General features: G+C 48.7%; 1 protein-coding gene, 6 long non-coding RNA genes and 1 pseudogene across 10 annotated transcripts; 5 read left to right on the plus strand and 3 right to left on the minus strand.

The window, feature by feature from the left end:
• The first annotated feature begins 27,515 nt into the window (after nt 1-27,515).
• On the plus strand, nt 27,516-41,035 carry LOC148004194 (uncharacterized). 2 transcript variants are annotated; one of them, XR_015627763.1, is made up of 5 exons: nt 27,516-27,891; nt 29,156-29,255; nt 37,102-37,281; nt 37,548-40,810; nt 40,931-41,035. It is a non-coding gene; the product is annotated as an uncharacterized LOC148004194 (long non-coding RNA). The 2 variants fall into 2 exon arrangements; XR_015627764.1 differs by having other exon boundaries at nt 27,606-27,891; nt 40,518-40,810; nt 40,927-41,035.
• A 24,806-nt stretch (nt 41,036-65,841) lies between these two features.
• On the plus strand, nt 65,842-66,320 carry LOC148004195 (ubiquitin-conjugating enzyme E2 L3 pseudogene; annotated as a pseudogene).
• Nucleotides 66,321-86,025: 19,705 nt separating this feature from the next.
• On the plus strand, nt 86,026-91,385 carry LOC108351729 (uncharacterized). Of its 2 annotated transcripts, none has more exons than XR_015627769.1 (3): nt 86,026-86,408; nt 87,882-88,130; nt 88,278-89,112. It is a non-coding gene; the product is annotated as an uncharacterized LOC108351729 (long non-coding RNA). The 2 variants fall into 2 exon arrangements; XR_015627768.1 differs by having other exon boundaries at nt 86,075-86,462; nt 88,278-91,385.
• Nucleotides 91,386-102,032: 10,647 nt separating this feature from the next.
• Nucleotides 102,033-103,528, plus strand: LOC102556363 (uncharacterized). Its single transcript, XR_015627765.1, has 2 exons — nt 102,033-102,203; nt 103,295-103,528. It is a non-coding gene; the product is annotated as an uncharacterized LOC102556363 (long non-coding RNA).
• A 425-nt stretch (nt 103,529-103,953) lies between these two features.
• On the minus strand, nt 103,954-128,460 carry LOC120094184 (uncharacterized). The gene is made up of 3 exons (XR_015627770.1): nt 128,318-128,460; nt 127,920-128,016; nt 103,954-106,725 (listed from the first exon to the last, which is right to left on the minus strand). It is a non-coding gene; the product is annotated as an uncharacterized LOC120094184 (long non-coding RNA).
• Itga11 (integrin subunit alpha 11) lies at nt 126,631-236,831 on the plus strand. 2 transcript variants are annotated; one of them, XR_015626629.1, is made up of 31 exons: nt 126,631-126,815; nt 144,024-144,135; nt 174,576-174,676; nt 179,081-179,172; nt 179,940-180,054; nt 183,017-183,144; nt 185,602-185,750; nt 192,106-192,250; nt 192,667-192,832; nt 194,275-194,345; nt 199,708-199,852; nt 200,477-200,625; nt 204,398-204,538; nt 204,797-205,000; nt 206,969-207,099; nt 209,482-209,648; nt 210,726-210,868; nt 212,023-212,133; nt 215,141-215,226; nt 216,716-216,923; nt 220,714-220,812; nt 221,294-221,370; nt 223,033-223,122; nt 224,745-224,835; nt 226,217-226,330; nt 226,497-226,583; nt 229,180-229,290; nt 229,430-229,525; nt 234,344-234,457; nt 234,927-235,135; nt 236,584-236,831. XR_015626629.1 is itself a non-coding variant. In NM_001413793.1 (30 exon segments), coding segments are annotated over 30 exon segments (3,567 nt in total). In that variant the 5' UTR covers nt 126,674-126,763; the 3' UTR covers nt 234,999-236,828.
• Nucleotides 155,545-156,843, minus strand: LOC120094185 (uncharacterized). The gene is made up of 3 exons (XR_015627766.1): nt 156,698-156,843; nt 155,988-156,111; nt 155,545-155,728 (listed from the first exon to the last, which is right to left on the minus strand). It is a non-coding gene; the product is annotated as an uncharacterized LOC120094185 (long non-coding RNA).
• Nucleotides 209,481-210,731, minus strand: LOC120094183 (uncharacterized). The gene is made up of 2 exons (XR_015627767.1): nt 210,637-210,731; nt 209,481-209,821 (listed from the first exon to the last, which is right to left on the minus strand). It is a non-coding gene; the product is annotated as an uncharacterized LOC120094183 (long non-coding RNA).
• Nucleotides 236,832-237,954: the final 1,123 nt, after the last annotated feature.

The raw sequence follows: 237,954 nt of genomic DNA on the forward strand, positions 1-237,954 counted from the left end.
CCATAAAAGCGTTTCCTATCAGCCAGTGAGTCACTATCAGAAGGATTTGGATTCTATGTTGGGACGGTGGTCTTGAGTAGGAGAGCCTTAAGACAGGAGGATAGGGTCATCATTACAGGCTACTCCGTCCAGCCCTATGACCCTACTAGAACGCACTGAAGGGCCAGTCAAGAACACCAGCAACCAACACCCATCACCCATCTCACATCCCAGATCGCCATCCTCAGTAACCCAGCATGCCTTTTGGCACCTTCCCCACTGTCTGCTGTTGTTGTGGGCTCTGGGAATAAGACAAATACTTAATGTTATCTTGAGCCAAATGTAATTAGGAAGATCAATCTGCCATCCCCAGGACCCATGTGATGGGCTCCGAAGACAGACAGGGGACACTCTGGATTCCTCACATGGCTGCTGGCTCACTCCTTCTGTCACATCTTCATCTCTGCAGAGAGAAAGGGAACCTGGGTAAGCAGGATGCCCCGACAAGAAGCCCAGTCCTCTGATGCCACGTGTAGGATCAGCCTGACGGAGGGACTCAGCGCTGTGAGCATTCCCCATGGTACACTGTCAGTACCACCAGGTCTGTGCTCTAGCCACAGTGCCTATCTTGGTTTGGTCCACTTAGAGGCAAGCTTGAGAACACAGATGGAGTCAGGAGCTTCAACTAGAGAGAGATCGCAACCACAGTTGCCCCTGAGGTTGGCCAAAAGGTGGTTTTTTTTTTTTTTTGGTTCTTTTTTTTGGAGCTGGGGACCGAACCCAGGGCCTTGCGCTTCCTAGGTAAGCGCTCTACCACTGAGCTAAATCCCCAGCCCCCCAAAAGGTGTTTTTGAGGGCACTGCTAGGGCCCATTGGAGGAGGATGCAAACAGAGTCACCGGGCTGCTGTCAGTCACAGAGGGCAGAATGCTCATCCACACTCTTCCTTAGTGCTGTGCTTTGGGGCCGGGAGACCAGGACGCTCAATTTCAGGGCGTGCCCTAGACAGAGGTGCAGGAAAGAGTACACCTACCTCTTATTCGTAGCGGTATTCGTGCATCTCTAGTCTGAGCTCTTTAGATCATGCACTGAGCTACATGTAAAGTCAAACATAGGCCAGTGGGGCTGAATGTTGTTACAAATCACGCGGTAAAGAAGAGCTCTCATGATCAGCCACCGTGTCTTTTAGAGGCACCATGCCCCAAAGCTTTCCTACTCTTCTTTCCTCAACCTCCGGTGCCTTTACCCCTTGTTCTTAACACGACAAAACCTATCCTCATCCTCCAAAGCCCAGTTCAATCTCTATGCAGACGTCCTGATGCTCCAAGACACACTGTGTCATGACTTCTGTTTACTTGTCTTTTTTTTAATGAGCTCTGATTACCCCGCCCCCTTTCTCTCTCCAACACCTAGGGGATTCTGGGTAGCTTCCGGCTGCCCGGAGATGTCTTCCACAGGAGTCTTTAGCTCTGGCCCCAGTAGCCATCTTACTCAGGTCCTTCTCCACGAGCAAGCGTTAGGTCCTCTAAGCTAACAAGCGGCGTCACTGGCCAAAAATACTCACTTGCCCAGCCTTGGCTAGCCCTGTATTCCCACAGAAGTGGGTATCCCTAGGATTCTAAAGACAGAGGCTATCCCACAACAAGGAGACAGAAAAAAAAGGGTGGGGGAAGACAGACACACAACATGGGTGCACATGCGTGCGTGCGCGCGTGCGCGCGCGCGCACACACACACACACACACACACACACACACACAGAGAGAGAGAGAGAGAGAGAGAGAGAGAGAGAGAGAGAGAGAGAGAGAGAGAGACCTAGTGAAGGAGCCAGAGAGAGGGAGGTGTATCCTCTGGCCTCCAACCCCATCATGCCACCCTTTAGCAGCCCTCTGCTACTCAGCCTTCAGGCTTTGAAGGTCTTGTTGGTCAGTGGCAGCAGCCAGCTCCCCCTCCTCTCCACCTTCCCTAGAGCTCAGCATTTTCTTTTGCTTCACTAGTCCTTGGCCGCCTGCCTCCGGCGCTCACCATCTGTCCTCTAGCTACAAGTTCCTGCACTTGTGCTCATGCACATGGATCTGTGTTTTGTAAAATCTTCCAGAGGCTCTCTGCTGTCCCTCAGAGTCCTGGGGACCTGCCTTTGCCCCTTGTCCCTCTAGGTCGACTGTCTCACCTACCCCTTGCCATTCCTTGACCTGCAGCTCTAGCTGCTGCTTCCTCATCATCCTTTTCTCCAGCTCTGGCTCCAGGAAGCCCTCCCAGGCACATCCAAGGCAGTTTTAATTCCCACCCTTGATGTTTCTCGGAGCCCATTCTGTGTGCTTGATTAGGATTTCACATTTCCTCTCTCTGTCTCTGGGACGTGTGTGTGTGTGTGTGTGTGTGTGTGTGTGTGTGTGTGTGTGTGTGGCACGAGTGCGTTTCACTTCCTGTAAGAATGAATGAGTGTAGAACTCCAGAGGCTGGCTTTTCTGCCTGGCAAGTCCTGGACATGGCAGCTGTTCTGCTCCATCAGCTGTCCCCCCACCCCCACCCCTGTTTACGATTCTCAGGGCTGCATTTTTCCTCCTCCATCTCTTTGTCTTGCAGCCTCTCCCTCCACTGTTCCCAATCTCCCAGCACCCTGTGCCTTTCCTCAGCTCCCAACCTTGTCTCACCTGCTGCCACCGACTGACCTCTCTCTACCTTGACCTCTGCTCTTGCTCCCCTTCCCGTCCCACCTGTGCCCTGCCAACTCAGCTTATGTCCCTCACACCTGCGTCAGCCTCTGTCACCCTGTGACTGTGGCTCCATATTCCTCATCTGCACACGAGTGCAGGTGCCTGCAGAAGCCAGAGCTGACTGGTCCTTCTGGAGCCGAGGTTACAGGAGATCGTGAGCCACCCAGGATGGGTGCTAGGAATGAGACTGGGGTCCCTGGAAGAGGGGTACAGGCACTTACCCACTGAGCCTTCTCCTCAGGTCCCGGGCTCCTCATCTTTGTCTCAGTCCAGGCTTTCCCTCCTTCCTCTCAGCGTTTCTCCACTGCTGTCTATAGACACTCATCGTCCTGACTTGGGTGGAAGGGCTTCGGCAGGTGGGACCTCTCTTCCAACTCATATCTGCAGTGGCAGGCAGCCTGGCAGCAAGAGGCCTGGACTGGGGCTGCCTCTGAGCTACAGGCTCTTGGTCCCCTGACTTTCTCTGTAAGGTTGAGAGTGAGAAGGGCAAGGGCTTCTGCATATGTGTGTACATGCTTTCGTGTGAGGCTGGGTAGTTGGGGGAGGGAGGAGCCACAAAACTAGGGACATGAAGTGTCCTTCAATGCTAGTTCCTCCCAGACTGTTGTTCTCCTAAGCTGTTCCTAGGGCCCCAACAGTAAACAGGCATGGTCAGCACGGGAAGCATGGCAGGCTGAGGGCCGCTCCTTCCCACTATACAGGTCTTGGTCTTAGGGATCTACCGCTCAGGGTTAGCGAGAGGGCTCAGCACATAAAGGTGCCTGCTGGTAAGAGTGACAAGTCCAGGAACCAGAACCCACATGCTAGAAAGAGGGAAGTGACTCCAGTAGGTTGACCTCTGACCTCTCTCTACCTGTACACTACAGCACACACACACACCTCTCAGTGGAACAAATAAATAAATGTAAAAAGATTCTCCACTAGGCACCACTGAGAGAAGCAGAGGGCTCCGATCACCCCTTACGCTATACACCGCAAAGCACCAGGATGCTCCTGCTAGGCAACCTTGGAATGAGGGTACAATAGACAACTGTTGTCCCCTCCATTTCTCAAAAAATAAAATGGAGACATTGTGGCTGCCTGGCCTGCCTAGGCACACAGCACCAGCAGCAGGCTCAGGGCCTAGGCATGGCTCTGCTTTCACTGTGCCCTGGGTGCCTAGCTTTAGCAGGTGACCTGATTTTGCCAGGACAGAGTCTCATCTTGGTGGCTTCCACTTCCCCGGCGCTCTGCTCTTTGCAGACACAAAACTCAGCCCTGCAGGGTGCATTAAAGAGCAAAGGGTATCAAGGGCTCCAGCTCCAGGTCCATGGACGTGGAAACCCCTACAGCCCATCCAGCCTCAGTTTCCATGCAGACTGGGATTCAAAAACACACACACATCTTAGCTATTGGAGGGTAAGGGGAGCCTTCCAGCTTCAACAACAGAGCCTAATCTAAAGGGGAAATCAGCAGGAGACAATGACAGATTCATTATCACACACGCACGAGGTGTCTTGGGAACCTGAAGGCTCAGACACCCCGCTCGGTAGCAGAGGGAGGGGTCTCCTGTGTAGTAGCATCCATCTGTGTCATATTTTAAGACAGGGTCTTTTGAACCTGGAGTTCAGGAGTTTGTCTGGCCAGCAGGCTCTTAGGACTCACCTGTCTCTGCTTCCCCAGTTCTGGGGTTACAGGCCTACTGCACCCAGCTTTTTTTTTTTTTTTGGTTCTTTTTTTCGGAGCTGGGGATTGAACCCAGGGCCTTGCGCTTCCTAGGCAAGCGCTCTACCACTGAGCTAAATCCCCAACCCCCTGCACCCAGCTTTTAATGCAAGTGTCCAGGATCTGAACTCGTGTCCTCATGCTTCATGCATCAAGCACTTCACTACCTGATCCATCCCCCACCCCCACCCATAGATTTCTTTTTACAAAAGGGCAGCTTTTCTGAGCCATTCTGGTGTCTTCAACGTCCTTAAATGACTGTGATAAAGCACACCTGAGAAATGTATTCACGGTAGGATATTCAATCCAGTCTCTTGATCCCACCCGCTCACTGCCCCGCTGCAACTGCCACTCTTCCTGGAGTGTTGTCTCAAAGTGTCCCCTCCTACCATGCACTGGTTGTTAGTGGTGTTCATCAGAGAGAAAGGCCTGCTGTCCTGCCAGTCACCAACCAAGGGCACCAGTAAGCCAGGGTGTAAATGGGTGCAAAGCAGATGCCTAGCCTGTGACACCTTTGGGACCTAAACACTGGCACCACCTGGAATGCCTTCAGAGTTTGAGCACCACCCTGAAATGTGTTAAAATGCAGATTCCCCATCCCTACACCCAGGACTGTGGATCGGAAACTCCTGGGGAGTGGAGTGGGTTCCAGGGCCTTCCCACAACACCCACGTTTACAAAGCATTGTTTGTCTTTTCGGGCACTTCCAGGACCCTGTCACATGTGGCATGCAGAAGCCATGTCACCATTGCCTGCCTCCTGAGTCACGCAGGTGGACTCTAGGCTCAGCTTCAGTACCTGAGCCTGAGGCTTTTCACAGCCGTGCATTGAAGACCAGGGGCCCACAAAGAGACAAGAGAGCAGAGGTAAGGTGAGAGTCAGGAGGCTAAGAGGGACAGGAGCTTTGACAGTTCCTCTCTCTTGTCCTTATGATACCCTAAATGGTAAGAAGAGCGAGTAGCCCTGATGGCTCATGGGAGAGGCCTCCTCTATCCAGAGAGCAAGGATGTAGCCTCAAAGACTGGAAGACCTCGAGCTCCATGTGTAGGACCAGATGTTTCCTCTTCTAGAACAGTGTCCGCAGGTCTGAGAACCGCTATCCCTCTGAGCCTGGCCCCACAGTGAGCTTCCCCCCCCTATCTTGGTGGACAATACTGTCATTAGAAAGAATCTCCTTCCTTCACCCCAGCAGCACCCTACTCTCCCACCACCGAGCTCCTCCGACGTGGCACCTCCTCAAGGTGAAGCACCAAGCCTGACGACCCGAGTTTCCTCCCCAGAACGCACATGGCAAGAGAGAAGAGACTCTCAAGAGTCCCCTGACCTCAGTGTATGTACAGCAGCATGCACACACCTACACACACACACACACACAATACATAAATAACAAGGTGTGTTTGGAATACAGATTCTTTGCAAGGTCCAAGAACCACCTGCTCCTATTCAAGCCAGGCACCACCTCTCTGTTCTTTATTCCTGATTAATTTCTTATGCCCGCCAGAAGGACGAGGTAAGGGTGCTGTTCTTGTTCAATGCACTGCTCTTGAGGACCCAACTGTGTTGAAGCCATATGACTCTCCTTGCCTCTGCTTTTTACTTTTTGGGACTTAGCATATCACCCAAAAATATGACTTTAGGAGACTAGAATACGCCACCCGAAATACACTTCCTTGATGTATTTTGAGGCGGCTATTCTGAGGAACCGAAGGCATAGGAGTGCTGAGAAGCTGCACTTCTGTGGGAGAAATTGACATCCACGTTGGTAAGTTCTATCAGAACGATGGCTGCTCCCGACAGCTTTTATCACCTAGGAGACGTTCTGTTCCCCCCCCGCAAAAGAAACCCATCGTCACCCTTCCCCCTTCCAATGACTTGTCTCTAACACTCTCCGAAGCCCTAAGTCTCCACGTCTCCATTCCTTATTTCAGGATGCTACGCGACAATTATCTGACCCATCTTTACACCTCCTGTGGGACTCCCCAACGCACCAACATAATTAAATACGGTTTTGTCCCTGTTCATCTGTCTTATGACAGTTTAATTCATAGCCCCAAACATGCACCTCCTTTCCTCTCTGGCTGGAATATTGTAATCAGCCCTGAGCTCTGGGGCTAGCTCCTCTGTTCTCCTCCAGCGGCTGCATCGCTTGCCTTCGAGTAATATAAATGTCTTGCTTGATGCTCACGGTTAAAGAACAAGGATTCCAATGATAAGTAAAGGTCACCAGATGTTCTGGGTTTTGTAAATCAGAAGAAAGATGATTTAACACCAGCATCTTAACCACTCAGGGGGCCTTTTCTCTGACTTTAGGATGCCAAGGGTCAGGTGTGGTTGTCATACGTTTAACCCCAGCATTTGGGAGTGAAGATAGCAAGTTCAAGATCCACCCGAGCCAAATAGTGAGAACCTGTCTCAGAAAAGTGAAACGATGGGGGGCGGGGTGTTCATGCATGTGTGTGTAGGCCAGAGGACGACGTCGGGTTTTGTTCCCTAGGCACACAACTTCCTTCCTTCCTTCCTTCCTTCCTTCCTTCCTTCCTTCCTTCCTTCCTTCCTTCCCCTTCTTATTTTATGTGTACGTGTCTTATGTCAGGCTCACCTGGGGCCCCTGTCCCATCCCAGATGACTTACACCCAGGGTCACAGAGGCGGCCTACGGGGCAGGAATAGCCACTGTGAGGGGAGACAGCCAGACTGGAAGAGCTTCTGGAGCCACAGGGTGTGGAGTTGGCAGAGGAAACTGACTAGAGTTTAGGGTCCCTGCAGGAGCCTCCTCTTTGGTTTCCCGAAGGCTTGAGCAGCCTGAACTTGACAGGGACCCTCTCCAGAGAAGAGGTTTTGGGTGGTAACTAGGAAAGACTAGGGGTTTGGTTCAGTGCCAGAGCGCTTGCTCAGTATGTATGAGAGAAGGAGGAGGGGGGGGAGAGGAGGAGGAGGAAGAGGAAGAGGAGGAGGAAGAGGAGGGAGAGGAGGAAGAGGAAGAGGAGGAGGGGGAGAGGAGGAGGAGGAAGAGGAAGAGGAGGAGGAAGAGGGGGGAGAGGAGGAGGAGGAAGAGGAAGAGGAGGAGGGGGAGAGGAGGAGGAAGAGGAAGAGGAGGAGGAAGACGGGGAGAGGAGGAGGAAGAGGGGGGAGAGGAGGAGGGGGAGAGGAGGAGGAAGAGGAGGAAGAGAAGGGGGAGGGGGAGGAGGAGGGGGGGGAGAGAGATCCTGCCCCCCTGATCCTAGCTGTGTGACTTTAGTTGAATTGCTTAAATTCTCTGGCCCCCAACTTCCTCCTTTGTCAAAAGTGGGTAATGACAGTTGTCCATCTCACAGGTACAAGTTTGTCCATAGCCTTGTACAGGGACTTCCAGAGCGAGGGCACAAAATACAGCAGCCACGTCTCACACATGAGATGCAGGTTCGAAGGCTGAGGAAACTGCTGTCAGCAAGTTGCTGGGTGAGTGCCCACGAGAGCCTGCATTTGATCCCCAGAACCTATATTTTTAAAGAGCTGGAATGGTAGTGTCTGTCTCTAATTCAGCTCTGAGGGGATAGACACAAGTGATTCTTGGGGCTTTCCATACAGAGAGCCCAGCCTACATGGTGAGCTGGTGGGAGACCCTGTCCCAAAAAATCGCACGTTGGTTGGCATCTAAAGGCTGACCCCTGAGTTTAACCTTTGGCTTACACACACATGAAAACACATGTGTGCATGCACACCCACTTACATATACACACACATACACACACATACACACATCCACATGCACACATACACACACATACACACACATGCACACATACACATGCACATATACATATACACATACATATATACACACATACACATGCACACACACCTACATACATACACATACACATGCACACACATACATACACACATACACATACACATACATTTTAGTGATGGCTGTGTAAGATTTGTTGAAGGCACTTCAGAGGGCCTGACACTATTGTAAACCTCACATCCTAGCTCTCCCTCCTCTTCTCACTCAGCAGGACGCCTCAGGTGGCCGAGGGCACTGCTGGGTTTCAGTGCACAGAGCACAGTGCCAAGGCGCTGTTTGTCAGCAGCTCCCCACAGCAGCAGAGGAAGATGCTGAAAGGGCTGCAAGAATTCGTTAGCACCAATTAACACAGGGAGGCTTCCTCCTGCTCATCCCTCAAGCTGCCTCTCTGCTATCCGAGGGCTAGGACCACATGGTAGGGGAAACAGCCAGCCTTAGAGGGGAGGGGACCTACGGGACATCAGCCAAGGCTGCATGTCCCAGCAGGGCCCAAGCAAGTTTTCTACTAGTTTGGTTGGAAGGTTCCAGAAAGTGAGAACAGACATGGGGATATCTAGTGGGCCAGGTTCCTCAGGGCTCTAGACAAGTGTCTTTCTGAGTCCGTGGTCTGGAGAGAGCATCCGATCCCGAGTTGAGCTGTTCCCTTTCCTTACAAAGGACCCTGGAGTAGGGTTACCAGTCTCCCACACTGCTAACTCAACCACTCATGGTTCCTGTTGAAGGGAATGGGGCCACTGCTGCCCAGTAAGTGATCGTGGTGGAGCACACCATTAATCCCACTTGGGAGGCAGAGGCGGAAGGACCTCTGATTTCCAGGCCAGCCTGGTCTATATGGCAAGCAAGTTCCAAGGAAGCCAGGACTAACTGGGGGGACCTTGTCTCAAATAAAAACAACAAGCAAAACAAACCAAAACCAAAATATACAGTTGAAAACTTCAGAAAGCAAGGGCTGGGAAGATGGCTCAGAGGGTGAAGCACTTGCTACCCAAGTCTGAGGGCCAGAGTTCGGTTCCCCAGCATCCGTGTAAAAGCTGAATAGGAATGGCCACTGGCCTATAACCCTAGCTCAACAGAGGTGGAGATGGGACCCTGACGCGAGCTAGGCCCAGTCCACCAGCCGCACATCCAGTGAGGGCAAGGGAGCATCGTATCTTCCTCCTTGGCCAATCACTACACGTATGCCAGTCCCGTGACAGGGTCTCCGAGCACCAGCCTTTGGGCTCCTTGGTTTTCTCTGTTGCTTTTCCCGCCTGCTTTGTTCATCTCTGTTCCAGTCTGTGCCATTCCTGTTCCTCTTGCTCTGACTTTAGTCTGTGCCTCACTTTGCAGCACCTTACGGCTGTAGAGAGAGGCCACGGATCCTCTCAACCAATGCGGACGCGGGGTCGCTGTGAACGCCCCTCTAAGGACAGTGCCTGCTGGATCCTACAAGTCTTAATGTGCTATACCTGTGCTTTGTCTCCAGAATTTTACCCTCTCCCGTTTCACTGGTGATTTTTATTTCATTAACACATTGGTAATGTAAGAACCCATTTTTTAAATTTCCATATATTTGTGAATTCCCTGGTTTTCCTTATGTTGTTTTTTTGTTGTAGTTCACTGTGGCCAAAATGAAAAAAGAAAAAGAAAGAAATGTGATTCTGGGTAATTTTTTTTCCTTTTTCTTTTTTTCGGAGCTGGGGACCGAACCCAGGACCTTGCGTTTTCTAGGCAAGCACTCTACCACTGAGCTAAATCCCCAACCCCCGGTAATTTTATTTTTTAAAATGTACCTACCTCTGTCTAATTGCTGAACACATGGCCTGCCCTGGAGACTACCTGTGTGTGCTTGTGGGAGAACATGGATTCTGCTGGTGTTGGGTGGGCCATTCTACCTTTCTCTGTTGTCTGCTTGCTGCTGCTATAACAGAATACCACAGACTGGGTAGTTTATGAACAAAAGAGGTTTCTCTGGCTCATAGGTTCGAACACTGAGAAGTTCAGAGCCTGATGGTATCTGGTGAAGGCCACACCAGTCACAAAGCACCGTAGCACATCACCCAGTGAGAGGAACTTCAGGTCCTAATTCAGGACTTTGCTCCTCTTTTACATTTCCCATTCATCCACCCGGACAAACGCTCCAGCTGGAGGACTCCATTAACCTTATCTTCCCCCACTGGTCCCACCTTCAAGAGTTACAGTCAAGTTGGTTTCCCTCCTCTGAATTAATAGGGTTAATTACGGAGGTTGAATTTCACTGACTTCTGGTGGGAATGCTCAAACCACGAGTGGGTGCTCTTCAGACCTCTGTCTCTGTACTGACGTTAGCTGCTCTGTGTGCTGCTGACGATGAGATACCGCCATTCCTAACCATTGTAGACATCAATATTTGCTTATATTTTGGGGGACTCTTGTTGGTGTCTCTGTTTACAGTCATTTAATTTCCTGATAGATTGACCTTTTATCAAGATGTAGTAGTCTCTTTGGTCTCTGTAACAATTTTTAATTTAATGTCATTTACAAACATTGGCTGTTATTTATGAGGAATACTTTTATTTCTCTTTTTATTTTATCGTGCTTCTGTCTGTGGCAGGCTTCAGTCTACACTTAAAAGGTTACCACATAAAAACACGTGCTGTCTCGTTATATTTGAATTTCAAGGATCGGGAGCAGGGAGCAATGGTTTTAGTACAAGTACTTTCCGTAAAACATGTGGGGTTCATTTGTGTTAGAATTTTTACAATCTGAAATCCACATTTTTTTTTTAAATCTGGGAACACTACACCGATGAAAACATGGTCAACTTATTTTTATGCCTGTGTGTGTGAATATCACTAGATTACAGAAGCGTGCGCTGGGATCCACTGGAGCTAACTTCCCATGTGGTTGTGAACAGCTTGACATGGGTTCTAGGAACCGAACTCAGGTTCTCAGGAAGAGTGGCTAGTGGCCTTAACCACCGAGCTATCTCTCTTTTTCCTGGGACAGGGTTTCTCTGTGTAGCTCTGGCTGTCTTGGAACTTGATCTGTAGACCAAGCTGGCCTTGAACTCACAGAGATCCTCCTATCTCTGCCTCACAAGTGCAAGCATCGTATGGCATCTGCGGGTTATTTTCATCAGCAAAGTGTCTCACCCACTAAGCTCCATCCCATATCAGGCTGCTGTCGACATCTCTCTGAGCCCCACAGCAATCGCTCTATCCACCTAGTTCCCAAGGAGGGGTCACTGTCACGCCAGTTACATACAGAGACCGCCTATCTCGCTGCTCTCTTACTGCAGACTCTGCTCACATTCCCAGCATCCACCCCCTAATAGTTATGTATAAACTCCCAACAACCCGTCAAAATCATGACTCAATAAACTATAACTTAGCAATCAGATTTATATATTAAATTCTCAATCCACAATACATCCATCCACACAGTAAACTCACAACCAAATGATAAAGATATAAACCGCCTACCTAGACAAGATACACTGACCTACAGAAATCCATCCCTTAAGAAATATCCATAGCAACCTGTATCTTTGTGGAGATGCATGGTGAGGATCGTTTACGTCTGCCTCCATGTTGCTTCTCTCCTCCTTTCTGCTTCTCCCTCTCGTCTAAAACTTTGTTCCCTCCTCCCTTCCTTCTCGTCCAATAACAGGCCTCGTTTTATCCTGTGTCTCCCTTCACCTGCAGAACGACATCAACCTACAAGGACTTCAAATCCTTGCACTGGAAACCCCGGACTTAGGAGAAGGGGGTTGGGAAAGAGCATGAGCTGTATGGCCCTCCACTCCCACTCCATAATCCACTTAGTGCCCAACATCCGGAGCCCTCCTTTGCATAGCCCTGGGTATCAGTTAAGCACTTTCTCTCAGATTGTCTGATGGACCTGGGGTACGGGAAAGAGTGGGCAGAGGAGAACAACATCTCAGCTTTTCTCCGGGCCCTGAGCCTGGGAACCTACTTAGTGCTGTCTTTGTGGCTGAGGAGGGGCACAGGCCTGTGAGGCACATACGAGCACAAGCCCCCCCCCCACATACATATGCATGTACACATACATATGCATGTACACATGCACGCGTTCATGACTGAACATCTTCCTAGACAGACATTTTCCACGTACAAACACAGGCCCATCAAATGCATTGGTGGAGAGAGACCATTTCACATCTTCACACCCACTGAAGCACACTCTGCTCACAGACACGTGGCCTCTCACACAAGTCTGCAAGGGGCGGCCATCTGGGCCTGGGAGACTGGAACTACAGGCACTGCTCAAGTACTCCAGAATGGCAGATGGGCATCGTGTCGCCTGAGAAGAATGGGACAGGGAACAGACTGTGCAGCATATGAGCCTCACCCTTTCCCCCTTTCACTCCCAAGTCCTTCCCTGCCTACCCCTACCTCATCTCCCTGGATTCCCCCATGTCTGCACAGTTCTGGAATAGCTCTCTCAGTCCCCTTTCATGACACCCTGTTATCGCTGTGGGGAGGGGTGGCATGCTGGGGTATGTGTGAGAGGGACTCCTTAAGAACCACAGGACTTTGTGGTTCCTTTGAGGTAAATGCTCCACTCTGGTCCCACTGTGGACACTGTTCCAGAGGGCCAGTGAGGAGTCATGCCCCACGGTGCCACCAGAATCCAGAAGATCTACTCACAAACATCTTACCAAGTTGCTTCAGAGCCTCAGGCATGGTCTCTTCCCTCCCAGAGTTCCTTAGGGGCACCCTGCCCTCCAGCTGAACCTACGAGACAGCTTAAAGATGGGCTGCTGGGGGACCTCATACTTTGCTATCTCCCTAGTACGGCGGCCTGCATGGCCCTCTGTCTCTTGCCTTTGGTTTCCCAAGGGACTCCTCAGAGGGCAACCTGGCTCCCGAGCATCCTGGAGGTTTGGAAGGTTGTCAGAGCTACAGACCGGTAGAGGCGTCAGCTTTCTCAGAGTGAGGCTGATCATAAGACCTTTGCATCTCCAACTCTGCTGTCTCAACATCTCAGTTGGTTTCCCAGACGTGAGCTCCACAGTCCTTGAAGCTGGGCTAGGACTTGTGCCGCCAAATCCAGAAGAATGTGGCCGGTCTGCCCTCTGGTGGACATACCTGGGAACTACAGCTCCAGAGTCACACGCCTTGTGCAGAGCACGGATTGATGTCCCACAATTGCTGCTTTCCATGAGATCCTGAAAGGTCCCTGCAGAAACTGCAAACTGAGGGAAAGAATTAGACAGAAGGGCTCGGGAGCATCTTACCACCGCTAAGGGTGTCTCTTCTGTCCCTTCGGCTCCACTCTTGGGTCCTGCTTGGTGTTGCAGACCCTGCCCCTCTGCCTCTTTACTCATGTAAGCATGTGGTGATTTGGGACGCCAGTAGTTAGTCTCGAATCTGCCGACACTCTCCAAATCACCAAGACGCTGCCGGGGTCTCTGAAGGAACTGTGAGAAATCTCTAGAATTTTGAAAGCAAAAGCTTTCAAGGTTTCTAATTCTGGAATCGGGCTGCGGCTCTTTGTGCACTGGACAAATCTGCCACAGGGATATTTTTTCCCTTAAGGAGGCACTCTGGACAAAGCCGGTTCAGTCAGTGTTTATCTAACAAAACTCAAGGTGACAGACAGGGAAGGAAGAAGAGCACATTTACTAAGTGACTGCAGGGGCCATGTTCTTACTGGTCGCCTCAATCACAGAGGCCCAGGGACCTGCTGCAAGGTGAGGGCTGCCCCTTCTAGTATTTTGATGACTTTGTCATAAACAGGCAGGTTTCCCTCAGCCGAGGCCACTCCTTGTCTACCTTGTCTAGGCCCCTCTGCTTGGATAAAAATCCAACTGCCTCAGGTGGCCTCCATCACACCTTATTGATAGGCCATTTGGGCAGGTTGGATCACGACACTCCCATCCTGCCGCTCCCTGCAGGCCGGGGGAGGAGATCGCAGGCCTAAAGTCACCAGGAGCGAAAGCCACCTGATGGAGTGGGCTCTGTGTCTGTGTGCCAGGTCCCAGGGCAGAGCTGACCGTCTGTTTGGTGTGTAGCTTCCTTCCCCACAGCGCTCTCAGGTTGTTCTGAAAACAGAGGAGGGTTCAGGGCTGGCCATCGGTCCTTCTGTCACTGACAGGGACTGAAACCTGAGAATCAGGCTGATAGCCTAGGGTGATTGATTGGCCAGTGCTTTGGAGCAGAAGCCAAGGAGGGCAGCGGGGCTCCTTTGGCACAGCCACAGCCCTGCCCTGGTACCCACAACAGTGTCACCGGACCTTCTGGAGACAGGGTCTTCAGAGATGGTGAAGTTGGTTGGTCTCAGGCCCTGGGAGAGAGCAGGCTTCCTTGCAGAGAAAGGGAGGGCCAGCTGAGCCTGGTTTAGACTGGACGGTGTGGAAACGCTGCCCACTGTTCAGATCCTTTGTCCCAGGTCTCCATTAGATACTCCACTTGTGTCACTGGGGTGTGCACCCTTGTGCTCCCTTGTGCTCCCTTGTGCACGGTGCTGCAGTTTGGAATCAGGCCCGGCTTCAGATCCCAGCCCTGCCGATTATTGGCTGGCATCTGATTTCAATCTGAATATTTTGGTTAACCAAATATGTTTTTTCTATATGTTGAAATATGCTTATTGTAGAAAATTGTGGTAAAATTCAGAAAACCACAAAGAAACAAAACAAAAACAAAGACAAAAACACTAAGGCCCGGAAATGAGATTAAGTTGTTTCCTTTCACAACTTGCTTTTACGTTTTTTTGGTGATGTTTTATTGTTCATTTGTTGAGGGTATAGGTCATGCCATTCTCACATTTTGAAACTCAGAGGTCAACTTGCTTGAGTGGGTGCTCTCCTTGAATTCGGTGGTCTCTATTCCAGAGGACGGGGGTGGGGACTTGGCTGAAAGGGCCTGCCTGATGAACCATCCAGTCAGTCTCTTTGTTTCTGTTTTCGCTACATATATCGGGGTTGAAAACAATACTGTGAGATATAAATGTGCAACATTGTAAGTATATCCTTGAGTCACTACATGTTCTTGTTTTTTTCCAAATCTCTCTCTTCTTTGTTAAGACAAGGTCACAGCTCGGCTGCCTTCTGCCTTCGAACTCACTATTTAAGCAAGGCTGACCTTAAAGACAGCTACGGCCACTATGCCCACCTCAAACACTTCTTCCAGGGTCTCAGAATATTCTTTTCTCTAAGCAGCTATAATAACCCTCAGTGCACCCTATTGTTAAATAGGCTCTTTCAGTTTGGGCAACTACAAACACTGCCCTGTGCCCATCTCGGCAGACAGATATTTCTGGGGTTTTGGGGTTTTTTCTTTTGTTTTTGTTTTTGGTTTTTTGTTTGTTTGTTTGTTTGTTTGTTTTCTATGTGTAGCCCTAGCTATCCAAGACTGGCTGTGTAGACCAGGCGAGCTTCCAACTCAGAGTTCCACCTGCCTCTGCCTCCTGAGTGCTGGGATTAAAGGCATGGCCACCACACCTGGCTCTGTTTATTTCTTTAGAATATGTTGCAAACATTAAAATTACTGAGTAAAAAAAGTTTATTTATTTATTTATTTATGTATTTATTTATTTATTATATTTGAGACAGAATGTCTTAGTTAGGCTTTTATTGCTATAAAGAGACACCATGTCCAAGGTAGCTCTCACAAAGGACAACATTTAATTGGGGCTGGCTTACAGTTTCAGAGGTTTAGTCCATTACCATCATAGTGCAAAACATGGCAGCGTGCAGGCAGACACGGAACTGGAGAAGGAGCTGAAAGTTTCCCATCTTGACCTGCAGGCAGCAGAAGGAGACTATGTGACTTCACCCCAAAGCCTCCCTCCACAGTGACACACTTCCTCCAAAGAGGCCACGCCTTCTAAAGTGCCACTCCCTTTGGCTTTCAAACACATGAGTCTGTGGGGGTCATATGTACTTAAACCACCATGCAGGGTCTCATTATGTAACCCTGGCTAGCCTAGAACTCACTGCGTAGACCAGGCTGGCCTCCAACTCACAAAGATCCACTTGCCTCCTCCTCTTCTAGGATTAAAGGTGTGTGCTTCCATACCTGGTAGGAGAGAGTATTTTTTTAGGGTGGTAAAATAAATTACTGTTCAGTTTACCCTAGCATTCACACTTCAGTGTTTTCACAAATGTACCCCCAGAGTTGGGTGTGAGGATGTTTGCAGGTAACTGTCACTTCTCTGATTTGCCATACAGCTGAGACTTTTTTCTCTAGCTGTGTTCTGGTCATTTTCAGATCTCACAGTCACCTTCAAGTCTTCTGGATATTGGGCAACTTGAAGATGGAGGTGGTCCCATAGCATCCCCTTCCTCAGGGTGGGGTGAACTCTGCCTGTGCTTTAGAAATTGGAGATGAAGGTTGAGAACACAGAGCTGTTTTCTAGATCCTGGCCAGTGCTCCACTTCAGAGATTCCATCTCCATCAGTTTCTGGAACCTTCTGGTTGGGACTACAGTGGGAGGTGACTGGTGGTGCATCGTTTGAGGACTGACTATAAGCTGGACCCTGGCAGTCACAGTTCTCTGTGGAGTGTCTTCTATCTAGTTCCAAGTATTTCCCACCTCCTGGGGGTTTTGCTCAGAGACATTGGGATCCTTCCTACAGCTACCCCAGACTTCAGGCTCCCTACCACCATATGGCCAATGGTGCCACCTGCTGGCAAACACAAAAGTTCCAGATTACCTGTTCTTTCTTTGCCTTCCCCACAGTGGGATGGATGAAGTCAGCCCTCAGTTCACCTCAGAGTCGAGCCCACCCTCTGAGCTCTTCCTTCTGCCCCTCCATCCCATCGCTGCTGTTCTCAAGTCTCACGGGGACAGTCCTTTCTGCTGAAGCCAGTGGTCTTTTCAGTACTGTAGTGTGACTCAGCCACCTCTCTCTATGACCTTCAGTGGTCCCCTCTTGTTCCCTGGGACACCTGGTGTGATTTGGCCACTGCCTTCCTCTCCTCACTGCTGTTGGTTTCTACCTCCTCTCACTGTCTATCCCTCACCACCTCGCTACATACAGCACAGTGGACCAGAGGCAATCATCCTGGCCTTTGTCCAAGTAGGTTTCTCTGTTCCTTGAGGGACTCATCCCCGATTCTGCCAGACATCACCTCCTCTGAGAAAAACTTCCTAGCCCCTATTAGTTTTCTGTGGCTGCTCTAACAAATGACCACACATTTGATGCTTTGAATGAGACCGCTGTATTCTTTCCCAGCACTGAAGGTCTGAAGTCCAAAGCAGAGGGCACCATACATGCCTCACAGCTCTCCTGCCTCTTGTTTCCCCTATCCCATCTCTCGCTCTAGTTCTTGCTCCTTCTTGGAAGACCTGTGGTTACATCCAGGGAGACCAAAATGATCTGGGTAACTCCCCAACATACAGTCCCTAATGTAGTCACAGCTGCACATTCCCTGTGCCTCCGCAGGTACTGCTCAGGGCTCTGGAGAGGAGAGCATGGCGTCTTGGGAGAGTGTTACACAGACCACCCCTTCCCCTTTCCCTCCCTCAGATGAGGAGGGTCACCCTTCTGTGACTTCATGGTTTTCGGGTCAGACACATTCACAATTACTTGTCTGACTACCCTGCTAGTTACTGCCTGGGACAGTGGGACCCTACCCGCCTTCCCTATGTTCTGGGGCCTGGCTGAGTGCTTGCAGGGTAGGCACTAAGGCTGCATGTTTGTTGAATGAATGCGTGTGTGAACGGTAGTCTGGAGGCAAGCTGACTACGGTGTGCAAAGCATTTGATTCTGTGCTGCAGGATGGTACAGAAGGCAGGAGGTGCAGCGGGAAGGGTCGTAACCTTGCTTTGGGGCCTTCCATATGTGCAGGAGGCCGCGCGAAACAGGGGGAGGGACACCCAGCCAGCTGGTGTACTGGGACTGGAGCTTGCAGGCACACTCTGCATACAGTCTCCCTCTGATGGGGCTGTTACCGGGGCAACAGAAGAAGTTGGTTGCCCAGCAACAATGCTCTGCTCCCCCAGTCCTTCTTATGGGTCTTTCTTTCCCCTAGGAGGTTTGTATCCTTTCTAGATCGTGTCCATGCTTAACAAAAATGGATGTCCTCTGTCCAAATTCCAAGTGAGGAGGGGAAAAGGCAATTCATGAGACTGTGGTGGTCGGGGTCATGGCTAAGCATCAGAATGGAAGAGAATAGGGGTGGCCTAGGTGGGGAGACAGAAGACATTTGGGCTATTTTTTTTCCTGTGTACTTTTTTCTTTTCCATTTGAACCAAGAGAAACTGGAAGGGGGTCAATCCAGGAGGCAGGAGACCTAGATCCATCGCCCGGTCCAGACTCTGGCTTCTGGAATATACTGGTCAAATGACCAGTTGAGTTGTTGAGATCCCAGTATCCTGTCTGTGAGAAGAGAGCTTGGCCAAGCTAATAACAAGGCCCCCTTGGACCTCAGGCAACCTGGAGGGCACAGGCAGCCTTTTTCTATGACTGGTCCTTACTTGGCCAGTCTTGTGGCATCCTGGTCCGTGGAGCAAAGAGAAGGCAAGGGCCCCTGGACTCTAACCCTCAATTCTTTTTGAGAGGACCCCAGTCTATTCTTTATATGTCATCTCCCAGAAGATTACTATAAAAGGCCATTGTCACATTTTAATAGGTGAAAACTACTTGTCTATGCCAAGTATTTTACGGTCTCTTCAACTTGATTTGCTCTTATAGAAATTATTTTAAAACACACTTTGGTCTTAGGACTGTAGAGATGGTTCAGTGATTAAGAGTGCACACTGCTTTCACAGAAGACCTAGGTTCAGTTTTCATTTATCTACAGTAGGCTTCTCATGGACACATGTAATTCTAGCTCCCTCTTCTGGTGTCTATGGGTACCTCCACTTACATGCATGCTTGCGTGCGTGCGTGCGTGCGCTCAGGCATGTATGCACACATATAATGCATTCCTATATATATATGCACAATTTTCTTAATCTAACAGATGAGGCCCAGGTCTCCAAACATCTGTGAGAGCCCTGGGTCCCTGATTCCTCACTATCTGAATTCTCTGTTGGAGATGCCAGGGGTCTGTGGTGTCTTACTGTAGAAGAAGGAAGTTAACACAGGCTCTGGAGGAAGCTAGGTGTTCAGTCAAGGCCTTGCTGGGGCTGTGGGCACAGCAGGGTGAGAGAGGGTGGAGGCCTGATCTCAAGAGAGCAGGGAGGCAGAGTGGGAAGTGAGTCTGCCCAGGAGGACTTCTGCTTCTTCCACTCCCAGAGAATGACCAGGGACAGAAGCTATGGGGACCCTGCTCAGCCCTGTGGGGACTCGGAGGTTGAAGATCTCAGAGATGAGAACAGCTGCCTGTATCCCCAGGCTGTGCTGTGAGCCAGCAGGGGAGCCTTCCGTGGAGTAGCAGGTACACCTCAATCTTTACCCCCTAAGAGTTGGGACCTGGACAGCTTAGTGGCAGTGTCTGCATGGGTTGGGGAGGTGGATTACACAGAGGAGCGCCAGAGAGCACTTCAGTCCTGTCTTGGACGTGGCTGTTTTGAGGTCATACCTTGGGCTCTCCATCACTTCATCTCTAACTGCCCATCCATGGGTTTGTGTTCCTGAATTCTGTAAGAAAGCAAGCTGAGCAAGCCAGGAGAAGCAACCCTTCCATGGCCTCTGCATCAGCTCCTGCCTTTAGATTACTGCCCTGAACTAGTTCCTGCCTTCACTGCTTTTGATGATGAACTGTTAAATGGAACTGTGAGTGAAATAAGCCCTATCCTTCCCAAGTTGCTTCTGGTCATGATGTTTCACCACAGCAATAGTGACCCTGACTGAAACAATTACCAAGGGGCAGGCAGTCTGGGCTCCTCTATGACCTCAGAGGCAGAAAATTGCATCTCCATCCAGACCCAGATCAATTGCTCTGAGAAGCAGGTCATCCTGACCTCAATGGTTATCTGTGTTCAGCGGGCATCCTACACCATCCTGGAGTGGGAAGCCTGAAGAAGGAAGGCTAGGAGTAGGAACAGCATCTGGAAGGCAGGTTTGAACCCTGGCTGTCACAGCTGGTGGAAAGTAGTAAGCACTTCTTGGTCTCAGTGGAGAGCCCTCTGGAAAAGGAGAGAGCTATACTCTCCATAACTTCTTTCTGTCCGCTTTGCTCCGCCACAAATCTACCCACCACAAACCCACCCAATGGAAAACCCACCCAGAGAAACCAGTGGAAAGATTTGTTCTGAGACAGCACCACCTGCTGGCCCTTCTAGGAATGACAGCTATCCTTAGGAGAAGGAGAAACTCAGACCCCTGACCTAAGATGGGTGTTACAATGTAACATATGCTCCTTTTGCACCTGGATTATTTAGTTAAAAAATATAATAAGCTGTATAAGATAAATGCTATTGTGTTTTGGTTTTATAGATGATGGTGCTGAACTTCAGAGTATAAGGGTCTCTGATTTGAGGGAGAAACTGAGGTAGGCTCACTTTTTAGTAAGAGATTTACTAGGGTAGTTTTTAATGACATAGACAGTCGTAATAGGTTCTGAAGAGAGTTCAGGCCCATGAGGCTAAGCGTGGGAGGTCTTCTCTTACAGGTTTCTGGGATGGGGCAGGTAGAGGTCTTAGGTATTTGATGATTAGAGTTCTTGCCTGAGTCAGGCTGTCTGATTCCCAGGCAGCATGGGAAGAGGGAAAGATTGAGACCCTAAGTTACTGTGTGTTCATCTTGTGTGATGAACTACCTAAAGCCCCTGAGGGCTCAAGGTCTGGTAACCTGCAAAAGAGTTGCATGGATTCAGCTGGGGATGTCAAATGGAGGAGAGGATGGTGACAAAAAGGAGGATGGGGGAGGATAAGGGGAGGACCAGGGAGAGGACAAGAAGGAGTACGAGGAGGAGGCCAAATGGGATCCCTTGCCTTTCCTTAGAAATGTTAGCATTGGAGAATGACCACAGCCAGACCGGGGACACCGTCTAAATCACAATGCCACACAAAGAATTGAATTTAACACCTGTTTGAATATGTTTGGTTCAGGGAGTGACACTATTTGGAGGTGTGGCCTTGGAGTAGGTGTGTCACTGTGGGTGAGGGCTTTAAGACCCTCTTCCTAGCTGCTTGGAAGGCAGTATTCTGCTAGCAGCCTTCAGATGAAGATGTAGGACTCTCAGCTCCCCCTGCACCATGCCTGCCTGGATGCTGCCATGTTCCTGCCTTGATGATAATGGACTGAACCTCATAACCTGTAAGCCAGCCCCAATTAAATGTTGTCCTTGTAAGAGTTGCCTTGGTCATGGTGTCTGTTCACACCAGTAAAACCCTCACTAAGACACCACCTGAGTAATTCGCCTGGTCGGGAGGCTGTACTCGAATGTAAACTTGGGACTCAGGTGAACTTGATGCCTAACTCACAATGCCACGTGCCTTTTCCACATCAGAAAAAATAGTGACTGAAACACCCCAACTAAAACGTTAAGGAGGGAAGCAAGAAGGCCCAAAGATGAGGAGTCTTCCTGGCTCACAGACCAGCAAGTGGCTCCAGGGCTTTTAGGTGGGGTTGTAACTTGGTGGCAACAAAGCTGTTTTTTTTTTTTTTTAAAGATTCATTTATTTATTATATATAAGTACACTGTAGCTGTCTTCAGATACACCAGAAGAGGGCATCGGATATCTTTACAGATGGTTGTGAGCCACCATGTGGTTGCTGAGAATTGAACTCATGACCTCTGGAAGAGCAGTCGGGTGCTCTTAACCACTGAGCCATCTCTCCAGCCCAACAAAGCTGTTTTAAAGAGCCACGTGTGTCCTCCTTTTGGTTGTCGGACTACTGAGACAATGGTCCCCAAGGAATCGCATTTCCCTGAGAAGCTCATGATGGGAGAAGGAAGGGGCTAAAGCCTGCTGCCAGCCAGAGGGTGATATGTCTCCACATGTCAGACCACCCATCAGACCACCTTGCAGGGGCACTGGACCCCAGATAAGGACGGGCAGCAATGACCATACTGCGACAGTTTAATTCTGACTATCTATTGCTTTCATTTAAAACTAAACCTGTATCAGGTCCCAGGGCCCTAGAGATGAACTTGGGAAGGGGCTGGGTTCCTCTCTGTTCCTCTTCCCGGTGTGGCCATGTTGACTACAGCTCCTTTTCTGCCCTTCTCTATTACTTGTCTCTTGAACTGGACTGTTGGGGACAGATGGCTGAGCCCCAGTTGTTACCAGGGCCCAGGCTCTGACTCTAACAACCCCAGGAACACAGTGTCAGTGGAAGCACCCTGGTTCCTACCTCAGGGAAGGAGACTGGGTCTTGCTGACTTCCAAGGACAGTGTGTGTCACCCATCAAGGTACACACCCCAGTTTGTAGTCTGTAACCCATCAAGATACCCGTCTCAGTGCGCTGTCTGTAAGAAGGTAATGTCTGATTCAGGCAGTAGCCTCCTTCTCACAGACGCCAGAGGCGCCCTACTGGGAAGGCCAGGGCTTAGTCATCAGCCTCCCAGGGCCAGGATCACCTGGAAAGTGAGCTTTCATCAGAGGAAGTATTGGCCACAGAATCTGCTCCCACCTGCCTCCTCGCCTCCTGTGGGGGAATCAGAGAGTCTGGATCTTTCTGTGAAACCTCCCCAATCCTGCCATGGGGGCTCTGATCCATTTTTTCAGAGACCCCACCTTGCTGTCTGTCTCTAGTACTGGGGCCTGAGCTCTCCAGAACTCCAGCCACACTGTTGCCCTTGGATTGTCTGTCCATGATGTTAAACTCATCACTCTCCAGTGATTTGTCTCACTTTCGATCTTGAACTTCCTATCTCCACAAACCTTCCAGGGTCACTGATAGAGAAGATTAGTGAGACTCAGGTCCAGGTGCCAGGCACCAATTGGTGAATGAGGTCTTTTCTATCTCAGTTAGAAGATAAAGCTATTGGTCACTTAACAGATGGCAAGACACAGTGAATCAGGATGCTGTCCTAGGACTCAGAGCTCTCCCCCACCACTGTCATGTAACCAACAGGTGACATGCAGCTGTCATCTCACAGGTCTCCAGTCCATGGTGGACACCAGGCTGATTGTGCAGGCCAGGCCAGAGGCAAGAGGAATAGAGACCTTGGTAAGACCTGTGCATGCCAGGACTACCAAGTCTAGACCCTTCAGTGAAGCTTGAGGGTCTGGGCACTAAAGAAGTGTTCTGAGATATTCCCTCCAAAAGAAAAGACAGGCTGTTGCCCCTGGCACAGTGTCCTGTGAATGAAGCTGGGCCTTGCTAGGCCTCCTGGCACCCTGGAAGCAGATTACAGCCTTGCTAGGCTCCTGGCCCCGCCCACATCCTGGGTTATTGAGAAGACAGCCTGGAGCGAGACCCAGGAAGAAGAAGATCTTTATCCGGTCCAGATATAGCACTGTTTTGATTTGAATGTAAAATCCCCCTTAGGCTCAAGTATTTGAGTGATTGGTCTTCAACTGGTGGGCCTGGGAGGGTCCCTATCCTCACAGAGGTTTGGATCGGGCTGGTGTGAATCTCATGTTCATGCTGTCTGCACACAGCTCTGTCTAAACGTCAGCTTGACAGCTTGCCCTGTTCTCTCCCTTGCTGGCAGAGGTCTCCTTGAGGGCATGCATGGAGTTCTAGGTTGTGTGCTCCAGTACTAGTTCAGAGCCTGGCAATGAGAGAGGCTCAGTACAGTCAGGACAGATGGAGAGATTCAGTGGTGAGCCCTCCCACTTGCCTCTCCCTCTCTCTCTCCCTCATCCTCACCCTTGCCCTCTCCCTTCCTCCCTCTCTCTCTCTCTCTCTCTCTCTCTCTCTCTCTCTCTCTCTCTCTCTCTCACACACACACACACACACACACACACACACACACACACAGTGTGTTGTTATTTCTTGCCTCTCAGTTACTCCTCTCAGTGATCTTTGGAGGAAGAAGTTGTCAGTGTTCTCCTATGGATGGGGACATCAGGTAACTGTGATTAAAGCCACTTGTGGCTCTGGAGATGGCTCAGCGGGCAAAATTCTTGTCACTTGGAGAGTAAGGGCCTGCATTTGAAGCCTGAGAAGACATGTACAACATGTACAATGAGACCTGGTAGAACACCTTCTTAATCAGAACACTCCAAGGTGGGAGGTGGAGACAGGAGAATTCCCAGAAAGTCATTGATGTGCACAGCAGTGAATGAGAGATCCTGTCTCAAGCAAAGTAGAGGCTTGATGTCCACTATTACCCTCTGACCTCCATACACACACACACCCACACATACACACACATATGCCCATGGTGGGGGTGGGGCAGAGGGAGAGGGAGAGGAGAGACAGAGACAGAGACAAAAAGACTTTTGGGAGAGATAGAGATGTGATGGGAATTCCACGGGGGCCATCAGCATTTTCATTCTTAACCACTACAGAGTAGGATTGTGTGCCTGCAGAGCCTGAGGAAAGGAGTGAAGTAGGCTGCAGTGCCCGAGAGTCCCCTTAGACAGCTGGAGGAAGGGAAGAGAATATTCCGGACGGAGAGCACACTTTCGAGGGAGAATATTTTGTGGATACAATAGGTTAGGAAAAGCTGGCATAAAGATGGCTGAGCCCCAGCTAAAGCCCCAGTTGGTAAGATGTGTAGGGCGTGAAGGGACAGACCATGTCAGGAAGGACAGGTGGGAAATGTCTGCCTTCCTCTGTAGGAGCTCCCAGGGTCAGGAAAGGGTGATTAATTCAAGACTCGTGATGTAGGATGGTCCTGGGTAAGAGAGCAGAAAGGGCTTCCTGGGAATCCTGGATTCTGCCTTGGGAAAGTGCCCTCACTGGCCTTCAACTTGTGTTTTTAAGTCTTTCCCACAAGCCCCTGGAGTGGAGGGGGCAGGGGGAAGGACAGGAAATATATAGATAGGGTAAGGGGGGGCAGCAGCCCTCGCTGTCTGTCTGCAATGTCAGGAATGAGCTCAGACACTAAGACAAACAATGCTTTGACCCTGTGCAGTCCAAGAAGGATGCTAAGAGCAACTGTGACTCAGCCACAGGCTCTGGTCCAGGTTACAGAGACACTGACCAGCCAAAAGAAAGAGGATGAGCCAACCACTGTTCTGGAAATTTCCACTACATTATCAATCTTTCCAAGTGAGCATGCTGAAGGCCACACTGGGGGTGGGACTCACTCAAGGTCACTCAGCCAGTCTGTGGGAGCTGTGTTAGGAATGTACAGTGTCTGACTAAGCTGGCTGGATGCTATGTGGAGATTTCTGACTTCCAGAGTCTTCTTATGTTATCTCCACAGCCCAATCTGACACTGTATCTGCACTGTGTTGACAATAAGCACTTGTTGGTTCCATGGCAGATTCTGACACCCCTGGAGAGGTCTGGGCAGGGAGATTCTTATTTAATACCTGGTTTGCTGAGCTTCATCCAATGGTCACATGTCATCAATGACTGTCACAAGGGAGCAGAAATAACAAGGAAATATTAAAACCTTTAGGCGGTATTAGAGCCGGTTAAGACAAAATCCCTGTTTGGGGGGAGGGGAGAAGGATACATAGCTCAGTTGAAGGGATGCTTGCCTGGCATGCATGAAGCCCTGGTGTGGTGCTCTATGTTCATAATCTTAGTACTCCAAGGTGGACGCAGGAGAATAAGAAAATCAAGGTCATCGTGCTGGATAGTTTTATGCCAATTTGACACAAGCTAAAGTCATCTGAGAGGAGGGAACCCAATTAAGAAAGCAACTCCATAAGATCTGGCTATAGGTAGGTCTGGAAGGCATTTTATTAACTAGTGATTGATGGGGGAGGGCCCAGCTCACTGTGGGTGGAGCCATCCCAGGGATGGTGGTCCTGGGTTCTATAAGAAAGCTGAGCAAGCCATGGGGAGCAAGCCAGTAAGCAGCACCCCTCCATGGCCTCTGCCTCCAGGTTCCTGCCCTGTTTGAGTTCCTAGCTCCACCTCCTTCGATGATGAACAGCTTGGCTACTGTACTGGCTGGTTTTGTGTGTCAACTTGACACAAACTGGAGTTATCACAGAGAAAGGAGTCTCAGTTGTGGAAATGCCTTCATGAGATCCAGCTGTAAGGCATTTCCTCAACTAGTGATCAAGCGGGGAGGGCCCAGTCCATTGTGGTGGTGCAGTCCCTGGGCTGGTATATTGGGTTCTATAAAAAAGCAAACTGAGCAAACCAGGGGGAGCAAGCCAGTAACAAACATCCCTCCATGGCCTCTGCATCAGCTCCTGCTGCCTGACCTGTGTGAGTTCCAGTCCTGACTTCCTTTGGTGATGAACAGCAATGTGGAAGTGTAAGCTGAAGAAACCCTTTCCTCCCCAACCTGCTTCCTGGTCATGATGTTTGCGCAGGAATAGAAACCCTGACTAAGACAGCTACTCTCCTGGTTAGGGTTTTGTTTGTTTTTGTCAGTTTGACACAAGTTAGGGAACCTCAATTGCCTTCATCAGATTGGCCGGTGGGACATTTTTAAAATTGCCGACTGAGGTGGGAGTGCCCAGCACGTTGTGGGCAGTGCCACTCCAGAGACAGTGGTCCTGGGATACAGGGGAAAGCAAGCTCAGTGAGCCTTGGGGACAAGCCAGTAAACTGCATTCCTTTGTGGCTTCTGTTTCAGTTCCTGCCTCCACTTCTACCCTGACTTCCCTCTGTAATGGAGTGTTTTGAGAAGAAATAAACCCTTTCCTCCCCAAGTTGCTTTCAGTCACGGTGTTTTATCGCAGCCACAGAAACAAAAAAGCAAACAAGGACAGCCACAGAGTTACTTCAAGGCCAGCCTGAGCTAAGACCCTGTTTGTGAAGGTCAATCTTGATAGCCACCTTGATGGAATCACTACAGAGACCAGTCTCCAGGCCTGTCTAAATTGGGCTAATCAAGAAAGGAAACCCATTCCAACTTCTGGGCAGCACCATTCTGTGGTCTGAAAAAAGAGGGTAGAGTGAGCTGAGCTCCTGCTTTCATTGTTCTGTTTTCTGAGTGTGGGAGCAATGTGACCAGCAGCCCCCATCTGCCTCCTGTCACAATGGACAGTTCCACTCCTGGAACTGTGAGCCAAAAACAAAAAACAAAAACAAAAACAACAACAAAAAAACCCAAACAACCCTTTTTCTCTTAAGTTGGTTTTGTCAGAAACTCTGTCCCAGTAATAGCTGTCCACTGCTGGAGTGATGGCTCATCAGCCTAAAGTTCTTGCTGGGTGTAAGCCCCAGCGCCCACATGGTGGACAAGAGAGCTGACTCCTGCAAGTTGCCCTCTGACCTCCACAAGCAGGCCATGGCATAGAAATGCTCCCATTTCTAACACACAGTAACGTTATGATTTTTTTTCCTCTTCTTCACTTTGGTCCATGTTAGCAGTGCACATCTGTGCTCACGTGACCTGCACTGGCCTATGAAGTATGCTCAGAGGTGACCAATGACCCTTTGGGACAGCAGCTTTAAGAGTCACTGCCCAGTTTCTATGGCTATTCAGCTTGCATCTCTAAAACCCGGTATTTGGGTGGAGCCTCGAGTAGCTGGGGTGTCAAATGAGCATCTGTTTCTCTGGAAGCAGAGGACAGGGAGTATGGGCCAGGAGTCTTGCAGCGTGGGGTTGGTAGCACAGCTTGTCTGCATGCTTCCTGCTGTGCAGATCTGAGTGTCTTAGAAGCAGCGTCCTGCTGAAGTAAACACAAAGAGCCCTGAAAGATGCAGCTCTCGTTTGGAGGTTCCGTGATGGCACTGAGGAAATAGGAGCCGGAATGATCGGGACGATGATCCAGAGTGCCCTGGGGATGCATGCATCAAAACTCTCCCTGGAATTCTTTGGTGGCAACAGTGGTGGCAAAGGGATCTGAAGGTGGGTCAGAAGCTGTGTGGGTTGCTTGAGCTTGGAAATGAAGAGGCCAAGGGTGGGTCAGCCTGATGTGGAAGGATGAGGCTTGTATCATTGGAGATCTTCCACTCTCAGCCAGAAAGTGATGTCATGGGCCAGGGAGAGGCTCAGCAGATAAAGGGACTTGCTGCCAGGGCCAGTAAGCAATGGCCAAGCTCTGGGACCCATATGGTGGAAGGAAAGAACTTATTCTCCACAAGTTGTCCTCTGACCTCCACACACAGCACATGTGCACACGTGCACGCACGGACACACACCCACAGACAAATATAATTTTAAAAGCCAAAGCTCACACAAGCTGATGACAGGTTCAAGGCAGAAGGAGAACCCAGAAATCATGAAATGGTACTTAGTTACAAAAGTGTAAAAAGACCAATGATTGTCAAATACCTGGTTACAGACTCCAGGGAGCTCTAAGATTTTTCGGGTTACCTGAAATGTCACATGGTTTTTTGTAAGACATCAAAGACATTATTTCTCCAGCCCCCTTCTTGCTGTGTGTAGGTACAAAGGTTGGGAATACAGCTGATGACAGTTGGTGATCACTGACAATGTCCCCACCACGATCCCAGTTTACTTAAAGATGTCCCACAGAGGCAGTACAAATAATCCAGTTTTCAAAACTAACCATCACTGGGTGGGGTGCTGCACACCTTTAATCCCAGCACTTGCAGGGGCAGGGGCAGGGGCAGGGGAAGGCATATCTCTGTGAGTTCAAGACAAGCCTGGTCTACAGAGTGAGTTCTAGTACAGCCAGGGCTATGTAGAGAGACCCTGTCTCAAATCTCCTTCTCCTCCACATTTGACCCTCAGTTAAATGGTTGTTAAATATTTTGACCTGTTGTGACAACATAGCAGAAAACCATCAACAATTCAGTGTGTGTGTGTGTGTGTGTGTGTGTGTGTGAGAGAGAGAGAGAGAGAGAGAGAGAGAGAGAGAGAGAGAGAGAGAGAGAGAGTGTCAAGTAGTCCAGCAGGCTGGCCTGAAACTTGCTACTTATCCAAGGATGACTTGAAACTCTTTGATTCCCCCTGACTCCATCCATTGGATGCTGGGGTTGCCTGCCCTGTGGAGTAGTTTGAATGAAAATGGCCTGCACAAGTTCATAGGTTTGAATACTTGGCCCTTATCTGGTGAAACTATTAGGGAATGATTCAGAGGCATGGCCTTTGCAGGAGGGTGTGTCACTGGGCAGATTTTAGGGGTTCAAACCCATGTCATTCCCAGGGCTTGCTCTGCTTCTTGTGTGCTGATTGGATGTGAGCTCTCAGCTGTTCCCGCCGCCACGCCTTTGCTCTGCCATCATGGACTCCAGCCCTCTGAAACTGTAAGCGCAATTCAACGATTTCTTTTATAAGTAATCTTGCTCATAATGTTTCATCCGTAGCAATAGAAACCCTAACTAAGATGCCTGGTTTACGAGGTGCTGAGAATCAAACCCAGGGCTTCGCGCATGGTAGGCAATGTCCCCAGCCCACACCCATCCGTTCTGCCACACACAAGGCTGTCACAGTTGTCTCCTGAAGAATGAGAGCCTCATATGGACGGTTGGACTATGGGCTAAGCCAGACATTTTGTTCTTTTATAGAATACTGGTTTACTGGAAAGGCAAAGATAGTTAATCTGAGTTGGATGTTTTGTCGGATACCATCTTGAACATAAATTCGGTGAGCCAATACTCCAAAGAAAATAACCGACAACAATTGTGCCAACTACAAAACTCAGTATTTCAAGGGCAAATTAGGATTCAGGGGAACTTTACATTTGCCACTGTGAGACCGATAGCTTCCCAATACTTTGTGATAGGTTGTGGTATCAAGGAAGTTTTTTAAAAAAATATTCTGCAATGAAACATGTCAACATTTGGAAGGTCTACACAACTTGGTAAACCAATATCTTCCAAATGATCAATATGTGAAGTTTGGAAATCACAAACAGGCAAAGATCCATGTAAAGTGTGAAGTTGACAAACAGATTTTAATGTAAATGTTTGGAAAGCACTTCTCACCAGACTCCATGTTACGGCTAATGTCTGAGATCCGCTCTTGTTGAGCTTTGGCACACAAAGGGTATCCATAATCATCTTTAAAGGCTTTTAAACTAGGGCTCATCAGGGAAAGTGCTTGCCTTGCAATCATAAGGACCTGGGTTCAAATCTCTAGTACATATGAATGCCATATGTTGGCTGATGGAGGTGGTTAGCTAGATTAGACTGGCCAGAGGGCTGAGCTAAAATAGTGAACTCCAGGGTCAGAGAGAGATCCTGTCTCAAAAAAAAAATGGAGAGAGATAAGAAAAATCGTTTAACATTGACTCTGACCTCTACACATGAGCACATGCACAGGTAAATACACCTACATATACGTGTATGCAACACACACACACACACACACACACACACACACACACAAATTAAAAAAATAAAATAGGGTAGTGGTGCTGCAGGCCTTTAATCCTAGCACTCAGGAGGCAGAGGCAGGCAGATCTGAGTTTGAAGTCAGCCTGGTCTGCAGAGTGAGTTCCAGGAAAGCCAGGGCCTCACAGAGAAACCCTGTCTCAAAACAAAATGAACAAACTAAAATAAAATAATGTCCTTGTGTAGGCTTAGACTTTTCAAGACCTTATATAGGGCTCTTAAATGATTCAACCTCCCTTCTAGCCCTCACCAAAGGCAGGGGAGAAAGAAAGTTAATAGGAACAGGGGTTTGTGGACCTGTTTAGTTTGGGGCAATTCCACTCTCAGCTGTCTGGATACCAGCAGTCCAGTCCAATAGCAAACACCAGGCACAGATCAGTAGTGGTGGCTCGATCCAGCAGAAACTGCAAGGCCCTGATGAAGTCAGCAGAAGTGGCAAGAATCAGCAGGAATACCATGAGACACTCCTTGACACATTTCTCTCTACAAAGTGAAGACCAGCAAAGACCAGCAAAGACCAACAAGTTGTTGCTTGGCTAGTGAAGACCAGCGAAGACCATGGAAGGCCAGGGAAGCATTGCTCGGCATTCAATGCAAGAGCATCCTCTCACTGTTTATGAGGTTCCATTTATACTCTTCCCAAAGATCATAAACCCCCTTTCAAGCGTCTGCTCAAGCAAAATTCCACATGCCTTCTCATAAGACAGCTTCCATAAGAATATCATACAACATAACTGAGTCTCCAAAGAATCCAGAAATTTCTACTTCATTCCTGAGGATGCAGCTCTGTGTTCCAGTGTTTCATGTATGCAACACCCTGGGATCAAGCCTCAGCACCAAAAAAAAAAAAAAAAAAAAAAAAAGCAAAGCTCCTCCCCCTCTCCCCAATTACTTACCTATGTGAAGCCTGAGTTTCTTACTATACACAGCAAGCACAGTAGATTGACTCCCCAAGCAGGCAGTCAGGTTTAGCTCTCTGCTATTAAAGCCACATTTCAAAGAAGTTTCCAAAACTACGAAAGAATGTCATTCTTTTCAGTAATTTTATTTCACTTGGGAAACCCAGTTGCTCTTCTAAAAATATGTTATAGGGGTCCGGAGATGGCTGAGCACTTGGGAACACCGGCTGCTCTTCCAGGGGCCCTGGGTTCAATTCCTCCAACTCAGAGGGTGGCCCACAACTGTCTATAACTCCAGTTCCAGGGATTGGAATCCTCTTCTTGCCTCTGTGGGTGGTGCATGAACATGATACGCATGTGTGTATGCAGGTAAAACATTCACACACATAAAATAAAAACTACCGCTAGTAAGTTACAGATGGCCATCAACTCCTGGTGGTCTGACAGAAGATAGTTTGACCTTATGGAGGCACCATAGAAACTGTACTTCAAGCTTTGAATTTTGGTCTTTGTTTGGGCTATGGAGGTCAAGCTCTCTTGCCCTGCTGGCTAGCAGCTGCTCACCACAACTCTCAGTCAGTTGTGGGCAAACAGGGAAACATGTACACTCAACAGTTGCTGGCAGTCTTGGGATAGAGTAAATTACTGAGATGTTCCACACTTTCAGGATTTGCTCAAGATCATGCTGTCCACATCATCAAGCTGGAAGCCTGCTCACTTGGAAGCAACAAGGAGCCCAGGCTGTTGGAACGATAGCTAACCCACTCACGAGGGGACTTAGAACCCTGTCCAGAGCACGAAGAAAGAGCTGACTTCTAGACTATTCATGAGCCTGGGACTTTTCTCTCTCCAGGTACAGGTTCATCATTTAGAGAGATCCAAAGGCTGGGCTTTATCAAGGAAGCTTGTGTGGGCAAATCAGCTGGGACAATTTGGAGCCTTCGCAGAGTGAAAGGAAGAGAAACTTACAGCCCCAGATTTTAGCAGTGGACAGCAGTAAACACCCAGGACCTGTCAAGGGAACCTCCACACTCCACTCCCCCACCATGCACACACACACACACACACACACACACACACACACACACACATTGCCTAATGAAATCAAATATACTCTGAAGAAAATAAATTATGATTTATTTGTTAACTTCTAAAATTAATGGTGTTGCTTGTATACAATAATGAGTTTTGTCGGGGTGTTTTTAGACATGCAAATAATGTATTTTGATCCATTCACTGTCACCTCTGTTGTCCCCTTCCACCCTGTTGATCTCTTCTTCCTAACTGGTCCCTTCCTTCTTTCCTTCCTCCCTTCCTTCCTCCTTCCTTCTTCCTTCCTCCCTTCCTTCCTCCTTCCTTCCTTCTTCTATATTATGTACACTATGGACACAACACTATGTACACTGTGTGCACTGTGTACACCATATGATGTACACTGTATTATGTATACTATGTATATTACTCTACATACACTACACTCTTCTTCCCGTACCAGATAGCTGATACCCAATACTAAGTTCTAAACATGTGCTCTATAGCTGGTCCCAAACTTTTTTGGACAAAATCAGAAGATAAATATTTTAGGCTTTGCCACCACATATGGTTATGAGCAGCTACTCAACTTTCCTGTTGATAGCTTCAAAGGTATACTGCCGTTAGGTAGACAGCTGTTTCCTCCCTCGATAAAACTTGAGTTGCATAGGCAAGCAGTGTGTCTACAGGTTAGAGTAGATCAACCTATGTCAGAAGGCCTAACAGTCAGAATTTGTTGTGCTATTCAAAATAAGGGCAGTCCCCATCACTCTCATCACACCCTCGACTTCTCCTGTAAGTGGCCACTCGGGCTAAGAGAATTCAGAGCCATACCAAGGGAATTGTGGGAAATGTAGTTCTTGGTTTGTTCTCTTTGAGAGGGAAGACGCTGTGCTAGGCTGATAACAGATAAGGCTTCAGACTCGCTCGTTGTTCTTGGATTTAAACAGTAGATTAGGCTTGCCTGTGTGCAACACAAGATCCATCCTAAAGGCTCTTGACTGAGGTCACTCCGGTCTCTGCTGACATGTGGGTTGGGTTGACATTCCATAGTGTCTGAAGCTCAGGCTTTTTTAAATTTTGATATTCTACCATCCGTGGCTTTTCTGCCTGTGCCATTTAGCGGTTCAGTGGCTGCATATCACCACCAACAAGGGGTCTTCGTCACTGTGCTGCTGCTGTGAAGAGACACCATGACCAAGGCAACTATTTTAAGAGAAGGCATTTAGCTGGGGGCTGGCTAACAGCTTCAGAGGTTTAGTCCATTATCATCATGACAAGGAGGGAGCATGGCAGCGTGCAGGCAGGTGCTGGAGCAGTAGCTGGGAGCTACATCCTGATCCCTAAGTGGGGGTGGGGAAGGGAAGAGAGAGAGAGAGAGAGAGAGAGAGAGAGAGAGAGAGAGAGAGAGAGAGAGAGAAATGGACTCTAGGCTTGGCATGGGTTTTTAAAACCTCAAAGTTAGGGCTGGAGAGATAGCTTAGCAGTTAAGAGCACTGACTGCGGGGTTGGGGATTTAGCTCAGTGGTAGAGCGCTTGCCTAGGAAGCGCAAGGCCCTGGGTTCGGTCCCCAGCTCCGAAAAAAAGAACCAAAAAAAAAAAGAGCACTGACTTCTCTTCCAGAGGTCCTGAGTTCAATTCCCAGCAACCACATGGTGGTCCAACCATCTGTAATGAGATCTGATGGTGTGTCTGAAGACAGCTACCATGTACTTATATATAATAAATAAACCTTTAAAAAAATTAAAAAAAAACAAACCTCAAAGCCACACCTTTCAAACAATGCCACTCCCTGATGACTAAGTATTAAAATATATGAGCCTATGAGGGTCATTCTCATTTAAACCGCCACACAAGGATAATGGCAGAAAGACTTCCTCTAGATGGTACAGAAAGTCCTGAGCTCTTCTGTTTATGTGCCATTGGTTTATTGGACTTTATAATTTGGAATTTTGTCATGTGAAAATTCCGTATGAGTCGGCCTGAAGGAACAATATCTAACTGTAGACCCTCAATAAAGACAGTCTCGTGTGTTTCACAATCCTGAGTGTTCTAACTTCGGGCCAACGCAAGTGAGAGCCAGGAGTGGTAGCTCGTGCCTATAACCCAGCACTCAGAAGGTGGAGGAAGGAACACAGGGAGTTTGTGAGCGTCCTAGGCTACCTGCTTCGAAAAACAGAACAAGAAGATTATGGCGTGAGATGCACTCCATGATACCCCGACGTGCAGGCACGGCTTGCCAAGGAGCACAGACATGGCTGCAGAAGCATCATAGTCAAGGGCAGAGCTACCAAGAAGTAATCTGTAATCAAAGCAAGAATGAGCCGGCATGAAAGGCCAACACGAGTGGCCTCTGGCATACTGAGGCTGATTGACAGCCTGGGTTAAAAGCACATCCAGTTGTTGCTGGCAGTGTTCCCAGCCCAAGTCAAAGTCATGCCACCTAGAGGGCTGAGCTAGTGTAGGTCAAGGAACCTGAGTCACACAAGAGGCTCAGGAGCCAACACGCTGGACTTAGATGACAGTCCTTCAGGCCACGTTCCAGATCATGTATGAGTCTTCCCAGCCAAAGTGCAGAGACACAAAACCCGCCCTTCCTGAGCACACAATATTCTTCTGATCAAACATTCAGTAACACTGTAAAGGCCAATCTCCGAGACTCCTGCATACAGGAGTCTGGAGGCCAAGTTATGTGAGAATTGCAGTAAACACTGTGCTCTTGGCTTTCAGATTCATACAAAATTCTTCTAGAACAAATTTCTGAAATTTTGCGGTGTCACTGCAGCCTGGTTCTGACAACCAAATGACTGCCACCCGATTGATTTCTTTGGGGCTAAGTTCTCATTATTATATATTGCAAGTCCAGCTTCTAGAATACAGAAGGCATGAAATTTTATAGCGTAACTAAAATCCAAACCAAAAGTCACAGGACATTACAGACCAGTGTTTAGCCTCTTTCAAAATCCTTTCAAAACACTGACCCTGTGCTAATAGAGCCTAATGCTGAGGACAGGTTTCCTAACCCTACAACAGACTAAAGCTACTTGAGTTCAGGAATTCCATGTGATTCCTGGAGATGACATTCCTAGACTGTGTCTCCCACGTCCCCCAGCCGGGCTGGTGATGGAAATCGACTGTGCGTAATGTTCAAGGAACACTCCTCTGAGCTGAAAAGATGCAGTTGAAAGCAATGGGTGCCCTTCCAAAGGACCCAGGTTTGATTGCCAGCACCCACATGACAGCTCACAATGATCTATTACTCCACTCCTAGAAAATCCAATGCCCTTTTCTGGTTTTCACAAACACCAGGCATGCATGGGACACACACACACACACACACACACACACACACACACACACACACACGAGCGCACGCAAAACTGTCATGCCATAAAATTTAAATTAAGTTTAAAAAGCATTCCTCCAGTTGAGACCAGCCCTCCCTCAACTGCTAACACATTCTAAAAGTGCTCACATATTTATGAACAGCAAGAAGACCGGAGAGAGCAGTGGTCTTTTCTGCCTATGAAAGAGTAATAATAAATATTTATATTTAGAACATTTTGTGCTTACTAGTAATTGATTTCTTGTCATTTAATCCCCCAGAAAACTTACAGTTGGATTACCATCATAATGAATGACATTAATAATTACTATTAAAGTTTTCATTTTAGAATAGAAAAATCCAGTCCCAGAAATATAGCTGGTTGTTGATTTCAGGGCTACAGGGAGTTGCCCCAGTCATGGGGCAGGACATGGGGAAAGGTGTTCTGTTTGGGGTCAAAACTACTGAATTCCGACTAGGGAATAACCTAAGAAGTCAGCTGTGGAAACGTGCAGTGGGTGAAAGGTGACAAACCAAGACAATTTGAAGGTGTGACCCAAAGTAAGATTCCTTTTGGATCTTCGCTGAGTCATAAGCCACGTGTGCTAGCTAGATTTGTGTCATCCTGAGCAAGCTAGAGTCCTGTTAGAAGAGGGAAGCCCAAGTGAGAAAATACCCCCACTAGACTGTTCTGTGGGCAAGCCTGGGGTGCATTTCCTCAATTGATGATGGATGTGGGAGGGCCCTGGTCTGGTGGTCCTGGTTACTGTAAAAATTCAAGCTGAGGAAGCCAAGGGAAGCAAGTCAATAAGCAGCAGTCCTCCATGGCTTCTGTTCTGGTTCTGCCCCAGCTTCCCTCCATGATGGACTATAAGCCAGAAGAAATAAACCCTTTCCTCCTTGTGGTGGTTTGAATGAGGATGACACCCATTGACTCATATGTTTATTTGGATATTTGCCTCCCAGTTGGTGGACTCTTTAGGAAGGATTAGAAGGTGTGGCCTCATGAAGGAGATGTGTCATTGGGGGTGGGCTTTGAGGTTTCAAATGCCCAAGTCAGGCCAAGTCTCTCTCTCTCTGCCTCCTGTCTGTGGATCAGGTCTGCTTGGTACCCTGTTTGTTTCCCACCATGATGATCATGGACCAACCAACAAACTGTAAGCAAGCGTCCAATCAAATGCTTTGCTCTGTAGACTGCTCTGTTCACGGTGTTTCTTCACAGCAATAGAACAGTAACTAAGACATTCCCCAGGTTGCTTTGGTCATAGTGTTTTATCATAGCAATAGAAACCTTGACTAAGACACCACACATATTGTATTAGTTACGTTTCTTGTTCCTCTGACAAAATACCTCAGAAAAAGAGTTTATCTTTTCTCACAGTTTATGGGGATACAGTCCACCATGGTGGAGGCAGGAGGTGGCCATTGCATTGTGTGAACAGCTACAAAGCAGAAAAAGATGAGTCTTGGTGCTTTGCTCATGTCTTCTTTTCTTATTCAGTCTAGAACATCAGCCCATGGATTGGTGCTGCTTGCGCTCAGAGCAAGTCTTTTGTCTTTATTAAATGGAAATGCCCTCCTAGATATACCAACTGCCATGTTTTCATGGTGATTCTAAATTCAGCCGAGTTAATGATGAAATCAACTACCACACATGCAGGCCGAAACTTCATGATGCAAGGTAAATAACAGCAGTGGATTTTTTTAAGCTCTAAATAAGTTTTACTAGTGTACGCTCATGCGCGTGTGTGTGTGTGTGTGTGTGTGTGTGTGTGTGTGTGTGCACATGTTTTGTGTACATGAGTGAAAGGGCATTCATCACACATGTGTTAACTCACAGAAATATTACATAATACATCATACACACATACAGAAGAACAAGTAAATACATATTTTAGAATAAAATGAAATGGATTTTATAAATATGATTAATATTTATTTATTAAGGACTTAAAGGAAAATGTGAGCACAATGAAGAAAACTCACATGGGCTTCTACAAATAACAACGGAGTCTGTGAAATTTAAAATCCACAAGGAGTTAAGAGAACAGAGTGTACAGCAGCAGTATTGAAGATTCAGCACTGGCCCCTTTCTACACTGAAGTACACGGAAAGGCTGAACAACAGGCAAATGCAACCACTTTAACCCAGGGGACAACAGTATCCTGACTGACACACATGAAGCTACAGTTTCAAAGGAGGGCAGAAGAAAATGTGTAGAGAAAGACTGGGAAAATGTTCCAAATTTGATGGAAAAGAAACCCACAGACCCAAGAACATCAATGAATTCCAAGCAGAAAAAAAAAAAATCAGACAGCCATCGTGCTCCAATTGTTTTTTTTAAATCACTGATAAATTATTAAAAGCAGTAGAAGAAAAAACCCACAATCCAGATTATAAAACACACACACACACACACACACATACACAGGCACACACAAACCCATAGATCTCTGTCCCAGCCATGCACATTAGGAATGAATAAAAGACAACTTTAAAATAGAAAAAAGTCAAATTAGAATTCTGTAGTCAGTGCAACGTCCTCCAAATACAAGCCAAAGAAAGACTTTTGCAGACAAACACAGCTGATAGAATTCAATCTTGGCAGAGCTACACTATAAGAAAGACTGAAGGAAATGATCCTGGCAGGAAAAAACGACACAAGAGGGAAACATGGATCCATCAAAAGGAGTAACAAGGGCTGAAAATAGTAACATGTCGGTAAACATATGTTTCTATCTTGTCAGCTACTTAAAAAATAATTGAATCAAGGCTAGCAGAATGGAGGAGGGGACAAAAGTACAGTGTTCTCTGATCATCCAGCTCTGAAGCAGTGACAATAACAGCTTCACGACGTAGGCAGTGCAAATAGGAAACAAGCAAGACGGAAGAGTCAGGCCTCAGATTACATTAATTATAAGTGGTCCAATTTCCAATTTAAAAGCCAGAGATTGTCAGATGAAAGAAGGCAGATTCAACTACCTGCTACTCACAAGAAATACAAATACAAAGATGGAAGGAAATATTCTATGTTAAAAAAAATAACCAGAAGAGAACTGGTGAGCTGGTATAAATATGAAAAAAAATCTAGAGAAAGAAGAAATCAAAATAAATATTTAATGATAAACATATGGCATAAAAGTTCTAAATGTGGACCACGCTTGGTGGCAAAAACCTCCAATCCCAGCAATCATGAGGCAGAGGCAGGTAGGTTTCTGTGAGTTTGAGGCCAGCCTGGTCTACATAGAGAGTTCCAGGCCAACCAGGGCTATACAATGAGATCCTGTTTCAAAATACTTTTCTAAATATGTATATTCTTCCTAATAATCATTTCAGGAGTCGTGAAGAAAAATGATAAAACTGCATGGATACAGAGAGGTCCACAGTTACTGCAGGGGGTGGGGGTGGGGTGTCTCAGTAATCCTTTCAACTAGGGTAAGAAGTTGGTACCTTAGGAAGAATAAAGAAGGTGTGAGTGACCCAGTTTGGGAGCTTTGGTTCACTGACATTTGTTGAATATCCTTTCTCAGCAAGAGCACACCATTACACACACACACACACACACACACACACTCACACATACACTCACACATGTACTCACATACACACACACAGAGCACATATCAAGATGACCACTTTCTACACCACAGAAAGGATCAATGCATTTTGAAGACTTGAACATGGAGTGGTTTTGACCAAAATAAACTTAAGCGGTTAGTTAAAAGCAGAGACATAGTTCCCTCCCAATATACGGCAACAAAATATTACTCTTCAAAATAATACCTGACTCAAAAAATAAATCACAAGACGCTAAACTTCCAGAAGTCAAGAGTCTCCCAGAGAGGCTACGTCAGGGAAAAATGACTGATGAGCTCGAGGTTAGACAGGCTAACTGCTGCTGCTTTTTTTTTTTTTTAAAGATTTATTCATTTATTATATATAAGTACGCTGTAGCCGTCTTCAGACACACCAGAAGAGGGCATCAGATCCCATTACAGATGGTTGTGAGCCACCATGTGGCTGCTGGGAATTGGACTCAGGACCTGTGGAAGAGCAGGCAGTGCTCTTAACCACTGAGCCATCTCTCCAGCCCTGCTGCAGCTTTTTAAATTTGCCTTAGATAATAGTTTTTAAAATGTATTGATATTGATATTAGTGTGTGTGTGTGTGTGCACAAAAACGTATATTCACCAATCCTTACAAACTATAAAAGAGTAACCGGACTCTGACAATGAGTAACCTTTTTAAAACTCTAGTTCTACAGAACAATATTTTAAGGACTACTCAGCAGGTAAACGCAGCCTATCCAGGAACGCAATGCTCCAATTTCAACAAGCACATTTAGCTCCGTGGGAGCCCGCTAGCGGAGGTCAGAGGGCAGCTTCTGAGACTCGGCTATCTTTTTCCACTGTGGGTTCCAGGGATTAAATCCAGGTTGTCAAGCTTCCACAGAAGTGCTTTTCTCTGCTGATCCCCTGCATGGGCTTTTTGGGAACCCTGCTGCTAAGGTTGAAGTCTGATGTTACTAGAAAGCCCTGCGCTCCATGCAAGATGGTGAACTCCCTTTGACAGCGGGGCTTCCTCTTCTCTAGGGATCCTGGGTCCCATGTGGACTACCTGGGATCCCTGGATTGCCTCCCCATGCTAATGAGGCATCTCAGTAGCCTTAGCTTTCAGCCAATGGCCGTTGCCCACCCCTGAATATTCTCACCCCTTCCCCCAAACTAAATAACCCTTGGTTCACACTGAATAACGTGTATGTATGTACGCCCACCACAAATAAAAATACATGCGCAAGCTAAGATTGTCTGGAGAGCTATTTCATTGAAGATCTTCGGAGAAGGCCTTCACCAAAAAGATCTATAACACTAAGATCCTCAAAGAAGGCCCTCTCTCCCTCTCTCTTCCTGACCCCAGGGCACTTGCTCCCAGACAATCAGATCCTGCCTGATCCTGACTCTGCTTCATCCTTCCAGCCCGGCCTGCAGGGGAATCTGGATGCCCTGAGAGGGAGAAAATGGAGGACCTGGAACACGGCCACCGGTTTCATTTGATTATTTTAGCACAGTGTCTCTTGTAACCAGGCTAGCCTTGAACCCGTTACATAGCCAAGGATAACCTTAAACCCCTGGTGCTCCTGTCTTCACCACCTAAGTGCTGAGATTACAAGAACACTCCACCATCCCCTGACCTCCTAGCTTTTAAAGGAAGTAATTGCGGCTGGGGATTTAGCTCAGTGGTAGAGCGCTTACCTAGGAAGCGCAAGGCCCTGGGTTCGGTCCCCAGCTCCAAAAAAAAGAACCAAAAAATAAATAAATAAATAAAGGAAGTAATTGCATGAGTTTATGAAGGGATAATGTCATTGTCTATGACTTGTTATTTCTGTTTAGAGTTTGGTAAAGTTTGATGAAATAAAAATTGAAACTGAAATTGAAAACTCTAGTATGCCACATTTGTTTTTAGAAAGTGGATTCATAATTTAAGTTTTCACCCAAATGAATCACTAGTTGTACTGGCTGGTTCTGTGTGTCAACTTGACACAAACTGAAGTTATCACAGAGAAAGGAGCCTCCCTTGAAGAAATGCCTCCATGAGACCCAGCTGTAAGGCATTTTCTCAACTAGTGATCACGGTGTGTGTGTGTGTGTGTGTGTGTGTGTGTGTGTGTGTGTGTGTGTGTGTGTGAGATACCACCCCTGGGCTGGTGGTCCTGGGTTTTATAAGAAAGCAAGCTGAGCAAGCCAGGGGAAGCAAGCCAGTAAGTAACATCCCTCCATGGCCTCTGCATCAGCTCTGCGTCCTGACCTGCTTGCGTTCCAGTCCTGACTTCCTTTGGTGATGAACAGCAATGTGGAAGTGTGAGCTGAATAAACCCTTTCCTCCCCAGCTTGCTTCTTGGTAGTAATGTTTGTGTAGGAATGGAAACCCTGACTAAGGAACTAGTGGATTCCAAAAAGATATTTAAGAAAGATATAGAACAATTAAAAAATGATACTGGACTGGTGAGGAGTCAGCAGACAAAGGCACTTACTGTTGGCATCCTCCTATGCAAAGCCCAAAAGTTACCTAGCAACAGCCAGGTAGGCCCCTTACTGTAGAAGGGACTGTTTGACCTCTGACTCTCTGACTCTCTGACCCTTTGCTCTCTCTGACCCCTTTCTCCCTCTCTCCTCTTCCCCCTCCATGCGCACGAGGCATGATGTGTTTCAGGACTGATAGATTAAAACACAGCATAATGTCGACGGTGAAGAATTGTTCTGCTGTCACTGGGTAAGTGTTGTATTTATGAGGGGGTGGTGTTATGTTCTATGGAGGTCTGGGGAAAGGGAGTGCCTCAGCAGGCTGATGCTGAGATATCCCTTCCCTCTGAGGGACCAGACACACAATGATATAGTATAGACTAGAGTTTATTCAGGGCATGGGGACGGGAGTTAAGAGGGTAGCAGGGCAGAGAGAGAAAGAGGGAGGGGGGAAGAGAGGGAACAAGAGAGAGAGAGAGAGAGAGAGAGAGAGAGAGAGAGAGAGAGAGAGAGAAGAGGAGAGGAGAAGAGAGGAGAGGAGAGGAGAGGAGAGGAGAGGAGAGGAGAGGAGAGGAGAGGAGAGGAGAGGCCAGCTACGAGCACCTGGAGAGAACGGGGGAGGGGAATGGGGAGAGAAGGAACAAAGGGGCAGGAGAGAGAGTGAGAAAGAGGAAGCAAGTGCAAGAGAGAGCAAGTAAGTGAAGAGGGGGCAAGCAGCCCCTTTTATAGTGTCAGGCATACCTGGCTGCTGTGGGGTGGAACAAACCTGACTGTTGCCAGGTAACTGTGGGGGTGGAGCTTAAGGAGAATGCTAACATTCCCCGGTTTTGGTTTAATTAAAAAAGAAAAATTAGAGGCGATGGTGAAGCAGGAATAGGGTCGTTGTGATCTCTGACTACTTCCTGCTTGTTTTGGGGTGACAGGTCTCTAAGGAACCTAGAAAAGTGGGTATAGGATGTTTGTCCAGCCTTAAAGTTGGCTGTTTCTAGGGTTGTTGGAACCATCTGAGGAAGGTCAGAAGGAACAAGTCCAGTAGAAGCGTCTGTGTCTGTGAGAGGAGATTGAACATCTGCAGGTGGCGTCTCTGCAGCTGTCCCGGGTGTAGTAAGCACCTGGACTTGACAAGATGCTGAAACACACACATATATTTGTTATAGGTAGAGAATAAGATTAAATGCATTTGGGAGAAAGATCTTTTTCTTAGATGAAACCCAGAGCAATCCCACCCTCTGGAACAGGTAGTAAGTGGGAACTTCAGGCAGATGTACTTATCTGGGTGGAGTCTATTTGGTCCATGAGAGGTGGGTCTGAGTGGGTTTCCTGTAGCTTATAACTTTACAAAAGAGATAACAACATGACTTAACAGCATGAACATTCTTTAAGATGAGCTTTTTGTGGTGCAGAAGGAACAAGAATTTGTTATTACAGTTGTTCGTATAGTGGAGTTTAGCAAGAAGAGGAAATATGAAACATTTAACTAATGGAAGTTGAGTTTAGGTGAGGAAGTAACCGATCACACCTGTGTGCTTACATCTGAACTAGTTGCTAGAAACTGAGTCTAGAAGGCTGTCCCTTAGTTAAACTGCAGTTACCTTAGCTGTTGATGTAGTCAGAAATCTGGAGAGAAATAAACTATAGTCTAGCAATCATATATATTTAAAAATGACAGAGCCCTTAGCTAACAGTTCCCTGTGGTCTCTGTGGTCTTCATGGCAACTTGGGCAGAGTCGATCTGGCTTTCAAGCCCAGAAGATGCAGACCTTTTCGTCTGTGGAATGGACACATGTGCCATGAGAAATGACTCACCTTGATTTAGATAAATCACTTGACTCTGAGGGTCTCCAGTTTTGTCCACTGTGTTTCTCTGTGGCTATCATAGCACAATCCAGGTGAACTCTTGAAGCTGTGTTCATATCTTCTGAGACCTTGTGGGGCAAACTGTTAAAGGCTTCTGGAGATTTTGTCTTTCATAAACTTAAGTATATTAATACTTACCAGACTTCTGACAAGATTGAGGGCTGTATTGATTGGTTACATCTAAATAGAGCACATCATCTGCACAGCATGGAAAGTCAAGCTATGAGACTGAGTAATGTCCTGAAACTCTCTAATAAAGGTGGAGGAGTTAGAGGAATAGCAACCCAGTCTATCTCAGTATTTCTATCTGAGAAAGTTCATTAACTGGATCGAGGGCTGTACTGTCATCTGGTGTGTGCCTCATAGCTAAGAGAAGTTGAGTTCGAAAACAAAGTTACCCATGAGGGGAGGTATTGAATTATTCATACTGGCATCCTGAGAACAATCTCAACACGTAAAATTTCTGCCAGGCTAGATGCCCAAGTCATCACTCAGACTCTCTAGAGGCCTGGACTCATCAGAAAGCGTCTCTACCCAGGCCTGAGAGTTTCTTTAAACAGCTGCAAAAGCCTGGAAGGGGGAGGGGATCGAGAGTCGCTTCCGAGGGAATGCTTGCCCAAGGGTCAAAGTCTTATCTTGTATGTCAGCTAGGAGGACCCTTTATCCCACAAAGGCTGGCCCTACATGGGAAATTTGGATTGGCAGGGGCTCATTTCCCCGGATTACTCTGAGTTCAGGAAAAGAGTACCAACGTGCAAACTCCTCACCAGCTGGCAGATAGGTGATGATATACCTGAGTGCCACAGAGGATTGACATGTTTTAGACTGCAGGGCACTGTGACAGAGACAGTAAAGCTCCTGATCTGCAAGCCTAGGAACCTGAGTTTGAATCCCGCACATTCATGTGAAAAGCTAAGCATGACTGTGTGTGCCCATTACCTCAGCTATGGAGGACAGAGACAGACAGGTCCCCAGAGCTTGCAGGCCACCCAGCTGAGCTAAAACATCGAGCTTCTCGTTCAGAGACAGACCCTGTCTGTATGTACTGAGGTCTAATAGAGGAAGACACTACATCCTGCTCTGGCTTCTGTAGATGAGCGCCTGGGTGCTTGCATACATTCTCCCCACCACACAGATAAAAGATGAAGGACAATTTATATTTAAAATAGAGTTGTTGAACTCTATTTTAACTATCTCGAGTTTCATATTCTTCATGACTGTATACCTGCTACTCCTGCATGGTTCATTTTAGAGGGGTGCATTCTACTGTGTGTATGTATTCATGCACATACATATCCCGGTAAAGTTGACAAGATTAAGTTAAACTTTGTATGAACACACATGTGCATGTGAGACTGTGTCTCTCACTGCCTGATTTAGCTAAGCTGGCCACTGGGGCCTAGAAATCTACTTTGTCTCCACCTCCCCAGTGCTGGGATCACACACATCCACCATCTTGCCTGACTGTTTATACATGAGTTCTAGCCCAGCCCCTCATGCAAAGGATGTGTTTGGCCAGCAGAGCCTCTCTCTCCTGCAGTTTTTTGGTTTTGTTTTTTGCTTTTATCTAGCAAGGGACTGCTCGGCAACCTGTTCTGTAAACAGTGTTGACGATTTCGACCGTTGCTCTGGGCTCCCAGTTCCAAGTTGGAAATAGACATAGACATAGACAGAAGCTTGGAAATCTTTACTGAAAAAGCAAGCAATAGAAGTTGTAGTCCGACCTTCTACACAACTGAAAACTAGTCTCCAAGACACTGTGGAAGGCGCAGTCAAGGGTTGTGTCCTGCTTTGCTGGGTGTTGAGGCCTCCTGTGACCCAGATGGAGGAAGCCATCCTTCCTCAAATTTTGACAAGCTCACCAGTAATTTGCTCCAAAACATCTGTAATTATTCCTGCCTGGTTTGGAGATGTTTTAATGTTGGCTTCTCTTTTCTTCCCAAAATGCTTCAGCAATGACTGAGAGTGTGTTTGAGTTCCCTACCATCGCCCCTGGAATCCTGAATGGTTTCTGCTAGAAAAGGCTTGCATTTACATGCCTATCATTTTAGAACATAATTGCTCCCATCAACTGTCACAGGAGGTCAGGTTGTATTAGCTTAGTTTTGGGTTTCTTTTGGGGGGAGGTAATTAGTAGAGTAATAAAGGGTAGTTGTTTATCTGATCTACTAACACCCACATGGACCTAAATATAAGACAGAGCAGAATAAATACTGAATAAGAGTTTTAGTGGATTCCGCTTGCATTCCTCATAATTTCAGTGGGTTCCTTTTGGCAGTAGAATTTGATTTATTATTTTCAGTTCCTTGTTAAATAGAGTCTGATGCAACAGTTGAGAGCCAGGGTCAGGCTGGGAGCCCTGCCTATGAACAACTTCAACACGATGTAAATCAACTCGGCAGGCTCTCCTAGCACACTCACTGCACAAGTAGACCTTTGGGGACCCCTGTGGAAAAGAATCTCTGGCATTGATAGACTGGAAGGAGAGGGGGAGGAGGAGGAGGAAGAGGAGGAAGAGGAAAAGGAGGAGGGGGAGGAGGAAGAAGAAGAAGAGGAGGAGGGGAGGGGAGGGGGAGGAGGAGGAGGAAGCATGTGAGGCTGGATACAACTCAGTCTCCTGGTGAAGTGCTTGCTGTGTGAGCATGATGGCCTGAGTTCCCATGCCTAGCATCCAAGTAAAAAGCTGGCCATGATGGTGGGCATTTGTGATCTCAGTGCGTGGGAGGCAGACATGGGAGGATTCCTGGAGGATGCTGGTTGGTCATTCCAGCTGAATTAGTTGTCTTTAAAAAAACAAACAATACATTCATGCATGTTCTCTCTCACTCTCTCTCTCTTTCACACACACACACACACACACACACACACACACACACACAGTCATATGATATAGGGCAACTGGCCCCTTCACATGGCCACACATCTGCACACCAACCCCACAGATGCACACACATGAATACACAAATAAGAAAGGAAGGAAGCAGCACAATGATTAGATCTCAAGCCAGAAGAATTAAAATGTCATCAATTAGCAAGTGAAAGAACAAGCCATTTTATTTCTTGGTTGAAAAACATAAATGTGAGCTGGGTGTGGCAGTGCAGGCCTTAAATCTGACACTTGGGAAGCAGAGGCAAGTAGATCTCTATGAGTTCTAGACCAGCCTGGTCTACACAGTGAGATCTTATCTCAAAAACCCAAAGCAAACATAAGGGAAGAAGAATGGATGGATTTTTTTTTTTTTTTTTGCTCATGTGTTAGAGATGATGGGGATACAGGCTCAAGACACCTCAGCAAAAAGCACAAAACTACTTGGAATTTATTTCCCTCATAGATCCAAAAAAAAAAAAGATTAGGGAAAATAATAGGTTCTGCTACTTTGAAAATTATTAAAACAATATTTTAAATGGCCAAGAGTTACTGTCTCTGGCTAAGATGAAGATGAAGTGCTTTATGTCAGACCTAAGAGCTCATTTTCAAAGGCTAGATTATGCAGTTTTGTTTGTTTTGTTTTCCAAGACACGGTTGCTCTGTGCAGCCTGAGCTGTCCTGGAACTCACTCTGTAGACCAGGCTGGCCTGGATCTCAGAGATCTGCTTGTCTCTGAGTGCTGGGATTAAAGGCATGCAGCACAATGCCCAATTTATGTTTAAAGATCTCCCTTAGGACTTGTAGAGCTGCCAAGGCATCTACTATTCAAAGGGCCAAGATTAGTGAAGAAAAACAAGAAAGCTCTTTGGAAGGTTCCTAATCGTGGTCATCACTTTCTGCAGAGAGCACAGAGGTCACCACAGAGACGCATAGGAGCTGCCGCACTGAGCAGAGGCGGGCAAGCACAGTCTCCACTTCTGAGGCAGCTATGGCTAGAGGAGCTCAGCCAGCATCATAGGGGCGTGGAGAAGGGAGTGTGGCCCATGGTGATCTCCTCCCAGTTCTTAGCTGTGTGGGTGAGGGGATAAGCAGCTAAATAAAGACATTCAAGAACTTCCCACGGCCCCTGGGAGACACAACTTAAATTTAGGAGCTTTAAAGAATGAAGGGTCCAAGAAATATCCATACATTTGGAACCGCAGGAGAGCTACCCTGTGGGAGGCAAGATTGCCTAGGGGAAGAGCACAGAGAGTCTTAGAAGAGTCTAGAATCAGTTTCCTGTCAGGCAGGTGGGCAGCCCTTACCTGATCTGCTTCCCAGCAAGCAGGGTGAATCTTACGGAGACAATAGACAATATCTCCTGAGACCTCCATAAAGTTTAATGTGCCCTCTTTATGACCCAATTAAACAAAACAAAACAAAAACACTAGGTATAGCAAGTTGCAGGATCCAGGGAAAACAGCAGGAGGACCAAAGACACAGGTGATGTAGATATTAGGGTCATGAGATAGCATCTTTAAAATCATTGTAATTCATAGTCTCATAAGTAGAAAAAGCAAGATATATGGCTTTACACAAGAACTCAATTTATAAAAAAATCAAATAGACATTCCAAAACTAAAATTGTCATTCACAAAGTCAACAACTCACGGGTAGATTGGCACAGCTGAGTGGGATTAGTTGCATTGTAATTTAAAAAAATATGAGAAACATGCAACAATGGTGGAACATTCAAATATTCATAGAACTGGAATCTTGGAAAAAAGAAAAGAATGAGAAAGTGGTATTTAAAAATATAACAGAAATAACAAGTAAGAATTTCTCCACCAAGTAAAATTTTTCACCAACTACACAGCATGAAGCTAAAGATGCAAGATTTGTTACAAAGTACAACTGGGCTTCATAGGAAGCAAATTTCACCCAGAAGCACCACAGTAAATCTTTGTAACCAAAGACAAAGAGAAAATTCTAGAATATGGTGTTGAAAGATAAGTACCTTCAGAAGCACAAGGGGAACAAAAAGAAAGTCAGAAAACAATGAGATAGTCTCTCCAGGCTTCTAAAACAAAAATTATTGACAGGTGAGATTTTTTTATACCCAGCAAAAATGTCTTTAGAGAGTTTGACCAAAATGAAATTATTTTCAGGCAGGAAATCATCAAAAGAATTTCTCCACTTCAGACCTGCCCTAATACAAACACTAAAGTGAGTTCTTTAACAAAAGTAAATTTTCATGAGCTGGAAATAAAAGGAAACGTTGAAAGAAATGAACAACAGAATGTTTAAATGTGTAAGTTTATTAGAGTTATTATAAGATTGTTATAATTATTATAAGTTATTATAAGTTTATTAACTTTATAAGATATTAGTGTGGTGTGTAGTTTAAAATATATGTAAGACTAAACTGGAAGATACTAATAACACAAGAGGAAGAAGAATAAATGGAGCAAAATGTTGCACAATTCCAGCATTGTCTAAGAACTTACACTATGTAGTCTAGGGTAGTCTGTAAAATGGTAGTAGAATATTAAGCTGATATGATTCATCATATGGATGAACAAAACTGTCAAACAATAAAAGATTTTGAAATCCTTATATACCAATGGAGGAGACTGAGTAATTAAAATAAATATCATTTTTAAAGGCAAAAAGGACAACAAAATATACATGAAAAGTAGAAAACAAGTTATAAAAATGGTAAGTATAAAAATAAACAAGTCAGACAAATAGATACAAATAGTGTAAATGGGTCACGCCAATCTAAACGACAATGATTTTCAGGATATATGATTTTACAACAATGCTGCGGATAAGGACTCACTGTAAATGTCAAGTTGAACTGGTATGAAAATGCCAGTGCACAGGGCCCCAGGACCAAGGACAAATCCACACGGCTCACTGAACAAACACAGAGAGGTGGAGCTGGGGCTTGCATGGAGCCTTCGTCCCTACAGTCAGTCTAGTTTCTTTGATGTAGGAGGTACTCTACAGGCTACAGAGAGACAAACCTGGACACCAACCCAGCCATAAAACCTTTGGCCAACAATATGTCCTGCCTGCAAGATGTGCTGGGGCAGTGACAAGTGTAGAGCAGAACTCATAGGAGTGGCCGACCAATGTCTGATTTAATTTGAGGCCAACTCCAGGAGAGGAAGCTCATGCCTGACACTGCTTGGATGGCCAGAAACCCAAAAGTTGGTAGCCAGAGACCTGGGGTAGAACCTAACACAGCTGGTCTAAAAGAAAAATCGCTAAAATGTTTCCTAATGATCTCCTGTACTCAAAGAGCAGTGCCTTTCCCAGTCGTCATCAGAGAGGCTTCCTCCAGATGCAGCTGGGGACAGATGCAGACCCACAGCCACACATTGTATTGAGAGAGGATCTAAATTGGAGGTCTCATCAGGGTCCCTCCCCTCAGAGCTTGGGGAAATCCCTCTAGAGTTAGGCAGAAAGACTGTAGGAGTCAGAGGGGATAGAGGACACGAGGAGAACAGAGCCCACTGAATCAAGTACATGGAGTGCATATGGGCCCACAGAGACCTAAGTGCCAAGCACAGACCTTTGGGGGCCTGTCTGCACCAGATCCTTTGAGCATATGTTGTGGCTATTCGCTTGGTGTTTCTGTGGGACGCCTAATTGTGGGAGCGGGTGAGTCTTTGTTTCTTCTGCCTGCTCTTGGGACTCTCTTCCTTGGGTCGCCTTGTCCAGCTTCAGCTTGCCGGCTTATGTCTTCTCTTATTGTATTTTGTTTTGTTGTATTTGGTAATTGTCTCTTGGAGTCCTGCTCTCTCCTGCAGGGAACAGGAAGGGAAGTGGATCTGGAGGTTAGGGAATGTGGGGGAGGGAGCTTGGAGGAGTGGAGGAAGGGGAAACTGTGGTCATGATGCATATTGTATGAGAGAAGAACCTATTTTTGATAATATTTTTTAAAAAGAAAATTTCAACCAATATTCAATCTTTTAAAATATTTATTTTTAATTTGTGTGTGTGTGTGTGTGTGTGTGTGTGTGAGAGAGAGAGAGAGAGAGAGAGAGAGAGAGAGAGAGAAAACGCGCGCGCACTCGAGTGTCACTTAAAAGGAACACCTGTCAATAAAAGGCCATTGGCCAATGAGCTAAGGCAGGAAATAGGAGGTGGGACACTGGCAGGAAGAAAGAGGACTCTGGGAAATAGTGATGGAATAAAAAGAGACACAGAGAGAGATTCTGGGAGAGAACACTGAGGAGATGAACATAAATCAGCGACAGCTGAACTCAGGTTAGAATAAAGAGGAGATTGGCCCCAAACGTGGAGGCACGAAGCTGAGAGCTACCTAACCATGTGGAAGACACAGAATAGTTTGAATGGATTAAATAAGTTATGAGGTAGTCAGGGAATGAGCCAAAGCTTATGGGCTAGGCATTTAATAATAATTAGTTTCAGAGTTGTTATTTTGTGAGCAGGAGCTTGAAAGGAAAAAAAAAACTGATTTAATTTTTTTTTGCACACGTGCACATGTGTGTGTGTGTGTGTGTGTGTGTATGTGTGTGTGTGTGTGTGTGTGTGTGCGCCCACACATGTGGGGAGGTACCTATAGAGGTCAGAAGAGGATATCAAATGCCTGGAATTACAGACCTGTGGAGTTGGGAGCTACTCACTGGGAACCAAACTCAGGTCCTCACAAGAACAGTGAGAGCTCCTAACCACTGAGCCATCTTTCTAGACCATATTTTTTTTATTTTTTACTTAAAAAAATATTCACAGCTTTGCATGAGTCTACTTGCCTTAGTTAGGGTTTTACAGCTGTGAGAAGACACCATGATCAAGGCAATTCTTATAAGGACAACATTTCACTGGGACTGGCTTACAAGTTCAGAGGTTCAGTCCATTATCATCAAGGCAGGAACATGGTAGCATCCAGGCAGGCATGGTGAAGGAGGAGCTGAGAGTTCTACATTTTCATCTGAAGGCTGCTAGCAGAAGACTGCCTTCCAGGCAGCTAGGATGAGGGTCTTATAGCCCACACCCACAGTGGCACACATACTCCAACAAGGCCACATCTCCTAAGAGTGCTACTCCCTTGGGTAAGCATATACAAACCATCACACAACCTAAAGTTAAGATACAGAGATTCTAAAAATAAAGGCATAGAAAAGGCTTACTATCTATGCATTAACAATGACCACAGGCTAACCCATAAAGCACATCATAACAAAGTTCAAATGGTAAACAGGGTGTGGTTGTATGTGCCTGTAATCCACTTGGGAGTTTGGAGCAGGAGAATTGTGAGTTCAAGGCCAGCCTGGGCTACAGAGTAAGAACTTGACCCAAAGGCTGGAGGGATGGCTCAGTGGTTAGGAGCACTGGTTATTATTCCACAAGGCTGGGGTTCAATTCCCAGCACTCACATGGTAGCTCATGGCTGTCTGTTACTCCAGTTCCAGGAGATCTGACACCTTCACACAGACATATACATGCAGGTAAAACACTAATGCACATAACATAAAAATAAATCATTAATTTTTTTAAATAAAAAAGAACCTGACCCAAACCAAACTCAGACAGAAATGATTAAAAGTATCCCCTTGACTAATTGGCATGAATGAATGAAGTAATGAATGAGTGAATGAAAGCTTGGAACTGATAAGAAAAAAAATTACACACAAAATTTTCAGATGTTTGAAACATTTCCCAGTTTTGTTCTTTCTGAGGTTGCAGATGTGAACACCCATGGATGCATTGCACCCACCTGCACACGCTCTGAGACATGCCAGTCTCGCCTGCCCTCACCCATCCCAGCTGCCCTCTCTGGAAGCTTACTTCCAGGAAACTAGGACAAGAGTATTAAAGCCTACGCCCACAGTGATACACCCACTCCAACAAGGCCACACCCACTCCAACAAGGCCACACCCACTCCAACAAGGCCACACCCACTCCAACAAGGCCACACCCACTCCAACAAGGCCACACCTCCTAACAGTGACACTCTCTGGGCCAAGCATATACAAACCATCACCCCTTCAATCTCTGCCTCCCTTTATCTCTCCTCTCCTCCTCCACTTCTCTTCGGCTCTCTCCTCATCTGTCTTTCTTTTCCCCTGTCTCCAGCACATTCTCCTCCTAGACTGGAGTTCATTTCGGGTGCTATGCTCTGAGTCCGAAATGTCCCCTGTAGGCTGTGTTGAGCACTTGGTCCCCAGGTTCGAGGGCAGAGTTTGGAATGTTCTGGAAACTTCTCAATGGCCCAGCTAGAGGAAGTGGATGACTGGAGATGAGCCTTTAAATGGTATAGCTGTCCCTTGGGTTGTCCCTCCCTCCTTCCCTCTGCTTCTCAGTATGAAACGAGCAGCTCCTGCCACCATGAACAGAGATGCTCTCCTCTCCATACCTTCCCTGCCCTAAAGGACTGGACCCTCCTGAAACTGTGAGCCAAAATAAGGCGGTCTTCCCTTAAGTTGTTCTGCTCCTGTCAGGTGCTTTGTTACAGTGACGAGAAAAGTAACCAGAATTCTAGGATGCTGAATGGGGGTTCCAGAGGACTGAACAGCTGTATCCTCTGGGTCTTGCTCAGTGCCTGTCTATATATGAGAAAAGAAAACAAGTTCATCAGCCATCCCCTGTCCTTCCTTCACCAGAGGGGAGCAAGGGAGGTCGTCCCAGGATGATCAGGATGTCCAAGAGTCCCAGGGCAGAGATCAACCCACATCTGCGCTCCAGGCACAGCTGAAGATCAGGCCAGGAAGGTCCAGAAAATTCTAGCAGCAGGCCTTGAGTGCTGCAGGATGCACCATCCTGAGGAAAGAGACCAGAGACTGGGAGGCCAGGGAGAGCAAGATGGAAGTAGCGCAGCTTCCTGTAAACAGAAAGCAGAGGTGGGGTGAGGGCGGAGCCAGGCCGGAGCAGGAGGAGAGAGCAGAGGGAAGCTGGGAAGAGGGGAGGAGCAAGGAGCAGGAAGAGAGGAGATGGCTCCGGATCACTGCACCCGCACCCTCACTAACGGTGGCCGTATCTAACCGGGGCAGTGCCCACCACCTATGGCAGCAAGGGTTAATGGCGGGGTCTCGGGCCTGGAGCTCTCATAGCCAGGACACTAAACTCGCATGTTGGAGCCCTTCCCTGCCTCTCTGTGGGATACATTTCAAGAAGCTGGATGGAGCCTGTGCCCTGGCTGTGGAGAGCTGGAAGAGGGAGAACCTTTTCATGTGTGTTTTCCAAAAACATCTGCTCTCCAGAACCACTTCTCATCAGTGAGAAACTCAAAGGCAGAATCGTCCCCCAGGATAAGGCCAAGCCCATGTTCCAGGTCACAGAAGCACTGCCCTCCGCCAGGGCCCCTGGCTCAGATTCCCAGCAGCCTTGAAAGGACATAGGCCTTTCTGAAGATCATAGCACAGCCAGCCAACCAGAATGGGGATAAATCAGCCACCACACATAGTTTGGCTCCGAGTTGAGCATCAGGGCAAATGAATCCATCAGGATGGTTTTTCCAGTAGCCCCTGCCCTGCTCTCACCACGGAACCCCTCAGAATCCCGCTTTCCTCCCCACGTCTGCCAGACTTCTTCTCCCTGGCTCTCAAGACTCTGGCATGCAGGGCAGTGGGTGGTCGAAAAGTCTCTGAGCAGTCCCCGAGATGGATAGCGATAGCGGAGGCTGTCCATCCTGTAGGAGGAGGAAGAGTGAGCTCTGCCCAGCTGCAAACAGCAGGCAGCAGCCAGGCCACCCTGCAGGTTGTGAGGAGCAGGCTGCCTTCCAAGTGGAAAACAGCAGAAAGTATGTTGGAATCCACCTCCCGAGTCTTGGGATTTTTTTTAATGTCCTTTTCAAATGCATACTTTGAAAAAATGTATTTAAAGGCAGAGGAAATTAATTAGAACCCTTTATGCTGGAATTGCCTGCTGCAGAGTTCACCCAGCAAGGGAAGTAAAAATAGAACAGGTAAAGGCTTGAAAGTGCATTGAAGAAAGATGGTGTTTAAGAGACGGTCTTAGTCAGGGTTTCTATTACTGTGCTGAAACACCGTGGCCAAAAGCAAGTTGAGGAGAAAAGGGTTTATTTTGCTCACAGTTCCATATAACAATTCACTGTCAAAAGCAGTGAGGGCAGCAACTCATGCAGGGCAAAAACCTGGAGGCAGGAGTTGATGCAGAGGCCGTGGACGGATGCTGCTTGCTCTGCGTGGCCTCCTCAGTCTGCTTTCTTAGAACCATAGACCAGCAATCCAGAGAGAGCACCACCCACAATGGGCTGAGTCCTCTCATATTGACCACTAATTATGAATGCCCTACAGGCTTGCCTACGGCCTGGTCTTATGAAGCATTTTTTCAGTTGAGGTGTTTCCTCCTTGCCATGGTAGTTTGAAAGAAAGTGGCCTCTGTACCCCCATAGCGAGTGGCACTGTTAGGAAGTGTGGCTTTGTTGGAGGAGTTGTGTGACCTGGGGATGGGCTTCAAGGTCTCAGAATCTGCAGCCAATGCACTTCCTGCTGCCTGCCCATTCAGATGTACAACTCTCAACTCCTTCCCCTACAACGCGTCTACCTGGAGGCTGCCTTGCTTCTCACCATGATGATAACGGACCACACCTCTGAATCCGTCAGTCAGTACCACCCACTTATAAGAGTTGTTGTGGTCACAGTGTCTCCTCACAACAATAGAAACCCTAACGAAGACACCGTTTGAGCATGAGGACCTGAATCCCTTAAACCTGTGAAAAACCTGAGCATTTTTGGCACATGCTTGCAATCCCAGCACTGAGAAGATGGAGACAGGGAAATCCTTGGGGCTTGTGGGGCAGCCAACCTAGACAAATGGGAGAGCCTCATGTCCTGGTGAGAGGCCCTGACTCTCAAGGTAGACAGCAGCTGAGGAATGGCCTCTACATTCTTTTTTTTTTTTTTTTTTTTTTTTTTTGGTTCTTTTTTTCAGAGCTGGGGACCGAACCCAGGGCCTTGCGCTTCCTAGGTAAGCGCTCTACCACTGAGCTAAATCCCCAGCCCTGGCCTCTACATTCTTGCACGCACATGTGCACTCCCACACAAGGGTCAATAATAGACATCCTCAAACACATATGGACATACACAACACACACCCTGGGTCTGCTTCTTACTGGCAACTCATCCCCCCACACTTGGTCTGGTTTCCTCATCTGTAACGTTCTCTGGAGCTCCCACCAACACACACCCCACTTTGAAAGGCTGCCCTGAGGATGATCTGGCTAAAGAACTAAGCCCAGGGGCAGCAGCAAGCACTCATCAGTTGCTTCTCAACTCTAAAACCATGCTGATCCAGGGACAAAAGTGGAGTTTTTAGAGAAGGGAAGGAGGAAAAAGCCATCAGAAATGTCCCCCACAGGGGTTGGGGATTTAGCTCAGTAGTAGAGCGCTTGCCTAGGAAGCACAAGGCCCTGGGTTTGGTCCCCAGCTCCGAAAAAAAGAACCAAAAAAAAAAAAAAAAAAAAAAAAGAAATGTCCCCCACAAATCCAACAGGTATCATGGGACCTGTGTTAAGATAGGACCCATGAAACTTTGGGGGTCTGTCTTCAAGCCTCAATATTCACATCTGCAAAATAGAGTAGCAATGTCTTATGTAGTGAAGACAAGGCCTCCTGCTCCCCATGCCTCTACCCCTGTTCATAGTGAACCAGGTTTCCTGACTCCTCCTAAGACTGAGGGCCCAGTAATAATCACCCGTCACCAACAGCATCTCCCTATCTTCTCCCCTTTGGTGGTTTGAATGAGACATCTCACCCAGAGGCTCAGACATTTGAACACTTGGTTATAGTCAGTGGCATTTTTGTGAGGTTTAGGTGATGTCACCTTGCTTCCTGCTCCTGCTGCCACACCCACTGCTGGCTGCCATACTTCCCTGCTGTGACAGGCAGTGCCACAGGAGATAGCATGCTACCAGCACGATCATGCTGCGCAGCTCTGTTTTCCTTGAGACAATCCTGTCTTCCCAGAGGAGCCCATGCTCCTCTGGGAGGTGGTCAGTGCTGACCCAGGCTGTGCTATGCTGGAGTGGAGTGGTGGGCTGTTCAGAGCTCCGACACAGCCAATGTGAAGCCATGCAATGGCTCTGGGGTGCCAAGAAGAATCAAGCCAGAGCACACACAGTAGAAAGACTTGGAACGAAGGCTGTTGTTGAAGGGGATCCAGCTTCAGGCTCCTGCAGTTCATAGGCAATTGAGAGCTGCTCCAGGTCAAGGCTGCTAGTTCTAGTTCTCTGGTATAAGGATCCAGCCCCACTCTGACCCTGATCCACTGACCCCTATCCACACACTGGCCTCAGCCTAACCACTTATAGACCTATAAACCCTGAACTCATCATCTTCCAACCTGTCATAGGTTGACCATGAACCGGAAGTTACCCCATCTGGTGATAGGGTCTGTGATGATTTGATAAGGATGGTCCTCATAGACTTATACATTTGAATATTTGGTCTTTGAGGGTGGCACTGTTTGAGAAGGATAAGGAGATGTGTCCTTATTGAAATAGGTGTGGCTTTGTTGGAGGGAGTAGCACACTTGAGATTTCAAAAGCCCATGCCAGACCAGGCCCAGTCCCTCTCCCTCTCCCTCTCCCTCTCCTCTCTTCTTCCTCTCCTCCCTCTCCTTCCCTCCCTCTCTCTCTCCTTCCCTCTCCTTTCCCTCCCTCCCCCTTCTTCTTCCTTTCCCTCCCTTTCCCTCTCTTTTCCCTCCCCTTCCCTTCTCCCACCTCTCTGCTTATGGATCAGGATGTAGCTCTTACCTACTTCTTCTCCAGCACCACACCTGCTTGCCACCACGCTCTCTGCCGTGATGATCATGGACTAAGCCTCTGAAACTATAAGCCAGCTCCAATCAGATATTTTCTTTTATAAGAATTGCCTTGGTCACAGTGTCTCTTCTCAGCAATGGCTAGGACAGGCTCTGAGCAGGGAAACATCCTTAAATATCAGCTCCAGCCCTCAGGGGCTGCCTCTTACCACCAGAAGCTCAGGGCTCTATGACTGGCCTCCATCCCCAGCCTGGAGATAGAGTTACACCCAGCTTCACCACAACAGGTGCTGCTGCTCACACAGCAGGAGGGACAGGTAAGTCACCCAGTACCTCTTCATGGCAGGATATATAGGACCTCAAAGCTAGGAGGGGCTCAGAGCCATCTTGGTAACACACTGTACCCCTTACCGCCCAGTTCAACGCTTCACTTCTGTTTTATAAAAACTGGCACCTTCTTCACTCCTTGACCATTTCTCTGAATGTGTTTGATATCAGTGAAGCATCATGTGCTTTTGTCAGACAGGGAATGGCTGTGACAGAGTCCTTCCCTCAGGATCTGATCATGGCTATTGTCATCATCACATCAACTGGGCATTGTCAGCAACACATGTATTGGAATAGCTTGGTTACTGGTCAAATTCAAGAGCTCATGTTGTTTGGGCTAGCCTCAAGCTCACTAGGTAGCCAAGGATAACCTTGGAATCTAGATCCTCTTCCCCCACCTCCCGGAATGCTGAGATTCCAGGCACATGCCACCCAGTTTATGTGGTGCTGGGGATGGAATCCAGGGCTTGGTGCACACTTGGCATGCACTCTGTTTGCTGAGCAACATTCCCGACCTCTGTAAAGTAGCTTTTCAAGCAGAAACATTTATGATCTGGCACTGGAACACAGCGGCATGGCGACAGGGCCACAGATGGCAAGTGGTAATAATGGAAGGACAAGGAGGGATGACCACACTTCCCTCTTTTCTTTTACGGTAATGAACAAATTCTTTACAGATCTGAGAAAAATGATGCCATGTGCCGTCAGGCTGGCCGGAGTTCAGTTACTCATTATGTGGTGGAATCTTTGTCTAGCTCCTGTGAAGCAAAGTCAGTGAAGTGGAAGAAATCACCACATCTCCCAGAATAGATGAAAGTATTCTGAAGAACGTTCGTGTGTCACAGGGCTGGATGGCCTGTGGGTCTGTAGGGTGATTGCTGGTTTAAGCAAAGCACGCTATTAATATTGTTCACATTTACCACTGCATTTTATCGGGATGACTTAAGAGAGGCTTCCTTTGGACCTTGGTGTCTCTTTCTGTCTTTCCCTAAGTGATCATTCCTTCTAACTAGTGACAATTCGTAGTTAGAAAGGACCTCAACTCACAGACCATATAAAACCCAAGAAGAAAGAAGACCACGCCACAGCGTGAATGCTACAGTACTACTCAGAAGGGGGAAGAAAATAATCTTGGAAATACAAAGTGTGGAGCAGAGACTGAAGGAGAGGTCATCCAGAGACTGCCCCACCTGGGGAACCATCCCATCTGCAGACACCAAACCCAGACACTACTGCTGATGACAAGAAGCACTTGCTGACAGGAGCCTGGTATATGATGGAGCCTCCCGTGAGAGGTTCTGCAAAAGCCTGACCAACACAGATGTGGGTGCACACAGCCAAACAACAGACTGAGCACGGGGATCCCAATGGAGAATTTAGTGCAAAGACTGAAGGAGCTGAAGGGGTTTATAACCGCATAGGAAGATCAGCAATATCAACCAACCAGACCCCCAAAGCTCCCAGGGACTAAACCACCGATCAAAGAGTACACATGGAGGCTGGGTATGCAGCAGAGGATGGCTTTATCTGGCACACTGGGAGGGGAGCCTCTTGGTCCTGCAGAGGCTTGATGACATAGGATGGGGAAATGCTAGGGCACTGAGGTAAGAATGGGTGGGCGGGTGGGGGAACACCCTCATTAAGGCAGGGGGAGGGGGAGGGGATAGAGGGTTTGTGGAGGGGAAACCAAGAAGGGGGATAACATTTGAAATGTCAATAAATAAAATAACCAATAAAAAAGAAGAGAGGGAGAGAGAGAGAGAGAGAGAGAGAGAGAGAGAGAGAGAGAGAGAGAGAATGAATTACCATTGCTAAGCCTTAAAAAAAAAAAAAAAAAAAAGGACCTCAAGTCATTTCTAACAGGTTGCCCCAGGCAGAGGGAGGCAGCACAGTGTTCCCCCTGATAGAAGCTCTCCCAGAAGGATTCAGACATTCCTATCTTGTTTGTTTTAATGTATGATCTTGCTATGTAGCCTAGACAATGAATTCCCGAGTGTTGGGCTCAGAGATATGCATGGGCCACTATGACCTGCCTGCTGGACCCCTTAGGGACCCTGGAAAAACAGGATAAAAATATTATAGTCAGTGTTCTATGCCCCTGTTCTATTTATTTTGTATAAATATCAGCAAATTATTTTTATTTATTTATATATTTAGTGTAATCCTGGATGGCCTAGAACTCACTCTGTAGACAAGGCTAGCCTCAGAATCACAGAGATCCACTTGCCTCTGACTCCTAAAGGCTTAGATAAAAGGGCTATGCCATCACTTCCAGCACAAATTATTTCTAAACAACATGCCAGGATTCTAAGAACAGCTAGCCCAGCATCATCTATATAAGCTTATTATGTTTTCCATAAATCTAAAGAGAGAAAAATCATATATCTCAATGGGTGTTAAAATTGTATTTGGAAACTTCAGCATCTCTCTTTTAAAGATTATTTATTTATGTATGAATACTTTATTTGCATGTATGCTTGCATGATGGAAAAGCACATCAGACAGTAGAGGGCATCAGATCCCACTATATGTGGTTACTGTGAGCTACGATGTGGTTGCTGGGAATTGAACTCAGGACCTCTGGAAGAGCATCCAGTACTCTTAACCACTGAGCCATCTCTCCAGCTCCAGCATCTCTTTATAGTAAAGATCTTTAGACACCAAAAATAGAAGGAAGTGTCTTTAATTTGAGAATGTCTCCATCCTAAAACCCTATAGAAAATACTACTGACAAAAGCGATTCGAATTTTAGATCTATTTTCTGTTTGCTTTGTGGCAGGCTGACTGCTGGAGTGGTTGGGATATGTTTTGACCACTCTGTTCTCTAAGGCCCTTGTTGAAGCTTGGTCTCCAGAGTGGTAGCATGGAGAGGTGCTGGGACCTTTAAGAGGTGGGGCCTAATGGGAGTCAGTTGGCATTAGGGAAAAGGTGGCTCTCCTGGGCTGAGTCCATTCTCTAGAGTGGAGGTAGTTATAAATGAGCAAACCTGGTGTTTGGTTTCCTGTCTTGCCACACAATCTTTTCCTTGTGTGTGTGCTCTCTTTGTGTTACCATCACCATGATGTGACACAGCTAGAGGGCCCCTGGAAAGCTGGGGTCAAGTTGTTTAGACTTCCAGTGCCTAAAGCTGCAAGCTAAACAAGCCTCTTTTCTTTACAATTACTGGCCTCTGGGATTTCATTATAGCCGTGGAAAACTGTCACAACCATTCAACTTAGTACTACAGGACACGACCAAAGGAATAAAATAAGAGAGAGAAATGAAGATGATAACTATTGCAAAGGAAAGGGTACAAATATAAATTGTGGGAAGTACGACAAAAACAAACACAAGCTAATAGAACTAAAACAGTTCACGGGGATACAAGGTCTGTCAATAAAACTCATTTGCATGTATCTAAAGTAAGTAATACCACAGGAAATAGAGCTGGGAATAAACATTAATTCACAATAGCAACATGTTTGCAAAGTGTTAGATTAATAAGGCGTTTGTGAATCAAGTTGTGACACACCAGTTAGATGCAAACATAACGACAGCCTCACAGAAGATAAACTAAGTCTAGCAAGATGGCCTAAGGTCGGGGTTGGGGATTTAGCTCAGTGGTAGAGCGCTTGCCTAGAAAGCGCAAGGCCCTGGGTTCGGTCCTCAGCTCCGAAAGGAAAAAAAAAAAAGAAAGGAAAAAAAGATGGCCTAAGGTCTAAGAAGCAGGGAAAGCTTTCATCTACAAGGTTCCACATGCATAAACCTTAAAGAGGACAAATTGTCCTCTGATCTCTATACACACCCTCCTCCACACATATAAATAAACGTAATTCGGAACATCTAAAACAAGCAAAACTGTATTCACTAGCTAGTCTTCAGAACAGAGGCCCTCTTATATCCTCTCCAGCTACGCAGTGGCTCCCCGCTTCTCCAACTGCGTTTGCTACCTAACCAGCTAGTGTTGCTGGAGAGGAGGCATGTGCTGTTTGCCCAAGTTTGCCTCTCCCGGAGGCTCTTGCTAACAGTTTGGCCCTTTTCCTCTGTGACTCATGTATTTATCTCCTTTGTGGAGGGGTTGACAGTCGTGTGTCCTAACTTGCTGAATCAGGAGACTGTTGTTCCTCTTAGTCATAGAAACTGTTTTCTTCCAAGGATACCATTTAACTTTGCACATTGTGCGATATTGCATGAAGCCTGTTCATCTCGACACCAACAAACCATCACGTTTCTCTTTAAGGTTGATGCATGTGGAGCCTTGTGACTGAAGACTTTAGATGCTGGTGGCGGCAGACTGTTGACAGAAAGCTTAGCTGTCAAATTTAAGGGAGGCTAATGTTCAGGTGGAGTCCTGTGTGTCACGTAGATTCAGTGGGAGTGGGTTTAAAAATAAACAGCTTTGAGAGAAAAATGATAAGTGATCACATCAGAGAGCTAAAATGCAGTAGCATTTATTAACTTAAAATCATACACCAGAGGCCCGGGAGATGGTTCGGTGGCCAACAAGCTTGCTGCACAAGCATAAGGGCCAGAGTTCGGATCTCCACACACTCACATAAATGCCAGGGACGCATGGCAGCCCATCTGTTATCCCAGCCTCAGAAAACAGAGTCAGATGATCTCCAGAGCCGGATGGCGGCAAGGCTAGGCATATCGATGGGCTCTGGGTTTGATTGAGAGACCTTGCTTCAGTGAATACCATGTAAGAGTTGAGAACACTTCCCAATATTAACGGCCACATACAGTCATTGGAGTGAGGCCTAATGCGGACACCAGGGGATCTAAAGTCTTCAGAGAACAAAAGAGAGGTACAAGACACCACTGGGTAGGGCTATATCAGTTTGCAATTGATCTCATAAACTTTTACAAGCTTAGTAGCTTGAACAATAGAGTTTTAGTATCTTTGGGTGCTGGATGTCAGCCCCACTGGGATAAAGCCAAGGTTTGGCAGTTCTTTCTGGAGCCCTGGGGGAGCGCCCGTTTCCTGGCTTGAGTCTGTATTCCTTGCCATTCCCCAGCACTGAAGCTGGCAGTACAACAGGCCACTCCCACATCCTTTGCATTTATTTAAATTAGTTACCCACTCCTTTGTGCACAGGTATGTAGTGTGCCTACATCTGCACAGGTGCAAGTGCACATGGGTGTGCAGGAGCTTGGAAGTCGGGAAACACCAGGCACAGCTTACCTCTCTATGGTTGAGACAAGGTTTCTTACTGGCCTGGGATTTGCAAGTAGGCTAGGCTGCCTGGCCAGAGAACCTGAGGCCTCCGGGTCTCTACTTCCCTCTAATGCTGTACAGGCATGTGTCACCGTGACCAGGAGTTTCTGTTTCTAATAGAGATTGTAGGGATCATGTCCTTGTGCTTGTGTAGCAAATACTTTAGTGACAGGGCCATGTATTCTGTCTCCCTTAAATACAGATTCTGGTGATGACAGTGGACAGATAATCTAGCCCAATCCCAACCTAGGCAACATGGTGATTTAAATAGGTTTGGCCCTCATAGACTCAGGTGTTTGAATGCTTGGCCCACAGGGAGTGGCACTATTAGGAGGTGTGGTCCTGTTGGAGGAAGTGTGTCACAGTGGGGGTGGGGGTGGGGCTTTGAGGTTCCTTATGCTTAAGATCTGCCCAGTGTGGAATTCCAGTCTCCTCCTGGCTGCCTGCAGAAGATAGTCAGCGCTCTTCGCCCTTCCGCTGCCTCTGGATCAAGATGTGGAACTGTCAGCTCTTCCTCCAGCACCACGTCTGCCTGGATGCTGCCATGCTTCCCACCATGATGATAATGGACTGAACCTCTGAAACTGTAAGCCAGCCCCATTAAATGTTCGCCTTTATAAGAGTTGCTGTGGTCATGGTGTCTCTGCACAGCAATAAAACCTGAACTAAGACAGGCCAAGTCTGCTTTTCAAAGGGAAGGCTCATTCTGAAGAGAAGGCTCAAGGGACAAACATACAGACATCTCATGGGGACTGTTCTTCTGCTTGCCATGGGGGTCGTGAACAAATTACAAATGACAGAATACCTGTAATCAAGAGCAATACTTTTCTTAACTCTCTTCTGGAGAGAGAGAGAAAGAGAGAGAGAGAGCTATCTAGGTTTCATAGAAAACTCCTCTACTCCAGGGAGAATGAAGTCACAGGGTGGTGTACCCATTGCTGGACTCAGTGTCTTCCTGGGGAAATGAGGTGGGAGCCACCTCTGAAGGTCACACAGCTCAGTGGGGTCAGAGGAGCAAGGTCTGGCCTCTGCTTCCTTGAGCCTCTGCCCACTGCCCTCCCACCCCCACCACACCGGCCTACTTAGATAGGGGTTCACTCTTCTGTTTGTCCCATTGCAGGGCTGCAGTCTCTTCCAGGTTGAGCTGCCCTACCTGCCTCTCCTCTCTGCTCTCTCCCTCCTTCTCCCTCCTTTCTATGCTGTTAACCTTTCCCTCTGTTCTTTTCTCTGTATTGTGACAAGGTCACTCATTTCATCTCCAAGACAAACAAGCTAACTTCCCTCTAAGTGTGAGAGCTCTCATACACACACACACACACACACACACACACGCGCGCGCGCGCGCGCGCGCGCACCACAGACGCCTGCTCCCATCATCTACACTGCAGTGTGATTCTTGGCCCACCTCTCCTATAAAAATGGGTTTTGCCAAGCTTGCCTGTGACCTCTTGCCAATGCATTCCGGGGCTCACCACCCTTTTCTCACCTCACTTGTACTGGGGCCAGCAGTGGGTCCCTCTCACCTTCCCTCCTTGCTAAATATCATGCCCAGCTTCCTTGCAGCCCCTCCACAGCTACCTGTCCTCCTTGCCCAAGGTCTTCCAGTCTCTTTGTGGCTTCTTTCCCTCTCTTTGTTCCTGACATTAGATGTTCCCCATTTCCCTCTGGGCCGAATCCCCTGGAAGCCCCTCAGCTGCCTTTATTCCTGTTGGGTCCCAGGGATCCTCCCCACTCCACTTCCCTAGGTCTGGTTATAAACCTGAAACACCATGCCTGCTTTTGTTTGTTTTAGAAAGGGATTCACTATGTTGTCCTGGAACCAACTATGTAGACCAGGCTGTCCTCAAACTCACAGAGATCTGCTTGCCTCTGCCTCTGCTAGGATTGATGGTTACATATACCTTGACCATGTCTGGACCAGCTTTTTTTTTTTTTTTTTGGTTCTTTTTTTTGGAGCTGGGGACTGAACCCAGGGCCTTGCGCTTCCTAGGCAAGCGCTCTACCACTGAGCTAAATCCCCAACCCCCTTTTTTTAAAAATGTGGATTCTGATATCTCCCATGCATGCAAAATAAGTTTTTATTGGCTGAGCCATAACACACACACACACACACACACACACACACACACACACACACACACGCACGCACACACACACCCCTTGAGGTTTTTAATATGTCTGGAAATCAAGTCTGCTTATGACGACTATGTTTTGTTTTGTTTGAGACAAGGTTCCCTACCTCAGACTAGCCAGCAACTTGCTATGTCACACAAGTTGACCTTGAACTCATGATCTTCCTGCCTCTTCCCCCAGAGTCCTCACAGCAGGCTTACAAGCATATGCCATCTTGCCCAGATTGGTTTGTTAGTTTCAAGCTGAAGATTGGATTCAAGGTCCGGTACAAGCTGGACAAACACCTACCATGGAGCTGCACCCTCAGCCCCACCTGGCCCTGCTGTAACTTTCCAAATGGATTTGCCTGAGAAGCTTGGGCTCCCTGGGGTTTCAGTGGTCCCTGGTAGGTGGGTAGCAGATGGTTACTTCTCTTGATCTGACCTCCAGAATCCAATTTCCTTCTCTTCAGTGAACCTCAGATTAACCAAAGTCCTCTAGCAAAATGGAACAGGTTGAGATATATACATCTATAAATGAAGATGGATTTACATTCATGGTGGCCATGACTATGGGGGATGAAGAGGCCCCATACTCTAATTGGCAACCTGGATACCAAGAGATATGTGATGTCATGTCCAGCCCAAGACAGAAGGCCTGGGAGTCAAGGGCACTGAAACATAGGCCTAATGATACATAGTGTGGAAGGCTGATGTCTCAACTCAAGCAAAGGAGTTTGGGGAGGAGGGGGAGAAAATGAAAAAAAAGGAGGAGGAGGAGAGATAGGATAGGATAGGATAGGATAGAATAGAATAGAGTAGAGTAGAGTAGAGTAGAGTAGAATAGAATAGAATAGAATAGAATAGAATAGAATAGAATAGAATAGAATAGAATAGAATAGAATTGTGCTGGATAGTTTTAAAGTCAACTTGACACAATCTAAAATCATCTGAGAGGAGGAAGCCTCAATTAAGAAAATGCCTCTTGGGGCTGGGGATTTAGCTCAGTGGTAGAGCGCTTATCTAGGAAGCACAAGGCCCTGGGTTCGGTCCCCAGCTCCGAAAAAAAAAAGAACCAAAAAAAAAAAAAAAAAAAAAAAGAAAATGCCTCTTGAAAGCAGCAGCACCAGATCCAAGATGGTGGCCAGCAGGAGGCTGATGAAGGAGCTTGAAGAGATCCACAAATGTGGAATGAAAAACTTCTGTAACATCCAGGTTGATGAAGCTAATTTATTGACTTGGCAAGGGCTCCTTTGTTCCTGGCAACTCTCCCTGTGATAAGGGAGCCTTCAGAATTGAGATCAACTTCCCAGCAGAGTAACCCTTCAAGCCACCCAAGATCACATTTAAAACAAAGATCCACCACCCTAACATCGACGAGAAGGGGCGGGTCTGTCTGCCCGTAATTAGTGCAGAAAACTGGAAGCTAGCCACCAAGACTGACTTAGTAATCCAGTCCCTCATAGCACTGGTGAACCACCCCCAGGCTGAGCACACACTCTGGGTTGACCTAGCTGAAGAATACCCTAAGGACCATAAAAAGTTCTGTAAGAATGCTGAAGCGTTTACAAATAAATATGGGGGAAAAGCGACCTCTGGACTAAAATCTGCCACGAGTGATTCCAGCAAGTTTAAGCAGAGGCCCTGAGCAGTGCATTCAGACACCCTGAAAAGCAGGACTCTGTGGAAATTGACATGTGCCACCAACTGGCATCTGCTTGTGACAGTTACTAACTTTGTATACTTTTCTTAATCAAAAAGTGGTCTAGGTAACCTGTAAAGAAGGATTAAAAAAATTCAGATGTTTGAAGACGACGACGAAGAAGAAGAAGAAGAAGAAGAAGAAGAAGAAGAAGAAGAAGAAGAAGAAGAAGAAGAAGAAGAGGAGGAGGAGGAGGAGGAGGAGGAGGAGGAGGAGGAGGAGGAGGAAGAGGAGGAGGAAGAGGAGGAGGAGGAGGAGGAGGAGGAGGAAGAGGAGGAAGAAGAGGAGGAGGAGGAGGAGGAAGAGGAAGAGAAAGAAGAAGAAAAGAAGAAAAAGAAAGAAAGAAAATGTCTCAGATCAGGTTGTAGGTAGGCCTGTAAGGCATTTTCTTAATTAGTTGTTGATTGTGGGTGGTGTCATCCTTGGACTGGTGGTCCAAGCAGGTTGAGCAAGACATGGGGAACAAGCCAGTAAGCAGCACTCCTCCATAGCATCTACATCAGCTCCTGCCTCTGGATTCCTGTCCTGTTTGGGTTCCTGTCCTGACTTTCTTCAGTGATTGTCGGAACACAGTCCATGAATGGAGTCATGTGAGGAGATTTCTGAGTGCATGTGAGAAAACTCTAAGGAACCAAGAGAAGAGTCTTGTAACCTCAGTTTTTTTCAAAAACATGAAATTGTTCTTAGAATGTGCTTTTGTGTCCTGCACAGGTGTAGCGAACAGGAGTGAGTTTACTTCAGATTAGTCATTATAACTGGTTTGTCTATATGCTTCTATGCAAAAACTATTTTTGTTGCATTCAGCCTGCCCTTGTGAAAATACACTTAACTAGGGTATCTCTTCTTAACCCTTACAGTAGTAATTGTCTGATGCTCTGAATAAAGTTGGCTATTGCCTGAGACTTTAGCCTGTCTCATTTATTAGCTCTATTCTCCCAGCTCCCATTGCTTTAGAGCAATGACAAACTGATATGGAAGTGCGAGCCAATTAAACCCTTTCCTTCCCAAGTTGCTCAGGTCATGGTGTTTCACCACAGCAGTAGTTACCCTAACTAAAACAATCTCTTTCTTCCAGGTCGAATATTATTGTGCATTGTGAAAAGATTATTATTGTATTATTCAAATGCTGACTTCTGTGCCCCCATATCCAATTGCAATCCTTATTTTAAGAATCTCTTGTCTCAATGTTGTGTACACATTGCTCCCCAATTGTTCCCTGATTGGTCAATAAAGCTAGCTGATCAGTCAGTGACTAAGTAGGGGAGAGAATAGGGCTGGACTTCTTCCCAGCCAGGGGAGAGGGAGAAGGACAGACAAGAAGAGGGTATTAGCCATGGTAAGAGAGTCCAGGAGACCTGATTAGAAAAATATCGGGAGCAGAGAAAGCTATAAAATGCAAGTATCTCAGGGATTTTGGCTGGGAGGTAGCCAGATTAGCTCAGAGGATTAAAACAGAGTCATACTGCTCAGTTGTTGTGCCCTTAAAGCTTGTTAAAAAATATAATAGTCCAGTCTTAATTATCTGGGAGCTAGCTGGGTTAAGAGGAAAACCGTGACACTTATTAAAAAGTCATTAACACTTTCTCCTCCTCTGCTCTTGGGGCTAGAAGATGCTGCCCACACTGCAAGGGTATCTTAGTTTTGTTGCCATGACAACAAAAACTTAGGCTCACAGTTTAAGGTCACGGTCCATCATGGAGGCAGGAGCTCAAGACAACTGGCCACATTATATCGACAGAAAAGAGATGAATGATGTGCTCAGCTCCGTCTGACGTCCCAGCCTACGAAATGGTGCTTTTCACAGTTAGGGTAAGTCTGCCATCTCAGTCATCCCAGTCTAGACACTCTCTCACAGGCGTGCCCAAAGCCTTGTCTCCTAAGTGATTCTATGTTGGCAATCACTGTTAGCCATCACAGGAAGCCTACCTGCTTTTTCTAGCCACTAACTCAAAAGTTGTCTTCTGGAAGCATCCTCAGGTACAGCATGGACCTAGATCTCTGGGCACCTAGGTACAGACACCAACACACAGTTAAGCATTCCTGGCACCAGGAAGCAGGCCCTGCTAAGCAACTTGGCAGGAGGAGCTCTGTGGGCACAGCATTATAAAGGCCAGCAGGTGGAGGGTTGCTGGCGGTCCCTGGAATGCTGGATCCCTACAGCCTCCTGGTTGGGATGTCCAGCTGGTTTTTGATGGTGTTACTTGAAAGAGGTTCTCTTGGAAGCTGGTCTTGAACTCACTATGTAGTCACCAGTGTGACCTTGGATTTCTGACCATTCTGCTTCCACCTCCCAAGTGTTGAGGTTACAGATGCCTTTTTACCATGCCCAGGTTTTACAGAGCTGGAGACTGAACCTTCCTGCATGCTAGGCAAGTGGCCACTCTACCAATGGAGTGACATCCCATCCAGGAATGCCTCATATATAAGAATTGGGTTTTGTCCCATCTGATTAGATCCCAAGTAGAGTTTCTGGGAGGGAGGCGAAGGCCTCCTGGAGTCTACCTCAGGAATTCTGGGACTATTTTGGAAGGTAAAGAGCTACAGGGCACAGTAGCCGGGAGCCAAGTTGCGGAGCCTGCAAATGTCATTACCCTAAGGAGAAGTGTCTGGCCATCCTGAGCTTTCAAATCTTTTGATGAAAACCAACCTGCTCACACTTCAGGAATTTGCTGGCTGGGTCAGCAGCAGCCACTTGCCCTGCTCCCCTGGGGGACCAAGTTTCCAGCAGAAGCAGGCCAGATGTGGGGTAGCTGGGAGGGGGAGGGGGTGGGATGAGACTAAAGGAGGTGGGGGAGGGGCTGCAACTGCCAAGGACTGGAAAGGACCCCCCCCCCAGCTTCACGCAGACAAAAATAAACAAAAGTTCCTGCTGGAAGAGAGCAGAAGCAAAAAATGTGTTTGAGAAAAACAGGTGGAAAGGGTCTTTGTGGGGTTCAAAGACTGGTGTCCCCCATCTGGTTATTATGGGCCAGGTATCCTTGGTGAACACCGAGTTAGTTTGAGGAATGGCTACCTCCACTCCCAGTTCAGCTTTTCTGGATTATGACTTCTTCTGCACACACCATCACTGAAGACTCCTTTCGATGCTGCAGCTCATGTATCCATGGTTACCTGCTTCACACAGGGGGAACCTCAGGTCCTGAGCATTAGGTGGCTCTGACAAACCCAAGGAAGATAAAGCCCTGATTCAAATCCAGAAGGCAGACCCCTATCTTCAGAACCACACTGAGATAGGGCAAAAGGCACAGACGGTGGATCCAAGCTGCCCGAGGATGACGCCATATTTTGCAACTTGCTGTGTGACTCCAAAAAGATTACCAAACATCTCTGTGTCTTAGCTTCCTCATTGGTAAAACTGGACCTTAGAGCCTGCCCCATAGGGTTGTGAGGAGGGATTCCATTTCTCTCATGAGGGATTCTCAGGCGGCCAAGGGCATGGGATGGGATGGCCTGGTTCTGTGGGCCAAAGAGAGCTCCTACTGCTGTTTTAGTGAGGAGGTGGGAGCATATGGAAGCCTCCGGGCCTTCTCTGCTTGGCCTGAAGGGGTTTAGGAGGTTATATGAGTGCCTAGGCCTTGCTAGGCACATAGTAAACACTCAATAAATGGTTATAAAATTCTGGATTTTGCTGGATGTGGGAAGGAGAGAGATGCCCAGGCATAATAGATACATACAGTAAGTTCCAAAGTCTGATAGCCTGTGACTCATTCTAACAAAATTTGCAGATGTGTCATCAGAAACACATGGGGAAATTGTTCAATTCTGGCTGGAAGGTAGGATGGGCTTTAAGGAAGAGGCAGCACTTAGCTTGGGTCTTGGGTAGCTGAGGTAGAGACGTTTATGCAGGGGTGAGGGGGTAAGGGATGTGAGTCCATTTGTCCAGACAGCCAATGAGGAGAAGTGGAAAGAGGAAGAGACGGTGGGAGAGAAGAGACCAGAAATGTGGAGAGAGGTCTCGGAGCTCCAAGGAGTGGTCGACTACCTCTAAGATGCAAATGTTCACAGTGTGCCCTCAGCCTGGGCATGCTCCAATACCGCCTCCCTTTGTGCTCTGGGCTCTCCATGCTGCCTGGGTGGGCTGCACTGCCTGTTGCAGCATTATTGGTCTCCTGCCCCACATAGCCCAGGAGGGAAAACAATTACACCCTCAGCCCTGAAGCCTTCCCTAGGTCTCTTCCCTGAACACAGCCAGCATTTACAGACCTGGTGCAGGCTGGTTCCCCTGCAGATGCCTGAGACAGAGGGTTTCCCAGAGAGCAGAGTCCTACGGAATTTGGGGAGGGTCCAAGTGATGGTGTTCTGACCTCTAACTCACAGTGAAAGAAGTTGGATAGGGCTGAAAGAAGGGCTTTCGTACTTCTGGGGTTGAGGAGCCTTCGGAGAGCAGCAAGTTCAAGTTGGAAGCAGCTGAGTTCCACAATAGGGACCAACAGGGGTCCAAGGCATCACAGTGCTAGGCCAGGCTGGGTAGAGGAGGCCTCCAGCCCTGCATATGCCTGGGCAGTCTCTGTCTCCCAAGCCCAGGCGCATCGACCATTCTGAAGTAAAGAAGGCACTTGAGGATTCCCAGGCTCTCCCTGGCCTGATAACAGGAAGTGAGGGAGCTGAGGGGCCTGCTTCCAAAACCCATTCAGACCAACTGAGAAGTGTCTGGAAGTTCCCAGATGTTCCTGCCCTCCTCACCAAGACTGCAGGGACCCCATGGCCAGAATGTAGTTCATCTTATGTTCTTGGCTGCCTGAGAATCTCCAGGCAAGGGAAGAGAAATGGTTGACCCACACCATCTCTGTATGTGGCCAACACAAACCTCAAGTCACCCCCACCTCCTACTGTCTTGGAGGAGATTTGAGACACTCCCAAGTCCTCATCCTTCCCCGACACTCCCCTCCACCCTTGCATGGGCCCTGCTTGAGGCAGGCATTCCTATGAGGAGATCCAGAGTTTGGGGTTCAGGAACTAGGTCCCTGGAGGCCCAAGTAGAAAGCACATGCCTGGAAAGTCAGGGGCAAATTTAAGACGGGTCTAGGAGAAGAAGCAGCGCCTGGAGGATGTGGTCAACTCAGGAAGGAGCAGTGTGCTGGAGAAACGTTTTGCCAGAATTAAGTCTGGGCAGAGGAAAAAGCAAGAAGCCCAGAGTGGCAGTGAGTATATAGCTGAGAGGGAGGGCAAGGGAGGAGAGGAGGGGAGGGAGGGCAAGGGAGGGGAAGAGGGGAGGGAGGGGCAAGGGAGAGGGGAAAAGGGGAGGGAGGGCAAGGGAGGGGAAAAGGGGAGGGAAGGCAAGGGAGGGCAGGGAGGAGGTAAGGGGAGGGAGGACAAGGGAGGGGAAGGGGGAAGGAGGGAAAGGGAAGGGAAGAGAGGAGGGAGGATGAGGTAGGGGAGGAGGGAAGGGAGAGGAAAAGGGGAGGGAGGGAAAGGGAGAGAGAGCAAGGGAGGGGAAAAGGGAAAAAAGACAGAAGGGCAAGGGATGGCAGTGTGGGGCAGGGGGTGAGGATAGGCCTCCCTCCCACAGTGAAAGATGAGGATAGAAGGGATACAGGAAGAGCGGACAGGAGCATCCTCAGCGCCCAGCACCCATGCTCCCGGGTGCAGTGCAGTGGGTCCTAGGCCTGCTGTTGGTAAAGGCTTCTCCCCCAAGGTCCTAGAAGTACCCCGAGGCATTCCTCACACTGTTGTCCCAGACCTGCTGGGACTTTTTGGAGGGGTGTGTGTGTGTGTGTGTGTGTGTGTGTGTGTGTGTTCGGGGGTCTTGGGGATTGACCCTGAAATGGCTGCTCTTAGCTGAAATCAGTGTCAACGCTAGATGCTTAGCCAGAGATGTGGCCCTGACCCAGGAGACACAAAGAGATGTGGCTCTCCTACTAATCCTGTGAGATGCTGGTCTGAGCCCCTCCAACACTCCTGCTGAGTCTCCTGGACACTCTCTCTCTCTCTCTCTCTCTCTCTCTCTCTCTCTCTCTCTCTCTCTCACGCTTATGCAGTAAAATGCAGCACCCTAAAGGCAGGCGTTCTGGTTGTCCCTTGAACTACTTGCTGTGTTACTCCATAACTATTATCTTCAGATTTTTGTCATGAATTGTTACCCGGGACAGAAATCATCCAAAGTCATGCAGCTGTGTGGTAAAAGACTAGACAGCTGTTCTTTGGGGTCTGGGACAGGATGGGACAGAGACACCAGGCAGCCTTGTACCTGGGGAGGCACTTGCGTGACTGCTGGGAAGTAGGACAGTGGACTCGGAACCTGAGACTTAAGGCCTAAACTTCCTCCCACTCCTCCTGTGGCTTCAGACAAATCCAACACTGACTCTGTATGTCATTATTGCCACCTGGGGGTGGAGTCTCAGGTGGGTCCCTTTGCTGGTGTCACTGGTTCTTTAATCAGCTGGAAAATCATTTATTTGGCTGTCTGACTCTGTTTAAGTCCCACGTGGTGGTGCACACTTGTAATCTCCTTCAAAATGACCTACTGAGGGCCAGAGACACACATGTGGGAGGCCATAGGTTCAATACCACCCAATACCACTGCCAAAGACAAAACAAAACTTTATTGGAGTCAGGCATGGGTGAACTGCAGTTCCTGCACTTGGAAGGCTGAGGCAGGAGGACTTGGAGTTCTGGCCAGTTTAGGCTACATAGTGAGATTCTTATAAACAAACAAATAAATACTCTTTTATTTTTAACTTTTTTATATAGCCAAGAATGACCTTGAACTCCTATCCTCTTGCCTCCTATCCCCCTAGTGCTGCAATTACAGGTGTGCACCCATACACCTGACAATTACAGCTGTGCACCCATGTACCTGACAATTACAGGTGTGTACCAATACACCCGGTTTATTGGGTGCAAGGGATTTCACATGCTAGGCAGGCACTCTACCAACAACTACATACCCAACCCCCAAAGACCCTACGGAGACAGGAATTACTGTCCTTACTTCAAAGAAGACAAGGCCCAGAGTCCCTACGGTTTGCCCAAGGCCCCAGCTGTGAAGATAGAGGGGGCCCTCAAGCCTGGCTTAAACTCTGCCCATCTGACTTGGAATGATGACCGACTGCCATTCATTTACCCTTTAGAGTGAAGTAACTTTAGACTCTATCCAACTGAAACTCATACTCTGTCAAAAGGCTGAGGTAAGGAGGAGCTGAGGCCTGGCACTGCCTCAGGAGCAGGCCAGCAAACTGGTCCAGGGCTCTGTATCAGGGATGGTTACTGGAAGTTTCATGTGTCTGCACTGGACTAGGAAAACCCAAGTTTGATTCCCAATTCTGCCCCCTTCTGGCTACGTGATTGTGTGCCTTAGTTTCCCCACTCATAAAATGAAAACTTTCCTAATGCTCCGACCCTTTAATACAGTTCCGTATGTTATAGTGAGTCCCAACCATCAAATTATTTCCATTGCTACCTCCTATCTGTAATTTTGCTACTGTTAAGTATTGTAATATAAATATATGATATGCAAGATGTATTTTCATTGTTACAAATTGACCCACAGGTTGAGAGCCACTGGTCTAGAGAAATTCACGCGATATCTCCGAGGGAAAAAGAAAGAAAGAGTGAACCACACTGGTCAACACCTCATATTGTAGGGAGAGCATTGGATCTTGCTTTGGGGCCACCAGGAACTTCATCCCAGCCTCAGGACAAATAGCAGTCTGCCTGGAAAGCGTTCACAAAAATCCAGAGCACTGGAGGGGCCGCTTGTTAAAGTCGACCTGGTGAGGCCGGGCGGCCATTAATGAAGTGTGAGCTTGAAAGCAAGAGAGCTCAAGTCCTGGGTGAATTCTGCCAGAGCCTGCGCCTCTGATGCCTGCTTCCCATAAAACCCCTGTTCTGCTCTCAGCAGCCCCTCAAATTCCTAGACAGAAGAATCAGTCTGGGCTAGCCATGGAATTTGCAGAAAAGAAGGTTTTGAAAAACCACACTTGGGAACAATAGTTACCAGGGAGTGTCTGTGTCTCAAAGGAAAAGCCAACACCCAGATCTCTCAGGGGGATTTCCCAAGCATCCCCAGTGCTCAGGATCCAGCCACCAGCCAACATGTCCAACACGAGGCTTGCTTGTCTACCCTGGGCTTTTGGTCATGATAATAAACCACTGTCAGACCCAGCAGCTGGATGGGAGCAGATCCCCAAGGGCCTTCCCCCAAAGCATAAAAACCTGGAATGCTGAGGGCTTGCTCCTGCAAGGGTCCAGCAGGGGTAGACACCAGTACCCGTCATTACAGAGAGACACTTGACTCATCTTTATCTATCTCTAAATCCTTCATCATACTTCTAATCCTAGCAATCTATGTACGGAGTTCTCCGAAATCAAATTATACCATGAAATGTTCAAAAAGACACAAGGCTCTGGGTTCACCCCACTCCGCACCCTGCACATGTGTCTGTGATTGGCCTGTGTATACCCACCTAACAAGATTGAAGATCTGACCCTTTCTTTTTCTTCTATTTATTTTCTAGCTGGCAAGTAAAATTGTGTGTTTGCACATGCACCTACACACATGTGTACACACATACACACACATGTATGTATGTCTACGTATGTATGTATACACACATGGCTGGGGGTATAGCTCAGTTGATAGAGGGCTTGCCTAGTGTGCATGAAGTCTTGGTTTCCATTCCCAGCCCTGGCCAAAACCAGGTGTTTGAGCACATGTCTGTTAGTCTTGACATTTGGAAGGTTGAGGCAGGAGGATCAGAAATGTAAAGATCATCCCCAGCTACTTAGCAAGTTAAAGGCCAGTCTGGACACCTTGAAATCAGGTGTGTGTGTGTGCCTGTGTGTGAGTGAGTATGTCTATGAGTGTGTGTGTGTGTGTGTGTGTGTGTGTGTGTGATAATGTGATGCTCAGTATATGAGTATATATTGTGAATGATAAACCAATCCATTTAACATATACCTTATCTCACTGGTTTTTGTTTGTTTTGTGGTAAGTACATTTTAAAATTTAGGGCCTTGCAATTTTCAAGCACACAGTATATTGCCACATTTGTGCGTTTGTGGGGGTAGGGGTAGTTTCAAGACAGGATTTCTCTATGTAGTCCTGGCTGTTCTGGAACTTACTATGTAGACCAGGCTGGCCTTGAACTCAGAGATCCATCTGCCTCTGCTTCCTGAGTGCTGGATTAAAGGTGTGCACGGCCACTACCAGCTATTGCCAACTTTCTGTACAATAAAATTTTTGAATTCATTCTCCCTGAATGACAAAAAGTTTATTTCCTCTGACCAACCTCGCCACCCCCTTGCCTCTCAGCCTTTGGTGGTCACTATTCTGATCTTTGTTTCTATGAATTTAACTCGTAGTGCTTCCCACATAGGGGAGAGCTTCTGTTCTTTACCTTTCCGTGCTGGATGACATCACTTTAATGTCCTCCAAGGTCAGCTATCTGATGTCAGTGACAAAAATCTGCTTGCTTGAAGGCTGGGGAACCTCACCCTTTCTTTGACTGTCTTGACTACCCTTCACCAGAACCACGTCTGCTGGAAGCTGGGTGCTTCTAAGATGTCTGAAAGGAGGTAGCTTCCAAAGTCATCCCTCCTGTCCCTGTGACCATTCCTTTTATCCACTTTATTGGGTTCTTTTATATACTGCCTTTCCCCACCACAGTCCCTTCCAACCCCAACACTAGGTTGGCAAGAAGGAAGGTTAGAGGGGGAAGGGGGTAAGAACTCTTTAGACTACTTCCTGATGATCGGGGCAAGAGCAGCCTTTCCCATCTGTTTATCTCCATCCAGCAAAACAGCAAGCACAACAGCAATGCAAGAGTAGGAACCAGCCGCAATGAAGACCGACAGAAGGGGGATGAGCAGCTGCCATTCCCGCTAGGGCTCTGTCATTTATATACTCTCTCAAGAGTTCCCAGAATTCCAAACGTGAACTATGTTTAACTGGCAAAATCAGCCCCTGACAGAGCACGAGACAAATCATAGTCAGCAGCTGTGGACCATCTGAAGCAGCCCCACATCCCACACCTGGGGTTAAAACAAAAACATACTCACATACTAAAACTAGGATTTTCCCCCAGAAACTGAAATTCTCACTACACATCCCTGTACCCACACCTGAGACATGGCCAGAGCTCACCCTTGTCAGAGTAGAGAGACGGGGATAGGAAACATGGTAACAAGGTACTCCCACCCTCCTGGCACTTCCGTGGGGCAGAAGCCACCACGGCTCCCACTCTGCTCTGTGTCTGCTGGTGACCAGATATCCAGCTTTTATCGTTGACTTCCATAGTTGCTACTGAGTGCTGCCTGGACTCAGCAAAGGGCCGTCCTTGCTTGGGGTGTTTTGTGACCCTCCCACTCTTCATTAGTACCTCAAATATGTCAGTAACAGAGACGGGGGCATGATGCCAGGGTCGGGGTCAGTGTTCCTGACCTCTTGCTAAGGTCTCCTGTGGCTCTGAGCTTGCTCTCTGTTCCGGCCATGAGGGCCCACAGGACACAGGCTATGTGGTGTCAGGCCTGGCAAAGGCTTTCCCAAGCATTCTTCTCAGGCAACTAACACAAAATATGATCGAGCCTTCAGCGGAAAGACCTGAAGAAGAGCTTCAAGAACAGCCCAAAGGACACGAGGAAGGAGGTCCAGCGCTGACAGCGCTGTCTGAGTGATGGTGGGGCCACGTGAAGTGGGTGGATCACTGCTCCAGACAGACTGACCACAGATGAAATCCCAGCTCCCTGTAGTTTCCAGCTGTGCGTGACCTCAGATGACTTGCAAACCTTTTCAAGGTTTTTATTCCCCATCCCTTCTGTGTGTGTGTATGCATGTGTGTTCATTTGTGGTGATAAGTGTGTGTATGCCTGAAGAGGTCAGAGGTCAGTCTCTGGTGTAGTTCCTCAAGTGTCCTTACCTTTTTAGCTTTTTAGACAAAGCCTCTTTGTTGGCCTGGGACTTGCTGGTTAAGGCAGGCTGGCTGACCACTGAGCCTCTATCTCTGCTCCCCAGGTCCAGAATTGCAGCATGTGCCACCACATCTGGATCTGTGGGTGGCTTCTGAGTATTGGACTCCTGTTTGTGCTTTGTTGACCAAGCTTTCTCTCCGGCTACATGCCACTTTGTCATCGGCACCCTGAGATTCCAAATCTCTACAATGGATAATTGTGAGTGTTAAGGCAGCAGTGCCAATCTGTAAACTGGGTTATTTTTTTCCGGTCAGCAAAGAGACCACAACAGTGTGCAGCCCCCTTAGAATCTTTTGGAAATGCTCGAAATCCGAGCATGCTCAGTGGACATGCTGCATTAAAAAGATGTCAGTCAAAATATTCATTTTCACTGGACTGTAAGTGGATTTTAAAACCAACCAGTCAAACAACAACAAAACCAGCCCCGTTGCCATGAAGGGTTTGGGAAGCACTTGGGGGAAGAATTCTGCTCTACTGGATCAGGGCCTAGGGATGCTGGGGTTGTCTCTCACCTAATCTTTTGTGAAGTTCCCTCCTCACATTTTGTGCCTACAGCAAGATGATCACCTCTGATTCTTACCTTCAGCTTGGTCCCTCCCCTTGGCTTCTCCGGCTCCTGTAGAGCCTGCCTCTTACCACTAGACGGCAGCAGCTCCCCACTTCCGTATTCCAACCCTCCCTCCCCACCCTCCTGCCCTGCCTACCCCTATTTGTATTTGAGAAATGTTCCAGTTATTGAAAGTTTTCATAAACAGTGTAGAGTGCCGTACACACCCTTCCCGAAGCCTCCTCTATGGCTGACGTGCTTCCTTGCATCTATGACAAGGAAGGAGCCCCCGCTGTTTTATCACGAGAAACCCCATGCCCATCAGGGTGGCACTAGCTTACTTTTAACGCGCCTTTTCGATCCTGGCACCCCATCCAGGGTGCCTCGTTACACTCAGTTACTGTGCCCTCTTAGCCCTCGGTGGACATATTTAAAGCAGATCCCACCAAGGGCTCTCTCTCTGCAGGAGCCTCAGTGGCTCCACACTGGAAGTTCCGCGCCTGTTATTTTCTGATCCATGCTACTTTAAATTCTTCTATTTCCTGCACGCTCTGCCTACCTGATACACGTGTCTTCTGGAACGATTCGGAGCTTGAGGCTGTCTGTCCTTATCAGGGTTTGAAAACCTTTCTCTCGATCCATCCTGTTCTGGGGGAATCAGAAATAGGCTCACCTATTTCTGATCGTTCCTGTTGCCCCGCCCCCACCCAATTGTGGATGCCTTTACTTAGCATCCACTCTATTTAGCTGCCCCATCTTTCTCCTCACCAGACAGCAGCCTCACAAGGCTACAGCTCTGTGGCCTTGCACACAGGAGGCATCCAGTTATGGCACATTAGGTGAGTGAGCGGCTGTTCTGAATCATTTTTCTCACCTGTTCATTGGACCAAAAATACATATCCCCTAGCAGATGTGTGTGTGTGTGTGTGGTGGGGTTGCCTGGGTATGTATGTAGAGGTCAGAGGACACACTGTGGGAGTCAGTTCTCTCCTTTTCCCATGTGGGTTCTGGAGATCAAACTCAGGTTTGCAAGTATGGCTCCAAGTACCTTTGCTAGCTAAGCCATCTCACTGGCTCTGTATCCAACCTTTTTGACTTTGTGACATGACTTTGTCACCTACCAAGTTCACACTTAAGAACCTTGCAATCGGGTTACCGAAAAAATAAATAAATAAAAACAATCCCAAACTCTCATAACGTTTCAGATAGGTTTGCAGTTTGTGCTGGGATGCATTCACAACCATCCCTGGGTTTGAAAAGCCTGTGGGCCTTGGACTGGCAGACCTGTCAGTCAAAGCTGGCCCTGTGTGCATGCAGAGCACATCACATAGCACATACTCTACACACTGATGAGATCTCTGTCCCTACCGCAGGCATGTTTGTACCCATCCCCCGTTCAGCCGCGGACACAAAGTTTTGTAGCTCTATAAGGACTCGGGGCGCTGGGTGACAGCTCGATCTATTCAATGTTTGCTGTCCAGGTGTGAGGACCTGAGTTCATTTCCCAGAACCCATGTAACAAAAAGCCAAGCACGATGGTGTAATTATTAATCCCTCCATTGAGAAAGCAGAGACAGGGGATCCCGGGCTTCACTGGCCAACCAGCCTACCCTAATCCGTGAGCTCCAGACCAGTGAAAGATCCTGTCTCAAAATAAGATGGATGGCTCCTGAGAAATAACCGCTGAGGTTGTCCTCTGGCCCCATACACATGTGCACCAAATTCCCCCGACGCGCGCGCGCGCACACACACACACACACACACACACACAAAAGGGGGGGGGTGTAGAATTTTAAAACCCAGAAAAGAAGCCTGAGGCTGATGCCCAGGGGATAAATCATAATCTGCGAGATTTAAGGCAGTTGTGGGAGAGGCGTTTGGGAAAAGCCGTTTTCCGTCGGGTGCTTCTGGAGTCATGCCTGTCTGCCTGTGACGAGAGTGCCAACCACAATGTCCTCGAACACATACTAATACAATGACAATTGTCTCTAGAGTGAAGTCCCCAGACAAGGCAGGGACTGGCACATGGCCCTTTTTGGTCAGACACGGCAGGCAGGGCTTCCAGCCACACAGGCTCACTCCAGTGCGGCGCGCGTTGGATGCTGGGAAAAGGAAGGGCTCCTGAAGCAGCATCTCTGTGGTCAGAGGACCGAAGAGCGGGAGGGCGTTGACTCCCATCAGTCTTCAGCTCAGTCACTCCTCAGTCTGTCCATTTCCTAAACATTGGGGGGAATGTCTCCTCTGAGTCGGATTCCACCATGTTGGAGAGAATGTGACAACTGTGACCCCACACATTAGTCACTTAAGAAAAACTGTAGCCCAGGCTCAGAAGGTGGTGACATTTGTGGAATTCTCTGTGAGCGAGCTGCCCTGAGTCAGGGAATTTGTTTGCAGAGGAAGGCTTGGGAGTAGCTCTGGCTAACCTGCCCTGGCCTGCTGCACACCTACTCTCTGCTAAAGTTGTGTCTCCTTAGTCACAAGCTTAATGGGGTGTGTGTGTGTGTGTGTGTGTGTGTGTGTGTGTGTGTGTGTGTGTGTGCGCGCGCGCGCGCGCGCGCGCGCGCACGTGCGTGCGTGAGCTGTCTGTGGCGCTCTCTCGCTCTCTCTCTCTCTCTCTCTCTCTCTCTCTCTCTCTCTCTCTCTCTCTCTCTCTGCATGTGTTTGCAAGTGCACGTGGAGCCAGAGATGGACTTCAGCTGCCTTCATCAGTCACACTCTGCCCTATGTACAAAGGCAGGGTCTCTCACTGAGCCGGAAGCTTACCAGTTCCTCCAGTTCCTGCATCTAGCTAGTCGACTTGCCATGGGGTTGCCCTCAGAGTGCTAGGAGTACAGGCAGCTGCCGCGCCTGCCCCGCTTTAGAGGATGGAATTCTGATCCATGCACAGTAGGCAGTTAGTTTATTTACAGAACTCTCTCCCAAGCCCCTCCCCATCTTATGTGTGCGCATGTGTGTTTTCATGTGTGTGTAAGTGTACTTGTGGATGCACGTTCACATGTATGTATGTGGTAGCCAGAGAACAAACGTGGGTGTCCTTTCTTAGGTTCTGCCCATCTGTTTTTTGGATTTGACTTTGAGCAAGGGTCTTTCACTGGCTGGTAGCCCTGATGAAGGAGCTGGGCTGGCCAACAAACCGCAGAGAGCCACCTGCCTCTGTCTCCCTAGCACTGAGGTTGTAAGTCTGGCTTTTAAAAAACAATGATCTGGGTCTGGAATCCAGCTCAGAGCCTCATGCTTGCACGGTAAACACTTTAAACTGAACTGTCTCCCCAGTACCACAATTCTTTCTTGCCAATGTCAGGCTGCAGACACTGGGCCCCGTGTGAATTTTCTTCATCACATAGAACAATGCCCAGCTCATTGGAGTCCTCAATAAATATTTCCCAAATGGATGAAAGTACAAGAACAGAAACACACACAGCAAACACTAGAACTGGACCCTCACAGAGGCTGGAGGGTGAGGAATCATAGGATTCAGTCCTAGCCAACCAGGTATGTATAAGTTCAAATCCCAGCCTAGTTCTGACAACAATAAACCGCCTATAGGAGCCAGTTTCTCCTCTGCTTCATGAGAACGAGCAGAAATGTAGCTCATATAATGCTTGGCTTTAGGTGCCCACAATGTACTCGCGTGCGCGCGCGCGCGCGCGCGCGCGCACACACACACACACACACACACACACACACACACACACACACACCACATAATAAAGCAGCGGTTCTCAACCTCTGAGTCTCAACCCCTTGGTATCCCATGTCAGATATCCTGTATATTAGATATTTACGTTAGGATTCATAACATTAGCAGAATTACTGTTATGAAGTAGCAATGAAATAATTCTGTGGTTGGGGGTCACACACATGAGGGACTGTATTGAGGGTTGCAGCCTTAGGAAGGTTGAGAACCACTGGATTAACGCGATTCCCTAGTTTTCCCCTTTGTTTGCTGCTGTTTTAGACGGTCGCTTATTCCTTATCGAGGGTCTTCAGGATGGCGGGGCAGAGGATCAGCCAGTGGTCCTGAAAACCCCAAAACAGGGAACCCTTTAGAACTAACGCCTCCTGGGAAGGCCGGTGCTGGCAGGGGGAAAAGCTGAAGTTCTTGTGGAAGAAGAGGACCTCGCCTCAGGAAGAGGTTTCTCACAGACTTCTGACCACTTCTCTCAGACAGACCAGCATATGCAGGTAGCTCTTCTGTCCTTTCTATGTATTTGTAACGCAGCAACAGAAAAGACAGAAGCTGAGAATTCTCTCCGGCTCCTACCAGACTGTAGATAAATACACTTTTCTTTACCAGGTTCTGCCTCCTGACTTCTTTTTAAAAACCTGGGGAAATGAAGGCAGCAGGGTTATGGGACTAAGTGTCCCCAAGCAGTCTCAAACCACCGAGAATGTCAGACTGTGTGTTACTCCAGCCCTGGCCCAGCCTGACTAACACAGGCCTCTGTGGAATCTGAAAAGAGGCTCAAGAAAACCACACACTCTGGCAAAACTCAGAGACTCTCGACTTTAATATCCTGAGCTTTTATTTGTTTTTCTGGGATCCTTGCTGTCTCTTCTAAACAGTTTGGGCGTCTGGGTCTACCCAGGTAGACTAGAGTTGTACAAAGGGTCACAAAAGCTCAACAGGCTGCCGTGTGGTGGTGGGGACTTACCTTGAGGCCTAGGAGCCAGGCCTAGATTTGCCATGAAGAGTCACAGAGGGGAAGAACTTGGGCTTAAACTTTTTTCACTTTTCTTTTTGAATGTGGGTTTGCTTTGCAGATACTTTTGTGAGCCCAAAACTTTCTTTTTTGGATGCTTTTAGATGCCCCACTCTTTGTGGCCCCTCCTCACCGACAGCTTGTCATTGAGAGGCATCAGGAAGAAGGGCTGTTGTTGCTATTGCTAGCAAACACTATGTAAACAGTCGGCTCACATGTGTGTCCCAAGCAGATGAGCCATGGCCCACAGGGGCTCAGGCTACAGGGTGGAGAGAAGGTTATTCTGAGGTCAACTGAAACCTCTCTTGGAGATTTCTCCATAGGTGGGAACAGAGCCATGTGTCCCAGGACACTGCTAAGGCTTCAGGGTCCAGCACAGAGGGTCTTGTCCACTGAGGTTTGCTGAGGAGACAGCAAACACCAGGAAGAGTGTACACACAGGTCATGCTCAGTCTTTCTCTGGGTCACGCACTCCCTTCTGACTAAAAGGCCTTGCTGCTCCAGGGCCAACTGGTGAGATCAGACATCTGCCCTAAGAAGTCTCTGACCATTGAGTTCGTGCCTCAGAGGAGAGTAGGGATTCAAGGGCTCTGGCCCAGCAGTGAAGAAACTTGGTTCCTGTTTCAGACTCACAACCAGCCTGCTGGGTAACCTGGGCTGGGAAACCCTTTTCGAGTTCTTTACTATCTGATCACTGAAGGTACCCTGCTCAACTCTGAGGGGCCTACACAGGGGCCTCAGGCAAGTTCAGGATCAGGCAGATTTCTGCAGAGCTGGCAAATGGCCGTCTCCCATCCAGAGGGCAGAGCCATCTGTCACTGCGGTCAGGGGCTGCTTGCATTACAGAAAGCTGGACTCTGCAGTGTATCTCCCCCACTAGTTAGATTAGTAATGACGAGGCAGCCTCTTGCTTGAGAGTTCAGGAGCAAGCAGAGCCGGAGATCACATGGATAAGCTTCTCAGACTCTGGATGCTGTGTTTCTGTGGCAGAGAAAGTGCCCACCAGATGAAGCTCCCAAGACTGTTTCCCATCATGCCCATTCACCTCAACGGGTGCTAGAGGACAGGTCCTCAGAGAGCCAGCAGCAGAGACTAAGGCATCCCTCCTTTACTTCTAATTGCAGTCCTGTTTGCATCACCGTGTTACTGTCAGGGAGGACAGAAGGTCATACTGCAAGTCTTTGCCTTTCCTTACCATTTTCCTTTCTGTCTACTGCTCCTGGGGTAACCTCTACACTTGGTCTTAACCTGATCCCCCTGCCTTTGGCATCCTCTTGGATTCAGCCCATGGGATACTGTCTAGAGGGTTGTTTGACCCCTAAAGAGGTTTCTACCCAGGTTGAGAACAGCTGGTGTAGAACTGGCACTCCAGCCAGCTTCCCCTCCCTCTCCAGGGAAGCAGAGTCCCTGGCTACCCATCTTTCTAGGTCCCCGTAGCCTTGCTCACATCTTTACAGAATAACTCCTTCCGAAAGCTCAACCATCTCATAAGACAGACTTTTTTTTACTACCCAGAGAGAGGCAGGCCGTATTGAAATCCCGCTGTGTAGCCCTGGACCACCACAACACACGCCTCTCCTTGACAAAGGCCAGCAACCCCCGTGGAGCGCCATGTTGCAGGGTCTCTGTGCAGCATCTCTTTGGAGAGTCCTGCAGGGCCAGGTCCTGAGGATGGTGTCTGTGGCCACTGTAGCACTTGTGACCTTCCGTGACAGGTGTGTTGGGTTCAGTCAGCGGTCTTGCTGGGTGACTCTGTGGGCCTGAGCCTGGCAGAGAGGTGAGAACATTCCTGCCCTCCTCCTGCCCTCTCTGTCAACTTAGTGCCCCTGGTGAAACAGCTGCCACATCGCTGACCTGGTTAAGGAAGTCCCTCCACTGCCAGCCTTGGATAGTGGGGAAGCTGGTGCTTTATGGAGAAAGGGCAGTATGAATGGAACAAGGTGTGACAGGCCCACAGGAAATGAAACGCAAGCTTTCCTAAAGTCACGAAGGAGGAGTTTTGTAGTTGTCATCTGGTCCATCTTCCAGCATCTGGCTTATCTCTGCATCTGGCTTATCTCCCAACATCTGGGTTATCTCCCAACATCTGGGTTATCTCCCAACATCTGGATTATCTCCCAACATCTGGATTATCTTTCTGCATCTGGTCCACTCCCTGCATCTGCCTTATCTATCTCACTCTATCTGGTCTATCTCCCTCAGCTGGGAATGAGGACATGGCTCAGTGAGGAAGGGGATGACTGTGTAAGCACGAGGGCCAGTGTTCAGACCCCCAGCACCTATGTGAAAGCCTGGCACAGCAGCTCACATCTGTTACCTGCGTGGGGACAGGAGGAGGCAGAGACGGGCATGTTTCTAGAGTCCATTGGTCAGCCAGTGTTGCCAATTGGTGAGTTCTGAGTTCACTGAGATCCTGTCTCAAAAACTAAGGTAAAGAGCCTGCTAGACGGCTCAGTCTAAAGTCAAAGGCACTGTGGCCCAGACCAGTGACTGGGGTTCAATTCCAGGAGCCTACACTATAGGAGAACCACACTTCCCTTTCTCCAAAATACACCAGCATTCCACCATCCAAGCCTGGTGGGAGGAGGGACTTAATCAGTCCAGTGGTTTGTCAAGTTGTCCTCTGAGAAACACATGTGCACACAAATAAATTGGTGTGTGTACATGTGTTACTGGGATACAGAGCAATAGAAGACATCGACATGATCTCTGGCCTATATATGCAGATACATGTACCTACCTACATACATGTGTAAATGCGCACGTGCACACACACACACACACACACACACACAAACACACACACACACACACACACACTGTTGTGGTTTAAAAGAGAATGGTCCCCACAAGCTCATATATTTGAATATCTGGTTCTTAGTTGGGGAACTCTTTAGAAAGGATTAGAAGGTGTGGCCTTGTTGGAGGAGGTGTGTTAAAAGCCCACACCAGGTCCAGCATTAGTCTTTCTGCCTCCCTCCCTCTTGTGAATCAGATGCAAATGTTCAGCTACTGCTTCAGCCCTGTGCCTTCCTAACTGGTGCCGTGCAAGATCCCCCCTAGTAAATGCTTTTTTCTCTAAGCTTCTTTGTTTATGGTGTCTCTTCACAACAACAGAACAGTAGCTAACACACACACACACACACACACACACACACACACACACACACCCCTCTGGTTCTTCCCAAGTCAGAACTTCTACCCTGTCTTTGAACTTCAGTGTCTGCCAAGTGCAGTATTCTCCAGGTGGCAGAAGAACACATCCCTGAAACATGACAAACAGCCTGGGCACCAGAAGGTTTCCATAGCAACTAGTCATGCGTCCTCATACCAACAATGCAGACAAGACCTCAAGAACGTTTGGTCAAGCCCACCCCCACCCCCATTCTGCATAGGGGACACAGGCTGGGGAGAGGGCGTGACTTTAGCCAGCTCTCCTTACTCCAAGTGCCAGCAGAGGCACGGGGCTCTGGGCAGCAAGGGTGGCTGTTTCCACCGGAGAAAGGCAGGCGTGAAACTGGCAGGCTGGATGTTAGCATCCTCGCCAGCGGTGGCATCCAAAGTTCCTTGGTCGGAAGCTTCCTGTGGAGTTTAAATGCTGGCAATCGGAAGAAGTTTGACTCATGTCCCCTCCCTTCATTTTTCCTCCTTCCTAAAAATCTCAACTATTGGATATTTTTTATTACAGGAGCTAATTTGATTTTGTGGTTTTTCTTTCTCTTTCCCCAGGATTCTATGCTCGTTAATTCTTCTTGTTGCTGTGGCCAACATGCATGACAAAGCAATTTAAGTATGATAGCAACCCAAGACTTTGGGGACACAAGGCAGAAAGGTACGGCTTAGAGTCGGGTGTTTGTGTCAAGTTGACAGAGAACAGGCTGTACTGGTTAGTGATTTTACATTTTATTTTATTATTTATTCATGTGTATCTGTCTGTGTCACCTCCCTAACCTCCCCTAACTCCTCCCACACCTATTCTCCTTCAATCCCCTGTGCTCCCTCCCAACTTCATGTCCTTTTTTGCTTTTTTTGCTAAGCCCATTTGTGTTGCCCATATACATGTGGGTGTGGGGCCATCCATTGAGTGACTGTCCTATCAGGGGCCACATATCCTTAAAGAAAAGCACTCTTCCTCTCCCCCACCTCTTCCCCTCTCTCCCTCTCTTAGAGTCCATCAACCATCAGGGACTCCTCAGATGGGGGTGGGGGCTTGTGCTGGAATGTTGACTGGCTTGATCTTGCACAAGCCTTGCGCAGTCAACCACAGCTGTTGGGAGTTCATGGGTACTGTGGTCTCGTCCTATGTCTCACTCCAATTTTCCTTGACATCTGGCTCCTGCTATCTCTTTTCAACATGCTCTCTGAGCCTCTAGAAGAGGGTATGATGTAGGTGTCCCATTTCCATCCCAGCTCCCCAAAGTCACTGTTTCTCTACACTTTGACCAGTTGAAGCACAGGTTCTTTTAGGAGGTTTGTCCCAATTCTCCCTGAAGATGGAGAAAAACAAGAGTCTGGCCAGGAAGAGAGTGGACCCGAGGTCTGCTCAGCTCCTGCTCTACTCTTTGATTTAGGCGAAGCCTTGCTAACCTCTGTGAGCCGAGCTTGTATTCTTACTCATAAAAACAGTGCTTACAGTCCCAGCCCAAATTGCTGATGGGAGGCTAACACAGAACATTCAAGGAAAAAGAGAAAACCCAACCAGCATGATGGGAGAGAGCCTGCTTCCCAAAGCCCTACTCTCCCTTGTCCCGGGATGCTCTGAGGCTCTGAGCCTCAGAGGCTCAGTTCTGAACCCTTACACTGCTCAGCACAGCCAGTTGGTCTGCATTCAGGGGTTCTTCTCAGAGTTTAATATTCTGTGATTCCAAAATCATCAAAGGGTAGGAGCAGCTGGAGAGCTCTGGTGTTATTCCTCATCATAAATCAGCCAGGATGAAGTCACCTCACCTCCCTGGCATGTGTCAGGTTTTCCTTCCATGTACAGAGGGGCCTGGACCCTGCCAACCCCACCAAGCCACACTGGCTGCACCCCCAGAGTCAATGGCTTTACCATCCACTGGTGCAGCTCACTGTCCCCGCCAAGCCACTTATGCAACTGTCTAGAGAAACAGACTGCCAATGAACACAGCTAAAAATACTTCATCTTCGTGTGTGTGGGGGGCTGGAGGGAGGGCTGTGGGAAGGTGGGTGACATTCCAAAGGTTCTGGATGTTTATCTGAGCTCTGCTAGGAATCTAAGAAGAACACAGGAGTGTCAGTTCTGGCCACAGTTATCCACCTCTCTACACGCTTCCTCTTTCTCCAGAAAGGTACCCAGCCAGGGTGTGATCCCAGCTCAGACAGCCAGGTGCTGTCCTCTGACATGTAAGGAGCTTTCCTGCTAATGGTCATCATCTTTGACCTTTACGGTGTTATCCTTGGATGCTAGAGTAACCCCTGGGCAGAAAGAGCCACAGGCGAGAGGAGAGGAACCCTCACCTCAACTGAACATAGATGCAATGTCTGAGGAGTGGGGAATTCCAAGATGCCCCCTGCTCTCTGAGCTCCCCCATGGGTAAGTAAACTCTTTACTCATGTATACCTGTGATGGCTTCTTCCCCTCATGCTCTGCCTCTCCAGATTCCTCAGCAGAGTTCTCAGGAAGCCTGTCCTCAAACGCCCCAGTGCCCTTGAACTTGGGATCCCTTTGGTCCTTCTTCAGGGAGGAACCCACCTTCTGAGCCATCCCCCAGGAGCCCAGACTGGCTGCTTTCCCTGAACAACCTCCGGAGGACAGGTGGCCAAACTCGCCCCTCTTCGGTGGCCATGACAAGCACTGCAGTGCCCCCCTTGGCACTGGGCCCCCTCTTCATTTTGAGTCAAGAGTGTGGCAATTCCAAGGATGTGGCACCAAGTGACTGGGTGTTTGTGCAAAGAGCTCTCAAATCCACTCGCCCCACTCCCTCATTTCCTCTTATGCAAACCACTTTCCTTGAATGACTGCCTGGATATTAAGTGCTTATAGCCACAAGTGGGGCAACTATGTCACCCCCTTCCTTCCTTCCTGAGGCTCAGGGGCTGCCATCTCAGACTGTACAAGCCAGCTGTCAAAGAGGACAAGAGTGGAGCAGTGTCTTCTGGACATAGCAGGAAGCTGCTCTCATGGCCTTGTGGCAGATGTGGTTGCCTGTATTAGACCCGCACAAGAGCAAGCCAGGCAACATTCCAGCTTGGAGCAGGAAAGGCTCAAGAGCTGAATGGATATTGGTGATTGGTGATTTCTGGGGAGGGAGAATCAGGTTTTCTTAAGGGCGTGGCCCCCTCATAGGTTGACTCATGAACAGTACAGATTGGACTAGATGGTTTTTGGTTTGTTTGTGTTTTTTTTTTTTTAAGCATACAAAATTGGAAGAGAGTGAGAGAAAAGTTAGGGGGAGGGAACAGAAGGACTAACATGATTAAAATGCATTGTATCTACAGAAGGGTGAATATGATCAAAATGCATGAAATTCTCAAAAGCTTAATAAAAGTATTGTACTTTAAACGAATAACTTTTGAAACAAAGAAACTGCTTAGAGAATTCTTAGAGTGCTCAGTACCCCTGTTGCCAAACTACAAGCCTCTTAATATGTTTTTCTTATGCCCTATCCCAGCTACATCATGCACTTAAAAATAGAAACCGTACAGACTCAGGAGATGGCTTAGGGGAGAAACCACTTGCCTGGCAAACCTGACAGCCCACGCTCATCTTGTAACCAGTAGAGAGCTTGATGCTCATCAAGAGCGTGACACAGAGAGCATGGTGCTCACCTGTGATCCCAAGAAAATCAGCTGGAAGCTTGAGGGCCAACCAGCTTGGAGTGTGCTAAACAAGAGAGACCCTACCTCAAAAACAGAGGTGAAAGGTGAGAGTTTACTCCTGAAATGTGCCCTCTGATTGGCACACAAACACCATGACACATGTGTGTGCCCCCAGCCCTGCTAGCTCCCCCTCTCTCAGAGAGAGAGAGAGAGAGAGAGAGAGAGAGAGAGAGAGAGAGAGAGAGAGAATATACATTTACTTTTTAAGTTTTGGGCTTGGGGTTGTAGCTCAGTGGTACAGTGCTTGCATACAGGAAGCTCTGAGTTCCATCCCCAGCACCAGAAATCAGACATAGAGGTGCATGCTTATAATCCTAGCATCTGGAACAAGGAAGCAGAAGGATCAGGAGTACAAGGTTATCCTCAGCCACATAGTAAATATGAGGCTAGCCTGGGCTATATGAGATCATAAATAGGTAGACAGATAGACAGACAGACAGATGGACAGATGGACAGATGGAAGGATGGGTGGATGGATGGACGGACGGATGGATGGACGAATATGTTATTCTACCAAAAGACTCAAATTACTGCTTGAGCAGTTGAGATGGCCTTCAGGGTCCTCTCCTTTAGGTCTTTTCCATTTTAATCTCCATGTCTCTACCCAATTTCACAGACTGGTTACAAGCAGGAAAAGGAACAAAGATTTGTACTTTTTCCTCTGTGTACAATCACGCAGTGAGATAGAAGGCGTTACCACAGCTGTCTCAGAGGTCATGAAGCAGACTCGTTGGGGTTACAAGAAATAAAGTTCCCTAATTTTTCAGGTGCCAGGAGCAGAAACTTCATTCAAATTAGGTTAAATGAAAAAGGATATTCCACACAGAATCTGGCTTCAGGCCTGGCTGGACCCAGAAAGTCTGACAGTCAGGTTGTTTCTCCTTCCATTAGCTGGGGAAGACCCCAGCGGTTTCCAAACCTACAGTGTGCATGCGTGTGTGTGCATGTGTGTGCATGTGTGTGCACGTGTGTGTGTGCATGTGTGTGTGCGTGTGTGTGCGCGTGTGTGTGCGCACGCGCACTCATGTCTATGTATGTGTATATTTGTGTATGTATGTTTGTGTGTATGTGTGCAGTTATGTGAGTGTATTTGTGAATGTGTGTAGAAGTATATGAATATAAGTGAGAGTATGACTGTGTGTCCATGTATATGTGTGTGTACAAGTGTATGCGATTGTATGATTGTGTGGGGGTGGGCAGATGATGACCTTGGGTGAGGTTTCTCAGGACATTATCTACTATGGTATTTTGAGACAAGGTTTCTCACTGGCTTCAATGTCTTGGCTAAGATGGCTGACCTTTGATCTCTGGGATCTGCTTGTCTCTGCCTCCTTAGTGCTGAGATTAAAAGCATGTGCCATCACGCCTAGAATTCTTAGGTAGGTCCTGGTAGTCTAACTCAGGCGCTCATGCTTGAAAAGGCAGAGCTTTACAGACTGATCCATCTCTTTGGTTTTCCAAATCACTCTTTGAATCTATGACTACAGAAGAAAACAGATCGCTCTTTCCGATAGCTCTTGAGAAAGTAGGAAGTATAGTGGGGGAGGCTTAAATAAGACCGTCATTACTTGCCTGATACCAACCATACTGGGGTGGTAAGTCCCTGAATAGTCAGATCGTGACCTGGTGTTCACACATGGACGCAAGGACAAATTGGCCCATCTGTAACACAAGCAGCAGAGGAGTGGAACAGAAGAGGCCAAAGAACTGAACTACAAGTGAACTGCCAAAGGCCCAGGGCTTAGTAAATGGGAAAGCTGAGGTTCGAACAGAGGTCTAACGCTCTGATGCCAAGTCCTGGTTCCATTAGGACACGCTGGGGTCCACAGCTCCCAGCCAGTACCAGAAGCTGATCATGGTCAACACCGCCACAGCAGCTCTTATTAAGCCAGCATGGAGCCTTTGCCTTTTAAATTACCTTACTCAACCCTGTCTTGATCCAGGAACTGTGGGGTGAGAAGATTAAAGAGCAGCTGTGAAAAATAAATAACACCAAGATATCCCACTGTAGCTGTTGTTCAGCTTCCCAGCACTACCGTCCTGTATAGTCATAGTAGGACATCACAGCTACCATCCTGTATAGTCATAGTAGGACATCACAGCTACCATCCTGTATAGTCATAGTAGGACATCACAGTTATTGTCCTGTATATTCATAGTAGGACAGCTATCATCCTATATACTGATAGTAGGACATCACAGCTATTGTCCTGTATAGTCATAGTAGGACATCACAGCTACCATCCTGTATAGTCATAGTAGGACATCAGAAGCAGGATTCTGACATTGTGTAGTCAAGATACAGGACATGCCCATCTTCAATATCTCACACAATGCCCTTTATAGCCATGTTGTCCCCTTTCTTGGCTCCATTATCTCCTGGACAGGGTCCCCATTTCATACTCTGTCATTTGAAGAATGCTGTATGTGGAACCATTCAGTGTATCACCTTCTGTGTTGACAAGTGTGTTGACTTCTTCCACTCAACATCACTCTCCAGAGATTCAGCCCCTTGTCTCCTGTAGCCATGCTTATTTCTTTTTCGTGGTTAAGTAGTAATCCATGTTATGGATGTACCACAGTTTACTTAACCTTGCTTGTCTGGGCTATTTCTCGTTTGGAGCTATTACAAATAAAACTGTACTAAATATTCACATATAGCTCTTGAGTGGAAGGCTTCATTTCTGTGGGAGAAATGTTCAGGAGTGCAATGAACTGCTGGGACATATATTAGCTGCCTGTTTAGTTTTTAAAGAAACTCCCATCCTGCATTCTAGGGCAGAGTTCCATATTCTCTTCTTCCCTTCCCTTCCCTTCCCTTCCCTTCCCTTCCCTTCCCTTCCCTTCCCTTCCCTTCCCTCCCCTCCCCTCCCCTCCCCTCCCCTCCCCTTTCCTTCCCTTCCCTTCCCTCCCCTTCCCTTCCCTTCCCTTCTCTCCCCTTCCCTTCCCTTCCCTTCTCTCCCCTTCTCTTCCCTTCCCTCCTCTCCCCTCCCCCTCCTTTCCCTTCCCTTCTTTCCCCTCCAGCTCCTTCTCCCCTCTCTTCTCTCCCCCTCTGTCCTCCCCTCTCCACTTCTGACAGAATCCCTTGTAACTTACTCTCACTCCCAGAATCCTCACACATACTATGCAGCTCAGGATGACCCTGAACTTCTGACCAGCCTGTCTTCACCTCCTAACTGCTGACATCACAAGTGTGCACACCCATTGGTGCTACTGAGCCAGGCCTTAGTGCAGGCCAGGGCAGCGCACTATCTGAGCTCCACCCCCAGCCCTCCTGATTTATTTATCAGAGAGACCCGCACTGTCGGGTCTCTTGGCCTGGACACTATTGTTTAATTGGCATCGTTCTGTGGGTTGTGTGGTCATCCCTCGGGTAGCTTCAGTGTGCATTCCCATCATGGCTGATGAGATGGACATGCCTTTGTGGGCGGGCTTGTCACCTAAGTGACCTCTGAGTGAAATGTCTGTGCACATTTTCCCCCCTTTCCTAATTGGCTTGCTGCTTTTCTTCTTACGGATGCGAATGCCTTTAAACTGCAGTCTGAGTTCCAGCCCCTGTCAGCCCCATGGTATGCACTGTTTTTCTCTCTGTCTCTGCTTTGTTTTTCAGCCACTTACCAGAGTGTTTTTCAGAGCAAACGTTTTTAATTCAGATGAGGTCAAACTTGTGCATTTTTCCTTTTATGGGTCATGCCTCTGGTGTTGAGTTCAAGAACCCCCGTCAACCCTAGACCACAAAGATTTTCCCCTGTCGTTTTCGCTAAACATGTGGACGCCTCACATTGGCGTCTGTGATTTTTGTGTCAGGTGTGAGGTTTATATAAAAGCCCCCCACCAGACACTTGCCCCTCTGGCGCCATTTACTGAACAGGCTGTCTCTTGTTCTCCACAGATTACTTTTGTACCTTTCTAAAAATTCAGCTGGGCCTGTCTGCATGGGTTTGTTTCTCAGCTGCCTCTTTTTGCCATGTGAACTCTGATCTATGTGACCTCTGACCCCCCCTCCCAGTAAGTAGCCCCACACTGTTGGCTGCTGTGGCTCCATAGTTAAATGAATGAGTCTTGAACTTAGGTGAACTGGCTTCTCCCAGTTTAGTTTTCTTTTTGAAATCCTTTAGGCATTCTAACACCTTTATCTTTGTATGGAATTTTTAATGATTTATTTTATAGTTTTTAGGGGTAGGGTGTGTGTGTGTGTGTGTGTGTGTGTGTGTGTGTGTGTGTGTGTGTGTGAGCTTGTTCTGTATAGGTCTGTGTACTTGGTTGCAGGTACCAGCAGAAGCCAGAAAGAGAGTGTTAGATCCCCAGGAGCTGTGGTTGTGAGTGCCTGACTTGGGTGCTGGGAACATTTACCACTCCAGTCTATGTAAAAGCAGTCTTGCCTGTGTCTATAAAATATCTTCCTGAAACTTGAATAGATTTTGGGTTTAATCTACACATTGATTTAAGGGCTATTGAGTCTTCCAATCCACAAACACGTAACTCTGGATTAATGCAATTCCTTGGTTCCTTTCTTAGGCGTTTTGTGGAGCTATTCACAGCCACTCAGAAGAACTAACTGTGTTAACTGCAGCCAGGTGTGCACGAGAGTGACTACATAGTAGCCTTTCCTGTAGCTGTTTTGGTAGCTGTGAGCCTATCTCACATCTTTGCAAACACAGTCAAGTCTTGTTTGTTTATCTGGTATCCTGTCGCCTTCTGGGACTCACTTGTAAGTTCTGAGCTTTATTCTTGGGGTCTCTGTGGGGAGCTGCTGAGAGGTCCTGTATACAGCTGACCACCATCTGATGCTGACACTTGGCTTCATCTTCTAATGCATGCCTTGTCTTTCCTGCCCTGCTCTGCTCCTCCACTTACAGGGATGTGGGTGGGGGTGAGGACCTAGCATCGTCAAGGATGAGGCGGCTGTTGGCTTCCTGTAGCTGATGTTTCTGTTTCTCACATTCAGGAGGCATTCTGAGCTGATGTTATCATAAATGAGGCTTGAATTTTAAAAGAGGTAGTTCTGTGATATTTCGTCTTTAGTTGTGTGTATGGAGGTCCTGTAGAGTTGATTATTAAACACTGAGCATATTTTACACTCTTTACGAAACATACCCCACTTACTTGCTGGTTACAGAAATTTACAAGGAATGTGGTGTCACTTTTAGAAAAATGAAAAAAAAAACATTTACAAACGAAACAATTTGTTTCTCGAGAGTGTGGTAGTCAATTGTCTCACATGTATGCTCTCATGTATTATGTACATGTATATGTGTGTAGTCATTTATTCATGAAAAATTGTATATGTAGTTGGTTTTTTTCGACAGGGTCTCACGATGTAGCTCTGGTTATCTTGGAATTCACTCTTGTTAATCAAGCTGCCTGCCTCTGCATCCAGAGCGCTGGGGTTAAAGGTGTGGGCCACCACGTTGAGATGGAAATTCTATTCTTAATTCTAGTAGGGAAAGGTTCAGGTGTGTGTGGGCCCTGCATTAACACCAGCTTTGCAGGAGGAGGCAGAATGATGGGATGGGGAAAGGCAAGTATCAAGGGTTCTCTTTCTAAGAGGTGAGCATTGGGTTCAAAGGTGATACACAAACATGCTGAACATGAGACCTAAACCTCGTGCACGCTCGCGTGTGCACACTCATGCATACATACACACACACAGACACACACACAGACACACACACACACAGACACACACACACAGACACAGAGGGGCACACACACACACAACCCACTAGTGAGCAGCTCCTGAAGCAGGGAGAGAGCTGGAGAGATGGTTCAATGAATAAAGTGCTTGCCAACAGTCAAAAAACTCAGCCTTGCTTTAAATAGTCACGTATTCAGTGTCCATTTAGTGAGTATCTACTATGTTCTAGTACCTGGGACACCACAATAGGCACAATGGAGGTGGTTCCTGTCTTGGGGAGCTTCCTGGGCTCACCTCTCCATCAGAGTGAAGTACCCAGCCCTGGTCTTCCTCACAACCTGCTCTGACTTCATCAAACCACCCAAGTCTGTCCCAGTCCACCCCAGCCCTCCAGTTCTCCTAGTCAGCAGTCCCATCAGCAACTCTGAGCCTGTTGGTTCATTCATTTGTGTGCCCAGCATCCTGCCCAGCATACGACTGGCACAGCACATTTGTCAAATGGAGCTGTGTGAGCAGAAAGACTCAGGGAGAGGCAGACAGGAGGCCATAGTATGAGGACCACAGCAAAGATACAGAATGGTGACTTTAGCAATGACAGGGACTGCTGTGAGATCTGAAGGTGGCCAGATCCTCAGTGGGTCTGTCTCCTCCCCAGCTCACTGTCAGGAGAGCAAGGGCAGTGATCAATGGCTTCTGTCCTGGGGAGGCAGGGAGAACAAAGGCTACCAACCCACAGAGCTGGATGCAGGTCTCTGCTATGCAGCTCAACGCCCCAGGGATCTGTGAGGCCGTGCAGTCACCACATCATGTTCTATAAGTGGTGATGGACACTGGGGAAACCAGGACATCTGTAAAACCCCACATGAGGCTCAGTAGAGGATCACAGCCCTACTGGGCAAGCCTCTGCTCCCTGGACTTGCGCCCATGTTGGGTAAAGCCCCAGGGAGGCTAAACTCATCTGGATTCCCACTGGATTCAGCAGCCAGAGAAGCGCCTGGCAAGAAGAATGCAAGCAAAATGTTTACTTGAGGAGACAGAGACTTGACTGCAGAAATACAGTGCGCAGAAACCATGATTGTCCGAAATGACACATCACCAAACTCTGTTGCTTTGGTTAAAAATGACTTCCTGGAATAAAGGGGAAAAAAAAAACCTAACCTCAAAAATGTGTTTTGTAGTCTCAAGGAGGCCAAAGGCCACTGGACATGCTCTTGTTCTGTGGCTGCTGCTATGACTTAGGTACCTCGACAAGCTTCAGTCATGACGGGAAGCCACTAGCCAGGCTAGGAGGAGGTCTGTGATCCATCTGCTCAGGTGTCTGCCTGTTCATCTCTCCTTGGGCCTCCAGGCTCCAGACCTCTCTGGCAGACACCAGGGCCACTATCACCCACCCCTTGACTCATGCTTGACAGTCTTAGTGCACCCCAAGAAGGAGGTGACCATGTGTGCAGGAGTGTGAGTGTATGTGTGAAAGGGGGGGATGTTCACATGTGGATGTGTGTCTTCACATGTGTGTGACATCCCTTTCCCCCATATGAGCTTCAGATCCCATGATTCATCTGTGCCTCCCGTGAGCCCTGGAGCCAGGCCCTACGCTCCAATATGCCCCATTGTCTAGACAAGGGATAGTGTCCATGTGCAGTAGATGTTAGCCAGATAAAGATAAACCAGGGGGCTGGAGAGACGGTTCAGCAGTTAGAGGTGCTTACTGGACCCATGTTTGTCTCTCAGCACCCACAGATGGCCACTCACTGTCTGTAATTCCAGCTTCAGGGAGTCCAATGCTCTCCCAGCCTCCTAAGAACCTGCAACTGTGTGCACACACGCATACTCATACACATATACATATAATTTTAAAAATTGGGAGGCAGAGGCAGGCAGGTCTCTGAGTTCGAGGCTAGCCTGGTCTACAGAGTGAGGTCCAAGTCAACCAGGGCTAAAAGACGGAGATGAACATGGTCACAGGAGTTTAGATTCCAGAACCCAAATCAAAGCCAAGTGTGCAGCAGCCTGCCTGGAATCCCAGCACTCACTGACAAGCTGGATGGCTAGACCAGCAGAATCAGCAAACTCCGTGCTTAGCTGGAGACATGGCCTCAGTAGACAAAGAGGAAAGTGTTTAAGGAAGACCTCCCACTCAACCTTTGACCTCCACATGCACGTTCACACATGTGCACCTGCTCCTGAACATACATGTACTATATACATGTGACATTCATCTACACATGAATGCACGTTACAGGCGTAGGCGTGCGCGCGCGCGCACACACACACACACACACACACACACACACACACACACACGGTAATAAGTGTCAGCTTCTTCTCTAACAGTATACACATTTAGGCCAGCCCCAAACTACTGGGGAAATAGTTCAGACTGAGGAAGGGTGAAGTCACTGTACCACAGAGGCGGAGTGCAGAGAGGGAGCATAGTCAGGAATGTGGCATGGGGCTCTTCTTGTTACTTGGGGAAGTTTATATGTAACCTTTCATCTGACCCCACAATCTTTATTAAGCTCAGCTTATGGGGGAGGGAGGATGGCACAGTTAATAAATCACTTGCCTGCAAGCATGAGGACTAGGATTTGAGCCTCAGCACCAATATTTAATAATGTTTCTTGAGGTCATGTGTGCTTGTAATCGCAGCACTGGTGAGGCAGAGACCAGCCAGCCTACCTCAGTCAGCATGTTCCAGGCCTATAAGAGACCCTGTCTCAAAACAAGACAGACAGGACCCTGAAGAATGACATGAGAGATTGCCCTCTGGCTTACACACACACATACACCCACGCACACGCACATACACATGCATGTGTGCGCATATGTGTGCACAGGTGCACACATACACACATACACACACATGTACATATACATACATGTAAAGAGGAACCTGCACAAATACACACACACACACATTTTAAAATAAACTTTCCTTAAGCCATGCTGTTTTCCTCCTTGGAGTTGAGGAGTAAGCTTGGTTCCTTGATCAAGCTGGATCTGAGGCGTAACCCAGAGCACTGCTCACAGCAAAGCCAAACCTGGGTTTTAGCTGTGCTAGAGGCTATTGCCAGTTGAACTTGTACACGTGCAGTGCTAAGTGCAAACATACACTGAGCATCTGATTTACTCACAGCCCTACATGGTGGAAACTGACAGCCTTCTTTTTTAAAAGAAGGAAAAACTGAGACTCTAAGTTAAACTCAATTAGTGACGAATCTGAACAGCCCAGGCCTGTGACCTCAGATCTGGGTTTTAAAAACTTTCTCTCCCAGAGGTGGTTTTCATTATGTCGGTGCAATGAACAATCTGAGGTCCGTGACCAGCAGCCAGGGCTGGGGGCGTGGGGCATGAGTATTGGCGAGAGTTCTGGCATGGACAACACATACATGTTGTTATGGTCAGCATGCCCCATGTGCTTGAAGATACACGCATGTCTTTTTGCACACTTCTGCCGGGAACAAACCCTCTGCACCTCTACTCTGCCCAGTCTTCCCCTGAGAACCCTGAGAACTTCTAATGGGAGACCTGGAGCCATGGGAGTTTGGCAGAGAAAAGACTGCAGTTGCTTCCTCCAGTCTACAGATGTGGCCTAGTGACCTGGCTGAAGCCATGCAGGGTGCTGCAGGGCACACAGGAGCACCAGAGTCATTAATCTCACTGCTCTCATGGAGAAGTCACACTTCAGTCATCTCCCCAGACAAGCACTCAATTGCACTGACTCTGCTGTGATGGGGAGGGTTCAAGGGACAGAGATTTGGGCTACAGAGGCTGAAGAGTAGAAATGAGCAGATAGTTGTCATCCAGGTGACAAACAGGAGAAACATTTCAGGCAGAGGGAATAGCCCGAGTTCAGGGACCCTGTGGTGGGAAGGATGCAAGGAGAGCAGCCAGGGCCAGCATGAGGTCCATGGTGACAAAGCCCTACCGGGCAGCTGAGAAGCATAGGAGGAGAGTAGGGAACCAAAGATCACACACAGGAATTGTGACAGATTTGCATTTCTGAAAGGGAAGTCTGGCTTTCGGGGGAACAAGGGGGCATACAGAGAACCCTAGAGGGAAGCACCTGTTTAGGGCATAGCCTTGGCTATCTAGACGATGATGACAGAGGCTGAGGCCTTTAGAAGCAACTTCCCCCATAGCTCCTAAGTCCTTAGCATCTTCCAGGGGTCCATCCAAGAAGAGAGGCCCAGCCTCTCAGTCTATGTGAGAGCAAAGCAGTCCCTGGAGGTAGGGGGGGATGCTCTGCCATATTCTCAGAGTCTCTTATGTTTGGGCTTTGCTCGGGCTTTTTGGAAAAATGGTAGAGGGATAGGGGAAGGAGCAAGTTCTCCGATTTCTGGGCCATTTTCCCACTTTTTGTGGGAAAGTGCCCTGCAGTTATCTGTATAGATTGTCAGAGTGGATGGCAGGAAGCCCAGCCCAGGCCCTTTAGGGGAGAAGAAATGCATGATTCAGCTGGCAGGAGCCAGGGAGGTTAGTAATTGATGACGGAGGCCAGAAGAAGGCTGGGGGGAAAGGGGAGACAGTGAGGGGCCTGAGTTCCTCTGGGCAGAGATGCTCTGGAGAGCATGAGGAGACAGGGGCGAGACTTTGGGGCCCCTCAGGCAGAGAGGCTCCTGGGCACTGCTGCCTGGAGGCAAATCTGCCATGCAGGGAGCCAAGAATTAATAGGCCAGGACCAATGGGGTGGCTGATCCAGTGGTAGAATTGCTCTTGGTCCAGGTCCAGTCTGCAAATTATAGGCCTAGGTTGCTGCTTCTGGAACAGCTACTGGAATCAGGGCCTGCTGGTGACTGTGGTCAGCAGTCACACCACCCTGCCTTGCCTTCCTGGGCCATGGTCATTTCTGATGGGGGGGAGGGGCTCTCCTATGTGTCAGGAGCTTTGACATCACTGAGATGTCAAAGAAGGATTTGAGAGCTCCTGGTTGTAAAAGTGAGCCTGGCTTCACTGGGCCTAAGAGACAGGAGCAGCAGGGCTAATCCTCGCGTGCCTGCCTGGCGTCCTAAATGGTATCCAGGAGGCAGGAAGTGGATTTCCTAGCTTGGCCATGACCACGTGGCTTTGGAAAATTTGTTGCCTCATTCTGAGCCTTGGTGTCCCAAGCTGGGAAATGAAGATTTTCAATGGCCAAGGTCAACACCAAACAAAAACAGGATGGCTGTATGACTTTGACAAGCTCATGTCCACCGGGATGGCGCTTCCTCTGGCCTTCTGCCTTATAAGCTACCCTGCTGCTCCCTGGATAAAGCCAAGGCTACAGAGTGAAGGGTTTTGACTTCGATCAAGTGGATGGTGACTGGCTGAGCCAGCACTCTCTCCCCACCCCACCCCAAACCCTATATGACTGCCTGTGGGTTAGTCTGGAGTCAATTTACATTTAAAGAGGTTTTTAAAAATATTAGTTCTGAAACTCAGACCCAGAGACAACAGTAGCCTTGTTAATTTTCAGGCCTCAAAGTGGGGGGAGACTGAGGGGGTCAGCTCCAGCCAATGCCATGTGAACTCCAACCAAATAAAAAGCCTGGAGCAGTGCCACCAACATCTTTGGAACCTGTGTAGTAAGGTCAGACGGGGTGGAGTTGGTTTACAGAGATCACAAAAGATCAAAGATTTCAGACATCGAGTATTTGCTTACTCCATCCCAAAGTTTTTATTTATTTGTTTTGCTTATTTCAGAGTATGAATGTATGTAGTGTGTGTGTGTGTGTGTGTGTGTGTGTGTGTGTGTGTGTGTGTAAAATAGGTATTTGGGTGTGCACACATCCAGAGGCCAGAGGTTGATATCAAATGTTTTCCTCTATAACGCTCCACCTTATTTTGAGACAGGGTCTCTCACTGAGCCCAAAGCTTACCAATCCAGCTACACTGGCAGGCCAGCCAATGCTCTCCTCAATGCTGGGACTATAGGCACACACTGCTATGCCAGGCAGTTTTTGAATCTGGCTGCCAGGGAGCCAAACTCAGGTCCTCATGCTTGTCTGGCAAGCACTTTTCCAACTGAGCATCTCCCCAGACTCCACCTCCACAGTTTCATAGCTACAGAACCTGAACTCACATATCCAACCAGAGAGAGAGAGAGAGAGAGAGAGAGAGAGAGAGACAGAGACAGAGACAGAGACAGAGACAGAGACAGAGAAAGACAGAGATGGAAGAAGGGAGGGAGGGAGAGAGAGAGAGAGAGAGGGAGAGAGAGAGAGAGAGAGAGAGAGAGAGAGAGAGAGAGAGAGAGAGAGAGGTGTCTGAGATCTTGAGTCTTCCTTCTCCACAGAGCTTCAAAATGGCAGCAGCCTTCTGGATTCATCACAGATGACCAGATAATCTCAGGAAGTGAGGTGCTATATGTCCCAGAAGCCCTTCAGCAGTCACAAGGAGTCCCGCCGGCCTCTACAAACATGCTCAGAGGTCTTTAGCCAAAAGCTCATCTTTACCTCCGCCCCCGCCCCATCAGTCGTACCACAGGGACCCCTCAGCAGCCAGCTACTACATCCACATGCTCCTCACTACCCCCATGCCCCAGTTTCCACCACCATTGCCAATTGTTTGAGATTTTATTTGCTTGCTTGTTTGTTTGGCTCCAAACATGGCCTTTGCATGTGCCGAGTTACTGACAACCCTACCACTGATCTACAGCCTCAGCCCTAGTGTTTAGTGAGATGTGACCTCATGTAGCCCAGACTGGATTTGAACTTGCAGTCTTCCAACTTCAACCTCTTGAGTGCTGGGATTACAGGTGGTACCACACCGTGTCTAACCGCCCCCCCCATGTAATTTTAATAGTAAGTGCTAGGAACTGAGGGCAGTACTCCAGCTGGGGCTACAGTCTGCCTGTTACTCCATTTTTAAGGGTGTGGCCCTGTCTGTTTGCAGAGGACATACCCACTCTCTGAACCAGGAGTATGACAGAACAATGGTTTGTAGATGCTTGGCCCAGGGAGTGACACTATTAGAAGGTGTGACCTTGTTGGAGTAGGTGTGTCACTGTGGGTGTGGACTTTAAGACCCTCATCCTAGCTGCCTGGAAGCCAGTATTCTGCTAACAGCCTTCCGACGAAGATGTAGAACTCTCGGCTCCTCCTGCACCATGCCTGTCTGGATGCTACCACACTTCCTGCCGTGATGATAATGGACTGAACCTCTGAACATGTAAGCCAGCCCCAATTAAATGTTGTTCTTGTCTTGGTCATGGTGTCTGTTCACAGCAGTACATCCCTAACTAAGACAGACAGTGATAGCAACTGACGCCTACTGAAGTGTAGTACACTCTCAGAAGGCTTTGTGCTGAGGCCACCTCACTGTAAACCCTGGGCACACAATCACTCCCTGTAAGTACATTTGCACATTCTGAAGATGTTAAGGAGTTTCCCAAGTCAGCAAAACTGAGTCACAATCCCAGATTGAATGGTACAAAGAAAGAAAGTGGAAGTCCTATGGGGAAGGTTCTGGCCAATCATAAGAGAGTGGAGAAAGGCACCTTCCCAGGGCAGTGCTTGTGGTGAGGTGTGGGGTGGGGGGGCACAGAGTGCAGGTAGGGGCTCTGACGATGAGAGCGCTGGCTTCATTTACATAGCCAGCTTAGTTCACTTACCCATGTGCTTTTGGTCAGCCTTACCTCCATGGTAGACTGCAAGCTCTCTTCTTTTCTGTGCTGTGCCCCCAGCACCCCTGGGGGCTCTCTTCACAGCAGCATTTGATAAAGGGCTGGGTGAAAGAGCAAGACATTTTTATCCCTAGGCCATGAGGATCCCAGCTTCCCTGACTGGCTCCCCAATCCCCTTAGTTACTCTATGTAATCACCTTCTCCCATTTATGACTTTTTTTTTATACTGTCTGTTGTAGAACCAAAAAAATTCATAATTTTAAAATGTTTTAATATACAAAGTATTAGTTTTCCTTATGGCATCTTTGAATGTAACTTAGTTTGGTTTGTCCTACCCCCCCTCCCACCTCCTTTCCTTTGCCGCTTCCCCACCCCACTGCCTCTACTTGGCCTCACGTCACCTGTGTTCTGTTGAGCTCCCCCTCCCTCAGGACCTCCCTTTCCCTTCTCTAGGTCCCTTTCTATTTTCATGACCTGAGCCCACATAGATACATACATAAACATTAAAGCCGGGGTTCACATAGGAGAGAGAACATGTGGTATTTGTGTTTCTGAGCTTGGGTCACCTCACTTAATATAATAATTTCCAGACCCATCCATTCTCCTACAACTTTCATATTTCCATTTTTCTTTACAGCGGAATAAAATTCCATTGTGCATTGGGACCACATTTTCCTTATCCTCCACCCCCAGCTGATGGGCATCTAGTCTGGTCTCATTTCCTGGCTGCTCTGACTACAGCAGCAAAGACCGTGGTTGAGCAAAAGTCTGTGTGCTAGGATGTGGAGTCCTTTAGGAATAAGCCCAGGAGTGGACCCAGGCTAGGTCATATGGTAGTTCTACAGGAAAATACAATCTTCATTTTAATGGAGTTAATTTCTCGATGTCCTCCTTATGACTGGTACTTACTGGGTTTGGTTTAAGAACTCTTTCCCCGGCCGGAGGTCGTCGATGTGTTCTCTTATACCGCCTTCCAGCCGTGTCATAGTTTCCTCCTTGTTCCATCTGGAACCAGTTTCTGTAAATCCAATTTCACGTTCCCTCATATGGATAAGCCATAGGCCGGCGTGATAGACCCGCAGTGTCTGGCCACAGCCACAGGCTTCCACACGTGTGAGGGGTTACGATGTCCGGGCCCCCTCATCTGTTTCATCCCTGTGCTGCTGGCATGCCGTGTTAATCTCTGATTATTATGATAAGTCCTGGTATCTGATATAGCAAGGACACCACCTGGTTTATGGACCGTACTTAAGTTTTTTCTAAAAAAAAAATATAATTTTTGTTACTTTTGTATTTGATATTTTAAAATGTTTATTGGTGTCCACTAGAGATCACACACACACACACACACACACACACACACACACACACACACACACATTCCTAAGTTAAACACACATTAATTGTTACAAACTGAACATATCCATTTATATGGCACCAATTTGAGAGTCAAACATCAGTATAGATCCCAGATCCCTTCAGGCACAAGCCACTCCCCACCACCTAAGGCAGCTTCCTCTTACCCAGGTCCCAGTTAGCCCCACCTGTGCTTCTGAACGCCCCTTAATGAAGTGAGACCAGATGTTACTGTTCAGCATTATTTTGGGGGAGAAATATTCACATTGCTACGTGCAAAATAAGAGCCCTCCTTCTCATGGTGACATTGGAGGAAAGACCACAGTCTGTGGCCCTTTCCCCTTTGATCATCAGCATCTAGTAGCTTTCAGTTTGGAGTTACTACACCCAGTACAGCTTAAGGCATTCCGGGAACAGTCCTCTGGGAACAGGTCGTGGGGCAAAGTTGCCACGTCGTAGGGTTCCTGCGTGCTCACTTGAGAGCTGCTGTCTGACTATGTCCCAAAGTGACTGTAGATTTATAGTCCCATCAATGCCTTTACCCGTGAGCCCGCCCTGCTCACTGGCTTGTGACCCTGGACTTCTAAGATCCTCCTGCTTCCACCTCCCAGTTTCTGGGTTGATGGGCGTGTCCCACTATGCCCAGCCTTATGGAAATGGGATCCAGGGCTCCTTGTACACTATGCCATCACCCTACCAACTGAGCCATTTCTCCCACCCTTGGGTGGGTTTTTGACACATCTCCATTAGACCCACTCATACGGCCTGTCTGTGTCTGCCACCACTTTCCGGTTCATAGGAGGACCCTGGGGAGCACAGAGAGATGGCAAGGTTCCTTTAGCTAGAAATAGACTCATGGGCTTCTTCCTGCTTATGACCAATTCCAGGAAATGTCTCTTTCCCCTCATGTACCCATCCATTGTCACTCTCTGGCTTTCATCTGACCTCCTAGGCTTCCTGTCTCAAATGCAGCAACACCCACCTAACGTGGCCTTATGGCCAGAGGGACATCAGCCTTCATGCCTTGGGGAGGGGTATAAGGGCAGCCTTGAGGGTGAAGAGCTGTCCTCTGGCCCCTGAACACCCTGTACTTCTCTGTCTGTGTGTCTAATGAAGAGGAAATGGAACCCAAACTCCCATCCCTTCATCACTGTGAGAATCCATCAGTCATTCAATAAGTGCTTGCTGTACATTGGGCCCGCACTTCTCCATACAGTAGGCAGCAGCTCACCCAATTCCCATGCAGACCCTGAAGTTAAGAGATGTTGGGGGAGAGATGGCTCAGTGGTTAAGAGCACTGGCTGCTCTTTCAGAGGTCCTGAGTTCAATTCCCAGCAATTACTTGGTGGCTCACAACCATCTGTAGTGGGATCTGATGCCCTCTTCTGGTGTGCATGCAGACAGAGCATTCACATACATGAAGTATATAGATATAGCTATGGATATAGATATGAACTCATTTACATAAAATAAATAAATATTTTTAAATAGAAAGAGATATTAAGTCATTGACTTAAGGTCTCACAATTCAGGGTAAGTTCACCTGATTCCAGAGCCCATAACTTTGACTCACTCACTGCTCCTTCCTTATAATCCAAACACTTGCATGATCTGAGAAAGCCAAAACAACTTAGTCATGCTATCAGTGGCTTCGTGTAATGGTTAGCTTTAAACTGTCACCTGGGAACACGATTAAGGAACTGTCTAGATCTAGCTGGCCTGTGGGTATGTTTGGTTGGGGCTTGTCTTAATTGCTATGTTGAAAGACTCGGTCCACCATGGTTGGCACCATTCCCTAGGCTAGGAATGCTGAATTGAGGGAAGGAAGTCAGCCAAACAAGCAAGCAGTCCCTCATACATTTATTTCCCTCCACTCAATTCAGGCAGCTGCTTCGAGTTCCTGCCACTGTGACTGCTCAGCTATGACGTACTGTAACCTGGGACTGTAAGCTGAAGGAACTCCTTTCTCTCTTAAGTTTGGTCAGTATAGTTTATCACAGAAACAGAAATTAAACTAGGATACCTTGTCTGATTTGCATTAAGTTTTTTCCCTTTTGGTGCCCTACAGCAATGAGTAAAGAGGAAGCTCTCTCTGTCTCTCCCAAGGTCCTTCATGACCCATATGACACCATCAACTCTCCAGGGCTTTCATTAAAGAGAAATTAGAGGGGGTGGGGGTAGGGAACCTGCCCCTTTGACACTCTGCCTACAGCCGGGCACACAGAAGCAAGAGAACTTGTAGGAAGCGGCCCTTCTCTCTTCTACACTGTTACATAGCCAGTCACTGGAGGCAGGTGCCCAGGGTCCTCCTCTCCATCCTCCTCCTGTTGCTGTGGTTGGGAAGCTGCCCAGCATGGAAAGTATGGGGTCCGGCCGGGTTTCCATCCTCTCATCCCGTCTCAGGCCTTCCCAGATCCTCAAGCAGTAAGCGGATTCGGAGAAAACTGCAAAGTTGGCTCTTCCTTCTGAAATATTGTGGAAAGAGAATTCCAAACAGAGAATTTGGAAATATGGAACCTCCAGGCCATGGCACAGTTAATTGAAAGACGAGTCTTCCTCGGGACAAAGCCAGGCTGGCGAAGTGAGCCAGCTGCAGACAGGAAAGCGGCGAGCAGCAGCCTTCTGTTTCGACTGTTCTGTTTCGGTTGCTTCTCTCATCTCATGTTCCGGGGAGCAATTTTCTGAGAGAGTTGGTCCCTGCCCAGCAGTGCACTGTGTATGAGAGGATAGGCAGATAAATATGTGAGGAGTGGGGGGGTCTTTATGTATTATTTTTAAACTATGGAGCATTTCATGAATTTGTGGGTTATCTCGCACACACAAGGGCCATCCTTATCTACTCCGTATTACTTTACTCTTTTTGTGTGTGCTGCTAAAGCAAGCACTTTGCAGCAGCTCTATTGAGGGGAGTAAGGAGGAAACGGAAGCTGGGTGAAGGAAGGAACGCTGTGGCTTGTTGCAGTAAAGGGCCTCTCTCCTTGAGGACCAGACAGCATCCTTCATTGCGCTAAGAAGCTGGGGCACAGGGAGAGGGAGTGACATGCCAGAGGTCACACACACAGCTTAGGGTCCAGAGTTCCTCGTCCCTGAGACAGCTTTAATTCAAAGCCTGACATTTATTAGGGGTCTCAGTGAAAGAGCTCCTTTCACTGTGGGCCAGAGGAGGCATCAAGCCAGTTTCATGATGGTGGACTTGAAGCTAGTCCTATGGGCTTCACTGGAGAACTTCCTCGGTGTCTTTACAATCCATCTCTCACCTCCAGGGCTGTGCTGTGTCATCCAAGACACTGACCTCCAAAGGTGTAGCATACACAGTTCTCAGGCCACATCTCCCATGTCAGAATGTGAGCTTCTGAAAGACCATCTCATTGTGCCAGTCCCAAGCACACAGTAGGCAAAACACTTATTCAAAACATGTTGAGTGTGTGAATAAGTAAGGGGATGAATGCATTCACGTTAGACCAATGGATGAATGGACCAGTAATTCTCCAGGAAAGACCAGTTTAATAAGACACACAGTCTCCTGTGCCTGGAATGGAGAATGGATGATTACATCTGAGCTCTCTGCTCTCAGAATAAACTGTTAAATCAAGTCATGCCCTTTAAAACTCTTCACAAACAAATCAGGTACCACTGTTCCCATTTTACAGATGCACCATGGTGTAGAACCCATAGTGAGTCTGGGGCTTGACTCAGTTGGTAGAGTGCTTACCCAGAAGAATGCACAAAGCCCCGGTTCCATCCCCAGCACTGCACAAACCCAGGTGGGGTGATACACACCTGTAATCCCAACACTTGGGGGGTGGGGGTGGGAAATTCAAGACCATTTTCTGCTACATCATGAATTTGGGGCCAGTCTCAGCTAGATGAGAACTTATCTCAAGAAAACATAAAAGGCAAGACATGGTGGTACCCACCCTTAATCCCAGTACAAGGTGGCAGAGGCCAACAGATCTCTGTGAATTCGAGGCCAGCCTTACATAGCTGGCTCCAGGATGGCCAAGGCTACATACCAAGGTAAGTATGCATGCGTGCGTGCATGCGTGTGTGTGTGTGTGTGTGTGTGTGTGTGTGTGTGTGTGTGTGTGAGTGATTTTTAATTTATTCTCTCATATATTATGCTCTGACCATCATTTCCCCTTCTTCCTTTCCCCCCAGCCCCTCCCACCTCCTCACTCCCCCTTTTCTGTTCCTCCTCCATTTCCCCTCAGAAAAGGGCAGGCCTTCAAGGGATATCAACTAAACATGAGCATATCAAGTTGCAGTAAGACTAGATACCTCCCCTTATATTAAGGCTGGATGAGGCAACCCGGTAGGAGAAAAAGGTCCCCAAAGCAGGCAGAAGAGTCAGAGACAGCCCCTGTGCCCACTGATAGTCCCACAAGAAGACCAAGCCCCAGAACCACAACATCTATGCAGAGGACCCAGGCTAGAGTCATACAAGCTCCCTGGTTGGCAGTTCATTCTCTGTGTATAATTTTTAAAGATTTACTTTTTATTTATGTATCTGCCTGCTGTATGTATGTGCACCACATATGTAGATACCCTGGGAAGCCGGAAGAGGGCATCAAATCCCCTGAAACTAGAGGTACAGGCAGTTGAATGCACTTGGTATGAGTGCTGGGAACTGAACTCAGATCTTCTGCAAGAGCAAGAGTTCTTAACCACTGAGCCATCTCTCTAACCTTCTACATAATTTTTTTTTAAAAAGAGCCATGATGTAATATCAGACCTGAAGTCCAGGCTCAGTGCTATATGCTGCCCTGACATGGGTGACATCAGGAAGTCCCTTTGCATTGTGCTCCCTAGGCAGAGTCCCCTAAGTCAGGCAAGTTAGCTGGAGTTTCTGCTTATCCAAGAATAGCATCTCTCAGTTCCCTCATAGCCACAGAAATATCCAAACAAGCCAGCCCTATCCCCCTGTGGGAGCCCAGAGGCAGCTCAGCCCTTGATGCTACACAGCCAGCCTCACACAGACCCTGTCATTCACTCTGTTCCAAGGGCATCGGTATAATCTGTGTAGTCAGGGTTTCCTCCTCCAGGGTGTGAAACCAAGACTCATCTGCCCAATATGGATGTGCCCACACTCCACAGTCCATATCCCAGGGTTGAAATCACCCCTCACCAGATGGGTAAAGAGGGGCTGATAAAACAGAGACTCCCCTAAGATCCTACATCTGTGAGTCTTAGGACCGCAACTTAAATTCAAACACCCAACAGCAGAGCCTCCCCTCTTTCCTTTTGTGCCATAGCATCCGATCTCACTGTCCCACAAGTCTGTTCAAAGGTCAAAGGCAAAACCTTTTTGGAGTCTAATGTAGGCCCTAGGGTAGGGAAGATGGGGTTTCTGGGAAATATTTCTGAACCTCCATTTTGTCTTCCAAAAAAATCAGAATAATGGTAACCTCCCCCCAACAACAGTGCATCTAAGAAGTTAAAATCAACTTTGGATTAACTCCAGGCTCCACCAACGAGTGCTCTGTAACACTCTGTGGCTCCTTGGTCACTGTAAAAGGATAACAACAGGATCTACATCGCCAGGCCATTAAAGTCTGTGATTGGCATGTGTATAGCCATGGTAGACTCTTACCACTGCTTTTCAGGGTTAGGGTGAGAAGCGCATGTGGGGAAACCTCAGGGGATTGTGGGTCTAATGGTTGCTTCTTGATGATGCTGTCTCACTGCTGCTCCCAGATACCTACAGTGGACACCACCAGCTGCTTCCAAATCCCATTCAGTTCCTTCCTTCTGCTCTTTCTCTTCTTCCTCTTCTTCCTCCTCACTCTCCCCCACCGCCCTACTACCCCAATTTTGCTGAGGAATTAGCTTCTCACGCAAGCAGGATCCAGTTACAATCAGTCTAAGCCATCATGACAATTTGGATTTTTGTCTTAAGATCTGTTTTATTTTGAATTATGTATGGTATGTATGTATGTATGTATGTATGCACATGAGTTGCCCATAGAGGTCAGAAGAAGGTGTCAGACCTCCTGCAGCAGGAACCGTAGGCAGGTGTGAGTGCTGGCGTGGATGCTGGGATCTAGACTCAGGTCCTCTGCAGGAGCAAAAGCAGTGTGTGCACTTAACTTAGCCATGTCTCCAGTCTCCAGCAGTGGTTTCCTTCCCTCCGCCATGACTGGAACAGAAGTGAACATAGATCCCAGTTCTGACCAGATAGAAAAGTGGGAAAGTGTGCTAGGGGGTTCTGGGTAGCCTCCTCCACCCCATGTTGGCCTGCGTACACAGAATAAATAACTTCAGCTGTCATTTTGAATCAGTCCAAGGACAATGAGAAGCAAGAGACTCAATGGCCTCTGTTAGTAGCCTCTGGGCTTCTTGTTTTGTGACAGATGATGCATTCAGTCATTATTGAAATCCATTTAGGCTTGATTTTCTGGTTCTTGCAAACAAAGTAACACGATGAATGCAGCTCTTGGCTCCCCCTCACCTTCCTGTCACAATCGATTGCTCTCAACCAATTTTCCTCTCCATCTCTCATTATATTTGAGAGCAGCTTTTAAAAAAGTAAAGCACTTTGTGCCTCCTTCTCCATGTCTTTCTCTTGAGAAAGGGTCTCACTGTATAGCTGTGGCTAGCCTGAAACTCATAATGTAGACCAGGCTGGCCCCAAACTCAGAGACCTCTGCCTGTTTCTGCTTCCCAAGTCCTGGAATTAAAGGTGTGCACCACCACAGTCAGCCCATCTTTCTATTCTTTGTGAAGGAAATAAGGGAACCTGCTTTGCCTAGACCATTTCTTGAAACACAGCACAGATTTGATAAATGTTTCTCGGATAAGAAAATATTCTACTCCTTGAATTATCCTTTAGATTTGTCTGGACAAGATGACTGTCCCTGAAGTGGTTGGATTGAAAGAGAAAATTCTTGTTAAGTTTTATGAGCTATTAAGGGCAACCATGAGGAAACAACATTGTCATATTTTGGATTATGTGTCCAGTTTTGACAGCCTGCCTGATCTAGGCAAATTCTCCCTCTAAGGAAAAAATGGGCAAAATGCTTTCCAGAAAAGTTAGCTTGAAAGTGTGGGGAAACTATTAAGGTAGAAAAAAAAGACAACACAACAGGGCTGGCTGAGATTTGAAAGAGGTCCTGAGCCTGGCAGAGCACAGGAGCCTACTGTGGCCCTACGGCGTTTTTGAGTCTAAAAAGAGGTGGCCGAGGGACTGAGAGACGTCCTGGAATATCTGTGTAGAGAAAAGTGTCAGGGTTTTTGGTTTGTGATGAAGACCTTCCAAGCCCTGAAGGCCTATTCCCAAGTACATGAGTGTGTGTGCGCACCTGTGCGTAACTAGCATGTCATGTGACTAGGCAATCCTGTCATCTGGAGAGAAAAGTTCAAGTCTTCAGTCTATTCTCACAATCTTCCGTTATAATGACTCATGGCCAAAGATAACTAGCTACAGAACAGGACAACCTGTATAAACACTGGGAGAAACAACATACAGTAGAAAAAGACCCTAAGATTACAGCTTATGGCTTGGACTTTAAAAGGTGTACTGCAGCCAGGCCTGGAGGCAGAGGTGAAGTGGAAACTTACAGTTTCTTTGAAAAGTCGGACATGTGTAGGACGGTGGTTTGCTAGGTAGGGCAGACAGACATGTGAAGCAATGTTTCCTGAGGCAGACACAGGTGAAAAAATGTTTTGCTAAAGCAGACATGTGAAAGGACACATGATGATAAAAACGACCCTTCAGACTTCAGATGATAGACCACCCTGGACGGTGTTGGTATGCCCCGCCATTCCTTACTGGTCATCGTTTGCCATGACTTCACAGAAAGAAATGCACCAAAAAACTTCCAGTGGTGTTCTTGGTGGCTTCTTGCTGTTTCTGAGGACTTCGGTCAATTGACAAAGTGATATCAGCTGATATAGAGTCATATAAAGTTTTACTAAGGCACGGCCCATGAGAGAACACAGGGTGTTTGGAGAAAATATAAATTAGATTCAACAGACGGTGACAGGAGTGGGGGTGGGGGACTGACTTATGAAGGTAGTTTTACATCGTGTCTTTTTATTTATTTATATTTATTTAAAAAATTTTTTTGTTGTTCTTTTTTTTTTCTTTTTTTTTTTTTTTCGGAGCTGGGGACCGAACCCAGGGCCTTGCGCTTCCTAGGTAAGCGCTCTACCACTGAGCTAAATCCCCAGCCCCTAAAAATTTATTGGGGTTGGGGATTTAGCTCAATGGTAGAGCACTTGCCTAGCAAGCTCAAGGCCCTGGGTTCGGTCCCCAGCTCCGAAAAAGAAAAAAAAAAGAAAAAAAATTTTTATTGATTATTTTATTTACATTTCAAATGCTATCCCCCTTTCAGATTTCACCTCCAAAAACCCCCATTCTACCTCCCCTCCCCTGCCTCCACAAGAATGTTCCCCCACCCACCAACTCCCACCCCACCACCTTAGCATCCCCCTACGCTGGGGCATCGACAGGACTAAGGGCTTCTCCTTCCTTTGATGCCAGACAAGGCCATCCTCTGCTATGTACGCAGCTGCAGCCATGAGTCTGTCCAAAACACAAAGCTCGAAACAGACTGGAAGCAAAGAATGGACAATGAAAGGCTGTGCAGGCCCCAACCATAGGAAAAGCGGGGGAAATTATGCTAATGCTAGATAAACAGATTTCAAGACACAAAGCATTGCTAAAAAGTTAATTTAAGAGGTAATTTAAGTTACAGAAGTCCTGAGTTCAATTCCCTGTACCCACATTGTGGCTCACAACCGTCTATAACCATAGTCCCATGGGATCCGATGCCTTCATCTGGTGTACAAATAAATGAACACACAGACCAGACGTCCATAGAGATAAAGTACATAAATAATAAATCTTTAAAAAAGAATTAATTTAAGATTCTAGTCACTGAGAAGATGGGAAATACTAATTTCAAATGCATCCAACAACTTAGCCTTTAAAAAAATCTATAAAGCAAAAAAGTGTTCCAAACTATAAGGTAAGATAAAATCCCACAATGTGTGTAGGAGAAAACCATACACTGTTTTTATTTCATATAAACAAGGAGCAGTTACTACACACAAGGCGCTCTCCCAAACACTGTACATATGTTAGCTCCTTTAATCTTTGCAGGAGGCCCAGGAAGCAGCTGCTCTCACTTACTAGATGTGGCTTCGGAAATACTGAGAGCTTCATTAATTTGCCCTAAGTCACAGATTTGGTAAGCATCAGGGCTGAGACTCAAAACCAGGCGTGGGTCCCAGGAATAATTATTTACAAACTCTCTGAGAATCCTTTAACTCAGTCAAGTTGACACCTAAAATCAACCATCACAGATGTATGGGGAGAGTGTAGGAGGGCTCCAGATGTGGAGCCTGGGAAAAAAAACAAAAAAGGAAACCGAGGCTGGAACCCAGGGGCGTCATTTACATTAATCTCTTAGTAGCTTTTTAAAAATCGGGTATCACAAGCTTGAGATGAGAGCACGGCGGTTTGTGGATGATTGAAGCTGCGGTTCAAATGTTTATTATCTGACACCTGATCTGTGAGTTTCATTCTTTATTTGCAGGTGACCTTGTGAGTTTGTGGCATGTGCCTTTGTGAGGATCCCTTCCATTCGCTTCTGCATACAGGTAGAGTCTGAATTATACCACAGCCTAGAGAGCTGAGTGCTAAAATGTTTGTGTAAACACAGTCTGAGCTAACCGTACTATAAGGTCACGTGCCATTGGCCCTTCAGCCCACACAGGCTCTGGGACGTCAATAAAGACTTGCTGAATGATGGAATAAACTTCTACAGGCCACTGACCCTCTCCTGCCTCCCAAGCCATCTGCTGCCTCTATGGACTTCAGGGAGGATTACAGGACATATCCTTCAGAGAGCTTTCCGGATTATAGACACAACTAAATAAATGTCAGGCGTCATTAAGAATCTCAAATGAGGCGGGAAGCTTGACTAGTCTGCTCTATGTTGCTTCGTGTGCTGTTAATAATAAAAGCCAACATTTATTGAGGGTTTGCTCTGCGGTAGGCACCAAGCCAAGCCCTTGTTCACAGCAGCTTCAGAGGCAGGAGCAGAGGGGTCAAGAGTTAACACAGCCAGTTTGCCTGAGGGCATCTCTAGGCTCCACCCAGCACTGCTGAGAGTCCCCGACAATCTCTTGTGCCTTAGTTTTTCCTCTAAAAAGGGGGAGTGGAAGACAATGCCAGCTTTAACAAAGCTGTGATTTATTAATAACAAAAATATGATTAATAATTTGAAAAATATTACAGGAAGCAGCATTATCATTTTGTTGCTATCGGTAAATCAAAATGTGTCAAATACTTAGTGTGGCACTCTGTGTGACACCTGACAAACACTGTGCAGAGGGCTGAGACATCCTGACTTATAAATGGTGGTACATGAGTTGTAAGTGTGAAGTCCTCTAGCTGTTGATGGGCGTCTCCCTGACAGCCCCACAACCCAGAGCCCATGCTCTTTGAGACCCTGCATTAGCTACTTTACAATTGACTGGTTCAAAATACCTGATAAAAAGCAACTTAAGGAAGAAAGGGTTTGTTCTTAGCTCATAGTTTGAGGGTACTGTCCAGCAAAACAGGAGTTTGAGGCAGCTGGACTCGGGCTACCCATAGTCAGAAAACAGAGAGGGAGGCGGCTGCTGCTTGGCTTGCTAGCTATTTATTTATATTTATTTATATTTATTTATTTATTTATTTTTACAAAGCCCAGGATCTCATTATCGATGGTTATTTTACTTGTCAACTTGACACAGTTGAGGAAGGACTGGGTGGCTCAGGTTAGTCTGTTGGTATGTCTATGGAAGATTTCTGCATTATATTAAATGATGTAGGAAGATCCAGCCCACTGTGAGCAGCACCATTCCCTAGATTTGGATGCCGCACTATATAATAGTGTGTAAAGTGAGCTGAATAGTAAGTGTGCAATCATTTCTCCCTACTCCTGGTTTCGGATGAGTTGTGACCAGTTGTTTTGGCTTCCTGTTATGATGGACTACAACCTGGAATTGTGAGCTAAAGTTAATGCTTTCTCCCCTCCATTGCTTTCTGTGAGGGTATTTTTTTTTTAAATCATAGCAACAGAAATGAAACTGGGACCCACAGCACCAACATTTTAGGCGGGTCTCCCACTCAGTTCACCCCATCAAGGAACCCCTCATGGACATGCCCAGAGGTTCTTCTAGATACCGTGAAGTTGAAATCGATAGACTCCCTGCTAATACCACCCTAGAGCAACTGCAGAAGCACCAGTCACTGGCTGAGTCTGTGTCACGGCTTTGTCGAGACCAGAGGCAACTTCTCCATTTCCCTTGCAGTGGTCTTCCATGCCACGCTTAGGACCTTTCCTGAAGGAGATGTTCTCCAGGGGCCTTTGACCCAACACTGGTGCCCATCTTTTTCTCACTAACACCCAGAAGAGACAAAGAATATTCACAGAAGCATCTGTTCCTCAGACGGCAAGTGCAGCATCCTGCTCACCAATCCCTCCAGCAACCACTGCTTGGCCTCTGGTCCCAGCTGCAGATTGCTCCTGGAGTGTTTACTTCTGGTGCATACTTGAGATGAGCAGCAGCAGCTGGGGCAATCTGGATTGACCTTTGCAGGACAGCGGGTCGCCACCCTTGCAGAAGCAAGTGGGGAACCAGCTAGCTTTATGTAGGCTCCTGTGGGTGGCTGCCCCAGCCTGGCAGGCACTTGTTCCTCAGGGATAAGGCAAGCGCCTCAGTTCAGTGGCAGAAATATAGATAGTAGAGAAAAAGTCCTTTTCTTCTGGATGCTCTGTTTAGTGATGCTGGCCAGGAAGCCCGTCTGGCGGCAGAGATCAGAGAGTAGCTGTTGTTACTAGTCCTGCAGTCACGAACGTTTTTTCGTGGTTTGTGTCTATGTTTGCCTTGGGTCTCATCTTTCAAGATGAACTATGAAGCTCTTTAACATCCTCCCAGGTCGACAGCATCCACAAAGAGGTCCAGGCTGGCTCTCAGCCAAACAAACAGATAGGACCTGCTGATTTTTGTGGCATTTTCAGTTGTCCCTGCACGGGTCTGCTTCTCCTCCTGGCCAGGGGTTCCTGCATCATAATACCTCCCAATCCCCTATTAAGGTATCCACTCTACTCTGGGATCTTTGGGAAGAAAAAGATTTAACAAGTATATTCCCATTGTGAGTTAGTAAGTAGTTGATAATAGTTTTAGATTTCTCTGGTGTGTGTGTGTGTATGTGTGTGTGTGTGTGTGTGTGTGTGTGTGTGTGTGTGTGTGTGTGTGTGTTCTTCTTCAGGAACCAGAGATGGACCCTCAAAGGTTCAGGATGTCCAACATTCCTCAACATTCTAGGCATTTGCCCAGATGTGAGTGGGTCTGAAGGCAGTGCCATAGGAGTGGATGGGAGAGACCATCAATGCTGCATTCATCCCTGGGTTCAAATCCTGCCTCTGCCACTTGCTGTCTGTGAAACCTGAGATAAGCTGCCTCATAAACCATACCTCTATAAACCACGGGCCTTAGACTGAGTTATTATTCAAGTTATGATCTGGGTGTAAGTAGTTTTCTCTGGGAAAGGCAAGGTAATGTCAGAATAAGGAAGAAAAGCAACCCAGGATATGGCCATACTGAGGATGGCACTGCTGGACTGTGGGGCAACGTCACACTGTCTCCCCTGGAAGACTCTGTAAATCACTCCTTAGAGTCATCTCTCTGGAGTATGAGTCTGGGCCTTACCTCCTGTAGGTCCCCTCAGTTACTGACTCCCATTAATTACCCAGCATTCACAGCCTGCAGACAGGCTAAGTTGTAGATAAAGGTCATAGGATCCAGCACTCACAGGAGTGGAGAATGCCAAGAGAACAGAGTGCTGAGAGGGAATGGGGTCCCTTACAGGGGAGAACGGAGTCCTCTGGTCCATGACCAGTGAGCGTCAGTCCTGCTATTCACAACCTGGGGTGTGTTTGGGTGTGCCTCCCATGCTTTGAGAGTGAGGTAGAAAACCAAGCAAGGAAAACAGGAGTAAGTCTTGTTTCTCAGAACCCTGTAGGCAGGCCTTAGATCTGCATGCAGAAGATTGGGGTGCAGGGTCTCACAGAAAGCAGAGGATATATATACTTGCAGAACCCAGGTAGGAGGAAGGTGCCCTCTTGACAGAAGTTTGAGCAATGTTACGGAGCACTCAGCATCCCAGAAGCGAGTGTGGTATCTAAGATGGTCCATTAGCAGCAAATCTCCTCCTGAGTAGTTGAGGGCACATAGACCCCCCTTCTCCCTGCTCACTTTTTGAGAGTCCTGTGCTCTATCAACTGAGCTACCCAGTCCCCCTCACTTTTTAAAGCCTTTTAAAATACTATATTTTTAGAATTGTGTGTACCCATGAGTGCCAGTGTCCTCAGAGGCCAGAGTAGGCATCAGATCTCTTGGATCTGGAGTTATAGGCCATGAGTGTCTTGACATGGGTGCTGGGAACCAAACCATTGGTTCCCATATTGCATATTGCAGAAGCAATATGGTTCTTAACTGCTGAGCCATCTCTCCAGTCCCTTATCCCTTTCACTACCTAGGAAATGAAGACCACAGTCTGTCACTACAGCACTGACAGACCCCTGTAACTTGACCTGGAGTGATATCTCTGTATTTAACTATGTATCAACCCTCCCTCAAAACTCCAAGATTTTCCTCCTTAGAATTTGGTTTTTTAAAGTGGGAATGTAAAGGTTTTGACTGTGACCTTTTTGGTAGCCAGAGTGTCCTGTGGGGGCTCTGTCCCTGGCACTTTAGACATGGTTGCCATGCCATGACTCATATCCTCCCCCACAACATGGCACTTGAAAGCGGGAGAAAGAATCACAAGGCTCAGTGCCGCCCTGAAGAATAACACAAATCTACTCTGAGCATGCCCACAAGGCTCCTTTCGGAGTGAGCTCTCAGCTGTGATGTGGGTTTGGACTGTGCTGGGCATAAACAGTGTTATTCCTGGTGCGTGTGTGTGTGTGTGTGTGTGTGTGTGTGTGTGTGTGTGTGTGTGTGTGTGGCTGTGTCTCTGTGTGGTGGCTGTGTCTCTGTGTGGTGTCTGTGTGCTTGTGTGTGTGTTCGCGTGTTGGTTTCTGTGAGATGTGTATGTGTCTGTCTGGGTGCTGTTTGTATCTGTGTGTGTCTGTGTGTGTGTGTATGTGTGCTATGGGCGTGTCTGAGTGCACGTGGTGTGTGTGTGTGTGTGTTCTGATCATGCCTCCTAAAACCCACAGGTGAGGTAGATCTGAATAGTCCTCCCCTGCTAACACAGAGGCTAAAGAACAGCCTCAGACCAAAGAAGTTGTTCATAAGGGGCTCCGTCAGGATACAAGACATGTTTCCCCAACCTTGGCAAGTCCAGAAGCCTGAAACTGGTTTTGTCCTGTTCCCACACATCTGCCACCTCTAACTTTTATCCTGTATGGTCAGTTAGTGTTTGTTTTTGAGACAGGGTCCCAAATAGCTCAGACTGGTCTCTTCCTTTACATATAGTTGGTATTCTTGACTCCCGATCCTCCTGTCTCCACCACCTCCCAAGTACTGGGATTATAGGTCTTCTTCACACTCCACACACTGGATCCCAGGGCCTGGTATATGCGAGGCAATCACTCTACCAACTGAGCCGCATCGCTAGACCCTCCCCCTCCCCACCCCAGCACACTGAGCCTTTGTGGGTTTGCAAACTCTAGTATGTTTGCAATTTCCCCTGCTTAGAATTCCCACTCTTCCCTTGAAGAGCTCCTACTGCAAGGCCCACTCAGCTGTGACCAACCTCCCGACTTCTCTGCACGCCCCTGCTCTCCCTACCACAGTCCCCTTGCCCAGGCTGAGCCAGAAAAGCGACAAAGCTTAGAACTTGGGAGCTCGGAGTGTAGTCAGGCAAGACTAGGTTCAAATCCCGGGTGTGCTCTTTTCATGTTCTGTGCCCTGACTAATTTGAGTCTCAAGCAGAAGGCTGCTCGATGTTCCAGATACTTTGTAGATGATGAGGGGTCTGAGATGAGAAAGCACCTAGACCAATAAGCAGTCAGTCAGGGGCTGCTGTCGTTTTGGCCTTTACTGTCCACATTTGGCTCTTTTCCTGAGTTGGAGCTTTGAGGGGAGCGGGGGTTGGGGGGAACCACATCTGGTTTGCCGCTGCATCTCAGCATGGTGCTCTGTGCATGCATTAGAGGAAGGCTCCTCTGCTGCTGGTTGCTAGCCCCGCTGTGCAGGGGCCCTCAACCCTGTGCACCGAGGCAATTCTCCGCCCAGATCATGTTAATGTTGTGACTGCTTCCCAAGTGTCCTCACTAACTCTGTCTTTATCTTTACACGCTCAGACAGACCCTAACTTTCACGGTTACTTCCTGACATCTCAGTCAGTCACCTGCAGTGTGGAAATCTTGATGAGCCCCTCTAAGAAAATGAACGTGGGGTATGAACAGCATTGAGCCCATGGTAAGCGATCTGCTGAAGCTAACTCCACATGGCATTTCTGTTGCCACGGTGGCTTTTCTAAGATGATTCTTTTCACTTGTTTATTTTTTAGACAGGGTTTCATGTAGCCCAGGCTGGCCTCAAAATCCCTAAGTAGGCAAGAATGATGTCTAATCCTACTGCCTTGAGTCCCAAGTGCTAAGATGACAGTCAGGCCTGCACTACTGTGATGCCTGGCTGTGGTTTTTCCCACCAGCTCTGGTGTCAGAGGTTTTGACATCATAAGTCTCATCTGTGCGCTGCCCTAACAGGACATGTATACCAACCCTCTTCCAGGGCTGTGGGGACGTTAGAGAAAAGGAGGCAGAAAGAATGGAAAAGCCAGGAGCTGAGGAGGACAGCTGTGAGATGCTTCCAGACACGGTGGGACATGGCTATTGCGCTCACAGACTCAAAGCAGCGATGGTTACCTACACAACCTGATCAAGCCGGTCAAGTCGGATGTGGTGGCCCACACCTCTGATCAGAGGCAGGCAGATCTCTGAGTTCAAAGCCAGCCTGGTCTACAGAGTGAGTTCTAGGACAGAGAAACCCTGTCTTAGCCAAAAGCCAAAAACAAAAAATCAATGGAATGGGTGATGCCAGTGGAGGATGGGGGATGCTGGTGGGGGTCCTGAGACCCCATGCCTAGCTGGAGAGATACTGAAGACTGGTGTTTTCTGAAGAAAGTGAGAGTCATTTTTCTTTGGGGTAAACCACTGATAGGTGTCCAGGCTCCAACGGACAGGATGCAGTGATTGTTAAGAAGATAAAAGGACAAGAGGATGAGAGGGAAAGTATGGTGGGGGTGGGGAGGACCTGAGGTGAATGGAAAGGAGACTTGAGGTGGCCATGAGCAAGATAGAACAAAGAAGGAATGAATTTTAAACATTCACAAAAACAGGGGGCGGGAGTGACCTCTCAGTCAGGATGTTGATAGCACCTGATGGGGTTTCAAGCCATCTATATTCTCCATACCCTTTGCCTCCCTTTTCCTCTGAAGGGAGGCTCCTCTGCTCTGCGTGTCTTGTTTGTGCTTGGGACATATTTCTTTCCTTTGATATCTTTCCTGCAAATGCTGAGCATATTTGTGGCTTGAGAAGCAGAGATCTCAGAATAACTCCCTGGTGCAGTAGAGAGCGTGTTCAGGGCTTGCTCACTGCCCTCAACCGTGGGGATACAACCGGGCCTCAGGGGACAGGATTGTGCAGAGTGGTATGCCCGAGAGGTAGCTTTGTTCACTTTACTGTTGGTAATGAGACCTGGCTTGAGAAACAGGAAATAGGGGGACTCTCTAGGACTATCTGTGCATAAGAAACGTAGTCACCTCCCATTGCACAAATGTTACCCTGGAGGAGTGGCATGTCACTAAACTGCAGCTAAGGAATGCAGTATGGTGACTTTTTCTCTTTTGATGGGGGTGGAGGGCTTTGGAATTTATTGGCTTCGGAGTTTATCATTTTGTTTTATTTTTGTTGGTTTTTTACTAAGGTGAATCTTCCCAGGAAGATTGCTCAAGTTTATTTAAAAAAACAAAACAAAACAGAGTTTGCCTATCCTAAACACAAACCAACTGATGACAGAGGAACATGAAGCCATCTCTGCCGGAGGTGACCCGGCTGCAGAGAGGGGCCTGGAAGCCAGGAGTGCCTCCAAGGACTCTCCCAGCCTATATGGAAACTGGCTGCACTGGGGTTGGGGGCAGATCAGAGGAGAGGGGCTGGAGAAAAGTAATCAGGAGAGTTTGGAACTAGGCTTGGAGAAGAGTCAGAGGAAGGCTGGGAAGAGTGAAGTAGATCATTCAAGAAAGAGATGGGCAGCAGGGTGTGTGAGTGTGTGTGTGTGTGTGTGTGTGTGTGAGAGAGAGAGAGAGAGTGTTCATGTGTGTGTGTGTGTTCATGTGTGTATGTGTGTGTGAGAGAGAGTGTGTGTGTATGTGTGTGTGTTCGTGTGTGTGTGTATGAGCCTGTGCGTGTGTATGAGCCTGTGTGTGAGTTTGTGTGTGTGAGTGTGTGTATGTGTATGTGTGTATAAGCGTGTGTGTGTATGTGTGTGAGTATGTGTGTGAATGTGTGTATGAGCGTGTGTGTGTGTGAGTGTGTGTATGTGTGTGTGAATGTGTGTGTGAGTGTGTATGAGCGTGTGTGTGTGTGTGTTAGTGTGTGTATGTGCCTGTGTGAGTGTGTGATTGTGTGGTAGTATGTGTGTATTTGTGTGAGTATGCATTATTGTATGAGTGTGTGTGTGTGTGTGTGTGTGTGTGTGTGTGTGTGTGTGTTGTATAACAGAGTGTCACTGTACAGTTCAGGCTGACTTCAAATTTACCTCTCTCTTGCCTCTGACTCTCCAGCATCAAGGACACAGGTTTGCACAACCATGCCCCACCATCTTCCCAATTTTGACTCTGAATATCCAGCAACCTGGGAAATCCCTCAGTCCAAAGCAAACCAGGACAGTCATAGTCTCAGAGGTGAAAAGACAGAGTAAGAGTAAAAGAGACACCTTGCCAAAGCAAAGGCAGACCAGGCTACCCCAAGTGCTTCCCTGGAAGAACTTAATAGTCCCAGAGAAGTCAGGCCTCACCATCGGTGCCCACCCACCACAAGCTTACTCTTAGAGAAGCCACCAGTGGGGCCTTCCTTCAGGCTGCCCAGGATCCTGCAGTCCCAGTGTGGAATGCCTACCTCCTCCTTTTAGGAGGGATGTTGTAAGTTCTAAATATGTTGACAGAATCACTAGGTTCCTGTTACAGCTCTGCTTGTAGGTGCCGTGGGGACTGGAGGAACTTTTCTGCTGTTGCTGCTGCTGCTCCTTGGAGCATAGGTCTTTGCAGTGGCTTTGGCAATTATGGGCTGTGTGTCCACTAGGCCTTACCCTCTCTCCCCTCTCCTTTCCCTGGTTCCATAGAGAGCATCTGTTCTATAATACGAAGCCTTGGTAGAACTACCATCATTGTGCATCTCCTCCCAAGGCCCCAGGGATGGGTGTGTGTCCCAGACTGGGATGGCTATAATATCATGTCCTCCAGACACTATGATTTTGTGCAGTGGAGGGTGTGAGCCCAAATCCTGGGCTTCTCTGCTGGTTCCAGAGGGGAAGATTATTTCTACCCCTTTAGAATCAATGAAGACAAAGGTTGGGAAACCTGACTGCCGTCTTTCCAAAAAGGCAGAGAACCCTTTGCAAGATAGGAAAGGAAACCAGACAACTAAGACAGAGAGGAAAGGAGGGACACTTGTTTGAGACTCTTGACCCAGCAGCTAGCCCAGTGCTTGCAGCTAGCCCAGTGCCAACAGCTAGTCCAGGGCCTACAGAGCCTACAGCTAGCCCAGAGCCTACAGCTAGCCCAGTGTTACAGTTCCTTACATGAGGAGTTTTACATGGCTTTTTTTTCTTCTTCCAGTGGGTATTGAGTTTCAATACCTTGCAACTAGAATAATCTTCGCCTATTTAATGTCTTTATCTACAAAAAATGCACCAGCCCCTCACAGGGATATTGGGAGGTGAAATGAGGTCATTGTTGTGAGGCGGGTTTCAAAAGAGAAAAACACTACATACAGCCATTGCATGTGGCTGGTAGGGACACAAAACGGTACAGAGACTGTGGAAACAGTTTGGGAGTTCCTTGAGCGATCAAATATAAAGTTACTCTATGACTCAGCAGTGCTGTTCCCAAGTGCAGCCATGCATCCCTTACCAACAGGGACACACTGACAGAAGTGAATTGCTGGGCCTGGTCGCTCCTGTATCAGTCTCACAAAATATCCTTAAGCAAACCCAGACTGCATGGTCTACTACGTGGCCAGACTTGGTGGGACCACCTACTCCTGGCACAGTATGTGTCGCTGCATATTACCCAGAGAAGTGAAGACATATGTTCAGAGGGAAACGTGTGTCCAGATGTCTGTAGCAGCATTACTCGCTCACCAGAACCCAGAGCGGAAACACCCAGAGAGCATCACCTGCGGAATGTATAAACACTGGGGTACCACCATCCAATGGAATGACAAAAAGAAACAAAATGTAGACGCCGCTGTGTCCTGCATGAAAGTTGGAGACATTACAGAATGGGAAAAGCCAGACACAGAGGCCGTATTCTGGATGATTCCATTTACGTGAAATGTCTAGAACATGCAGACCCAGAGTCTGAAAGGGTAGTGGTTGCCCGGGGCCAGGGTGAGGAAAGCAGAGGCTCATGGGTGCAGGGACTCTTTGGAGGATGATGACAGCATTATGAAGTTATGGTCGTGGTGAGACAACCCTGTGACTACTCGAATATGGCTGCACTATCTGTACAAGTGTTGCCCTTTTAAAGAGTTAGTAGGAGCAGTGGCGCTGTCGGTCACACCAAAGCCCAGCTCCCATAAGGCTGTTCATTCAATTCTGAGTTCCTCGTGGCCTTGAAATCCGCATCAGGAACCTCTCACATGCCTTGTGTGATGTGAATAATTTGGCTGCGATGGCTCAGTCTGTAAAGTGTGTGCCGCACAAGCATGAGGACCTGGTTCAGACCCCAGTAACAACTGAAGAGCTGGGCATGTCGAAGCACATCGATAACCTCAGTGCCTGGAAGGTAGAGACAGGAAGATCCTGGGAGCTGGCTACCCACCCAGTCTAGCCTAGTTGGTGAGTTCTGGGTTCAGAGAAATCCTATCTCAAAAAATTTAGTGGAGAGGGGCTGAAAAGAGGGCTGAGGAGCTAAGAGTGCATGCTGCTCTCCCAGAAGACATGGGTTCAGTTCCCAGCATCCAGGTCAGGGGGTTCACAACTACCTGTGACCAAGGGGCTCCAATGCCTCTGCCTCTGGCCTCTGTGGGCACCTGCATTTACATGCACGGATCCACATAGAGACACATGTATGTGCACATAATTTTTAAACCTTTTTATTGGTTCTTTTTGAACTGCACATCGTGTATCCCAATCCCACTCATCTTCCCCTCCCCTTGTACCTACCCTCCACCCTCCCCAACAACAGAGAAAAAAACTTCATGGTGTGGAAACTGTAGTGTGTCGCAGTATGTCCCACAGTATACCCTTTTGTCTTTTTTTTTTTTTTTTTTTTTTTGCTTGCAAATGTTCATTGAAATGGGTCAAGTATGAGTCCTCTGGCTTCTACTACACCATCAATACTGGATCCTCACTGGGACTCCTCTCAGGTATCCTGTTGTTGCCCTGTGTCATCAAGATCCTGTAGTTTTGTATCTGTAGGACTGGACCCTTCTCACTCTCCAGCAGTTCATTATTGGGGTAGATGTTGGGGTGGATAAACTCAAAGCCCTGGAGCTGGGCCTGAGAGGCATCTGAGCTGGTCAGCCTGCCAGACCTCCCACACCCATCCAGTGCCACAACCAGTAAGGAGCAGGGGCCGACTCCCACTCTCCTGTGTTAAGGCTGGCTCATTCATCCCCATGCCATCAGGGCCAGCTCTACTGTGCTGCCCAGGTGAGGTACAAGGCCTGCTCTCTCCTCTCACACTCTCAGGACTGCTCACCCACAAACCCCGACAACCAGAGCCTGTCCAGGGAAGATGCGGGGCTTACTCTCCAGAAGAGTACTCCAGAAGATGAAGGGTGGGGACAGCACTCCTGCCTGCTATGTAACAAGGGCTCTCCCACACTCATACCCTTGGTGCCAGTTCACCCACAGCCCCCACATCCAGGGCCAGATCTACTATGCTTCCCAGGCAAAGTGCAGGGGCCTGCTCTCTGGAATGCTGCTGTAGGTGAGGGACAGGACCAACTCTCCTGCCTGCTGTATGTGAGGGGGGCATCTCTCCCTCACCCACGTCACCGTCACCACGTCACCACCACTCGAGTGGTGGGGCCAGCTCTCACATGCTTTTGCCCTCGGGGGCCCACCCACCAGGGTGAGCTCTACTGTGCTGCCCAGTTGAAGAGCAGGACCTGCCCTCCTGAGTGCTGAAGTTCTCCCTCCCCCTGCCCCTCTCTCCCTCCCTCCCTTCCTCTCATTCTACCTCTCCCCACTCCCCCAGGATAAAAACAGCTTCCTCAGCCCTTGTGAATGGTAGACCTGTTCAACACCCAGCGCATCCTTCAAGGATCCTCCCTGAAAGCCAACTATTCTGAGATGCCCTTCCCATGCCCTTCCCATCTCTCCCTGATACTTTCCTTCAGGGCTCCTAGACATCCTTTCTATTCATCCATCTATTTATGCAAACACTAAAAAAAAAACCTCTTCTGCTCCTGAAGGCAAGGAGTTATGTGTCCTTACAAATAAAGGAGATTTGAGAGAGGGAGAGAGAGGGAGAGAGAGGGAGAGAGAGAGAGAGAGAGAGAGAGAGAGAGAGAGAGATCAAACAAATACACCAGTTGATGTTAGGGTGGTGTGTGTGTGTGTGTGTGTGTGTGTGTGTGTGTGTGTGTGTGTAAATCAGCAAAGACAAGAGCAGAGAGAGACCAGCTTGCATGTGCACGGTAGCCTTGAGAAGGTCCTGAAAAAGTATGTTCCGTACTCTTCGTATCCCCCACACTGGCTACCTTGCCGCCTTCTTCTGCTCCTCCCTTGCTGGGAAGGCCAGCCACCACACCCACAGGTTGTGGCCCAAAACCTGATGAAAAGCTCAGGCAATAAATGTGCATTGAAGTTATCTGTCCATGGGTACAATGGCCGGAGAGTAGAGCCTGGGTTCCAAAGAGAAGTGTCAAGTGTAGTCCCTGCTCAGATGTGGAGACTGAGATGGTGGAAATTGGAGGCAGTCTGCCCAGGGTTCCAAGAAACGCTGTGCTCTTGACATTTTAAGGCCCAGGAAACGGGGAGACAAAGGAATGTTGTTAAGGAAGGGGGAAATCCATCCACCTTGTCCGAAGAAGACCTGTCACAGAGTGGCCCTGGGTCATCTTAGGTTCGCCTACGGTATTTATTCAGCTCCTTCCCCCTGGAAAACCGACAACATAGCTCACTTTTCCTGAGCAGACCCTAATTTGGTTGGGAATGGAGGAGAGGCAGGTACCAAGCTGGCAAGGTGGCTGGTTCCCAGAAGCCATCTTCTAGTATGATCCTGAAGTTAGATGGGGCTGGGAGTTGGGGGAGGGCAATATCAGAGGGCATCGGGGCAGCAGCTTGCTGCCGGCTCAGGTGGCAGAGGGGCCGAGTCTGGCCTGGAGCCAGGGCTGCCGCGGTGTCCGCGCCCCTCCCCGCCGCCCGAGCCCTCCCACTTCCTCTGCGCCGCTGTCAGGGAACTGGAGCTCCGAACAGTGCTGGCTCAGGACGCTGCGCTCGAACCGAGGCTGTCGCTCTGGCTCTCAGCCCCGCGACCATCGCGACACCCTCTGCCTCACAGCGGGCCATGGACTTGCCCAGGGGCTTCCTGGTGGCCTGGACCCTCAGCCTCTGGCCAGGTACGTGTCTCCCTAGCCTCTCTTTCCTTCGCGGAGCCCCTTCCTAGTCATCCAGGACCTTAGCACCAGTTGAGAGAGATGCGACGCGCCTCCTTTGGCAGCACTTGGGGACACAGGTCTGCGGGGAAGGGCTACTGTTAAAAAAAAGTCCCGCTAAGATAGCAGAGGGAGGTGTGCCTAGGAACCTCTTTCTAGACTTTGATGTGTTTGAAAAGAGAAGACGGGACTCGGGTTGCCGAGGCCAGTGAGCATTTCTGATACCCCCCTATCCCCCATGCGGCTCTGGGGACAAGTTCCCGAGTGTGCACTCTGTCATCCAGGCATCCCTCCATTGACGAGGGACCAAGACTGGGGAAGAAGACAGACCGTGCCGAAAGACGGTGACCCGACTGCCCTCAACCCGCCCCCCGCCCGAGGCGGAGCATCCTAAAGTCTGGAAAGCCAGGTTGTGGCGACACTGGAGACTCGGGAGTCCTAAGAGACCCCGGAGTCCTAAGAAACCCCGGAGTCCTAAGAGACTACAAATCCCTCCAGTTTGGCTTCTAGGCATTGGTAAGCCCTCTTCAGCCCTACCAGAGATAGCAGGCACAATCCCTCAGCCCAGGGCCGGTGGGAAAGATGCTTAACACTAGTGTAGGGACAGAACAGTCCCCAGCTCGGAATTATGCAATTATTCAGTAATTCGGGGGAAGCCGCCGTCACTGAAACCAGCGCCACTACTTAATGTACTCCAGGTGTGGGGGCGCAGCGGGAACCGCGGCACCGGAGGGAAGGAAAGAGAGACAAGTCTTTGGGTTCTCAGCCTGGGGTACCCCAGTTCAGGCCTCCACACTGCCGGTGCCCAACCCAGCTTCAGCCAACAGCATTGTGCTGCGGACGGACGGCTAGTGAAAGTTTTCCTGGCCCCTTCACAGCGTGGCAGAAGGCTCCAGCCAGAGCCAGAAGCCAGAGCTAGATAGAGCCTAAGGAACAAGCTGTCTGGGTACTGACTGCCAACCTTGCCGCTCTTTCTGAGTGGCTCTGGCTGTAGCTGAGACCAATAGGAGAGGAGAGAGGCAGTGACAGCTGGACAGGTGCCCTAGGGTAGTACAAGTGGAAACTCACCTCTATCCAATTGAGTGGCTCTCTCCAAGCTGTGGCCGATTGTCCCCATGTGGGGACAAAAGTACATCTTTCTGTCCTTTGCTGCTTCTGGGATCGCCTGCAAATGAAAGGCCTCTTGAAACTAGCTGGGTTTCATTCTGATCCCAGAGAGACAGTTGGAAAGCAAACTTTCCTACTTGAATTTGGGTTGGGGGAGGGGCGGGGAAAGGGTTACCGCCAGACCAGAAGCTTTTAGAAAGCTCCAGGGAAAGAAACCCACTAGAGGTCCACTTAAGGGAGGAACTGTCTGCAGTCACTAGAAATCCATCCACAGGAAGGAGATAAAAACTCCCGGGGACACCCTAGGCAGGTGTCCCCAGAAAACAACAGTCCAAGCACCCCGAAGCTAAGAGCAAGACCTTGTGGGCTCTCTAAAAGCTTTTCTCATGGGGACAGTGGAGGCAGAATTCCGAGTTGTGGAAGTTGAGGCTTGGTGCACAGTGGGGCTCCATCAGTGGTTGCTAATGTTGGTGCAACTGAAGTGGGTGGAGCTCTGAGGGATGGGGTGTTAAGGAATGGCTCCCTTTATATGGAGAAAACCACTTCTGCGTTATGGCTGCTCAGTTTGGGTTTTGGAACATGGGACTCATTAAACATATCTGTCAATGCTAGACAGGCATCTGCTTGCAAGAAGGTAGGGTTCATGTGCCCCTGCCACCTGGGATCATGGCTGTGGCTCAGGGTAGAGCAAGAACTGAGGCGTGAGGGAGTGTAGGCAGAGGAACTAAGGCCTGTGTGTGTTCAGACAGGAGAGACTCAGTGTGCAGTAGACAAGTAAGGTCTTCCTGGAAGGAGAACTGGATTCCCCCATCCTGCCCCAAAAGAATAGTGAGTGGAACTTAAAATGACATCGTTCATAGTTCTAGGGACTAAAGAATAAAGGAGGGACAATTTGTGTATGGTGCTCAAGTGTGTGTGTGTGTGCGCGTGTGTGTGTGTTTGGGTGTGTGGGTGCGTGTGTGTGTGAGTGTTTGGGTGTGTGGGTGCTTGTGCGTGTGTGAGTGTTTGGGTGTGTGGGTGCTTGTGTGTGTGTGTGTTTGGGTGTGTGGGTGCTTGTGTGTGTGTGAGTGTTTGGGTGTGTGAGTGCTTGTGTGTGTGTGTGTTTGGGTGTGTGGGTGCTTGTGTGTGTATGTTTGGGTGGATGTGTATGTGTATGTGTGTGTGTGTATGTGTGTGTGTTTGTGTATGCGTGTGTGTGTTTGGGTGTGTGTGTGCTTGTGTGTGTGTGTTTGGATGGATGTGTATGTGTGTGTTTGTGTGTGTGTATGTGTGTGTGTGTTTGTGTATGCGTGTGTGTGTGTTTAGGTGTGTGGGTGCTTTTGTGTGTGTGTGTGTTTGGGTGTGTGGGTGCTTGTGTGTGTGTGAGTGTTTGGGTGTGTGAGTGCTTGTGTGTGTGTGTTTGGGTGTGTGGGTGCTTGTGTGTGTATGTTTGGGTGGATGTGTATGTGTATGTGTGTGTGTGTATGTGTGTGTGTTTGTGTATGCGTGTGTGTGTTTGGGTGTGTGTGTGCTTGTGTGTGTGTGTTTGGATGGATGTGTATGTGTGTGTTTGTGTGTGTGTATGTGTGTGTGTGTTTGTGTATGCGTGTGTGTGTGTTTAGGTGTGTGGGTGCTTGTGTGTGTGTGTGTTTGGGTGTATGAGTGCTTGTGTGTGTATGTTTGGGTGGATGTGTATGTGTGTGTGTGTTTGTGTGTGTGTGTTTGGGTGTATGGGTGCTTATGTCTGTGTTTGGGTGGATGTGTATGTGTGTGTGTGTGTGTGTGTGTGTGTGTGTGTTTGGGTGTATGGGTGCTTGTGTCTGTGTTTGGGTGGATGTGTATGTGTGTGTTTGTATGTGTGTTTGGATGTATGGGTGCTTGTGTGTGTGTGTGTGTTTGGATGTGTGTGTTTGGGTGTATGGGTGCTTGTGTGTGTGTTTGGATGGATGTGTATGTGTGTGTGCATCCTAAGCAAGCACTGAGCTAGATTTCCACCCATCCTCCACAGCTTCCACCCTTAATTCATGCAGGATGTTCTCTTAAAAAGTGAGCCTTGGTCCCCAGGTGGTGATTTATAAGAGACGGCCTCTCCCGGGGTTCTATCTCCTGCCTGCCTCCAAGTTCCCACAACATTGAGTGCCCAGGTGGTCCCACAACCCACTATCTCCCTCCCTACCCCGCCCCAGTCAAAACCTGCTCAGAGTTTTCAGGCCTAATAAGCTAATCGGTGAGTGAGGACAATTTGATGTGTCCTACCTACCGCAAGGCATTTACATTTTAACTGAGTGGTTTCTTGAACCAGAGGAACTAAGGTCTGGTGGCAGGCCTCAGGTGAAGCAGGGGCTCTGGTACTGTCCAGCCCCTCAGTCTCCTAGGCTGACAGGCCTCTGATGGAGAACCCGATGCTACAAGGAGGAAAAACCCTGTCTGGGGCTTAGGTGATGCCGCTGCTCAAAAATAGGCTGAAGGTTTGTTTGTTTGTTTGTTTGTTTGTTGTTTTTTCTCTGTGGCATGTAGAACAAGGTAGGTGAGTTTCCATGGCAACACACTCCAGGATGCCAAACAGAGTAATAGCTAGCTCTCTTCCCCCAGCATCACCCAACTAAGCAGAACTTCCAGGACTCCTGAGAGTGCCACACCCAACACTCTAAAAAGAGCACTCCAGGTGTGCTGTGTCTCAGATGCATGGGGAGCTGAGGTGCATGGTTGAGTGGGTCCCATGATTTTTCCAGGATCACTTGGGTGCTGGACCAGGTCTCTTGGCCCGGGGTTAGATTTAGAACCTAATTAGCTACACCCACCAGGGGGAACTGAACAAAGAATTACAAGGAATGAGGCTTGGTAGGTTTTCTAAATCTGTGGCAGGTAGGTAGTATAAGGCCATTCAAATGGTTCTCTGTAGACCACTGAGGGATCTCTGTAAACTGCTGGGGAGCTCTCCATAGGCCATTGTGGGGATCACTGTAGACCACAGGGGGTTCTGGGTAGACTATTGATGATTCTCTGTAGACTGGTGGGGGGTTCTCTGTAGACCACTAGGGGTTCTCTGTAGATCACTTGAGGATTCTCTATAGACCACTGGGGGCTCTCTGTAGACCACTAGGAGTTCTCTGTAGACCACTGGGGGCTCTCTGTAGACCTCTCTCCATCTTCACCACCCTCTTCTCTGTCTGGTGCACTCTTAGGACCCTCACTTTTTTTCTTTCTAGGAAAGGAACCACAAAACTATCTTATTTCCTCTCCTCCTTCTGGAATTGTTCTTTTCCTGGAAATCACAGCCCCTCATAGTAATTGGTGGAAATTATGAAAGCCATAAATAGTATGTAGACAAAGTTACATCAATCGGATCACCCCAATTACCATACATTCAGGACTTACTTTATATAAACTGTAGTAGTCCATGCAAAATCAAACTCAAGGCTTTTTTTGTTTTGAAGCTATTGAAAATTTCAAGAAATAGGCTGTGAATCCAAGTATGGAATCCTTCTGATTATGGTTATCTCTGGATTTGGGGGGCCTTGTAAAGTGGATGGAGAGGCACTCAGGGCCAACTCAGCTAGAAGCTCAGAAGCTGATAGAACCAGTGTTTGCATTGGGAACCGTCCCACAGCTGCCTGTAGGGGCTCACAGACTGAGTGAGTTCTAGCACCCAACATCACAGAGGCTGTGTTCCTCCAACCCCCTTCCAGGCCACAAGCAGTGATTCATGACCTAAACTTAAAGAGAACTCCAATCCTGGTTTTTAAAGAGCAAAAGAAACCATCGAGAGAGTCAGGCCAGACCGCAAGCCAATCACCAGTCATGGAATGTGCTGGCTGCTGACGGTGAAGCCAGCCAGAGACAGAGGCACTGGCAGACCCTGAAATAGGCCCTGTCTATCATCCCAAACAGGACCAAATTGTCACTCAGATGTTCTCTGGTCCTTTCAGTATGGACCTGCCTGACTTCTATCCCACACATCTTAAGCCCAGCCCCTCATGCCACCTCTGCACTAAAGCCTGGTCCCACACCACCCTGGACCTCAAGCCTCCCTTCAAACCCTCAGTGTCTGAATCAGTCATTCCAGAGGACCAAGACCAGGAGGCAGGCAGAGACTGGGGGGCTACCACAGGAAGGGCTTGAAGAAGTCTCCATGGCTCATGGTAATGGGTATCTAGCAGGTCTCCCTGACTTTTTCCTTGTCCTGAATGCTGTTCTGCCCTGCAACCAAGAGGATACTGCTAGGTTAGCTTGGGCCATGCTGCCAACCCTCCTGGGGCTCCCTGGCTCTCTCGGAGTAGACCCCGGATTTTCTGACTCTATCTTCAGCTAATCCCAGCGTCCCACAGCCCCTGACCCAGGAGTGTTGGTTACTTTGCGTTAGTTATTCTGGTACTAAGATAAAACACTGTGACCAGAGAAACTTAAGAGAGAGTTTTCTTTGGCTTATGCTCCAGAGAATAACCGTCCACCATGACTGGGCGGAGGCATGGCAACAACCGGCCGTCATGCCAGCAGATGTGGGCAGCTGAGACAGCACAGCTTGGTGAACAGGAAGCAGAGTGAGGCCCTGCCAGTGACATACTTCCTCCAAGGCTGTACCTCTCCGTAACCATTTTCTCCACAAAGCAACACCAACTGGAGACCAAGTGTTCAAATGCCTGAGCCTATGGAAGACATCACTCATTCAAACCACCGCACCTCGAACGCCCCCCTGGGGACCCTATCTCACTTCTTTTTCCAGCTCCCATCTCACCAAGGCCCCAACTTTAGTTACTGCTCACTAAGATCGTACCTTTCTCTGCAAACTCTCACAGAGATGGACTGTGTAATCCAAGGAGAGCAAGAGTGTGTTTCCTTAGATACTCTAAGGTCCAGCACTGCATCTGAACAGAGTAGGCAAGCAATAGTTGTAGAAATGAGCAGATGAGGCAGTGAAATTAGCTTCTAGCTCTCACTCCTAATCCCAGTGGCTAATAAATAGCCCCAACTTGCCTTTCCGAAAACACCAGACTGTTGTACCGATGTTTATAATGATAAAATTTTCCAGCCATCTATAAATGAATGTTTCCAGGTTAGAAGAGTTTGATAGCAGTCTAGGGTCACAGGTAGGCATGCCAAGGAAGCCTGTTGAAGGGTACGGAGGCTCCGTGAGAGAAAGACTTTAGAAAGTAGGGAATGGGTGCACCACAGGCTAGCCCAGAAATACCACAAGCTGGCCTGGATGGACCACACTGTTCACTACCATTCTCTGAGAGGCTTCAGGAGCTCAGAAAAGGCCTTGCTTTCCTGTGGTGGACATGCAGGCATATAACAGGACAATGTTGTCCCCCAAGCAACAGGGGACAACAGAGAAGTTTTTTTGCCGCATTCAGTTGCCATCCATACAGTACAGAACGCAGCATATGTCATCTTCCACCTGAGAAGATGGGGAAGCTGAGCATGGACCCCAGGTTAGCCCTCAGTCTCTGATCTGAATAGTCCCTGGTGGCTTATGGGAAACCTGGGTGCAGGTGGAAGGTCTGAGTCTGCACCCAACCAAGCCCTTCTCAGGAGCATGGCCCTCAGATGTGGGGATTCGGACCTGCCCTGAAAAGTCCTCTTTTTAGAGAGTGCAATGGAAACTACAATGCCCACCCTATAGGCTCTGTGCAAAAAATCAGAAATACTACTCAATGCCCAATATTGGCCAGTGGTAGGATATTCTGCAAATTCTAGTAGCAATAGCCATATTTGCTGATATAGACGTGAAGTCACTTAGTCACGATCACTTAGGTGATAAACTATAGCCTAGGGTTCCATCCAGGCAGCCAAACTCCACAGACTGATTCTAACTGACTAAGAAGAGGCTTTCCCAAGGCCAGACCTCTGCTGTCAATCAAGAAAAACAGACCCCAAGCTCAGCACTGATTGACTATCTTTGGAAACTTTCTTCTTGGGTTTTTATTTTTATTTTTTTGTTTTTTTTCCTTTTTGCTTTCTTTTGTTTTTTTCCATTCCTCTCTTTATTTCTCCTTCCCTTCTCCTCTTCTCCAGGGTCTCATGTAGCCCAGGCTAGCCTTGAATGCACTAAGTAGCCAAAGATAACCTTGAGCTTCTGATCCTCCTGCCTCTACCTCTCAAGTACTAGGCCCAAGGGTGTGCCCACCACATCCAGGTCTCCAAGGTCTGGAGAGGCTAGCAGGTGCCCAGTTGTCAGGACAGTCGTTTTCTCTCACTTTCCTCAGGGTGCAATGTGTGTTCTTGTGTGTGCAGGTACACACAGAGGCCAGGGGACAGCCTTAGGTGTTACTCCTCAGGTGCCACCCAACTTGTGGAGAAAGAGTCTTTGACTGGTGTAGAGCTTGCTGGTAGCTTAGGTTGTTTGGGCACTGAGCCCTCTGTTTCCACCTGGCTCCACATGCCTAGCACCAGGCTTACAAGTGCACATTTGCCATATCCAGATTTTTGTCATCGTGTGTTCTTGGGGATCGAACTCAGGCCTTCATGCTTGTACAGCAGACACTTTACTGGCTGAGCTATCATCCATCCCTAGGGACTCTATTTCAAGATAGTTTCTTCTAGCACCAGGAAATAGGCTACACATCGATCTTCCCCACATTGGTGAGGAATTCTGGGTTCCAAGATCATCCCTTGCCCCTCGATGCTTAACAACAAGACCTTCATAGTCTGAGCATCCCAGACAGGTATCCCGCCCTTGGCATGCATTGTTCGTTCTGGTGTCAAGATACTTCTGTTCACCAGGCAGTCCTCTGTTTCCATGACAACAGATGATTCATGAGAAAGTACAGAGGGAAAATAGAGATGGTTTTGCAACCACAAAAAACAAACAAACAAAAAAATCCGACCCATTCCCAGTACTCAGGGAGCAGAGGCAGGTGGATCTCTTTGAGTTCCAGTCCAGACTCATCTACAAAACAAGTTCCAGGGCAGCCAACGTTGTTATACAGAGAAACCCTGCCTCAAAACAAAAACAAAAACAAACAAACAAACAAACAAAACCCCTAACCCACACCCAAACCCAGAAGGACATGCGCGTGAGCCTCAAGCAGTCAAAACTTCCCTCTTCGAAGTCTCCCATTCCCAGCAAGCAAGCCAGTGGCATCTAGTGGGCCTACGTTGAGCCCTATGCAGCTGGAGATCTTTCTAGATGGGTGTGGGCATCCACTGCAGGGTGAGCCTGCTGGCTTGGAAGGGAAGGGCCCCCCACAACTCCTTTTTTTAGTTGACATTCAAAGAACCAGATCAGGGTGGCCGGCAGCCCTCATTACCTCCTTCCTCTTATCCCAGGGAAAACCCTGCCACAAATTGCACATTTCCAGCTTTGCTCTGCTGTTTGCCCGGGTTTGCCCACTTCCCTGACTGAGGCTAATCTTGGATGCACAGATCTTTTTATTTACACACCCAAGGCAAATGAGACCCAAGCCCAGGAACTGGAAACCAAACCAAGCTCTCAGGGCTGGTTAGTATGTCAGGGAAAGGGGGTCACAGGGCAGCTGTTGAGGTGGCTGCTGTCCCGCTTACATCTGTGCAAACAGCACCGGGCAGCTGTGCTACATAGTGACCTCAGGAGTGGAGACACAGAGTGAGAGTGCAGGGGTTTCTTTAAACCCTATGCTAGGACTTAGAGATCAGCCTCTTAGTCCAGCACATAACCTTTTCAGGAAAGGAAATTGAGGACCAAGACAAAGAGCCCCACTGGGAATAGAGCTAAGACTTCCGGGGCCCAATTCACCACTCTAAGCTTCTCCCTACCCTAAGGTTGTAGCTATGATAGCCCCGGTAACCTCTATCGGCAGGTTAGCGTCTCACAAGTGTATCCTTGCTTTCATTCTCCTCAAACAATCACTTACTGTGTGCTAAGCATTGTCCTGGGTGCTCAGGAGAAAGGAGAAAGGACAGAGTCCCTTCCAGCTCTGAGCTGTGAAGCTGTGAAATGTTTACAGTTAATTTTGTCTCTTGGGATGAAATGGAATGTGTGTGTGTGTGTGTGTGTGTGTGTGTGTGTGTGTGTGTGTGTGTGTGCAGCTGAGGGCATTGATGTGGTGAATGCATGGCACGTGTGGAGGCCAACCTTGCATGTCAGTCCTCAGGCACCTTCTGCCATGACTGAGACAGGGTCTCTCATTGGCCTGGAACTTGGCTAGCTGATCTACAAGTTTGCAGGTCTCTGCCTCCCAGAGCAGGCGAGCACCATAGCACCTGGCTTTTTTTCTCATGATTTTTGTGGGTCTAAACTAAGATACTCAGGTTTATGAGGCAAATGCTTTACTGAGGGGGCTGCCTCCCCAGCCCTGGAGTAGAATCTTTATTTGAAGAAGGTGTTAATTACCCTGGTATAAGTCTTCCCACCCTGGTCAGTTTTAAAACTCCTAATGCATCATGACTAAATGTGAACTTGAGTATGATAAACTCCTTAGAGAACTGCAGCCATTTTTGACTGGTAAGGAAGTAAAGAAGATGCTATGAGGGAGAAAAATGGGTTCTTCATAAGATGGTCAAAAAAAATCTCAGAGGCTTGGCATTTAAACTTGGTGTTGAGAAGAAGCCACCGGAGGAGCAAACATCTCATGGAAAGGGGCTGGCAGATGACTCAGTCAGAGAAGTGCTTGCTCGGAGCACGGCTCAGTTAGACAAGTGCTTGCTTGGAGCACGGCTCAGTTAGACAAGTGCTTGCTTGGAGCACGGCTCAGTCAGAGAAGTGCTTGCTCGGAGCACTGCTCAATTAGACAAGTGCTTGCTAGGAGCACGGCTCAGTCAGAGAAGTGCTTGCTCGGAGCACTGCTCAATTAGACAAGTGCTTGCTAGGAGCACGGCTCAGTCAGAGAAGTGCTTGCTCGGAGCACGGCTCAATTAGACAAGTGCTTGCTTGGAGCATGGCTCAGTAAATGCTTGCTGAAGGAGATGAGGTGGCTTCGTTAGTGAAACATTACCTTGTGACTATGAAGGCTTCAATTTGATTTCTACAAGCCAGTAGCCAGGGCATACATACTTGTAATCCTAGATCTGGTGAGCCAGTAACAGGTGGATCCCAGGATTGCCTAGCAGCAGCCTAGCCTAGTCGGTGAGAGACCCTTGTCAAAAGGCAAGGTGTATAGCATCTAAGGAAGGGCATTTAAGGCTGCACTCTAGCCTCCACATACACTCAGGCACACACACACCAGTACACTAAACGCACATATACATACAAAGACAAACAGAGACAGACAGAAAGAGACAAAGACAGAGAGAAAGAGACAAAGAGAGATGGAAAGAGATGGGGGCAGTGTTACCTTGAGGAAGATTGTCCCAGGTAAAAAGAACAGTTTCCAGGTGGAAGGAGTTGGGTGTGTGAAGCACTAAATCTGTGACTGGAGGACAGACTACAATTAGAAAAGGGCAGACCTTGCAGTACCCAAAGGCCCTAGGGAATGAATGGTCTGCAATCCACGTGCAGTCTGTCTGTGTGTGTGTCTGTGTGTTTGTCTGTGTGTGTGTCTGTGTGTGTGTCTGTGTGTGTGTCTGTGTGTGTGTCTGTGTGTGTGTCTGTGTGTGTGTCTGTGTGTTTGTATGTGTGTCTATCTGTGTGTCTGTCTGTGTGTATTATATGTGTGTGTCTGTGTGTATTGCATGTGTGTCTATGTGTCTGTGTGAATTGTATGTGTGTGTCTGTGTGTGTCTGTGTATGTCTGTGTGTCTGTGTGTGTGTCTGTGTGTCTGTGTGTGTGTGTTTGTCTGTGTGTGTGTCTGTGTGTGTGTCTGTGTGTGTGTCTGTGTGTGTGTCTGTGTGTGTGTCTGTGTGTGTGTCTGTGTGTTTGTATGTGTGTCTATCTGTGTGTCTGTCTGTGTGTATTATATGTGTGTGTCTGTGTGTATTGCATGTGTGTCTATGTGTCTGTGTGAATTGTATGTGTGTGTCTGTGTGTGTCTGTGTATGTCTGTGTGTCTGTGTGTGTGTCTGTGTGTCTGTGTGTGTGTGTCTGTCTGTGTGTATTATATGTGTGTGTGTCTGTGTGTATTGCGCGTGTGTCTATGTGTCTGTGTGAATTGTATGTGTGTGTCTGTGTGTGTCTGTGTATGTCTGTGTGTCTGTGTGTCTGTGAATACTAGTTGGGGTTCCAGAAGATTTTAAGCAAGAAAGTTACAGATCGAGTCTGGCTTTAGTCTTTGTTTTTGTTTTGGATCACTCACTGTGTGAAGAGGGGAGCATGGAACTACAGTATTCTTCATGGTGCTCTGGAAGCTTGTAGATGGAGTTCTGTCCTGACCAAATCCCGACCCAGAGAGGAGGAGACGTGGCAGTAAGAAAGAAAGACACCTTATAGTCATGATATAATAATAAAATGACAAAAATTACAATGTAAAAAAAAAAAGACAGAAAGAAGGATACCATGACCTCCATTCATCTGTGGCCCTTATTCTTGAAGGGGCCATGCATGTGTCTTCTGCAGGCATCAGACAGGGGTCATGTGTGTGTCCTCTGCAGGGATCAGGCAGCTCTCTGGGGTGGAGAGGGAAAACCATGTTAATTACAGCCAACTACAGCATGCTGTTTGCCGCTTCCAATCTCCAGGCCTGTTTTCTATGAGTTTGAAATCTGCTTAACTAGCACATTGCCAAACTCCTGACTTACCCCAAATGGACTGGGCTGTGGTGGCCCTTCCCTCTCTGCTGCCTCTCTGGGTGTTTCTCCTGCCCCCCAACCCCCACAAGTCCACCTGGCCTGCAAACTCCTGCTCTCCATAGCCCAGGTAAAGGCATCTCAGCTCTACCCAGGCTGCCCAGCCTCCACCTAGCTGTTTCCCATCCTGAAAAGTCTTCCTCGTGTAGGTCTGTAAGAGCTTTAGAGAGCTGCAGGAGATCATATTGGCTATAGCAAGCAGTCGCTCTAGCAAGACTGTGGCCCTAAGAGAATGGGCAGACTGAAGGTAAGCATTTGCTAAGATGGGAAGCTGAGGAAGGACAGAGGCAGGGGAATAGCCTTCTTGTGACCCTTCTCTGAAACTCCCTGAAGGAGCATGTAGTGAGTGGGCCATGTGATGCCCTCAGTGTGCTCAATCTCCACTCCTCCCAGCTTCTGTCAGACCCTCAGAGTCTTCCAGACTCTCAAAGCAGGCCCTGTCAACTCTGGAGTGAGGAGGGCCAGCCTCTCATTATTTGTGAGAGGGAGTGTTCAGACACCTGGTGTGTCTTTTTCCACGTTAGGAACTCATACAGAGTCCATATAGAGCCAGGGACCAGGATTTGCTACTTCCTGCTGGCATGCTCAGGGCCAGAAGCATGCTGACTGCCAGAAGCAGCAAGGGTGTGGCCTGGGGACCTGCTGCTTCCCAAATGAGATAATGTCCCTAAGGATTCCTCTAGAGCCAGGGGTGTTGCTCATACAAGGTGCAAGAGGCAACGCCTTTCCAACGAAGCCTCCCCCTCAGCTTAAGCCCCCTCATCCATTCTCTGGTTACCCCCAGCACTGACCCAGACACCCTCCTCCCTTAAGCCTCACCCTTTTCCCGGAACTTAATTGGAAGAAGACATTTCTTTTTCTGTGTATCATCCCCCCATCTTATTCCAATCCCCTGATTCTGTTCACACACATGCACACAGCCCAATTTCTATTAGAGCATGGAATTCTGCACCTGCCTAAGGGAAGGAAACCTATACAAGCCCTACCCAAAGAAAGACCTCTGTCCTGCTTCTCAACAGGAGAAGAGGGAGAAGAAGGAGTAGGAAGAGGAGGAGGGTGGGGTGGGAGAATAGAAGGAAGGAGGGGACATGAAAAGAGAGGGCTGGAGAGGTGGCTCAGTGGTTAGGAGCACTGGCTGCTCTTCCAGAGGTCCTGAGTTCAATTCCCAGCAACCACATGGTGGCTCACAACCATCTGTAATGGGATCTGATGCCCTCTTCTGGTGCGTCTGAAGACAGCCACAGTTACTTATATGCATAAAATAAATAAATAAACCTTTTTTTAAAAAAGGAAGAAAGAGAAAGAGTACATGGTGACTGGCCACTGATACCAATGGCTGGAGGAATATAAAGTTAGACGACGGGCCCCATGATGTTGCCTTCAAAGGAGAATGCACAGTGAGCCAGAGGTTGGAGGTCCCTAAAGGCACTGTTGGCTAAAGAAGTGTGACACTGTTGAGTTAACTGAAGTAGAAAGTGTAAGGTGGACTTTGCAAGAATAAACAAAGGCTCGTGTCTCCCCTGGGAAGACCCAAGTATGGGCAAGTTTACTGTATAGAACAGAAGACCTGTGGTAAGAAGGAACTTGCTGTCACAAAGCCAACACCATCCCTACCTGTCTCCATTGCACCCCTGACTCTAACAGCAAGCAGGCCAGGCTAGGTGCTGAATCACTCACAGAGGTGAGGGTACAGTTCACCTTCACAGGAGCCCTAAAGCTGAGGGACACTTGTGTCGGACTCAAGTGCTAGCAAAGAAGTAACACCCCTGGAGACTCCTGGGGAAAGCCACCAGTCTGCCCATGGGGTACTCCCCCACGGGGTGCTGCCCTCCCGGAGGGCTCCCCAACAGGGGTGCTCCCAGGGCTGTTCTGCAAGCTCCTCTTCTCTGATGAATGATATGGAAATGAGGACACAGAGTCAGGACATCATCAGAACTGGAAATGGTTAGCCTGATGGTGCCCAGAGAGACCTGATAGCTTCTTTAAGACCACACAGCCAGTAACAGTAAAAGCAGGGAAGAGACTCCTTACACTCAGCCTCGCTCTTCCTACAGCAATCTCAGCTCATAAGAGCTGTCCATTCTGTACCCATACACCCTTCTCTCAGCCCTGTAAGGAGCTGTTTCAGTCAGAAGTCCACTCCTGGGCCTTTGACCTTGACACTTGCTCTCCAGCCATCACTGTTTCCCACCCCCTCTAGATGGCCACATCCCTAAAGATGTGTAGAGACTCCTTAGCCAGTCCAGCACTACACGGTCCTGAGGGAACCTCGTAGGCAGCTGTAGGATGTTGAGAGTTCTGGTGGAGACTGTAATGGTGACTTGTTATTTCCACAAAGTACTCAAGAAGAACAACTTCATCAGGACTGGAAATGGTTAGGCTGATAGGAGACTGGTGCCCAGAGCTAGTTTATTCTCACTCACAGTGTGAGGGTACAGTACGCCATGGGGCAGGAGCCTGTAGCAGCTGGTCATACTGTATCCACAATCAGGAGGTAGAGTGCAATGAATCCTGGTACTCATTCTCTCCTTTTCACGTGGTTCAGAATGCCAGCCTAGGGAATGGTGCCACCCACATTTAGAGTGCAACTTCCTACCTCAATCGTGATAACCTAGATAATCCCTTACATCCAGAGATTTAGATGGTTCTAGATCCTATCAGGTTAGTAATCAGTATGAACCATCACAGGGATGCCCTGCTCTCTCTTGTTCTGGAACTCACTGAGGGTTAAGTAGCACCATCTAGCTCTGGGGATGAAGCTAGGATTTATATGGAAAGAGGACTGCTCTCCCTGGTCACCCACCAATGCTCCATCTTTCTGGTGTCTGATGTGTTCAGAAGCTCCGGTCTGTGGCCAAGTCTTCATGGTGCAAACACGTGGAGGACAGCCAAGCCTGGATAGTGCAGAGTGGGAGCTGATGGTTTCCCTTAATTCTTCCCCTTGGCTTGGGAATGCAAAATATTATCATTTTTTGCCTGGAGATTTCCCTTCCCAGATGTGTTTAGCCAACACTCAGATGAGCTTGCATTCTTCCCGGCTGCCTGGTCTCCAATTCTCAATTGTTTGCAGAGATTCAGGGCAGATGCTTATGCGCTGACAACTGGAAGTCAGCTGTGTCTCCCCCAGAGAACCACTGATATATGTGGAGATGCACCTATGATGTGGGGCTGAACCCGCTCACTTCACAGTACTGAAGGCATAGAGAAGCAGAAATAGTCTCCATGGACAGAAAGACAGACAAAGTATAACAAAGCCGAGATTAGAACTCAGATCGCCCCACCCTATCCACACTTCTCTTGGCATCTCTTCAGACTCTACTGACTTACAAACAAGCCTGTTGGCCCACTCACTGCGGCTGAGGACTCTGACGACCTTGTATCTTAGCAGCCAAGCATTCCAACCCCCAGAATAGATCCCGAGCAGACATTTTTCTGAAGCGAAGATTTGTAGAAAAAGTCACACCAAAGAAGAGGTAGAGAATAAGCAGGTGAACCGGCTCTGTTGGTAAAGGATTTGCCTCACGAGCATGAGAACCTGAGTTTGAATCCCCAGAAGCCGTGTGTGATTGTAATCCTACAATACACGAGTGGTGTGTGTTTGCAATCCTAGTGATGGCAAGATGGGAAAGACAGGCAGATGCATACGGCTCACTGGCCAGCTACTGCAGCCTAGCTGGTGAAATGTCAGGCCAATGAGAGGCTCTGTCTTAAACCAAAGGGAGAAGGCAAGTGCAAAACAACATATGACCTCTACATGCACTCACACATATGTACACATATGCATTGACACATATGTACATGCATGCATACATGTATGCATATATGCACACACACACACAGAATAAAGAGGGGCACGAAGAAAGGCTGGCAACTTTGGGGAAACCCCACTCTTATGTTGCTTACTTTGCTCACTTTCATCAAGGGTCTTAAACCCAGTAAGAACAGCTCCCAAAGTGCTTTGCAAGAATCCTCGTGCTGTACAGAAGTATCTTAGACCTGACAGGAGATCACTCACTATCGACATCTGCCTCTGAACCTTGCACAGCAAGCACTTTGCCAACCAAGCCAATCCCTTGACTCTCACCGGAGATGGTGGGCACCCTCTCCTAAAATCCCTGGGAAGCTATTTGGGAGAGCAAGGTGAGCTGGTAAGAAACTGTGGACACCTAGCACATGTTCCTTACGCCATCTCGGAGCACTGAGCTGACAGCAGCCAGGGTCACACTGGGCCATAACCCTCAGCCCTGGAGACCTGATGGGAGGTAGCAGCTCCACCCTAGTCTCCACCAAGTGGATTAGAGAACTGGTCTACCAAGTGACATTCAAGCGTGAGTCTGCGGCTCTGATTCCTTGGGACCAATGGGTCGTTTTCAAAAGCCAAATAAGAATCTGAAAAAAGAACAGGACTGCCATCGGTCACAGAGTGAGAATCATCAAGGAACTGTGGATTCTCCTTCTGTCACCAGACTTGGGGCAGAAGAGTGGCACACTGCCCAGCCAGCCTCCCTGACATCCCTGTAGCCAGCCTACTGAGTCTCATCAGAAACATTTTTGTTTTGTTTGAATCTGAGGTCAATAATCCTTGAGAAGGGTATACTCACCCCCACATCACCATCAGGGAAAGAAAGCCATGGATTTCAGAACGACCAGAGATTGGTGAAAGCCAAGGTCAGGGGGACAGGCTCAACGTTGTTCTTAGAAAATCCACCCTCTGGTTAGTTTGGTTTGGGTAATGAATGCTGTAACTGGATTCTGGTAACTTAAATGTCTCTTTCCTGTGGCCAAGATTTATTCCTCTCTTCCCCAAAGAGACTGGGTGAGGGTGGCAGGGGGAAGGGGCAGACAGTTCTAGACAGAACTCCATGAAGGACACCGTGATCTGACCCTAGGGTGAGACCTGAGGTGCAGAGGGAGACCCTCTTTGGGTTGATACAGCCTTCTTGCTCCTCAGTCCTCCAAGTCTGGCCCTTAAAGAGGGTGACCCAAGCTCTTTGATCCTGTCCCCAACTTGCCTGCTGAGCAAGTTCCCACAGATTAAGCTCATAGAGGTGCTGATGTCCATCTCATAGGGCTGGTTATGAAATCTACGGTTCAACATAAAAGTAGTGGGCGTTGCCAGAATCCTGGTCTCTAGCTATTCAGTCAGCCACTATGTGTTAGCAAGACCTTGGCTCAAGTGCTGAGGTGCCAGCAATGAGAGAGATGGTCCTCTGTTGAAACTGTTATCTTCTCAGGTAGGGTCTTCTTGTACCTTTCCCGTCAGACTGTGGGTTCTCCTAGAGACTAGTCGATCACCTCACACAAGGACTCCTCCAAGGCAAGGGCCCCCACCTGCTTCACAGCCCAGCCTCTCCGAGGCAGATGTGCAGCCAGCGGGCCCAGACACACCCCTAGGGAGTACCTGTACCCTGCAGACTCACCCGTTTCTCTTTTCTGCGCCCACACAGGATTCACGGACACCTTCAACATGGATACCAGGAATCCCCGGGTCATCGCTGGTCCCAGTGCTGCTTTCTTTGGCTACACAGTACAGCAGCACGATATCAGTGGCAAGAAGTGGTGAGTGACAGATCTGGGGGCCACCTAGCCCAGGGCTATGTCATACCAATGCCTGCTGTCCTACTGTCCAGCCAACCAGCTGCCCAGATGGGCTCTCCCAGGCTTTCTGATTCCTATGAATCAACTCTCCATCCCACCAGGTCAAAATCCCGTAGGCTGCATACATGAGACCTGAACATCGAATGTCACGGGCTTCTCATTGCCTCATCTGTGAAATGGGGGTGGGGTTTCCAGGTTATATGACAGAGGGAACAGGCACTGGGAGCCACTGATGAGGCACCTCAGAACCTTGGTGCCTGGACCGTGAGATGGTAACTCTACCTTCATCTGCTTAGAGCGCAGAGGGTGGCAGGGTATCTGAAGGTGGGGGTGAGGTTGCTCATAAGATAGAGACAGCGGGTTGGAGGCTGAGGAAGGAGGGGAAGCTTTAACCTCTGAATTTTAGTAACTTTGCCTACTCAATCATATAATCTAATCGTGAGAAGGGTACAAATCATTGGTGATTTTACTAAGTTTACTGGGTTGCCTGACCGTCCCCAGCAGTCAGCATAGGGACGTTTCCATTGCCCCCAAGCATGTTCCTCACACACCCGCACAATTCATGCAATCATTCTCACTGCCGGCTCAGCTGCTAGCCTTTCAGATACTCTCAGAGCCTTCCCAGTGAATGCTGGCCACAGATGCCCCACACCTGCTCTTCCCAATCTGACCCCTGCCTGCCCTCTCACCTCTGACCTTTCTACTCCCCTCCCTTTCTTCTGCTCAGCACTCCAAATGACACCATTCACTGCTCGGTTCTCTCGACCTTCCTGTAGACTCTCCGTCCTCCTGTGACCCCTTCTCCTGCACCCCTGCTGTGTCTGTCTCCCAATCCAGACAACCCTCTTCCTTTTATCCTTCCTCCCCTTCCACTGCTACCTTTTGCTCTTCCTCTCCATTCTCCTCCACCTCTCCCTTCTCCACCTCTTTCTCTTCCTCCTTCCTCCTCCTCTTCCTACTTTTCCTCCATGTCCCTGTCCTCCCCCTCCTCTTTTCCCGCCTCCTCTTCTCCCTCCCCTCTTCCTACTCCCTATATCTCCATTCTCTCTTCCTTCTTTGTCTTATTTATCTTTCTGTTTAGGTCTCGCTTACATAGTGCTGTGATTAACTTGGGTATGCAGTGAAGTTTTTACCCATCTGCATGCAAACAGTCAGTTCCCAGTGTAGACGTACACCACACAAGCACCCGAAAGGATCATTTGTGCCCCTCCCGAGTCAGCACCCCTCCAGATAGCCATGACTGTGTGTACACATGCATGTGCATGCATGTGGTGATGATGTCATTTTGCAGGCACTCATTTCCACCTGGCTTTTTAAATTCAAAACCGTGCCTGTGCAGGTTATCACATGGTCCTGAGCATTTCACCGCAGGCCTTTTCACTGCTTGTGGAGTTCCGTGGTATCCCTATGTCACTCTTGATCTATACTGCTACTGATGGATTCTGGAATTATTTCAAATGTGGGCTGCTCACATGGAGCCATTGCTCTCCTCCTTCTGCTGCTAGGCGTGTCTTTTAATGAGCATTCATCATCCTTTGCTTGGCGTGCCAAGGTGGTTGAGGTTGCAGAGATAAAGGGTAGGTAAATAACTGACATTACGAGGATCTGCCAAGCATTTTTTCCCCTCAAAGTGGTTTACTACTTAAACTCTCTAATAAAGTAAGAGAGCCCCAGTCATCCCACTAACACACGGTAGTATCATTTTAATTGTAATCACTCCCACTGTGCTGGTGCTGTGCCTTGCATAACCAGTTCATAAAGTTGGTGGGCATCCTGACATTGTATTTAATGAAGTTTCCGGTCAGGTCTTGTGTCCTTTATCTCTTTATCTAAACTTGTATCAGTAAAGCAGCAGCTTCTGTCTGGAACTGGAAATGTACTCAGTTGGTACAGTGCTGGCCCACTGTGCACAAAGCCCTGGGTTCAGTTCCCAGCACCGCCGAAACCAGGAGTGGTGGTGCACATTGTAATTCCAGCATTGGGGGCAAAGGTAGGAAGATCACGAACTCGAGGGCATCCTCAGCTACATAAGCAAGCTTGAGACTGGCCTGGGTAACATAAGACTGTCTCAAAAAATAAATTTTGAACTCGGGCATGTGAATTCTCTGCATTTGTTCATTTTGGGTAAGATTGTTCCATCTATCTTTTAATTTTTTTTTAATTTTTTTTCTCTTTTTCGGAGCTGGGGACTGAACCCAGGGCCTTGCGCTTGCTAGGCAAGCGCTCTACCGCTGAGCTAAATCCCCAACCCCTGTTCCATCTATCTTTAAGCTCTGTGTTCTTCCTTCTGCCAACTTTCCTCCAGTGACATTTGCTGATATTTTGACTATAGCAATACTAAACGTATGGGTAACTTTGAGAATAAGTGAAATCATTATAATAGCAAATGTCCCGATCCCTTAACTTATTTATTTTTAAAATTTTCCTCATAGTTTTCAATGTAAAAGTCTTAATCATTGCTAATTACGCTAATATCTACACATTTGTACTTTAAGCTGCTAGAAATGAGATGCTTTTGTTTTCTAGTCATGCTGCTACAGAAGACTGCCATTGATCTTTGTGTACATTGTATCTCACAACTTTACTGAATCTTTTATCATTTCTAATAACTTGGTTAGCTTGGTAGATCCTTTTTATAAATTTATTATTATTATGTTGTTGTTGTTGTTGCTGCTGCTGCTGCTGCTGCTGCTGCTGTTGTTGTTGCTGTTGCTGTTGTTGTGGCTGTTGCTGTTGTTGTGTTATTGGAGACATGCCACAACCATGTGCAGAGGTGAGAAGACAACTTTGAGGGGGGTCAGCTCGTTCCTTCCACTTTGAAGTGAGTTCTGACGTCCAACTTGAACGGCCAGTCCTGTGTGGCAAGCATCTTCGCACACCGAGCCGCTCATCCTGTCCTTGCCTGTGGCTCTTTAGGTCACCCCACATGATCACTCTGCTGCTTCTTTCCTACCTCCATAGCCCCTGGATTTGGGGTTTTACTGACCCTTGCCCAATCTGTTTATTTTCTGCCTTGTTGCAGAGCCTAGAGCTGCCGGGTCAAGGCTGATTAGACACGGTGGCTTTTCACGGAGCATGTCTGAGCACAGAATGGTGGACTAGGATGGTGTCTGTGCTTTACTCATGTGTAAGTTGTAGACGCCACCAGACTACAGAAGTATTTCTTCTATTTCCAGTTTGCTGAGGTTTTGTTTGGTGTGTGTGTTTGGCTGGCTTCTTTTCCTTTCTAGACAGGGTCTCACACAGCCTCGTCGGCTGGCCTCAAATTTGTTATATATAAGAATGGCCTGTCCCCCACCTCCTTTCCTGAGTCCTAGGACTGCAGGCATGTCCCACCGTGTTTGGAACTGGTACTGGAAATCAAACCTAGGGCTTGTGTGTGCTACACAAGCACTCTACCAACTAGGCTGGATCCCTAGCTCCCTGGCACCATTTTTTCTTTTGTTTTTAATGTTATCAACAAGTAAGTATTCCGCTTGATTAGGCTCCTTTCTTGTAAAAATTGAGACATATATAATTTTTCTATATTTTGTTAGTATGTTGTTTTGATGGGTTGAGGTTTTTAAATTATGAGTTTTTGTTTTGGTCATTGTCATTCCTTCTCCTTTTCTTTTTATCCTTTTCTTCTTTGTAGTTTGAATTCAAACTTGAATTCTTGAGCTAACATTAAAGAAACGCATTATCTATCATCTATGTATGTATGTATGTATGTATGTATGTATGTATGCATGCATGTATCCATCCATCCATCCATCCATCCATCCATCCATCCATCCATCCATCCATCCGCTTGTTTGCTTATTGTTGTTTCAAGACAGGGTCTCTCTGTGTAGCCCTGGAACTGAATCTATAGACCAGGCTGGCCTCAAACTCAGAGATCCACCTGCCTCTGCCCCCTGAGTGCTGGGATTAAAGACGTGTGCCGCCACCCATTGAGAAAGACACTAGCAATACTAACACAGGCAGTTGGAAACCTTGTACTTTGAGAGCTGTTTCCTTAGAGTCATCCACTATTTGCCTCTTATAACCTTTCCATCTCCTCCTTCAAATAGACACTCTCAGGTTTGATGGGTAGGGGCTGGGGTGGGGGATAAAACCATCTCACTGAGAACTCAGAGCTCTAAAGTCTCTCACTCTGCTCATTGCTGTGAACAGATTTTCAACTTTCTAAAGAGAAATGGTCCATGCAGATCCCCAGTTGCTTGTGTTAGCATTGATAATGTGTTTCTCCAGTGATTCGACAGTTTCATTCAAGTTTTACTAACAAAGTATCAATCGCTGGCCTCCTGTTTATATTTTCCGGGTCTTTAAATTCTATAGCTTGTCTCCCTCATTTCCATGCTTCTCTGTTCATCTCCCTTAGTCACGATGTGTCTTGCTATAGGAGTGCCAATTTTATTAAAGTTTTATAAGGAGAGATTTGGGTTTGGGGGTTTTGATTTTTAAATATTTGTTTCTTTTTATTTTGTGTGCATTGGTGTTTTGCCTGCATATATGTCTGTGTGAGGATGTCAGATCCTCTGGTGCTGGAGTTACAGATGGTTGTGAGCTGTCATATGGTTATGAGGAATTGAACCCAGGTCCTGAGGAGAGCAGCCAGTGCTCCTCCAGCCCCTGGATTTGGGGTTTTACTGACCCCTGCCCAATCTGTTCTCTTTCACTGGTTTTTACTTGTTATTAGTTGTTTCTTTCTCTCCTTTGGGGAGTTAATTTGTCCTTTCCTAGATTCGTATTTAAGGTGTTGGTTTCCTTTACACACAGAAAAAAATACACATAAAGGCTGTAATGCTTTTTTGCTTAAGCTGCATCTCATATTTTCATGGTTTTAATTTCATTGCAATCACATGAATATCTGATGCCTTTTTTGATCCGTGTGTCATTTAGAAATGTGTTGCTTTAGTTCCCAAATATTTGCCAATCTTCTGGTTATCAGAATCCTAGCTTCATTCCTAGTAATCAGAAGCGGCGTTGTATATATATATATATATATATATATATATATATATATATATATATATATATATATATAGGTTCTTTTTTTTTTTCGGAGCTGGGGACCGAACCCAGGGCCTTGCGCTTCCTAGGTAAGCGCTCTACCACTGAGCTAAATCCCCAGCCCCTATATTTTTTAAACTTTTTTTAAAAGATACACGTATACCTGTATGCATGTCTATGTGCTGTGTGTATGCACAGTACCCATAAAGCCCAGAAGAGCTTTAGGTCCCCAGGAATTGATGTTACAGAGCTCTGAGCTGCCTTGTGGGTGCTGGGAATTGAAACTGGGTCTTCTGGAAGAGCAGCCAGTGCTCTGAACTGCTGAGCCATCTCTCCAGCCTCATGCTGTATAAATCATAACATGATCTATTTTAAAAAGTTCCCAAGTCATTTGTTAAGTCTCTTCTGTGATTTTTGTTGTTTGCTTGTCTTTGTTTTTGTTTGTTTTATTTTGGTTTGGTTTTTCCAGCCAAGGTTTCTCTGTTTTACAGAGCCCTGGTAGTCCTGGAATTTGATTTGTAGACCAGGCTGATCTTGATCTCACAGAGATCCTCTTGCCTCTGCCTCCCAAGTGCTGGCACTAAGGGCGCACTACCATGCCTGTTCTGGTTTGTGTTAAGTGTTGCTCTCTATGCCATTAGATCGACATGGATGTGTTGTTTTCGTGTCTACAGCTTTACTGTTTGTGTTTGGTGTCTTTGTTTGGAGGAGGGAGTCTTTTGATCTAATTCCGTGATTCTGAGCTATGTGTTAAAATCTCCAGCTATCATCAGGAAGTCACCACTTAGTTCCGTCAGCCTTGCTTTGTATTTCTTGAAGTTGTTAACTAGGTATATAAATTAGTGAGGTATGTCAATTTAGCATGACAGCCTAATACTCCATTTTTGCCTGGTTGCTGTGACTCTAACCAAAAACAACAAGAGGAAAGAGTTTCCTGGATGTTTCCAAGTCAAGGTCCAGCAGAGGGAATTCAGGTCAAGAACCAGAAGGCAGAACTGCTCACTACTCCACACAGTGTCACCTCCAACCTGGGAACTCAGTCACAGCCAAGGGAGAACAGAAGAAACTGTGGGATAACGTTGCCTGCTAACCACTCTCAGGCTCATGCTAAGACAGCTTTCTTGTATAGCTGAGACCCATCAGCCCAGGGAATGGTGCTGCCCACAGAACTGGGCCCTCCTCATCAATTTACAATCAAGACAACCACTTCCCAAGATGTGGCCACAGACCAGTCAGTGTGATCTGGCAATCCCTCTGTTGAGACTCTCCTTTGGTGATTCTAGACAAATTGACTGTTAAAGCTAACTAGAGCACCTAATAAATCTTACATTGTATCTTAACATTTTATATTGTAATTATATTGCTACTCCATATTTATTACACACACACAGATATATATCAATGTACAATATATATATCAATGTATATATATATATATCCATGTATATCATATATATCATATATATAGATATATATAGATATATATCAATGTACAATAGCTATCTTATGGTACATTCCTGTGTGTTTTTTTTACATCCTTTTGCTTTCAACTTTTCTGTATCCTTACCTTTGTTTTGAAGATTTATTTTTAATCTTTAATTATGTATGTGCATGTATGCCTGTCTATGTGTGGGTATACACACATGAGTGCAATTGTCTGCAGAGGCCAGAAGAGGGCGTTGGGTCCCTTGTAGTACAGTTGTAGGCATTTGTGAGCCACCCATTGTGGATTCTGGAAACCCAACTCAGGTCCTATGCAGGAGCAGTTTGTGTGCTTATCCACTGTGCATTGTCTTCAGCCTGCTGTGTCTTTATATGGAAACATTCCTCTTCTAAGTGACATATGAGGTTTTAATCCATTCTGATAAGTCTTGTCTTTTAATTGGACATTTAATATAACATAGTTGGATTGATAGCATAGTCTCTTCACGTGATGTACCTGCTTGTCTTGTAGTCTTTTTCCTTCCTGGCATTCATTGTTCCTGTTATTTGTTGTCCTGTTGTTTCCAGTGCTGATGTCTGTCCAGCGTCTCACAGTTGCTAGGCAGGATTCTGCCACTGAGCTACTCCCCTGATGGCTCAACCTAGACATTTAAATGTGCATTAGTAACTTGCTAAGGTCTATCTCTTCAATTACATTTGTTTGCTTTTGTTAGGAGGCACTAAGGCATTCATGTGAAGGCCAGAGGTCAATTAGACTATCTATCTTTTGTTATATCTTAATATTTTATATCATAATTATATAACTAGATATGATTTTAATTAGGAGGTTTTTCCCCGCTTCCCCCATGTGGGTTCCAGGGATGGAGCTCAGTATGTCAGGCTTGGCAGCAAGCACCTTTACTCACTGAGCCATCTTGCTGACCCAAGATCTATCTTAAATTCATTGCCTAAGTAACATTGTCCCTTGCACCATTTCTGTCATAGATTTTTACCTTTGCACAATTGTAAGTTCCACAAGGCCGTTAACTGTCAGTGTCCTATCTGCTTACACATTTGAGTAAGCCACTGTTCTGCGGCTCTTCCTTACCTTCACACGATGCTGTGCCGGTGTTTGGAATAATTTTCTTTATAGAAAATAGGAGACAACAGCGTCAGCGCTCCTGTCTCTAAGCTTTGAGCATTGCATTGGACTTGATGTTTGTTCCTATGTCTCAAATAAACTTCATTTCACCCGGATTCCTCAAACGTATCTTCCGGGCAGTTTTTCTCCCATCATCTTAATATTTCTTCCTGTTACATTTGTATTGTTTTATCGTGCATGCACGTGTGTGGGTGGGCGTGTCCAACTGTGATGTGCCACAGTGCAAGCATGGGGGTGAGACGACCGCTTTCAGGAATGCGTTCTCTCCTCCCATCGAGTGGACTCTAAGGATAGAACTCAAGTCATGAGGCTTAGTTGCACGCGCCTTTCCCCACTGAGCCATTTAGATGGCCCTGCCAATTTAAATGGTGGTCCACGGCCTCCTGACTTTGCAGCACCTATGGAGATGTCTTGTCTTTCTGATGTCTGTATTTTCCTTTTTATAGCATCTTTTTTCTCAAGCAGGGCCATAATTCTTTGTGGAGTCAGGGACATATTCCCTGCTCAAATTCAGCTACTTAAGCCTCTCTCTACTGGCCACAGAGGAGCAGGACATCTGTACTCTTTTCTTCAAGACTTTTTATTTTTTTTGTAATGCTAAGGACTCATGATGCTAGACAAGGCTACACCATCCTAGTCCTGTATACATATTCTTTTTTTAACTTCGTCTTTATCATTTTAATTATGTGTTTGTGTTTACATGGTGGGGGGGAGTCAGATATGATGTCAGTGAAGGTGCCTGTGGCGGTCAGAGCTGGAGTTACAGGGAGCTGTAAGTCACCTGATGTGATGCAAGGAACAGAACTTGGGTCTTCTAGAAGAGCAGTAAGAATTCTTAGCCACTGAGGTCTCTCCAGCTGCCCAGCATACATATTTTTTACAAGGTGTAAAAGACAGAAAAAACAAGGTTGAGGAACTGGGGAGGTAGCTCAGTCAATAACTGACTGCTGTGCAAGCTTGAGGAACTGAGTCTGTACCCCCAGGGCCCACATAAAAAGCTGGTCATGAGGGCAGATGCAGGCAATCCTAGTGCTGAGGGAGCTCATGGTCAGCCAGTCTTGCCTAGTTACTGAGTCCAGGTTAGGGAGACACCTTGTCTCAAGGAATAAGGTGGAAACCGATGGGGTAAGCGCTAAACATCAACCTCTACATGCATGCACACACTAACACACACACACATGTACACACATGCAGGAGAGCACACATGTACACACACATGCATACACATGCATGAGTGTACACATGCATACATACATGCACACATACCACAGATGCATATACAACCACACCCACACATGCCTTTGCACACATGTATACATCACACACATACATATGCACATACACACATATGCACACATACACACAAATATGCATACTCATACACTACACATGCCTATACAACCACACACATATGCCTTTGTACACATGCATACATCAACATGCATACATATCACACACGCATGCCAGTATACACAAGAGGTTGAGTTGAGGAGTTGGTTGATAAAGCACGAAGCCATGGGTTCGATCCCCAGCACCGCATGGCTCTGGTGGGACCTGTACTGTCAGCACTCAAGAGGTAGAAGCAAGCGGATCAGAAGTTCAAGGTTGTCCTTGGCTATATAATCTGAAGCCAGCCTGGACTACATAAAACCAAGTCTCAAAAAAAATGTTTTCAAGATAGAACTTATTTTGACCAATGGTGTTAAACATCTGTTAATAAGTTTACAGGGTCTGTACAGTACTGGAATTCTAAACGCATGGTTTCACTCTGGAGTAAGCCTTAGACCCATTGAGGAGGCAATGACTCAAATGATTGAAAACAATACAAGATGCAAGACGACCTGGTAGCGTTTATACCCATCTTGTGGGTTACTTTCTCCATCTCTCCATGAGGGCTCTCTGGAGCTTTTTCCTGTCCTGGAATGACCCTTCCCTCCTGAGGCTCTCCCTCAGACTTTGACTTCCAAGGTACCAAGGGAGTCTTTCCCCCTGATGTCTCCTGTCCACGATGAGATTGCATCGAATCCCTGCAACCCGAGAGCAGCCAGCACAGCACCTTACTCAAGGCAGAAACCCAGCCAGGTTCTAAAATGGGGAGCCTTAGACAGGGTCTCTGGAAGGCCTCTGAGCAGAAGACGCCTCTGAGGTCGCGAGATGCCTTGGCTTCTTAGACGCTTTGGCTGACCTGAGCGTGGCCCAGAGCCTTGTGGAAGGAGTGTGCGCCCCGCCCCGGGTGAGATGGACAGGGCCACACCCACTGGAACCCCTACACCTGAGCTTATTTACTGCTCCTGCTGAGCTTAGAGAAGCGGAGAGAGCAGCCTTGGAGACTTGGGAAGCTGCAGGACCTGTGAGGTGGACCGCAGCACCCTGGGCCTTTCAGGGGATCCTGTCCCCAATGATAGGAACCTCATTTATTATGCTACTTGTATCAGCCATTTGTCTTGTTGCTGTGACCAAATACCTGAGAAACACACTTTCAGGAAGGAATGAAGCGTTCATTTTGGCTCACAGTTGGAGAGCACAGTCCAGCACTGCAGGGAGGCATGACATCAGGGGCAGCCGGTCCACTGCATTTAGTCAGGAAGCAGAAAGGCAAATGCTACAGCTAGCTCCCTCTTTGCTTTTACTGCAGTTGGGGTCCCAGCCCATGGAGTGGTGCCACCCACGTTCAGGGTGGGTCTTGCCACCTCCATTAACCGGATCTAGATCATGCCTCACAGGCATGGCCAGAGATTTGTTCCCATGGTGACTCTAAGCCACATCAAGGTGGCAATCATGACTGACCGCCACATTCCTTTCTCTGCTTCCTCCTCTCTCTCTCCCTCTCTCTCTCTGTCTCACACACACACACACACACACACACACACACACACACACACACACTCACACACACACACACCGATGCTTTTCCCACCTTGCAGGCAGCTTTCTGGGAGTTTTATTCACAGAGAGGACCCATGGGTGTTGATCTCAGGGTGAGAGACTGATGGCAGTCTCCCCAGGGAGAACACTGGTTGACCACTATTCATGTGGCCATCAGAGGGCACCTCAAAGAGGGACAAGAGAGAGGATTTGAAGCTCAAAGCTCTGCCACTTGGACACAGGCCTTGGAAGACTCAACCTTTCCGAACCTCTGTTCACTCACACACCAAATGAGACTGGACCCTCCCCGCTCCATCTGGACGTGTTGAGCAAGGTTAAAGAGCACTGTAAGTGCAAGTTCACACGTGAGAATCCTGAAATCAAGACAGTGGCTGAGGCTTGGGAAGTCCTGTGCACCCTGGGCAGAGCTCATACTCACAGGCTGCCCCCTGGGTCAGAGGATCTGTGTAACTCAAATTGCTCCCCGGTAGCCTCCAGCAGCGAGATGGGCCTCGGAAGCTCACCTTCTACACCACATCATGAATCTAGAACAAGGAGATGCCACCAGAGGGGAAAGCGTCACTCCCAGACACCAGTGTGTCCCAGGGAAGAACTGGCCCAGTGCCACCCACTTTGGGTTCCCACAAGGAGGCCTGGGCCATCATGCTGGAGCCTCATGGGGCATCAGGGACACAGTAGCCTAAGAGGTCAAGGGAAGGTCTGGTGGGGTGGCCAGTGGCTTTAATTCTTAATCCTTCACCTTTTCCTACCATGCCAGACTCAGACGCCTCCTTGGGCTCTGCCGAGCATCCAGGGATGCTGTGGGCATCTTGAACCGTTTCTGACATGCTTCAGGCTCAGCAACAATAACAACACTCACGGCACACAGAAAGGAAAGAGAAAACAAATTCCTCAGGGACTGAGTGTTCTCTGTCTCTGCTCTTTAAGCCCTTGTGTATTTTCAGAGAAATTCAATCCACATGACTTGAGCTCGTTTACATTGAAGTGATTAAGACCATTTGATGTCCCCATGCTTCAGCGCCGGCTTGCAGAAGCCCCTGCCTGTGTCCTCCGGAGCAGGAAGCCTCCTGATGCTGGGAAGAAAGAGAGCTGGGCCCCATAAGGTCCCAGTTTGTGCTTGAAGCTCTGCCCCTCAGCTCTCTATAAGGCAGAACATTCCGCTAAAGGAGACACTGTTAGACTTTGAGACACAAGGCCAGGGTAAGCTGCCTGCGTGTGCGTACGAGTTACATCTCAATTCTAGAACGAAATACATAGCAGAGCAATCGAAGGCAGGAAGGGCTTATTTAGACTTCCAGAGAGAGGGGAAAACACATCACAGTACAGAAGGCATAGAGTGTGAACCAACCAGTCACATCTGATTGCTTTTGCCATCGGGGAGCAGAGCGAGGCAAACACGGTGCTCAGCTGGCCGTCCACGTCTTATTATTGGGGCCCAGATCTGGTTTTGGGAGAGCCAGGGCTGGGGATTCCTGTAGTAAAAAGATAAAGGGGGAAGAGGGAGGGGCCAAGCCCAGCTAGGAAGAGACAGGCGTGCTCAAGGAACACAGATTCCAGCTCACAGGTACCTAGAGAGGGATGCACGAAAAGGCTTGGGGTTCATTCGTTTGAGGTTCATTTGAAAGAATCAGTTTCAAACATGGCAGGAAACAGTGGTGGAGGAATCAGAGGAGGATTGGATTTTGATGTCAAAACATCTTCCTGATTCCCACCCTACCGCCCTCGCCCTTCCCCTCTTTGTCTCCCCTCCCCATCTTCTTCCCTCACTTGCCTTGTCTCCTTCCTCCTCTTCCCTTCCCCTGTTCTCCTCTGGCCCCTCCTTCTTATCCTTCTTCCCCTTTTCTCACCTTCCTTCACCTCCCTGCAACCCCTGTTCTCCCCACCATACCCCCTCAATCTCTCTCTTCTTTTCGATTCTTTTCTCCCTCACCCAAATCTCTATTGGGGCCAGGATAGAGGTTGCAGGGTACCAAGCAAAAGGAAATTACCTCCCTCCTGCACCACCTCCACCCCCCGCTTTCCTAGGAAGCATCAATATATCAACAACTCAACTCATACCTTAAGGACAGGGAGGGAAGGTGCCAAAGCTGAGCTTCCCAAAGCCTGGAACATTCCCTGGGTGAACAAGAGCCCTGGTGGGAAGGAGGGCGGCCCCGTGCTTGTGCGCATGCACGTACGAGAGGGCAAAAGACTGAGGGAAGATCCTAGACAACAGAGAGAACAGCAGAAGGTGAGTGGGTGGAGACTGTGTGGGAAACTGGTGAGGTGCAGTTTCTGCAGGAGTTACCTTGGGTTGGTTCCTAAATTCAGTCTGCTCTAAAGAGTAGAAACTTCTAAGGGGAGAGAACAACTGGTGGGCATGGGTCAGAGCGCACGGCTTTACTCACCCAATCTCAAGTCCCAACCTTCTGATCAGGGTGTTCTGGCAACCATTTAACTGGGCTGTGTGGTCAGGAGCTTCAAGAGACATGAGACTGCGTGTCTTACAGGCGGATTGAAGAGAGGGAGGGTGCGACCCAGACACCTGCAGAGTTTGGAATGAGGTGCACCATGCACGATCTGGCCACCATGCTCACCATCACCTCCACCAGAAGCGGGCCATCACGTGGTGGTCCTAAGATGACGAGGGCTGGAATACTCGCGCAGGCCACTAACTCCTTCTGCTTAGGTTTTATTATCAACGGGACGAGCAGGGCTGAAGAGATGACTCGATGGTTAAGAGTGCTCCCTGCTTTGCAGAGGACCCAGGTTCCCAGCACCCATATCAGGCGCTTCACAACCAACTATAGCACTATTTACACCCTCTAACCTCCACCGGTTCTCACATGCATGTGCTGCATGGAAACTCGTGCAGTCTCACATACACACATACATAAACTGAAACAAATAAATCTAAACAGACAAACTCTACACAACCTAGAGTCACCAGGGAAGAGGGACCCTCAACTGAAGATTTGCCTGTGGGCTTGCCAGTGGGGCGTTGTCTTGACAGCTGATTGACTCAGGAGGGCTCAGACAACTGTGAACCGCACCCCCCACCCCCACCTCAGGCATGCGATCCTGGGCTGTATAAAAAGCAAACTGAACAAGGAAGAGAGTGAACTAGTGAGAGGCATTCTTCCACGGACCCTGCTTCAAGCCCCTGCTTTGATTCTGCCCTAACTTCTCTCAGTAAAACATTGTGACCTGGGAGTTATAAGCTAAATAAACCCTTGCTTTTGATCAGAGTATTTTATCACTGTGATAGGAAAAAAAAAAGTAGAACATACCCTAGTCTCTCCTCAGAGTCCTATCAGGCATGGTGTCTTGTGCTATGGAGATGCCAGGCAGAGCAGACAGCTCCTCATCCTGAAAGCAGGGCCACCATTGCAATGTCCTCCAAGGACAGTTCTCAGAGGCAGAGATGAGTTCGGGGTCGTCCAGGGCTAGGAGCATCCTGTAGGATGCCCAGATGGACCACACGGAACCATGGGTGGGCCTTCAGGGTTGCTGTGCCCTGTGTCAGTTCTACCTTACATAGAGGATGGTCTGAAAGGTCCTCCCAACCGCTTTACTTCAAAGATGAGGAAGCCAAAGCTCAGGGTAGAACAATATTAAACCAAGTCCCATGACAAGTCAGTGGGAGAGAGAGGGCTGAAACGCATGTCCAGCTGCCAGCCCCGGGCAGCATCTCCATCCTGGGACAGCTCCACCTGACTAGTGAGCACTTAGATGAGACCTGCTAGAGGCAGTTAGTTCACCTAGCATCCTGGGTCCCAGAGCACAGGATGCCCTAGATAGTACCCATCCAGAACAAGACACAGGTCCTCTCCTAGGACTTTCCATAGCTCCTTACTTGTAAGCTTGTATTGCCCTAGAACTCTCCGTATAGTCCCAGAGGCTCACTGAGGGAGGACACTGAGAACACTCCCATCTAGTCTTCAAAGTTGCACCAGTGGGGCAGGGATGCTGGCTCAGTTGTGCCTACCATGAACAAGGTCCTGGGTTCAATTCCTCGAACTGTATAAACTTGGCATGATGGCCCACTCCTGTAACCCCTGCACTTGGGAAGTGGAGACAAGAGGATCAAAGGGTTATTCTTGGCTACTTAGTAAGTTCAAGGACAGCTTGGGTCATACGCTGCTCCCTCCCATATCCGCACTTTCCAAGCCATGAGACTTGAACAGGTCACAGCCGTTTTCTGTACCAGTCCCTTCATCCAACAAAAGGGTCCAGGGATGCAACTTGGAGAGCATCCTTGTGAAGGAAGGCAGAGGAGATGATGTAAATGTCTATCACAGAGCAATCATTGAGAGAGTTTGTCTCCTTCATTGTTCCTTTCCTGAGGGGAGCAGACAGGGGCTTCAAGGAAAGGGCAGAATGACAGGTCGTCAATCTGTTGCTCTTCCTCGGAGACAGGCCTAGAGCAGGCTTGACCTTCATGCTGTGGGAATCTCACTGAAAAACTATGTGTCTTCTTCCCCAACTCAGGCCCCCCAGAGCAGGCTCCCAACTCTGTGGAGCAGAAATGCCGTCCGCTATTTTCCCTTGGAACAAATCAAAAATCCACACCCTGACTCATTCTGGTTTGAGGATAAATCACGGTAGAGGCAAAGCTGGTGGGTAGGATGACATCCACTGTGTAAGGGCCAGAGAGAAGGGGGGAAACCATATTCTAGGGAAATGCTGGCTTAGGCCCCAGGCCAAGCCACCAGGCAGGCCCTGGCATGGCAGGCAGGCGAGCAAGGCAAGAGGGGATTGTGGGAGGCTCAGTGAGGGGAGTAGAAGGCCAGGCAGTTGTCCTCGTTGATGGGGTTGGGAGCACCTTATGCCTCCAAATGGCAAGCAGCAACCTTGAGAGGTGATACAGGGAGGGGGGAGGGGCTGCCAGCCCCAGAACCCAGTACAAACTCAGGGGCCGTGTGTGTGTGTGTGTGTGTGTGTGTGTGTGTGTGTGTGTGTGTGTGTAGCTGTGACAGACAGACAGCTAGCAGCTCTCAAGGCTCTTTCAAGCCCCCAAGTCATTTCTTCCCCTGCTGCCCCCTTATTTATTTATGTTTTTAGTTCTAAATCAATGCGGGAAAGTGCCAGGACTTGAAGTACGTGAGTGATGGCTCCGGTAGTTCTTCACAGAGTCAACTGCAGAGCTGGAGCCAAGGGCATCTTACAGACAGCGAAGGTTCTCAGTGCTGAACTCCGAAAGGCAGGGAGCCAGTCAGTATGTGTTATGGGGGAAGAAGACACACGGTCTTGGGAGTGCAAACACTGAAGGGAAGCCTCCTGGTTACTAACCTCCAAGAGAGAAAATAAACGGGCTTTGGCCAGTTCAGGGAAGCCAGGGAGAACTGCCAACTCAGCATCTTCTTGGCCTGCCTGGTCCTGTTCTCTACCTCTCCTCACCCCTGCATAGTGGCCTGAAGCCCCCTCACCCTACCCCCTTCCCCAAAGCCAACACCACCCATTCTGTGACTCCCAACCTCCTTCTAAGTCCAATGCAAGACAGACAAAGGGAGCGTCTTACGTGAGCGAGAGAATAAGATCAGACTGAAACCTACTTCGCCTTCAAAACAGATCCCTATGATTTCAAGGCTGGTACACTCCATTCTCCGTGTCTGTGAGTCCCAGATCTGCAAACCCAATAACAAAAGAGTGTCTGTACTGAGCATGCCTGGGTTTCTTCCTTATCATTATTCTCTAAGTCATACATCACAGTAGCCGTTTAAATAGCTATTTGATTTGACTAGCCTAGAGGTGGCTTAAAGTATATGAGGTTCTATGCAAACGCTAAGCCATTGTGTGTGCATGTGCGTGTGCGTGTGTGTGCATATGTGTGTGTGTGTTGTATGCACACGTGTTATGGATATGCATGTGCCTGTGCATGCACTTGTAGAGACAGAGGACATTAGGTTCCTGCTCTCTCACTCTCTACCCTATTCTGTCAAGACAGGGCCTCTCATTGAACCTGGAGGTAAGCTAGCAGCCAGCAAACTGCAGCAATTCTCCTGTCTCAGCTCCCATCCCACACAGCACTGGGGTTACATGGACACATGGACACACCCAGTTTTTTATTCAGGTCCCACTGCTTCTGTGGCATTCTGACCACTGAGCTGTCTTGTCAGGCCCTGCCTTGAGCCATTTTATGTAGGAATCTGAGCAGCTGCAGATTTTAGTGTCCATGGAGTCCTGGAGCCAATTTCCCATGAACACTAAGGAATGGCTAGAGTCAGTTTGAGGAGGGGGTGGGGTTTTTTTTCTTTTTTCTTTTTTTCGGAGCTGGGGACCGAACCCAGGGCCTTCCGCTTGCTAGGCAAGCGCTCTACCACTGAGCTAAATCCCCAACCCGGAGGGGGTGTTTTTGAGACATGGTCCCACTATGTAGTCCTGGCTTGCCTGAAACTCTTAGAGATCCACCTGTCTCTGCCTCCCAAGTGCCAGGATTAAAGGTGTGTGCCACCATACCATACGTCACAGTCAGTTTTCATGGCTCCTTACAATTTTAGCTTCATCTATCCTAACTGGCACCAGTGGGCACAGGTTGGCCCCTCGTGATTCTGCTACTGATTCTGTGGGTTCGCCATAGGTGTGACTGACCAGCAGTGTGAGCTTCCCATCAGCAGGCTGCACCACAAGAAAACAACAAACAAACAAACACTGACCTTTTCTTGACAGTCAGAAAGTAGCCACATTTTCAAAGGTTGTATACAATTTTACCACATTGCTGTGGCATAAATGTCTTCCTCACTAATCTTAGTTATAATCAACCCCATTAATGAAACCAGGGTTTTCCCCAGGCTTAGAGAGGATGCTTCCTTTGAACTACCCCTGACTGCAACACAACCAAGATCTTGGTGCTTTTAGCCCCTCTCCATGCCTCCTTCCGTGCATGGCCAGCGGTACCATGTTTGCTTCTGAACAGAGCTGGCTGTGGTTTTTCTCTTGAGTTCTGAAGTCTATCCCTAACCGCTGGAATGTTTCCCTCCTTGTTCTGCTGCCATGAATCAGACAGACACAGTTGCACAGAGCCACCTGGAAAGAGCGTTGTAAGAAAAACCAATTAGGAGAAATGGAAAAAGGGAGATGGAAACAGAGGTGGATGGAAAGAGGGAGAGAAGAGTGTGAGCCCCACGGGCAGGGCTTTCCTCTTGTGGTCTTTGCAGCTTCAGCGTGAGACTCAGGCTCACAGACGGGAACGAAGGAGGAAGAGGGCTCTAGAAGTCTGAGTGAGAACCATACTAAACCTCAGGGAAACACAAAGCTAGACATCTTAGATGGGGTTCTGGGACCATAGTCCCTGTGTAGGGCACACTGAGATCCCTTTTCCCTGCCGAGTAGGGAAGGATCAGCCACAGTGAAGGCAAGAAAGGAGGTGGGTAAGGGGAGGGCAGGCCCACAGCAGACAGCACAGCCTGTGGCTGCAGCTCCTCTCTTCCTTGTGCTCTGCCCCTTCCCAACTGCAGAGCTCACGACTCTGAAATGCAAGATGAGGGCATTTTCAAATGTGTAACAACAGACTTTACTCACTCGTAAAGGTTCAAGTGACTATGTAGCCCTTTTCTTTCTTTAGGACTCCTCAAACTAAGATATATTCTATAAGAATGGCCAGCTGCAAGGCTGGAGAAATGGCTCAGTTGTTAAGAGCACTTGTTCTTGCAGACCTGGGTTTGTTTTCTAACACCAACATGGCAGCTCACAGCCATCTATAAATCCAGCTCCAGGGGATCCAATTGTCTGGCCCCCATGGATACAAAGCACTCAGGTGATCAGACACACGTGCAAGCAGAACACTTTGCTTTAAAAGATTTATCTATTATATATGCGCACACTGTAGCTGTCTTCAGACACACCAGAAGAGGGGATCTGATTTCATTACAGATGGTTGTGAGCCACCATGTGGCTGCAGGGAATTGAACTTAGGACCTCTGGAAGAGCAGTCAGCCCCCTTAACCACTCAGCCATCTCTCCAGCCCCAGAACACTCTTATACATAAAATAAGTAATTTTTAAAAGAATATTCATTCATCATGATCTGGAGGGGGGAAATGAAAAGAATCTGAGCTTTGAGTCAAAAAGTGTTTGAAGGATGCATCAGAGCCAGCATCTCTGCTCTGACACTACACTGGACCTGTACCCAGCCCTCTGCTTCTCAAGGAGGGTCCAGGACAAAGGAGGAGGCCTACACATGTTGAGTCTTCACAAGCTTCCAGCTAACTTAGCATCTCTAGTAGTTTCTGAAACTTCAAATATGAGCTCTCTCTCTCTCTCTCTCTCTCTCTCTCTCTCTCTCTCTCTGTGTGTGTGTGTGTGTGTGTGTGTGTGTGTGTGTGTGTGTGTATCTGTCTGTCTTCTGTGGGGTCATTGTGAACTAGGGATGAAACCTAGGGATGAAGCCTAAGGAGTAGAGTGCTTGCCTAGCACACAGGAAGCTCTGGGTCTCATCCCCAGAACCATAAATATCGGGCGTGGTATTACATGCCTGTAATTCCAACATTTGGAAGTTGAGACAGGAGGATTAAAATTCAAGGTCAGCCTGGACTACATGAAACTTAGTCTCAGAGACAGAGAGAGAGAGAGAGAGAGAGAGAGAGAGAGAGAGAGAGAGAGAGAGAGAGAAGAAATGTCATGGACTTCATGAACACTAAGGGAACCTCAGGGGAAGTCTTTAGCATGATCCTTACCAGAAAATTAGCTCCCACAAGGGATCTATTCATAGAACCACTTCCTATGGCTTCTTCCTATGGAGGGATTTGAGAATGGGTGGGCGGGAGCTCCAGTGCCCAATCAGTTGGCATGGCACACTTAGGTGAAAGCAGATGAACACGTGCCTCGGTTTTTGTTAATTTGGAGATGGGGCAGGGCAGGAGATGAACCCTGGGGCTTGCTTTTGCTATACACGTGATCCTGCACTGGGCATTCCGCCCCACTACGCTAAGGATCCCTGCCTGTACACCCAGGTGCTATCATTTCCAAGCCCAGCGAGTACCAATTACTACAGACCAAGGCTCCCAGAGCCCTGAACAACAGAATCACCTACTGAAGTGAACCAACACTCGGTGTCTCAGCCAATTGCCAGGGCAGACTTGCTGGGGTGGAGAGGTAGGCCTGAGACTTCCACTTTTAACCAATGCCGAGATGAGTTTAGGGGCCCCTTTTGAAGACCACTGATGCCCTCCTTGGTGAGAGGTCTGTGGTGTGAGAGGCTGAGGTACCCCAGTAGGTACCTTTAATGCCTGAATCCAAGTACGTGACAGATGGTAGGAATACATCCCCCTGAAAGCAGGTGGGGACAGCTCAACCAGAACCATAAACTTAATTCCAACACTTAGAATTTTGTTTTGTTGTGATTTTGGTGTGCCATTCTTGAAAGCAAACTGTAGATGACAGTGTTGTTTTTGCGAGATCTGAAAGCTGGGCATGACTGGATATGTAGAAGTGCCTTAGTTAGAGTTCTTTGGACATGTGAAGGGAGAAGAGATGGATAGGGCTGTTGGTGAGGTAGGGTGAGAAGGGTCAGGAAGGATCAGTAGGACTGTCTCAGGGATGTCTGTCTAGGGGTTCATCCCGGCACAGCCTTCACCAGGAGGCATATGTTAGAAGATGCACAGACAGGCACTTGCACCTTGACATGGGAGTCACACCATTCTCCCCATGGGTCCAGACCTGCATCCCCAGTTGACACTATTCACAGTGCAAGCCTCTGCCAGGGGCTACTATTCAGGAATGGATTCTCAAACGGTCAAACAAGAGCCGTTCCTCTGTGTCCCTACCTAGGCCCTGTCACAGCATGAGTCTCCATTCCCCTCTGTTCAAGCACACAGTACCCTGCACACAGAACCTACTCAATACCAAACCCATGCAAGTCCCTCGTTTTACAGATGAGGAATGGAGGCCGATATAGGGAAGGTAATTCAACCCAGGTTGTTTAGCTCAGTGGGATAGAACAGCATGAACCACAAACACTCCACGGGGCCCAGGAACAATAGAGTGTCTGTCCCTCAGCCTCCAGATCTTTCCCAGATCTCTGTGCTGGAGGAAAGATCGCTGGACCCACCAGGGACAATGAATGTCCCATGATGCCTCAGCCAGCTCTGCCAGCAAAGTGGTTGGAGGTCGGCGGGTCCTGGCATTTGTGTGCTTGCTTCCTTCATTGTCTGGCCATCTCCCTGGTCAGGGACACCCTGAAAAGGGTTGCTGGGGTGCACTGTGGATTCGACTTAACAGTGAGAGTCTGCACAGAGGGCAGCAGGAACTTCAGAGGCCCTTTCTGACAAGCAGGCAATAGCTGGGGAGCCAGTCAGATGAGCCTCCATCCCACTGAGAAACATCTGTGCAAACGCCTCAGTGCTTAGGTTTCATTTCAAAGGAAAAGATTCGTTACAAAATGGAAAGAAAAAAGTCTCCTAGTGTGGCTTGGACAAATAAGGCAGGGCTTATCAAGCCTTCTGGAAAGAGGAGGAAGGGTTTTTACATGTGGCTCTCAGCCTTTCTGCCCGAGAGAACAGAACCTGAGGCACGCAAAGAATGCTGGGAGCAGGAGTTCGTGTGCAAAGCTGGGGCCAGGAGAGCTTCAGAGAAGCTCACCAGGAAGCTTTATCCCAAGAAGCAAAGAGGACTCAGCCTAGCATGGCAGAGTGAGTGCTCCTCTGTCTGTCCACCCGCTTGCTCAGTAGTGCCAAGCACGGACTGCTCAAAGGACCTTGACCAACTCTGGAAGACAGTTCTCTATAGGAGAAAAAGGATACACCAGAGGCAAAAACAAAGCATCATGGGAATTAAAACTACTTCCGGTCCGGAGATTTTAGAGGGCTTCCTGAGGGACATTGGGAATGGGTGGAATGAGGAAAGGCAGAGAGCTTGGGGTGGGGGACTGCACAAGCGGAGCGGAGTGTGACGTGCTGAGCTGTGGGCGCATGCGTAGCGTGTGTGTGTGTGTGCGTGCGTGTGTGCGTGCGTGTGTGTGTGTGTGTGTGTGTGTGTGTGTAAGAGAGAGAGAGAGAGAGAGAGAGAGAGAGAGAGAGAGAAGCCAGCAACCCCAAATCTTGTTTCCCTTCAGTGGGTTGAGAGCCTCCCTTGCAGCTGCCATCCCTCCCTCGTTCCCTCGTTCTAAGTGGACACAGAGGTAAAGTCACAGGCAGGGACCCAGACCCGTGAGGTCAGCAGAAGGGAAGGTGCAAGTTAAGACCAGACACCAAAATGCAAAAGGCCACCCTCATAGCCAGCCCTCAGAGTGACACCACATCTGGTGTCTTATCTACCCATTCCACTGGGGCTTCAGAGCGCCTGCATCGATTAATATTGACTGAGGCTGTGCAATAGAAAGTTTCCCTGAGCATGAGCAGATGGACTACCAGTATGAAAGTGTAACAGTGTTTTACCACCATGAAGAACTGGGCTGGACCATATTCTCCATCCATACCAGATGGTCCCAGGAAGGCTGAGAGACCACTAACAAGGTGTTTGGCCTCAGCCGACACCGTTTCTCCCCACATATCCACCCTCTCCACTGCCAATCTGCCTCCAGGGGCAACACTCTGCCTACACCTGGCAAACTGCTTAGCTACCAACTTCTGTGATGTGGAACTTCATCAGAAGATTCAGGGAGGGGATGGGGAGAAGGAGAAAGATCCGAAGGTAAAGCACTTGCCGCGCAGGCATGAGGACCTGTGTTTGGTTCTTAGATCTGGGGCACTGTGGTGCATTTTGCAATTTCAGTGCTGGGGAGGCAGAAGCAGATGGATGCCAGGGGTTCCCTAGCTAGCCTACCTAGCCTAACAGTCAAGTGTCTGATCCCAGTGAGAGACCTGCCTCAGGAAACAAAGTAGGGTGGCAACTGGAAGTTGATCTCTGGCTTCTGTGCATGTAGGTGCACACACATGCACACGCACACGCACACACACACAAATACACATGTGTGCATGCACCCACACAAAGAATGGGGGGAGGAGGAATGGGGGAAAGAAAAGGAGGAGGAAGAGAAAAAAGAGGAGGGAGAGGAGGAGGAAGAGGAAGAGGAGGAGGAGGAGGAAGAGGAAGAGTCGTCGTCCCAGGCTGTCAGGAGACACAAACTCTCTGGATCCTGTTCCCTTTACCCTAGGATTCCTCACTCCACAGGAAAGAACATGCCCAAGAAGGGCTGCACTGAAGCCTAGATTCAGGGTCCGAGGTATCATTGGGTAGCCAAGAGTATCACTGATGTAAAGTGATGTGGAAAGGTGTCCATGTGTAAAGCATCCACATACGTGAAATGATTCCAGTTTTCCCAGCCTCTTCACATCTGCCTGGACAGTCTGTACAGGTACAGCCTTCTAGAAAGTCTGTTCACAAGAAAGCCAGGGTCTTTCTGGTCTCACCCCCCCACCCCTAACCTAAGGTATGAACTCTGCTCAATAAACTTGGACTCCCTTTGTAATGTAAAAAGAACTAAATCATACTTTTAAAAATGAATGAGTACTGTTTCAGCTAGCTAAAGGAGAGTGTGTGTGTGCAGGAGTGAGATGACTCAGTGGGCCCCATGCCTTACAACCTGAGTCCCATCCCTGGAACCCACATGGTAGAGGAGGGAACTGACTCCCACAAGTCATCCTCTGGCCTCCACTTGCAAACTATCTGTCAAGGCTGTTGGACAGTTAAGGGCATCATCTACGGAGTGATAAAGACAGTAGGAGAAACATATAAAGAAAATAACACACACCTCTGGTTCAGGCTGAGACCGGAGGATTGTGAGTTCTAGGATAGCCTGGCCTATATAATGATTCATTTCCAAAAAGAAAGAAGAGTCCCAGTTAGTGAAAAGAGAAAAGAGGAGGAGGGGATGGAAGAGGAGGAGGAGGCAGAGGAGGAGGAGGGAGGAAGAAGAAGAAGAGGAGGAAGAGGAGGAGGGAGGAGGAAGAGGGAGAGGAGTAGGAGGGGGAGGCAGGTTGTGACAGGTGGCAGGGAAGACGACCTTGAAGAAGACCCTAAAAGACAAGCAAGAGGAAAAGAGGCCAGCAGCTATGTCGCACTAGTGAGCCTCAGAGGCCATGGCAGAGGAGGGAGTAGAGCAGAGACTCAGACCTTAGCACCCAGGGAAGCCATAGACTCTGCTCTCCCATGTAAAGATCCCACAATCTTCAGATTCAAGGTCACATTAACATCCCCTGAAAGCTTGGGAAACAGGGACTGGGTCCCATCTCCAGTACCTGACTCTATAATCGTCTGAGCTTTGACCCAACGCACTTCATGCCCACAGGTCCCTTTGAGGGGACTCATCCTGCTGTGGGACTGGAGCCCAGTTTGACAATCACTGAGAGGTCACTGCCTGCTGGCCAGCCCGTCCTGTCTTTCAAACCAGAGGCCTCTTGGAGGTGCCTGTGATTGGTACGTCAGTGGAAGGCCCTTCAATGCTGCCAGTGACTGAGGGCGCAAACTGCTAATCACAGGAAACGAAGTTTGTAAAGTTCTCAGAACATTCTAGATGCTCTGCTATTCCTATTATAATTTTATTTAGTGTGTGGGTCAGAGGGCAGCCTGCCAGAATGGGTTCTCTCCTTTCACCGTTGTGAGTCCCAGAATTAAGAGTGTCAAGCTTGGGGGCTGGGGATTTAGCTCAGTGGTAGAGCGCTTACCTAGGAAGCGCAAGGCCCTGGGTTCGGACCCCAGCTCTGAAAAAAAAGAACCAAAAAAAAAAAAAAAGAGTGTCAAGCTTGGAAGCCATCTTGCTGAGAGGGGGTGTGGTGGGGGTGGGGGGTTGGATTGTGTGATCATGGAGGTTAGCCATTTCTAAGACCTGTGAGGAGAATGGGCAAACTAGAGACCACAGAGCAGATGACAGCATTCCAATCAGAGGTTGGCGAACGTGAGAGCCAAAGAAAGCTTTATTTCTGCTCACATCTGAGGACAGGGGAATCTGGTGCCCAAGTTCAAAGGCAATCTAGCAGGAAGATTCTGTCAGTTGGGGCCAATCTTGACAGTGATCAGGCCTTCACCAGATTGAACAAGGCCCACCACATCACAGCGAATAGTCAACTGATTTCATTGCTTGTCAGGTACAGGGACACTCACGGGAACGTGTGGATGGTATTTGACCAAATATCTGAGCTACCTGTGCCAGTCACACTGACACACAACATTGACCCTTACGGTGGCTGTGTTTGTCTAAGACCCACACGGAGGATTCTGGTCTCTAGAGAGAGTTTTACAGAGCCAGGGAGAGTAAGGGAAACATTGGCAGAGTGGCCTCCTTCGTTTGCCCAGCTGCTCGGAGACCAGGCTTTGCCAGGTGTCTGGGCCAAGGTGGGCATGAGCCCCTGTGGCTCTCCCCAGCTTTGGCAGCCCGTAGATTCTCCCTGCACACACACACACACACACACACACACACACACACACACACACACACACACAGCCCTGAGCCCCGATGCCTCAGGCTCTCTGTCTGCCATGCCCAGCACTTTCCCCCACTCCATCTTGAACACATTAGCTACTAGCTCATACTGGCTGGAGAGAGAGAGAGAGAGAGAGAGCGCGCCTCTCTGAAGGAGAACTGCCTTTCATTCTCTAGATTGGTGAGCTCCCACACACTGTGCCTCTATCTGATGTCAGAGGGGGAAAGTGAAGGCAACACAGAAATGGGGGACAGATGGCCCAGGGTGGTTTTGGGGTCGGAGGCAGTAGAAAAGGACCAAATGATGAAGGGATGGATGAAGAGAGGAGAAAATGCAGGTCATCGTTGAGAAATGAGTCCATTTGGCTTTATGGAGGCCAGCCCAGTCCACACTGTGTGCTTCTAAAGTCTTTGCAATGAGGAGGGAGCACTGAACCTGGAGTCCTAGCTCTGAACCTAGACAGGCTTCCAACGTGTACGAACTGACCTTGTAACCAAAAGCATGTGTCCATACGTCCTGTACACGTGACTCATTAAAATCCACTGGGTCGACACTGATTATTGAGGCTCCTAGGTTACAAGGGGGAAACATTACAGAGAGTTGCTACCAATGGCCAGGAAAGAACCAGAGCCTGCAGTCTGCCCTTCTTCAGCAGTCCCTACTAGCCTCTAGACTCGAGATCTCTGCAGAGGCTGGCCTCACTCTCAGAATCTGCTTTCCTAGACATCCAATAGCCACTAGTGCTCACGGCTCTGGCTTCCACCATCTGTGTGGGAGTTGAGCTGCTCACACCTGCCTTGGCAGACGGCAGACGCAGGCAATAAAAGATGCGGCTGGATTTAGAGCACAGCCCTGCCTGCCAGCTTTCTACCCTCCTCGACTTGGCGCAGAGGGTAGACGCCCAGAGACAGGACACTGGGCCCTAACATGGCTTTGTCTCCTCCTGTCCTACCTGGCACACCGTCCATCCTCACTCTGGGTTCTGGGTGCCTCTTCCAAGGCTGCCAGAGGGTTTTCCCAGCTCTGTTAGCCTCAACACCCATTACCAGGTACGCAGAAACATCTGCAGTCTGGGGTTCCCTCTCAAGGAGCTGTTTTAAGGAGGTCACACATAAAATGAAAGAGTTTCTGTTCTCCTGAGACTAGCTGGGGGACAGTTCCGGAGTTCAGTGAACAACAGAAGAGGGCAGGCAAGATGGCTCAGTGGGTAAGAGTGCTTGCCACAAAACCTGAGGACGATCCCTGGGACCCACATGATAAAAAGAGAAAAGTGAGTCCTGCAAGCTGTCCTCTGACTTACACACATGCACTGGGGCATGTGTATACAGAGAGAGAGAGAGAGAGAGAGAGAGAGAGAGAGAGAGAGAGAGAGAGAGGCAGAGACACAGAGACACAGAGACAGAAAGACAGAGACAGAGAAAGAGAGGTAATTTTTTTAAAAAGAAGTAATGAGTGGTTGGGGATTTAGCTCAGTGGTAGAGCACTTGCCTAGCAAGGGCAAGGCCCTGGCTCCGGAAAAAAAAAAAAGAAAAAAGAAAAAAGAAAAAGAAGTAATGTACATGATGTAGTCACCACCTGAGCTGGAATTGGAATCCACTCCTCATTGCCACATGTCTCATAGCACAGTAATGTGGTGGAGCGTATGCACACATATGTGTCTACAGGTGTGCACACATGCAGAAGCCAGAGGATAACCTCAACTTTTGTTCCTTGACCACCACCCATCTTGTTTTCTTTAAAGCAGGGTCTCTCACCGGCCTAAAGCTAGGCTGAGCTGAGCAGTGAACCCCAGGGATCCACCTGTCTGTCTCTGTCTCCCAAATACTGGAGTTACAAACGCATACCACCACACCTTTCTTTTTGATGGGGCAGGGGAGGGGAGGGTGATCAGGAGACCATGCTCAGGTCTCCTGCTCTCAAGGTGAGTGCTCTTGGCAATAAGCTACATCCACAGCCTGAGCTAAATGGATGCATCCTGCAGTCTTGCAGGAGAGGCTGTGAGGTGGAAAGTCAGGAGGGAAGCTTACAGGTCAGGCACGCGTGTGCGCACACACATTGACACAGACAAACAAAGTACACACATATGTAGACACACACACACATAGACACACACACACACACACACACACACACACACACACACACACCACTCATAACTTATGCCCTACTGGGAGCCCAAACTGTCCACAGTAGACTTCTCCATAGTGTCCTCCCTTGGCTCAGTCCTCCTTATAGAGTGGCCACAGAGGAAGGCCTACAGCTACAATGCTGGCTGCCAACCCCCCTTCAGCCAAAGCACCCTTGCCATCACCTCCCTAGGAAGAATGTTGGGAGGCCGCAGCTGGTGACGCATAGCCCTCAGCCATGGAAGGCCCTTGTTTGCCGCAACCTTTTGGTTTCCCGTGCTCTCTGATGCCCATACCAGAAGATATTGAGTATCTAGTACAAACACCCCCTCGGGCTCCGAGGTTGCATATGGCCACTTAAAGCTGAGGCCACGGTGGGTGGTGGGGCTGCCAGACCCCAGGAACAATTTGGCTGCTCTTGGCGATGACGTGGCCCTTTTCTCAAACTTCAGCAGTTAGCCCCTCAAAGCAAGCCTGAATCATTCCCTCCAAACCTCAAACCCGCCAGGCACACGTCATGCCCAGACTCCAGAGGGAAGAGAGGAGGTAGCCCAGTCCCCCTCTTTGGCAAGACATTTGGGGCAACATAGAGGAAGCTGTTCCATGAGCCCTGTAGTCCCAACCTTGCCACAAACTGAATGCCCAGTCAGCTTCCCTCTCAGAGCATCTCATTTCTGTGTCTGTACTGTGGGAACAGTAAACCCTGCTCTGATCCCCAGAAAAATGAGGTCTGGGGATAATGGAGATAGGACATAGGGACACTCTTGTTCTTTGAGGAGGACAAACCCAGTCTTGCTACAGATTTGGCCATAAGGACTTAGTGCATTTAATGTCATGTTGCCCCATCTTCACCATGCCAGGACACATGACTAGCTGCTAATGGCCACCAGTCTTTATGCATAGCTTGCACGTACAGTCCCCTGTCTATGTCTTATGCCTTAGCATTGGGGAGATGGTGAGAGACTGGCAGTGAGGCAGTGCTAAGCCCCATTTCTGTGCCAGGAAAACTGAGGTTTGGTTGGTTAAATTCCTCCAGATCATGCGAAAAGGTCTGAGATTCTCAACTAAGTTCTCCCACTACCAGAACCCTCCAAGTAGCCCTGGACTTCAGTGCTCCACTTAGAAGTGAGAAGGGCAGTGAGGAGCCCACCCAGGGCATGCTGGGAGTGGGTTTTAGAAGATGGACTGGCTGTTCCAGAAGACAGCAGTGTCTGTCCTAATCTAGAACAAGCTATGGCGGGTCCGCCTTAAAATTTCAGCATTCCATCTAAAAAGCCCTCCCTCCTCCTTCTCTCTGAAAGAATGGAACAGTATTGCCTACCCAATCTGTCCCAGAATTAAGTAGCCAAAAGTTGTCTAGACAAACAGATTTTATAGGCCCAATTAACCCCTGCCAATCAGACACAGGCACACCTAATAAGGGGCTATATTTAGAGGCTGTCATTATCTGGCTCCCTGGGGAGAAACCTCGACTCTTATTTCACAGACATTTCCTTTCTAACAAAGCTCTGTCAAGCCCCAATTCAGCCTGGCAACTTTTCCTAACAGCCCAGAGGTGGAACGCCCGGCCACAAGGAGACGCTGCTGTCCTGTGCAGAAGCATCATGGTGGGCAGTTGCTGCAAGAGCTGGGTCAAGAGAGCTCCTGATTCCTTTATCCCATTCCTGGGTATTCTATAGCTCTCAGGATCTGTCAGCCTCACTGTGGTGAGCTGGGTACACATTCCATGACAACACACTGCCAACACACTGCCTCCAAAAAGGAATGTGGTGTATGTGTGTCTGTGTGTGTGTGTGTGTGTGTGTGTGTGTGTGTGTCTGTATATGTCTGTGTACACGCCTATGTATGGGTATTTGAGCACTCATGCACATGTGAAGAGGCCAGAGATCACCCTTGGTGCTTTTCCTAGACACCATCTACATTGTGCTTTGAAGACAGTCACTCACTGGCTTGGAACTTGCCAACTAGGCTAGACTACCTGGCCACTGAGCCCCAGAGAGCCACTCATCTCCACCCCACCAGCACACCACACCACTGTTAGGATTACAAGCATATACTGCTAGTTCTGACTTTGCTGGGACTCAAACCCAGGTCCTCACCCATGTCCAGTAAGCACTTTACCTACTGAGCCATCTCCCCAGCTTAGAGGCCACCCTTCTTAGCTCACTATTAGCTGTAAGCCTTGGAGCAGGGAGTGGTACAGCTGCCCAAGGCCCAGAGGGCTCTGGTTGTACCAGAATGCCACATACTGACAGGTGAGCCCTTGGCCATCTAGGCTTCTCCTCAGGTCACTCGTTCCTGTGGCCTCCTGGGATAATACTGCCACCTGGAGGTTGGGATGAGGCATAAACGCCAGGGGTGCACATTTAGGTCCAGCAGAGCCAGTGTCAGTGTGGAACTTGCCAGCCACAGGAGCGCTGCTCTAACAGCTTGTACGAATGTGTCCCCGACAGCACAAGATTTCCCTCTCTGCACAGTGTGCTCATTTCCCTGGGGAATGTGTATTTGTAAGCAAGGTGTGCTCTTCCTTTGTAGAAGTTGGGGTCGGGAGGTGATGGCTGCAGGGACTCGTAAACAATGTTGCTTAAATGGCAGGAACAGGTCTCCCACAGATGCAGAGGCCAAAACTAAAGCAGCCTTCAGTCTGCTCCCTTCTTGCTCTGTGGCAGAGTCTTTTATTGATTCTTCTAGATGCCAGAGGCACCCAGTGTGTCACCCCGCCCCGTGCTCCCTGTCCCTGTTGTGGCAACAGCATCTTTGATGGCCTAGTCCCCTCTTCTCCTCGTGCTTCTCCTCTGTGCATCCCTCCTAAAACATCTTCCCTGGTCATAGGGCCACTAGACTCATTCAAGATAAAGCCTTGCTTTATCTCCATTTGCAAAGGGCCTTCCTCCATATAACACGAGATGGCACAGGCACAGGCACAGGCACGGGCACCAGCACGGGCACATGCACAGGCACAGGCACGGGCACGGGCACGGGCACGGGCACGGGCACAGGCACAGGCACAGGCACAGGCACAGGCACAGGCACAGGCACAGGCACAGGCACAGGCACAGGCACAGGCACAGGCAGGCAGATTCCATGGCTCCTTCTTCCACCTGGCGCTGTGTTCTCCTGAAGCAGACTTAGTGACCCCCGATCAACACACCTCAGCTACCCTGAGCAAGACGAAGTATTCCTGATGGGATAGAACGAGGCTCTCATGGCTCCTCTGCACTGCACCACCATCCCTCCCTCTGCTTCTCCAATGCACCGCCCTTCCCACGGCACAGGCGCTGCAGGTCTTCAGCTCTGTATACCCAGACCTGGTACAAAGTCCCCCCAACACGCTACTGAAAGCCCAGCTTCCCTCAGCAGGAAAGCGCTCCACCCTGTCCCATCTTCCTCTCCACCTCCCCTACCCCCAAGAGGCCAGCTTCCGGGGTAAGGAATGCCACCCCAACCACTTGTCTCCTCTTCTTTCTCTTCACAGGTTGGTTGTGGGTGCCCCACTGGAAACCAATGGCCACCAGAAGACAGGAGATGTATACAAGTGTCCAGTAACCCAGGGCAACTGCACCAAACTCAACCTGGGTAAGCTCTTCTTAACTCAGGTACAGAACAGGGTCTGGCACACTCCCATGTTCATAGTCACGTGGTTCATCTCCGCCCATGTTACATACAGAGCAGACCGATGAGTGTCTGCATCTGCAGTCACTTGCCTCTTCCCGGCCGTCTAGCAAGATGCATCACTATGCTCACACTGCAAGGAAGCTCGTACTCGCCTTGCAAGCTTGAAGACTCAAGTTCAAACTCTAAAAGCCACACTTGAATAAAAAACCCAGACACGGGAGTACATACTTACAATCCTGGTGATAAGGAGGCTGAGATAGACGTATGGTTGGGGCTCCCTGGTGGGCCAGCCTAGCAAACATGACAAGGTCCAGGCCAGTGAGTAAAGATAGGCAATGGAAAGACACCCAAGGTTCTCCTCTGACACCTACATGTGCACATACATAAAGAAAGAAGGAAACAGACACAGAAACGGGGTGGGATGGGGGTGGAGAGAACCTGAGGCCTAAGAGATGAGGCATCTTTCTCTCAGTCACACTGCTTGTTGCTTAACACCAGGCCTCCACCCCACACTGCACATCTTCCTAACCCATCCACTGCCTGTGTGCTCAGGCTTTTCTGTCCCCCTGGAGCGAGTGTGCTCACGTTTCTGATCTTGAAACAGGAGCATTGGCACCAGATCTGTGTGTGGTCAGCAGCATCCATGAGGCTGGGCATGACCACACCCTTCTAGGCATTCCTGCCCATCACTGAGACTGGACCATCCAACAGATGAGGAAGTGACAGCAGAAGGAAGCAAGCAGACAGGCCCAGGACCAGTGTGCTAGGACCTCAAGCCACTCAGCATGCCCGCCCTGCAAACACTGTGTAGCGCTGAGCCCACATGAAGGCTTTTCCTCATTTTCCCCATGGAGGCACTCTCCAGCCTGTTCTAGAGCAGAGACAAAGGGAGATGCTGGACACACACACACACACACACACACACACACACTCACACACATACACACACTCACATACACATACACACACTTACACACACTCACACACACATACACACACTCACACACTCACACACATACACACACTCACACATACATACACACACTCACATACACATACACACTCACATACACATACACACTTACACTCACACACACTCACACACACATACACACATTCACACACATACACACACATACACACACTCACATACACATACACACTCACACACACTCACACACACATACACACACTCACACACACATACACACACACTCACATACACATACACACACTTACACTCACACACACTCACACACACATACACACATTCACACATATACACACACATTCACACACTCACACACATATACACAATCACACACACTCACACACACATACACACACACACTCACACACACATACACACACTCACACATATACACACACACTCACATACACATACACACTCACACACACATACACACACATACACACACTCACACACACATACACACTCACACACTCACACACACATACACACACTCACACACACATACACACACACTCACATACACATACACACTTACACTCACACACACTCACACACATACACACATTCACACACATACACACACATTCACACACTCACACACATATACACAATCACACACACTCACACACATACACACACTCACACACACACTCACACACACACACTCACACACATATACACACACACTCACATTCACACACACACACTCACACACATACACACACTCACATACACATACACACACTTACACACACTCACACACACATACACACACTCACACACTCACACACATACACACACTCACACATACATACAGACACTCACATACACATACACACTCACACACACATACACACACTCACACACATACACACACACTCACATACACATACACACTCACACACACATACACACACATACACACACTCACATACACATACACACTCACACACACTCACACACACATACACACACTCACACACACATACACACACTCACACACACATACACACACTCACATACACATACACACTTACACTCACACACACTCACACACACATACACACATTCACACACATACACACACATTCACACACTCACACACATATACACAATCACACACACTCACACACACATACACACACTCACACACACACACTCACACACACACACACTCACACACATATACACACACTCACATTCACACACACACACACACACACACACACACACACACACAGCTCCATTCTACTTAACGCTTCCATCTTTTCCTAAAGGGCAGAGAGGCTGTGGTTTGTCTTTGCCCACAAAAGGGAAAGAAATCCTAAGTGGGCCACAAAGCCATAATTCTCAGGCCTTTCCTGGAAGATTGGCCTTGGCCTTCCCAGTCCTTTTTCTCGTCCTCCAGCAAGGTCCTCTGCCCTAGAAACTCACCTGAGGATCCGAGGAGGAGGGACTGGGTAGGGTAGTCAGCACAAGAAAAGATGGCTGTAGTTCTAGATATAAACAGATGGAGGGAAAGGCCATTGTCCAAGAGAAATCCCAAAGACGGATTCCTGGGGTCACCAATGTCTGCCGCATGATACCAGAGGCTCCCAAGAACCACGTGGATGAAGAATCCAAACCCCAGCACTGTTGGGGCCTAAGCTTCAGTGAGAACACAGGGGAAAGGTGTCTGACTGGTGACTTAAGTCCCCCATCATCACCTCCCCCAGGCACAGGCTACCAAAACAGACCCAGGAGAGCCTCCCCTTCCAGCTGTGCAGCTCCGTGGTCTTCCCCCCCTAGACCCCCTGCAGCTCCGTGTTCTTGAGAAGCTTCTTTCTGTCTCTGAGCCTCAGACTTTGACTTGATGACCCCTAGGACCTACTCTAGATCTGACCTGCGCTCTTACATGGCTGGGAATGTGGCTCCGTCTGCAGCGTGCTTGCCTAGTGTGCAGAAGCCTGGCTTTCATGTCTAGCATCTGGAACTGGTACATCTGTAAGCCTAGCACTTGTGAGGTAGAGGTAGAAGGAGCAGAAGTGCAAGGCCAACCTTGGCTACACAGTGATTTCTAGGCCAGCCTAGGCAACATGAGACCCTATCCAAAAGACAAGAACAAACAACAACAGTGAAAAACACCACCTGAGAGAAGCAGGAAGGAAGAGGGACCTTATAGCTGCCCTGTCTCCACCCTCACTCCAGTCTGTCCTTGCTGCCGTGGTCACCTGTCGTTCTGGTCTTAGCCTGTTCCCAGTCTTGCCTCTGGAAACAAGGCCACTCTTCAAACTGCAGTACCTGGCACAGCACAATGTAGATTCTGTTGGGTTGTAGAATCCCAAACCCCACAGCAGGGGCCACAGGGCTCACGACAGCAGCTGAGGACTGACACATTCCAGCCTCTCCACTCCTTGTCTCCTAAGTCCTTGTGCACACACACCTATACATACACATGTACATATATGCACACATACACACCCTCACACATACAAGTGCACACATGCACATAAGCACAGGTACATCTGCACATACTTACACATACACATGTACATACATGTACACATACATACTCTCACACATACACAAGTGCACACATGCACATAAACACAAGTACACATGTACATATACACACACACATGTGCACCTACAGGCACACATATACACTCTCACACATATCAAGTACACATGCACATACACACACATGCACTTACAAATACACACACATATATGTACATACACATACACACATTCATATACACACGTGCATGAACACATACTTTGCTTCTTGGGAATGCAAACTCCTTTCCATCCCTGAAAAGATGACCTATACCATTGTCCCATGGTTTCTGACCTGCCACAGAACCACCTGTCCCCACCACAGCTGAAAGGACACCATCCACATAGGGTGGCTCCCTGTGAGAGATTCTCAGCAAATGGCAGGAGGGCAGGAGGGCAGGTGTTTAGAGAAGGGGTGTTGGATGACTGGACCTCAGATGGAAAGTGTTGCTGTGAGGGTTAGGTGGGTACCCCGTGTGGGTAAGTCCTTGCACAGTGAAAGCCACCTCTGTGGATGCCATGGTATATCCAGGGTGCAGTCGGCTGCCTAGAGAAGGCAGAGTTTGTGGCAGAGCTCTGAACAAGGAAGTAAAGCTGTGCCATGTGTGGGCTTGTTGTATGACCTTGTGACCTTACTCGGACTGTGTGAGCTTCGGTGAGTTCATCTCCCAGAGAGCTGTGAGGAAGGTATTCGGACACATCTAAGGAAGATCTGTGCTGCCCTCCAAGCATGCCAGGGGGTATGGGCTCACCCCAAGTGACTCACTGCAGCACACTCCGGGCAGAGGACAAACCAGAGGGGCTGTAGGCTGAGTACCTTGCCTCTGTTCTAGGCAGGGTCACTCTGTCCAATGTGTCTGAGAGGAAGGACAACATGCGCCTCGGCCTGAGCCTTGCCACCAACCCCAAGGACAGCAGCTTCCTGGTAAGAGCACCAGCCCCACTGCTGTCACCAGCCTTGCTGCCTGCACAGCCGCACTGCACAGGGTGTGGAACCCAGCCACACATCCCCACACACATATTCTGTGCACCCTCTGCATAACTGTCCCTTCCACCCTCCACATGGCCCATCCCTACAGACCAACAGGGACAGGTCCTGCATTGGTGTGGGTCTTCCTGTTGGCTGGGCCCTTCGTTTCGGTGGAGAGTCCAGAAAGATAAAAAGGGTTGAGCTTTTTTGTGTCTGTACCCGGGGAGTGGCATGGGAGCTGGGTTCCCTTCTCAGTGGCCTTGCCTCCCAGGGAAACCCATCTTTGGCTCTTAACCAAGAGCCTGACCCAGTGGTTTGGGCAGCAAATTCCACAGAACAGAAGCATTCTTTTTTTTCTCCTTCTCCTAGTAAAAGTTTCATTAGGCCCACGCCTGGAAATTTGCCCAGTGAGGGCCTTTACAGACAAGAACCACCCTAGCGATTCTTCGAAGGTCCATCCCTACAGATGACAGGCTTCCTCGGGTCTCACCTGATGGGCCCTAGATGACAGGATGGAGAACAGACAGGAATCGAGGTTCCACTGTCCCCCATTATACCTGAAGCCAAGGGCACTGCAGGGAGACAGAGAGTTCAGTGAGACTCAGATCTCACACACTAGGAATGCCAGTGCTCAGATAAAGAAGTCTGCCTTCAATCCTGGAGAGTGAGGCTCGCCCTGTCTGAAGCCCTGTGACTGGGCTCAGTGCTGTGCTGTTTCACAGGCCTGCAGCCCTCTCTGGTCACACGAGTGTGGAAGCTCCTACTACACCACTGGCATGTGCTCCCGGGTCAACTCCAACTTCAGATTCTCCAAGACGGTGGCCCCGGCACTTCAGAGTGAGTACCTTAAAGGCACTGCCAGGTACTGAGGAAGTCCTAGGAGGAGGCTTCGGGCTCCGCCCACCACTATCTTGTACCTACAGGGCAGCATGTAGGTTCTATGACTGCTTTAGCTCTCTGGATGATCTGAGAGGCGTCACTTCTAGCTGGTCCCCTATAAGGTCCTCATCCCAGGCTTCTTCCCCCACAGCATGATGTCTGATAACAAGTTAGCGAAACTTACGAAAACCATCCTGGTATCTGTGAAAGTTTCTGGTTAAATCTTGGGCACGGAGGGAGGTTGCCAGGTCACCATGAACAACAGGCCAAGCTGAGGCATCCTTCATTTAGACTACAGTTCCCTGAAATCCTGCAGTGGGGAAGCCCATGAGTGGAGAGCCAACGAGAACAGAATTAACCTAGGTGATGGTTACACCAAGTCAGCTCTCCTGGGCAGCTTGCCCAGAGTCTCGTGTACACAAATCTTCCCCATCCCTCACATGCAAACATGGGGAGTTAGAAGCCTAGACTTCTTGGCTTTGAGCCTCACTGTTCTCTCTGGACTAAACACCCTCAGTAAGCAGCTGTTGTCTGCTTATGCAGCACTAGGGGATTAGCACCTCTGGCTCAGGTGGCCTCTCCTCAACACTGGCTGCCAGGGCAGAGAAAGGGCAAAACATTTTCCAGTCAGGCTCGAGAGCTGTCTTCCATAGGGTGGGGAGGCTCAAGGTTCATTCACACATTATCCCTAAAGGCAGTTCAATAACACAAGGAAGGTCAGGGCGTGTGAAGTTTCTCAGGAAGCGGAGCATCATGGGGCATCACAGCCCTGACATTACTGTCTGCAGCTTGTTGAGATGCTGTCTGCTGGGCAAAGGCATCACTCCCTTGCAAATGTATATAGCAGGATACCCTTTACATAGTTTCTCAGGCTGAGGAGATGGCTCAGTCAGCAAAGTGCTTGCCATGCAAATGTGAAGACCTGAGTTCCATCCCCAGCATCCACATCAAAAGCACAACCCTAGCACTGGGGAGGCAGAGGAAGGAGGCTCCCTGCTAGCCAGTCAGTCTAGGGAAATCTGAGAGCTCCAAGCTCAGTAAGAGACCTGGTGTCACAAAATACAGAGAAGAGTGATGGAGGGAGATACCTGATGTTGACATACACCCATACAAGCACACACACACACACACACACACACACACACACACACACAGACACACCCTACTGACCTATAAACAGGTTCTTCCCAAGGTGTTTTTTAATTTTTTTATTTACTAGATTTACTGCCTAATTGGTTTTTTGTTTGTTTTTTGGTTAGTTTGGTTTGGTTTTGGTTTTGGTTTTCTTAGACAGGGTCTCTGCATACTCCTGGCTGTCCTAGAATTTACTGTGAAGACCGGTCTGGTCTCAAACCTACAGAGATATACTTGCCTGTGGAATGCTGGGATTAAAGGTGTGCACCACCACATGCAGAAAAATTTATTTTTTTATTTTGTGTGTATTAATGGTTTGCCTGCAAGCATGTTTGTGTACCATGTGCATGCCCGGTGCCCATAGAGGCCAAAAGAGGGCATGGAATTGGAATTACAGATGATGCAAACCACTGTGTGGTGCCGGGAACTGAGCCAGTGCCCTCTGCAGCAGCATCAAGTGACCTTATCCACCAAGCCATTTATCCAGCCCCCGCTCCACAAGCTGTCTTTTTAAAAACAATGAAATTAAAAGAGAAAGCAAGATAACAAATCAGTGATCCCCGTGTCTCAAGGAGAGACGTCCCAGATTGACCTCTGCCCCCAGAGGGAGAGAGCGGGGACTGGACACAGTGTCACACGTCTATAATCCCAGCATTAGGGAAGTAGGACATCAGGAGTTAAAGATCATCCTCAGTCAAAGAGCCAGTCCTAGGCCGGCCTGGGCAACATGAGACCCTGCCTTAGAAACAGGGGGAGGGGGGCTGAGGCTGGAGAGATGGTTCAGCGGTTAAGAGCACTGACTGCTCTTCCAGAGGTCCTGAGTTCAATTCCCAGCAACCACATGGTGGCTCACAGCCATCTGCAATGGGATCCGATGCCCTCTTCTGGTGTGACTGAAGACAGATACAGCATACATTAAATAAATAAGTCTTTTTTTTTTAAAAAAGAGGAGGATAAAAATAGGATCAGCTAAGACGTATTGATCTCAGCCCTTTAGAAACATCTCATTAGGGGTTGGTAGAGCGCTTGCCTAGCAAACGCAAGGCCCTGGGTTCGGTCCCCAGCTCCGAAAAAAAGAAAAAGAAAAAAGAAACATCTCATTAGCCCTTAGTGACAACTCTTAGTTATTATGTGACTCTTACAGGACAGAAAGCCAAGAGCTGTCGAGTGACAGCCCTTGGTTCACACAACCAGTGAGTGGCAGGAGTCACAGGCTAATGCCAGAGTGCACATTCCCAGCCTTCCCCCATGACTCCTCCATAAAACCTGAAACCCATTCATCTGACTTGCTCGTGGAGGACACTGCCTACCCATGGATGTAAAACAAATAGTCCTAAAGTCCTGTTCCAGCAGGAACAGTGACCCAGGAAGCACACTATTTAGTTCAGTCTCTGGTGGGGACTTCGGGGTGGGGACATAGCTCAGCTGGTGAAGTGCTTGCCATGAATGCATGAGACCTTAACCTCCAGCACCCATGTAGAAGCTAGGCGTGGAGATGCAAACTCATAATCCCAGCACCAGGGAAGCCAAGACAGGAGAGATGCCTGGGGGCTTCTTGGCAGCCCAATAAGAAAATAAGAAAAGTGGGCTTCAGGCCCCAAGGAGACACCCTGTAAAAGCAGAAATAAGCTGGATGGCTCCTGATAAATTATACTCAAGGCTGACCTCTGACCTCTATATGTGCGTCTGCGTGCATGCGTGCATACACCAACATACGCACAAAGAAGAAAGGTTTCTTTAAGTGACATTGGTTGTTCAATGGCCCTGACTGTATCCCTGCTCCCAGGGTGCCAGACTTATATGGACATTGTCATTGTCTTGGACGGCTCCAACAGCATCTACCCCTGGGTGGAGGTCCAACACTTCCTCATCGAGATCCTGACAAAGTTCTACATCGGCCCTGGCCAGATCCAGGTGAGTGTCTGCAGACCTTCCCTCTGCAGGGCAAGAAACCCACGGCCCGAGTGGTCCTCCTGCACTGGGAAGCATCTTCCCATGAAATGGAAGGACTGCCAGCCAGCACTGGGACCTGTCACCTCAGATTCCCATTTCTGTTGGGCACACCAAGGGCACCTTCAGGGGGAGACTCCACTCACGAAGATGACCTCCTGGAAAGTCGTAAGTCAGGAAACGGAGAAAAGGCATAGAAAGAATGTGCAGAAAAGCTGGGGAGACTCAGGCACATAGACTGAGTGGAGAAGTGACTTGGAGTAGACCCCAGCTGCCAGCACATCTGTGATACACGGATGGATATGCGTATGTTATTTCCTAGCATTTTAGCTGGACAAAGACCAAGAGACCGAAGTGTCAAAGTAGCAGGCGTGAACTCTAAGAATTCTTTCTATTCCCAAGAAGTGACCCAATTTCCAAAAAGAATCCATGAAAAAATGCCAGGTGTGGCAGTGTGTTTGGAATCCCAGTCCTGGGAGGTAGAGGTCAATCAGTCTGACCTGATTGGCAAGTCCCAGCTCAATGACAGACCCTGTCTCAAAAGACGTGGATGGCTTCCTGAGGATAACATCTGAGAGTTTCCTCCAGCCTCACCAACATCACACATACAGACATACACATACTCCACACAGATATACCACACACACACACACACACCACACACATACTCCACACAGATATACCACACACACACACACACACACACCACACACACTCCACACAGATATACCACACACACACACACACCACACCACACACACACACCACACAGATTTACCACACACACACACACACACACACATACTCCACACAGATATACCCCCCCACACACACACACACATACTCCACACACACATACTCCACACAGATATACCACACACACACACACACATACTCCACACAGATATACCACACACACACACACACACACCACACACACACACCACACATACTCCACACAGATATACCACACACACACACACACACACCACACACACCACACACATACTCCACACAGATTTACCACATATACACACACCACACACACACACTATACAAACACATACATATGCTCCACATAGATATACCATATACACACACACAAACACACATACTCTACACACATATGCTACATACACACACCACACACATCATACACACATACATATACTCCACACAGATATACCACATACACACACACACACACCACACACCACACACACGCCATACAAACACATACATATATTCCACATAGATATACCACATACACACACACACACACACACACACATACACACATACACAAACACTTATTCCACACACATATATACCACATACATACACAGGAATGTGAACATACCACATACACACACACACATATATCACATATACACACAGGAATGTGGGCACACACACACACACACATACAGAGATTTTTTTTTAAAGAACTTTCTAACATGTAGGGCTGCTAAAGGGAAAAAACTCCTGCAGTGACAAGCCCCCTCCCACCAGAAGATCGTCCTTTGGTGCACTGCGGTAAATACCCAGTATTCAAAGGGTTCTTGGACCCAGTAAACTTGGTGAGCTCACCCAACAGTAATGCAGTATCTCCAAGATACCAGTTCTATGGCTCGGTGTTTATTCTGAAGCCAACAGTACTGAAACATTATCCACTTTGAAAATGCCAGACCTCCTCTGGTCTAAGTTTCAGGAGCTCTGCCCTTTGGAGGTTAAGTGATTCCTTCACAGGGTCACACATCAGACATCCTACATATCAGATTTACATCACCATCTACAACAGTAGCAGCATCACAGTTACAAAGTGGCAGTGAAAAGAATTGTATGGCCGGGGGTCACCACAACATGAGGATTATAGCATTAGGGAGGTTGAGGGACATTGCTAAAAAAGAGTTTAGTCGACAGCTCAGTGATCCTCCCCACACACTGCCCCTGATATATTCTAGGGAGTGGGGACACAAATGGAGCTTGGGTGTATAGGAATACATGTATGTGTTCATGTAGATATGTACATGGGTGCATACACACATATATGTACACGTGTCCGTGAGTATGTGTGGAGGTTGACATCAGCTGTCTTCCTCTATTGCTCTCTGCAGTTTTTGAGACTGAGTTTCTCACTGAACATGGAGTTCACTGGTTCAGCTACGCTGACAGAACAGAGAGCTCTAGGGATCCGCCAGCTTCTGCCCTTGGGATCATCACCACACCCAGCACCTGACAGTCCTTTCATCACCAAGTCCCCTTTTCAGTGTGCCCCGGGTTTGTCCCATCCAGCCGTTCCCAGAACAGCTTCTTTCCCTTGTGCCAGGGGAAGGGTGGGAAGAGTGACTCCTCACAGAGGAACCCCGGCAAATGGAGGCCTGAGCTTCAGGTTTCTGCTGCCCTTGCTCTGATTTGCAGGTCGGAATAGTTCAGTATGGAGAAGATGCCGTCCATGAGTTCCACCTTAACGACTACAAATCTGTAAAAGATGTGGTGGAAGCCGCCAGCCACATTGAACAGAGAGGAGGGACTGAAACCCGCACGGCATTTGGCATTGAATTTGCACGGTAAAAATGTGTGTATGTGCGTGTGTACACTTGCATGTGTGTGTGTGTAAATCTCAGATATTGTTTTGGCTATCCCTGCTGTGCACAAAGGCCCCCACCATTTGGTGCTTTCAAGCAGCAACTTGTTAATTCCTCAAAGTTCCAATGGTGGGCTGAGTTCAGCTGCTTGGTTCTCTCTTGGGTCTTCTCACCTGGTTATGATCTGCATTCAACTAAAACTGCTGTCACCAGAAAGGTCACCTAGGCTAGACATACAATACAGAACATCCATGCCACCATCAACAAGAGCACAGCAGCAACTGACGAGCTGAGTACCCAACTGTGGTGATTTGAATATGCTTGGCTCATGGAATAGCACTATTAGGAGGTGTGGCCTTGTTGGAGTAGGTGGCCTTGTTGAAGGAAGTGTGTCGATGTGGAGATGGGCAATGAGACCCTCCTTCCAACCATGTGGAAGCTAGTCTTCTTCTAGCAGCCTTCAGATTAAAATGCAGAATTCTCAGCTCCTCCTGCACCATGCCTGCCTGGATGCTGCCACGTTCCCACCTTGATGATAATGGACTGAGCCTCTGAACCTGTAAGCAGCCCCAATTAAATTATAAGAGTTGCCTTCATCACGTCTGTTCATAGCAGTAAAACCCTAACTAAGACACCACCATGGCCATCTGGCTTGGTTTTCTGTATTCTTACTGTGGTCTCTCAGTTCTTGTCTTCTTGAAGGAGACAATGTGATCCAAGAGACAGAAGTTTATTCGCAAAGCAAAGTGAGTACCCAAGAGGGAGTCTGGAATGAGCTGCCCCAATGTTGGGAGCACCCCTGTAAGTTCTGCTTTGTGGCTACTTCTAAGTGTTTATGAATATTTGTGATGGATCATGTCTTAGTCAGTGTTCTATTGCTGTGAAGAGACACCATGGTCACAGCATTTCTTATTAAGGAAAACATTTCACTGGAGCTTGCTTACAGTTTCTGAGGTGTAGTCCTGTAACATCACAGTGTGGGAGCACGGAGGCATACAGAGAGACATGGTGCTGGAGAAGTAGTTAACACAGAGTTCCACATCTGGGTCAGGCAGTAGGAAGAGAAAGACACTGACGTTGGCCTGGGCTTTTGAAACCTCAAAGCCCACGCTCAGTGACACCGTTCCTCCACCAAGTCTACACTCCGCATTCCAATTGCGCCACTCCCTAAGCATTCAAATATGGGAGCCATTCTTATTCAAACCACCACAGATCAGGTCTCCTTTTTAGGGTATTCCTTTCCATGAACCTCACAACAGTAAGATGGGCTTCAAAACCACAATGCAAGTGATATTATAATAGGTACACATGTGTGGACCAATGACCTGAATGTTAGCCTCTGACATATCAGGACCAACCTAACTGCAGCTATACACATGTTTGAACATAAAGGGGTGCTCTGATCATCTACAAATACTGCTGCCCAAATCTAGCTGCTGTCTTCCTCAGTTACTTCAAAGCTAACTCCTTTGCCTACTTGGTACTATATCATGGTACTGGGGAGTTCCCAAGACCCTCAGCAGAAGCTAGGAGAGTGCCTATGACCTAGCCAAGAGGTTCCTGAGTGTGACTTCCAAAATGTTCCATTACCAAAGCAAGTTATCAAGATCCAGGTCCTAAACAAAGGTATGATTCTCCTTGATGGAGGACTGGCTGGGTCAAATGGAAGAAAGGCCGTTGGGGAGTAAGGTGGCATGCAGTCAACTTTGGAAAACACATTCTGTCATAGTCTATAGTCTACAGAAAGTATGAGGGCTTGGGGATGTAGCTCAGGTGGAAAGGGCTTGCTCAGCATAAATGAAGCTCTAGGTTCAATCCCCAGCACGGCACTCACTGGATTTGGTAGTGTAAGCCTATAACACCAGGATCAGTGGGACAGTGTTTGCCTAATATGGATGGGTGAAGCCGACTTCAATCCTGAGCCCCTGAGCAGCTAAGGAAGGAAGGGAGGGAGGGAAGAGGATATAAGAAAAGCATGTTGGTTCTGAGTGCAGAATCTGTCTATTTGTTATGTGTCATTGGTGGCATGTGACAGACAATCTAACTTCTGAGGTGGTAAAGAGACTCGTTCCTTAGGACTTACACCAGAAAGCACTCACCCAGCTACATGTTACCTCCAAACCTTCACATGGGGATTCAGAAGCTTATTCTAGTGATGTCACTGCTGAAAACCCTGTGATTACCCCCCTCCCGTCCCACATCCCATGTAATCAGCCAGCCAGTATTAAAGGTCTCACCGTCCAAGGCCTAAGCACCTACCTTGACAACATGAGAATCACTTCTATTTTATATGTTTCGATTGTACAGCCATTAGTATGACTTCCACTACAGTCATTGAGGCCACAGCCTCATTGCCTTACGGTCCCACCTCTTCAGAGTTGGTGATGTGTTTGGCAGAAGCCCACAGTGTGGGGCCCGTTTAGATGGAGCAGGAGTTCATGTGGTCAGATCACGACTTTTCCAGCCTCAGCGGGACTCCCGATGACGTCACCACACAGCTCCGGAGCTTCTGTTTGTGAATAACACTTCCTTCCCTCAGTGATGGCTCTCTACTCTTCCTCTTTGGCCATCACTAGATTGAATACTGAGACTTGCACAGTCTTTTCTGATTGGAATGATGGAAGCCAGTGACCACAGAGCTGTCACTTTCCCTTTTGGAAGCTAAGTGACTCATGTGGGGATAAAGGTCACTCACTGATTTGGGTTCATTTTGCAGCCGTCCAACCTCAAGTCCGTGATGTGACATGACTCACAGGGCAGTTTGAGCATCTCGGGGCCCAGGAGCACTACTGGGATTGCAATCTCTACCTCCAGCGATGCTTTCCTAACGTTGGAACCTGCCATGTTTTGGTCCCAAATTATAGCTAATGCTTTGATTGAGGGATGTGTGGATTGATTTGCAGAACTTGGATGGAACCATGACCTTATTGTTCTAGATATGTGTTCTGCAGCTGAACTGTTTTTCCAGTCTTAATTGCTTTTTCTTGAGACAAGGTCTTGCTACACAGCCCAGGCTAGACTCAAGCTCCTGTGGCTGCAATTGTAGGTTTGTGCTACCAGACACTCGCCAGCATCTTAAGGGGAGCAGTATTCTCTCCTCGCTCCGTTATCTCCAATTTGTTCTGTGGTTGTTCACTTGGTTTTGTTTTGTGTTTTTGTCTTTGTCTTTGTTTGGTTTTTTCCCCCTGTGGAACTACTTCAAGGTCAAGATCTAAGCTGCAGATTCAAGGGGTTACAAAGATAGCAATCTATGGTCCCTGACCTTGGTGGCCTCCAACCAGCCGGGGGCTCTCAGTGTTAAGTCAAATTTGAGAGGCATGACCTCCTCCAGGGAGGCCTGTTAATATGGGGGGCAAGGTTGCCCCCACTGAGAGTGACCTTGAGCTGAGCTGAAGATGCTGACCAACCAGGGGACTGCAAGGGAGCATCATGGGTTCAGTAGGCAGCCCTGAGGCTCAGTATAAGCCTAGCACCTTCTAGAAATCAGCAAGGGGCCCAGTGTGTACCAAGGGGAGTAAACAGTCACAGAGGTGACAGGGGACCACCAAGAACCTGTTACCTCTCTCTGTCAAGACCTACACGCTGGGATAAAAATACAGCTGAGCAGTTAAGAGCACTTGTCACTCTTGCAGAAGACCTAGGCTTGGTTCCTAGAACCCATGTGGTGGCTCACAACCATCTGTAACTCCAGTTCCAGGGGATCTGATACCCTCTTCTGATAACCTCAAACACCAGGCACATACATGGTGCATACATCTACATGCAGACAAACAAACATACACATAAATAAAAAATAAAGAAATATTTTTTTAAAAAGAAGAGAAGAAAGGAAGGAAGGGAGGAAGGAAGGAGGGAAGGAAGGGAGGAAGGAAGGAAGGAAGGAGGGAAGGAAGGGAGGGAGGAAGGAGGGCTAGTTAGTTCCAGGACTTCCCTAAGAAAAATTTAGCCAGTGCTGGTTTGGGCAGGAAATGGGCTAAATTTCCATGATGTCTGCTCTCTAGAATGGTGCCACCAGCTGCAAGTGCAAAATTCTTCTCGAAGAATTTGTAATCTAATTTACAAAGGAGAAAACCCAAGTCCCTTTACATAACACAAAATCACAATTTAAACCCCACTGTGACAGACTCAGAGAGTGGCACACGCTAGTCACCATGTGGAAACATGTTTCTGGGTTTATCTTGGCTCCATACGCAGTGAAATGTTGCCCTGCACCAGACTGTTTCTTATTACTTTTATTTATTTAGTGTGTGTGTGTGCGTGCACATGTCTGAACACTTGTGCCACAGTGTGCATGTGGAGACCAGAGGACAACTTGCGGGAGTCCCTTCTCTTTGTCTCCTTCCACCAACCATGTCAGCCCCAGGGCTTAGACACAAGTTGCCTGGATTGGTGGCATGTGCCTTGCTGGTCCCTGGTGCCATACGTTTTTGCATGGAGTTTTCTTCCCAGATCTAACCCTTCAGTGGAGGCAGGGAAAGATCTAGAATGTCCAGATAACTGATTTCTTCCTCCATGAGAGTGAACTTCAACCCAAACTCTAGCCATGCTATGTGTCCTCCTGTGGCCCCTCCATGACTCATACTAAAATTATTAGGTTTTTCTGAGCCATCACACCCAGAATATGTTAGAGCTGCTGAGAGTGTCAGGTGGCTTTTGCTCTTCACAGCTTCCTCCTGACAGACTGAAGAAGATGAACTCACTCAGTCCAGGAGGTGTGACTCTCGAGCCATATGCATCAGCCAGTAGCTGGCCAGCACACAAAGAGCCGCTCTGTGTCCTAGGCCTTCTGGTCCTGGGACTTGCTACTGTAAAACTTAAGTCAGTGGGTCATCTTTCCTGCCTCACTGATCACCAGAACCATAGGAATTACTGGTGTCTGATGTGACATTCAGTTTTAAATCGTTATTGTAAAAGTCTACCTGCGAGACCAGACTCTCAGAGACATGCCTGAACCTCTCAGTCTAAAATGCCATAGATGCACCGAGAGCCAGTTTCTCATTCTTTGACACTGGATCATCAGGTTAAGAACCTCTTGGCCAGGCTGCCTGGGCTGACAAGAGATTTAAAAAGAAAACCAGAGAAATATCTTCTGTGAATTTGATGTTTAGTATTTCCACAAATAGAGAGGAAGGATGCTGGTGGGGAGTCAGAAGTTTATGCAGTAACATCGCACATGCGCTGTGGGCCAGAGGTTAGGATGTTAACTCCCCAGGCAGTCAACCTGCCTTAGGGAAGAGTTGTGTGACCCTGAACATCCCGTACACTGTTAAGAATGTCAATGCCAGCACAGGGCGATGCTCAGCTGGGCAAGCACGAGACCAGAATTCAGAGCTTCAGCACCCATGTAAATGCCAAGTGGACATGGCTGCTGCCTGTAATCCCAATGGGAGTCAGAGACGAGGGCTCCCTAGAGCAAGATGGATAGACAAGCCAAAGACCCTGCCTCTGGACCCTGCCTCTGTGTATAGCTTGTAGAATGAACCAAAATAACACCCGATATTGAACTCTGGTGTACACACAGACACACACAGACACTCATACACACACATATGAACACATTATGTATAACATTACACATGGAAACGTAGAAAGAAAAAGGGAAGGAAAAGGGAGGAAGAGGAAGGAAGGAAGGAAGGAAGGAAGGAAGGAAGGAAGGAAGGAAGGAGAGAAGTTGGTCCCCAGGCCATACCAAGTGTCTGATCTCATGGGTCTAGATGGGGCACAAGCATCAAAAAATGCTTAAACCTCCCAAGAGATTCTAACGTGTTTGTGCAGCCAGGTTTCTAGCCACTGACTTATCCCACTCAGGGTTGCCCACCCGTGATTCCCTCTCCTCCCCATCACTCTGCCTACCAAAACAAAAGGTCTGTGACTCAAAGAGGGCTTATACTTTTTAAACAGCAGATCCGGAGCCAGGAGGAATGGCTCAGTTGGTAAAGTGTTTACCACACAAGCATGAGGACCCGAGTTGAGATCTTCAGTGCCCACAGAGGACTGGCTGCATATCTGTAGTCCCAGTGCTTGGGAAGGGAAGACAGGCAGATTCTAGCAGCTACTGACAGGCTAGGTCTTGGCGAATCTGTGAGCTCTATGTTCAACAAGAGACCCTGTCTCGCAAAGATAAGATGGGAGAATGATATAGATGCCCAGCCATCCCTCTAGCTTCTACATGCAAATGTTCACTCTCACACAAAAACATTGTACATCCAAGACCCAGCTGAGCAACTGGTGGAAGCCCCTAAGCTGTTGAGGTGCCCATGGGGATTCAGTTGTGGCTTCGGTGGCTGCCCCTTAGAGGAAGGACACCAGGGTGACCCACATCTGCGTCTGGTTCCAGCTCAGAGGCTTTCCAGAAGGGCGGAAGGAAAGGGGCCAAGAAAGTAATGATTGTCATCACGGACGGGGAATCCCACGACAGCCCAGACCTGGAGAAGGTGATCCGGCAAAGCGAGAAGGACAACGTGACCAGATACGCTGTGGCCGTAAGTCCTGCCGCTGCGCAGGGATGCCGACTACGCTCGGAGATTCTGGCCTCACCCACCCACACACACAAACAGCACACGCTGGGATTCTAGGAAGCCCGTCTCCCTTACAAAGGCTCAAGCTGCGTCCTCTTTCGAAGAACAGGTTGAGCAGGCTGTGGAGTGGATTTTTCTTCTTTTTCCAGGGAGTTTCAAAAAATAGGAAGTACCCCAATCCTCCCAGACTCCAGAACCCTAACTAACCACAGGGGTCTTATTGCTACCTCCAAAGAATATCTTTTTCAAAATGCCAGTGGCGCCTTAAGAAAGGCTCATGTCTGCAGTCCACCTCGGAGTCTTTGGGGTCGGGCTCTGTGGGTGTGTGGAGAAGTCAGTACTATATTCCGTTTTGTCGTCCCTGCCCTGTTCCCTGGCAGGTCTTGGGCTACTACAACCGCAGGGGGATCAATCCAGAGACTTTTCTAAACGAAATCAAATACATCGCCAGTGACCCTGACGACAAGCATTTCTTCAATGTCACGGATGAGGCGGCCTTGAAGGACATTGTTGATGCCCTTGGGGACAGGATCTTCAGCTTGGAAGGTGAACGACTTATAAATTTATACTTCAGTCCAAGGACTATAATTTCACCGAGCACCAATAGCTTAGCAGAAACCGTTGCTTTACCCAAATTGTCCACTAGAGGGGACTACTCTGTTGGATCTGACTGAACTGGGTTCTCTGAGACTGACTGCTGAGCACAATACGGGGTGGGGGCATTGAATTAGGGTTGCCAAACTTAGCCGACATATAATATAAGTGTTTATGACAGACTTATACTCAACAATTGCGCACTGTTTCCCTAAGTTCAGATTCCACTGAGCAGTCTATATTTTATGTGTCAGCCTCAGTTTGAACCCAGTCAGGCTCCATTTCCTGACACAGACCCTACTATCCCTCAAAACTGTAGTTGAGCCTTGTGATGTGGCTCAATTAGAAGATTACTTACCTAACATACATAAAGCCCTGGTTTCAAGCACCAGCATTGCATAAACCAAGCAAGGAGTGCTTGCCTGTAATGGCAGGAGTTGCTGAATAAGGCCATCCTTGGCTACATGGTGAGCCTGGGCTATATGAAGCTCTGTCTCAAATAAAACAAGAGCATGATTTAATCCCCGAGTAGAGCAGCCTCTGGGGCGGTCCCGCAAAGAATCCCGTTTGCTGAGACCTCGTTCTTGCTGCATATTTCTGAGATATACCATTCTCACATGGGGTTCTGTGACAAACTGTTCTCATACAGAATTCTCAGCATCTGTGGAAGTTATGGAAAGAAATAAGAGGCTTTGAGCATCCCAGAGCTTGAAAGGTCTGCAGTGTGTAGAAATGGCACTCAACAGACATGTGCAGAGATCACAATGGCCTCCCAAGCTTGGGCTTGAGCCTTGACTCAACCCTAGAACTTAGCTAGTCAAACCAGTAGGCCCTCCTGTGAATGGTCCCTTTCAGTGATGAGAATGTGGTCGTGATGGCTTGCTTGTTCAAGGACCCCTCTGTGCAGTGGGCTTTCAGCACAGGTGACCTTTCTTGTGTGAGTCCACAGTAGTGACCAGCCTCAGAAACCAGCAACCAAATCCTGTGGCCAATGGAAATGAGCAGCTGGAGTAACACTTCTTTCTCTAAACACACATGCACTTCACATGTTTTTGTTTGGTGTGCCCTACCCCACTCTACATGCATATTAACATCATTTGTAAGCACATGTTCTGCTACATGGTTTATCCCAGGCTTTTTGCAGAACTGAGTAACTCTGCAGATACACAAACACATAGGAGCACACACATGCAGAAGCATTCACACATACACAGGCACACACACAAGCATGCACACACACTTCAATAGTCATTGTTAACATGCAGTAACAGGGAGATGGTAAGGCAGAGTAGGCCTTGCCTCAGGGTTCCTCTCAGAAAAGAACTCAGTTCCTAAGGTACCCCAGGAAACAGGACCCATGGCTAAGAGCTGACATCTTCTCATTCGTGTTTTAGGCACCAACAAGAATGAAACCTCTTTTGGTCTGGAGATGTCGCAGACCGGCTTTTCCTCGCATGTGGTAGAGGTACAGAACCCTCTCCCTCTCCTGCTCATCCATCCCTCTCTCTTTTCTTATTTGTCCTGGTCTAGCTGCCATCCCACCCCCTATGGTTTTCTTGTCTCTGTCTTGATGTCTCTTTGCCTCCTAGAATCTTCTAAGGACTGGGATGGGGAAGTTAAGGTCTTTGACTTCTTTCTATTGTCTCCTGCCTGCTTCAGAAGCCCACTCACTGCACATGTTAAACACCCACCAACCCCCTGGCAAGAAGCAGAGCATGGAGTGGAGGTCCCTCCCAGGGCCCAAAGTCTCATTCAGTCCAGAGAATTCTATGCAAAACCCAGGTCAAATGACAAAACCAACAGCAAGTGCTTGATGGCCTCAGGTGACCTGTGCTAGCTGGGGCAGAGCTTACGTCTGTGTGGGGGAGGTATCTACAGGTTCTAGCTTTAGCGGGTGGCTTGAAAAGTCCATCTCTGTTCAGACTCTGCATTGGACCACAGCAGTGCCCCAAAGTAAAGGCTACGGGTGTCAATAACAGTATGTAGCGTCAGGGCCCATGTTCACCTAAGACTTGACTGAAAGGGAGGCTGAACCTCCACAGAGAGACAGAGTCAGTGTTTCTGGAAAAATTTAATAAATGGACAAGTAAGCCTGGGAGTTGCATGTAGGGAAGCGTGCCAACTCAAAGCATCTGTGTCAGGGCGTGTTCCTCCAGGTATGCTTCAGACAGCAAACAAACAGACGGAGAGACCTTCCAAGTAAAGGAGCGGCTCAGTGGTGGGCTACAAGGCCCAGCCATCGGGTTTCTGTTTTAAAGTCCATGGTTTTCCAGAGCCAGGCCACCGGTGTCATGGTTGACAGCAACTGTCCTGTCCTAAGAACCCAGTGCCTCTGTTGTCAGAGGCATCCAGGTTGCTATAGAGACCATGGCACCAGGTCTTTAGGGTCAGCCAGGCTGCTGTGGGCATCAAGGCAGTGTGCCCAGCCTTTGAAAAGCTTGGGTCTGAATCCTGCACCACAGTGGGTCTGTTTATGGGAAAGCTCAGAGTCATAGTTGGACTTATTGCTACAGCAAAATACCTGACAAAAGGAACTTAGAGGGGGAGGAAGAGAGGGAGGGGGAAGGATGAGGGGGAGGGCAGAAGGACTTATCTGTGCTCACACTTCAGAAATGCAGCCCATCGTTGCAGGGAAGGCACAGTGGCAGGAGCTAGAGACAGCTAGCCACACTACTTCCAGAGTCAGGAAGCCAAGAATGGATGCTATGCCCAGCCTGCTTCCTCCTCTGTATTCAGTGCTGGCCCGGAGCCCACAGAATGATTTAGGGTGTGCCTTCTCAGTTCAGTTAACTCAATCTAGACACCCCCTCACAGATATGCCCAGAGGTTTGTCTTTGAGATGATTCCAGATCTGTCAAGTTATCAATCAACCATATCCTGACTCCTCCTCCAGAGGTGGGCACAAATGACCTCCCAAAGCTACCATCTGAAAATGTGGTAGGGAAACCCAAAGCTCCCTGGCCTGTTTAGTTCTGTTCAAAAGAAAGGTCCCCCAGCCCCACAGAGTATTGTGAGAGCAGAAGAAGACCCCCAATCTCACCTGCTTCACTCTGGAAACCAGAGTCTGAGCTGAAAGCAATGAAATAATAAACAGGAGCCAAGCCCACGGCACTGACAAATCCCCAGACATCACTGGGCATTCATAGAGTTCCACTGTCCCAGGTCAAGGACAGAAGATTAAGGCCACAGGGGGGGAAAACCAGATAGCCAGAAACTCTAGTTTGCAGAAAGTAGAAACAACATTCCAAAAAAAAAAAAAAAAAATGGCTACCAGGAAGGCTAACTACGGATTCATGGTCCAACTTTGATGGTTTCACTGGGGTTTGGAAATGGATGCAGAGATCACCCACCAGGAGTTTCAGTGGCTCTAACGAATGGTGGACTCCATGACAACTAGGGAGCCGAGTTGCATGACTATGCCAGGAAACTCCTAGGCGGGATCTCCACCTCCAAATAGAGAACAGACTCAAGTCTAAGGCTCCAAGGCCTTGAAGGAAGATGGAGGAAATTATAAACCAGTGATGCTGCCTTATGTGGGAGTGGGAGTGGGGTCCTAGAGATCTCTTCCTAATCAAGGTTCCATGAAAGCAACACCATTTTGACCTCTGCAGTACACCCTCCCCCACCCTGAACTAATGTGGCTAAAAATGTCTCCAGATATTGCCAGGCATCGCCTGTGGGACAGAACCACCCCAGTCAGAAGCCAGGGTTCCAGACATTCTCTGGAATGGTCCCTACAGTTAAGGCCATCCAGGTAGAGGCACCCCAGGCTGTGTCATGAAAGCTCGGGTCCCGTGTCATGGAAGCCCATAATTCTAGGGTCTCTGGGAGCCCATAAATCAGGAAACACAGACAGGCCCATGAAGAAACATGGGACACATGGCTCAGCGGTTAAGAGCACCCGACTGCTCTTCCAGAGGTCCTGAGTTCAATTCCCAGCAACCACATGGTGGCTCACAGCCATCTGTAAAGAGATCCGATGCCCTATTCTGGTGTGTCTGAAGACAGTGACAGTGTACTTATGTATAAGAAACATTGGACGCCAGATGCTAGTCTTCCCAGATGATTCACCATCATTTCACAGCTGGGCCACACATCTGCCCTCCCCCACCAAAGGGCTGGGCTTTTCTCCATGAATCTTCTGGGTTTATTTTTTCCCCCAGAACCAGGGGCAGAGGGTCAGGGAGGGGGCTCATCTGGGAAAAGACTGTGACACAGGGAAATGTGTTTGGATGGCCTTCATGTACACACTCCCTAGTACACCTGTCCCCAACAGGGCCACTTTGGAGAAAGGTCGCTCACTGAGGACACAAAGCTATCTGTAGCCAGGGTGCAATGGCTCTTGCTACTTGCTCCTGAAGTCCAATGCAGTCCTCAAACTCAACTCAGGGAGGGCGGAGAGTGCCCTCCCAGCAGGGCCAGGTGCCTGGTGGAGCTGGCCTTTCCCAGCACACCAGAGGTCCATGAACCGCCACAAGCACCTCTTCAAAAGCCTCACCAGAAGCCACAAAGTTGAGTGTGCAGCCGCTTGGCCTCAGCAAGCTGACAGGAAGAAAGGAACACCCTCCTCCCATTGGTGGGAAACCAGAAGTGGGAGCTTTGGGGAACCAGAGGGCATTTTCCTCTCTGCCCCATCCACCCTCTGACCAAAGACCCAGCCTGCCTCTGACTTGCTGAGAAACTTTGGAAAGCTGCTGCCTCTCTCTGAACCTGTGCGGATAAGGATCAGTCTGGCCCCTCACAGGGCCCTGCGGGCTCTCCCATGGGGCTGGCTGAGAAAGTATGCCACAAGAAGAAGAATACTCCAAAACCGAGGGATGTTGGCAGGGGTGGTAAAGAACAGGAATTTGAGTTCTGGACCGCAGTCTTAGCCCGGCCCACTGGGCTTCCCAGCCGAGTGGCGCGGGGAGCTAATTAGAAAGCCGGCCCTTGAACAGGACAGAGCATCAGGCTCTCCCAGGGACGGTTTATTTACAGTTGCCAAAGCATCCTACAAGGAAAGTTCTCCCTTCAGAGAACTTTGCAACTGTTGGATAAGATCAACTTGCCTTTTTAAAATGCAGGGGAACTGTGAATCCAGCCAGCTGAGCTAATGGAGGGTGGGGGAGGGGGGTGAGGGTGGGAACCTTACCTTCCTGTGCTGCAAACACCAAAGCGGCTGCTGCTAGCAAAGCTGCTGCTGCTGGCAGATCACTTGCTAAGCTCAGGTCAGGCCCGAGATTCTACACCCACACGGGGAGGGCGGCGGGGGGATCTCATAGAGCCTGGGCTAGCCTCAAAGTCACTAGGTAGCCAAGGATAACTCTGATTTTAGATCCCTCTGCTTTCACCCCACAAGTGCTGGGATTATAGTTGTACACCAATATGCCCAGTTTATGCAGTACTGGGGATGGAACCCAGGGCTTTGTGTGTGGTGTCGGCAGCTACTCTACCAATTACGCCACATCCCATGTACACTGGAGCCAGAGACCGACCCTGAGTGTTTGGGTTGGGTTTTTTTTTTTTTTTGTTTTTTTGTTTTTTGTTTGTTTTTGTTTTTGAGATAGTCTGACACTAACCTGGAGCTCACCAAGTAGGCTAGACTGGCTGGTCAGCAAGTGGGGACCAGCTGTTTCTCCCTCCCCAGCACCGAGTGTCTGGCACATGCCTCCATGCCGGTCATCAAGAGTTCTGAGGCCTGAATACAGGTCCTTGTGGTTGCAAAGCAATCGCTTTCCTGCCTGAGCTATCTTCCCGGACCCTTAAACAACAAGAAAACCGTTTAGTAAAAGAAAGTTAAAGCCAAAGCTAATATACTAAGGAATAAGCCACCTTCGCCCTGGATCTCCCAGGAGGGAAGCAGAGGGCTGCTGTTCTCACCGACCTCCTCCTGCACTGCTGGCCAGGCCCTACTCCCCCATTCAGAGCTTGCTCTTTGCCTTCCTGTACCCACTGGTCATGTGGGTCATTCACACTAGGGGTGGGGAGGGTACAGGGACCCATTTCTGAGGAAATGATAAGATATTCAAGAATATAGACACTTCCCGCCTTCACACACAGGCATGGCAGCATGCAATTCCTACAGCCCAGGGTAGGCAAGAGGCATCCTCCAAGCAGTGAAGAAACAGACTCCACGGCCCTGGCTCATCTACCCAGCCCAGCCCAATTCACTCTGCTTGAGCGCTACCAAACAGCTCCCAGTTCCTAGGAAGCGAAACTCTGCCCTCTCTCAGACCCAAGGCACTTTGTGCAGCTGCTCTAAAGAGGGTCACCTGTGTACAGCAAGGCTTGAAGTCATGCGGGGGTGGGTAGGTAACAGGAGATCTGAGCCGTCTAAAAGCTGAAAGAAATGTGGAAGGGTTTGCCCTGGGCTTGGAGTTTCTTTCTAGAATGTTCCTTTTTCTCTCTCTTTTTTAAGATTTTTATTTTTTTATGCATATGAGTGTACTGTAGCTGTCTTCAGACACACCAGAAGAGGGCATCAGATCCCATTACAATGATTGTGAGCCACCATGTGGTTTCTGGGAATTGAATTCAGTACCTCTGGAAGAATAATTGGTGCTCTTAACCAATGAGCCATCTCTCCAGCCCTCCTTTTTCTCTTTTTAAATTCACTCCCTTGTGATCAGCTTGACCCATTTTGGGCTTAGGTTTCAATGGGGCGCAACGGTCTCTGAGGCTTGGTTAGAAGCCAAGAGCCATAGTTGGAAGTTGGGTTTCTCTGTTACCACCCCTGGTAAAGATACCCCAGGTGGCTGGTGGGACCTCAGAAGTTGCAAGACCTGGGGTCCCCTCGTCAAGCAGTCCCTAGAAACTGGGTCTGATGCTGTGTTCTCCCCTGGTGCCAGGATGGGGTCCTGCTGGGAGCTGTGGGAGCCTATGACTGGAACGGGGCAGTGCTGAAGGAGACAAGTGCAGGAAAGGTGATTCCTCTCCGAGAGTCCTACCTTAAGGAGTTCCCGGAGGAGTTGAAGAACCACGCCGCATACCTAGGTGAGGCCCTGGTGACAGAAGGTGAGAGGGGCCCTGGATCGAAGGGCCCATCTGTGTCTGTTGGCAATCCCAGACCTAGCTACAAGGCTGGCTTCCCCCTAGCTGTGCTCCATGCCCCATGCCAGCTTCTAAACACATAGAATAAATGAGTTCTCCGTATCTCCGTAGCATATGGAAGCTTCTAGACTCTCTGTCAGTTGTCAGGGTCCTTAAAGCTTCAGGTCCAGGCCAGAGCTACATCAGACTGGATCTGCCTCCCCTAGTACGAAGTGCAAGTCTGGTCGACACCTACTCTCCCTTTTATTAAATAACTCCGGGCTTTGTTTTGTGTTTGCTATTGTTGTGGGTTTTTTGTTGCTTTGTTTTAGTTTGGTTTGGTTTGGTTTGGTTTTGTCTTGTTTTTTTTTTTAGCGCTGGGGATCAAGTACAGGGCTCTGTTTGCATAAGCCAACCACATGCTCTCCACTGAGCTAGATCTCCAGACTCTTTTATTAATCCACGTGCACAAGAGAAGCAGAACTCAATGCTCCGCCTCAGGCCTGACTGACTGAGCTCCATGACAAAACCCAGCAAGGCCTACTGAGCACCTAGCACCAGAGACCAGCCTGTTTCCTCCTTCTGCAGGGTACACGGTGACATCGGTTGTGTCCTCCAAGCAGGGGCGCGTGTATGTGGCTGGAGCCCCCAGGTTCAACCATACTGGCAAGGTCATTCTGTTCAGTATACACACCAACCGGAGCCTCACCATCCACCAGGCTCTTCGGGGCGAGCAGGTAATGGACGGCAGGCTGCAGGGGGCAGGCTGTGGGCAAGGGTCAGGGTCTGACCTAGGTGGACTGGATAGAGGGGCTTTTCCCTCTCAGCAAAAAGGTCCCACACCCACAAGCATTCCCCTGTGGGGGTGGACGCACGTCTAATTCTCTCTGTGGTTGAAGGTGCCTGCAAATGCAATTACTACCCTAACAGCCGTAGAACCTGCACTGTCCCCTCCCCTCAAAGCCAACCCAGCTCTGAGCTACATCAGGGGGGAGCCTGGGACAATTTCTTCCCTCCAGCTTATAGACTTCTTGCCTCTTGAGTGCTGGGTGATCTCTGTCGCTACCCTGCCCGCCAACCTGCCCTGTCAGTCCCTGCCTTGTGTGCACTGGAATAGAAGCTACAGGCCACATTAGTATAGATAGAGCTACCTGACCTGGGATTCTCCTGGCCCTGGGGCATTCTGAAAGGACAGTCACCTCCTTGAGCTGCCTTGTGCCATCTCTCCACCCCACAGCAAGACCCACAGGGACGCTTGCCACTGCCCCAATAGGGATATGGCTGATCTCAGACTGTGTGACAGACTGTGGCAGGTGATCACGATGCCAATTAAAAGCACGGTGGCAGGAACAGAATGAATCATTGCAGCAGCCAAGGAAGCCTTGGTCCCAGGAAGCAACACAGCTTCTCCAAGCCCTCACAGCAGATTCCTGACCAGGACAGGTTAAGAACCCAGGATCTTGACTCCCCAGCAGCCCCTAGACCAGGCCTTGGCATCGTCTCACTGACAGCATCCTCTGGTACCCTGGAGCCAAGCTAAGCCCCACCCAGGTCCCCGACATGCCTTCCCTCATTACTTAGAGCGAGAACAGCCCATCCTACAGCATCTCCTGCCCATGGCCTGACACGAGGACCCACTCCTCGCATGGCAACATGAGCACTACCTACAGTGGGTCACAGTTCTGCCACTCCTCTTCGAGGCCAGTGGGGCACTGCTGTGCTCCATGTTCAGACTGGGAAACTGCCCTACTCCCCCGCCTCAACTCCAACCTGCTCCACTTCACTCCACCATCACCCCTGCTCCACTCAACTGCCCCTGCCCCCATACCCCACACTCCACCCCATCCTCAACCCCCATACCCCACACTCCACCCCATCCCCAACCCCCCACCCCACTCCGCCCCACTCCATTCCACCTCACCCAGCTCCCCTCTGCTCCCATTTGCTCCAGCCTGCTCTAACCCACTCAAGGCCAGCTCCTTCAGGAGGAAAGGCTAGACCCGAAAGCTGCAGGAAATTTGCTGATAACTAACAATTCGTTCCTGCCCAGCTCCACCTTCAACATCAGAACAAGAAACCATAATGCCAGAAGCAGCAAAACTAAGTAGATTCCAGATTATTATGACACACACAGTTGAAGCCTCAAACTTAATCACCCACTGCCTTATAATTACTCAGTAGAGACACCTCTCTTCTCTCTCTCTCTCTCTCTCTCTCTCTCTCTCTCTCTCTCTCTCTCTCTCCCTCCCTCCCTCCCTCTTCCTCACCCCAGCCCAAGTTCATTATTTCCTTTTTCTTCTGTCTGTATGTCTTTAATCTTCCTCCTTATTAAAGGTTTTGTGCTTTATTTTGTTTTTGAAAAATGATCTCATACGTAGCCCAAGATGGCCCTAAACTCACTATGTAGCTGAGGATTGCCTTGAGCTCCCGACCCTCCTGCCTCCACCTCCCATGTTAGGATTACAGGCACACACCACCACACCCGGTTTATGTGGGGCTGAGGCTCTGACTCAGGACTTCAGCGTCCTCGGCAAGCACTCTATCAACTGAGCCACATTCCAAGCTCGCATTGTTTTTAAACCGCAGAACAGAGTTCTGAGCTGAACATGGCTGCTCACTCCCTTAGTCCTGGGAGGAAGAGGCAGGTGGACCTCTGTGAGTCTGAGGCCAGCCTGGTCTACATAGCAAGCACCAGGACAGCCAGGACTACATGGTCGTATGCCTAGAGATAATGGCACAAAGAACATTAGGCTTCTGTTGTCAGAGAGACTTGGCCAAGCAATAACCAGGCTTCTGACCTTGGCCAGACAACCAGAATTCTTTGGGTTTCAAGTAACTTGTATAAAATGAAATAACCAGGCTAAGGTATAGGCTCAGTCCTTCTTTGGGGGTATGGTACTAGCTTAGCATGTACCAAGATCTGGTTTTAACTCTTTTTCCTAATAGCATGGTGTACCCATGAGCTAACCCAAGGCTGTAACCTTTGTCTCACAAAGGCCCTGCCACAGGCTGTTCCCTCTAATAAACATTTATTGAGCCCATCCTGTTTGCCAGGGCCTACCTCATTAAGTTGCCATGAAGGGAGCAGGCCCTGATGAACTCATCACAGGCAGTGAGTGGGGGAGCTCAGAGAAACCTTTTACAAAGCAGTGACACATCTGTTGAAGCCTGAGTGACTGCAGGAGGAGAGGGTTGGGCAAAGATTTAAGGAACGGGAAAGCTTATGCAGAAGGAAGCTGAGATCCAGCCCAGGGCCTGGGCTTTAGAGAAGAGAACTGGTTCATGAGGGGCGGGAAGGAGGCTGGCAGAGGAGGCTCTGAGGCTCTGTGCTGGGAGCCAGGGACTGCTGAGCAGAGGCTGGGCTGGGATCCCATAGAGTTATGCTAAAGAGTTTAGGCTCTCTCCCAATCACTGGGTTGTATATGGCCAGGGGTGGAGGCCAGGCTACCACAACAAGGGTTGGAAGCCAAGTCTAAAGGAAGAACAGTCAGGGGGCAAATGAGATGTTGGCCAATATTAGAGATGGAGGCACAGCCAGGGGTCCTCAGTCACTAATGAATGGTGAGTGGTGTCCATATAAGAAGTGCTACACCAAAGAACAGAGAGGAGAGCAATCAATCACTGAGATGGGCATAGACAGCCACAGTCACTATCAGCAACGGGAATGCCAGTGAGCTCCTTGACACGGAAACCTGAAAATGAACCAATTATTGTGGCTCAACCAAAACCATCAGGGTCCACACCTCACTCTGAATCAGCAGCAATCACATCATAAAGCACAATCTGTCACCGTTGGCTGTGGCAGTCATGAACTCACAGCAGCTAAGGTTACCAGAGTAAGATCAAGCCTTCCAGTGTAGGTGGGGGAGGGGTTCACAGGGCCCCACCCCCAACTGATGAGTGATCCATGGCTGCTGAATGAAGGAGAGTCGTTCTTTGGGGGTGTGGCCTCTAGTATGCACATAGGCAACTAGCCTGCTGCTGTTTGAAGATACAATGTTGAGAGGAGTTGCATGAGGGGGGCTGGGGGAGGAGGGAGGAGTTGGAGGGGGAGAACTGGAAGTGGAGAGTGGATAGGGCTGTGTTTTGTTACATGCATGTCTGAAATTATCAAAGAATACATTTCTTAAATGGGGCCTTCATGAGGAAAAATATTGTCCTGGAGAAAAGGTTCTGGATACATTGTTATATCAATAATTAGGAAAGATGAAAAACAGTCTCATTGTAACAATAAGGATATATTCATAGATAAGAACTGACAATGTAAAGGCACAGTAGAACAGAGTAGAGGAAAACACAGTGAAACATTCCTGCTGGCTGGGTCTGAGTGTTGAGACTTTAAGTAACTTTTATTTTTAATCTTCATACTTTTTATAGTTTCCTCTTTTGCTGTTGTAATATTTCTGGGTTTTGTCACTATAACATATTGCTGCTCAGGAGAATAAATAACCATGATTAAAGTTAAGTAATGGGGACCCAGCTTGATCCTTTTCCCATTGTGTGCCGCAGATAGGCTCCTACTTCGGGAGTGAGATCACCTCGGTGGACATCAATAATGACAGAGTGACAGATGTCCTGCTGGTGGGCGCACCCATGTACTTCAGCGAGGGCCGAGAGAGAGGCAAGGTGTATGTCTACAACCTGAGACAGGTACTGTGGCCAGGGGAGTCCAGGCAGCTCTGCAGGGCATCAGAGCCCTGTTCTGACTTGGTCAATCTCAAGGAAACCTGCAGGAGCCAGCAGGAAGAGCAGGAGTCGCTCTACCCAGGGCTCTAGTATCTGGGCTCCTGTCCTCAGGAAGGGTTCTTGGGGAGGGAATGGAGAGACGCCACTTGGTGCAGGCTGGGGGATCAAGATACCAGAGCCTGAACTCAGTTCCTCCGTCTCTCCCTGGCTTTGGTTTTACAGAACCGGTTTGTTTTTAATGGCACTCTGAAGGATTCCCACAGCTACCAGAACGCCCGGTTCGGGTCATGCATTGCCTCCGTTCAAGACCTCAACCAAGATTCCTACAATGACGTGGTGGTGGGGGCCCCTCTGGAGGACAGCCACAGAGGGGCCATCTACATCTTCCATGGCTTCCAAACCAACATCCTGAAGAAGCCCGTGCAGGTGGGGCTCTGGAGACTGGGTAGAGCAGAAAGCAGGGGTGTCTGAGCAGCACCCATGAACTCCTGTGGTTCCGTTTCCTTTCACGCCTTCTTGCAGGAAGGATCCTATCTGTCTGTCCTGCCTCACGTGGAAATATTGCCAAGGGTGCACTGTATGTTCTGGCCCCCCTTCCTGTCCTCATATACACCTTTATCTTTTCCACATCCATTCAAATAAAAATCCCAGGCACAAACATCACTACCTCGACAGGACCAGCTGGGACTGGACAGCTCCCACATGGGTCCATTTTTACTACAAAGAGACCTCACATCTCAGTTTCTCAGGGTCTCATCCAACAACACAAATTTACCAACACTTTTTAAAATGTCTTTTCTCTTTAAAGAGAGCAATCTGTATATGGATGTTTTGCTTGCACGCATGTGTTTATAATGCCCAAGGAGGCCAGAAGAGAGCAGTGGATTCCTTGGAACTAGAGCGATAGACCATTGTGAGCTGACGTTTGGGTGCCAGGAACCATACCTACGTCCTCTGCAAGGGTGGCCAGTGCTTTGTGGTTTTGGTTTTGGTTTAGATTTACTTATTCTATGTATGAGTGATGTCTGCATGTATGCATGTGCCTGGTGCCCATGGAGGTCTCAGATTCCCTGGAACTGGAGTTAGAGATGGCTGTGGACTGTCATCTGTAAGATGGCTATGAACCGCCATGTGGATGCTGGGAATCAAATCTAGGTCCTCTGTCAAAGGACAAGTGCTCTAACCACCAACTGTCCCTCCAACTCCACTTTCCTTCTTTCTTTTTCTCTTCTCTTCTCTTCTCTTCTCTTCTCTTCTCTTCTCTTCTCTTCTCTTCTCTTCTCTTCTCTCTCTCTCTCTCTCTCTCTCTCTCTCTCTCTCTTTCTCTGTGTGTGTGTGTGTGGGTGGGTGGGTGCACACGCATGCACGTGCGGGAGTGCATGCATGAAGGTGTGTGTGTTGTGGGGGTTTTTGGTTGTTTGTTTGTTTGAAGAAAGGTTGACTTAAATGGCCCTTGCTGACCTCAAACTCACAGAGAGCCACTACCATCTCTGTCCACCCCGATCATGCACACACAAATCTCTCTCTCTCTCTCTCTCTCTCTCTCTCTCTCTCTCTCTCACACACACACACACACACACACACACACACACACACACACACACACACACACGTCTGTCTGTTTTGTTTTGGGAACCTCCTCTAAGATTATTCAGGGCCTCTGTGTGACCCGGCCACTGTGTGATCCTATGCATTGGAACCTGCTGGTTCAATAGTGGATACTAAAAGGCAATGAGTCCCTGTCTCCCAGAATCTATCAGTAGATAATTGTGCACCGATAAAGGGTAGGACCCAAGCCCCACCCACTTCCCTGCCTAATTGTTAATAGAGCCCAGTGAAGGTACGTACAGTTGTGAGTTAATGATCTAAATAGTTGTATCAAGTCTAGAGAATTAGTAAGGTGGTCAAATAAATACACCAAGATCAGAGGTGCCAGGAATTTGTTATCCGCCCAGTAATATCCATTGGCATTCAATAAGTACTTCATTTTGTTTTTTATGGTGCTGAAGATCAAAGGTAGGGCCTTGCACCATCCAGGTAAGCACCACACCACCCGGTTACACCTTCAAGCCCTTGAGGGTTTTTTTGTTTTGTTTTGTTTGTTTGTTTGTTTGTTTGTTTGAGGCAAGGTCTTGCTGTGTAGATCATACTGGTCTTGAATTTGTGACCTGAAATTTCTACCTCTAAAGTACTAGGACTCTAAATGTGAGCCATCAAACCTTGTTGGGGAATATTTTGAGACATGTTTTCACCCAAAACAGTGACTTTAAAGGTAGTGATATTCTAGGCGCCTCATCAAGCAGCTGTCAGGTTCTCAGAGCTCAGGATTGTGTCTGTCCCGCTAGAGCTAACCTGGCTCACAGTACACACACCCTTTCTCCCCTCTCCCTGCAGAGAATATCAGCCTCAGAGCTGGCTCCCGGCTTGCAGCATTTTGGCTGCAGCATCCACGGACAACTGGACCTCAATGAGGACGGGCTTGTGGACCTAGCAGTGGGCGCCCTGGGCAACGCTGTGGTTTTGTGGTTGGTTCCCCTGCTTTCCCTAACTGGAGGGCTCTCCTGTGTTAACTGAATAGAGTGTTTCAAAAGTCTGCTTCAGGGTTTTCCCCTCTTGATGAACCCTAAACCTCTCCCAGCCCATGTAGTCCTGGAGTCCTAATCTCTGTTCTCAGTGGAGTTCTAGGACTGGAGACCACTCTCTGTCCCCAGAACTCAGAATTTTTCCTATGCCCTGCTTCCTGCAGCATCTGTTCCACTCATGCCTTGCAGGCTCCTTAGAGGAAGCATTGAGCCCCTCCTAGAATCATTCTCCTCTCCTCCTGTGTGGGAGAATGGACATGGAATACGGGGTTTCTTTCTCCCAACCCCTCTGATTTCATTTCCTTCTGTGTGGTTCCATATCAGTGTTTGAGGAAATCCTGTGAATCTCCTTGTGTACCGCTGCTTTTAGAATGTAGTCCTGGTTTGCCCGGAACCCACCGTGTAGACCAGGTTGACCTCGAGCTCACAGAGATCCACCTGTCTTTGCTGAGATTAAAGGCATATGCCCGGCTGATTGGAGCTTTTGTAATATAGGTTGCCGAGATAGATTTCAACGTTTAGGTTTTCTGCACTAACTTAAAATGTGAAGGAAAAAAAAAATAAAAAACCAGCCAACGCTCTGTCATTCAGCACTGACACTTTCAAGGCCTGGCTGTGCTTCCGGTCTTCCCCCTCAGTTGTACTCCGTGTGCCTCCCACTCGACCTCACTCCAGCACTCATTAGACTTGCAGAGTCTGTGCCAGCAGACTGCATCTGGATCTGCAGGACGTAGCGGTGCATGCAGATTAAAACTCGAGACACAGCTTTAGAACATGTTCGTGTCTCTCTCAGTTTAGTGTGACCTGGGCTGCATGGGATTCCTTTTCTGTCCCTTTCCCTGTGAAGCCAAGGATGGCTTTGAGCTTCTCATACTCCTGACTCTGTCTCACCACCTCACCTTGTTTATGTGGTGCTGGGAATCAACCCCCGAGCTTCGTGAATGCCAGGCAAGCACTCTACCAACTGAGCTACACCCCCTGTACCCGGCATGGAGTTTCTTTTCCTTTTCTCTTCCTTTTCTCTTTTCTTTGCTCAACTGTTCCGTCCTGATCTGGATCAACAGGTTGCTCCTCAGTAACAGGTCCCAAGAGAGAGGACCAGAAAAGGGAGGGGATCAGAAGATAAGGAGACAGAGAAGTTTAGGATTGGGAGATCTTGCACAGACTGTCTTTGCTGAGTGTCTTAATTGGGGTTTTACAGCTGTGAACAGATACCATGACCAAGGCAAGTCTTATAAAGGACAACATTTAATTGGGGCTGGCTTACAGGTTCAGAGGCTCAGTCCATTATCACCAAGGTGGGAGTATGGCAGCATCCAGGCAGACATGGTGCTGAAGGAGCCGAGAGTTCCACAGCTTGTTCAGAAGGCAGCTAGGAGAAGACTGGCTTCCAGGCAGCTAGGACACAAGGGTATTAAAGCCCACACCCACAGTGACCCACCTACTCTAACAAGGCCACACCTCCTAATAGCGCTGCTCCCTGGGCCAGCATATATAAGCCATCACACCATTAAAGCTCATTTTGAAGTATAGTATTTTTATATACGATTTTCAGGGGGAGATATGGAACAAAGTCAGCAGAACCATCATAGACGGGATGAAATTGCAAAGCTGCACAAGGGAATGCTGGGTATCTCTAGAGCATTGCAGCACACAGCAGCCAGGGGACTGTAACCTCCAGTCTCTTCAGGGGGAAACCCGAGTCCCCAGGAACTGAACTTTACCTCCTGCAAAGCTCTAGCCTCAGCCCCAGACTGGCCAAGTCTGCTCCTGAGCAAGCACATGGAGCTAGGGTCCTTCTGTCCTTTCACAGGGGCTTCTGAGAAAGCCTTGGGTCAGTCCAGCTCTCAATACTTCTGTGCATACGGATGCCTGTGACGGCCAGAAGGGGATGTCAGATCCTCTAGAACTGTAGCTACCGGTGGTTGTGAACATCCACATATGTTGGTTCTGGAAACCAAATCCAGGTCCTCTGAGAACGCAGACCTGAGCCATATTCCCAGCCCCCCTCTCTCTCTAGTGGATTCAAATATATCTTGGGCCTGCTAGGAAGGATGGGGGGAAGTCAGTAGTTCTCAACTAGAATAACCCTGGAGAAAAGGAGAACAGGGTGTCCCAGAGCCCAGAAGCTGCTAAGTCCTACCTTTCTCTCTCTGACCCTCTCCTGTAGCTTCCCAAGCTCTCTCTGCTCCATCTATTACACTGCACCCTGTAGGCAGGTTTTACAGACTCTGCTCCCATCTGGATCTGTACCTTCGCCCCAGGGTCTCAGGCAGGCAGGCAGAACTCCAGCCCTACCCTAGCTTACCTGCCTTTCTGTTCCAGGGCGCGTCCCGTAGTTCAGATCAACGCCAGCCTCCACTTTGAGCCTTCCAAGATCAACATCTTCCACAAGGACTGCAAGCGCAATGGCAGGGATGCCACCTGCCTGGCTGCCTTCCTCTGCTTCGGACCTATCTTCCTGGCACCCCACTTCCACACAGCAACCGTCGGTAAACCAGCCTCCCTGGGCGGTCAGCAAGCTCCAGTCTCTCTGTGGGCCTTGTGATTGTTCCGGTTCACAGCCTGGGGCTTTCCCAAAATGGGGTCTGAGTACCAGGTCACATCCTGAGACACCTTTGACGTCTGCTGGATTCTCTGATGATGCTTTCCCTTCAAGGGATTCCTGGCAAGGGCAAGAGGGCAGGACTGATGGAAAGACCAGGAACAGAGGAACATCCCTTGGTTGTGTTTTGAATGGGATGCAAAAGGCAGGCAGTAGAGTACAGAGAGGAGGCCAGGAGTCAGCCAGACACGGAACCAATCTGGAGCCAGCAATGAGGAGCTGAGAACACAGTGGCTCACAGCTGCCACCCAGCAGGGACATGGGCTTGGGAAGGGTCCTCTCCTTTTACCTCAGACTGGATTCAGGCACACACTTCCTGAACCAGGCAGCCCTGGAAGTGATGGATGCATTAGTGACCACAGGTAGTGTCCTCTTCAGTGATAAAGGCACAAGAGCAAGGACGAGAAGGGTTTGGGGGCGTAAGGGGGCACATCCCAGCCTGGTGGCTGTGCACTTTTCCTGCATGTTCCATCTATGGCAGGACAAGGATTCAAGGACACAGCCACCAGAGGGCAGCATGGGGAACAGAAGGCACTCTGCCATTCTCTCAAACTTTTGTAAGCTAAGGGCTGAGGGCCTCAAGCCACAGAATACAGACAAGAGTCTGAGGAGCATCGTTAGTGTGAGTGAAGCCTCCAGGAGAAGCTCCTACAGGTCCAGAGCAACAGTGTGAGGCAAGGTGTTGGGGGAGAGCTGAGGAGGTCATTTGTGGGCAGAGCTGAGCAACACTGGCCTCACTCAGGTCCCTCTCCTTCTCCCAAGGCTTACGTCCCTCTTTCGTCCTCCCTCCTGCCTCTCACATCTCATCCTCTTCAGCCCCTTCCTCCTTAACACAGTCCTTGCTCCCCATATGGAAGCTTCTGGCTTCCAGCCACCTGTGAGGGATGAGGCCAGCCCAGAGGCTGAACAGGTCGGCAGATGTGGATGAAGCCCCAGCTTGGTCTTGCCCTCTCTCCTCTTCCAGGCATCAGGTACAATGCAACCATGGATGAGAGACGGTATATGCCACGGGCACATCTGGATGAGGGTGCAGACCAGTTCACCAACAGGGCTGTCCTACTCTCTTCTGGTCAGGAACACTGTCAAAGGATCAACTTCCACGTCCTGGTGAGCCCAGCAGCCCATGAGCGGGTCAGGTCCTAAGCCCTACAGAGGAAGGGTACAGAGGAAGATCTGTAGGAGAAGTGAAAGCCCCGTAGTTGCCAGGGGCTTGTTCTGAGCCCTCAGTAGAGAGCCAGGAAGTAGCATGGCTAACCTTGGCCAGTGCCCCTCCTCAGGCCCCAGATAAAAGCCTTCATGGCTATCCTGCCCACCTGCCTTCCCAGCTCTTCCTCCCCAGAAGGGATGAAACCAGGGAGGTGAGAACCCTCTGAGAAGATGAGGGAGAGAGGGAGCCACCACCCATCGCTAGAAAGGGCAGAGCAACAGAATGGAGTGAAAACTGAATGAAGCAGGCAGAGGCGTGGACACATGGGCTAGTGGCATCCCAAGAGAGGTGGTGGCCTGGTGCCCATCACTGAATGAGAAAGAGGCTTACTCCATACAGAAATACCAAGTATGTTGACCACAGCTCTAGAGCATGGGTGCCTTTAGACTGCTTGGAACTCCCCGGTCACTTGTCATCCATAGTCAAGACTAACTGAATCACATGTTCACTCATTCATTCATTTATTCATTCATTCAACATTATAAGGCTCAATGGTTGGGCTACACCTAGAGGTTTCTAGATTATTCCTTGCTGGGAAAAAAGTCAGACACACAGGTGGATTTTTTAGCTGGGTGTGGTATTACATGCCTATAATCACAGCACTCAGGAGGCTGTGTTTGGGGCCAGCCATAGATATAGATATATGAGAGAGAGAGAGATATGAGAGAGAGAGAGAGAGAGAGAGAGAGAGAGAGAGAGAGAGAGAGAGAGAGAGAAGAATACTTAAGTGGCGTCAATGCCGTGGGAAAAGCTGAAGTCACAGATCTGGAGGGAGGAGAAAGGTGCCTGCCAGGCTTCCTGAAGGGTCAAGTTATCTGAGTCGTGAGAGTTGGGCTTCGAAGGGCAAACAGGAGTGTGGTGAAGGTTCAGGACCCCGAACTGGCATACACTCTCACCGGCAGATCTTGACAGAACCGTTACCCACACGGGGACTTACCCTGAGGGCCACAGGCTACTGTCCGCCATCTTAGAGAGGTGAAAGTTCTATGTGTGCAGTCTTAGCCCAAGAAATCGTAGTCTCCCCTCTCTGAACTCCGCCTTCCTCTCCCCACAGGACACTGCAGACTACGTGAAGCCAGTGGCCTTCTCTGTGGAATATTCCCTAGAGGACCCTGACCATGGCCCCATGCTGGACAACGGCTGGCCCACTACACTCAGAGTGTCGGTGCGTCCTGCCCCTCTGCCACCCTGTCTCCAGACCTGATGAGAATGACTGAGTCCTTCCCTCACCCCCCTGCTTCCTGTCCCCAGAGAGCCACAGCCAGTAACAGCAGGACAAGACTCCTTCGCTAGGTTCCCCTGCCCTCTGCACAGGAAGGCACTGAGTGGCCCCTGCAGACATGAGATGCCCAGAAGGAACCTGTGACCCTGTGACCTCTGGTTCTTACCTCCCTAGTTTTCAGAAAAGGACTCAGCTGCTTTGAACTTGCTCTCGTGTTTGTTCAGTAACAACTCAGTAACAGACTCCCTGCCTGCTACTAAGTAACTCCAAAAGAAAGCTTTCTTTGTACCAGTGCTTCCAGCTCTAGGGGTATCTAAGTCCTCTGTTAACAATTTGGGGTGCTTGCTCCCTGAAGAGTCCACTCGAGAGCGCCTCTTCCATTTCTGTCTAAGTGGACTAGAAGAGCAGGCAGGATTTACATAGGACTGTAAGCATTAGGAAAAGACTTAATCACAGCTCTTAGAAACCCAGAGCTTCTGAGGCCCAGGCACCCAAGCAAAGCCCCTCCCATAGCCTCAGAGTCACCAAGTGCTCCCTTGCTTGATCTCTCCAGTACTGTGAGAGGACTGTAGGGTCTGCAGCTGTGTTGCACTGCCTCGCTCACACTCCCACAGCCCCTCGCATCCTCCATAGCACCCCATCCCTGCACACTCCTCCAGCCCTCCCCACAACACCCATCCTCCCTCAGCCCCTCCCAGCTTCTCACCAAGCCGGCCCTGTTCTCTCTTGTCCCTTCTCTCCCATGTGAGTCACTGGGCCGGCATGGGAGGGAAGCTGCTCCTAATGGCTGACTTACCTAACACAGTAATTACAAAGTCTGTACCGCAAAAGAATGGGTGCCTGATGCTCACTCATGAGACCCATGAGGCAGATTCACATGCAGTCACCCATGATGCCACCTGATCCCCCCAGGATCCTGATGCCAGGTGGAGATGGAGGACATGAGTCACCCTAGATAGTGGGCAGGGGAACTTCCTGCAAGAGGTGGCTTTGAGCTGGACTTTAAAGGTCAATCTGAACTCAGAGCTGCAGAGCCAGCGGGGTAAGGAGTTGGGGGGAAGGCCCGCTTTAAGCTGGGAGAACTGGCTGGGTGTCTCCAGGGTGTGGGAGTGAGGTAGTGGGGTAAAGGTGAAAGATAGATAGGGCCAGAGAGAGTCACTGAGCGTATGGGGGGAATGGGGCACCATCTGAATTCTGGGATTACAGGTGGGCACCACCACACCCAGTTTATGGGGACCTGAGGGGCTAGGGATGTGGCTTAATTGGCAGAGTGCTTGCCTGCTATGCTCAGTGCCCTAGGTCCCCTCTCCAAACCAGCATAAACTAGGTGTAGTAGCACTCAGGAAGAGAAGGCAAGAGGATCAGAAGTTCAAGGTCACTGTCCGCTACATAGCAAGTTCAAGGCCAGCCTAGACTACAAGAGACCCTGAGCTAAGCCAGTTTGTGACACTGAGTGCATCCTTCTTCATCATCTAGCTGGAACTTCTGAGGACTGGTTCTGTCTTCTGCAAGCTTACTGGGTGGCTGGCTAGAGACTTGAGCCACCAGGGCTGTGGCCGGTGTTTAGTGAAGTGTTTGCAGTGTCTTTGTAGACTGAGTCCCTCTAACAATATGTCTAAACTAGGGTCCAGTCTGTCTTAGTAAGAGCTAGTGAGGGGCCAGGGAACAGTGGTTAAGAGCACTGACTGCTCTTCCAGAGGTCCTGAGTTCAAATCTCCTGGTGGCTCACAGCCATCTGTAATGGGATCCAATGCTCTCTTCTGGTGTGTCTAAAGTGAGTGACAGTGTACTCACATTAAATAAATAAATAAATAAATAAATAAATAAATAAATAAATCTTAAAAGAAGAGGAGGAGGAGGAATATTGAGACCAGGTGCCCTGTCCCCATCCCCCTTCACTTCCCACCCCACCACCACCAATAGCTTTGACTGCCACTGACACCTGGGCTTCAGCACCCAGACCCTGTGGATGAGCCACAGGGCACACCCCATGCTTCACATACTTCCAAGCCAAGCTTCTGAACTATATCTTAGGGTTCTGAAAGAATGGTGCCGGCATTACCAGAATATGAAAAAGAACCCCTCCCTCCCTTGGCCCCAAGAGCTTCTAGTTCCTAGTGACCCACCTCTGAGACCTTAAGCAAGCCAATGCCATCCTCACCCCTCCTGAGTGTCACCCCACCTCCCCGGGTCTCTCTGCCCTGAGCCCTGTCCCTCCCAATCCATCCTCCCTCCCCTGTCAGCTTGTCTAGCAGGCCCTCCTGTGCTAGTACTTACTAGCTCCTGTTCCTGTCAGGTAAAAGGGATGACCCAAGGCCCTACAGGATCTGACAGCTTTTTATTCCTTCCCCTCCTCTGCCTGGTCTCTCTCTCTGTGGCACTGAACTATGGAGTTGTCTCCTCCATTCACCTCATCTCTTCAGTCTCAGGACCTTTGCACTTCCAGCCTTCTCTTGGATTCTCCACTCCCCTGGGGCATCCGCTTCGCCCTCTCATGCTTCAGAACTCTGACCCACTGTCCCCACCCTGAATACCTAGAGACCCAAAGAGCCAGCCCTACCTCTGTCTCCCTTGCTCCTGTCTCTGCTTTTCTTACACATTTCACATGAGCCCCGTCTGTTCACATGTCAGTCATCCGCACGATCCAAGAGCAGATGCGGTGCCTTTCTCAGCCTATGTCTCCAATGTTATGGACCTTAGACACAGCAGACGGGCAGTTCCTTCTAACTGGAACTGTGCTGCTGGGCGAGGAGCCTGTGCTGCCAGCCTGGCTGAGCACTTGCTCTTAGAGGAGGGAGAATCTATGCAGGAGTGAAGGAATGAGCAAGCTGGTGTGTTGGGGGAGGGCAAGGCAGGCAGAGGCCCATCTGGCATCAAGTGATAAATGCTGGAGGCTCTGGATTCTAAGGGTGGAGGCCATGGTCCCCTCCCATACTGGCTCTCCTTGCAGGTGCCCTTCTGGAATGGCTGTAATGAGGATGAACACTGTGTCCCTGACCTTGTACTGGATGCTCGAAGTGATCTGCCCACTGCCATGTAAGTGACTCATTGTCCCATACACCTCGGACCCATCTCTGCTGGTGGCCTGGAGCTCCCCAAGGGCTGGATTGTCCTAATGCAGCTGTCACACAGACAGCATGGCTCTAATACTAACAGAACAATCGCTTCTAACTCCCCTGTGATCTCAGGCAACTCCCCTTCCTCTCTGCTGGCCTCAGCTGCTCTGTTGAAACCATTGGAGAGTGAAACAGGAAGTGGAGCTAGGGAGACAGGGATGTAGCTCAGTGGGTAGAGCACTTGCCTAGCATGCACGAAGTCCTAGGTTCAAGCCCAAGGGTAGCGTAGGTGTATGTGGTGGCCCATTCCTCATGGTAGCACTGAGGGAAGTGATCAGAAATTCAAGGCATCTGTTGCTACTTAATGAGTAATTCAAGGTGGGTGAGTAATTCAAGTAGTCAGTCTGGGCTACACGAGACTATCTAAGAAGTGGGGAGAGGAGCTCAGGTGTGGTAGGGCACCCCTTTAATCCCAGCACTTGAGAGGCAGAGACAGGCAGATCTCTGTGAGTTCCAGGTCAGCCAGAATGAGATGAGACTTGTCAGAAAACAAAGGAGGAAGAGGGGAGGCTGGACAGATGGCTCAGTGGTTACGAGCATTGGCTGTCCCTCCAGGGGACCCAGGGAACCCAGCTCAATTTCCATACCTAAATGGAGGCTCACGAGCATCTTTGACTCCAGTTCCATGGGATATTATGCCATCTTCTGGGCACCAGACATTCACATGGTATGCAGGCATATATGCAGATAAAACACACATACACATAAGTAAACAAAGTCATAGAAAAAGAGACAGATGACCCAGAGTTCTGATCTTGTCCTCTAACCACAGACCCAAGGTAATGCCTAAGGTCCACCAGATGAACACCAGGACTTTCTAGTCCCTCTAGTGTAAAGATGGTAAGAGGGTAAGAGGGTGCTGGTGTACTTGTTTAGGACTTAAACGGTAAAAGAAGAGAACCAGCTCTCTGCACATGACGGAGCACAGCACCCACAATCTCCCAGAGGAAACAGACTGGGGCACAAGGCAAACTATGGTGGAATACTCATGAGCACATTTTTAACGTATAGAATGAACTTTACGATCACCTCTGCTCAACTCTGATGCGATGAGACAAAATGTAAACGACAGGAAAGTCATCAAGATTTAGTGCTGAACTTCCTGGCAGCCAAGGGCAAAAGGAAGTAATGAGATGATCTGTGATTAACAAGGTGAAACAGGAGAGCTAAGTCCTGAGGCAGACACAGCCTGTGAGAGCAGGGGCTTTAGTGCAGGCCGTAGGCTGGAAGCACGAGCTCTTTGCTGGCCCCTCCATCTCTCGGTGTCTGTTCCCGCAGGCCCTGACAGGCCAGGGGCCCCATCCCCAGGTCTCTGCACCAGTCCTGAGGCTCGGCTTCACCCCTTCACCCTCCCCACCCCACCCCCGCCCCATCTCGCCTGCCTGATAGCCAGCGACCTCTTCCCACAGGGAGTACTGCCAACAGGTGCTGAGGAGGCCGGCCCAGGACTGCTCCAGTTACACACTGTCCTTCGACACCACTGTCTTCATCATAGAGAGCACACGGCGCCGGGTAGCAGTAGAGGCCACGCTGGAGAACAGAGGAGAGAATGCTTACAGTGCAGTCCTCAATATCTCCCAGTCAGAGAACCTGCAGTTTGCCAGCCTGATCCAGAAGGTAGGACCTCCGAGGCTCACTCGGCTGACCTGGGCCAACGGCAGAGGAGTAGAGGAGATATTGACAGAGCTATGTCCTGTCCCTCCTCCAAGGGGTTCTCACTGGGTCATCTACACACAGGTAGCTTTGAAAACTTCCTTTAGTCTTCAGCATCTAGAGCTGGGAATCATGGTTATCCCGGAGTCTGCGTCTTTTGAGAATAGGAGAGGAATGTCTGAAGCTGCCATGCTGGCTCTACTTGTGAGCATGTGTATATGTGCTCACAATTGTTCAGACCCACAAGGATCAGACTCCTAGCTCTTTGACTACAAATCTTAGATACCTTATTGTCACATTCAAGGCCCCTCCTGCCACTTTTTCTCTTACCCTGATACCCTGATGCCCTCCCTCTGCCCACCCCTGGTCACCATTGGCTCCCAGTATGCTCTGTTCATTCACACCTGGGTCCTCTGCTTAACCCAGGGCCTGCCTGGGATTCCCTCTACCTGTGTGCTGCTCCCTCAGGCCACTACTTCATGCTAATACTAAATACACGGTCAACACAGAATCCTTGGGAGGATTTCGTAGCTTGGTTGGGAGGGAGTTATCTCCATTGTATTAAGGAAGACCGAGTGGGGCATAGAGCGGGTAGAGGATCACACAGCTAGTTAGTGAGAGTGAACCACTCTAGGCTGTGCTTCATGACAGAGTTCTGTCCTGTACCAGCTCTTTGCATATCTTTTCCCAAGCCCCAAGGGGGCTCCCATCCCACATTGCCCCCAGGCTTCTGGGTATGTTCTCTAGGGATGCCATCACTGCCTCTAACTAGGGACTGGGCAGAGGGTTCCGACACTGAGGGCTCACACCACAAGCATGTGGACCAGTGTTCCATCCCTAAAGCTCCCATGTGAAAGCCAGGCACTTACAGCCCCGACACAGGGAAGGTGGAAACAGGAAGATGCCCGGAACCAAATTAGCTCCAAGCCAATGAAAAAGCCTGCCTGAAGAGACAGGGTAGCTAGCTCCTGAGGTAAGACACACAAGGTTGTCCTCTGGCTCCCATGAGCACGTGCGCACACCTACATGTGCCACGTACATGTTCACACATACACACAAGGAAAATCCCAAACTTCCCAGGGACATGTGTCCTGTCTCAAACACATCTTCCCTGGCATTGTTCTGAGCTGGACCAAAGCTAAATGCATAGAGGGAGCATCCCTCAAAGCATGTCCCCTGAGTGAAGCAGGACACTGCTGTCAGGTGTGGGTGTCAGGGGCACCCAGGACCCCTCAGACATGGTTCCTGTCCTCTTGGGTCTCAGTATCGATGTGGAGTACAGAGCACATGTTTGAGGGGACCTTCTGCCCTCTCCTCCTCCTCCTCCTCCTCAGAAGTGCTACCTAGTACTACACCTAGAGAGGAAGCCAGGTAAGCACCTCCCTGCTCCCTGGACTTCTGAGCTGCTTCATAGCCAAGAGGGGGAAGCAGAGGAAAGAATGTTATCCTGCAAAGGGAGAGATCACCTATCTGTGCCCTTCCATCCCCTCACTGGGCCTCAGGCAGGCAGGCCTCAGGATGTCCCTCCATGGGGGCCTGTTGGTAACGAGGACTAATCTTTCTGTCAGACTCTAGCCTAGGAAAACTACACTGCTGTCCACTGCTAGAGCAGTCATTCAGTGGCCCTCTAATCCCAGCCATGGGCAGAGAGAGACAAGCCAAGGGATCCCTAGGGTTTGCTTGCCAGCTAGACTAGCCTACTTGGTGAATTCCAGGCCAGTGGGACTGTCTCAAAAGAGGTACGGAGCCAGCCCCTGAGGAACAAGAGCCAACATGAACATGTTGGTGTGAATGTGCACACAACACACACACACACACACACACACACACACACACACACACACACACACCAGTGGGTGATACAGTCTATGAAGCTCTAGGTCCCTCCACAGAAGATAGAGAGCTAGGCTAGTGGTCCTTGCCTTCTTCACATGCCATCCATGTCCCCTCTAGCGAGAGGACTCTGGGATAGGAGCCCCTTCATGGCCAGGTAGAAATACATGTTAGCCTGCTCAAACCATCTGAAAGCACAGAAGCCTGGAACTGGGCTGTCTTTATTAGGTCTCTATTGATGTGGTAAAGCACATGACCAAGAGCAACTTAGGAAGGAAGGGTTTATTTCACCCTGCACTTCCAAGTAACAGACCATCACTGAGAGAATTCAAAGCAGGCCCTCAAGAAGGGCAGGACCTAGAGGCTTATGCCACAGCCATGGAGCGTTCTACTTACTGGCTTGTCTCCATAGTATGTTCAGTCTGATTTCTTATAGCACCCAGGGGTGGCAGTGCCTACCATCGGCTGGGCACTCCCACATCAATCACCTATTACAAAAAGGCACTATACCCTTGCCTACCTACAGGCCAATCTTAGGGATGCATTTTCTCAATAGAAGAGTCTCTGTTCCCAAAAATGCCTCTAGCCTGTGTCAGGTTGACATAAAACTAAGCCAGCCCAGGCAATGCCATGGAGACCAGATTGCACACAGCACACACTCACACAGCACACACACTCACACAGCACACACTCATACTTGCACACACACAGCACACACACTCACACAGCACACACTCACACAGCACACACACACAGCACACACTCACACAGCACACACTCGCACTCACACAGCACACACACTCACACAGCACACACTCACACAGCACACACTCACACAGCACACACTCACACAGCACACACTCATACTTATACTCACACAGCACACACTCACACAGCACACACTCACACACAGCACACACTCACACAGCACACACTCATACTTATACTCACACAGCACACACTCACACAGCACACACTCACACAGCACACACTCACACAGCACACACTCACACAGCACACACTCACACAGCACACACTCATACTTATACTCACACAGCACACACTCACTCTCACACAGCACACACTCACTCTCACACATGAGAGTGGTACATGGATGAATGCCTGAGTCTGACTCTGAATCAAGCCCTCCCTGCCTTGGAGCGAATCATCACAGCAGAGTTATGGGGAAGCCCAGTCAATGGCTAGCTTTCTGGATTATAAATTATATTAACTACTTTCCTCTTTGCTGTGGTCCAGCACTGGACAGAAGGGGTTTAAAGGAGGAGGGGTCTGCTTTGGCTCATGGTTTAATGGTACAGTCCACCATGGCAAGATGACAGGGTGGCTGATTTTATCGTGTCCAAAAGGCAGTGGGGAAAATGAATGCTAGTGATTAGTTTGTTTTCTCCTTTTTGATCCGGGACCTCAGAGTATGGAGTAGTGTTGCCCATACAAAGTTGTTGGAGACCAGGCAATATAATTCTGTGGCTCCAGGACCTGGGAACCTGAGGCAGCAGGGAGGTCATAACCTGGAGCAGCTGCCAACCTTTGAGTGGACCAAGTGTCCACCCAGCCAAGCCACCGTCCACAGCCTGAGTGAGGTCTAGACTTCAGAGCCCCAATCGCAGCTCCAATTCCCCAGTCACAAGGGGACATCAACATACACCTGAGCACTTGTCTACCGACCTGGCCATTGAGCAAGACCCTCCCCGTTATTGTCGCAAGCTTTTAGTCTGAACCAACCATACCTGTCGTCATCCTTAGGGGCCCCCTGTGGTTCAGGTAGTTGGAAAGTGGCATTTCGGGTGTCTAGTTCCCATGGTCAGGATGGGGTGGTCCCTGAGATGGGGTGAGGGCTGGCTGTGGTGATCATGCAGACCGAGGACTGGAGCCTCCCTGATTACGGCCGTGTCCCTCCCAGGATGACTCAGACAACAGCATCGAGTGTGTGAATGAGGAGAGGCGGCTACACAAGAAAGTCTGCAACGTCAGTTACCCCTTCTTCAGGGCCAAGGCCAAGGTAAAGGCTGAGGGACCCAGCAGGGAGGGACAGAAACTGGGACTCAGACAGTGGGGAGCAAACAGAGGCCCAGAGAGCAGGAGGAGGGTTGAGCGTGTTTCTAAGTATAGTTTCTTTCTGGGGCCATAACTCAGTTGGTAGAGCGCTCACGAAGCATGCATGAACCCCTGAGTGGAGCACGCATGTAACCCCAACACTCATGAGGTAGACACAGAAGGTCAGGAGTTAAAGTCCATCTTCAGCTTCAAAGTAAGTTTGAGGCCAGCCTGGGCTACATGACACTGTCTCAAAAAAAGAAAGGGGGGATGGGGAACACCCACACGGGGAGCTGCTGTCTTTGCTCCTGTGGTGACCCAAGTTCACTGTTCTACAGCCCTGCACCTCCCTCCCAGACATTCTCTGTGGGTTCGTGAGGTGATAGTCAAAAGCAGGCCAGAACCAGCCCACCTCAGTGCCCCAGCTTAGGCCCACTTCTCCACAGGTGGCTTTCCGGCTGGATTTCGAGTTCAGCAAGTCTGTGTTCCTGCACCATCTTCAGATCCATCTGGGTGCCGGCAGGTCAGGCCCCACCCCCCCAGCATCAACCCCCTCACCCTGTGCTCCCCCATGCCCACTGGATCCCACTGGCAAACCTGTTGTTCCCTGACCCAAGTTGGTGGAGGGGTTGGGGTGGGGGATGGGAGCTGCTTTCCAACCATCCCAAAGCCTAGCCACAAGTAACAATGGCTGTCCCTGAACCTGTGGAGAGAGCTTTAGGCAGCAGTCAGTCAGAAGAGCTCCTGGTCATTCAGTCCGCACAGCAGCCCCTCACAATCAGCAGAGGTTGTGTGGACTTCCAACCACAGAGCCTATAAACAACTGAGAGCTGGACACTTAATCACACCCCTTCTGTTCTCGCTGCTGTAACAAAATGCCTGGCACAAGGAGCTAAAGGCAGAGGGGTTTGTTGGGATTCACAGTTCGAGTGCACAGTCCATCATGGTGGGGAAGGCATGGCGGCTGTACTTGAGGCAGACTTCATGGCATCCAGGAAACAGAGGTGGGATTCTGTGCTCAGTGCACAGTCTCCTTTTTATTCAGTCTGGGACCCCCGGACATGGTGCTGCCCACACTCAGGGTTCACCTCAGTTAGGCCAATCTAGACAAGCCATCACAGCCAGGTTTGGATGTGACTCTGGCTGACGGTCAATATGAGCCATGGTACTCGCCTTGGACACTTCTATTTTTAAGGGGATTTTCCTTCCTCTATGTGGGTCTGTATAGCTGTCCCTCAGGCTTCTTGGAGGTGGCTTGCTCCAGCTTGACCCATGAGTCTCCCTGGGCCAGCAAGAAATTGTTTCCTTTCTCACAGAATCACCTCTGTGTGAGATGGAGGGAAGAAGGGGAGGACAGAGTAGCTTCTGTCTGATCAGAAGCCTCAGAGCATCCAAAACCCTCCACTAAGTAGTAAACCTCCAGGAAAAGCAAACGTCACCGTCTTTGCCCTGAGTCACAGGTGGGCTGGGGATCTCCAACACAAGCCCGTGCTGGCTACCAGCTATACTAAAATAAATCCCCCATGTCCTCAGACACCTCAACTGACACACGGCTGAGTTTGTGAACTGTCTTGGTATGCTGGGGCCTCCCAGCTCTTCCCTGGGGCAGAATGTCCTCCTCTCATGGAAAGTAAATACACTTCCACAGTGGTGGTCATGGGCACTTGTAAGCCAGGGACAGGCAAGAAGGGTCAGGGGTGTCAGTCAGTTAATTTCTGGGGATCCCCTTTTCAGCCTCACTCCCTAGCTTGGGGAGTAGAATCAGTTTATGTACAAGCTGAAATCTTGGGGTCTTGCAAAGACTGCAGCCTGTGGGACCAGGAATCAGTGAGCTCCCCCACAGTAAACCCCACTGTTCTTCCCAGGGCAGAGTAGGTGACTTTCCTCAAGGCTCATCTTTCTCCCAGTCCCAAGTTCATCCTCACTTTCAGTTCCACAGCTGGGGAGGCTCATCAAGAAGGTGGCACAGACAGGCAGTGGCCACGAACTACCCAAAGGCCTCTCTGACGGCATGTCTACAGAGAGAGCTGGCCCATTCCCACCTACTAGCCCAGCCTCTAGGAGACACCCCAGCTTTCCCTGGTGGCCTGATCATAACCCAGCAGCCTGAAAAGCCAGTGCATCCTCCCTTCAGCTTCTAGAATCCCTGTGGCAGTGTCCTCTCTAATCCCAACTCCCCTTGTAGCGACAGTCACGAGCAGGACAGCACCGCAGATGACAACACGGCCCTCCTTCGCTTCCACCTCAAATATGAAGCAGACGTCCTCTTTACCAGGTAGGCTATGCATCTGCAGGAGGGAGGTGGTGGAGAGAGGGACCTGAGCGAGTGAAGGCAGCATGAAGCTGGTCAGGAGGAGGTCCCCAGCACACAAAGCTGGGAAAGGAGTGAAAAACAGAACTCTTCAAAGTCAGTGCTGCGGGTTGGAGAGCCACTCAGTGGTTAAGAGATCCCAGGTTCATTTCCCAGCACCCACCTCAGATGGCTCACAACCAACCACCAGTAACTCTGGTCCCAGGGCACCTGACATCTTCTTTTGAATTCTGTAGGCACTGCTTTCACATACACCTTCACACAGTCATATATGTACACATACACATACACATAATTCGGGATAAAATAAATCTTATTTTTAAGTCAATCTGGGTGGGGCCAGTGAAATGGCTCTAGCAACCTGAGCCGAGTTCCTAGAAACAGACAGGAGAACCATCTAGAAACCTGTGGGTTAGCTAGCCTTAAGTATACAGAACAGCAGAGGAAACAAGAAAGACCCTGCCTCAAAATAAGATGGAAGGCCAGACCCAGCCACACACACACACTCACACACACACACACACACACTCACACACACACTCACACACACTCACACACACTCACACACTCACACACACTCACACACATACAATCTCACTCTCACACACACTCACTCACACACACTCACACACACTCACACACACTCACACACTCTCACTCTCACACATACACACTCACACACTCACACACATACACACTCACACACACTCACACACACTCACACACATACACACACTCACACACTCACATACACACTCACACACACTCACACACACTCACACCTGTCTGGGGATGTAGTAGAGTGCTGGCCAAGTGTGCATAAACCCTCATTCCATCCACAGCACCATATAAACCAGACAGATCCATAATCCCAAAACTCAGATCCCAGCACAGTAGAGGTGGAGACAGGAGGATTAGAAGTTCAGGGAATCCTTTGCTATATAAAGAGCCAGCCTATGCTACATGAAACTCTGTCTCCAAATTAAAAAAGAAAAGGAAGGAAGGAAGGAAGGAAGGAAGGAAGGAAGGAAGGAAGGAAGGAAGGAAGGGAGGGAGGGAGGGAGGGAGGGAGGGAGGGAGGAAGGAAGGAAGGAAGGAAGGAAGTCAGTCAGTCTGTTCTGATTATCACTGCACCAACAATTCCCAACAACGTCACTTGTCACTGAGAAAGGAACTCAGACACCAGGCCGCACTGGGCCTGATCTTCCACCACTCTTAGACCCACTAAGCCCCAATCTGCTGAGGAACCAGCTCTAATCCACTGGGAAGTCCCCAGCCACCAACCACAGAGAAAAGAATTATGAGGTGGAGGGTGCCCAGGAGACAAGGATGCAAAGAAGTCCTGGCATGGACGGAGAGACCAGGCCATGGTGCCTAGCCTAGGACTCCCAGACGCACATGGCAGAAAGCAGTCTCTGCCCAGGGCATTCATTTCTACCAATCCTATGAATCCTCAAGACAGTGCCCTTGTGGCTGCATAAGACACAAGGTCCCAGGAAGCCGGCCCAGGTCTGTCTCTGCCCTGCTCTGGATCATCCTGTCAGCTCTGACTCCGCCCACACCCATTTTTTCCTTGGTCTCTGCAGAAGCAGCAGCCTGAGCCACTTCGAGGTCAAGGCCAACAGCTCGCTGGAGAGCTATGATGGCATCGGGCCTCCATTCAACTGTGTTTTCAAGGTAAGGCTAGAGGGCACCTGAGAAAAAGTGAAGGAGCAGTGACCCTGAACCCCAATTGTAAGGCAAGACCTAGAGTGGCTGCAGGGCCTCAGCTCAGCCTCTCAGCTCTGCCGCCAGCTCGCTGTACAGCGTGTAGAAAGTTACTTTCCTTCTCCGGGTTTCACCCTCATCTGAAGGACATCCAGGCGGGACTGGGAGCGGTTATTAGCATGTACCAAAAAGTCAGGTGGTGGTGGCACAGGCCTTTAATCCCGGCATTCACACTCAGGAGGAAAGAGAGGCCGAGATCTCTGAGTTTGATGCCAGCCGGGTCTACAGGTTGAGTTCCAGGGCAGCCAGGGCTACAGAGCAAGTTTTCAGAACAGAGAAACCCCGTCTTGAAAACACAAAAACGGAGTTGGGGATTTGGCTCAGTGGTAGAGTGCTTGCCTAGCAAGCGCAAGGCCCTGGGTTCGGTCCCCAGCTCAAAAAAAAAAAAAAAAAAAAGAATAGAAAACACAAAAACAAAACAACAACAAAACAAAAGAACGGTAGTGTAAACACGGGAAGGTTTACTTTCTTCCCAGCGTTGTCAGCTTTGTAGACCCACTCAGGCGTCTCACGGCATCGCAGACACAAGATGCCCAGCTTCATCTCTCAACCCAAGATCCCTGCAGCTCCACCCACGCTACTGTCAGCCCAGGCCACAGAAAGCAGAGAGAAAGAAGCGTGCTCCTTCCTGTTAAGAGCTTCCCTGGGCATCCCATAGCTGCAGCTAGCCCTCACATCTGTGACACGGTGTTCAGCTGGGAGGGGTGGCTTTGCTCTTGCTTCTGTCACTTAAGGAAGGAGAATGACAGTCAGGAAGCAGCTGAGCAGCCCCTGCCACAGAGGACCAGGGCTCCCTCACCCACCTCGAATGAATGTCATCGTCTCTGAAGCTGTGGTAGGCTGGGGAAAGTTGGTGGCTAGAACAGGGCTGCACCCCAAGCCTCACATGGTTTGTCTTACTCATGACCTCGCAGCTCATTCAGGGAAAGCTTGGGGCCATATTCCAGATCTCAGCCCCCAAAGCCCAGCTTGAAATCCTGACTGTGCTCCCAGCAGGTAGACAACACACATTCATTTCGCCATCCTCCCCTGATTAGTGACAGCGACACCTTCAGTCCTAGTCTCCAGCCAAGTGCCCCCTGACAAGAGCACCCTGTGGTCATAGAAGTTCTTGATCTCCAGACTTCTTGCCCACTGAACATATTCCAGGGTCCCAGAGCCCGTCTTTGGTACTAACTTGCTTTCATGGTGCAAACACCCGGGCCTGCCGAGGCCTGTGTTCAGGGCTGACGGGTCCCTGCGGGCTCACAATCCCTGGAATGCTGCACTGCTGACTCCCCTCCTGCTGCAGGTGCAGAACCTGGGCTTTTTCCCCATCCACGGGGTGATGATGAAGATTACTGTGCCCATTGCCACCAGGGGTGGCAACCGCCTGCTGATGCTGAAGGACTTCTTCACAGACCAGGTAGCTGTGTTCCCTCGGGAGCAACTCGGGAGAGGGACGAAGGAAACAGAGCACACTCCTCACCATCCGGGTGCTCCCAGGGGCTGGGCCTGTCTGGGTGGAGGAAGAAAAAGGGGAGCTGGGAGTGAGGTTCAGAACCGTGCATATGTGTGTGCCTTCCATGCAGGTCAACACATCCTGTAACATCTGGGGGAACAGCACAGAGTACCGGAGTACCCCAACTGAGGAAGACCTGAGCCATGCCCCACAGAGGGTGAGTATCCCTGTGCCAAGAGCCAAGGAGCGTGGTTCGAGTCCCTCCCCATTCCAGGGCCTTCTCTCTTGCCCGAGTGTGGCCATCAGTGAGATGGTCCATGGGTAAAAGACCGTGCCACCAAGCTGATCGCTTGAGTTCCAGCCCTGGTTCTCTCTCTCTCTCTCTCTCTCTCTCTCTCTCTCTCTCTATATATATATATATATATATATATATATATATATATATATGTGTGTGTGTGTGTGTGTGTGTGTGTGTGTGTGTGTGTGTGTCTCTGTCTCTGTGTGTGTGTCTCTATGTGTGTGTCTCTATGTGTCTATCTCTCTGTCTCTCTGTCAGTGTGTGTGTGTGTGCACGCGTGCGCCTGTGTATCTCTCTTCTCTGTCTCTATCTCTCACACACACACATTTTTAAAATGTAACTTAAAAATAGCTTATTGATCTGGAGTTGGGAAGAGGGCAGGAGAGGGTAACAGGGTATGAATATGACCCAAATATAATATACACAGTATATACAAATCACAATAAACCCAGTACAATGTATAGCTAATGTATGCTAGTGAAAATCTTTTTTGAGAGGGTCTCACTGTGTAGCTCAGGCTATCCTAGAACTCACTATGTAGACCAGGCTGGCCTCAATCTCACAGAGATCTGCCTGCCTCTGTCTCCCAAGTGCTGGTATTAAAGGCGGGCACCACCGCTACCCAGTATGAAAAACATTTAAAAAATAATTTATTAAGCTAAATATGATACATGGAGTCCTGGGTTCAATCTCTAACACCACATAAACAGGATTGACTAGGTAGGCTCAGCTGGGAGGACTGGCTAGACAAAATAGGCATAGCCTGTGTATGGGGGAGAAGAGAGAAAAAGAAACTTTCTGAATTCCTACCTGTGCCCGGCAGCTTTGATCAGTGAGTTAGCTCTCATTTCCCCAGATTTCTTACATGAAGCACTCAAAATTTTTCACATCTATTTGTGTGTGTGTGTGTGTGTGTGTGTGTGTGTGTCTCTGTCTCTGTGTGTGTGTCTCTATGTGTGTGTCTCTATGTGTCTATCTCTCTGTCTCTCTGTCAGTGTGTGTGTGTGTGCACGCGTGCGCCTGTGTATCTCTCTTCTCTGTCTCTATCTCTCACACACACACATTTTTAAAATGTAACTTAAAAATAGCTTATTGATCTGGAGTTGGGAAGAGGGCAGGAGAGGGTAACAGGGTATGAATATGACCCAAATATAATATACACAGTATATACAAATCACAATAAACCCAGTACAATGTATAGCTAATGTATGCTAGTGAAAATCTTTTTTGAGAGGGTCTCACTGTGTAGCTCAGGCTATCCTAGAACTCACTATGTAGACCAGGCTGGCCTCAATCTCACAGAGATCTGCCTGCCTCTGTCTCCCAAGTGCTGGTATTAAAGGCGGGCACCACCGCTACCCAGTATGAAAAACATTTAAAAAATAATTTATTAAGCTAAATATGATACATGGAGTCCTGGGTTCAATCTCTAACACCACATAAACAGGATTGACTAGGTAGGCTCAGCCGGGAGGACTGGCTAGACAAAATAGGCATAGCCTGTGTATGGGGGAGAAGAGAGAAAAAGAAACTTTCTGAATTCCTACCTGTGCCCGGCAGCTTTGATCAGTGAGTTAGCTCTCATTTCCCCAGATTTCTTACATGAAGCACTCAAAATTTTTCACATCTATTTGTGTGTGTGTGTGTGTGTGTGTGTGTGTGTGTGTGTGTGTGTGTGTAGGTGTACATGTGCTATGGCAGCCATGAGGAGGTCAGAGGTCAACTTACAGGAGTCACTTCTCCCTCCACCATATGGGTTCCCAGGGTTCAAATTCAGGTCATCAGACTTGGTGGCGTTCTAGCTACAAGTACTTCTGCCCACTGAGCCATCCTGCCGGCCCCCACACAGCACTTCTGAAGCCTGCTGCACTTCACCTATGATTTGGGTAGAGTTGGGAGGGCACAAGACCACCTCAAAAATAACTTTACCCTAGCAAAGTTCAGTTGCTCCAAGATGAAGGTGTTTGTATCTTTCCCTCCGCCTCTGCCACTTTTCCCAAGCAAAGGCTTTTCCTGTCAGGACTCTGGCTCTGACCTCCAGGGCAGTGGAAACAGAACTGAGGGCAGGACGAACAGAATTGTCTTGATCCTGAATACAACGCTTGCTCTAGGCCTGTGCATGTGTGTACGCATGATTGATTGACTGAGACACTTCCTGGAAGTTTGCATCAGGAAGTTTAATTCCTGCAGTACTTTTCTGTATCTATTGCGATTTACCGCACTGTCCTTTATTTATCTTTTGGCTTGTTCATATGGTGATTTCCAAATCCTCGAGGTTGAACAGAGGTTCTGCTCATTATGCACAACTTCAAAGGGAATGTCAAATCTAGCCGCCTTGCTTTGTCTTCCAGGTGTCCTTTGTGTCCCCACACACCTCTATCCTTGTCCCTGCCATCTGTTTCCCATTCCCAGTTGCTCCAGCCTCGGTCTGTCTGGTGGCCCAAGCTCCTGCTCACATTTCAGGCCACAGGCCCTGTCCTCCAGCCCCTGCTGATCCCCAACAACTCTCTTACAGAATCACAGCAACTCCGATGTGGTCTCCATCATCTGCAATGTGAGACTAGCCCCCAACCAGGAGACCAGCTTCTACCTGGTGGGGAACCTGTGGCTGATGTCCCTGAAAGCAGTAAGTTAGACACCCCACCACACCCCAGCAGGACTGGAAGGAAGGGAGGTGGCGGCTGTGGGGAGTCTCCTACCCTGGGGCTGCCTGAGAGGGAACAGAGGCTCCCAGAGCCGGCTCTGACGAGGCCCTGGTTGTACAGCTCAAGTACAGGTCTATGAAGATCACAGTCAACGCCGCCTTGCAGAGGCAGTTCCACAGCCCCTTCATCTTCCGAGAGGAGGACCCCAGTCGCCAGGTGAGCCCCAGGGAACCCTCCCCTAGGGGAAAAGGGGAAAGCTGGGGCGGGAACTGGGAGGTAGCTCAGTTAGTATAGTGCTCCATGTACAAGCATGAGGACCTGAACTCCATGCTCAAAACCCAGAAAAACACAACCCAGGTGTGGCTTTTTGTAATCCCAGCATCCAGGAGGTGAAGACAGGTGCTTGGCTTGTTCACCAGCTAGCCTAGCTCCAGGTCAGTAAAAGACTCTCAAAGTAAAGCACACACACACACACACACAGGCACACACACATACCACAAACATACACACAAAACATACAACATACACATACATGTGCATACCACACATACACACACACATACACACATGCACCACATACATACACATACATATACACACCACACACACACATACACACACGCACACACACCACAAACATACACACAAAACATACAACATACACATACATGTGCACACCACACATACACACAGGCACATACTCACATGCACCACATACATACACACACACACACACACACACACACACAGAGCACACTGGCAAGAGACCAGACTCAGGCATTGGCACAGTGCCTCAGAGCGCCAGGCTCTGGGCTATGGGGAAGTATAAAGGGGTACCTGTGTGTCTCACACAGAGTTTCACACAGAGGATACTGAGACCAGACACACCCACATCCATGTACCTAATGGTGGCTCCCAGATGGGCTGCCCTGCCAGTGAGGTTGTTTTGGGCTTGCTGGAGCCTAGACTAGCATCCTTCCCTTGCCTGGAGCAGCTCTAAGGGAATGCAGGCAGCAATGGGTGGGGTAGGGGTGGAGGCAGGGTTTAGAGGCCTCGGTGATGGGCTCTTTTTTAACCTGACACAACCACATAGACCTGGATTACCGTGACTTCAAGAGGTAGAAGAAAGAGGTGAGACTCTGGGAGATAGCTACTGTCCTAAACAAGTTGTCTTAGAGAAAAATCAGGCCTTCCTGGTGTAAATGGGGCAGCTGGGCGTAGGACTTTGCTGCCCCCAACTGTCCATAGCTCAGAACTGCTGGCTGAGCTGTAGGCTCTGGCCACCTCACCTACCGGTCTCAGGAAATGCTAGTGAGTTACACACAGGCAAGGTTAAAGAGGAAGGGGAACAAGACAGGCCAGGCAAAGGGACACCATCAGGCCTGGTTTCAGTAATTGCGGCCTTCCAGGTACAGGCCATCAGGGGCTAAAGCCCAGGAGCTGTAGCCAGGGATTCTCCTAAGAACTGTGGTGACCGAGGGTTAGTTTCACATCCTGGCGTTCCCACCCTGGGTCCCCAGCCTAAGCCTTGTGTCTCCTCTCGGGGAGAGGGCACCAGCTGCCTCCTTTGCAATCATGTTTATTCGTTCTGCATGTGATGGGGCTCCGTCCCCCTTCCCGCAGCCTGGGCAGCAGATTCAGAGGTGACCTAAGCAGTAGAGCACAGTAGGGTGAAGTCAGGAAGCACGGCTACGCTGAGGGAAGTAACGGATGGAGGGTCCAGGAAACACTTTCTGGAGACGCCCTGTGAAATAATTCTTCAAAGATGTGTCAGGTTTCCAGGAAGCTGCCCCATCCCCAAACCATCCCTCTCCCAACATGAGTAGTTCTGTTTTGTTTTGTTTTCTGTGTTTTGAGACAGGATTTCTGTATAGCCCAGCTGCCCTGGAACTCAAAGATCCTCCTCTTCTGTCTCCTGAGTGCTGGGATTAAAGGCATGGGCCAGCACCACAACCTGGCTATCTTTTAGATGAACTTTCTTCCTAGCCCAAGATGACATCATCATGATGATGATGATGATGATGATGATGGTGATAATAATAATAATGATGATAATAATAATCCTACTGTACTGAGTGCATCACTTTCAGGAAATCAGCAACCCGACAGTAGGTCATGTAGTGCCCAGTATGGCAGGGTCCATAGGCAAGGAAGGCAGCACAAAGGCCCACCCAGCCATTGGGGATGATGCAAAAGCAAGTAAGTGTTGAGCCCTGTGAGCACGCAAGCAGATCCACCTCACACCCCTAAGCCTGCCCCTTGCCTCTGTCTCAAAGGGAAAGCTGAGGCTGTGTGAGGTGAGGCCTGAGTACTGTGACCTGTCTCAGATGCACAGGGAGTAAGGTGAACAGTCCACCATCCCTCTAGCTGCCGTGGCTGCTTCTGCCTCACTCCAGGCTCTGAGGACAGAGCAGTGGGCAAAGCCAAGAAGCCCCATTCTGCTCATCCCACCCTGGACAGTGTTCTGTTTTGTTTTCTGCCTTCTTTCCCAGAAAAAAGTCCACAGGCAAGAGTGAAATCTGGACTGAGTAAACACGGTTCCCTCAATTGAGTTCTACACAAGGAGGTTGAGGAGAGCTTCTCCATGCTTTTCCCTGCACCATGGGGATATGGGAGCATGTGTAGATATGTGGGGGAGTCGATCACTCAAGGGCAGAGAGAACAGCACAGTGGTAGCACAGAAAGGCATGAGGTAGAGGCTGGGGCAGAGTGAGGGCGGCGGATGAGGTCAGCAAGGTGGAAAGAACCACTTCCGTCTGAATGCCATGAGAAGATTCGAGGTTCTGAGCAGGGGTCATGCTGTCATCTGAGGGAAAATGTTCCTCATTCTGCAAGCTGAGGACAGCTGGCGGGAGGGGAGACTGAGGTAGGGAGGCTGACACAGACTTCAGCAAAAGACGGCAGGGTCAGAGCCAGGAAGCAGGAGGGCTGGCCACACTCTAGGGATTTCCAAGGTAGAATGAGATGGTTTGCCGATGCGCCATTGGAGGAAAAGGAGTGTCGCCAGCGGCTGCTGAGGAAGAAGTGGTGGAAACAAGTCTAGAGGTGAGGGGTCACAGTCAGGTGAGCTACTGGATCATCCAGAACCTGGAGTGCAGAAGAAGGCAGAAGTGAGGCAAGGTCGAGAGCATAGTGAATGCCACCTGGCTGGGCACCTTCACCAGCCCAGTAGTGACTCCCACAGCACTGGGCCATCCTTCATTTGAAAAGAAAAATGTAATTCTCTCTAACTGTTGGTCTGAAGAGGAGTGGGAATGACCCAGGCTGGGCTATGTTTGTTTTCTTGTTTTTAACACTTATTTCAAGGTTTAAAAATGTGTGTGTTTGTGTGTGCACACGTGCGTTGTGTGCACACATGTGTGAAAGTGCTTACAGAAGTTAGAAGAGGGCATCAGACGCCCTGGAGCTGGAAGCTGGAGACACCAGTGCTTGTGACCTGCCCAAAACAGGTTCTAGGCAATATGCAGTATGCACACCATCTCCCCAGCCTCCGGGCGCTCTCTGTCTCTCGCTCTCTGTCTCTCTCTGTCTCTCTCTCTCTCTCTCTCTCTCTCTCTCTCTCTCTCTCCACACACACACACACACACACACACACACACACACACACATCAGGTTCTTTGTAGTTCTACCTGTCTTGGAATTCACTATATAAACACCACACTGGCCTTGAACCCACAGAGATCCACCTGCCTCTGCCTCCCAAGTGCTGGGGTTAAAGGTGTGTACCACCATTTTTTTTTCCTTCTCCTAAGTTTTTTTTTAAAGATTTATTTATTTATATGAGTACACTGTCACTGTCTTCAGACACATAGAGAGGGCATCAGATCCCATTACAGATGGTTGTGAGCCACCATGTGGTTGCTGGGAATTGAACTCAGGACCTCTGGAAGAGCAGTCAGTGCTCTTAACCTCTGAGCCATCTCTCCAGCCCTCTCCTAAGTTTTTTTAAAAGGCAGCTTCCTTGATGGAACACTTGCCTGGCAGACACAAACCCTTGGGTTCAGCCCCAGGACCACAGAAATCAAGAGTAGAGGTGGCACACGCTTGAGAAGTGGAGACAGAAGGGTCAGGAATTCCAGGTCCAGGGCTAGGAAAATGCCTCCATTTGTAAAGTGTTTACCTCACGAACATGAGGGCCTGGGTTCATTTCCTATGTAAAGCATCTGTTCAGGGTCATGCACTTAGGTAAAACCACAGCTTGGAAGTAGAGATGGAAGGCTCCCTGGGACTTGCTAGCCAGGCAGTCTAGCCAAATCAGCTAGCTCCAGGCTTAGTGGGAGACCTGGTCTCAAACACTGTTCTGATGGAGAGTGACTGAGGAAGACAGCTGATGTAAACCTCTGCCCATTAGATGTGCACATGCATGTGTGCACTCGAGTCCTACAGTAAAAACTAATGTTGAAAAGGCAGTTCAACAATAGCATGGAAAGAAAGGGGGTCCGTGACTTCAAAAGGGAGCAAGGTGGGGTCAGAGAAGGGGGTAGAGAAAGGAGGCGATGCAATTTTAATCCTAAAAATTAAATATATACTTATATTTAAAAGGTAGATCGTGGTCATTGTTGGCTACATAGCAAGTATAAGGTCAGTCGACCCTAAACCCCACCCCCAAAAGAAGAAAAGGAAGGAAAACAACAATTGAAACAGGCCTCCTGGGTTCAACCCTAAGTTCCCCAAGTGACCCTGGGGCTCAGAAGTCATACCTGCAACAGACCAACATGGGGGGGGGGGCATTTGGCAGAAATGAGGATCAGCCAAGAGGGCTGTCAAAGAGTAGCTTGCGTGGAGGAGAACTGGGGAGAGCAGACAGCTAATGCCACAGAGAGCACAGCTCATGGAGCCCATACCACTGTTCAGCCAGTCAGAGGTCAACTGGGCAGAACTAGCTGTTGTGAGACAGCTGTACCACATGTCCCTTCCCACATCTCCCAAAGGAACAGATGTGGCCCCACCCTGCACATGTGCCACCCTTTGCCCTGGGCTGCTGTCGAAACCCTGCAGCTGTGACAGTATTGCCCTGGTCCTCTCCCCTTGCAGGTCACGTTTGAGATCTCCAAGCAAGAAGACTGGCAGGTCCCCATCTGGATCATCGTGGGCAGCTCTCTGGGAGGCCTCTTGCTGCTGGCCCTGCTGGTCCTGGCACTGTGGAAGGTGAGGCTCCTGTAGGGAGGGGACAGGAACAGCATCTCTGTCTGAGGAAGACACCTGTCAGCCTCTGCCTGCTACATGAGCACATGCATGTGTATACTCGCTCATGCCCCACAATAGAAAATAATGTTTAAAAGGCAGTTCAACAGTAGCATGGAAAGAAAGGGGGGCCATGACTTCGAAAGAGAGCAAGGTGGGGTCAAAAGCAAGGTGACCTCAAAGAAAAGCCCAAAGGGGGATGCTAACTAGGGCTTGGTGACCCAGCTTGACTTCTTGTCTCTTGGCCCAAGACTCCACCCGTTTGGCTTTAGTCCACACGCTGAGTTAGGGAGTAAGGGTACTCAGGGTGAGCTGGGGAGGAGGGGTATTTAGGGAAGCCCTCTTAAGGAGAAAACCTGAGAGGCTAACAGAGGACCAGCAAACCTCGCCTAGCCTGTCCACTCCTGATACTTTCCACTTTGCCTCCCCACAGCTTGGTTTCTTTAAAAGTGCCAAGCGCAAGAGGGAGCCCGGCCTGGGCCCCGTCCCCAAAGAGCTGGAGTGAGGATCCAGAGGAAGCTTCAAGTTGATGGGGGCCAGACACCAGTCCAGGGGTGTGTGGGCCCAGGCCTGTGGCCTCACAGAGCTGGAGCAAAGAGGACACCCGTGGACTTTTGCATTGAGCTCGTCTCTGGAACGATGGTAACTGATCCCTGTGGGATGGACCTCAAGCCCGTGTCCAGAGCAACTTCTCTACTAGAGGTTATGACGCTTCCAGTACAGATCCCTAAAGACTAAAAGGGACCCTTCGAAGCCTTCCCCCAAGGCTCCGTGGAGGCAATCTGCTGCCCCAAACACTAAGGTGCTAGGGTTGTTTTTATCTTGCCCACTTCTGAAGAAACGCAAGGGGAAGCTAGCAAATACACGCCCACTGTACACGCCCTATCTAGACCTAGAGTTTCAGGACTCCAAGGCCCGCAGCATAACATCCCCACCTCTCACCCCTGCTCTTGGTTCCCAAGCACAGACATCCCTTCTCCATAGATAGATCCCAAAGATCTCCATGAGTGAACGAGAGTTGTGTGGCTTGATATGACAGCTGCAGGCCAATGGTGGAAACGCATCCAGGGACTGTGCCAGATGGTCAGGTGGGAACCAGGATGCTGGGTACCTCCGGAACATCGGAACATCGGAAAGCGGTAGAGCTCTCCAGCAGTAACCACCACCCACTCACTCCTGCTCTCCTGCCTCCCCCGCAGCTCCTCTCAGCAGCTTTGGTTGCTAGGCAACTCATGCTAGGAAGTCTGAAGATGATAAAAATCTGTGGCTCTCCATACCCACTTGTCTGACAACTGCAGCTTGTCCCTGGCAGGCGCACTGTGGTTGGAAGCCTCTGTTCTTTGCATCACACACAAACACACACACACACACACACACACACACACACACGCCCCCGTGCGTGCACACACACACGCGCACACACGCATGCATGCATGCACACGCACTCACGTGCACCCATATACTCATACACCTCCCAGGCACTAATGCGTGGGGGAAGGGCTCCTGTGGAGGCGCTGTACAGAGGCCTTCTTGGCATGCACTGAACAAATCCCATGCAAGGCCACTCAGAACCTTAAACCTCAGAGGCAGATAGGCATCTCACTGGCCAGCTCTCGGGACAAGCCCCAAGGACAAGGGGCATGTCGGATGCCCAGCAGAGTAATTTATGCCTTAACCCTTTGTTGAGATGGAAATCGTCAGATCAATGTTCCCTTGTCATCTGTTTCATCTGAACAATGTCATCTGTTCCCCTGTGCAGTACGACCTTTACTGTCAGAAATATATTTAAGAAAATGTTCTAAAAGGTATTTTAAAACAACCAACAACAGACATTCCACTCTGTGACAAAGCAAGGCTGCATTCTGTGACAAAGCAAGGCTGCATTCTGTTTTAAAGAGGAAAGGGAGGGGGGTTGGGGATTTGGCTCAGTGGTAGAGCGCTTGCCTAGCAAGCGCAAGGCCCTGGGTTCAGTCCCCAGCTCCGAAAAAAAAGAAGAAAAAAGAAAAAAAAGAGGAAAGGGAGGAGGGTGTCTGCTCATATCTAAATGTTGGGGTCAGTCTTGTCCATGACATAGCCATCTCTCTCCCAAGGTCTACCCGGCCTCTCTTGCTCCGACATCTCTGCATCTTGGTAGTGGTGCACTGCTCGCCCACCATCATCACCACCTTTGGCCAGGGGCTCCCTCACTCAGGTTCCCAGACCCTCCAGGCTGGCCCTTCAGTGTCAACCCTCCCACACACTGACTTAGAGAGAGACCACTCTTGGACACAAGCATCTCCATTCTATGCTTGTACTGGTAATTCATTTTTCAGAACCCTAACAAATAATTTAGAAAGTATTTGGGTCTTTTTTTTTTTAAGTTTATGAATGTGTGTGTGTGTGTGTGTGTGTGTGTGTACACGCATGTGTACACATGGGCATGTGCACATGTGCACATGTGCACACAGGTGCCCAAGGTGGCCAGAAGAGGGCAGTGCAACCATTCTCCACAGCAAAATTAAGACTCAAACCCAGGACCGCCATCTCCCCAGCTTCAGAGGGACTAAATTGAAGGCCAAAGGTAAAACAAGTAGAACTCAGCCCTGAGCTCAGAAGCCCACTTCCCTCTAACAGAATATCAGTGGTCGCCCGATGTGGTCACTGGTGAAAAGAGAATGAACAGACCATACTCAAAAACATGTGACTTGACTAACGTTTTCTCTCCAACCCCGTCAGCTCTCACGAGAGTGCTGCTTCGGAAAGCCCGGTGCTGACAGGTTGGCTTATTTGTGGAAGCTGACACCTGAGCTACTGATAGTAAACCATGCTAGTTGCAAACTCCGGACTCCATCCCACCATGCCCTCTGCCCACTCCCAGACAAACTAAATGGCCAAAAGGTGGATGAATCAGACCCACTTGTACCTCCCTGGCTGTGAGCCTTCACTTTCTCCCTTTTTTAGTTCTACCTTTCTGAATCTGTTTCTTTCTAAGCAGAATTGTCCAGGACTGGCTGCTAGAGAACCTGTGCTTGAGGGAGCAAAGGTCATCTAGGAGGCAAGGAGTGGTCCCCGGGGATTCTGATCTGAGAGCTCAGGGAGGGGCCGGGCATCACCTGGTTATCAAAGCCTCTGCAGGAAATTGTGCTGAGCTGAGCTCCAAACAAGGGGACATGACAGGCAGAAAAGCAGAGGATGGGGGAGTTTGGCACAATGGGCAGCTTTCTATGACGAGTCCTGGGAACTCTTTCATGCTCAAGGTTGGTTAAATTAACCCAGCCCCAGCCTAATCTAGAGGGTCTTGTGGTTACTTACCGCAAGTCTTCAGGGTTGAGTTTATGATAGATCTCACTCCTGAGAGCCCCAGTGACACTGAAAGAAGCTGGGCAGTTTTGCTGTGAGTGGGAAGTGAGATGAGCAGCAGGCTCTGAAGACAACCATCATTAGAGAGAAGCTCCAAACGCAAACTCCAGTCGACAGTGGAA

The sequence above is a fragment of the Rattus norvegicus genome, chromosome 8, assembly GCF_021556685.1.
Source record: "Rattus norvegicus strain SHRSP/BbbUtx chromosome 8, alternate assembly SHRSP_T2T, whole genome shotgun sequence".
Taxonomy (NCBI): Eukaryota; Metazoa; Chordata; class Mammalia; order Rodentia; family Muridae; genus Rattus; species Rattus norvegicus.